Below are 288,358 nucleotides of genomic sequence, written 5' to 3'. Positions count from 1 at the left end.
GATGGCTTCCCGCTGTTTTACCGCACAAATTTACGATCGCCTCCGAACGTTCCCGAGCCCATACAACACGAGATCCCGATCGGCTCCTCCGCGTTATTTCAACAAAATATCGTGATCTACACAAAACGTCGCGAATATATTGTCCACAATACCGGTCGATTTAGGAATAAATCATCATTCCATCTGTACTTTGTTTCACTGTCTAAGATTCAGGGACTAAGCGCAAACTATTGACAAAATCCTATCACCAACTGATGAGAATAGATGCACTTCGAAATGTTCTTAAATATCTTCGAAAATGCAAGAACATTAGCCATTTATCTTTGAGCATTAATGTGTCACAATTTAGATTTTGATTAAATTATTCAAAGAGGTACCTTATTAAAGGAATGAAGCTAAAATTCTATTTTTTATTTAAGCCTTTTCAATTGTATATAAGCGAGAGTTCCGATACTTTCACTAGATTTACTTAACAGATATTAAGGGTTTTCCTACAAATCGTTTAGCGTTAAGAAAACGGAAAATCGATCAGGCCTGATGTTAGGTGCAAGAAGACACAACTAAGCATGGAAGTGCGCCTAACTTCATGCGTAACAACACGCTTGCCTGACGCTATAACCTTCCATTTCACAATAAGCAAAACGACAAGCCGTACCTGAAGCACACGAGGCCTCTCGAACACGAATAAATATTCCTTTTATTCCAATTTGTCAGCTTAGCCACTCTGAGCGGCGACTTATCTCCGTATTCAACGGTAAGCTCCCGCCAAAACAATGCGCCTGAATCGTTAAAAAACGTGCTCGAATACAGCATTTATCATCGTTGATTAAATACCATTGTTTTGTATCGAGACGGGGACTCCGGCGTCTTGCTCCTTTTGCGTCGCCATATTATAGCCCTCGGAGACAACGAGTCTGTTAAATTGGCCTATGCTTTGTATGTTTCGTATTATAATTTCGTGTTCAATTATCTTTAGAGAGGAATCTTTTGAACTAATCCAAAATACTATATAGATTTATTGTTTTATGTGTGCTTGCATTTTGAAGCAATGTGTCATTGGCTGTAGTTCCACTTACAATTACAATTTCCTAGTAAACCAAGACTTCTAGATTAAATGATTGGCAGTGAGTATCTTGCCAGTTCTTCTCGTCCATGTCCCATCTACGTAAGATTTCGCTTTGTCAAGTGTCAAATGTCAAATGTTCATGTAAATTTAGACCTTCAAGTTTTTTTGACATATTTACGTTTATAAGTGTACTATCTATATAATATATACATATTGCTGTTCGTTTGTCTCGCTAAAACTCGAGAATGACTTCACCGATTTGGCCAATTATGATCTTACATACAATATTGGTGGAAGTTCAGGGAAGATATAACGGACGGAAACAAGTATCTAAAGAAAAGCACTAAAATCAACAATTGAATTTTCCAATAAAAAATGTTCCTTGGAAATTAGATGTCTTTTGTCTTTTTAGAAATAAAAAATCGTCACTTGGTTGTCATATATTCCTTCAGAAATTTGTGTTTCATAGCTGCATTATGAGATCCGATCTCTTTGGTCTATTTTAAAAATATTGTATGTATTAAGTTTTGACACAAATATAGGGAAGTATATTACGTTCATCTAGTTACGAAAATTAATACATTTTTGTTTGATTTAACATCAACCGACTACCATTAATCATTGAACAAGTGCTGAACGATGCAGGTTTATTAATAAAAAACTAATTAATTTTTACATGCGAAACATAAATTAATATTGAAAGAGCACTAAAAAATTTGATCAAACGTAGCGCTTATAAAAACATCAGTAAGAAAATGAACTTTAAGTTATATTATGTAAAACATATTCCCGGGAAACATGTTGCCACCGACTGACTCCGTTTTAATTGATTCTTAATTAATCAGTTAATTAACCATACTAGTACGGAGCGGTCACAATGCAATGTTCTAAAAGGCCCCATAGTAGAACGATTATTATTAGTACTACCACCACATACGATAGTCACTGTTAACTGAACTTACTTTAAATATGATACTATATTATACAATATTTACAATATTCTTAATCTAATAATAATAAATAAAAATTGATAAAGAGAAAATTTAAAAGATTTGGTCCCGGTGGCAGTGTACCGTTAGTCACTATGTATTAAACAAATAAAACTAATTAAATTGAAACAATATTTAATTTCGTAATGATGACTCTAAACAGTGTCTAACCGTAGGCCCTGCCCACACATCATACCCGAGGGCTCCAGAGATGGGGCACTCGCATTTTTCTGGGCCTCTGCCAGCCTAGATACGCCTCTGATATATTCCTTGGTTTGCATGTTTCGTCTATAAGTTTATGCTTAATTAATCACAAAGAAATGAGGAATCTAGTGAATGTTTTATGACTCTTTACAATTGACTGGCCATTTAGCATTTTTTACTCCACTTACTGTTCTAACGTCAAAGTATAATAGTATGCCAATGTTTGACAATTAAAAAATTAATGGTTGTCTTGTACGAATTGTATCAAACTATTTATTAAAATGAATAAATCATTGGCGCTACAACCTTTTTAGGTCTGGGCCTCATTCTGCGCTCTAACTAACAAAGGTCAATTACTCCTTCAAGAAAAGAGCGTACCAATGCTTAAAACTTGCGAACCTTCTGGCAAAGTGAGTGATCATGGGCGGTATCACTAAAAAATCAAAGACAAAATTACAAATTTTTCCTTTTGGTGTAGTTTTTTTTTTTATTGTTTATACAATACAAGTTTATACAATAAAAGACGTCGTAGCAAATATGTATTTTATTTAAGAATGCCTATTTCTATTTTACATATTACTACATATATTTGTGTCATGTGTCTGTAATTGCCATCTATGAAAATGTGTTCATTTTCATAGATGGCAACTATGAAAGTGTGTAACATGTTTTTGAAGTTAGCGGCGTACCAAAGTAAGGCACGTACGGAGCGGAATGTTTCAAGCAATTCGAGAACGTATTTTCTAATCTAGATATTTTTAGAGAACAGGGGGCAAACCGGCAGAAGGCTCTCCTGTTATTAAATGATACCGCCGCCCATGGACACTCTCTATGCCAGAGGACTGAGTGCGTTGCCGGCTTTTAAGAATTGGTACGTTACTTGAAGGACCCTAAGTAGAATCGGTTCGGAAATACTTCAGTGGGCAGCTGGTTCCACATTATCGCTTATTATCTGTTACTATGTGAATGCATCCGCTATACATACATACAGAAGTCAATACATTGAAGCGCTGGGATCAAGCACTCTAATTAATTAAGAAATCTACACTGTAGGAAGAACAAAACCGTAGCACGTCTTGTCTGAAAACGTCTACTATTTTTTTGACCAGCCGACTGGGAGGCAATTCTCATCCGCAAACACGTGTATGGTGACTTCTGTTAGGTTATTTTTGTATATCGTGTATAGGGGAGGGCGGGGCTGGTACTAACAAATTCTGTATTATGATTTATATTTTCGTTGATAATAGACTTTTTCGTTTTATTTTTTATTGAAAACATGCTTTGGTTATTCAGCTATGATATTAATAACAAAAATCATCAGGTATGTAAGTGCTTCCAGAAAGAGAGCCATGAAAACCAAAAAAGTCATTTGTTAATATATACCCCGCATGTGGGGCGAATATTAACGGAGCTGGGGTAAGTATTAACGTAAGGGGCAAATAATAACAGAGACTTAAATTTGATCAAATACTCAAATAAAATGTCACTGAAATTAATGAAAATGTTTTATTGCCTTTAATGTTAAACAAATTAGTACTTTTTATGAACTGATAGATAGGAACTGAAAGAATATAACAAATTCTACACTAAATAATAGCAATACAGTATTTTAAGTCTTCTTGATATTCATCAACAAATGTCACGGTGTCAATACTTTTTTAGTATGAGACAGTCTTTAGGTATATTAATAAGGTAACTAGTTTAATCAGTCTTAATCTAATTTGTACTTAAACTTAGACAGGAAATAAGTACTTCAAATCAGGCAATAATTAATCAGAATACGATTTCTCTTCATCTGAGAAATAGTTGAGGCATGTGTATTTTCTGGTATCACCTCTAAATACAGGTGATCTCAAGTCCAGATGTGTCTTCATTATAAGACTCGGTACAAACCAAACAAAAGCAAAAGGTATCTTCTTCACTAACTCAAACTCAAACTCAAACTCAAAATATCTTTATTCAAGTGGGTAACCAAGTACACTTTTGAATCGTCAAGTTAAATTAATCGTAAATTTACATTTACTACCAGTTCGCAACATCACATTAACATCCTGCAGAATATGTTTCTTAACCTTTTCTACTTCTTCTCTCCGGGTTCCTTTGCCTTTCCCTTTTCCTTTGCCTTTACCCTTATTTTTAGTTTCAGTCAGACTAGTTTTTATCTTTTTTGATGATTTTAATTTTGCTTCCTCCTCTAAGGCCAATTTTTCGGGAGTATCAGTGACAATCGTTGATTTCCTTGAACGCTTTCGTTTGGATTCGACACGTGGAGCTGCTTTTGGAAGCGTTCTTATTGTTTCTAGGTTAAAACATTCTGTCGGCTTTGTATTTGATAGTCCTGGTTCATGTGACGGTCGCTGTTTATTTGATGGTACATGTGATAGTTTATCAATAACCTTTGAAATACTTATGTCAATATCAGGCATATTATTTAAAATTTCATTTTGGATTGAAGAGTCTAAATGTAGTGAAACTTCTTCTGGGTTGACAGAAATATCTACAGGCTGAAGTGATCCCTGGTTGCCCATCGAAGCAGTATTTGGATCGGGACGATCAGTAACAGATGATGGTGCAAAGTCACAGTCTTGAAAGACATCTTCATTGCACGGCCAAATCCCAGCTTTTTTATATGAGTTGATGATATTGTTTTGAGTGAATGCCAGTGGAAATACTTCTTTTACAATTCCAGATCGGCATGGTCTTCATGATTAACCATCCAGCTCGTTTACTGCCGGCTAATATAATTCTTAAACGGTCCATACACACCAACATCTAGAGGTTGAAGATTATGGGAACAATGTGGAGGCAAACATCATATATAATAGCAACATCTCTATATTTCCTGTTTTTTAACAGAACTTCTTCAGCTGCCAGCTCAAATACTTCTTCAGACGTAGACCCCCTTGTACTCTTCCATTTATAATTTCTCATTCTATAAAAAACGTACTTTTTGCAAAAAACAGTCGTTTGATACATGTTAATACTGACCCCACCCAATTTGTTAATTTTAGCCCCAAGGTCACTTTTTATATTTCATCAATTATAGAAAATAAACTAATCAAAATAATTAGAAACAAGTATAATAGTTTTAAAATCAATAAAATGCAATACCATTTAGGATTAACTTTGATTAAATTTAGCGTAAAAATAAATCTTAAATCAATTTATTACGAAGTGCAAAAAGTTTGTTTACCTGTCAATTCGAAGTTATTACGCACAACTATCACTAGCGACGGCCGATCGATAAGTGACAAGTTAGGACACGTTCGGCAGTGTATTATAGTTATTCTAAACCTAGCCTTATTTTTTTATCACTTCACGTTTGGCGGGTATAAGCTTGTTAATTCTTACCTCCGTTAAAACCAGCCCCGCCCTCCCCTACACAAAAATAAGGTATGTAACCTAACATTAGTTAAGTAACATATATATATTTTAGTTAATAAATAGAAGTATAAACAGAATGTTAACAATATTATCAACATAAGTGTCACTTTGATTAACAAACTCTTCAATTAGTCAAGTTAGGTTTTTGTTAATCCAGCGTCGCAACTCCACTATACCTAATATTATTTTAGTTATAAGCTCATATTTTAAACAAATAAAGCCAGTTGTTACCCAGCTTCAAACAAAGTGTTTAATTTAACATATGTATATCTAAATATATCTATACAAAAACCGCCACGTACCTTAACTCACGTAACTCTAAAATTGATGAATAGTTTCAAATACCTAAGCGTATAGAAGGCGGGAAAAAGCCTTTGTATACTTATAAAAACTCCATAGAAATTACGGACTAATGCCTCATTTCAAGCTAGATTAAGTGTTTCGACGATAAATAATTACGTATAGAATCTAAGTATTTTCGTAATTGATTGTAGAAAAAAAAGAAAAAAATGTTATGAGGATATGGGTACAGTTAAAAAATCGCCAAATAACACATACTTGAAAAATATTGCGATTGATAAATAAATATTGTGATTAACGAACTATTTAAAATATACAAGAATTTATCGCATACGGCATAGTCTTCTATTTACTTTTGATAATGAATGAATTTTGTACTTGTCACGAATATCGACTACCTTAGAATCGGAGCTCCTAAGTTAATCACAAACACAGGTAGCATATCGATAATCTGGTCCGACACCGTCCATTCCGGTTATTAATGAACGAACCATTCGAATTTCGCTGCGACATCGCATTGACAACTGTTTATTTGTCAATGTCTAGACGTCATCTGTGACGAAAAGCTCTGTCTAATTAAAAAAGAACCTTCACTTCACATGTGATTGACAGTAACATCTAACTTAGATAATTTTAATAATATCAAATATTCACCATGAAAGTGGTAAAATAAGATGGATGAATTATGTCAAAATATAAATAAATATTTTTATGTGATACCCGAGAAACATTTTATTATAAAATTATGATATTCTATGAATTTATTATGTGTAATAGGTACTACAAATTGTATTTTATAAAGAACAATTTTAATACAACGCTTCTTTGGATATTTATATTTCCTGGTGTGTAAAATGTTAATTGCGATTCAAAACTTTTATCATATTTACGACTTACGATTTTGAATAAAACAATTTATTTTGTAATTGCCAAAAAAAAATCGTTTCTTCACCGTTTCATTAAAGTATTCTTCTTTATCCATCTATCTATAAATATAACTTGACAGAGACGAAAGAAAACGTTAGTTTAATAAGCTGTTTTATGTATAAGAAGTATTTGTTACAGTACTATGTGGGCCGTGGGGTTCAATCTCATAGGCGCTAATTTAACTTGAAGTCTCGTAGGCAATACTGCTGATCTTAGAGCTGGTGCTTTTCACACACAACGTAGAACTATCGGAAAACAGCAATAATTAAAGCAAATATAATTTTTAAATTTTAATTTTTAATGATATTTTGTTTGTTATTTTTCCGATAAGGTATTCGATACTTTCTGTACATCTAATCTTTATTTTTTGAAAATCAAAAAACAACATCATGCTTTAGTTACAAAATTTTTAACGACCGAACAGTGTGTGGGATTAGACAAAATCTATAAATATCTTCCAAGAAATTATAATAAAAAGGACTTTTATTCATAATTACGTATGAAACGCTACTGTGTGATTTCAAATCAACTTCTAATCTATTTCGTTTTTTGTGTGGGACCAAGATCTAAGATCCCTTATCGAATATAGAATTCCGGATTCAACATGTGATCGTTAAAGAAATACTTGAAATTTTTTAGTGAACCAGAATTTTATTATAGGCATTAGCTTGTTTAACCTGCTTCGATGTTGTTTTGTATTGATTTAATAATTTATATAGAACTTTCTACTAATCTAATACATATAATGATTAATTTTCCTGTTACTTATTTATACTTTTAGGCATTTGCTTGTCTAATATATTAATATTTTACTATTAAATAATACCACAATGTGGGACAGATATTAATTTGTTATTATCTGCTATTTTTATTGGTCCAGTGTGGACATCTCGGTCTTACAACCTTATTACTAACATTGATGTAATAATATTTTACAACAATCTTCCAACTTACCGTAACTTTGTTTATTTCGTTCTTAATGAGGTTAAGTTTCAATTTAGTTTTAGTTTTTTTTGTGGTTGCTTGTTTAATTGTCCCCTTGCTAATATAATTGATGTGTATGTGTGTACAATTTTTTTTGTCTTATTTTCTTGTAATCATAAGATTATAAGCATACACGTTGTTTAAGAACTTATAAATACAAAAAATGATTAGATAAAGCTAGATAAGAAAAGAGTCATTAAAAAGTAAATCATGAAAGAATTATATACTATAGAATATATAATAGTAGACCAAGAGAAGAGAAAAATGAATTTCCATGGCTACTGCTGTGATGGTACCAAGAACAGGAATATTTTGGTTCTAGCCAGCTTTATTGAGGGATTTGTCACAATGCTGTTGTGTTCTGCGGAATAAATTATTATAAATAGGTTATAATCAAATTAATGACACTGTTCTTGAAATATTAGAAACGAACCAAAGACAAAGTTTTAACATGTAAAAAAATCGCATTTATTCTTAAAAGGCAGTACAAAATATATCTCATTTAGGGTAAAAAATTACGGCGCGATTATTTCACCCGCAACCACAAATTCTCAGGTTATTAAACAATCAAAACACAAATCAAAGAAAAAATATGATTTTAATTCATTGGCCTATTAAGTGACGGGAAACTTGCGGGGGGCGAAAGCTACTGGGGCTTGGGACTGCCCCCCGGGGCAAATGGGACTTGTTGCTCTGCCTAGTCGAATTTTATCTGTCATTATTAATTTTAAAACAAACGTCAGGCGTTTTTTGTTAAGAGATAAATCAATTAAATGTCCCTTTGTTTGGGAAACTATTTGACAATTATATTGTGTAGACGATGAAAACGGATTTTAATTAAAATCACATAGACATACAAACACAAAATGATTTAAAGCTATCACTGTAATGGTATACAAAATGAAGCCAAAACTAACAAATAAGAATGTTAACTTAATATAATATGCTTTATAGAAAAAAATATTCTTTATTAAACATATTTCATATTAACAATCAAGTATGCAGTATTTACAATTTCGTAACCTACTAAGTAATAATAAAAATTATTAAAAAGATAATCAAAACCAATTTAAAAAGTTTGGTCCCTGTGGCAGTGTACCTTTAACGCTGGCAGCATTTCCTCGCTGTATTGCGATACTTATTTGTTGAGCCAGGAAAGTACCAGCTGGGGTCACAGGTAGGTACTATCTACTAGGCGCCAACTTTAATCTTTAAAAAAAAATAATAATAATCTAATCTAAGATTAAATAATTCTTCTTAATCTTTATAGAAAAATTAGTTATAATTATTATTGAATAACAAATCTTGAGCAAAAGTAATGGCCTGGCGGGATAGGTCTTCGAGATAGTAAGTTGTTAGACTGGTTGAGAATCCTCTCTTTAGGTTGTAGAAAATGTACAGGATCTTCTCTTTAGGTTGAAGGAAACACATAAATAAAATATGTCTATTATGGAATATAAGATACGGGTATTACTTATTCCACGTCATTAATTTGTATCGGTAGACATCCCTACCTACTTATCGGCAAAGAAGACAGAGGGTATAGGCTGCGAGAAAATGCTGGTTTAAAAAGCTCTCGGGACTCTTTTATAATATGTATCAAATGATCTTAATGACGCATCACAAGTGTACATTGTGTTACCTACGTGAATAAATGATTTTTGAATTTGAATTTGAATTTGATCCTGCAAAATGACTATAGCAAACATAGATAGAAGAAGTTTATTTGTATTAAATCACAATCACAAAAACCGTAAAAAATAATTCCATTTGACTTTAAAATCGTATGAATTCATAGTTGTAATACTTCGAATAAAAAATTCGCTATAAAATAGTGTCTAGCATTAATAACAGTATACACGCATTAATATTGCCTTATAGCTCAAACCTCGCCCACAGCGTTTTCTTGGAAACGAAACATAAGTCTTCCGGAGCACAGAGCTCGATCAGTCACTGCTTTTCACTTATAATGATGTTAAAAATGTTACCTAACAGCCGATCTTGTCCACCCATTGTACAACCGTTCAATACCAAAAAAATAACCGTTAAAAATGACAACCAATTTATTTGACGTAAAAAAAGTCCCATTTTCCATAACACCAACTTGGGCGTTCTGCTTATTCAAATACGTCCTTTATCGTTTTTTACTTTGACATTTGGAAGCCGGGTCACTTATTAAATTAGCCTTTGTATTTAAATGAACAATTATGATGTGTGTTCGGTTGGCACTTTTGATGGTAAATGGCCAGTTAGAGTGATAAAATGCGAAGCTGACAGTTTAGGTTTAATGGTGCTTAACTGTATCATATTTGAGAATGTGTTCTTAAATGCTAGGTGTTGGCCTGAATAATATTAAGACAAAAGAGGCATAATTACGTGTCAGCGTTAATACAATACATTTTCGCCGCTCTTGAGGAGTCAAACATATGTCAAAAGTTTTCTATTTTTGTGTCAGCGGACAATTTTGGATTTTTCAACGATGCAACTGCCGTTTTACCAGCAATATGCTGTTTTTTAAACTACTTGACAAGGATCCTAGTCTTTGATCGTAGTTACCCATGTATGTAATGTACCATCTAAGTTTCCAATAGAAGATTCTCTTCGTTTTTTTTTTGACAATAATATTTCAATATGTAGTCTATGGTATTAAAGAACATTGTGGTCGACTGAGTCATAGGCATTTTAAGAATTTGCTTTCTTTTGGTTCCTAATGCTTGGAGGAGAATTGCAGTATATATTCAATAAAAAAGAACAGTGTTAGACTAGTGGCTTCAGCGTGCGACTCTCATCCCTGAGGTGGTAGGTTCGATCAAGTTGTACACCAACGGACTTCCTTTCTATCTGCGCATTTAACATTCGCTCGAACAGTAAAGGAAAACCTCACGAGGAAACCGGATTGCCTTAGACCCAAAATTCGTCGGCGTGTGTCAGGCACAGGAGGCTGACCACCTGCATGCCTATTAGATTGACAAATGATCATTAAACAGATTCAGAAATCTGGTTTTAGCACCAATGATTTATTTTTTTATTCATTAAAACACTTTCGATACAAAGCGGATCCTGCTCTATCATCCATACATAAACTATTTACTTTAATAATTAATTGTCTGCAAAATTTCCATTACCATCCATTGGTGCCTGACCATTACTGGAGGTCGGCCGTCAGTCTGTTGAAGCGTGTCTTGTCCTGCACCAGATGCAGCAACTCTGCCGCTATACCCGTCTACTCCCTTGTAAAACCATGATTTGTTCTTTCTACCAACACGCCGTCCACCTTGGATTCTACTCATTATAATTAATTGAAGGAGATGGTAGCGGTCATAGCGCAACACTGGTCCAGGTACGCAACTTTCCGTTGTTAAATTTTCTGCATAAGTTTTTTCAACATTCCAACCCGTTTAGGATCTTTCTTGTTCGAGACCTTCTGAATCCAGTCTATACGAAGCATGTGACGATAGCACCACATCTCAAATGCATCTAAGCACCGGCGGGTATCTTCTTAAATTGTCCAAGCTTCATTATTACGTTTAAGCTACTTTAAAATCGATTAGAAAGCTACTCGATTAGTTTATTTCAGATGTACTTATCAAATAGATTTAACAGCAACAATACGGTCACGATTATGCTAATTATTGTAATATTTTATCACAACCTGCTCATACCCAGTAGCGAATGGCGGGTCGTATATCAAGGCTCGATATAGATCAATCTTCCAAATCACTCGATTGTGTCGGCATTCCGATAATCTATAGTAATGGACGATATGATGAACGATTGTAGTGTTTTTACATATTTTAAGCAAATAATAAAGTCAAAATTTTTCTTTTTGTGTGTGAGCAGTGATGGCCTAATGGCTTCAGCGTGCGACTCTCATGCCTGAGGTCGTAGGTTCGATCCCCTATGTGCGCATTTAATACTCGCTCAGTACGCAGGAAAACATCGTGAGGAAACCGGCGTGTGTCAGGCAGAAAGAAGGCTGATCACCTACTTGGCTATTATATAAAATTAAATATCCCGAAATTGAAAAAGACCTCTGAGGCCCAGATCTAAATTCTTGTAGCGTTCTCGTATTATTTAAAAACGATAAAATTCGGCAACGTAAACCAACAATAAAATAACAGTTTATGAATTAACCATTCCAAAGTTCCTGTGCCGAGTTGAACGTATCCAGCCAAACAGGTCATTTTATAAAATTAATTTAAAAACCCTTTTAATTATTATTAATTTTTTTTTAAGACAATTCACACCAATTGACCTAGTCCCATGCTATGCTGGTGAAGCTTGTGTTATGGGTACTGGGCAACGGATATACATACATATTACTATTACTATATACATATAGATAGATAGACATATAAATACATATTTAAACACCCAAGACCTAAGCACAACACCAAATGCTCATCACATCGATGTTCGTCTCAGCCGGGGATCGAACCCGGGACCCATGGATTCGCAGTCAGGGGTACTAACCACTAGACCAATGAGTCGTCAAATATTGAATGCAAGTTATCACTAATATGAATTCAAAATAACGAACTACATTAAAAACAATCCAATAAAATATAACTTAACGCCTACGCACAAAAAAACTAGGACCTCAATCAGGCGCGCATTAAATTTCCAATTCTCATGTCAGTTTTGCATCAGGACACAACAATAAGGAGACAAGCGGCTAACTGATGCGAGACATTAATCCTAATGTACCTAAACGTTTTATCTAAACAAATATTTCATACAATAAAAGTATACCAGTGAAAAAATGCTGGCTCGTAAGGTATTCGATGAGTATGAGTTCTGGGAAGCCGGAGCACTGTCATATCACGATTGATAGGGATGGGAAGATGGAATTTTGTCGATAGTTTCTATTTAAAGTCAATATATGCACGATAAATATTTTAATAGATTATATTCAAATATTCATGTATATCTAACTTTAATTCATTTTGTTTATTTGTTTTTTTTATTGAAAGGAAAACGGTCAACAGAGTTACGTGATACCGCCATGGACTCTGAATACTAGAAGGCTCGCAAGTGCGTTGCCGGCCTTTTAAGAATTGGTCCTAAGTCGAAGTCCTAAGTCGAATTGGTTTGGAAATACTTCAGTGAGTAGCTGGTTCCCTCGACGTCCGATGAAATCGTCCGTGATGAATGTCTACTTCAGGTATTAATCCGAACAACTCCTCTGAACACTTTCCATGGTAAATGCCCCCCTTTATCGAAGATGTGAAATTATGGCACTAAATCGTATTATTATTCACTTTCAAGCTCATTTAAAATTAAGCTATAAGCTATAGAAAAAATATTTAATCAACAAATAACATCGATAATCGATATTCACACCGCATCACTAATTGCGCAAGCGCAGGCGCACGACAGATGATCAGTCATGGACCAGATGCTGCGATAAGCCAGCAGTAGCCGCTCATTAATCTCCCCCCTCCCCCCATTTCAATAATTAACCCGACAGGAACATAGACAGTGATTCTACGAATGAACAGCAACCGAATTTCTATGGCCGAAAGCAAACCAGTTGTAATCCGATCAAAAATACTTTGATATTGACAAAGTACTCATCATTCGACCAATATATCATACTATTCAATAACAAAACAATATATCAGATTATATGTTTCATATGACGGGCTTTTTGATTTATTTTATTATTACTTATTACTTAAGATGTCTTGTGGGACATGGTGTAATGGTTGCAGCTGCTCACGTTGTGTAAAACAAAAACCTTGGCGATTAAAAAAAGTGGCGGAGAGTTTATTGCCAGTTCTTCTCTTCCGTTCTACGCCCTTGATTGAAGGCAGTAAATGTAAAATTAGAAGCATTTAATATATATTTCTTTTTTGACGTTCATAAGTGTACATTGTGTTACCTACATGAATAAATGATTTTTGACTTTGACATAGATTTCATACGCGTCGCCCATTTCTTAAAATTGTAGATTATTGTTAAAGACTTAAGTTTTGAAGGTTTAGACGTTTGATTTAAAGGATTGGTTAATCTTTAATCGTATACTTCATTATAGAGTGCGCTTAAAATTTTCACTTATGACGTGAAAATCTACAATTTTGCGAGTGACCCTATTGCCGTTTTGTTCTCAGACTTAAAGAGTCCCGAGAAAAGCCGGCAACGCACCCACTATAAATATGGGCCGCCATGACTGTCCCCCCAATTATAAACTTAAAAAAATGAGCCTAACTACTAATAAAAAATAAATAGCATTGCTCTTCGAAGGCGAACTAAATTGAATAATTAAATTGTATAAAGAAAACATTTTTCTAAGTTAACCTACAAACTTTACAGCCCCAAAGAGCAAACGGGCTTACATGATGTTTAGTAACTTATTTCCTTTTCTCACTTGGCAAGAGGAACAGAAAAGTGGAGCATAAAAGTACTAAACTGGTGCTCACACAGCAAACGAAAAAGAGGAAGACAACTTAGAAGGTGGATAGACCAAATTAAAGAAACAGCAGGTGATTAAAGAAACAGCAGAATGGCGGTATTTGGAGGAGGCCTTTGCTAAAATAGGGCACACAGATACCTAGAAGAAGACTGAAATAGAAACGTGTTTAAATGTAAAAGTATCCGAATGAAAAGGCTATTATTATTATGTTCTTTTTCAAGAGACTTTAGGTCAAATTGGGTTGGAAATACTTCGATTAGCAGGTTTCAGATACAGGTGGTGCGCGACAAAAAACGCCTAATATAACGCTAAGTTATAGACAAAAAAATCTTATACCTATCCTATTTCGTCGATTTAAATTAAGATATTATTCATATTTGTGCATACAATTTATTCTTGGTATCTCGCATACTTCGTTAAAATACTAAAGTTATTCTTTTTTATTTTAACTACTAATTGCACATGTTGATTAAACACCGTTTTCAACATTAAATTTTTGCTTTTATATTATTGCCTACCTATAGAAAATGTTTGAGAATATATTTAACATACAAATAAGTACATTTACAATATTCTTAACCTAATGAATAAAACAAATGTAAAAATTGGTCCCCGCAACAAATTAAATTATATTATTTATTTTTCAAACATTTTTTGTAGATATTAATATGTTCTTTAATAATGTAGAACATTTGTTTTATCATCAATAGTTTTCGCAGCGCATGCGATGAAAGATATTTTATAGGCATTTTTTTTACACCTTGGGTAACATTATTGTGATGTTAGTAGGGATCCTTATTATTTTCTTGCAATTAATATCTTATATTATAATCAGTGATAATGTAGCATTCAAATGGTGAAAGAATTTTTAAAATCGGTCCAGTACTTTTTGAGCCAATGCGTTACTAATTTACATACAAATCGTTCCTCTTTATAATATTAGTGTTAGATTAATGGATGCCTTTTGCGCCAAAACAAAAACTACATCTTTCATGATTTTTCAAGTGTAACACAGCTTAAAGCTTTATTCAAAAGAAAGTTCTTCAAAAAAGCTTTACGACGACCACCAACAAAAATTATAACGAGGACGTTCGTCAGTCATAAAACTTTGATTCAATTTGAGATTTGCTTAATTGAAGGAGTTAGCTCACAGCAGGGGGCGCTGCTGTATTACCACTGTTTTATTATAAAGTATTTATATACGCTATTAAATGATAATAAAATCAGAGATTCGATAAAACTAACATTTTAATTCTAATTGAATTATGTGTAATTGTTAAAAATGTGTTTGCTTTTTATTAAAAAAAAAAGAACAACCTTTTTAGGTGGGCATATTTCAGCATCTGTTTCGTGATAATTTTTTTTAATTTCGATTAAAAAGAGTGCTGGAGAGTTTATTTATATTTTTGTATATTTCTATTTTGACGTTCATAAGTATACATTGTGTTATCTATACGAATAAATGATTTTTGACTTTGACTTTGACTAATGGGCAAGTAGGTGATCAGCTTTCTGTGCACACACACACCGTCGACTATTTGGGTCTAAAGCCTTCCTCTTGATGTTTTCCTTTACCGTTCTAGCGAGTGTTAAAAACATAGATATAAATACCATCGGTGCACACCCAGGGATCGAACGTCGTTATTACCTTTTATGGAGTAATTCGGAAACTCTGTTATGAAGTCTGTAACAAATATTTGATGATTCAAAAGGACCTGGTTATGCAGTCTTTCTTAAACATACTACACAAGTAACAGGTGCTTTTACGGTGAAGGACGTATTGTCTTTGCGGATGATACCCTAATAAGGAATAATAAATAGACACAGAAATATCTCCACAATTTATTAAAACTTCCTTACATTAAAATAAAAACAAATAACATAAATTATTAGGGATGTTTGTAATATCGCTACGAAGCGATCTCTTTTAGGCAATCCTAGTAAATAAATACTAAGGGTAAAGTGCAAGAAGTGCATAAGCAAAGCAACAAAAATAACAGGTAACACTGAAAATTATACAATAACCAAACTTAATCTAAAGTAAAAATAAACTGAAAACTTAAAGTTAATCTCACCGTTCATGAATTATAATGTAATACAAAAGAATCAAAAAATACATAATTTACAAAAGTCATAGACGTATACAGGTTTATTTATAATAATAATCGGTGCTAACTTAACAAATTTCCAGAATCATTAAAAACTTAAGATTACTAAATAAAACAATCTTTTTTAAATACACACACTTAATAGTGGACACGATATAATAACATTCAAGTTTTAGTATACAAACGCAAAAGAATGTTCATCTCATTTGTTTTACGATTCGTCGAGACAACATCAGTGCGCCCGCCGGTGTCACGAGGCTCTGCCTAATTTAATTTAGACAATTTACCGTTCCCATTGGCTTCGTGGCTTACCTTTGAGCGTTCTTGGAAATCGTAAAGTGGTCGCTATACATAACCACTTTCTATATACACGCCTACTCAATGTGCTTTACTTAAGTGTTATGAGTGTTTAACGTTGGTTTAAAGATTAATAAGCTTGGAAAGGAAACTTAGGTCAATGCCAATCAAATAATTAACTTTTTGGTAGTAAAGGTTGTTCATTTGTTTATCTGTTGAACATTTGATATTATGGGCAATGGTTGATAATACTTCAAATTATCTCTTTAAAAAATAATAGAACTTAAAAAATGTTGTACTAAAATTACTCAGACTATTCGTAGTTGTACGCGTTTATAAAAAAAATCACCGCATTGAATGAATTGTTTAATCGGCTCAGAATATTACTTTGGATTCACGCGAGTATCAGGTGATGCATTTGAATCATCGTGTTGTCAAAATAATATAATTTTTTTTTAATTCGCGTGCCTGTTTATAAAAACAACTTTTTTTTCAATAAAATAGGAGGAAAACGGGCAGGAGGCTCACCTGATGTTTAATGTCGCCCATGGACAATCTCGATCCCAGAGGGCTCGCCAGTGCATTGCCGGTATTTTAAGAATTAGTACGCTCTTTTCTTGAAGGACCCTAAGTCGAATTGGTTCGGAAATGCTTCAGTGGGCAGCTGGTTCCACATCTGGACATGCTCAGTTGTGGAAGAACAGACGTCGAGGTGATACGGGTGGAATTTCGTATTCTTTCCCAATGCCTGATGATGACACTCAGCTGCAGGTATTAATCCGAAGAACTTCTCCGAACACTGTCCATGGTAAATGCGGTAGAAGATGCAGAACTTGAATTTAGCTTTCCAAAAATAGTTCTTTAATCAATTTTAATCAATACCTATTAAAGTCAATAAATAAACCCATAACATGAATAATATTTTTGTATTCTATACCGATTTGGTATAAACAGAATAATCTGATACTCTTACTGCTTTAAAACAGCATCAGAATAGCATTCCTTGTATGAGTTTACAGATAAAATGAAGAACATTGCAGATTATGTATTATTCATAAACTATGTACCTCACTGTGGGATGTTTTTGCATCTACAAACACAAATCATTTTGTAACCAAACACGATGTAGGCTTTATATATTGTTCCTAAACATCTGTCTTTGTTTACTGAGAATTTGAATCGTAATAGAAATTGTATATAATGAAAATATTTTAATTCCAGATGGTAATGTTTTCAATTTTTAATGTGGTGTGATTGAATCACGATTGAATCAAAAACTTAACTCAAGAAGTGTAATAACTTTCGTACTAACTACTAACTCACGTGAGACTGATCTTAAATTATCGTGATTCATGTGCACTTTTTATTTTTAATGTATCCTTTTTTAGTTTAGTTTGTTTTTTGTTTAGTTTTGTCTTAATAACAATATATTATATGTATTTTTGCACTTCTTGCCTATCTTATCTAATTTAATACATTATTTTCTCGCAGTGGTTGCCTGGAAGAGATCGCTCGAAAGGGATAAAGCTGCCAGTTACCCTCCTTTTCAATTAATTATATTCAATTTTTATATTGTAATGCAACGAAGTGTTATTAAATAAATAAATAATAAATATAATCTGTGAAACAGAATAAAAACAATGCTCTGTTAAAGGCTGTCAATTAAATCAAATGAAACTACTGCTGATAGGAAGTCAATATAAGTTTTGATTCGATAAACTTGGACACAAGTTGAAAGTCAAATGGAGACCACTTAAGATAAATTTAAGAAAAACGGGAAATCTTTTTTAAACAAATACTTGATAAATTGGCCCCTTGATTGAAGAAAAACGTATTACTCGTATTACTTGTATTGTGTACAGTAAATGTTAAAAGCCTTTTTTAAATACAGCCTTAATTCCTAGTCACTGTTCGTGCAAGTATAATCTGCGGATTTATGTACAAGAATGAAAAATATAAATAACTCAAGTGCGTGATGACATGAATAATTGTAACCACGGACGTGCTTTAAACTCCACTCCATTTCCATGTCATTATATCATTTTATTCCACTTGAAACTGTGTAATAACCTCTTTAGTCGTGAAGTTTATGTCCAGCTACGTCAGACCAGTAAACTGGTAAAAATTATATAAATGGCGCTACAACCTTTTTAGGTCTGGGCCTCAGATTTCTGTATCTGTTTCATGATCATTTGGTAATCTAATAGGAAAGTAGGTGATCATTCTGTGCCTAATGCACGCCGTTGACTTTTAGGGTCTAAGGCAAGCCGGATTCCTATGTTTTCCTTCACCGTTCGAGCGAATGTTAAACGCGCACATAGAATGAAACTCCATTGGTGCACAGCCGGGGATCGGACCAACGACCTCAGAAATGAGAGTCGCACCCTGAAGCCACTAGGCCAACACTGGTACAATATTACCGAACGAAATTCAAGAGAAAAATAATTATACAACAATCTTGTTAATTATGTTGGTTAATTGGAGAACTTATTATCGAGAAATTGGTACATATATAAAACTTAAAGCAGTATTTTTGAGATAACATTTTTCGCATCAAAAATGATTGATATTTTATACAGTATTAAGTTGTTTTATATCGCCATACCAAGCACTCAGAAATTCCGGTTAAAATAAGTGTGCGTAATTCTGAAGCAGTTCAGGCAATCCGAGTGTAATTTTGATATTTTATTGCTAAGAACCACAATATCTAGAACAAAGTGGAATAATACAGCAAGTACGAGTGCAAGCCAGTGTTGAATAGACAGCTTATTAATACGATATTGCGGTCAAAAGTTAATCGGGTTTAAGTCGCTCGCATCGCCCACGAAGATCCATCACAATCGTCATTATTCACACACAAATTATGTAATTTCAATAAATGAAACTTATTGAATAGTGATGAGCGGCAGTAGGCCCCGGCGGGACCCCTGGCGCGAACCTCGCACAACTAACCATCATTCATGCGTTTTATTTCATCAAAATTAACCCTGCGACGCATACATTACCTTTTTCTCGTGTCCGCTTTTTATTCTATATGGTTTTATGAAGCAATGGATAGCTAACTCAAAATCTATATTGATACATGGTAAGGCTTTCAATAAGAACCTCATTGTTTAAAATAAATGTATTTTGTTTAAATAAATCGATAGTTTGAAGGCTGTACCAAGTGTTAACGAATTCTTATTAATAGGTTGAATAGACTTTGTAATCAAAAATTATATATGTATATTGTATATATATATATTTTATAGCTGTTAAATGGGTGCCAGAATTGTGAAAATTAGGTGCTACATGTTATTTAATACCTACTAAATCTCAATTATATGTCACTATTAAATAGTTTACGGCCTATTCTTAGGTTTTGGTCAAATTTATTATTCTATTAATGATTATTTGCGTGAAACATTATAATTAATATTAATTTGATAACGTAATTAAATATTTTTATAAAGTGATACTACAAATAATAAAAGAATTGACTATAATGATATGACTCTTAATGTATGTACTTAACTTCTATGTAAAATTACTTTTAACAGAAATTTGTTTACAATTTGTCCTTTTAACACGCCATTATGTGTGGCAGAATATGCGAACTTTAGATTGTACCACCATAACATTTTTGTACCATATTCTTGTAAATAAATTATTATTATTATATTTTAAGATAAGAGACACTTAATTGAGATATAAGTACTGTAATAAACTTTACGTAATAAAAAGTTATTTAAAATGAATATCAGTCAGTTACAAGTTAAAAGGAATTTTGATTGGGAAATACCAATATGATGCACGCATCGATCATTTGTGTAGGGCGAATGTAAAATGTCATCAAACCGTCCCGTTCTCGTCGCACAATCCCTTATCAAAACAATACAAATCGGGGGTTGTTATTGATAACGATCACGAGCCTCTAAAACTATTTTTTGTCCGTTGACATCGCGCTAATAATACTCATGAGAAAAATGCGCTGGGCCGCTGTCATTCTCCTTTTGTTTTTAATTTCTACCTCAGTGGCACCGATTTAATTGGGCTCAACTCGATCCAACGCACCTCCGTATTTCACCTCGGCTCGCTTCATTTGAATATTTAAAGCATTTCGGGTCTCTCTTATTATTTTATTTGTACAAATACAATATTTACGTATATATTTTAGGGCCGTCGTCATTTATTCGGTGACGTGACTTACCGATGTCGCGTCCTTCCCAGTATCGGCATAGTTACGTGGTGAATTCTCTCGCGTTCCATTTAAAAGTAGTTTTTTACGTTTTGTAAGCGTCGCAGGCGCAGACGCGTGGGGCTTTCGTTGTTTTCTCGCCAGGTTTATCTTGGACAAGATTGCTCGTTTTTAAATGAAGTTATATCTTCCCGATGGAACATCGGCCATGGGAGGCGAGGCGAATTTTTAATTAGTTTCCGAAGATGCGGTATTTCATGGAGGAATGCAGCAACTGTGTTCAATGCTTGCCGATTCCTTAATTGAGATGTCACCAAGGAAGGTTGTCGAAGGTGCAATTAATTTATATATTTTACTTATGCAGAGAAGTGATTTTTGCGATTATGTTTGATGCTGGAAGTTCGATTACTGCGAACCTTATTTTTAACCCTAAGAATATTTATAGAAAAATAATCATTTCAAATCTTTATTAATCAGACCCAAAATAAAAAATATTTAATTAGTAGAAACTAAAGCAACGACATTAAACCCTATGTTCTCAGGTTCACGAGCAATAAATTCGCGGCAGATTTTGGCCGCGTCTTCCAAGAATGTCTCCGATGTAGTTGTTCCGTGTTCAATAGGCAATGCCTTCCTACCATCTAATTCAAACAGCTTTCCATCTTTTTGTATGAATGTCACAAAATGGTGGCTCGGCTCACCATCTTCATAATCCTCGTTACCGCCAGCTACCAGGTCTTTATAAGCATCAAGGAGAGCGGCAGAATTCTCCAGCAAAGCTCCTTTGGCGGCCGCATCTAGTCCTTCAGCGTCACTCAAAAACTTCTTCAAGGGCCCTTCTTCAATATCAATAGTTTGCGCATTGTTAGCAATGCTGTGTACCAACGCGATTGTACCACAAACATTACTGAGGACTTGCTTCAAATGGAAAACATCTTTGGGAGCTTCATGACCCTTGCTAAGCATTTCAGTTTCTTGGCGAGATCGGTGTTCTTCATAGTTCTCTGATAATGGAAACAGGAGTAACACGGCTAACACAGGGCGAGGGACCCATTGCAATGCATCATTCTCTAATCCCAGAACATCAACCATTTTCCATTTATCTGACACGCCGAGCTTATAAAGATATTTGTTCATAACTTCAGGATTCGATTCCATAGGCAAAGCGACCGCCATTTTATTATATTTCAATGAAATTCGGCAAATATTTTACTCAATACAATCAATATAATAACAACAACTGTCAATTTTGATAGGTGATTTGTTTTTATTAGAAGAAAATGTGTAAACCTCTTTAGTGATAAAAGAACAAAAATGCTAACTTAATATCTAGGTATATTTAGGTTAGTTCAAATTTATTTTTAGCCTCTGTTATTTTCAAGAACATATAGTGTTCTAGTTAATATTGAAAGGCTCGCGTTGCATAGATATAGCTCTCCCCTAACATTAAGATGTCAAATTTTGTCGAACACATGTATCCATTAAGAGCAACACAGGGGCGTGGCTATCATGAATTATAGAATACATACGAGGTAAGGAACACGACGATTCAAAGTGTTTTTTTAAATACACTTTTTTAAGAATAACCTTAGATTGAAGACGTTTAATCTTTAAAGAAAAAAAAATTGTAATTATTTATTTAATGGGTTAATCTGCCTTCTGTACCTAACAAAAACAATTGTTTTTCTCTAGGAATGGAACTCAGAATCTCTACGTGGATTACTAGACCACGGAGTCGACTCGCTCGCACACGACACAAAAAATATAAACGACAAAAATATTGCTACAGACGTTTATATACATACGTTTATATATTACATATATATTGTAGATATTGTATTAACAACATAAGAACCAAATAAATTTCATAATAATCAATAGAGTTATATGCCATATAACTGAAGTTCTAATATCTCCGAATATATCTGAGGATTGAATTCTCGTATCGATGAAGGTATTATGCTGACTACTAATTAAACCGAAGAGCTATTATTATTTCTTTATTCTGTCGATAAAGAGACATGACCTGACATCGGCCGACGGCCCGAGTAGGCCCAATTTATACAATCGTTTTATAAAGTATAAAGTTTCAACACAACTTACAAATCCAATAATTTATAATAGTAAAATAAACTTTAGTTTAATAAGTTATATTTTATTATATTCATTTAGAAAATGACACGAGAGCGTAACAAAACATTTATAAAGGTGATAAACTTAAAAGTATATCTACGCTATCATGAGCACTTACAGAATGGCAACCACGAGATGGAAAAAAGAAAAGAGGAAGGCTGAGCAAGAGATGGACAGGCGATATAAAGAGAATAGGAGTCACAACTTGGACAAGAAAAGCTAACATTAGAAAATAATGGAAGAAGCTGGAAGAGGTCTATGTGTCTGACACGCTGATCACCAAAACTGACACATCTGATGTATTAGACTAAGTTAGGTTATGTAACTAAAACAGTGTCAGCAATAGAGGCTTCATAATAATAATAATATGTAAAAAAAGGCCTATAAGTTAATTAAACACTAGAAACGTTAAGTATTTGATATTAATATAATAATTATACTATTTCAAGACTTCTATATATATAAGACGTATTTATAAGGGAATTAATGTTATATTACTTAGATTTATATTGCATATTTATTTTCTATATACTCTTAAATTTCGTATACAAATCACTCATCGTTTAGTAATTTACACTTATTTAAGTTATAGAAGATACAATTTGCTTACGTCACATACAAATTTAAAAACCCTGTCACGTCCAAATTTAATTACATTTGAGTTAAATAAACATTTCGTTTCTCACCTACTGTTATACTTTCTGTAACTAATGTTTTACACAGTTTAATATATATACTAGATATTATTTAGTTTATGTTAGAGACTGTTTCAGCGCAGAGGAATCAGTCACCCACGTAGTCCTGGAATGCGTAGCTGTGACTTACTAACGTACAGAAATCTTCGGAGCAGTGAGGTCGCTCCGTGAAGTGCCCAGGAGACTTCTGTGCTTCTAGAAGGAGCTAGGCTGGCTTAGTTAGCCAGGACTTACGCACAACGGACCTAATGAGAATCTAACAACCTTTAACCATTTCGTGTTCTTGTTGCTCATGTTATGAGATTAAAAGTAAATCTCTTAATCCGGAAGTTGTTTTCAAAACCATCGAAATTTGTGAATTTCAAAGAAATAAAAAACAACATAATCGTCTAAATATTTATTTCGCTCAAATGCATACAATTTGGAAATGGTATATAATTGAAATCCACTACACATTCTAACCTCTAACACTTTGTACTGATTTTTTTTCACATATGTTGCCAGAAGAAAAAAGATTAAATGATAATAATACATTTTTGATAATTATTTATTCTTAAAAGCAAGCTTAGCTATAATTTTAAATAAAAATACATGACGGTGTGATACTTTTTGTTTTTTATTGGAAACTTCATTGAGAGAAATCATAAGACTAAAAGCCTACATAAATAAAAATTAATTTCAATTATGGACTTATAATTCACAAGCATACTGGCAACATTAATAGTCATACACGAATATCTGTCCCGGTAAAAAAGCCGTTAACACAACCGGGACTTGGCGAATGTGAGCGACGACATCGATTAATCTTATTCCTTACAAAAATAGCCGAAGAAATATTTGGTTATATTAAATTACATTAAAACACTATAACTACTGAGAAATCGTAACAATTCCCTTACTTATAAACATGTTTCAAAATAACGGCTAATTGAAGACCCGTATTCCAATACATTGAGTGTCAAAACTGTCATGTAAAATCCTTTGACAGTTCAACAGCAAGAAAACTTTGACAGTCGAAATAAAATTGATTCAACTAAAATTAATAGTTTACTTTTTATTATAGAACAAGTGGCAAATGGGCGCTCACCTTATGTTTAGTAATACCGCCGCTCATGGACACTTTCAGTGCCAGTGCGTTGCCGGCCTTTTAAAATCGTATCTATGTTATGGACAAAGGTTTAAAAACATGTTTTCTATAGACCTTAGAAACTTCAATCTAACTTCAAGAGCTTTAAAGTCTTTCTCAAACAATTTTTGGACAAAATTCAAGATTAGATTACAATTTAAATGTATTGGAAAACGCACTACACTTATATTAAACAATACAGCCATGCACCATTAGCTACTCCAAAAATGTCGTGATGATTTTTACTGGTTCAAATAGAAATTGCTTTTTTTTATAAGTAAGGGATGTAAAATAATGTTATTAAAACTATGCAATAATATCAGTCGATTGCCACATCTTCGGTAACTTCAGTGTACTGACGTGAGTTTAGACATTATTTGAAGCGGAAATTCTAAAAAGAAGCGCAAGATATGCTCTTCCATGAGTACGAGTTTAAGACACGGACTGCAGAGAAAACTTATATGAAAGTTCTGCCCGATACAACTAGAGTTGCTGCAACATTTTCTTATCTATTTTAAATATAGTCTGCCCCATAAATAATGTCCAAAACCCACATTTTAACATGTAACTACAGTACTTTAAAACTTAATTAGAAATACATGAAACATTAAAGATTAAAATTTACCATAAATTGTTCGTTGGAAACTCAGATTATCAAAAAATAGCTGTTCTAAAAATATCACCTGGTTGTTGGAAAGACATTGTATGGAATATTTTGCAACTTTTATTAGGTACAAATGATCATACACATACCAAGCAATAAAGACGCTTCAATTAAATTAATAATAATAATCTGTTAATGATGGTCAAAGGTGTTGTTCATAAAATGTTAAGAATGTATTTATAGTGAAAACAAAACACGATCGTTTGATTGTCATTGGTCAGTCTCTCGTCCAATCACAGACAAGCGATTCGATACGTTCCGTTTGACCAATCACAATTAAGTGATCGCCATTGTTTAAGATTTCCGTATCTTTTATTTAGATTGCATTGCTTAGTTTCAAAACATTCAACGTGATGTTTTTTTAATTGTGTACACACACATATATTAAACGTTCTTTCGCTGACTACGACCGCTTAATAGCACATGTCTATATGTCAATATAATTCGAGTTTGTGTTTGTTATATATTACGAATCTCCAAAGCACCTATGAAAGTTGCAAAATACAAAATATTTCAGAAAGTGAAGTTGGAAGTTTTTTTAGGAATCAGAGTACAATTTTAGAAAATCTATCATATCAAATACATCAGTAAATTTACACTGTCTCTTTCCGTTACATTGGTGACAGAAAGAGATAAATGTAATTAGATTTGTTTATTTATTAACAGTTAGTTCTTATGTATTAATTATGGCTCTTACATATTCTAAATCCACTAAATATGTACTATCAGCAAATATTTACACATAAAAGTATTTGTGGAAGAAATTTCGGTTATGTGGTATTAGTAGGAAAATCTAAGTATTTTAACACTATTTTAACTAAATCACGTGTCTTTAGAACGAACTGCAAATCGACAGAAAGGGTGTCTCATAAAATTTCCAAAATATTTCTAGCATACAAAATGTACGATTTTTTTTTACTTTGCTGATAGTATTAGTCTTAAAGCTAAAAAATTAAATACTGAACAATAAATTCATAGAGCAATTTTGTCGAAGAGATCTAAATTCAAAGCCGAATTCAAAAGGAATATCTTACGTTTATTTTTTGGACATTATAGCTAATAGAAATCTCGAAAATGCATTATTCAATTGCATTAAAAAATAACTTATTTAATTAAATCAAAAATAATGAGTCCATACGCAAAAGTCCTTTTAGTATCGTATAGTTTTAATGGAATATTTTTAAGAGAATCTTTTCCTGATCACCGTCACGATAACTTAATACAAATAATTTGTGTCAATTAATACAATATTTGTAAACAATCCAAAAAAGGTGTAAAAACGTTAAAAAATTTAACAGCCATCAAAAATATAATTCGTTTGGCAGACTAAAATCATTTAGTATTCGTTAATTCATAGAAAAACAGGATTAATTAAGTAATTAGTATAGAAACATTATAATTTAAATAGTATGGTATTTTAAACGCCTGATAGAAAAATAATAGCAAATGTGTGCATGCTCATAAAAGATATATGAGCCAGAATCGAGCGAAACTTCAGGCTTTTTAAAATAGTATAATCCTATTAAATGTATGGCGCTACAACTGTTTTTAGTCCTGGGCCTCAGATTTCTGTATGGCTCATGATCATTTTTCAATCTAAAAGGCAAGTAGGTGATCAGCCTGCTGTGCCTGACAAATGCCGCTGTCTTTTTGGGTCTAATGCAAGCGGGTTTTCTCACGATGTTTTCGTTCACTGTTCGAGCGAATGTTAAATGCGCACTTAACAGAAAATCCATTAGTGCACAGCCGGAGATCAAACCTACGACCTCAAGGATGAGAGTCACACGCTGAAGCCACTAGGCCAAGACGGCTTTAATAATATTCCCTGCTGCTTAAATAATAATTACATATTAAATATTGGCTGTTATATTAACCTAAATCTACTAATTTTGTGCAAATCAATAACTAAATATTCTAGTAATATAAAATAAATTGGTATAGATTTCATACTATTTTACTTAAATAAAAATAAGTAAAAAATATACTTTATCTGATCACAAAAACATATTTTGAGTTGTTTTTAAATTGCATTTGTATGGCACTAATATCAATTAACCGCTGACTTCATATTTAATTAAATCCAAAGTGTTCGAGATTGTTAAAACATAATATACAAACATATTAATGGTTATTTAAACACATAACTTCAAATATATAGATAGTGTAAATATAATTTACAAAAAAGCTAAATTTCGTAAGTTCATGAAACATTAAAAGAACATCATAATCATGATTCCGGCTTAAAAAGTTTTTTTTATGTAAGATGCTCCAAATTTTGCCAGTTATGTTTATTCTTACGCGTTACGACATTTAATTTATTTTATTATTACATATATTAAATTGATAGATTCCATAGTAAGTTTTGCTAAATACTAACAAAAAGCTGTCAAAAATATCAAAAGACATGTCAAAAAATGTTTTATAAATATACGTACGTAAATATAATGCTAGGAATATTTGGTAAAACCTTAGCAATGAGACTCGCCATTTTCATGATGTCCCGAATCGAAACTGCTGAGATGCCCCAAACCCTTCGGTGGTATAGGCGGAGGAGTCTCACCTTCGTCAACCCGCAAAGGCTCCGACATCATCGAAATGATCTCTTCGTATCGGAGAGATTCCACTAGATCAAAATCTGAAAATGTTAAATACTCTGCATTTAATATAAACGCGAATTTAATTATACTTCCGTTAATTCTCTGCCACACCCAACATTCACTCCCGTACGTTAACTTCGGGATAAGCATTTCCCCATGTACGGCCAGTCGAGCCTCGTTTGAGATTTCTCGGCAACATAAGGAATGCAAAGCTCCATTTACTATATTCCCAGCATTCCCTCGTCTTTCTATATTATGGTCATACTACTAAATCTAAAAATACGACTGAAGGACTGGCTTATGAACACACTTTCGCAGTGTTAGAGATGCTTCTGAGACCTAGTATTACACACTTTATTCATTCACTCACTGACTCACTCACTCACTCACACATTTGCACCCACACACTCGCTCATGCACCCAGGCGTGTTTATAATTAAGTTTGTTATGGAAGAGCTGAGAACCCTGACACAGATATTTGTAACTTAAAAGGGTTCCCAAATCTTACACATTGTAATGCGTATGTACTTAAAATGAACAAACACATTTTTATTATTATACTTTCAATCTGGACATATCAGGTAACAATGAAAAAGAGAGAGAATCGATCGGTATTCACGCACACACTTGTAAATCTAGCATAACCATTCAAGAAGATGATTGTGTGTTATAGGAATACAAAATGCTTTTGCATTTGCGACTTTAAATTTAAAAAATATATATTTTTGAAATTTACATCTTAATTGAATTTGACTTTATTGCCAGCTTTTTCAATCCAGAGACGTTTTTATGTAAATATGAATAAATAATTAACAAAATATATAAAAAAATCCTAACCATCAGACTAGTTTTTACATACTAACTTAGCCGAAGTAATAAAATAATAATAAATACGAACCATTATGCCTGTGTTCGTCCGCATTGGTATACGCGTGCGCGTCTACGCTGACGCCCGAGTCTCGTTCGTCCGTGACTCCGGTGCTACGCGCTGCTCGTCTCGGCACTGCGGGAGCTTCGCCCCACGATTTCTTTTCACCTATAAAGAAAATTTAAGACAAATAAGGGCTTCTGAATAAGGTGATTGGTATCAGTATTTTAATAATCGAAACTTGTTTAAACTAATTATATTAAATGATTAGAAAACATATCACAAATTACTTTTGCAATCTTACTTCTAAATTTATATTATATATATGTTAGAATTATTTACTATCATTTAAAGAGACCTTTAAGAGATTATATTAGTTTTTGGCAAACATATTCTTTAATAAATAAATAAAAAAAATGCATACCTGATACTCTTGGAGGTAAAGGAGGAGCATCATGTTCAGTCCACGACGCACGGCTGTGTCTACGGGTCTCAACTTCTTCTTCGACTGGGTCCCTGTTCATACATTCATCGAGTCAAATCAATATATCAAAAAAATAATATTCTAGTGCTAATACCCTATGGGTCTTGACTGCATCCGTTTCTTGGATCATTTTGTTACAGACGATTAGACACAAGGCACTGGTTAAAAGCGGCTTCTTGGAATGAAACGATCACCTCCGAAATCATGAGCCAATCAGATAGTCGCACGTCTGAAAGGAATACTCTGATTGGCCCATACGTTGTTCATATAACACTTTTCCTCGATTTTTGCACTCATTGTACTAGCTAACTTGATTGTGGTCCCATTTATAACTACATATCTTAATATGTAATAATTTATTTTACTATAATAACCCATCACAAAGACCTTGTAATGATGTGACGATAGAGCAATTTTTTTTTAAATTAACATTTTCTATATGCACGTAATATTCACAAGTATATTATTTTTATATTACCGATATATCTTATCCGGTCGCGTAGGACTCCGTGGGTCACTTTTAGGCCTGCAAGGGAGAGGCGGCGCCGACTTGACCATGCTGCTGACGTCATCGCACTCCCGGCCGTCATTCACTGGTAGACTGCTGGACATTATACTGCCTTGCTGATCCAGGGAGTCATCGATAGAGTACTGGAAAAAATGTTTGAGAAATAAATATTTTTTTTATATTTTTTTTTAATAGAACGGGGGGCAAACGGGTAGGAGGCTCATCTGATGTTAAGTGATACCGCCGCCCATGGACACTCTAAATGCCAGAGGGCTCGCGAGTGCGTTGCCGACCCTAAGTCGACCCTAAGTCGAAGTGGTTCGGAAATACTTCAGTGGGCAGCTGGTTCCACAAAGTGGTGGTGCGCGGCAAAAACTGCCTTGAAAAACGCTCAGTTGTGGAACGGTACAATAGTACTAAATCATGTTCGAATGATTTCCAAAAAAAATATGTATTATATAATTATTAGGATGCTCATAATTGCTATTCTGTCAAATATTAAGAAAGTAACTTAAACACCGAATAAAAGTGCCTACTAATAGAAAACGCATGTATGTACTAAAGAAAAGAAATCATAAACTCAAACTAATTTTATTAGGTAACCAAGTACACTTATGAACGTCAACAGAAAAGATGTTAAATTGATTCTAAATTTACATTTACTATCAGTTCGCAATTCAAGGGCGTAGAGCGGGCAAGAAGAACTGGCAAAAAACTCTCCGCCACTATTTTTAATCGCCAAATTAAATTTTAGAATAAAAATAACACTGGAAGTATCTTTCGTGTTAGCGCAAAAGTTGAATATAAATGAAATCAGTTTGTTTTACGAAGTTAATACTTACAATGGGCTTGTTATAAAAATGCGCGTCATCGTAATATCCATCATTCTGCTGTATACTGTGAGATCGCTTGTCCAATGCCGGGACAGGGGGCAATGGGGTGCTGGAACAGTTTCATCTCAAATGTATAGACGCTTTTTTGCACTCTTAGAAAAGTATATGAAACTTATGAAAGAATCCTAAGTTGATCCTTGGTACTTGGATCACTAGGCATTATTTGAATATATTTCTGTGACCATAGGTCAGAATATGATAAATGCAATTTCATTCCTTTAAAGGACACGCAATTCAATTATTAAGAAATCTTGAAGGCACTATTAAAATAAGAAACACTCTATCATTGTCTGATCCACACACAGACCACAGTTTTATAATAATGATTTTTTTTATATAAACTGCGTAAAATATAAACAGCTGTGATACCAAGGGCTCCAATAAATAATATAATTTAAAACTTGTTTTTTAAATACCCATAATCATATAGTTAAACATTATTTAAAATCTAGTGTACTAACTTGACAATACTTTCGGATAGCTGCCTTCTAGCGCGCGCCAATCCCGGGCCAAGATTTTGCCGAAGCTGGGTGAAACGCTCGACCAAACGTCTGTAGATAGAAAAAGCAATAGTCAAGAACTTTGTCTATATTTCCTTAGGCTGTAAAAATTTTGATGTTTCAATGTTGATTTTATATTTTTGGATAGCAATTTAACAAGCTTTGCTTGACAAATGATTGAAGAAACAAAATGCAGTTCAATTATGTTCATCAGAATGATTTGGATATGGATGTGATGTACTGAATAATAGTGGGCTTTATTTCGATGGTCGTACTAGAAACTCAAGTACGAGGATCTTAGGGATTACAAAGTATTGGTGGTGTTTCTCAGAATTTTACAATTTTTTGAGCAGGGTTCGACTTCAGCGCACGACTCCCATCTCTGAGGTCGTAGGTTCGATCCCCGGCTGTGCATCAGTAAACTTTCTGTCTACGTGCGTATTTAACATTCGCTCGAACGGTGAAGGAAAACATCGTGAGGAAACCGGCTTGTCATAGACACAAAGAGTCGAAAAGTCACGCACAGGAAGCTGATCACCTACTTGCCTAATAGATTGACAAATGATCATGAAACAGATACAGATATCTGAGACTCAGAGCTAAAAATGTTGTGGCGCCACTGATTTATTTTTTATTTACGAAGAAGATATTTCAGCGCAGACTTACAAAAACGTAACTTCCAAAAAGTAATAGCCATCTTATCAGTAATGGTATAAATATGGGCAAGGATCATCTGGCGATTCTCGCGTTTTTTTTTAATAAGGGAGCGTTCAAGTATTACGTCACGCAATTTTTGGAGATTATTGACACCCCCATGTAACGCGCCGTAACGTTTTTCTGTACCCAATAGTAAAACGTTTCGTGACCACCCAGTGACTCTTTATACCTAAAAGTCACCATTTTGTGGTGTAAAGTACTGGAAAGTCGAAAATAATATTAACAATAACGCGTAATTCAATCCCCGCCCCGCATCGTAACGTTTTACAAATAGACCCCCCCCTCCCAAAATTCGTTACGTAATACTTGAACGCACCCTAACCAACTCATCTAAGGACACTGGCCAACTAAATTAGCCAGGAACTATACTCACCTATGCAACGGTTTAACTTCCTCGGGCGCCAACCGTCCATGCAGACCCAAAGCCGCCTCCACGACCGCCAATTGTGAAGAAACCAGCCTCCTCAGCTTGGCAGCGGCCGTCGCCTCCCTGGCTGAGGCGTTTCTACCGAACTCCGCGGTCAGGAACGCCTGCTCGTACTTCGTTATCCCGCCTTGAACGTTAGCGTCGATGGTTCCTTGGAGGCGCATCGTGAATGGGTTTATGTTTCGCGTTGGATCGGCCGTGTATTGAGATATGAGATTGCGCAGTTCCCGTTCCGTTGCTTCCATTGTTTCGCACGCAAACTGTATTCATATTAAAGGTAAATTTAAATAGAAAATATCCAGACTGCCAGACGAATACAGAACAAAGAATATTGTTTCATCACTAATTACAATTGCAAAGTTATACATATGTATTACATTTTAAAATTGAAATTTGATTGAATTTTTGTATTTCTCAATCTTGTTTATTGTCATTTATTTTAACAATTGTAATTTAAATTTTGAGCACACTTGACATTGATGCGCAGGCATTGTGTGTTCTCACAATTCTCACACACCCACTAACAAGTGTGTGTGTTTTGTTAGTGTAGTGCCTTTTAAAATAAATAAATAAGGGAAATCATAAAGCCTAGAAGTAGAAATCTGAAATTTGGTTAGTTTGTGTGTTCCCTTTTCTTAATACGTTTCTTTCTTTTTTGAAGTTATTGATGAGAGTGAAATTTTACGATGCGCGCGCACCGTGACACAAAATTAACTGTTCACTGTGTACCTATTTATATTTATAATATTTATCCACATGCTTTGAGTTTCTACATTTAAAACACGTGTTTTCATTTTGTTTTCATTATACAGGTGCGAATTTTATATGTGCGTCTGAATTATAATCAGAAGTGATTTAAATTAATACTAATTAATATTAGAAAATATTTGTGAAAAAACTGTGCTGCTTCCTAAGTGCTTCAATACATTTGAGGTTAACTATCCGTAATCCGTATGTATTATTAATAATGCCAAAGAAGAATAACTTCTTACGCGCGTACATAAGTACACGCACCCTTTTTTTATGTATTTCGAATAGTCTATATAGGTTTTGAACTAAAAAATTTACCTCAACTGGTGTTATTTCTTCGACGGTTCTGGTGACAACTTCCGACCACCTCAAAATATTTGGTAATGTATTTTCTGTTACCAGTGTCGTGCGTTCTATCCATAAACTCTGTAAAAAAAATTAACTATTAGATTGTTAAACAGACACTAAAATTATATTAAAAGGAATTCATGTACGATACGCGAAATATATTTATAGGGAAATACAAAGTAAGTTAGTTTAAGACTATTTTATAAATGAAGCCTTTGTAAAAGAATGTGTACCTCTTAACCTAAAGGCAATGTGTGGCCCAAGGCTCAATTCGAGATATAATGTAAAAATAGGTGTGAGGCCATTGTAGCAGATTGTAGGTACCAAACATCAAACTTCCAGACCAGAGAAAGTGTTGAAAATATAACATAAGTTAACTTAAAGAAAACACCTTTTAACCGGATTAAAGTTATGTATATTATTTTACATAATTTTAAATTTAACCGACGTTTCGCGTGCTTTACAGCGTGCGTGGTCACGGTGACTAAGTTAACTTTTTTTATTTGGACCACAAAATTAGGAAAAACATAATACAACAAACATATTGACGTACAAACAAAAATATCAAAACGGCGCCGTCCCTACGTGCGAACACGACCATCGAAATCAAATACAAAAAATAGTAAATATAATAATAACAAACAATAAATTATATGCCATGATGCTGACATCATTATTGTATAACTGACAAATTTTTATATGTGATTTTATATGACGACTTATATAAGATAACATATAAATTACTATCATATTATTAGTAAACACAAAAGATTAGAACGTGTAGGTACTTTTAGACTTTTAAAATCTACTGAGGTTAGGTTAGTAACAAGTCCGTTCCGCACGAAGTCTCGAAATAAAAGTGAGTCAACGCCGGAGTTGCCACGCTTTATATAGGTTTCTGCTACAAGATGGCGTTAGTCCGCTAACAATATAATATATTTATACTTTACATATATACCTTAAACTCGTTATCTTTATCGATAGGCGGTTTCTGCAAAGGCCGATCGCAAAGGAACGTATCGACGTCGTTGAACGCGTAGAACCGCTTCACCTGCTCAGGCGCATTCGTTGGACACGAGTGGACCGACGCGACCGGCTTCACGTTACATATTTGGATATCTGTAACAATATATTTTCTTTAACTTCTTCAGTGACGTATTCAGTGATGAAAGGGTGATGGTAAGACCCGTAAAGGCCTTTACTTGACCGACCTCGAGGTCTGGTGCCCTCCACTCTGCCAGTCACGATAAGTATCAGGGCACGGATTTCTAGGAGATGACTATTTAGCCGCCACTTAAATCAACCTATGACATACTCTTTAGGAAAGATTGAAGAGGGCAAGGAGTTTCCACTACTTCACTGTTTTCACAAGATCGACGACCGTATAGTGCGGCCTTTTAAAGTCGGCAACGCACTCGCGAGCCCTGGCATTGAGTCTCTATGGACGACGATATCACTTAACATCAAAAGAGCCTCCTGCCACAGGGGGCAACCCGTTCTATAACAAAAAGCTTGAGGATGTCAACAACGAAAGGTCAAAACTCTAGACGAGTGTAGTTTGGAAGATTCAAAATTATGTTAATAATATAAAACTTTATAATTATAAAAAAATATTAAAATTTTATAAATAAAATGCATAATAAAATCCCATACACTGTCCATCCGCAGCTATGACGGACTCGTCCGGCGGCGTGTTCCTCATGAGGATGTGAGCGGACACGTATTCCGCTTGGAGACGCTGCGTGAACGCTCCGATGCGCTCGTACTCGTAGCCGCGGTACACGAATTGCTTGTTCTGGAATACCAAATCTTGCTTTATTATGTGGAACCATTTGCACTACGAACCAGTACGGCTTATAATCAAATTGGAACACATTTCTTAAACCATTGTTTAAGAAATGTCAACTAAACGAGGCAAATAAAATTATACATGAAATTAGAAACCTTTAATTTTTTTGTAAAGTAAAATAAGTTAGTAGCTAAACTCTATGGTCTATATGACTTCTTAAATTACTTCAAAATATTTGTGATCAGCTTTCATTTGAACATTGACCAACTGCTGTCACGGCTCACGTGGTTGTTCTAAATTTTAACAGCTGAAGCTGCGATACACAGACAGCTCACAAGAATAATATTATGTATGTGTGAATAGGTGTAAGTAGTATTAAAAATATTGTTTTATAACAATAAATCAGATTTGAATATTGTTGTCTTATTCATTTCTCGCTTCCTCTCAGTGGCGAAGTCCTTAAGGCATTAATTATCGTGGTGATGCCCGATAGCTTTGAGATAATTCCATCACCTTGAACCTTTGATACCCATAGGGCTCCGTCTGTTACCTTAGGTATCTTGGTGCAGACATCCTGTACTCATTTATATATTCACTATATGTGTTAGGGTACATCTGTAGGACTTACTGATCAGTAGGGTTGTTAGGTGCTTACATCTCAACATTTCATATATTTAGTAAGTGCAGCTAATACGTATACACTACATATAATACTTTTGACACATATTACACACAAATTTAAACACACATTTCACAGTCAACTGTCTGGCAAGCAATTTTTAGAGAGTTCAACTATCCCTAACCATACCTTTGGAGGGATATTATTTTTATGTCACCAATATTTTCATTATAAAAAACTTACCCTGACAAACAGCGGACATCCCTTTCCATAGAATCCGACTCTGAAGTACTCAGGCTCCGGTCTGAGTTCATTCAACACCGAGTCCAAGAACGTCGCATGCGTCCTCAAGCATTGAGCCAATCGGGCATAATCACACAACTTGGATTCATATAATGTTGCCAGCTCCCGAAGTAGCGGTAGACCCTTTTCCCAACACTAAAAAAAACATTAATTCATTCAAATGATCATAGAATATAAAATGTTAAATTTTTCGTTGGCCTATATCAAATTCGACGATTTGAAGATTTTTTTTCTTTTTACTTTCACTTTAGTAAATAAATGAATTTATTCATATGGCAACACAACGGTATAAACGTTTAACAAAATTAAATTATTCTAAATTTACTTTGACTAGAAATACTGGCAAGAAAATGTTGAAAATATTTTTTTTTTAAATAGACTTACCTTTCCCCTGTCAAAGTATTGCAACACTTGATTGTATAGCGCCTCTTTCCTCTTCCACTCTGGAGTTTCTGGGTGCTCCGAGTCCACTCCTACCTGGTCACTGTCCCAGCTCAAGGTTTCTGCGTATAGCTGCGGAGTTTAAGTGAAATGTCACATCTTTGAAAATAAATTAATTATATTTAAGAGTATCTTGACAGCTTTTTTTAAAGATTTTTAAATTTTTAAGTTACAAAATATAGCGAAAATAAATGCAGTAAGCAATATAAATGTCAGTTAAAACAATTTTAACTTAATATTTAAAAAAAAATATGTGTGGCACTCGGGGATTGCCGCGGTAAAGCTATTGCATAGCATTTTTTTATGAACTCATGCAATATAATTATTTATTTATTTTTGAAGTATTTTTTTCTTTGATATTCATTCAATCTACCACTCTACCAGACTCAGACTAAACGATCCGATCACGCTAAACCGATGTGAGACGCAGTATGCGTTCTGACCCGCTCTAACGCGTATTGCCGGCACCTATATTACGTCATCGTGTGTTAGGTTTATTTCGTTACGGAATTTCTTGATTCGGTCGCCGCGCTCAAAGCCCGCCATAAAATCTATGCAGTAGCTTAAATGAATCAAAAATACGTCCTCTAAATTAAATACACTAGCGGCTTGACACGGCTAGACATTTCTTTTCTAAAGTATTTTGGAAATAAATACAGCTTTTATTAGTCATGCATAATGCAGTAGTATTTTTGAACCGGTCCAGTAGTTTTGACTGTACAATAAATATACTAATTTCACTTTTTATTATCAGTTCTTGAAACTAGAGTTAGAAAGCTGAAGGAGTTTTACCAGCAGCGTACAACCGGCTTCAACAAAGTTGTCCGAAGCGATGTGAAGGTCGTGGAGTTTGTAGACGTAGCGAAGGTACATCTCTTTGCGATCTATTTCGTTCTTGTAGAAATTCTGAAAAACAGATTCTCAATTTATATCTTATATATATTACGAAGTTATATATGTATACGTAACATTATACATGACAAATAAGTAAAATAAATTAATATGAGTGTGGGAAAAACTAAAGGGCTCATTTTGGCTTCAAGTATTTTTTTATATAACAGGGGGCAAACGGAAAGACTCATTTGATGTTATGTGATACCGCCGCCCATGGACACTCACATTGCCACAAGGCTCGCAAGTGTTGCCGACCTTTTAAAATTGCTACGCTCTTTTCTTGATGGGTCCTTCAAAGTAGAATTGGTTCGGAAATACTTCAATGGTGCGATGATTGCTAATATTTGGTTTGCGTCTAATTAGTAACTAATATATATATTATATATGTAACCTAATGTTAGGTTACATAACTAGGGTATAGTAATATATTTCTTTATATGCTGACTTAAGGATTTCAGATGAGATTGAAATCATCTCATTGTATTTAATGTATTATTATTTACTTGTTGCTTTAAGGCCTTGCATGACAAGACATTTAAAAAAAAAAATTACAGATTAAGAATCAAATTCGTTCAAATATGGTAGTAATAAAATATCTGAGAATTTCACATCCTTATTACCAGAACTGTTCATTAAATTACTTAAAAACACAATAGTGGAACAGAATTGTTTAAGATAGATTTTAAATGCTTAGCACCCCTCACCAGCAAATTAACAGTAGCAGACATCCTCTTGTCTCTATGCTCCGCGCCCTGCATCACGGCTCTGTAGTCGAGCAGTCGCTCCAAGAGCCTGGTCACGCAGCCCACGAAGGCCGCGCCTGCCTCGCGCCAACCTTCCGTCGACACTCGCTCCATGAGACTATAACATTTAATAAATTTATTCTAAATACTTCAAATATATCTCGAAATTATCCCCTATATATGTCCCCTCCAGAAATGAGTCCACAACCATACCTCAAGAATACAGGTTTTGAAGGAATGTCAATTGTTTTAAGTTTCTATGTTTATTTATTTATTTATTTCCTTATTTCTTATTTTTACAGTAACTTAATACTAATAAGTTGGAATATCATTTAAATCTATTTCAATATGACTCGTCATCTTTTTTTGTAAACAACATGTGTGAATATGTATGGGTGTGTGAAAATGTATGGATGGTTGTGAATATGTATGGATGTGTGAAAATGTATGGATGGTTGTGAATATGTATGGATGTGTGAAAATGTATGGATGGTTGTGAATATGTATGGATGTGTGAAAATGTATGGATGGTTGTGAATATGTATGGATGTGTGAAAATGTATGGATGGTTGTGAATATGTATGGGTGTGTGAAAATGTATGGATGGTTGTGAATATGTATGGATGTGTGAAAATGTATGGATGGTTGTGAATATGTATGGATGTGTGAAAATGTATGGATGGTTGTGAATATGTATGGACGTGTGAAAATGTATGGATGGTTGTAAACATGTATGGGTGTGTGCAAATGTATGGATGATTGTGAACATGTATGGGTGTGTGCAAATGTATGGCTGGTTGTGAATATGTATGGATGTGTGAAAATGTATGGATGGTTATGAGTATGTATAGACGTGTGAAAATGTATGGATGGTTGTAAATATGTATGGATGTGTGAAAATGTATGAATGGTTGTAAACATGTATGGGTGTGTGCAAATGTATGGATGGTTGTGAATATGTATGGATGTGTGAAAATGTATGGATGGTTGTAAACATGTATGGGTGTGTGCAAATGTATGGATGGTTGTGAATATGTATGGATGTGTGAAAATGTATGGATGGTTGTAAACATGTATGGGTGTGTGAAAATGTATGGATGGTTGTGAATATGTATGGGTGTGTGAAAATGTATGGATGGTTGTAAACATGTATGGGTGTGTGCAAATGTATGGATGGTTGTGAATATGTATGGATGTGTGAAAATGTATGGATGGTTGTAAACATGTATGGGTGTGTGCAAATGTATGGATGGTTGTGAATATGTATGGATGTGTGAAAATGTATGGATGGTTGTAAACATGTATGGGTGTGTGAAAATGTATGGATGGTTGTAAACATGTATGGGTGTGTGAAAATGTATGGATGGTTGTGAATATGTATGGGTGTTTGAATTAAATATTCGTGGAAGATATTTAACTTAAAGTCTATTTCAAATAACTATGCATTAACATTTTTATGTTGCATCATAATCCAGAATTTTTAGAAATTTAGAAACAGCTATTTTTTTTGCTATTGAATATACAATCGCATTTGTTGTACAAAAATAGCCTAAGAAAGCTGAAATATTTAAATTAATACAATGCAAAGCATTCTAAAACATAGCAAAATAATAATTTTAAATCAATACATTACGATATTAAAATAATTAAGTCCCTTAAGGGTCAAAATAAGCCATAGATTTTAAATCTACCTCTAAATGCAACTATTTTCCACCAATCTTTCGAAAATACGACTTCTACCAAAAATTCTAACAAATCAAAAGTAAAACTACTTATGAGTACTTACACTGAGCTCAAGTGTTCCCTGTGGCAGCGTAACAAATATAAATTTCATGAGATAAACTAAAAAATCTAATTTACCTTTCACTATTGATACTTGAGGAAGAACCCACAACAATAACTATAAAGAAAGTATTAAGTCCACGCACTATATATTCCCTGTGAAACATTTATTTCCGATATTTTATCTAATTGAAATTACAATCTCGTGTCACAATGTTCGTTCTCATACTCCTTCGAAACGGCTCGACCGATTCTTATAAACTTTTGTATGCATATTCAGTAAGTCTGAGAATCGGCTACTATACTATGCTATCTATCTTTCGAACTGTTCTGTTCTGTCTTTCGAACCAAAAAAGTTGTCTAAAAAATGAAAATATTTTTTAGACAACTTTTTTGGTTTTATTTTTTTATGATACAGCATACAAAAATACATACAACCCCTAATTTTCACCCCTCTACGAACAAAACCCTATTTTGTATTATTGTAGGTAGTTATTTTTATTGAACTAAAAAAATGTTTCCAAGAAATAATATACATGGCAATACAAAGTTTGCCGGGTCAGCTAGTAGTTTTATAAAATTAAATATTTTTTTCTACAATTTCAAGTCTACTTACACAGTATCAAACAACCGCCGATAATGATCATCTGCCTTATTATCAGCGACCAACGAGTCCAATTTATCGACAAGGGCCGCTTCGGTGCGTCTCGCGGATCCGGTGGCGGCTCTTTCGGCTGCCATCAAAGCGACTAAAGCGCCTAAGGCCGCTCTCCTTAGTTCACCCACTAGAGTTATTTCCAGTAAGGCACCTACCGCCGCGCCAATTAGTTGAAGTTGGGCGGCACCTATAAAAAAAATGAAGGGATTAGTAAAAAATAAAGGTTGTTATGAATATGGCGACGGAAAAATTAATTTAGAAGAAAACATGATTCGGGTAAAAAATTTTGTGATAGAGTGACAAATCAAAATAAATACCGTGGTACTTTATAGGTTTAAAAAGTCGATAATTTTAAAAAATATTTACAGGTCGAAATGGGGACAAGGCGTTCCATTTTATTTTTTAATTATATGTGAGCTTTTCTATATAACACAAGGAATAATTTTATTTTAAAATTATCGCAAATACCTATATTTATAATCTAGTATAATTTACAGCTACGAGTGTCCTTTTTTTGTCTTTCTTTCAAAATTTATGATTCAATCTATCCTGACAATAATTTTCGGTTAAAAATACAGATAGAGAGAATTTTTTTTAAATAATTAAATTTAGAACGTTAATAAAAAGTTACCAAGATATTTTTCAATTTCACTTAAGAAAATTGTTATCTATTAACTTAAAAGAAAAATATTTACCAAGCCTACTCCAGACAGCCAGCACCTGCAGACCAGCTGCGGCCCTCATGCCCCCCCTGTCGGGGCCTCTGCCAGTCCATCTTTCGGTCTGCAATGCACTCGAGGTTACTAGGGCCACTCCGAGTTCCATGTACCCAGACCAGAGCTGAAATAATAATAAAATTACGTTATTTTTTATACAAGATATATAAATAAAATAAATCAGTGGCAATACAACCTTTTTAGGTTTGGGCCTCAGATTTCTGTATCTGTTTCATGATCATAAGTCAATCTAATTGGAAAGTAAGATCAGTCGTCGACTTTTTGGGTATAAGGCAAGCCGGTTTCGTCACGATTTCTTCCTTCACCGTTCGAGCGAATGTTAAATACGCACACTGACAGAAAGTCCAAGAGTAGAACAAAGCGGCAGGAAATCGAAAATTTACTTACTTGAGAATCAAATTGCGGCTGTTCATCACCCAAAAATCGCTCCAAAAGCGGCTTAGCCAAGTCTTGCAATGCGGATAATAACACCTTGCAGCTTTGCACGCGAAGAACCATCCAGTCAGATGGAAAAACCTGGAAAATTGCACATTTTATTTCTGAAAAATTATCTCCGTCCTCGTTCATTATCTTTCAGACTAGCCAACATAGAGCGTTTTGGCGTGTTATTAAAATTCAATAAAAATAATAGAACTACACAATAATACAAATAAAAAAGGGTGCGTGTACGTACGCGCGTAAGAAGTTATACTTCTTTGGCTTTCTTTATTTTAACATTTAATATTTTTTTTAGATAATTTTGTGTCACGGTGCGCGCGCATCGTAAAATTTAACTCTCATCAATTTTTCATAACACGCCTAAAGAAGTATAACTTCTAAAGAAAAAACTTTTTAACCGGATTAAAGTTATGTGTTTAGGTTATGTCAATAAAAGACAATACTAAGTATAACTTCAAAAATACAATTCATAAATGCTTTTAAAATTTAAAATTAAAGTGGCCTAGGCAGATGCAGGAAGCCTGCCTGCCGCTGCCGAAGAGAGAAAGAGAAGCTAGACAGACTGGCGCCGTAACGCGTTTTTTCCGGTTTACCCTCCCAGAAGTTATCACTTCACGGATATAAACAGTTTTGTCTAAATATTAATTAAAATAATTATTGCATCAGACGTCTAACACAAAGAACGGTTCGGTGGCCTTTGACACATACTTAACTTAAAATAAGTACTCAAGTACATACCTCGTTACGATATATTCTTAATATGAAAGGCAATTGTCAGTCGTAAGGATAAGGAGGAAACTAGTTTGGAAACAATAAGAAGTTAGACTGATAATATACAATTAATAATTTGCCTTGAAATAGTTCAAACAACGCACAGATTAAGAAATTATAAAATAGAGGGCGTAACGAATAAATTATAAAAAATCTTGTTCCTAATATGACCGCATCTCCTTTCTGAATTCCTCACAATTACTTTATGTTCCATTTCCGACTATAATCTCTTGCCTTTTGCTTTATCTTTTATTGTATTATAATGTATTATCTTCTTTCATAATCTATAATAATATAAAGATGTAATATGTTTGTGTACATATTTTGTTTTTAACCAGCTTATCCCTTTATTTCCTTTTGATGTCTTTGTTTTTTTTTCCTCGCGTGTAGTTTCCCAACCTTTTACTTAAAACTGGCATAAGGTTAAAACTATTGCCATAATTATTAGGTTAAAAAATGCCAAAAATATAATCAAATTCATAATACCGAAGCATACCAATAAAGCAAGTATCTAATGTGATCATCATCCTAGTTAAAATATTATGGATCACCCTCATCATAATTTATTTAAAAAATATGTATTTCAAACACACATTTCATCTATAGGCAAGTCAAGCATTTTATACTCACATCTTGTTCAACGAGATGCCTGAAAACAAGGAATGCTCGCATCAAGAAGTCCTTCAAAGGTTTCCTGTCGTGCGGATGCGGCGCTAGATGGCTCCACAATCGCTGGTAATGAGCCGGCTTCAACAACTCCATCACACCGAGTAAACCAGCCACCATTGAACCCTAAAGGTATTAAGAAGTTACATGATAAGTCAGTTAGTTTTAAAAAAAGTGCGTGCGTACAAAGTACACATGTCAGAAGTGAAACTTCTTTGGCAAACAAACTTTTAAGTATTGTTTATATTTATACCAATCTAAAACTTTAGAATTCCAAAACTTTTCCGAGGGAAAAAGGAAGATATGTTAGGAATTTAATGAATTTAATGGTCATTAAAATATTTTAATATTTTAGGTCGAAAATTATTTTTTTAAATTTATTTCTTCGATACTAAAACATCGTGGCATTTTAATTTACAATTCGTGATTTGAGATTTCACTAAATTATTTTGCATGAAATATAAAATACTAATATTTCATAAATTCTCTTTACGAAATTTTAATTTTAAAAATACATTTTCTATAAGGTTAAAAAATTTCACTTCTGACATGTGTACTTTGTACGCACGCACTTTTTTTTAGACAAGACTTTTTTTTAGCAAGTAGACTGGTCCTCTAATCTGGCTGTGCTTGGAACCCACATACATAACAACCCACACAAAGTATATTGAAATAAAAAAAAATATAGATGTGAAAAATAAAATGAATATAAGAACTTACAAGCACAGGCGAATTTCCACCGATGAGATGGAGAACAGTCTCCACCAGGACATCCAGCGTGTTCAGACACAGGACATCCACATCTGGGTCCAGCTCATCTTCATCCAGCTGTTCGGTGTCCTCTTTCCTCCATAGAAGCGCCACCAGCTCGCTCAACATGTCAGCACATTGGGTCAATTCGTCTCTTCTAGCCAAATGTACGCGTAAATGGTGGCAGGCGGTTGTTAGGACTATGTTCCTTGCTTCTGTAATTTTTTAATTTAGATTTTAATATCTTGCTGCATACTAAATAATAATTAGATAAAATATGAAACTCTTTCATGGTTGGCTTTTTCTGAACTTGCTTCCAAGAAGCCTGTTCGACTTAGTGTCCTTCAAGAAAAGATCGTACCAGATCTCAAAAGATCGGCAACGCACTTGGGAGCATTCGGGTAATGTGAGTACATCAGTTACATAAAAAAATAGGCTTTTCTAATGAGAGATACGGCCTTTTACTGAGTAATAATTAAATGGGTGTCCCTGGCGCCTGTAGTAACCATATATGCCTATGATTTTTTAATATATTTGCAAAAGTAACTGACTTCAAATATAATATTAGGTCCTTACATATGAAATTGGCGTTTTGTATGGGAGGAACAAAAAGTCGAATATTTTTAAATATAATATATTTAATTAATCAAAGTATGAACCATTGTTTTTTATGCCCTTTTGCCATCTCATAGGTAGTTCATTGATCCCTTTACTAAAAAAACCAGTCGGACGGGAATCAATAAAATCTGTGAAGGCGATTTGGACTGCCCCATCGGAGTTAAATTTTTTCCCTTGCAAGAAGTTGTCCAAATTTCGAAAAAAAATGGTAATCTGTTGGAGCAAGGTCCGGGGAGTACGAAGGATGTCTTAGACATTCCAATTGAAGCTCTTCTAATTTGGTAGCCGTCTGTTGTGCAGTGTGTGGTCTAGCGTTGTCGTGAAGTAGCAGTGTCGTGGAGCGATTGACCAGCTTAGGTTGTTTAGCCGCTAGCTTTTCCATCATGGTTTGGAATTGTTGACAATAGACATCAGCCGTAATAGTCTGGCCAGATTTGAGAAAACTGCAGTGAACAATACCGGCACTAGTCCACCAAACGCTTACAAGTAACTTTTTTGGGGTTAATTTTCGCTTGGGGCAGGATTTGGCTGGCTGGCCAGGATCCAACCATTGTGCTGAGCGCTTCCTATTATCGTAAAGAATCCATTTTTCATCATAGGTAATGATTCGGTTTAAAATACCTTCATTATTGTGCCGGTTCAGTAATGTAACGCAGCAGTCGACGCGCTTTTGCCGGTTTGCTTCAGTCAATTCGTGAGGTACCCATCTTTCAAGCTTTTTAATCTTCCCAATTTGCTTCAAGTGAATTAAAACAGTTTTATGACTAACACCGCAGTCTGCAGCTAACTCGGACGTGGTTTGCGATGGATCCGCTTCCACAATAGCCTTCAATACTTCATTATCAACTTGGGTCTCAGGCCGTCCACGGGGCTTGTTCTGCAGGTCGAAATTTCCAGAACGAAAATGTTGGAACCAAAAACGAACTGTGTTTTCTTTTGCAACATGACCGCCATACACATCATTCACCCTTCGAATCGTTTCCGCAGCACTAGTGCCACGGCGGAACTCGTACTCGTAAATAATGCGATACTTTAAGTTTTCCATTTTGTAAAATGAGTGACGCAAACAGAAAAAAACAGAAGAAAAAAACAAATGAATGACGGTCGTCGAATCACAAATACATGAGTAAATTACTGTACAAATTTTGATATGGAATTCTTAACCAAAGAGAAGATATTTGAGGTCAAAGTGGACAAAACGTAAAACGCCAATTTCATATGTAAGGACCTAATATATCAAAAATTACTAAACGAAAAAAACTTCATAAAAAATTGTGGACATACATTTGTACAGATACCGGCAAACTTCTTGAGCATTAAACAAGGGAGTGGGGAAAATTTTGCCCAGCGCGGGACACAAACGTCAACTGATTTACCAATCACGCGTTCGACACTTCACTCTCCCCAGTGATATCTAAAAATCGCTTCTGCGCAGACAAGGACATTTGTTCAAGATGTTTGCCGGTATCTGTACGTACACTTGTACGTACCAAACTACGTACACTCTCGTTTTCAGCCTAAATATATCATCAAACTGAAGTAACCTCCTTTTTAAATCTGTTTATGAAAATAACAGTTAAATTTAAACACATCTTAAAGGTGGACCATTCAGCAGTACATCTATCAATAGTGAGTAACTCTTACCAGGCTCCTGTCCAAGTGGTCCCTTTAATATCTCCTGAGCAGCTGCTAATCTGGCTCTAGCTAATGGCGCGGGAACATTAGCAGCAAATGCATCCAAAATGGAAGCAGATATCCTCGCAGCTTCCACTGGCCCGAGAGCTGATGATACCTCTTTGGCCACACTTGCCCAGGAAGTCATCAGGGCCACCTACACCCAGACCGAATGTTTAATAGAATGTTTTGACATTTATCGTAGGCTACGTATAGAGAAATCCCGTGGAGATGAGGAAAGGCAGGCATTAAATGAATATAACAATTTCTAATCCGAATAGCGCCATCTATGTTTGGCTTTAGCAAACTTTATACGTATCGGTAAGGTCCCCAAAATAATCATTGACGGGAAAGAATCGGACAGTCTCGTCAAACTGGTAAGGGGTCGTTCAAGTATTACGTAAGCACTATCGGGAGAGGAGATGGGGGGGGGGGGTTCTTTGATTTTCTTTGGTGATTACGTCAACAGTAACTATTTACTTTTGTACAGATATTACCCACACATTGTCTATGCTTAAAACGAAATGCATTTTCCAGGATTCCTACATAAAATTAATACCTTAACGGTACTGTTATTTTTGGTAGCTTTGCTTTTATTTTTGCTGACAAGAGTAAGGGTGGGGGGGATGTATTGCAGTAGATCTGCTTACGTAATACTTGAACGGCCCCTACCTCGGTCTCAACCTCCCTAATGGACTGAGACAAGCTGAGGATAGAGTGGTGTGGAGGCAGCAAGTCGACGTGTCGGTTAGGGATTTTCAAGACAGGTACGACCTTCAGTAATGAAGTCTACGTTAAGAAGAAGACCGTATTGGTGCCACCTGTTCCTATTATTATAGTTACCTGCGCCGGCGCCAAATGTTCCCTATGCGGGTGCTGAGCTAGCGCCTTCAAAGCGTGCAAAGCAGCCCTGACATCCCTTCTGAAGCTGTCTTCGTACTGTCCTCCCGTGGCTCGGGCGAACAAGCACCGCGATCGAACAGCCAACCTGAACACGGCCCCTAGGGACCGCAGGCATTTGCGGATAGGTTCCTGCCCTTCGGCGCCTGCCGCCCATTCGGCGCAATGTTGCACGGACGAGAGTAAACCTCTGTAAAAAGTTTACTATAGTTATTTCGTATTCGTTCTGTATAGTCCAAAAAGTATTGGTGTACGTATGAGTATACGTACAAAAACAACTCTAATTCAAATTATATTATTAATATAAAAACTATACATAATATACAGAAAACTAAAATGTTAACATGCATATATAATTATATATCTATCCATAATCAGTTATTACAGATTAGGATACATTTGTGTCAATAGATTTAACTGTTTGGCTCAATTAACTTAATTTAATATTTGTATTAAGATATAAATTTAAATTGCACTGTCGACTTAATGACAAACATATTCTTACTTATAAACGAGTGCAGCTGAGAAATGCTCCTCAATATAAACGTCGAGCACAGGTCGGAAATGCTGGAATCGGCTCTCATCCAGAAGACTGCAAATCGAAACAAGCACCAGGAACACTGTGCCGGAGTGAGGTGTGCTGGAAATTATAAAATTCAATGATTATTAAATATAAAATACACTCTTGTTAGCCTAGTGATTTGAGATTTTGATACCAGAGGTCGTAGGAATCCCAACCCACCTTTGCACTTATAAACTTTGTCTGTGTGCGAATTTAACACACACTTGTACTGTAAAGACAGGCCATAGACATGTGTATTTTAAGAGAAGATAATCACGAAACAGATACTGAAATCTGAAGCCCAGATCTAGAAATTGTAGCTGGTATTTAAGCTAATCAGAAAGAAAAACCAATGAGACTATGGCAATGAATGGCTTGTGGCGGCGTCCATGCGACGGGTTGTCTCTCTTCCTAAAATATGGCGAGGGGGCTGATGGTTGGCCATGCGTCATACTAGTAAGCGTGTACTACTTGTGGTGACAGGACTTGAGTGGCGGAGAGTTAATTCCCAGTTCTTCTCGTCCGTTCTACGCCCTTGATTTGAGAACTGGCAGTAAATGTAAAATTATAAGCATTTAATGTATTTTTATTTTTTTACGTTCATAAGTGTACTTTGTGTTACCTATATGAATAAATGATTTTTGATTTTGAAATGTTTTCAACCAACAATCTGCGTTTACAAATCACTGCATTAACGTCATACCCTGAAAAGCGACGACGCAAAGGATATATACAAGATTCTTGACCTTAGGGAGCGTTCAAGTATTACGTCACGCAATTTTGGAGATTATTGATGTAACGCGCTGTTATGTTTTTCTGTACCCAATAGTAAAACGTTTCGTGACCTCCCAGTGACTCTTTATACCTAAAAGTTACCGTTATGTGGTGTAAAGTACTGGGAAGTCGAAAATAATATTACCAATAACGCGTAATTCTATCCCCGCCCCGCATCATAACGTTTTACAAAAGGACCGTTATACTTGAACGCTCCTTTAGCCACAGGGGCCTTCGGGCCAGTCTGTGTTTAAAACTGCTCGAGGATCAGTCCATCCTTCCTCCACAAAACTTTAATATTAATTACAAATATCACGACGTCTAATGAAGTGTTAAAAGGCTGTACCGTCTTGACCATATAATGAATAATAAATTCTAAAAAGAAGAAATTATTAATAAAGTGAAAGTATGGTATACCTGTTTCCATCTTCAGTAGAAAACAAGGCAAATAATGCATCCAGAACATCCCGAAGGAATTTAATAAGCTCTTCGCAACTCAGTCCGTCTCCCAATCGCAAAACTCGAAGCAATGTCTCCTGCACTTTCTCTGGATGCGCCCGCCATTGTAGTAACGCTAGGAGATCCTCTGTGTAGAACAATAATTATAACAATTAATGAGTACACAAAACTATTAAACAATGCTTATGCAAGCACAAAAATAACTTTTTCATTCGAACCCATAGATCTTGAAATCTATCACGAGAAAGCGCGTTCAACGCAACCAACTAAGAAAAGCTAACAAAAGGAAATTAATTTTCCTGTTTTCTTAACATTTTTAATTGATGTATTACATAAAAGAAAAGAAGTTTTAAAATTTATGGTAGTTTTATATAAATAAAAGAATTGTTAAAAATTATTGTAGCTTTATATAAATTAAAGAATTTTTAAAATTTATTTTAGATTTATATTTAAAAAAAGTTTTTTTTTTCAGCTAGGATAAATGCTAGTATGTACTGGTCAACTTACCATTTTGTGTAAGTTTGGTCGAGCATAGCACTGTACTAATTGTACAATTTTCTTTGGTACTCCTAGGAAACGACGCAACCACTCCATTTGTAGAAGACGCACGCGCAGTGTCATTAGCGCAAGAAGCCAGAGATAGATAGCTCGCTGTTAATAATCTAGAAAATATTATGGTTAACTTTGACTTTCGATTCTATTAAATTGTGATGTTTTAACTTGACTGTTCATTTTATCTTAGTGTAAATTAATTTCTAAGCATATATTTCTCAATACGAAAATTTTTGAGAAATTTCAAGTAATAATAAAAACATTTATGTTTATTTTTAATCTACAGGTTTATCAAATGAATGCAGATATTTAATACAAAAAAAACTGGTGGCGCTACACCTTTTTTTAGGTCTGGGCCTCAGATTTCTGTATGTTTTATGATCATTTGTCAATCTAATCGGCAAGTAGGTGATCAGCCTCCTGTGGCTGACACAAGCTGTCGACTTTTTGGCTCTACGGCAAGTCGGTTTCCTCACAATGTTTTCCTTTACCGTTCGAGCGAATGTTAAATGCAAAAATAAAAAGTCCATTGACCTCAGGGATGAGAGTCTCACGCTGCACATATAAGCAATGCTTGGTAATTTAATCAACATTTTAGCCTCACTCAATTGGTTGTGTTATAATTAGGGTAAGATACTCTAACCGAAGCAGCCAGAGCTTTACAGCGGTTAGGAATTAATAATTTCAGTATTAAATTCGTATTTGACTGTGCGTCTGTGCCAATGATGTTCGAAAACAAAGACGAATATCAAACTGATACAGGAGTATCACATATACATACATACATAGATACTTAGAACTACACCTGACTCCCGGCAAATGTGCTGGAATTTGACCTAAATCAAGATGTGATATTTCTGAACCTCACCTATAGTCACATGTGTCTGAAGGGCTAAGTGAAACTTACTTCGTGGGATCGTCACACTTGTAAACGTGCAACTCGTGTGAGCCGTCCCTTAGGGTGGCGCCACTTGCCTCCATCAATCGCGCGAACGAGAAACCGAACAGTTTCCTTTCGTTTTTATCCCGTGCTGGAAATTATTTTAATTTTCTATATTATTATCGAATACACTTCATAGTATTACAATTGTCGTCTGTTGGCGTTGCTTGACTTACTGTGTTAGACACATTTGATTTCGAAGAATTAACAGAAACATAGTTATATCCATACATATTAAACTAAAAAGTCACTATTTGCGTCAAGAATATAAGAAAAAAAAGAAAAGAAAATTTTAACATTATTTACAAACAATTTTTTAGTCATAAACATTTTATAATAACTTTAACTTTCATTAAAAACTTATAATAAGTAATTTCGTTTATTAATTTAAGCATGGCAACTTTTGCCTTGAGCAACTGCTAAATTCGTTTTCGTGTGAAACATTCTCATATATAAGCAATATTCTTATAAATACTAAATATGTTTACATTTACATTAAGAAACATATCGTATTTCTTCATTAGACGAAATATATTCAATTTGGAATACTGTACAATAAACGCAAAAGAGGAAGAGAAGACAATTTAGAAGGTAAGACCAGATTAAGGAAACTAGTCAGAGTCAGATTGCAGACAGAAATGGCGGAATTTGGAAGAGGCCAAAAAAGGCCACATATATACCTAGAAAGAATAATATTATAGAAATATAAATGTATTTAAATGTAAAGTAACCGAAATCTCGTATAAATTCTCACCACTACTTACTTGAGCAGTGCCTAAACTCGATCCGAACGTGCGCGTGAGTGAACGTCTCTAAGGGAACGGTGAGGCGTAACTGTTCACCCCAAGCTGGGCTGTTGTTGTGATATAAAACTAACGACTCGTATAAAGTAGAGCCCGTTCCACTAGCGCCCCATACGCAATCCTGGAAACATCATCCTTTATAAAATAAAAATAAAATCTGTTTATTATGGAACATAAGATACAGGTATCACTTATTCCACGTCATTCAATTTGAATCTGTAGGCATCCCTACTCATCGGCAAAGAAGACAGAGGGTATAGGCCGAGAGAAAAAAACTCTCGGTACCCTTTTAAAATAGCAAATCATTTTAATTCTCATCATCAACACTTATTTTAAAACAAATATCGCAAATAAATTAGAAGTAGCACTAGTCCCAGGCACTTTTATCAACCAGATAATCATATTACTAATACAATTTCAATATTTTTTTTAAATAAAAATAAACATTTTATGTACATCATACAACGAGTAAAATAGTTTATAAAAAGAAGGACCAAATATAAAAATACAAGCACACGATGCAAGATATGCAATAAATGAATTCAAGCAAGGTTCTGCTACAGGCATATACCGAATAACTTTTTATTCAAAGAAGATGTAAATTACTGATATTTTTTATCTATTACTGGATAAAAATATGATATTTTAATTAGTATTCTTAAAGATGCAAAATTTCTTCTTATCATAATTCAATAATTACATCTCCGTAGACCAGTGTTTCCAAACGTGGGGCCTCGTATTATAAAATTTATTACAATTATTTGGAATTTAAATTTCAGTTTTTTCATTATGTTTTGATTTCCTTGTAATTTTTTCCCAAAACCTATCATTTAAGTTTCTTAAGTAAACAATTTTTTATTATGTATATTTAGGGGGCATAGAAATTTTAGAAAGGCTAAGGTGGGGCATGGCACAAAAAAGGTAAAGAAACACTGCCGTAGGCGAAAGAAGAATATAATCTTATTTATGATTATATAAAAAAAACATTATTAGCCAATTAGGCTAAATTATTAAATTTGGAGATTAGTTTTCAATAGATCAAAAAACATTGAAGTTAGATAGCATATACATACATTAATAACCTGTCCAGTATTATCGTGCACAGTAACAGTCGCCATGACATTTTTCGCCGTACTCTTCCCGCCTCTTTCGAACTCCGCCCTTTCCAATGTCAAGTAGAGATCGTTTCGGACATCTCCAGGCATTATGACGTCGGGGAATCCCCTTTTAGCTGTCACAGTAGCTCCAGACGCCACAGCCTCTGATATACTGCCTTGATTTGTTAGCAGCCTTAGGGCTACTACAATGCCTGTAAGATATAATTATTTAAAAACACCTTCCGGAAATCAATAGCGTTAGTACCTAGTAGTTGTCCAATGGACTTTGTCTTCCTATGTCCGTCATTAACACTAGTTCGTACTGTGAAGGTAAATATCGTGAGGAAATGCGTGTCTTAGAAATAAAAGCCTATGTCATGCATAAGGCCAACCTAGTTACCTATTCAGAGATAAATGACCACAGGCAAAGAAATCTGACGGAAGAAGAGAAAACCTAAAGGTTGTAGCACCACTGTTTTTTTGTAAAGGAAGACGAAAGCAAACCTGGTTGGTGATAGGCTTTTCAATAAAACGTAACATATGACAAAGAATATAACTTAATACAAAAAAAAAAACATTTAGAAACATATTCCGAACCAGCAAGCGTTAAATAGGGCTAGCCGCTCATGCCAAATAATGTGGTAGGAAAATTTGATTGAATTATACTTATATTGTTGCGAGTTGACTGGAATGATATACGAACGCTTCAGGAGAGGCACTATCACAGTATCACATAGCAGAAAATTTGGATTTACATAAAGTTACTTTAATTTTCAGGCCGTTTGATAGCATATAGTAGTCGAGTGGTACAATCTTCAGGAAACTCGTTTTCAGGACTGGATTACACCCCTTTGATGAGATTGACGGTGATTCTATCCGATCCCCAGACTCCAACCGAAACCTCCTTTGTTTTTCAAGTTGGTTAAAATCGAAACGGCTAATGTAAGCTTACAGTTATATATTTTCCGTGTAGAAGTGAAATCTATGCCTCAAGTACTGATTAGCATTATCCAGCTAAAATTTCTTATGACAACAAACTCACCGTAGTTCGGCTGTCCAGGTAAAATATTGCATTTATTTGTCTGTTTGCGTATTAACATGTCGTGAAGTTGGTGAAAATCTTTCTCTTCACATTGGTACACCTGAAATGCAATTGACATTATGGTTTATTCAAACAAAACTTAACGAATTATTTAGAAAAATCTAATTGACATTTTTTTAAAGATTTTGGTGTCTAAACCACATAACAGTACAAATTAAAAAGCTTTATTCTTTAAGAAAACACAATCAATACAAAAACGAAATGAAAATCGTCAAATTTACTGAAGGGATTTTATTTTATATTATTGATGTCTGAAATTTAATTTAAAAGGAAATTTTTATATGCAGTTTTATTAATTAAACTAAGGTTTTTTTTACGCCTATTTAATATACCAAGTAGCAACGCTCTTTTGATATCCTATTAAACTCCTATAAACGTATTAGGTTCGTTCATAACGAATTAACTGAAATGATTTAGTAAAGATCTAATAAGTTCAACGAAATATTTATTGAAAGCTAAAAAGCCTTTTTTATTTAAAGAAAACAGCATTTACAATCGTAACTAATCACTATTCAATAATAATAATCAAACTTACGAATAATTTAAAAGGCGACTCTGAGTTCTCCTTAATTTACCTTAAACGTATACTCCTTTTCAACAGAAGGCTGTTCTGGCTGTCTCAAAAACTCAGCTAGAGGCAGAACCCCAGCCCCCAAAGGCCTCCTTGCTATCGGCCCTCGTCGTTCCCCTGTCCCGCTACCCATGCCACCTGCGCCTGACCATCTCCCCACACGAATAACCCATGCGACAAGCCACAACTCACGAGATAGATCCGTTGCAGAGAGATCCTGGAAAACAAACTAATTATGACTACACCTATTTATTTTACAGTTTTTATTATTCTGCATTTTATATCGTTTAAAGTGTAGCGCTGAGGAAGTTCATGTTACGTGACACCGTTGCCTATGGTATATGGATCAGCCAGAGGAGTTTCCAGTTCGTTGCTGGCCTTTTAAGGGTTTTATTTAATAGAACAGGTAACCGGGGAGGAGGCTCACTTGACGTTAAGTTATACGCCCATGGACACTCATTCAAATTCAAATTCAAAAATCATTTATTCACGTAGGTAACACAATGTACACTTGTGATTCGTCATTAAAGAAATATATATTAATGCTTCTAATTTTACATTTACTGCCAGTTCTCAAATCAAGGGCGTAGAACGGAAGAGAAGAACTGGCAATAAACTCTCCACCACTCTTTTTAATCGCCATGTTTTTTTTTTTACACAACGTTTGTAAGGAGCTGCAGGATCTTTATGTAGGTGAAGGAAAGTTGTGGAGGAAAGTGAGAAAAGTTCTTTTTTCACTTTCCAAAGGAAAAAGAAAAATATTTATTTAAAACATATCTTAATATATATAAATTACGTGTCACGTTGTTTGTCCGCTATGGACTCCTAAACTACCGAACTTATTTCAATCAAATTTGCACACCGTGTGCAGTTTGATCTAACTTAAAAGATAGGATAGCTTACATCTCAATTTATACCCGCAATATTATTTTATTGCAAAATATTTGTTTACTATTTGATAGTCACAATTCTAACACACACACACACAACAAGTACCAACGTTTCAAATAAGCAACAATTTAATGACATTACCACCAAAAAAGCATGGTGGACTGGTGTTCTACTGCCGTTTCCCTTGAATAGTTTACTACTATGTAATATAACAAAAATCTTAGCCACAGCAACGCTTGGCCGAGTCTGCTAGTTAATTATAATTCTTAAAGTGAAAACATGAAAATAGTGGTTTACCAGAAACATTAATACATCATTCTGGTCGATACGAAATACCTTGTCTATCCAAACCTGCAAATTAAGCACATCAAAATCGTTTCACATTTAAAAAATTCTCTGGCCGTCTTCTGTCTGAACTTCTACCAATACATAGTGAATCTCAATTATATAATTTGGTTAAATATAAATTGACTGAGCAGTGTTGAACCTAGTGGCTTCAGCGTGCGACTCTTATCCCTGAGGTCGTAGGTTCGATCCCCGGCTACTCCACCAATGGACTTTATCTATGTGTGCATTTAATAATCGCACAAACGGTGAAAGAAAACATCGTGAGGAAACCGGCTTGAATTAGACCCAAAAAGTTGACGAGTGTGTCATGCACAGGAGGCTGATCACCTACTTGCGTATTAGATTGACAAACTATCATGATACAGATACAGAAATCTGAGGCCCAGACATGTCAGCATCACTGATTTATTTATTATATAAATTGACTTAAATTGTTATTATAAATAATTACATATTACACACGAAATCCGCAGGCGTAACTACAGATGTGTAGTACTATAGAATTTACTACTATTACGCTTAAAGTATATTTAAATACCTCTAATAGTATAAGTATATGTCAAAAGCAGGATAAAAGCTATGACAAATATTCAGATATGAAATATAAAAACCCCTAACCAACACTAAATTTTAGCAAGTCACCTTCAACGTTGAATCAACATATTATTGTATGGCTTAACCGCAAGACCAGTGTAGTGTTGGCTTAGTGGCTTCAGCGTGCAACTCTCATCCCGGAGGTTCGATCCCGGCTGTGCACCAATGGAGTTTCTGTCTATGCACATTTCTCTTGCTCCAACGGTGAAAGAAACCATCGTGAGGAAACCGGCTTGCCTTAGACCAAAAAGTCTACGTGTGTCAGGCACAGGAGGCTGATCACTTGCCTATTAGATTTACAAATGATGAAAACGAAACAGATTAAAAAATCTGAGGCCCACACCTAAAAAAGGTTGTAGCGCCACTGATTTATATATATATCCGCGACACCATTTGGAAATGAGGAGAAATTTGGAAATGGTAATAACGACGAAAATTAATCTAGTTCAAATCCAAGAGTCAAATCAACCAATCAAGAGGACGCTGGATGTAGTAACTTGGGAAACGTTTTGAAATTATTATAACGCACACTATATAATATATATATTTATGTATACATAAATAGCATGGGCAAACGAGCTTAAGGGACGTCCAAAAAGTCGCCGCAGCCTATGGACACCTATTTGTAGTGGGTGCGTTGCCGGCCTTTGAGCAATACAAAATATATTTAAATACATATATTGAATCGCCCAAAAGCGCATTCTTAACTATTATAATTTAATTACTTGCCAAAATTAAACTTTCAAATTCCTGTGGTTGATGAATCATGATAAACAGTAAATAAGCAAGACACAGGTCACACACTCTTTGAAGGACCAGTCTAAACGCGTTCTACCTATAAAAAACACCCAGACTTTTTTAATACAATCAGTTGTCTCACACACGCCGTCGACTTTTGGATTTAAGACTATTTGATCTAGTTTTCCTTTAACGTATTTACGCCCGAACCCAATAACCTCAATCCATAATCCACCATCTCAGATAGTAATCTTAATCCAAATGTTGTAACAAGTGTGCCTATAAACAATCGACGGATTGTAATAGCCATCTGTCGATACAAGCTATTCATGGGAGGTCGTATCGATGTCTGTGGATAGACTTTTGTATGAAAATGACAGTTGACGAAAACTCGATTTCAACAGTTAATTATTTTAACAGATTTTAACTTACACCAGTTTTTTAAATAATTAAAAAAACTGTTTGCTATGTTTTAAACATACACTGTATATTTTAATGTTATTTGTACGGTTTTATTTACTTTATTTGGTTTACATTGAATATTGATTATCAAATATGAGTGAAAAGGAAAACTCGGTTAAATACTCTTTGTATTTGTCCGTCGCCAAAAATGGATTGTCTTCGTAGGGTTTGGTTATTGGGATGCAGATAGGAGATCGAACGACTGTCACGGTCTGATCTCAGATTGTTTTAAATCCAATATTGTGGATTGATTATTGGGTTCGGGCGTTAGTATACTTACATTGCGTAGAATAAAATCCTATTGGCTAATCATTATCCGAATGAGATCTCTTAGGCTCTAGAGTCTAGGCCAACACTTTTCTGCGTTCCAACTTTCTATATATATCTCTATGTATTGGGTAGCAACAAAACTGACGGGTCAAATATACAGGTACTATACCCGTGGAGCTTAGTAACATGTAACCTAATAGGTTACACCTGCTTTATAATGTCTAATGTGACGTTCGATAATCTTAAAATATAAGCAATGCAATGTTTTCTAATTTTGGTAAAAATATACCATCTCATTGATGATATCACGCTGATTTCCGTTTCATCCTTTGGTGCATAACCTGGGTTTAATCGCACGCCAAGGCTCAAAATACTAGCGGTCCTGGCTTTGTATGGCTGGGCTCTTTTTAATATTTTGGAAATAAATAAGTCAGAGATAATGAAACAATCTCGTAATTAAATAATTTATGAAATCTATAGTGGATTTCGAGTTAATTCGTCACAAAAAAAATCTCTTTATTAGTAACAAAGGAATTTTTATTTTATTTTTATACATCTATAAATTAGAGAACATTATTCAAAAATAAAATTAAGAAAATATTTTTAAATCGTTCTTTCTAGATGATGCATGATGAGATTGCATATTTTTATAAACATAATATTACTGTAATGAAGCAGAATGATCCTAATCCTTGGGATTGATTTGTTCAAACAATTTGTATGACTCAAAACTTAGCGATTAAAAGGGTGGCGGAAAGTTTCTTGCCAGTTCTTCTTGGCCACTCTACGCCCTTGACTTACGAACTGGTAGTAAATGTAAATTTACAATCAATTTAACTTCTTTTCTGACGTTCATAAGTGTACTTGTTTACCTATATGATTAAAGTTATTTTGAGTTTGAGTTTGATGCCCATGCTACCCATATCCGAAATCTCGACTTACCTTCATACATTTGATGATAATATTACTTACCGCAAAGAGGGTACTATTGGCATGCAGTCGGTCTATATAATTCGAGAAGCCATCTCTTGCGATGCGAACTCGAAATCTTTCTGACAGCGGTTGTGATCTCCTCGCATCGTGTAACCATAGCAACAGCTCGGCTTCATCGCCACCCGCGGTGTGTCCAAAATCCCTCATACTACACATGAGATAGTGGGACTGAGCGGTTGGTGTGATAGTGAGGGTAGAGTTGAAACTGCTGCCAGAACCACCAGCGCGACGGAGTGTTCCACGCCACTGTAATAGATATGATAGGAGAGTAAGTGTTTTTTATAGAACATTCGTACATTAAACGTGACGAAACATATTTAATAGAATAAGTAACATAATAATAATTGAACCTAATTTATTACTTGAAACCATCATCTATTTATACAAAAAAATACACACTGTATACAAAAATATGTAATTATATTTTTTTTTCAAGGAACTCTTATAAGAGACAAGGTGGCCATTTGGAATAGTATTCGTTTTTTAATTTATTGCTAAGACTAATAAATATGTAGGTATAATAATAATATAATTACTTCATTTAAAAAAATGCATTTTCATTTAAAACAGAAGTTATGGCTGTACTATATACAGTGTACTACGTACATAAATAAATATAGGTATGTTAATAAATATAAGCTCTCTCCACGTCTTATTTAACAGTTTACAGGTTGCATTTTTTATTCCAATTTTCTGTGTATAAAACTATTTACCGTTTAATATTGTAAAATTTTTACTTGGAAGAGTATCTAGTCACCCACAACATAGGGTTTTTAATACTGGCGTATGTACAAATAGCAACCATCTGTCGTTTTATTACAAATAAACATATGAAACTTACTTTAAACTAAAAAACCCTTAAGTAGTGTGACCAGCCACAGAAGAGAGCTATATGAGTATACCTATTTAGGCTTTTTAAGAGTCTGCACAATGTGAGGGAGAGAGACTGGGTTTACGGGTTCCAAGTAAGTATCTGAGGCGAAAGTAACTGGATGTTGGATGTACCGCGCGCACACACCGCGAGTCGCCGCTCACGATGCATTTACTTAATAAGATTTAGACCATGTAGACCTATTTTTCGTCCTTTGGCCAAATCCACAAGAGTTGTGTATACAGTGTTTTATTATTATCTTAAATAGCTAACAATAAAAAGAGATCTTAAGGAAGAGATCCCACGAAAGCGATTATGCCGCCAGTTGCCCTCCTTTTCATTTAAATATGTCAACTGTATTATATTTATATATGCAACGAAGTGTTAATAAATAAAAAATGCTTTAAAAATACAGTAAAAAATGTATTAATTGAAGAATCCATGTATCGGTAATATTGTGTACTTATATATAAATAACTATGAGTAAAAAAACAAACAGGAAAAGTCCTCTATTAAGGTTAAAGTGTAATAATAAAAGTCATAAAACAATATTTTGGCTTCACATAGTATTATACGAAAGTTGTTTTATGCGAATAAAATCACCGGTTTCGATAAGCGTATTTAGAAAACCAATGATTCATAATGAATCACAACGGCATCCCAAACGATAATACCAACTGATACATTGCACCCATATGGGTTTTATGACACAGTTTTAGTGATGCAATATAAGATAACCTTTTGTAACTATAATCAATCCATATGACCTACTTGTAACATTATTAGTCCGTAATGCAGAAACAATTTCTGTATTCGTATACAATTTTTCTATACTTGTGTGTACTTTAGATGTGTGGAGGGGAATGTTGCCAAAGTACCCAATTAGAGGACGATGTTGTTGTCTCTGTTGCGCCTTTGGAGTCCTACGAAAGATCCCCATCCTTCACGGTTATAACCGTTAAAAGTTAATATTATTCCATTATATATTTTCCATTAGGAGAGGAGAAAATGGTTGCTAAAGCAGCGATATTTTAAACAGCGAGGAAGTTACAACCATTTTAGTCATTGTAAATGCAGAGACCAATGGATTTGTTAAAAACAGCCGAGTTCCAATTATAATAACTATGCCATTGTCTTCCTCGTGCCAAAGAAGGAGCGTTCTTTAGAGGTTCAGACAAGGCCATTCTAAACCTAGATCACCTTAAGACTATCAACTATCATTTATAAACGGGTGCCTAGCTTCTTCGGCCATATTGCCAGGAGAGTAGTCACGAAATAGGGTAATGATAGGGAGAAATGATGGCAAGAGAAGTCGGGGTCGATCGCCCACCCGTTGGATCCCTAATGCCCTAAGCGGATAGAGTAGTGTGGAGCCAGCAAGCCTTATCTATTAGGGCTCTTCAAGACAGGCACAAACTTCAGTAATGAAGACTGCAAAGAAAAAGAGTGTATGGTATCGTTAATCTGTTTTGGAGTTTGGAACAGATATATTTATGCGTACAACAGACATATATAAATAAATACTATATGCTGACATGTACCTCGTCTATACTGTATTTAGATACAATATATTGAGACATAGATAAAATTGACAAACGTAGATAATATTGCAACTTATCAGCGGCCCCCTGAAGTATTTCCGAACCAATTCGACTTATGGTTGTTCAAAAACAGCGTACCAATTCCTTAAAGGCCGGTCGGCTTCTGGCAGTGTAAGTGTCCATGGGCGGCGGTATCACTTAACATCAGATAAGCTTCCATTTGCTCCCTGTTCTAAAAAATCATACCACAAAGCCGCCGTTGCGATGGCTGCCATTCAATAAACGGGATGCGAATTGCTCGAACACCCACCCTATTCGCCAGACCTGGCTCCCAGTGACTTTTACCTCTTTCCTCGGCTCTAGGAATACCTCCGAGGCAAAGATAGCGAGGTGATGACTGCTGTCGAGGTGTTTTTCGAGGGTCAAGACAAATAATTTTTTTCAAAGGGAATTATGGGTTTAGAAAAAAGATGGACTAAATGTATTGACTTGCTAGGAGACTATGTATAGAAATAATTTTTTTTTTGTAGTTTAAATATCCTTATTTCATATTGATTAATTATCATTACTTTTGGATCACCCCACGTACATTAATACGTGTTTTTACAGTTAACGAAAATGTTTTCGTTTTCATACTTAACTTATCTGAACTGATGATAAATTAGTACCGAGTTTGACAAGAATATTTAACCAAATTTCCGTAGAAGCATCAACTAGCATTAAAATAAGATGTACGTGTCGAGAATTAAATATGCGTATTATATCAACGATTTCTTTCACGTTTTGCGATCGCGTTTATTTAGAATTATATACAAGCTTGCATGCTAATATACTTTCAGACACATATTGTCAAATTTGTTCAACAGAAATATATCTATGTATTTCTAATAGAAATAAACAAATCCAAAGAACTGAAATTGATTTAAATATTTTTATTGTATGGGCACTTGGCAACGCGCACCTGCAATTTTGCATGCGTTTCGTTTTATAAACGATCGTAATTTTATATGTTGTATTTATAATGATATTAAAAACAATATAAGATACCTAGTAATATTTAATACTGTAATATAGTATGCTAAATACTAAGCCCAATAATTTTGGTATCTTAGGGCGATACTTGCGTAGCACGCTTTTTATGTCTCCAAATCATCTAAGTCAATGATACGATTTCCAGAAAAACAATATAAAAACATAATATATGTAATCGTATAAACAGTTTAGTTTGTATATATATTACGTTTTTTTATGTAATAGGAGGCAAACGGGCAGGAGGCTGGGATGTTGTGACTCCGGTAAATATTAAGAGTAATTTCGACGACTCATTGGTCTAGTGGTTAGTACCCCTGACTGCGAATCCATGGGTCCCGGGTTCGATCCCCAGCTGAGACTCATCGATGTGATGAGAATTTGGTGTTGTGCTTAGGTCTGGGGTGTTTAAATATGTATTTATATGTCTATCTATCTATAATATGTATGTATATCCGTTGCCTAGTACCCATAACACAAGCTTCACCAGCTTAGCATGGGACTAGTTCAATTGGTGTGAAATGTCTACAAAAAAAAAATTGTCGATGGATAGTTCAAATTCATTCACAAGCTCGAAGACATATAGAATTTCTTCTACTTACTGCTGCGGCCCGTTCTGCACTCTCTACGTGGACCCCGTACAACTCCACCAAGCTCGACTCTTCAGGATCCACTGCTTCAGCGCCACGACGGGGAACCAGCTCCAACCCCAGTTTCCTATAACAAGGATTACGTGACTGAGTGCACGATCTTTAAGAAATTACATTTTCTATACAAATTACCCCATTGATTCATAATATGCAGACTAAACCAAAACACAATTCCGCGTACAAACCTCAACACAATGCAAATGAAGACATCATGGGAATATTGTGAATAACGATTCCGAGAAATATCACCTAACGGATATACGAAATTGTTAATATAATTTCAACTTATATTTAAAAACTCTTTAGTTTTTCTGTGAATTTTCTCTATATAAACCTCAGAGTTCAAGTTATAAGTTTTAAATTAACAAATAAAAAACAGGGGTTGATCGTAGAGGGGTGAAAATTAAGGGTTGTATGTATTTTTGTATGTTGTATTATAAAAAATAAAAACAAAAAATTTGATTTGAAAAATTAAAATTAAAATTTAGGGGTGGGAGCACTCTTAACATTTAGAGGTTTGAAAGATAGATAGCAGCCGATTCTCAAACTTACTAAATATGCATAAATTTTATAAGAATCGATCGAGACGTTTCGGAGGAGTATGGGAACGAACATTGTGTCACGAGAATTTTATATATTAGATAAAGTGTACCCTTTATCTAATATAAAAAAATTCTAATCTATAAAAGTTTAGAAACAAACATTTTATATATTCTGTTGTATCAGTTCAGAGACATATTAAGTAAACTATGTACTTAAAACTGAAATAAATATACCCATAACTATGACAACTCATAGTTTTAAAATCTGCTAAATCAGACGAAAAGCTGCAATTAACATATCGTGTCTCGAGACCATAATTCTCACTTAATCACACGTTTCAAAACCTATCGCATCAGCCAAATTAGTTTAGATAATCGGTCACGTAATAACTGTTAAAACAAACGTTCAATAATTTCAACTTTATCGTAAAGTTTTAAGGTTGATTACGCTTCAACAACGAGATTGCAATATTTGCAAAATTCTGTTTTAAGTCATTTGCTTTATAGCCTGTTAACTGATCTTTACTTAATATGAAGCAGCTATTTTTAATATTTTAGACTAATTAAGTTTAATGAGGTTTTAATCAATTGACAACTATCTTAAGAAAAGCCGTATTAATTATAATATATAAACGTTTGAATTTTTGTAGAAAATGCATGTCGTTTTCAAGCATAGACAATGTGTGGGTAATATGTGTATAAAGTAAATAAGTACTATTGAAGTAATCATCAAATAAGAAAATCAAGGACCCCCCATCCCCCTTTGCCCCTATAAGTGCTTACGTAATACTTGAACGGCCCCAGAGGACTTCAACACAATAATAAAAATCTTTCCTTACTCCACGCGAACTAAATCGCGGGAGCTGGTATATAAAAAGTTATATGTACAATGTATTACCATAAACACGTGACAGAATGACGTACACAATATATTTGAACCTGAATTTTGTGTATAAGACAATCACAGTCAACCAACAATCTAGACGAAAAGAATGCGAACTTAAAAGATTAACTTCACTCACAAAAAGCTGTAGATTTTGTTCAGCCGAGACAGAGGTCACAAAACCTGTTAGTGAGAGCTGACATTCCTATACGTTGGCAACGTTTGTGATTTAAAAAGTACATGTCATACAGTGATCGGCTAACTTAAGAAGTTGTTAAGATAACTGAGACAGTCTGTAATTGACACTATATATAGTTTTTAAATATAAAACAGGGCCTAAACCGGCAGGAGGCTCACCTGTTGTTAAGTGAAACCGCCGCCCATAGACGTAACATTGCCAGGCTCGCAAGTGTGTTGCCGGCTTTTAATAGATATAAAGGACCAAAGTGTATTCATTACTCACGTTGACATACACTTATAATCTTCAAAGTCGACATAAAATATCTCTAACAGATTTTTTTATTATTATTGAGAGCAGTGTTGTCCTAGTGGCTGAGCTCGTATGAATCCCGGCTGGATAATTGACGCTCAATCGGTGAAAGATAACACGAGGAAACCGGAATGTGTCAGGCACAGAAGCCTGATCACCTACTTGATTTACTAATACTAATTACTTACTAGTAATTTCGAAACAGCTATAGAATTCTGAGGCCAAGATCAGGGCTTGTAGCGAAAGGTTATTTAATAGTAAATTAATGTACATATAGACGTGGCAACAAAACCCTAAAATCAATTAACATCATTCGATAGTGAACCTAATTGCTAATACTAAGGCCAATAGGAGAAGGCTGTTATCTATTTTATAAAGTAGCTATGTGCGGCGTCTCTGGTAATTTTATGCAGTTTCCCATAATATTTAAATTACCGGATTTTGTACTTAGCAGCAGTGTTGAGAAATAAGGATAACTTCTATATAAACACGAACATTATTGCGAGAGACTTATAGTTCAGAATATTCGGAATGAGTCATATAAAATAAATTCGCGCTTTTGCTACGGAAGTTTAATTAACATATTACTAGCGTAAAATAAAGACAGTCTGTATATATTTAAAATAACAAACTTCTTTAAGGAACCCTTGAATCTTTAAAGCTGTCTAGATGTTCGATAAGACTGACAACAGAGAGAAGACTGTTAGAGCTTAAGCCTTGACTCCACTGAGGACACATAGATTAGCAGCCTCCATAACTTCTATCTTACCACAGCCTGTAACGTTTACTTATAAATGAATTAAATAATGTATGTTAAGGACAGTGATTTAACATACTGAAAATGCACATAAAACGGCCGGGTCAGCCGTTTTTTTATGTTGAAGGAGGCTCGCAAGCGCGCTGCCGGCCTTTTAAGAATTAGTACGCTCCTTCTTGAAGGACCCTGTCGAATTGGTTCGGAAATACTTCAATGGGCAGCTGGATCCACATACTGGTGGAGTGCCGCAGAAATTACCTTAAGAAACGCTCAGTAGTGGAACGACGGACGTCAAGGTGATATCGTTACGTAACGACGTAACGTAACTGCATCAGTAACAATCATCCGAGCTTAGCACTAAGTATCGCTCAGATCTGTCAAAAACCTTTTGAATTTGACATACAGACAGAGCTTCGAGAACCTTCGACTTTTTTCTACTCAATAATAAACTAAACAATACAAATTTTACTATAACTTGTACAGTTAATACTTTAACTTTTATTTTACTAATAATTATCTAGTATTTAGATAAAACGTTGTCTTAGTGGAGCCACAGCCTTAGAGACTGGTCAATCAAGTTTTGCTGTTTCGGCGCATCGAACTTTTGAGTTCTCACTATCAATATTTGAATATGTTTCACAGTCTCAAGTTTTTTACTGGTCCAAGACACATATGTAAGAGTACAACAGCAGTCTGTGTTATAATCACGTTATTGAATAACATCTGGACTTTGAGCCCGATTCAGCCAAAACGAAATTTATGATATACAATTATCAAACAATTACTGGTCTGAACTTCTGTTGTTTTAATGTTCCATGAGGTAAATGTGCAGGTATTGAATAAAGTCCAAACCGACCTAAAGATCCATTTTTTTTTCTGCTTAACAATAATTGCTAGTATTTTTATTTTTTGTAACGTTTATGTTTACCAAAATTGATAAATATTTTAGATAAAAGAGCTTGTAACATATACCGTATATAATATAGTATTGTATGATATGGTAAACTTGAATAAATGAATAAAAAATTTATAACCACCGGACATAATATGCAATACCGAGAGTCATACGGGTATGCTGCCGATATTTGAGTGAAAGGTACGCAATTTTTTAAGGCGCTGAAATCGGTTCGCTACCTTTACTGGTAGCTGGTACCGCACAGGTTGCGTGCGACTTTTATGTATGAAAATCATCCTTTTCCATGAGATATGTAAACTAAAATCTAATATTATGAGTGTACACAAAAAAGTGTTTGTAATATTTCCTAAACATCGTCACATATACTTACAACTATATTGTGGTGTTTTTAAATGACATCGAATACATACTTATAACTAATATTAAAAACAATATTTTTGAATATATACGTAAATATTTAATTGTATCAACCAATAAAAATGCTTTTATTAAGCCATCTAGCATTTTAGGTACGGTTTATAAATTCAAATCATAAATAGCTGAATTTCCGAGGTACCTCCTCAAGAAATTAAAATAATAAATCTTGCGGGAATTAGAAAATTTCTCGAAAAGAATTCCGTATAAGAAATATTTAATATAATATTTATGTGAATAATTTAGGATTTAAAAAAATCCATGATTTACATTTTTTTTTTGGCAAAAAGTGTGCCGTGTTTAACTTTTGCTGTCTATTAATAAATTTTATAAAAAAAATGACGTTAACTTATTCTGTCTCTTTCCTCCTTCAGTCGCACTCCTAATTTCTCAACGTGTAAGTGGCCCCATACAACTTCCTCCACTCTCCCCTTTCTTGGCCAAGCCTCTGCGCTTGGGTGATCGTAAGACCTGTAAGGGCCTTTACTTGATCGGTCCAGGGTGTGGGGGATCGGCCTCGAGGTCTGGTGCCTTTCACTCTGCCAGTCACGATGAGTTTTTTAAACTTTCTGGATCTCTGCGTGTTAGACGTCCAAAAAATCTCAGAATGCTTTAGAGTTTAGACTGTCTTAGTAAGGACACGTTTGTTTCCTAATAATATGTATTTTAAATAAATTAAGATAGAAAACGGATAAAAGTGTCCAGTATAAAATTGTAAACTTATTCACATTCACATTTAATTAATTTATATGTTAACCGAGTGCTCAGGTTTTTCATTACAAGTAACCGACTAGCGAATATTATTTCCTCCTCTCACTCAATTAACAACTAAGAACGTGTAAACATTAAGCTTTGTATCAAATAGTGTTCAAGAAATTTAATATTAAACATACAAATTGAGTACTAGGGATATTTCATTTTCGACTTCGACAGTCAAATTTAATTGCCTTTTGACCCGAAAGTTTATTCCATAATACATATAACTTAAATCATTAAAGTTATGTTAACGCACAAATCCAACATTAATCACTAAACAGCACAATAAAGTTGAAAGATAATTGCAAAATCTGTATGAGCAATTTAATGTGCAAATTCTTCGCATTCCTTATTTTATTTTCTTCTTGTGATTTTATTTCTCGTGACTCGCAACAGGTACCTGCGCGTGCGTGCCTAGCCAATGACAAGGCTGACCTCATAAAAAGACCAAAGGATCAATATGTCTGCTTCTATTACAATATTTTTACCCTATAAATAAAATGTGTTTATTCATTTTAAGTAGGTACATATGCATTACAATGTGTAAGATTTGGGAAACCTTTTAAGTAAAAAATGCGTTTTACCTTATGCAAATAAGTAATCAAAAGTATGTTGTGTAAATTATATAACAATAATACATATATATAACCATTGCCTATTTAGCGGTCCTTAAAATATATAATATTACGAGATCGTAGCCGTTCATTTATTAACTGTCACGATCTATTTGTTATAATTTTTTTTTTTATTATTTATTGAAGTTCAAAACATCATATAATATTTTGTAATATGACAATTATGGTAAATATAAAAATACAATAAAAAATATATATAAAATTCCTAGATAAGGTATCAGATAGGCACATAACAATGCTTTTTTTTAATTGATAAGCCTGGGCTACAACTAGATCTGAATCTAAAGTAAGTATAGATCAGGTTCCAAGTTACCTACCCGCTAAGGTACCAAATGGTGTTAAAATCAACAGTTATGCCAATATTTTCCTTATTCATTTCTACCTGTTTCAAAGATTAATTAATAATTTATATTCGCTAGAAACAAAGAATAAAAAGTTTAAACATTCAACGTCTTATAACTTGCAAGGTCGGTTAGAATAATAGCTAATTAATTTAATATTTCGATACATTGAATAAATCACAACCAATTACATTATGGTTAACTTTATGAAGATGAATTGAACGAATATATCATCACTGACATAATACACATAAGATATAATGTGTTAATTAAAAGCCCCAAGCATTTTCACCCGCTAAAACCAGTCATCATCATGAGTGATACAAAAAATTGCGAGATTCAAAGTAATGGAGAAAACGCAAGAAGTCACGAACTTGTTTCCCGATGGGTTCTCGAATTTGACTACTGTGCATTTACACGGGCAGCTGCAAGAGAGGGACAGACATATGCCACAGACGCGCAGGTGTACGAGCGAGAGGGATGGTAATAGCTGCGCTCGCGCCGCTCGCTTTGTTCGGTAGTTGGCTCGAATCGCAGGCGGCAGGAGGTCGATCCAGTGCGCTTTTCAGTTCCAGTTTGTGTCCCGACCCGCTAGCAGCTGCCGCGGGGCACGTCCGCCGCAGTTGTTGATATACTCGTATTTTAATCACCCGTCTTCTACCCCGAATAGTGTGACGTCTCTCATGTGCAATAGTATACACGCTGTGTCTTGTGTTGTGAATTAGTTATCGAAATTAACTGTTAGGTAAGTTGAAAAAGCTCAGATGTATTGGGACGCGCTTAGAATTATCGATGTTGGAATGCAGTTTGACGGCATACGTTAAGCATGTGCGGGAACAAAAGCCTTGTGCAGTCAGGCTTTTTTCATACCGCTTTCACGTCGTTGAAATGAACGCGGTGACCGATATTTCTAGTTATGAATTAAAACTCGTTATGAGGTGTGAGTTTCGAACTCACAGGTAGCGTCCCTGTTTACCTGGGACGAGCGACGTTGATCCTAACAAAGAGCTTCAGACAGAAAATCTAATTACCAACAATGATTAATTCAAAATTAATGACGTATGAAGTTTTTGCTTAATTTTATTAATAACTTGCTATAAAAACCATGTGTTGAGGGATCCAGTATTTTGACGCATTTCAAGCATGGCGTATGTTATCGTCTTGTGTACATAAGTTATCATCTTTTGACCGTTTGATACCAATTTATGTTACGACATATGCAAATAAATATTGTAATACTACAGAATAATACCAGATTGGTATTACAAATATATATTTATTATTAATAAGGTAGGATAAAGTTTTCACTGTATGATTAAAATCTCATAATCGTGAAGTAAATTTTCTTAAATTAATCTTATTAATAAAATTGTTGGCTATTGCAAATAATATCACATCAATTGAACAAATATCACAATTTTTTTTACTAAATAACACTAAATCTGCGGCCCTTCTAACTCAAATTCAAGCATTAAGATTAATAGTTTACTTGATAAATTTTAATAGAGCTTATCTATTTGAACTAAAAGGATCTCACCCTCTGCGTCCTTGTCATACGAATCTTTACGTAATTGAGTAATATGTATCATAAAACATAATTTGTTCATGTAGGTAACTTAGTACAAAATCAGTCAACAAACAAATTAATGGTTCTATAATTTTAACTGCCAGTTCTCAAATCAAGGATGTAGAACAGACGGGAAGAACTAGCTACGTCACTCTTTTAAATAAGCACACACGTGTATATATGTTGGAACCACACATAACCCTAGCAACAGAAATTGTTGATAAACAATCCCAACCACCTCGAACCTGCATATTTTAACAGGTCACACATTGAATTTCTGTCACGGTGTATGCGCAACACCTGCATTGTAAATGAGCGTTTGATAATCCCTATTTGTATTTCAGACATAAAACAAAGCTTTCTTCTTGCTCATGGTTAATTTTAAATTTGAATACGAATAACTAAACCGTGCACTATGTTTCTAATAAAAACCATAAGACATATACTTCTATAGATACGATTGTAAGGTCCACTTTCTATAATATATTAAATATATTAGTTGCATCGTTAGCTAGACATATTTATCTACTATTAGTAGGACGACTAGGAGTCTGACACTGACACTGATAAGCCTATTACGTCAAACGTCATAAAACAGTTCTCTAAAGTATGCCAAAGGGTGTAAAAATAACATAATGTATTCTATACGCGTAGTAACAATTAACCAGAACATGTTTCAATACGCCATTTGTTTACAAATTGCAGCTGTATCTTTGAACTTAGATAATACGTCACGTTGCACTGACCTTATAGGAACGTATTTATCGTAAAGCGAAATATTATTGCTGCCGTGGGATGTCTCATATCAACGTTTCTACTAATTTCAATTACTTTTGTAATCTGTTATTTAATATGAACATATGCTGTGACATTGTAACATAAATCCAAGACCGCAATCCCGATTCGATATTTCCGCGCCACTTGATAACATCTCAATGACAGTACAGACCAATGAACAAGGAACACCGGATACAATGACAAATACTACAGCATTATAAGGTTCAAGATGGTTGTATATGTGAGGTAAACATTGCGGAACGAAACCGCGGTCAATGAAAGTTAATGAAATCTACCAGAAGAACAACGTTTTTCATTATTCATTCTAAAGTTGCACAATTTTGAAAGGAGACCTTGCTGATTGAAAATCTACAGCTTCAGTTCGGAATTCAAATGAAGAAATTCATTCCAATTGAACAATTACCGATGAGATTTCTCGTGACTTAACTGATCATACGATATACGACGTGAACTGGACAGCGCGGGCGCTCAAGCAATTAGAATTCATTGAGATCGAAACGACGCGTGCCTTGAGACATCTCGACGATTGTTATTACTAACATCTTGGGTTACAACGCTATAATACATCGTTAAAACAATTGTAATAACATAAGCGATCATAAAATATACAAGATCCACAGTTAATAATTAAACTGGAGTGCATGTTTACTCAAAAAGTTAAAGCATGGAAGACATAACTTCCATGTAAGATAAGATAACAAAGATACTTAATACAGATGAGAATTTCATAAGCCATAAAGCTAAAACAAGAAATGTCGTGATCTTGATTGCGTCGCGACGTCGGACGACGTGCGAAACGGGTAAAGATTGTCGCTGTTAAACTGGTTTCCGCGTAAATTTCGCGTTGCCACGCGGTGCATCGGTGTGCCCTGAGAGCTAAGGTAAGGCGAGGGGAGGGGACTTTAAACACAGGAGGCGAGCAGCGGCCGGTCGACGACCCCCTTGCCCTGTGCACGCGCAAGCATTTGCCTTCAGTGGTGACTATTCTAACAGTTGGAAACGAATTTACGATCCATAAGTCTTAACGCTTCCTTAAAGAAGCTATAACCAGATGTAATGATGTCGATTAACGGCTCTAATGGATAGTCATCACATGCTATTTAATATAATAAATTACTTTAATAACCCCGCCCTCAGTCTAGAACATCTTGGACACGCGATAGCGCGTAGGAACAGGATCAAGAAGATTCAAGGCTAGATCTATTGATGATGATTGTCGTCATTACTCCCTGTTCCCTTCTACAATCACTTATTCTAAAAACCAACGACTCAAATAGATCGGAACAAAAAATACCTATAAAAAACGTGGGACCGCAGCGTGGGCGTGAGGTAGCCGAAACTTCATGAGGTCAATGATTAAAAATATATCTAGCGTATCTAAATTTTATGATTAATATCGAATAATAAACTCCAAACGCTTCATCTATATTGGCAAATAAAACGAAAATAGGCAACGATGATTCGAAATGAATAAAACATACCATATAACGCCTAATTCCGTATGAACGCCGTATGGCACTTGTCACGACACCGTTTTGGACCGCGATTTATTTATAGATAGTAATCGAGCTATTGTATAAACTTGTATCCGTAGAACGTAAAATTGGAATGAAACGTTCATAAGTTTTTGTTGGTTGGTGCAAGAAAAAATACGAAGTCAATTTAGTCCTAATTAAAAATGGAAACATTCACGATTTCGTAACAAGAGAGATATTTTTATATTTGAAATGCCGTGTTCGTAATAACTAATTTAATTTTCAGAACAAATAGTGAAGCAAGATGGCGATCTTCGGTATGGCATCGGCGGTGGCGGGCTTCGTCAAAGTCCGCTACCTGATCGACAAGGCAGTGATAGACAATATGGTCTTCCGTATGCACTACAGAATCACCGCAGCCATCATGTTCCTGTGCTGTATACTGGTGACGGCCAATAATCTTATCGGTAAGTGTTATGTTCATTTACCACCGTACTTTGCAGCAATGATTGGATATCTTCTAGGATGATACAACTTTGATAATGATCTAATTGTAAACTAAAACTGTTTGCGATACCAAGGGCCATATACCATTGATACGAGTATGTTGAACGAGGATCTGCCTCGTTAACAAATATGTAGTGATTACTTTATATGTTCGCGGAGCGTTCATAGTAGCGATATTGTGTATCTAACGTATTTAAAATTATTTGTTATACAATGTTTTTGACATTGTCGTATTGGTTTGTAAAATCTTAATATATAAAATAAAAGCTTTCTCAAATACTAATTGTTACGAATTCTTTGTACTCAACCTACGTGTAGTTTGGATTAAGTAATAATATTTGAAAGTTAAAATCTAACGGAGAAAGCTAATTAACAGTAAGACCAGACGAATGTCAGACGTGAAAATGAGTCATTTTCAGTTTCCCGTATTGTAACAGTTACCTAAATTTAGACGTCACCAGCAAATTGCTTGTACACACAAACATTGAAGCGTATACGTGCCAAGTTTAAAACCACTGATACGAATCGGGCCAGTGAACTGTTGCATCGATTTGACCTTTATCAATTGAGAGCAATCCCACTAGACCTTCCAGAGTGAATATGGAATGTTAGTTTTGGGTCAATAGAAGTATTACAAACTAGGTTTTTCTGGAGTTCAAGGACATATCAAAGACAAACAGTAATAGATAATTTAAGACGCAGTTAAACAGGTCTACAATTCTTAAAAGGCCGGCAATGCAATCGCGAGCCCTCTGGCATTGAGTGTCCATGGGCGGCGGTATTACTACAGGCGGTACATCAGATGAGATTGTGGCAAAACGTGTATTGTTTTTAATATAAAAAGACTATTGGACGATAGATTGATAGATAGATTTAAATAGTACTTTCCTTCGAAACTCTAATGAATGAATCACGCTACGTGTTTGTTATATTAAATATGGTAATTGAAAAATGCCATAAAGTTTGACATACTAAGCCGTATTCTAAACTGAAATAACATACATACATATAATTATGTCATAAAATGCCTGAACTCAACTTTTTACATTAACTCAGTTAACGGGGGTTTCAAGAATATCCAGTAAAAACCCGTTACCGTTAACAAACTAGGGTCTCAGGATTTCATTTTTCCGTTTTTAGAGACTTAGACAGTAAGTGGGTCAATTTGACGGATGATATAATCACTTCAATTTGTGCTAATTTATGGTCGTTTTGTGACCATTTGCTAATCTGTTTTTATTTACAAATTAGAAATTAATTACACGATTATTCATCACGCTGATTATACAATTAAAGTATTTCCGAACCAATTAGACTAAGGGTCCTTCAAGAAAACGGCGTACCAATTCTTAAAAGGCCGGCAACGCGCTCGCGTGCCCTCTGGCATTGAGTGTCCATGGGCGGCGGTATCACTTAACATCAGATGAGCCTCCTGCCCGTTTGCCCCCTATTCTATACAAAACTCGAATTGTAATGTTGGCCTTTGAACATAGTTATAAATTATTAGATGAATTGGCGCGAATCCGAATTTATTTATTGATTCACAAAAATACTTACAGTACTAAGCCAATACGATAATGACGAAACAAAGAAATATGTATAATAATATATATATTATACACAATATCGCTTCTGTGAACTCACTCTGGCTTTTATAGGAAACATTTTAAGACCTTATAACCTCACGACATATATTAAAATAAATTGACACTATAATAAGAATAATTCGTATTTGTGTCAAATTGCATTAACGCTTTTATATAGAGAACTTAAAGACTGATTTATCTTAGTATTTTAGGCAGTTTAATGTTTCTAGTACAGCATTTGCTAATTCAAAGTCCAGTAATATTACTACGTTGCATTACGTGTCTAGGCAACACGTTCGCATATGCAGGTGGCATTTATAGGTATACGATAACGGTAATCACCTTGTTTATTACTAGGTTATATAGGTTAATAAGTTTATAGTCAACTAGAAGTCGGATAAAAATCGCCTAGACAGTTAATCAGAAAATATTCTGGAAAACAAACAGAACAAATGTTTTGCGTTATATTAACAGTATATTCGTGAAATTCTCCAAGCTGATGAGACAAAAAAATTAAAATATCTTTTGATAATATTCGTAATACTTCTTTATTGTCTAGCTAAAATCTTAACCCTCATAATACCATCTTTTGTACAGTCTAAATAAATAATTTAAAAACACTTATGGCCATAAAATTTCTCATTATAACATCGCCATTCAAAGAAACCATTCAAAATGTAAAACAATTAAATATTTTGTATTCACGTATTGAAATATCATTCAAAGCAGCTTATATTTTTTACCTGCTCGGTACCTTTGAGCTTAGTCATAACCTGTGTCAGATTTATTGCCCTAAATTCTGGGTCGAACGACCGCAGTATATTGCAACACATTAGACAATACTTCGTAAATTTTATAGCCTTTTAAAAGATTGTTACTTTCTAATCTATGTATTCACCTACAGATTATATATATTTTTAACGTATCATGTTTTTTAATCGTTTTACGTGGCACTACAACCTCAGTTTGGGCCTCAGTTTTCTGTATCTGTTTCATATTACCTATTAAGCAATTAAGTGATCAGCCTCCACTGTGCCTGACACACTAAAACATATCCAATTAATTATACATTACGCGTATATATTTAAAGAAATTAATTTCGCGACACTAAATATTTAAGCGAATTATAAGAACATCATAGCTATACTACGGCATTAGTTTGACACCATGTAAATCAATAAGGTCATAAGATATGTTACTTGTATGATTCATGTATGTACACGATCAACTCATTAACAATACAAGAAATATAATATTATAGGCGTTTGATAAGACCGTAAATAGATTGATTTGAATATTTATTAAAAAGGACAAAGACGAAATAATGTTAGAGATTTTTCCAAAAACAAGTGACCAGTTTTAGGTGTATCATGTATCAATAGTTGGAACACTACCAAAAGGATTAGTTGATCATACTTATTGCAACGACATGTGCACATAACTGTAAACTTATCGTGAAGTTTGCCGTGACCCAGTAAGTTACGATACATTTACATAAACTTTATTAAATACTTTCAAGAAATAACATATATACACTTTAAATATGCTTTTAAAACAGTAACCACTCTGCTTTTAAAACACCGTCTCTTCATCTCTTCATCATCGTGTTCACACAATTCACAGAAAAGGCTAGACTTAATTCATGATAAGAAATTTAGCCTGGGCACCAAATTTACCAAATCGTAATTGCAAATGCTTCTATATAAAACATTTTCTGTTCCTTATAAAGATAACCTTTTAGTAAATATAATTTATACTGACCTATTGATAAGAATCTATCTTTATTCTATTATAAAATTCTATAATTCAATCTTCAATATAATTTTACGACACCTTCGCATACAACCTTCATACCACATAAGTAAACGATAATATTATATTGACTATTGTCCTTTTGGCCTTTAATCTAAAGTATAAGTAATATCAACTTAAAATTAATATGCTTACATTCTTGCTTAATTAAGATACCTATTATGTCCCTACATTAGCATCAATTATTATTAGCATCAAGATGAAAATGTTATATGTTCCTTTTGTATGCAGCTGCAGAAAGAAGTCAATTATAACTATCATTGTTTATAATTGATAACAGACGTAGAATGATACAATTATACCTTTAATTAAGCATTATTTTATATACAGTAAACCCCCCTATAACGCGACTTTCGTCGCCAATTTAACGCGGTATTTCCCCCTATATCTCTGTCTGTGTATCGTGGTCAGGTGTACAGTAAGATCTGGCGCGAATAATTTTCTTGCACCAAATTTGGTCCTGCATTATTGTATACAACAGTGTATAATGTTGACGAGTCTTTGACTTGATCAGTCCATCTCGTTGGCTAACGCCCACACGATTTTGTCTTCGGTGTTGCCAATTACGATGCGCTTTTCTAGGTTCTCGTCACAATTTGTTTTATTTTTTTACGAATTATGTGACCAAAGTACGAAATGCCCGCATATATTTGATAAACGTATTAATAAGTTGCCTTAGACAAAATACGATATTGTATCTGTCTAAACTGTAGTTACATTTTACCCTTTCTTAGTTTTGTAAACGCTGTCATATCGTTTTAACCAAGAAACAGCCTGTCTTTTTATTGCATTTTTTTAAAGAGTAAATTGACTTGCAGAAAAAATCTCATATAATCAGTACCTCAGATAATAAAAGCTAATTTGCACTTTGTTAATTACGTTAATTTTACATACACACATGTAATAAACTAGATCGTAAGTGCTCAAACTATTCTAATTGGTAGACGAGCAATTAGTTGCATGTGAAGACATCCGAGACATTGTAATTAATGCATATTACATTTCCTATATTCCTTCTGTTACTTTATCATTGTTAGCTGAGACCTACTTGTCTGTATTTAATCATTCATTTAACGATTTCTGCTTTCGTTATATAAAGTTATTTCAAAACGCCCTCGTTCATCATCCCACACATCCCCCAGAGTATATTTTTTTGTGAATAAGACCGTGTCTAGGATATAATTGGTTTGTTTTACTTAGGCTTGCTGAAATCGTTTTACGATTGCTGCTTTTTATGGTTATATTATTTGAAAGGGCACTTGTTCATCTCACATGGGCGGGTCACACAGAGTTTAAATTTTTGCGAATAGGACCGTATATTATACATAATTTGCTTTTCTTACTTAGCCTACCTTTTTAGTAGCTACTAACATATGGAACATTTGGCTTTGGTATAGATACTGTTAGCTTAAACTATATTTGTATTTATTTAATATGTTTCTCTCTATAAAAACTTTCCTCAGAGTTCAGGGAATAAATAAAAAACTACTCGACAACGGTCAAGCCTTCGAGTTTTAAGCTTAGCAACATATGTTGTAAATCATTTTTATTTATATATATGTATATTATGGCCCGGGGAACGGTCCTTCCAAAGGCATATCTTATCACAAACAAAAATTAAACAACTAAAATTCAGCCATCATAAAATTCACGATCTGTTAAACATTCATTGAATAACCGCCAGTAGCATTAATACCTACAAACATGAAAAAATCGTAGTAACCCTTGGTTATAAAGCTCAAATATCATATAAATTTTTGTAAGAACAAATGTTAATTAATATGAAATAAACTACACGGAATTAATGTGTTGTCTGTGGAGCGTAATAGAGTAAAAAAATACATAATGAGTTAGCTAGGCGCGTCTACTACTTGACGTCACGATACAAATTGGTTCTCATGCAACTCATCCAATGCCACCCATAATCACAATTGTCGTAATGAAATACCGCTCATATTTACTAATTCTCATTAAATATAATCCGAACTTTGCATTCTTCGAATGTCATTATTTAAAATGCAAATATTGAAAAACAATTCATTTCTTTTGTTTAAATTAATACGACACCCCTTTGTACCGTTATTTTTAGATCATAAGTCGTTTAGCGTGGCATACAGAATCATAATTCTCATGTTTGAATCCTAAGACATAAAAGGAACTTCGTTATACTGACAATAGTTACAAGTCTCAATAACAAAGTCTCAAAATTTACTCTACTGTGTAATTAGAAATTCTCACTTGTGTAGTTTATGGGTGTCTATGGGCTGCGTAGACTGCCCTTTTTGGTCGTCCCGCAAGCTCGTTTGCCCCCCTATTATATAAAAAAAAAATAAAAAAAAATTCTCACCATCGAATTTCAAATTTAGAACAAATTCTTGTACAGTATACCTCCCGAAGGAAACAAATGAGTCGTCTAAATAATTAAGACGGTCAAAACTCGTTCTTTCTTGTACATGATCGCTCATGTATTTGATGGATGCATTTGTTTCTTTGTATGGCCTTGGCAAAAAACAAGGTGATAGGCAGTCACGGCCGCAATTTAACAGGTAGGGGCATATGCAATATTGTATCACCATTAGTTCATCCGTTTACGTATGCAATGTCGAGGACGCGTGGGAAATTATACAAGCGCCGTCTTTTGTTTTCTTTACCTAACATTTGTATGAATAAAAAAAAATTTTTTGTTTCACAAGCGTTTACGATGTCGTAAACGGGGCATTATAACATATTTGACAACTTTTTTATAGACAATTAAATGCCTTCTGTGCCTGACAGGTCGATTTCTGTGATAACTATACGGATTGAGCCTTTTTTAATAATTTTCTTCGTTCTGTATGTTTTAAAAATCCTCCATAAATTTTCAGGTGACCCTATATCCTGCATCAACGACGGTGTAATACCAAACCACGTAATTAATACATATTGCTGGATAACATACACCTTCACACTACCGCACACCGCCGCCGGCAAGGGAATCTCCCATCCAGGGCTTGGCAACGATTACGGAGAGGAGAAACGGCATCATTCCTACTACCAATGGGTGCCTTTCGTGCTATTTTTCCAGGTGAGATAACCATAGACAGTGGACCACCTAGGTCCTAGACCTTCAATCAAGCTTGTAACCTTTCAAAAAATACTTGAGCTTGGCCTAATACAGACACTTAGTGCTTAATAGGAAATTAAAGTAGCTTTTAGTGGTATACTTGTCAACTTTATTAAGCTTTCATATCGATAAAATTACTTAAAGAAAACTTTAATTTCTGATTAATTTATACTTAATTATAATAATATAATATAAACAACAATATGTTTATAGGGCGTATTATTTTATTTTCCACACTGGATCTGGAAGAACTGGGAAGAGGGAAAAGTCCGTATGATCTCCGACGGAATGCGAGGGACATTGGCAACCATTGACGACAGCAGAACCAACCGCCAGGTAAGAGATATACATACTGATAAGTCCCATTGTTTAAAGCAAAAGCTGTGTCATACAAAATACTTAATAAAATGCAGGTAAATAAAGGTAATATAACTATTATTGCTAATATGTGATTTACAGACTGCAAGTACATGTTTTATTTACAATTATTACCAATTGTATATAAAGAACATTGTAAGCTTTAATATTTTAATAGAATCGTATTTATTTATCAAATGTATATAATATATACTGTATTATAAATTAATCTTTATTAAAACGTCAACGTGACGGACACAGGATGTTCCCCCTGGAACTTTAAAAACCCTAAAATCTTGATCTTGATTGTGTCTTTACACAAATTAGTTTACTCGGTGTGAGAGGTAATATCAAATTTGAATTAAGAATACATTCAAGTGGTATAAAATAGCTGTTATTTTGATCTTTGATAATTATTGAAATTTCAATTATAGCCACAAGTTGTCATCACTACATTATTTAGATAATAGACATAATATTTATTACTAACGAATATTATTTCCCTTATGCGCTTAGATTCCTTTAATGCTGCCATAACATTGGATTCCTTTTGCGTATAATCATCGTTGTCCTAGATCGTTTATTACTTATGATAATGTACTACACAGGCAAGACTCATCAATTGGTACAATTGAGATAAGAGTTCATGTCCCTAATAATTGACCTCTATGCATGAATTCTTTTGCTTCTCTATAACTCTTTGTTTGTTTCAGAGTCGCTTAGTTCAGTATCTTGTGGATACTTTACATATGCACAACACGTACTCTTTCGGATATTTCTTCTGTGAGGTACTAAATTTCATCAACGCTGTAAGTACTGTTTTAAAAACATTACATTTAATGGAGTTGTTTTTATCTATGGCCAGCGAGTCTGACATTAAACAGATTATAATTCCATATTAATAAAGAGACATTCTTGCTATATTAACGCCATCTATTTGCGCTATTCGTAATATTTAGCTAATTTAATTTATCATATTTTTTTATATTTACGATTTAACCAAGCTACTGATTTAAACCCCATACATAATATATGAATTATACATTGTTTTTTTTATATTTTAGGTTGGAAACATTTTCTTCTTAGATACATTCCTCGGTGGAGCATTTTTAACATATGGAACCGATGTTGTCAAATTTTCAAACATGAATCAAGAGGACCGAACCGACCCTATGGTAATTTCAAAACAATTTTACTTTACATTATCACAATTTAATTTCATATAACTTATTTATATTTTGTTTTCCAGATCGCAGTATTCCCAAGAATAACCAAATGTACATTCCACAAGTTCGGAGCGTCTGGTACAATACAAACACACGACTCTCTTTGCGTGCTCGCTTTGAACATTCTCAATGAGAAAATATTCATTTTCCTTTGGTTCTGGTGAGTATGTCATTACCTAAGGGAGCGTTGAAGTATTACGTCACGAATTTTTTTGAGATTATTGACAATGTAACGCGCCATAACGTTTTTCTGCACCCTGTAGTAAAACGTTTCGTGACCACCAAGTGACTCTTTATACCTTAAAGTTACCATTATATGGTGTAAAGTATTGGAAAGTCGAAAATATAATTAACAATAACGCGTAATTCAATCCCCGCCCCGCATCGTAACGTTTTACAAAAGACCCCACCCCCCCCAAATTTCGTTACGTAATACTTGAACGCTCCCTAAAGGCTAAAGAACCCGAAGGAACAAAAAAAAGGACTCAACATCTATTTTAATTGCAGGCTAATTATTCTGTCTATTGTCTCCGGCCTGGCATTGGTTTACTCAGCCGCTGTGATTCTCTTGCCGAGCACACGTGAAACGATTCTCAAGAGACGCTTCCGATTTGGGACACCTAACGGTGTTGAAGCACTGGTTCGGAAGACTCAGGTATGTATACAATATTTTTATGGGTTCGACTGTAGTGTAAATAATATTTTATATTATATTCATAATTATTATTGTTATGTTAAAAAAAATATTTCAAATCTATACTAATATTATAAAGAGGAAAGATTTGTATGTAAGTATATTTGTAACGAATTGGCTCAAAAAGTACTGGACCGATTTTTAAAATTCTTTCACCATTTGAATGCTACATTATTACTGATTAATATAATATAATAGGTTATTTTAATTGCAAGAAAAAAAAGGATCCCTACTAAAACTGTAATAATGTTACCCAATGTGTAAAAAAAATACCTATAAGTAATAAGTATCTCTTCGTATGCGGCGCTGCAAAAACTATTGATGATAGAAATAAAAAAATGTTCCTCAATATTAAAGACCACATATCTATATAACTATGAGATGAGTCAAATGTCTAACGTAAAAGAACGCCTACAGACGCATAAAGAAAATATATCTTTTTAATTTAATGATTTATAGGTTGGCGACTTCCTTCTTCTACACCTCCTGGGTCAGAACATGTCACTTCGCGTATTCGGGGAAGTGCTAGATGAGCTAGCGAGAAGACTGCATTTCGGTTCAAACCCACCATCTGCACCATCTACTATCGAGATGGCACCCATTTATCCCGACATTGACAAGTTCTCTAAGGAGACTGAGACGTAAGCGTCTATAACACACCCGTCACTCTAAGATTCAAATACATTCCTTGGAATCCCAACGATTCTGTCATATGTCAATTATGACACTGACATGTTTCCGAAGAACGAATTTGAATCTAGGACGACTCTTTCGCATTGGGTGTCAAATGTCAATTTGAGTTCACAATTTTTAATGTGTCCAGGTTTCACATGCCTCATACTAGTGTATGGACTAATTGAAAAGTCTGTGAACTCAATGACCAGCTCTAAAATCCAACGAAAAATAGCAATTCATGACATTCCTTTTATGTAGACGTACAATTATATTATTTCTGCACATAGTAATTTAAATGCTTTGTGATTTGTTAAATATGCCGTCGTGTAGAGAAAAGCAGGGTAGCGTATACTTGTTTGGTAACTAGGTATAAAAGAGAACATACGAATTTGGTATACAGTAATTGAGCAATTAGTTAAGACAATCCCCTTATTCATAAAAACTAATACAATCGTTTAAACTAAGATCACGAAAAATACGAAACATTTTGTTTCTATGAACCAGGGGTAATAATTACAAGCAGTGATAACATATGAGTTAAATGTATACTATACGCTAAACATAGATACTGTATTACTACTATATTGTAATTAAAAGACAAGTCAATGATTGAGTACAAAGTAGTGTTGTGCACAGGCACCTTGACTTGCCTTATATCTCGAAGATTTATTGATATTATATAGCTTAAGTATTGGTGCAAGTTGTGGTGTCAAAATATTTTTATACTCGCGTTATTTACTCTAAACATCGTGCCATTGTAGACGAAATATTGGCTATCACCAGATGTGCATTTTATTAAAGTAACATCTACAATTCTCATAAGACATTAGGACCAATTTTTATTGTATTCTTATAGTGTAAGACTTTTCAGTCAATTTAGCCATATTCGTAGTAATAATTAGATTTATAAGCGACAAGAATCTCGCCAACTATTTCTTCCATATATAAACTAATTTAGGCATAATGACTCCCAGTATGGTTCGCTAAGGTTTACTAGTATATAACGAATTAAGACAAAATAAAAGTTTCATTAAATTTTGAACGTTTATCATTCCTACTGTAGTTTTTAATTTAGAGACTGTTCTTATGAATTATATACATTAGTATTCAATGTAATGTTGGTTATATCTCATTGAAATAAACGAATTTTTTTTCGGAAAACGGCTCTTTATTTATTTTTATTCTTAGAATTATGTAATTGACGTGACTCCACCGTAACTAATCACTAACCATTAAACCTTCATAGTATAAGCTATGTTAAATTCACAATACCATGCCATATTTATCATTAAAAATATACAGCCTTACTTGTTGCTACTCAAACTCAAAATATCTTTATTCATATAGGTAAACGTACGTAAAGTACACTTATGAATCGTCAAAAATAAGTTAAATCAATTGTAAATTTACATTTACTACCAGTTCGCAAGTCAAGGGCGTAGAGCGGGTAAGAAGAACTGGCAAGAAACTTTCCGCCACTCTATTTAATAGCCAAGTATTGTCATACAACAATGTTTGAACTGGAGCAAATCAATCCCAAGGATTAGGATCATTTAAGTATTCGTCAAATTTATAAAAAGCTTTATTGATTAATTTACGGTTATTATATCTATGTATAAGTATCATATACAAGTACGAAAAACATATTTAAGTATATTTCATATATTATTACTTCCCAAAATTTTAAAATGTTCATGTTTATGTGTAAAAAAAAATGTAAATTAGAAACTTAATAGTTAATAAAAAACCATGTTATTTCTAAGTAACTCTGTAATTGATTTGTATATGCACGAAGTTAACGTAATCTAATGAATAAATTCCTTAAACCCAATCAATAACCATATCTAAGAGACCGTTACTAGGAGAACACAAATATATAAGGAATATATAAAAGTACTTACCGATTCCCCCAATCGAGTTTAGCGACGAGTTTAAGCCGTAATGCCCTCGTCTGATCTTGGGTTAATGTACCAGTAAGTAACGCCCGTCGGCCACTTAGCAATTCCCGCATCACTTTCGCTACAGCACTGAACCTGTATGTTTCCCGTTCCTGAAATATAGAATATATCTGTAATAATAGGCTCGTATTTTTAGGCTGTTGTAAGATAACTTGGTGCATGAAACAATGTTTCAAACAATTTCGGTTTGAAAAGGTAACATCGTACACTATATGCAGAAATTTGTCTACTCCACAATTGGCTGGCTTCTAAAATAGTTACATGGCATTATATATAAAACTATTTGATGTGAGTTTACACTACTGAATTAAAGTCAATTTATGAAACATGTAACTAAAACATGCTCTCCAATCCTCTCTATCAGCATAGTATCTATCTAAGATAAAAGCATAGCTTGAAACAATACTTTTTTCATGAAAATCAAATCCACAATCTATCTATAAAACATAACATTCAATGTAGGAGTATCTTCTAATCAAGTATTTTTTAAAGGGTATGATCTTTCTATCCTAACAACCTGAAATAAATATTGTTATTCCAGGAATCGTCGCCATCGGACAATATTCACCGAGTGCATTATCCACTAAACAAAGAAGGCAGTCTACATAACTATGACAAAATATACAAGTCTTTGGCAATATCTTACGAATCAGTTCATTATTTTTGCTAAATCACTACAACAAAAACTGATTATTATGCTGATTTATTCTCACTGAGGATTATACAGTGTAAAAATTTTATAAAAACATGAAGGCCATTGAAAGATATTATAATAAAATATAATTCACACAAGTGTGAGTCAGTTCATCAGTTCTGAAGGATAATAATTGTGCAAAAAAAAATTTTGTCAACTGGTCTTTAAAATTATTTACCATACATCACTACATAGTATAAAACAAAATCGCTTTCTCTGTCCCTATTTCCCTTTGTATGCTTAAATCTTTGAAACTACACAACGGATTTTGATGCGGTTTTTTTTAATAGATAGAGTGATTCAAGAGGAAGGTTTATTAGACCAGTGCAGATAGCCTTCAAAATAAATAAAAAGTGAAAAAAATTACAGTAGGATGAAACCCATTAGAAAAGCAGGGGAATATGATCAAAATGAAAGGAAAAATAAATTACGGTCGATCTGAGGTCGGGAAGGGGTAGGGGGGGGGGGAGGTTTAAGGGTAAAAAACGGTTTATCTCGATTTCCGGCAAAACTAAAAGTCCTATCGAAGAAAGTTAAATGGCAAAGTTGTAGGTAATAAAAAGATCTAAAACTTTTGTATTCACACATTTTTCACATAACCTCAAAATTGGTGTGAAAAATTCAAAAACCAAGTTTTTGGTTTTTTATTTTTATCTTTTACAAAAATTTATTTTTTTAAACGAAATTTGGTGAAAACTTACCTTATTATGTCCCAAATATACTGTAATTTATTTGATTAAAAATATTTATTTTTTCACCTTATTTTGAATTAATATCGAAAAAACACCCTAATTTTCAATCGAAAATTCTGACGTCAAAATTTCAGCTTTTTTCAAAAATTTGGTATGCTTTCAGTTCGTTGAAATCTCTACTTTCCTATGGTAAAAAAATATATATATATTACCATAGTAAATCTTCTCAGAAAATGCAAAACATCGTATGCAGTAACGCCCAGACCCGTCATAACCTTCCCTACTTCTCTATGAATCTTCTTTAAATTATAATTAGATGCCTATTTATTACTATTTTAAGATAACTTATATATACCTGAGTGACCTAAAAAAAATTTTTAGCCTTTAGATGAGCTAAAATTTTCGTATTTCATAGAGAAGTAGGGAAGGGTATGACGGGTCTGGGCGTTACTGCATACGATGTTTTGCATTTTCTGAGAAGATTTACTATGGTAATATATATATATTTTTTTACCATAGGAAAGTAGAGATTTCAACGAACTGAAAGCACACCAACTTTTTGAAAAAAGCTGAAATTTTGACGTCAGAATTTTCGATTGAAAATTAGGGTGTTTTTTCGATATTAATTCAAAATAAGGTGAAAAAATAAATATTTTAAATCAAATAAATTACAGTATATTTGGGACATAATAAGGTAAGTTTTCACCAAATTTCGTTTAAAAAAATAAATTTTTGTAAAAGATAAAAATAAAAAACAAAAAACTTGGTTTTTTGAATTTTTCACACCAATTTTGAGGTTATGTGAAAAATGTGTGAATACAAAAGTTTTAGATCTTTTTATTACCTACAACTTTGCCATTTAACTTTCTTCGATAGGACTTTTAGTTTTGCCGGAAATCGAGATAAACCGTTTTTTACCCTTAAACCTCCCCCCAATACCTCTTCCCGACCTCAGATCGACCGTAATTTATTTTTCCTTTCATTTTGATCATATTCCCCTGCTTTTCTAATGGGTTTCATCCTACTGTAATTTTTTTTGGTTTCAAAAATTATCGGCACTGGTCTATATATGTATAATAACATCCATTAAATAGTGGATAAGTACTGTTATTTTTGAGGTTTCTAATGTGATGTCGTAAATAATTACATTTTTTCCGCTTACATTGCAAACGCAGGCTGAACCCTACGAGTTTTATCAAAATAATGTACTAAGTATTGTACACATTGAAAAGGTCTACAGAAAAGTCCGTGATGGTATATGTCTATCTCTTATGGATAACCCACAATAACTTTTTTTTGTCATTTACTTTTTACGACAAATAATGGCTAATTTTCGAAGCGATTTTAACTAATACAGCATTAATCCGTAACCAATTAAATACCTTGAATACATTGTTCATTTAATATAGATCTATATGGCCCTTTACACCGTATGATTTAAGTGAATATTTTCGAAGATATTACAGATTTAAAAATTGCGGGACGTAGCGTTTGCGGCGGTACCGGCCGGCCGCACAGTTTTTCTGTAGTGTATTTAGTATCAGCATTGCACCCGTGCGAAGCCGGGGCGGGTCGCTAGTTAGGTATAAATCTGATTAGGGGGCCAACATTCTATTAATTGTTAAAACCCAAGGAAACATTTTTAAAATTGGCAGTGACATAAGTTAACGGTAAACTAGCCTAGACAACAGATTCATAGATTTTATGTTATAATTATTATTTAATTATTAAAAGATTCCATGAAATAATCCCAAATAAGATATAACTAAAAATACCTACAACATAAAGCTTCTTCCACAGTCGAGCCCATTCCCTAAGCACACAGGCAATTTCTCGAACCAAAGGGTCATCTTTTAACTCTGCCACAGCTGATAAGCCAGAACCTTTGATGGTACATGGTCTAATAGTCACCACGCAGCATGGAAATATGCCCCATGCTGATCTGTTTTTGGTGCTAAATCCTCTGAACCATCCTAAAATAATATACTTACTCATATAAATTTATTTACAACAAAATAGACATATTTATATTTAGTAAAGACCAGTTATTGTGTCTCTAGATCCATTAAAATGTTTTCAAAAGAAAACAAACATAGAATGGTAAGCCATAAGTTTTTTGAGATAACAAGTCAAAGATATTATATCATATAATAAGAGATATTTTTAAATCCCACTGTAGTTTGCAGATAATTAAAGAATTAAATTTTTTTAAAAATAAATACTGAATAATTTACCTCCATTTTCTTCCAGGATTTGTACAGTCTCTCCAATTTCTAAGGGTAAGCCTGATTTAACATCTCCTTTCCAATTGTATACAGCTGAAATTGTTATAAGAAGAGAAAAATAGATCACCAATCAAAACAAATAAGCATTTAGGAATACACATTTTTATATATATTTCATATAATAATATAATGGAAACTCTACATTTTATAAACGAAATGGAAACATGTAATATAAACAAGCTCAAAGATGAAATTGTTTCATAGATAAATAAAACTATGCATTGGGGAAGTGCTAATTCAAGTTGTTATTTTCGGAAGCTAGTCATGTTTTAAATTCATATCAGGCTCTTTACATTTCCTGTAATAGTGCAGGATGTGATCAAAACGTCTTACTTACCGACTCCAAGTTTAGGAGTTTTTAAAGGGATCCACATTTTTATATCACTGCACTACTCAGACACAGTATTTTAGCAAAACATTATGAAATAAAGCCCGATGCAGGTTCAACATTTAACAAAAAACATTTCTATATACATTTATGTACTTGAATCACGATAGCCGATCCCGCAGACAATAAAGATTATTATTGTCGCAGGTCGCTACTGAGTACTGAGTATTGTAAATTGTAAAACCAAGTTTGATAATTGATAACTGACGGTTTGACACTGACTGAATATTTCCTATATGAATGTTTTTGACCATAGGTAATAGAGATAAATTTTATAACTATGTTTAATAAGAAATGTCAAACTTAACGGCCGTCTAACACTGCTGTCTAGTGTCTAAACTCTAACTTCTAAGTGTCTAGTGTGACTTGTGAGTGTCTACTACCAAGCTACAAAGAGTCAACAAATATATTAAAAAAACAATATATTACATTTTTATTATTTTGCAAATTAATCATAGAGCAATGGCTGACGATTTTATACCTCTAAATCAAAGCACGCCTGTCCATGATAGGTGGAATGGGCGAAACCATAATGGTTACAACAAGACTGTGCATCAGCAAAATAATAATTACAGACGTAACAGTAATCAAAAATGGATGAATAACTCACACAGAAGCAGTAGTTTTGGGGTGAGTTGAAAAGAACACTAGACTGAACTATTTTAGGTGACGCGGAATTTAGCGTGTTAAGTTAATTTGAAGTTTCCCTTTAGGGAAACTTCGTTCTTTTAAAATTAGTTGCAATTTACATTTTTTGTATCATATCTAATAAATATCTATATTGAAATAATGATTGTGCCATATTTCAGAGTGAAAGTAATAGCAGCTATACAAGAGACACTAAAATAAGTATAGATGCCTACCTCCACCCGTCAATGTTACAAGATCCTTGGGCAAATCTTCGAAGAAATAATTAACTTAAGAGGATTAATCATTAATTTTGTTTTTTAAGGATCGTATTAAGCTGTATAAAATAATTAAAGTAATTAAAAAGCTGAGAGGTAAATTGAGTAAAATAAAGGAACAGTAAGATTTGGCTCTACATATATCAAATTTATTTCTAACATTCAGAAGTCATACTTAGTGAAGAATCCAACTTAATTTAGCAAAGATTACTCTGAATCATATCCGAAGACTCTGTCTAGTTTCAGTTTTATCTGAAGCCACCCTCTGTCAACTTTTTTATTTATTTAACTTTCTTAAAAAAGGTTTATAAAGTATATTGTAATTTATACTTCATCTCGAGTATAAAGAATAAGTGTGCATCAAATACAAAATCAAATGAATTTTTTATGATATAACTTGTACAGCTATATTATATCTATCTATATTGTATCTGTGGTTGTAATTGCTGGTCAGATCCCTGATGGGATTTGCCTTGATTTGATTTACACAAAGCTATAATCTTAACTTTTTCCTCTTAAGTGTTTTCTGAATTTTTTTTTGGACCTATCTTCAACTGTGTAAATATTAGAAAGAAAGGCTATGGCAAAAATTGTATTTTAAAAATATTTCTTGTTGATATGTATAAAAGAGCGTGAGCTCTTTTATAGTTGCAATTTTTATTGTTCTAGTGGTAATTTGCATGAGCTAATAACTTCTAGAACAATACCATACTCTGGAGCCGAAAACATAACGCTCACACCACACACGAGGGAATGCCTGAGAGTTGCGCAGCGTGCGATGGAGCGTGGCATCTTCCTTCGCTATCACGCAGTGATTCGAGAAATGACCGGCGTGGGCGACGTAGTAGGGCTGTCGCAACAACTTATAGACAAGAACCGATGGAACCGCATGCTCCTTGAATGGTGATCGCAAAACAAAAGACCGCGAGGTCGCTCACCGACTAGGTGGACTGACGACATCGTCAAGGTGGTTGGCTTCCAGTGGATGCATAAAATGCCAGTGCAGGGCGTACTGGAAGGACCAATAAAAGAGGCTGATGATGATGGTTTGATATACAATAACTATCAATAGCCTTAAATGTACAAACATGTTTATGAACCTACTTGACACTTAGAATATACACAGTTTACGGATTGCTGCGACATCACATGACATACAACTAGTGTGTATTCCAATGAAAAGAAAGCTTACAGTGACTAGAATATGTAGTTAATCAACGAGTGGTTATTATCGTATTAAATTTATTTTTAACTAATAAAGATTTTATTTATCTTTCTATTAATTTTCCTGTACGTGTGTATGTTACTGATATTCTTTTAAACTGCTTAACCAATTTCAGTGAATTTTTTATACGCGTATGGGTGGCGCCCTGGTTGGTTTAGAATTTAGATTTACAAATCAGCCCAGCAGATGGCGCTGCAATCGATTAACTTTCACACTTTGTTTAATATCCTAATCGAAATATAATGGAGGTTAACGTCTGTCGGGTCTACTAGTATAATAAGTAGATTTTTATAACATGTGTGAAAGCAATAGTGGTCTAGTATAAAGAGAATATGAAAAAGGAGAGGAAGCCAAATTTATTGTTTGTCTAAGAACAATGCTGCATAGTTATATAAAAATAATAGGAGAGAAAGCCAGTGATGTTCCACGTTTATTTTTTGTATGAAGCTAGAAGTTGGCTTACCATGTGTTGCCTTTTTCTGAAGTAAAAATATTTTGCCGTCCAAATTCTCATACCATAATATTTTATGTAGTTTGTATTTATAGTTACTCATTAGGTATTTTTATAAAATTTTGACCGTGGCTACTGGCTATACCTACTAGAAAATATTAGTAAAACTTCACTTCCTGTCTCTATCTTCCTTTTATTTCTACTTTATAAGCATTACCTGTCCACATCGTATCCCTAACATAATTCTGAAATAATCCACAAGTTACAAGTAAATGTCAATTTTCATTATCCTTTTAGTTAAATATGTTATAATAATTTATGTGGTTATGCACTTCTTGGGCTTACCTTACTTTTAATTTATTTTTTCCTTACAGTCGTCCCTTTTTTTTTCGTTTCATTCGAATGTGTTAATGCCACGTTGCCCTCATTATTTAATTATTCCAACTGAAATGATTTCTTGCAACGAAGTGTTAAATAACAATAAAAATGACATTCAAGTAGGCGTATATGTGTATGTATTACGTCAAAATATTGGTGTTTCGTTTATTATCTATATCCGATCCATTGGTAGGTAGTTCTAAAATTTTCCCGCCTTTAATTCCCGCGGTGACAACGTGCTACTTTTTACCAATCTTGACAATTTTTATCATTTCAAGCTTAGCTAGCTTGAAGGTGTAACTAAATGTAGTCAGTAGTAGCGATGGTAAAAATGTTCACGGTACCTGGATAGCGTCACTTGTAAGCCGCTAAGCCTTCATAAGCTATACCATAAGGTATATAGATAAATATATGTATATATTTTTGAGGACAGTCAGATATTTATGAAAATGTTATAGAAAGGACATACAAATGTGAAAATGACATGAGAACTTATGATGGCGCAGCGCTAATCAGATCCACGCAACTTCCTCACAATCCAGTAGCCCGCAATATCAGAGCACACAACTCACGAGGGCACTCTTTGTATCGAAGAAGTCGCATGGGTCCGCCAAGCATCAGCGAATATACAATGTAAATACATAATTATGTAGGAATAAAGAAAATAATAGCAAATAATGAATACTGCAAGGTTGCTAAACTACTCGTCTCTATGAAGTTAAATAATAAAAGCCTAAGAACTGATTTAAATTTATTTAATAATAATTTAAATCCCATATTACCTTAGATATCTGTAGGTACATGGCACTTAAAAGCTCTTTCTATGTGCGCATTTAAGGACCTATCCTATCGCCAAACTCCAAGACAGTACATTGTTTCTTTCCATTTTTCGTCATCGTTTCTTGAAGTAGGGCGAATGGAAAAAATATATGATGGGGTTGAGTAGTTTATGTATCCATTTTAAAAGACCGATACACGATGTAAATAACTTCGCTCGATAGAAAAAAAATCCAAACATAGCCATTTTATGACGAAAATGTATATAGAACATAATTTGAAACGCAGTCCACCCCGAGACACTGACACAGCAATTCGTGGGATAGGGCCTTAACATTCGCTCGGGCGGTGAAGGAAAACATCGTGAGGAAACCCGCTTGCCTTAGACTCAGAAAGTCGACGGCGTGTGTCAGGCACAGGAGGCTGATCACCTACTTGCCTATTAAACTGACAAATATCATGAAATCGATCCAGAAATCTGAGACCCAGACATAAAAATGTTGATGATTCGTACCAAAACGATAATCATTTACTAATATTCAAATTTATTATATACAAATTACACTGCACTCTTATTTACATCCGATTTTCGGAGTCATTAAAAACTCAATCAACATGTCAATCAAGATATGAAACTACATTTGAATTGGTCAATTATATTGGGGTGGCTTTTGCGATATTATGGGGTGTAATGATATACTGAATATCGTATTGTATTTTCTTTTTTGGATTAGATATACATAATATATTCTCTTGGGATAGCCACTTTGACAGGGAAATAAGTATAGTTTCACAAAATAAATTAACTAAGTATAGTTAGGGTAAGATTAAGAAAAATTGAGAATATTTATTTGTTTTCACTGCGTTGCAGTCATACAGAAATACAGTAAAAACAAAACAATAAATTTATTTAAAAAAATACACACTAACGAAACACAGGTACAGAGAACACACGACAAAAAAAATACAATACATGTATATGCATGACAAGTGTGAACAACATTTAAAGGGCATTAAAATGATAAAAAGAAAATAAACGACAATAAACTAGATTAAGAAATACAAATCGAAACTAAAAATATTTCTACTTTGCAATTGTTATTATTGGTGACGGAACAACAATGGCTGCAGCTTCATACGTATGCTTAATACATTGTTATTAAATAAAAAGAGGGCAAGTGGCGAGCTTATCGCTTTCAAGCAATCTTTTCCAGGCTAGACAGAAATATTAGGTGAGCGCAAGAAGTGCACAACTACACAAGACATAATTTCTTAGACAAAACGAATGAAACAAAGCAAAGCAATTAAAACATATGTTAACAGTGAAAGGGACAATAAAAAAAATATACACTATGGTTCGTGCTACGTCTCGCTGCTGAATTCCTATAGTAGGTATTGTTATATTATAATTCTGTACCTATAGGCACTGTACAACATAGAACTATTTCTTTACCTTTCAGAAGTAACTAATAAGAAACAAATAAAATCGTGAAAATAATGTCCTATTAACATGTCGTCAGTAGGTATCTCAGATAATTAAGCGAAACTAAAAACCTAAAGGTACCTACCCTTCAATATAGAACTGGTTGCTTGCCTTTTAGAAGTAACTAGATAATAAGAACCATATGTCGTCAGAATCTTAAATAAACAAGCGAATATAAAAAACAATTTAGAAAATTGCTGCAATCAATTCTACCGAAGGACTCAACCAGTTCCACGCCATTTGGAAATTAAGGATTTGCGTCGTGGTATTGTAGGTTCAATCTGTCTATTTTTGTAGAACGTAATTAGGAATAGGTTCACTTAAGAATCCTAACAGATTTAAGTTTAATCAGCAAAGTTAATATAGGTATAGAAAAGTCTTAAAAAAAGAAATTTAATTGGCTAACACTACAAGGATGTGTTTAAAAGTCGTTGGACTTGCGTTTCCGTTGTTTCATATTTGTTCACTTGAGAGTCCTAACAGATTTCATTTTAGTCACCGAAGTTGATTATGTAAAAAATAAATTGTATTTTTTTTATTATATTTGTGTTGTTCAGATTTTTATAATACACATAACAATTATCTGTACAAAAAATAACCGAAAGTAAAGACAGAGATAAAAAATCTCGTTGAAATAATGAAAATCGAAAGAATTACCAAACGTTTGCAGATGACAGGAAAAATTCATCGGAATTGTGAAAACAAATATGGAAACCATAGTCCGCCGAAAAGATCATTGAAATTCAATTAATTTTCACGAGGCGAGTGGACGCGAATGAAAGTTCGGAGCTTTACCACCCCAAATGCGGTTTTGTTTCCGCTTTGTACGGTCCGACGAAGAAAAACCCACCGTAACTCGGCGACTTGTTTGACTTCTGATTTTTATTTTTAATCTGTGACCGACTGAAGTTCTTTAGTGCCGCATAAGCTGTGTACGTTGTGGTGGTGTTTATGAGTCGTTGTTGCAATTTTGTGAGTACCCTGGCTTGGCGGTTAGAGAATGCTTAATCGATAGGATATTATTTACAAATATATATCACATATATTTTCGTTTCACTGACGTAAATAGGGTAGGTCACCGCTGAATATAATAGACAGACGCTTTTTGATTAAATACTATCACATCGTTATCTAGGTCACCGTGACCTTATTATGTTATGAAACTTGTTATAGCCATTAATAGGTCATTAAGCACTTGCATCCCACGGAAGTGACTCGCACCAAATAATGTCATCGATCGCCAAAAAACTAACCCACATACGCACTGGCAGCGTAGTCGGAATTATTAATCGCGAGGAGTAAAATGTAGGGGTTTGTGGGTGGTACCACGTTACCAACGCTTCGCTTGAAGCGATTAAATTAGCGTTTTCCTTTCAGCTTTACGCTGAAACTCAAACCCGTACTAAATAGAGCTTTTAAGCCCACGTAGTTACTTTGTGCACATATTATGAGTAGATTAATGTTTATCGAAATTTGTTAAAACGCTTTGATTCAAATGCAATTATTTTCTACAAGCGAAATGTAGCGTGAATAATACTTAAATAAATAATAAACTATTTCAAAAACAAAACTAACGACTATACCTACAGTTAGAAAAGAAATTTGTTGAAATCAAAGAACTAGGTCATTTTTGGCTTAACTTTATATTACTAACATACGACATTTGACATTCCGTAATCTGGTTTAAAGTAGCTACAAAAGCGCTTTCTTATGAGTGCATTGTGCTACAAGAGTTATCGGGAATGGGCGCGGCGCAGGGCGCATGCGCGGGCGGGTAGCGGGCACTCCGCGAGGAAGGTTCGCGGGCTCCGGCCGCGTCGACGGGCCCGCGATGCGCGAAGTGCCGGCGTCGCGGCCGCTTCCACAAGCGCCGCGTTAATCGCACCGATGCAGTGGCGAAAATTGACCAGGTTGAAATCTTCGCCGGGCGGACAGTCTCGCGCTCGGAGGATGCTCTGCTGCGGCCGCAGGAAGGTATGCGATACGATCGATAGCGCGCGCCGAAACCTTCGCCCCCCGGCCCGGACGCCGACGCCGTTCGACGACCCCGCTAAGGCCTCTTGTAGACTCTCTGGACGTAAGATTAATCCCCGACACTATTGTTCGTTGAAGAAATTTTTCATGATTTCTTAATAAATCGTCAAATCATATCCATCATAGTAAGTAACAGTTTTGTTGGCATACACGGATTTTGAGGTTATCCACGGGTTAAAGACACAATATTCTTGCATATTATAATTATTTGCTATTAATACTTTTTTATTTACTCTATAGATAATAATCCGCTAAATTTAAACGTACAAACCGTTTTTATCGAATTGAAGATTATGCCTATCGCGCCATCTTGTCGAAGTTATAACATGCGCTAAAGAGAATACTCCTACAATTGAACGGTTTATATTAATTGCAATTATTATATCAGTTATATACGTTATAAAATGCCCTCAACGCTAAGATAGTTAAAATATACAAAAAATACTTCTTAACGCTATAGAAAGTATTTGTTAAATTATATTTATAAAGCAATATATTACTTAAGCTGGTATTGTAAGGAGAATGTTAAAACAGAAATTCATTGATTAATATAATGCTATGATAAGATAATCCCAACCAACACTTAGTGTAGCACATTTTATAGAGCGTAGCGGTCTTGTAGCGGTCTTACAGCTTTGTAGCACACCCTTTACAGTACAACAATGATATACATTGTTGTACTAATAAAATAATTTAAAATATTATTATATTTTTAATAAGAGGTGCAACTTTTATCACAAGCTACAGATTGGAAATAATTGAATAATTGAAAAATAATTGAGTTTTTTTTTAATAGACAACATTAACGTCATAGTATATATAAAGTATAGACGAGTTATGAAATACCATAGATAATAATTTAAAAATAAAGTGAAGCCTAACTCTATGCTTTTTAAATATCTTGATTAAAAACACATTAAATGTCAAAGTTTACTGGAACACAGGCTAAAAATAGTGCAGTAAATTATATAATCATTTTGACAAGCTTTTTGTTTATTAATAACTTATATAAGATTTTCCGATAAAACACTTTTAACTCATTCATATTTACGCCTTTCCGGTCACGAACGTTTCCACTATCACCATAACTGACCAGGCATATGAAACTTTCTAATGTCACGGAACAACGTAATTCAGATTTCATTTTTGGTTTGGTTACAAATTTATGTAATAAATGAACATTAATTTCAACGTTACTAATGTAATATTGTTTGCTTTACGCGATAACTACAAAAATTTAACTACTGTAATATCGTGAATAATAAAAAACACTAAATAGTTTTTAAATTCACTATATTTTGTTAGCGTTTGAAATATACATGATTTAATTTCATGATCTTGTGTCAAAATAAACAAATTGCACCAAACCTTAAAAATATTATAAAACTAACTTCGTTTCGCCTCAATATAATTTTTTTATGGAACATTTTACTATTACCCCACAGGGTTTTCCGTACAATTTTTCTCTCTACAAAAACCTTCGTCAGAAATCATGGAATACTCGAATAAAAAAAATATTAAAAATTGGTCCAGACGTCTTCGAGTTTTACGCTTAGCAACATATTTCGCGATTCATTTTTATTTATAAAAACTCCGTCCTCTGCGGTCGATATTAACGCGATATACTAAAAAAACCCGTATGATTTTTTTGCGCTATTCACCAATAGATACCCGAAGAAGATGTTTATTATGGGTCTATAAATTAATTGAAATATAACGTCAATCTAATTCCACGCGGGCGAAGCTGCGGGACGACAGAAATAAATATCGCATAACTGGCCACCTACGCCTCACGTCAATACACTAAACTCAATGACATCAAGTGCCTTTTAAGCGATATCAGTTAATGATAAAAGCTTTTTTCATACTAAAATTGATGAAATCTTATTAGTCATATCAACTTATCCCACAGTAATACTTACGCAGTGAATGTTACTGCAATTAATTTATGATATTTTCAAATTATAACATACTATAATATGTTATGAAATGGCTGGACCATATAAAGAAATTATTAATTCAAAATATATAAATAATTATTTGTAAGGTTGTATTTAAACTGTTACGCAATGGCTATCAAACTATTTAATCACCTTCCCAAAAGTTATAGATTACTGTGTACCGTGTAATTCTTTCAAGGGGATATAAATTCCCTTAATTTCTAAAAGGTGCCTTTGGGAGAGTATTAGGAACATAATATGTGACAAAAATTATATATAACTTAATTGTTCTTATTATGTATGATATTACGATAATTAATATGACATTTTCCTGCGTGCTTTGACTGATTGTGCGGTTCTTATAACAGAATCCTTGTTACAAATCTTCACAAAGCACGACATATTTGAAATTTCTCTCCCTCGTGTGGTTTCATCTTCGTACCAACAGTAATAACCACTTAAGTTTTTGGTGTACTTAGGTTTACCCTTTCATCTTGACAACGCCGTACCAAAATAGAAATATACTAAACCCTCTTTGTTTTGTCGATCTTTGATCCTGCTAGTAAAAGTTTCTGTATGCTTTTGAAAGTATGTTTTAGAAATACTATTCAAGAATAACGTGTTTTTATGTCATCTATAACACATTTCTATATCTGTGTGAGCCTTGTGGGTTTCTGCATATCAATAACAAATTATGTTTCGCCAGGAGATACAGCTCCTTTAACATAACTTGTAGATACGGGCTTAGAGATATAGAGTAAATATATATAGATATTGTGAAAGGCCTTTTAATGACAGTTTGTACTTCAATCGATTTCTCATCAGTCTATTCGATCCTATTTAATGACTACAGTCAACAGACAATTTATCAAAATAATAGCTTTGGTAAAACCTAGCTTTTAATACAGATACCATAAGCTTTAAATATAAATTGGTTTTGATATCGTTAAAAACCCGAAGCCTGCGCCATCTTTCCACTTAGCAGCTTTCTAATGGAAATTTACGACCTAGTTTGCGAGTGATTTTAATTTCTTACGACCTAAGTGCCAATTTTCCTGTCACCACGAACGCTTAGCATTCAAAGTACCGGTTTTTTGCTGACATCCAACTCTACGCTACTAAGCTTTTCTTGTAAGACCAAAGCTTTGTAGGGCGTACCTATTCATCAAATAGCTTTAACCTGTTCTTTGATTTTCTTTGAAAATGGAATTCAGAACTAATATTAAGTGGCGAAATTACTGTTTTTCAAATGATCTAAATTTTTCATTGAATTGCTAAACAATGAACAACAAAATGTTATGAAGAAAGGTACTGGTTCTTTATTATCCGTCAATACAAAAGAATTGTCTTACAAAGGAAAATTAATTGAATAAGTTTGTTGGAGGATTTTTGTTCATAACGTGCGAATTATAAGATTTATAAATTTTTTCACACAAACATCATATTTTATAGCAGAAATAGATAATATACTTTCAAGGTACTATATTGTTATAACATACATAACTATAATACTATTATTGCGCAAATTTCATTTGCTTTGACTAATTCAACCAATAATTTAATTCCACGTTTAAATATAATTTTCTAGATTATACCCTAAAATGTATAGTCAAAAAGTAGGTTTCACCCAATCCATATATGAATTGACATCCTCTGAAACAATTAATTATATTCATAAGTAACATAGGCAATGCTATCTCACCAAAATTTGACATAAAATCAATGATTCATGAAAAGCCGGTCAAGAACGAGCTTTCTGATAGTGTATTTCATGGGTGACGTTATCAATTAATACCAGAAAAACCTCCTGCCTTTCACACTCTCTAAATCTTTCTAAAAAATTAACTACCTCACTTCAACATCAAACAAGCTTTAGTATTCGTTAGAGGCAATTTAAGTCATTGTAGAATGCCCTTAACTCGAACCGCTCAGGGTTCGAGTTGGCACCAAATTTTAGGTCTCAGCTGGGGGGGCAGGATATATAAGGGGGCGTCGGGGGCAGGGGTACTGGAGCGTAAGGGCCCATTGTGCTAAGACGAAACGTTTTGTTTCCCGATTCTTTATGCGTAAGGTATTTGTCGGTTGTGCAATATATGGAGTAGCACTTATGTTTATTACGCGTTTGTTCCATTGAAGGTTTTAAGGGTAAATCATTTTGATACTACTACTGCTCGCGTATTGTCTGCAAAAACTTCGTTTTCAAAGTCCTAAGGTAACGTAAATTAAAATTAAAATAAAGCCTTATTCAACACTTCAATAAGACGCAAAAGTTTCCTAATGTCTATTTGATTTTATAGTTTAGATTTTTTGTATATAACCAGTAGCAAACAAACAGAAAGCTCACAGATATTAAGCGATACCACCGCCCATGTACACTCACGTTGCCAGAAGTGCGTTGCCGGAATTTTAAGAATTGGTACGCTCTATATTTATTGGATTTTATATGTGGTTATTAAAACGGAAGTTTTGTCTTGTGACTTTTTCAGCAAGAATTTGAATTATCATAGCTTTTTCTATAGACAAGAATAAAGCAATAACATAGGTCATAATTCCTGTTTATTTTTGACTAGGTAAATGACGATATGATAGATTGCAAGACACACGTTGTATAAACATACAATAATATGTTAAATGAGAGGGAACTCTCTGGTAATAGAATATTAATAAAGTTGGGCTGTAAGGGAGAATGCTCAGAGCAAGGCCGCTTATCTAGCCATTAAGGATTAATTGAATAGCCCGTTTTACGGTAGCCCTGACTTATTAATAGCTTATCCAACGTTTGCCACGTTATAATATTTTTACGACAACGTAACAACTACTTTATCTACGCTATTATTTCACATTCAATGTAACTAATTATATTTTGTATTTTAATTATTACACTATCTGGTTAATTCAAACACAAACTCATACTCAAAATATCTTTTTTCATATAGGTAAACAATTACACTTATGAACGTCAAAAAAAATATAAATTAATTGTAAATTTACATTTACTACCAGTTCGCAAGTCAAGGTCGTAGAACGGGCAAGCAAGCAAGCCACTCTTTTTTTCGCTATGTTTTGAGTCATACAAATTGTGTGAACTGGAGTTGATTTGCTACAGTTCAAACAATTTGTATGACTCAAAACATGGTTCGAACGAGTGGCTTCTTGCCAGTTCTTCTTGACGTTCATAGGTGTACTTGTGTGTATATGAAAGATGTTATTTTGAGTTTGAGTATATATTCACCACAATATGTATATATGAACCAAACAATCTGGTTGGTAGGCTAAGAAGGCTCACCACATATTTTCCTTCAATTTTTACTTGACATTATAAGAGGTTACTGCACTGATTGTCGTGTTTTAAATTAATGACCAATATTTACCCATCTGTAAATATTATTTGAAAAACAATTGATAAGGTCACTTCAAGACGTCTGTTTTCCCCTTCATTTAAAATCGATTAATGAATTACGTAGTTCGAATCAGTGATTTTCATCAGATCGTTTCCAGCGATCTTGGTGGGCGTGCCTGCAGATGTAGGCGGCTCTAATGAGCTTTGACACGGTCCAGTGGATTCTGAGCTTTATTTGCACGAGATAATGTGCAGTTTGCATTGTAAATAACGAGCGACAATTTACCAACAGCATGACAGAGTTGACAGGAAGCTATTACGTGTGCAGGATTACAATTTCCATCCTATCATGGATTTTAAAACAAATAGAATTGTAAATTGAAAATCGAATCGTTTGTGAAAATGAAAGTAGACTTTTATTACAATTATGTATTAAACGATTTATTACACAAATATTATTTACAATTATTAACCTATATAGTAATAATAATGAAAAATAGATAATTTAAACAAATTTAAAAAGTTTGGTCCCTATGGCAGTGTACCTTTAATGCTGGCAGTATTTCCTCGCTGTATTGCAATACTTATTCGTTGAGGAAAGTACCAGCTCTGGGGTCACCCACTATATACCAGACGCCAACTTAAATCTTTAATTAGCGCTTGTGCACTTGAATTCACGTCCAAAAAGTCTTCTCCAAAGGGAACAAAATCAAAGTTGGCCTACAGACTCTTTAGAAGCCGAAAATTAAATTACAATTTAGGATTATTAAAATTTCATTTAGAGAAACAGACTCTTCAAGTCATTTAAAGTTCCGTTCATAGATGGAAATTGGAAATTGGACGTTTCAATTTCTCATGCAAAAATCAATCTCTGTTTGAATCTGTCTAAGTATTTTTTTTATGTAATAGGAGAATTGGTACGCTCTTTTCTTGAAGGACCCTAAGTCGAATTGGTTCGGAAATACTTCTGAGGGCAGCTGGTTCCACATAGTCGTGGTGCGCGGCAAAAACTGCCTTAGAAAACGCTCTGTAGCTTTTAGGCTATTTTTTAAACATGTCATTCGTGTTCGATTTCGAAAGTTTGCACTTAACGTTAACTACTAAAGCCCAAGTTAATGTTAAAACTTGTAATGACTCAGACGTGACATGTTGGGCTAAGTGCTTTTCGGGCACAGTTCATCAGTAAGAATGTTATTAATATTTAAACTATACTACCTATTAATTATAATATTAATAATTTATTATATTTTGTAAGTAATTAGTCATTTATGTTTAACCTATAGGTTTCTTATTGAAGTAATAACGCAACCATTTTGTTTATGAAATGCGTTTTTTTGTGTCACAGGAGGCTAGTGTCACATTTAAGTGATAACTTGGATGTGAGTGCATTGCCAGAAGGCTTGCAAGTTAAGAATTGTTACGTTCTTTTCTACCCTAAGTAGAATGGGATCGAAAATAGTATAGTGGGTAGTTTCACATAGTGGTGGTGCGCGGCAAAAACTGCCATAAGAAACGCTCTGTTGTTTAGCGTTATGTACTGGTTAGCATTTCTGAAGAACAAATAATTGTGTCCAGTTGATATCCAGATAAATCTTCGTTGAAAATAACGCAAAAATATATTTGTCCGATATTAAAGTAAAATTTAAAAGGAATCCCTCTTTTATTCACATAAATTCCACTCAATTATTGTACCATTCTGTAACAAATACGAAACTATTACTGCAAGACTAGACAAATGAATTACGTTGTTAACAGAGCGAAAAAATATGAATACAGTATTGTATTAATAAATCTACTTCTAGAAATTATATTTCAATCGAGAAGATTTTATATTTATTACATAATAAAATTTTGTATGTCTCTGCTTAAACTATGTCTTAAGGTTAGGTTTCCTAGAAAAGCGGTGCCGTAATGTAGCGTTGGGTGACGTCACCCATATTTTGTCTATTCATAACATTCGGAGTAGGTTTCCTAGAGAATGTTGAGTGTCACCATAACGTCAAATATCGGTGCTGTCATTTGCATGACGGCTGTTATAGCGGTGATAAACTTTAGTTTAACGTTTTTCGCATGTAGCGGTGCCCATATTTAATTAATACAATGAGTGGAAACGTGACTTGGACGAGCGAAAATAATGTTTTTTTGCATTATGTTAAAAAGTAAAGATGGCCGTTATTAACAACCGTAAAATGACGGAAACCTAAGCTTTAATCTCTTAAATTTCACTCAAGATGACACTCTATTAAAATTAAAAACTTACATAATATGTTCGTAATAATCATTAAAGCACAAAAACATTTATTTTAATATAGACTTATTTTTATATTTTTTGAGTCCAAATAGAGATAATTATGATTAATAGCGGTAAAAGATAAAATAATTTCATATTATTCATACCATTGAAACTAAACAAAGGATTAAATTACGCATTAGGAAGAAAACAAAGGAACGAGGTCGCTGAGTACTATAGCTTTGGAACCATTTCCAACTGGGTTTTGGTATTCACAGAAATACTATATCTATCCTACTAATATTATAAACGCGAAAGTTTGTAAGTATGGATGGATGTGGAAAAATTACTGAATGGATTTGAATGAAACTTTACAATAATATAGCTTATAAGTACATCAAGATAGCACATAGGCTACAATTTATAAATATATTGTGTGAAATGTCCAAAATATCAAGTAAGTAGGAAAAAATCTACCATCTGCGAGCAATTCTGGCATGCGCTGCCAAAACCGCTAGCTAGAGTTACACAATTACACATATGTAATGTATAATGGAAATGTTTTACTTAAATAGTCCTACAAAAAACCTACCACAGTATATATCTATGTCTTATGTGTAATCATTATAGCCAAAATAGTGAACCATTACTACAATAAAAATTGATAATTTGTATTTGCACATTTGGTATTAATAAATTGATTCCTAAATGAAAATAGATACTTTTATCGCTTTTGGCGTAGGCTTCTACGCCGCTACATCGTAACCTTTCTTACGACGGCGTAGGCCGTAGTGCGCGGGTTTATAGTGAGTTCAATCAATATCTATTTTAGATTTGATATTTAAAATACACTTTACAGTGTTTGATTGGCTATTGTTTATTTATTTATAATGATAATAAAGAGACATAATGTCACTACGGAGGCCGTCTGTGGTTCTCGTAATCAATGGAATGATTCCACTAAAAATAAATTACTTCCTTCAATTTTTGAGAATTTCTGCAAAATTATATCATCAGATGGGCGGTTTATCTGATTATACAGTAGTACATGCTATCAAATAAAATTTCATATTTTTAAATGACCGACAAATTTTATTTATTTATTAGTAATCTTACAGCTAACATACATATTATGAATAAAACACGTAGACTATACAAAGCCAAAACAGATTACATAGATAAACAATATATATGAAACAGAAAACATAAGTAAGTACATTAATACACAAAAAATAAATTAATTAAAATCCACTCGTTCTTCAAGGGGTTAAAATACTAAATGAGAGAGCTTTTGCGAAAATTGCAAACTCTGTTGTACAGGTTAAGCGATTTTGTAGTCTCGTGACACTCCAATGTTTCAGATCGGATTATAGGTTGTTCAACTGAATGCGTCAGTATATTGCGTTCAAACTATAGTACTTTACCAGTGTATAATATAATAAAAGAAGTGAAACAATTGGTTGATTTATTAACGATAAAAACTACTTAAAATTTACACTTACTACCAGGTCTCAAATCAAAAGGCCAAGAACTGGGAGAAGAACTGGCACGAAACTGATATTCATTTACAATTTAAAAAAAAAATTATGTGTCCTTACTCATACCACAGATATGACTAAGATGAACAAATATCCTTAATAATAATCTTATGCTTTTAGGCAATTTAATTTGTTGAATTTATTTGACGATATTATTGACATTATCAAGCTTAATATATGTGTCAGAGAGATATCGTCACTCCATTGATATGGATATCGTCATTAGCGGGTTTAGTGGGCGTCATGTGAGTAAAGTGCGTGTACAAAGGACACGAATAATTATCGTACAGTATTTAATTTACATTGATTCCTTTTAATACTTTAGCTTAAATTATAACGTGCGGATTTAAGGCACCGATCTCACTTTTATTCACAATCTTTATAATTAAGCCTTTATTGCTGACACCCAATATAATATAATAACACTTATTTAAGTTACATAATAAAACTTAATCTAATACATCATATGTCCCGTTTTTTGGTAATCAGCGTGTCCTGTGACACATACCACAGCTACTTCCATTATTTTCCTATGTTAGCTCTTCTTGTCCAAGTTGTGTCTCTTATTCTCTTTATATCGTCCTCGCATCTCGTGCTCTGTCTTCCTCGTTTCCTTTTTCCATCGCGTGGTTGCCATTCTGTAATTATTTTTGTCCATTTCAACCTGCTATCTCTCGTCATGTACCCGGTCCAGCTCAACTTTGGTCGCTGATATTATCTCTTCTGCTCTTTTTCGATGTCTCAGTGTTACACCCTTCATGCTTCTTTCCATTCCTCTTTGGCATGTTCTAGTAGATTGTGACTTTGACTTTGGAACATGCCAAAGTCACAATTTACGCAACCACAAATGACATAGACCCAACTCGGTCCAACGTCTCATCACCACAATACTCCAGTGAATACTCAATCAGAACTACCCTGCGTACCCTGAACCCACTGTCCAAAGTCATGTTAATTTCGCTACCCCACTCGAGATACTTGCTTGTCTCTGATTCGTCGTAAAAATATTCGTACTTTTATTAATGATATTATTATTCATATGAAACCTTATACAAGAACATACATATAAAAAAGCAGGTTACATAAGTTATTGGGCAACGGGCGGCCTTATCGCTAACAAACGATTTGTTCCAGGCAACCCTAACATGGAACAATAAAAAAAGAAACACTTACAGAGGGTAAAGTACAAGAAGTGCCTAAATAATTAACAAAAAAAACTCAAAATAACATGTAACACTACCTAAAAATAAAATAAAGTAAAACAAATAATATGTATGAACAAAAATCTAAAAGCTAATACAAAGGTTAATTAAGTTACAATTAATGTATATAATAGCGAGGCAGAAGAAAAATGATCAAAAAGAAGATTTTTAAATAAATTTAAAGAGGATATCAATTGATAAGGAATTCCATAGCAGTAATTATGATTCTTAAAGGAATATCAATGATTAACCAAAGCTACAATAAAATCAACGGTCAATTGACTCGGTCAGACCATTTCCCGATTATCGGAGTATTCCCTGAGATATACACGTATATAAAATGTCAATAGGACCTGACGTTTCTAGAATTATGAAAATTAAATTGTGAATCTATATTTGTCCGTGATATGTTTGTTATTCTATGGCATCGATTAGGGAATAATAAAGAGACTCGAGCTACGCGGGTTATGCGGATAGTCAAGTGTTTTAAATATTCTTACTATGTAAATATACTCAATGGACTAAGTATATATGAATCAGGTCAATGGGTTGATAGAATAGTCATAGCATGTCTTAGGGGTATTATTAGAGCGGTGACGTAATTTTTCTCGGGTGTCTAAGGCTATAAAGCCGGCGCCTGTCTAGACGGCTGGACCTTGTATATAAAATAATAGAATCTCTAAAGAATTTATTTTATAAAGTTTCGTTTTCGTATGATTGCTTAAATTCCTTATATTGATTGTAGTTGTACAAAAATGGGTATGAAAAATTTAGTGTTGCTACAAGCATTGAAGTACTTGCATAAAAAAATTTAAGACTAATTGTTTTCAAAAGCACGACATTAGGAAAATCGAATATTAATAGTGCTGAGTCTTGGTCAGTAGGAAGCTATTAATAAATCGAAACAAAGTTAAAGTTTAAAATAATTTATTCATACAGGTAACACAATGTACACTTATGAATGTCAAAAAAGAAATATCCATTAAATGCTTCTAACTTTACATTTACTGCCAGTTCTCAAATCAAGGGCGGAGAACGGAAGAGAAGACATGGCAATAAACTCTCCGTCACTCTTTTTAATCGCCAAGTTTTTTATGTAAAATAACTACGTTTGTAAGGAGCTGCAACCATTACACCATGTTCCATATCTTAAGTAACAAGTGATTTCTGACGTCATCTAAAGCTTTTAAAATATTTATAAATCCATTTAATCGCTTTGAGAGATGTTAGCTGACACCAATACTAAGTCGGAGGGTACATAATAGGTGAGTCAAACGTCTAGACTGTAGCCTTGGCGAGGTTTCTCTCCCCTATATTAAGATCATATAAAGGGACGACCCTTTTCGATGAACCTAAGTTTCATACTAAAATAATTGTATAATGTGCTTTTTGGGGTGAGCTTGGAATTTAGGGTTTTTATGAGTAAAGTACAATATTTTTTTTAAATAAAGTGAACATTTATTGAAACCATAACAAATCAAATTAGAATTTATTTATAGGTGTAATTTACACTTGTGACTGTTATTATAAAAAGCCAATTCCAAATGGGCGTAGAACGGCCGAAATTAAATGACACTTTCCACCACTTTTTAATACATTGATTACTATTCAGTTTCCTTGATGAACGGTAATTTTAAAAACATCGTTTTAATAATTAAAATAATTGTATTTTTATTAATGAAAAAACTTGCGCATTAAATTTCAAATACTTGTATACTCGCTACATTTTGTAAAAAACGAGTACTTTTAAACTTTTCACCCACATAAGGTCAAATAAAATGAAGTTAACTTCGTTTTATTACAAATTTTTTATTTAAATAACTTTTGAAACCATACTAAGTAAAAGTTTTAATCTAGTATTGCAAAAATGATTAAATTTTTCAGCCTCCCATATGTTACGTAATAAAGATTACATTAACTCTGAATTGGTTATTAAAATCTGGCTACTTAACCATTTACTGAAAATTTAAAAAGCTCCCCTGCATCATAAACTGTTAACTAATCACCCATTAGACAAAATTAAATAATCGATTATGGTACGCCCGTATAAAGGTCATATCCACCTTTCATTCATTAACAAAGTGACAACTGTTACATTGGTACTTATTACATTTCTTCAATACCGAAGATCATTATCAAGCTAGCCAGTATGTACCCTTGAGTGCAACGAAGGTTGTGCCGGTGCATTGACACCGACAACCCGTCTGAATTCAGAACGTAGATTAAATAAACGCGGAAGAGAGTGGGCGAGGCATTTAGCTTCAGCCGGTTATATGTAGTAATATGCAACAGGTGATATTCTGCGCGTTATGTAAGAAATGGCGGCGCGCGCAACTCATTCAGCGAGTACTACGTTCATATCGATTAGGCGTACGTTGAACATCGATCCGTCGGCCGCTTGTGCCGCCCTTATTCAGTCTTGGATTTTATTTATGCTTTTATTTTTGACATAGAGTCTGGAAAGTTGAATTGTTCATCAAGATTTATGGTCGCAACACCTCAACTTGCGTAGTATTAGCATAATTATAGGATAGTTAAAGCTCGCTAGGATATTACAAAAGTTCAATTATATATGCCTTTAAATATGAAATTCCATTTAGGACACTTTTTACATAATTTTGCTCCAAATACACAGCTTAATATGATGTTCACATTTTACAAATTACTTCAAAACTATCTAGTTACGAACGCTAAATCTGCTTTTCTATTAAAATATGTACATATAAACAATTAGTGTGAAAAAACTTCCTTCATATTTTTTTTATCGTACAATGAAAGTGTATATTAAGTAGTATGATCATTGGTTCGGCTTCAGTAAATAGAATAGATTAAAAAATTTCAGTTATTGGTATGCTCACTCACTGTCAGTACGAAGTATTGGTGCTTTTACATGATTGAGAGGAATACTAGTCTATTAACATCATATGCTATCGAAGTTAATTGACTAGCAAACTGTGGTTTTGCTAGCGTTCATTAATCAGTAAAGTACATAAGTGTTTCTCGATAACTGGTCAGACTATTATTGAATTTTAATTCCTGAGATTATCGCGTTCAAACCAACAAAAGTTGAATGTATAAAAATATAATATAGAATAATTTATATCGTCACTGTAGAATGTTAGCCTCGTATGTCAAAAAACCATCTAAAACTAGGGACAAAAACACATAGTAATATTTTAACGAACATTGACGATTTTTTTTTTTTTGTTTCCTGTAATGTTTGGTTCTCTGGACATACGAGGTTATCATTGTACAGAGACGATATACGGGGTAGAGCAGTGATCGTCTATTGGTTTAAGAGGGCGCCTGTCAACCCCTAAGTCGTGCGTTCAAATCGACATTCAAACGGCACACATCTATCGAATTAATTAGATTCTTTCACACTGATACGAAATAACTACTTGCGATACGCTCTGATTAATTAATCATTTCTTAAGTAGATTATAAGCCTTCGGTCTACCACTCATTTAAGACGTCAAGGGTGGGCAATTGTAAATTGGATACTAGAAAAGAAAAATGAATTAGCGCTCGTGCGGGGTTCGAAGGCAAGATTGAGGATCTTTAGCGTTAAAACTACTAAAAGATATATAGCGGACTATAGGGTCCACTTCCAGAAAAGAGTGAACTAATTCTTAAAAGGCTGGCATCGTACTCGCGAGCCCTCTGGCATTGAGTGTCCATTTATTGCCCCCCTGTTCTAAATAAATAAACAGCTTTTTTATTCTTATCATCTTTAGTATAAATGAAAAAGCGTTTAATTACTACTAAACATGAATTTTGAATACTGAAACAAATCGTTTTAACGCTTAAAGCAAGCTTTGTGAATGAGTATTTAATTATAAAATAATTGTAAGTATGTGATTTTATCCACACTTTATAGATATTATCGTTGTTATCAGATTCATTATTTATCCAGCCTAATTCTAATGCAGTTTTAGTGATAGGCTTAAAAACATTCTGTCATTTAATAGTTAAACCACTGGCCTATTTTATTTTACTCATGCCTACATAATACATAGATGTTACAATTGTAGGTCACTAGGTCGCGGCGTGTGCTCCTATTGAACATATTTATCCTTGGATGTATCTGATTTTGAATACATTAATAAATACTATTTCTATACTGCCGTCTAAACTCGTGGTAATATTTAAGCGTTTTAAAGATCATTATTTTAACTGCTTCAGTAGGAATGTACTAGCCAAAATGTAGGATTATAACCTATTAACACCTACAGCTTCTGTATATAGATGTCAGACATTTTTATTGGTTTTTAATACGTTTTTGTTTTTTTTTTACAAAAATCTATTGTAGTAATTTTATACATAGAATTTCGAGTAAAGAAACAAATACAAAATCTATTATTAATAATATATCGTTTATTTGCAACGAAAGTCGTACATTCAGATTGATTAATTATAAAAAATCACCGCACAATCAGATGTATAAAAAATGCAAATGTCATGATGAATAATTAGAAAAGTTAATTATAATTATTGTCAAAACGTATGGTCTAAACTTCCCACGCTATAAAGACCTTGCCTTTAAACAATTATTCCCCTTGCGCATGAAGAAAGCATTACATTATAATAGCTAAATAAATTCATATACACAAAAAAACAATTGCGGTGTGAAACAAAATCTAGAACTCAGAACATAAATCGAAACCAACAATTTGATATATTCAAGAAATAAAAACTAGGGCGGTTGTTGCATTTTAAAGAATCGCTGGAGAATTTGTGACAAAACTGTGGATTTTTCATCGGATAGTGCAATCACCTTTGCAGAACGGCATTCGGAAGCTTGCAACTGCAGTACAGTGACCTCATGCGTACGCGAGGGGGAAGTAGGTCAGGGCCCTCCTCACCAGTCCTCCTCTTTCCCCTCCCCTCCCTCATCCCAGACTCCGTACTCGATCGACCGCCAAATTTTAACCGTTCTCATGGTAACTATGCTGTTCGATCCTTTTATAAAAGATGTTAACCAAAGATGCTTCAATTTTCATATTAAACGAGCTGACCCGGCAAACGTTTTGCCATGTATATTATTTTTAGGGAACATTTTTTTTAGTTTAATAAGAATAACTAACTTCTATAATAAAAAATAGGGGTTTATCGTAGAGGGGTGAAAATTTAGGGTTGTATGTATTTTTGTATGCTGTATCATAAATAATAAAACAAAAATGTTTGCCTAAAAAATAAAATAAAAATTTAGTGGTGGACCACCTTTAACATTAAGGGGTTTGAAAGATAGTAGCCGATTCTCAGACTTAATATGCATAAAATTAATATAAATTAATTAATATTTCATAAGAATCGGTCGAGCCGTTTCGGAGGAGTATGGGAACGAACATTGTGACACGAGAATTTTATGTATTAGATTAATATTAAATACATTTAGTAATATAAATTTAAAATTTTGTCATTTATTTTTTATAATTTGATTAAGTCATTATATTGATTGTTTAAACACCGTTGGCCTGTGGCTTCAGCGTGCGACTCTCATACCTGAGGTCGTAGGTTCGATCCCAATACGTACCAATGGACCTTATTTCAATGTGCGCATTTATCATTCGCGGTGAAGGAAAACATCGTAAGGAAACCGCTTGTCTTAGACCCAAAATAGACGACGGGGTGTGTCAGGCACAGGAGGCTGATTACTTGTCTATTAGATTGACAAATGATCATGAAACAGATTCAGAAATCTGAGGCCCAGACCTAAACACTAGCACCACTGATTTTTTATTATTATTAAATTATATCATAGATTCGTTTTGGTTAGACAGGAATAAAATTCTCACTAAGTGATCTAAATAATATAATAACTTAGACTTTTAACCGACAAAAACCAAAGAAGCTTAAAATCGTCTAAAATAGCTTTGATCTATCTCGAGTTGGTTTCCTTTGTAAATTTTAAATAAAATATTCCTCCCTAATAACTAATTTTGTTCCCAATCCATGTTTTAATAGATCTAAATCATGTATTTCATTATAACCCCTTTAAAACGTCAGATTAAAACTATAAATTACTTTCTATAGGATCAAGTAGTTTTCATAACGATGTGTTTGAGGTTGAATGAGTAATCAAGATTTTAATATGGGTTACCCATATTTTGCTACTCGCCCTGTAAACCACGGAATGTTAAAATATTTTGACCTAATTTTGAATCAGCCTTGTCATAACTGGTACAATGCGAATGGAATTGATTTGAGTGAGATTTGCTTGCAAGTATTATTTTCGTACATATTCATATTATAAAAGTTTTGTGGTGGCCAGTTTGTTAGTGTTACGTGGTCGTTACGCGTTTTAAGATACTTCATTATTATGTAATTATTTTACTTTTTTGAATTTATAAAAATAAATCAGTAGCGCTACAACCTCTGTAGGGCCTCATATTTCTGAATCTGACTCATGATCATTTTTCAATCTAATACGCAAGTAGGTGATCACTGATCAACCTCCTGTGCCTGTGTCACACACGCCGTCGACTTTTTGTGTCTAACACATGTCGGTTTCCTCACGGTGTTTTCCTTCACCGTTCGAGCTAATTTAAATGCGCACATAGGAAGTCCATTGGTGCACAGGCAGGGATCGAACCTACGACCTCAGGGATGAGAGTCGCACGCTGAAGTCACTTGGCCAATACTGCATTATAAATCTATTATTTATGATAACACTTTATTTATATACTAGCGGCTAATAATAGTGGTTTAATATTCAGGCTATTGGGATATTATACAAAGTCTGAATGTACCGACTACAGCGCCATCTGCCGGGCTGATTTGTGAATCTATCCGGGGCGCCACCCAAACACATACAAAAAATTCATTTAAATCGTTCCAGCCGTTTAAGAGGAGTTCAGTGACATACACTACGTACAGTAGAATTGTATATAAAATAAGTCATTTAATTAAAACTAGGTGGAATTAACTGGAATGGTGGAAATATATTACTATTTACTATACGCTATTAGGCGTAGGCAAGTCAAATAAATCCTTGAACTTGTATTAATTTCAAAGTTTCACACATAATTAGTTTTAGAACACTATATTAAATCTATGTAGCGCGTCCTAAGAGAAGTGAGATTATATGATAAAGATTTCGCTAATTATTATTTATTTATTTATAAAATCTTTCCAAGCACTTTTAAGGTAAAAAAAAGGGAAAGATATTTTTTTTTGACAAATAAATCAGAAGGAAAATCGATTTTAAAGTGTGAGGCAACTATGGTATAGGTCTGGATACCTAGCTTGTTTATGAGAATACTCAATCTAGATATCGATGAGTTTGGCAAACGCGTTCTTCTATTTACATATATTCGATATATCACTTAATTTTTTACGATTCTTCAACGACAACTAAACCAAGTACGAATTGAACTTTGGATCAAAGCAAAATCCGCGAACTTTAAAGCGCATAAATCTTTATTGGTTCACGTTACTCAAGTTCTATCTCTCAACTGTAACCTACTTCCGAGATTCGTCCGTAACAAAGCAACCCTTTATACTATCATCTTCCACTATATTGCATTCCACGCTGAGTGATATAGGAGATAAGATCCTCTTTATTGACTATAAGCGTGTAGACTTTTCTGAATTTTATTAGGAAGATAAAAATTTTCAAAGCGTAGCTTAGATATTATATTGTTGAGAACAATCTTATCATAGTAACCTTTTTAGGTCTGGGCCTCAGATTTCTGTATCTGTTTCACGATCATTTGTTAATCTAATAGGCAAGTAATCAGCCTCTTGTGTCTGACACACCCCATCGTCTATTTTGGGTCTAAGTCAAGCGGTTTCCTCACGATGTTTTTCTTCACCGTTCGAGCGAATGTTAAATGAGCACATACAAAGAAAGTCCATTGGTGCACAGCTAGGGATCGAACCTACGACCTTAGGGATGAGTGTCGCACGCTGAAGCCACAAGGCCAACACTGTTCTTATATTAACATTTAATTAACTAAATTTTGATTGACAGAGAATATATTAATTTGTCATTGACCGTCGACGACCAGTCAATTTCCGATCGGCTTGATCCCTTAGCATTGCGTAAAGATGTGGACTCTCTTTATCTTCTATCGCATTTACCACGGAGAATGTTCATAGTTGTTAGGGTTAATGCCTGTAGCTGAGTTTCATCATCGAACGTTGAGGCAGAATACGACATTCCATCCGTATCACCTCGACATCCGTCGTTCCACAACTGAGCGATTTTTATGGCAGTTACTACACGGCCAACCAATGTTCCGAACCAATTCGACTTAAGGTTCTTTTAGAAAAGAGCGTACCAATTCTTCAAAGTACTTGCGAACGAGGTAATGTCAGTGTCTATGGGCGGCGGGATCACTTAACATCAGATGAGCCTCCTGCCTGTTTGCAAAGATTAAACTAATAATAACTTTTAGTTTTAGATAGTTTTATTAAATTCGATGTGATTATTAACATCACAATCCTTTCAAACATTTCGACAACAATTTCACAACCTAAGAGAATGTCAACTTTTATCAACAAATGTTTCTTAATTTATCTGGCTTCAGTTACCCAAGGAAAAAAATTGTATACAAAAAATAAGAACAATAAATAATTATTTATATCGCAACGTGACCAGAGAGGAAGAATACTTAATAACATGATGTAACGGATTTATTATGCTTAAAAATTATGGGGTAAAACTCATTCGCACGGTAAATGGTGCGGTCTATGAATGATCTAGGACTCCTGGATGTGTTTAGAGAACGTCCAGAATGAGTCTCCATCACGTTTAGTCTTGAACTTTGCCTTTTACCTCACTCCTAGTCTTTCCGGCTCTATTTCCTCATCTATCTACGTCACCTTTGCTTGGCACAACAACACATCCGCTTTCTTGTGGGTTCCAATCAAGCGCCTGCTTGTGAATATAATTGGATTCCCTGGGGGATATGGGCTATCCAATTTAACTTGCATCGCTTGCCGTACAGGTTAATTTGGGTTGCTCTGGTTTTTTTTTATATATTCAAAATACGGCGAAGACAGCGGTTGGCTAGAAGCCGGTGCGAGATATCGTTAGTGACCTTCCACGTTTCAGCCATTTAACACAGACGGGGCGGTCTATATGTGAGGTGACGTAATTGTTTTGGTAAGTTTTAGACTCAATTGGTTTGTTGCCATGACAACAAAACGTATCAACGGTCAATGGTCCTATATGTTATGTATTTACCCGACGTTGTTAAGAAAGGTTAGTGGCAAAACGACACTTATCGACGAATCGAATCAACATCATATCCGAATATTTGGGATGCTCAATTTTTTTTACGTTGAAGTGTTAATTGATGTATTGTTTCAGGAGAATGGGCGTGCGGCGCCGGATCTCACGGCGTCGCCGGGCCGTGCTCCGGCCGGTCCGCCGCAGCCGGCGCGCGCGAATCATGCGCCGCCCTGCGTGCTGCAGCCAGATTTTAGGAAGGTATATAATCTTTGCCGCATTATGAACAAAAAACCAGTGGTTAATGATGGTCTCAGAAAATCTTATTACTTACGTATCTGCTTCTAAGAATTAACATTTTGTTTTTTAAAAGCTGCTTCATAAATATTGATTTATGATAAATATGATTGAAGTTGAACCACAATCATTAAAGTATGTCTTTTGCTTATAGAACATTATTATTAAGAAGTTTATACAGGAAATTCCGTCACACATCATTACTTAATAATCATTATTACTTCTCTGTTAACCGTACGCTGCGTAATCTTTTGAAACTACATAATACACAAACAAAGCAACTGTTTAGATAAATTATTAGATATATCCTTCAACCAAAAACTTGTAAGCAAAGCTTCCGCAGCTTACACAAACCAAACACAGAAGCGGTCTTTACTTAAACCAAAACTACAAATCACTTTGCAAAGCTTAGTTGAAAACTTACAGGTATCTGGCGTGAGCAATGAAATATTCAGACAGATTGAAATGGTGGAGAACGATCACGACGCTACGACGGCCGCGGCGCTCGAGGTAATAAAATTCTAGTAAAACTATTGGTTGTCGATTTCTAAATCTCTTATATATTTATTGCTTTAGAATAGTATAAAAAACTACATTTGTCATAAGGTTATTAAATGTTTTGTGTATATTATTTATTTCAACACTTTAATTCTGACAAAACATTATTTAATTCATTAGCGTTTATGAATGCTTTTTAATCGTATTAAGACCATATATAACGTACCATAAGCCTCAATCTTCAATTGCAAAGTATCAAGAGAAGTGACAAGGAAATAAGTGAGCTCATATTTCAAGTAGAAAAAGATATTGGTGTATAAAGCTTCTTCAATAAATTGAATTTGATTTTTATTGAACTTCAGTGACGTATACATAAATGTATGGTCGATTAAAATAGCGGATAAGTCTATAAGGAAAAAGGGTCAAGAACTGAAGGCCTGTGAGTAATTGCAATATTGATTGTTTCAGGCGGTGGAGCGTCGCGGGGAGATGATAGTTCGGATCCTTGAGGTGAGGCAAGTGGGACGAAATAACATCGAAGCCGCCAAGAAATTCTTCTCTTTACAGGTATTTAAATCATTTGTTAGAGAAGAAGGTATTTTATTGTTTTTATATGTTTATATAACTTGTAACTAAATTGTTACTTACTGAAAAAATAAACAAACGTTTACGTACGCGTACGTTTAAATGTAATTTAAGCGGCCATATTTTTTTAAATTTATTATGAAAACTCATTCAATATAAATCTTTTTGCTAAATTATCTGTTGTCTGTTACTGTAAAATTATTTTCGCTGTGATCATCAGACAACTACTATAGTTTAAAATAAAAAAACAAATGAATAAGCCTGTACCTTTTGTTTGAATTAGCACAGAGGTTCTTGCGTATGGCAAAACTAGCTAGAAATAGCTGTAGTCTTATTAATAAATATATTGTAGCCTTAAAAATTTATCGTCTTTGAATAATTCATTTTTTTGAATACGTAGAAAAATACACGTGTCAAAACATATAATTCGTCAACTAAAAATAATAAGGAAATCGGTCAGTAAGTGTGTGCCGGAAGTAGGTCTGACCTTACCCGCAATATGGGCAATATTGCGGTCACAGCTGTAACCCTGATCGACTGGGGAAAACAATTACCGTGTCACCGATTTCCATGTCCTGTATTTTCTATAATAGGGTGTTTATATATGTAAATAATACCTCTTAAAATTCAATAATATATATCAAATGGTACCATAAAAATGTACTTAAAGAAAAGCTCACAGAAACACCTCAATTTTCCTTTGCAAATGAACCCTCATATCCCCATTTATTACCTTCTAAGACGAGCTTTGAGAGGAAATTTATTCATCGATATTTACATATTCTAATTTACTCTAAAAACAGGTAATTTCACTCCCTTTGTTGACCTGAATATTTTGCTCTAACCTAGTACAGATCTCGATGAAAGAGCTCTCACCAGACAGATCTATTGTTCAGCTTGGCCTAGATAATAGGGAATGCGAATGCAATCTAGACTAGCATTGTTAGGATGCGTACTCACAGACCGCAGCCCGCCTAACCAAAACTATGTCATATTGCTACGAGATTGATTTTGCTGCGGTCCCATCGACTATTTCCTCAACGTTATTAATAAGGCCACAAAGAATTATTATGAAAGACAAATGAAGATGCCATTACAGTTGACGTTTTAAAGCAGTGTTACCCAACGGGGACCACGCCCCACTGTGGAGCAGTTTGATTGTTAAGGCCATTCGAAAATTAATTCAAATTATCAATTATGTTTTGAAAATTTACTTACTGTGTTTCGTTAACAAATTGTAGTAATTTCTTCGTAAAACCTATCATTTAAGTTTCTTAAGTGAACAATTAAAATTTTTTATATAAACATTTATGTATGTTACATAAGAATTTTAGAACTTCGCTAACACTTTTTTAAAGCGCTCTGTCATTTTACTGTTATACCTATGTCGATTGATCATTCCGTTATAAAAGGTTCTCCAGGATGGCTGTGTGGGGTGGTTTTTTTTTGTACCTAATAGATGGAAAACGGGTAGGACTCTCTCCTGATGCTAAGTAATACTGCCGCTCATGGACACACACATTGCCAGAAGGCTCGCAAGTGCGTTGCCGGCCTTTTAAGAATTGGTAACATTGTATTTTAGATATGAGAGCATATTGTGTAACAACATTAAGCACTGGTTACCAGCCATCAGTTTTACTTAGAAGAATCAATCATTTTCCAGGATTCACGACATGCAGTCCAACTAGTAGAAATCGTCAAACGACCTGGCCAAACTTTGGGCTTATATATTCGGGAAGGAGACGGTGGGGCAAGGACAGATGGAGTATTCATATCTAGAATAGCGTTAGAATCTGCCGTTTATAACAGCGGTTGTCTCAAGGTTGGAGACGAGATCCTAGCTGTTAACCTAGTGGACGTTCGACGCATGTCATTAGATGACGTTGTAATCATCATGTCGATTCCCAGAAGACTTCTACTTTGCACCCGACAGAGGAAAGGTAAATAATAATCCCTTGGTAAATGTTAAAGCCTGTTTGTGTAAATAAATTCGCTCCGAGCATATTTACATTTCGTCGTAATATTCCATGATTTTCGCTTGTGCAGTGAATTGTTAGAGATAATTTTGTAAATATTGATGCGAAAGTAACTTATTGTACTTAATGAGGGTCACTTAAATCTTATTGTATTTAATATATTTTTGTTATCCTGTGATAGAGATTACTATATATTAATAACTATGGATACGATGGTCTGTTCTCTGTCTTCTATTTTAATTTTCCAGAATAATTTATCCATCATTGTATAATCTAAAAAATGATGGCGAAGGTGAAGTTAATTTTTATGTCTGTTTAGGAAAATCTGGACCGGGATCACCATCAATGCCCAGAACTGAACATAAGCCACCACCAGTTGTCGTGCTGAAAAGAGATTGCAGGGATGATGACGACAGAGATAGAGATAGAGTCGATGGACTTTACTCACAGTAAGTTGTTTTTCCTAAAGATAGGAGTAGACTCCACCTGAATCCTTGTTTTTTAAAATAAAATATGTTTATTATGGAACATAAGATACAGGTATCACTTATCACTTTAAAAACTCTCGGTACTCTTTTAAAATAGCAAATTATCAAACTACACCTATTTTAAAACAAATATCGCAAATTAATTAGAAGTAGCCTGTCTAGCATTAGCATTTACATTCTTTCCAGATTCTTCCCCTAATATTTTGGTGCCGAATGTATTGCGTAACGAATATGATATTTTTAGTAAATTTAAGTTGTTTTGAAGATACTTTTTGGTTTTCTGCATTATAATATCATCTGCATATACATTAGGTTATATCATATAATTTGCAGCAAACATTTGCAAATAACTAACGTAATATCTACAAATACCTTGTTCATCGCTAGACCAGAAAAAAAACCGTTGTAAAAGTACCTGGTAGTTCAACTAAATGATCTATATGCGGATGTGACACCTATTTTAATTCCAGACATGGTACGCTCCGTTCAACGGGGGCATCTGGCGGAGTTCGACCTGTGGGAGATGGTCGCGAGGAAAGAAGTCGCCTGCAGCTGGGCGGTTTGTCTCCTGATTCCACGCCCCTCGACTTGTATTATAATTCCAGACCACCATCGGACCATTCTACATGGAGGTATGTAAAAAGTCTTCACAATCCTGTTTGTTACCTGTTTAGGCACTATATGTATTGAACTCAAAAAAAAAGAAAAAAAATAAGTGGCGCTACAACCTTTTAGGTCTAGGCCTCAGATTTTTGTATCGTTTCCATGATAATTTGTCAATCTAATAGGCAATTAGGTGATCAAGGTCGACTTTTTGGTTCTAAAGCAAGCCGTCGAGCGAAGGTTAAAAGCGCACATAAAAGAAGCCGGGGATCGAACCTACGACCTTCGGGATAAGAGTCGCACGCTGAACACTGCTCTTACCCAAAAAAAAAACTCTCTCCAATAAATCAATAACAATATGTAATTGTACCCGTATCATCTTCACGTCCTTCGTACTGGCAGTGTGAGTGACCAAAGGCAAGGTCACTGTCATCAGATGAAGCTCCAGCTAGGTCCCCCCCAGTACTATTAAAAAATGTCATACATACTTCATTCAAATAGTTTCCGACACGCTTCGAATGCTCCGTCTACTTCAAACCTATATAATTCAAATAAACTAGTTCACTGTTCGTGTTTAAGTTTTAAATTCTAATTAGTTATTTTGTTTTAGTTATCGCCCACCACCGCCAGTTATTACAGAACAACCTAAGTCAGGAGCTACGCACTTCGTGCCATACGAAAGATCTTATCCAAACACATTGGAGAGCTTAGCTGAGAAGGTTCATTCCTTCTATCCAGGAGAAGGAGGCAGGTAAGAAGTAAAAGAGGCTTTACTTATAAAGTAAATAAATAATAAAATTGTAAGAACATATGGTATAATGTTTTTTAAAAAATATTATAATTAAATCTTTTTTTACTTCTTAGTACTAGGTTCGGCGGCAGAGTGCCCAGATCTGGGTCGGAACAGCAACTGCCTCGTGCAGAAACTCATTCAGATTTCGGACGGCATTCTCTGCTGAGGTCCAGTTTGAAAGCATCTGCCGCTACAGGTGCAGCTGGTGGTATGAATAAATCTTGTATTTAATAAATACACTGACTTAATAAATAATAAGGTTTCGGCTAAAATAAAGAATATATTTATTTAGATAAATTAAATGCTATTTTCGTGTATTTATAAATTTATTTATTTCGTAATCCTATAGCTAACAAAAATTATATATAATAACAAACAATTACACTAAAAATATAGCCAGAGATGGAATACCTAATATTTACATACAAAAAGGTTTATAAATTTACAAAAAACTATAAAAATATGTGTTGGTATGAAAGTGTGTATAGTAAGTATGTGAGGTGTGCTCATGCTGCAGTAATTTTACGCTATGAATATGCCTTAAATATTGGTCGTTGTATGTCCGAGCTGCTGCTGATAATATGCTCAATTTCCACATTATGTAAATTTTATAAGCACATATTTTTCCAGCTTCCAGTTTGTCAAGATACAATCAACGTTACGGTGGCGTAGGTATGCCTGGTCTTCCAAGCTCGGGACTTTCGAGTACTGGGCTTACTAATGCCGGCTTAGGCCCTGGTCTTCCTTCGGGGCTCTCATCTACCGGTCTAAGCGGTTTAACCGGTTCCAGCTTAGTTGGAACAGGACTGAGTAGCGGGATTGGAACTGGATTATCAGGATCCGGACTAAGCTCCACTCTCGGAGGATACGGAACGACAGGATTAGGACTATCCTCTTACGGAAATAAATTCGGTACTTCGAGAAGGAATCGAAGCCTGGACTACTCCTCGGATACAGAAGCCACTGCACCCACAAGAACGCCATACTATTCGGGTTTAAGCGGCTACAGAAGCAGCACGTTGGGAAGAGATATAGGATCAAAGTTTAATTCGCTCCCAAGAGACGTACGAGGAACTGGCCAAAGGTGAGAAAGTCTTTGGAATTTCATGAGATTTATCCCATATGTAATTCTTATATGATTTCACAGAATGGGACTGTCAAGGCGAGCTGGAAGTGTCTTGCAAGACGAACCTGAACCGCTGTCTTCTCGACTAGATCTACGTTCTTCCAGAGGTAAGTGATTTGTTTTATAAATAACCTCGTTTTGAAATCAAGAATTATGCACGTCAAGGTATTTGTTTTCATTTTAATTTGAACATCAATTGGGCCTCTTCATTAAATGTTTGCACATCGACTCTTCGTTCGGAAACGCGTTTTTTTTTAAAAAAAATTTTATTGATTTCGATAAAATTTTTATTTAAGATCCATCAGAGCAGCAGGTACATTACCAAGTTACTCTGTTCCCAATAAGTACCGATAATTGATGCCGTCTTTACATAGATCTTTTGTCATTTATACGTGGATCTTTCATTTTCCTATACCGTGAATGTCGCTGGCTTGGGACTGAAACTATTCAATACTGATGTCAATACCAGAGTACCAGGTCACGAGGTATAAAACAAAGGTGATATTCATTGTATTGAAGTAAGTTTACCCTCCTCACCGTCAGTGTTCACATCGGACGAGTATCGCGCCTGGCTGTCCAGAGCGCCTTCCACCAGTGCTCTCTACGAGAGTCTGCGGCCACGCTTGCCTACCCACTACTCGGCAGAAAATATACACGATGCGCTGAAAAATGTAAGTTTACGATTTATTTATTTACACCGATGTTATAACTTATCCGGACTTGATATTTGCAAGACTAATATTAGATATAATTCTTAAGATATTTTAAGAAAAGCGATATTTTTTTTGTTTCTATTGGGATTACGATGTAAAAAAAAAATATGTTTTTGTAATATTTGCTAATATCTCTATATATATATATATATATATATATATATATATATATATAATTCTCGTGTCATAATGTTCGTCATAATGTTCGTTCCCATACTCCTCCGAAACGGCTCGACCGAATGAAATTTTATATTCATATTCAGTAAGTTTGAGAATCGGCTACTATCTATTTTTCAAACCCCTAAGCGACAAGGGGTCCACCCCAAAAAAAAATTGGTATCTTTTTTGTTCTTATTTTTTTATGATACAGCATACAAAAATACATACATCCCCTAATTTCAACCCCTCTACGATTATTGCATGAGATATGAAGTGATGAGTAATGTAAGTCATTCCATTATTTAAAGCAGGTAGTATGTCCGACCCCAGTAACTTTAGACCAATTTCCGTACTACCTACTTGTAGTAAAATATTTGAAAAAATTATATTAAATCAACTGGTAAGTCATTTTAACGTAAACAAATTATTACATAATAATCAGTTCGGTTTTACCAAGGGTCGCTCGACAGCCGATGCCGGTGTTGAGTTATATAGATATATAATTAAGGCTTGGGAGGAGTCGCATGACGCTTTAGGTGTTTTCTGCGACTTATCCAAAGCATTTGATTGTGTCCAACACGAGACCTTAATCGGGAAACTCCGCCATTATGGCATCAAGAATACCGCACTGAATCTTCTGACTTCCTATTTACACGGAAGAACTCAGAAGGTTGAAGTGAATGGTAAGAGGTCCTCTGGGTCGGCAGTAGATATGGGGGTACCACAGGGCTCAATTCTTGGCCCTTTCCTCTTTCTTGTTTATATAAATGATCTACCTTTCATGGTAGAGAGAAAACATCAGATAGTTTTGTTTGCTGATGACACGTCCTTGATTTTTAAAATCAAACGACAAATAACAAATTTTGACGATGTGAACAATGCTCTGTCTTCGATTGTCCATTGGTTTAGTATGAATAACCTTCTACTTAATGCAAAAAAGACAAAATGCATTAAATTTTGTGCAAAAAATTCAAGGATTATGGATACTAGACCAATTATAAACGGTGAGGAAATGAATCTGGATGATACAACTGTATTTCTCGGAATCACCATGGATTCAAAACTTCAGTGGTCCCCTCATATTAACGGATTGGCGAAGAGACTTAGTTCTGCAGCCTACGCGGTTAAAAAAATTCGCTCTCTAACTGATGTCGATACAGCTAGACTTGTTTATTTTAGTTACTTTCATAGCTTAATGACTTATGGCTTATTATTATGGGGTCATGCTGCTGATGTCGAAAGTATTTTCATCCTGCAGAAGAGGGCTATTCGTGCAATCTATAATTTAAAATGTAGGGAATCTCTTAGAGATAAATTCAAGGAAATTAATATACTTACCTTTCCCTCGCAATATATTTATGAAAATATTATGTATGTATACAAAAATAGTGATAAGTTTACTAGAATAGAACATACGCACAATGTTAATACACGGAACAAACGCAGGCTGCAATTTCCCCGTACTAGACTATCTAAAGTTAGTAATTCTTTTTTGGGGAAAGGGATACTCTTCTTTAATAAAATCCCAGAAGCTCTTTTATCACTGCCTTTCAATAAATTTAAGAAATGTATTAAAGAAAAGCTGTGTAAAAAGGCTTACTATAAAGTCAACGATTATCTAATTGATAAAAGGGCCTGGGACTAGTGCTAGACAGGCTACTTCTAATTAATTTGCGATATTTGTTATAAATAAGTGTTGTTTGATGATTTGCTGTTTTAAAAGAGTACCGAGAGTTTTTTACGCCGGCTTTTTCTCTCGGCCTACACCCTCTGTCTTCTTTGCCGATGAGTAGGGATGCCTTCAAATTTAATGACGTGGAATAAGTGATACATGTATCTTACGTTCCATAATAAACATATTTTATTTTATTTTATTTAAATTGTTCTTTTGACAGATGGAAAATGCAAGTCGCTACGGTTCAACACTGGGATTAGCTGGTCGCCGCATGGAGCGTCCCAGGCACTTGCCAGCAAGATCTCTGTCCTCGCAACAATTAGGTATTTTTTACAAACAACCTAAGGGAAAAAAATCTGAGATTTCGCAACAAATAATGTCTCAAAAAACTTTAATTTAAAAAATTAGCTAAATATAGTTTTTTGTTCTAATCATATTAACTTTAGCTTTACATTATAAAAAATATTAATCAACGCTTTTGTATTTTAAAAATTATCTAACTATAGATACGTATATGTATATGACGAATAAAACTCAAATGTGTTGCTAAAATATGTATTAAGAAAAAACATTTAGAGTTTGTGATTTTACTTGAAAACAATTTTAATCCTATTTCTTTTACAATCAAAAATATTTTCGATATAAAATGTATATGACAGTCCAACACTAGCGTCTTTTCCACAGAAAAAACAAATTAAATTGATAATTAGTAATATAAAGAATCTAAGCTAAGAAATATAATTATAATTATTTATTTATAAGGACCAACCGCTAGTGGATCACCATCAGCTCGTCGCGTGAGACAGCTACTGGAGCTGGGTTCGAAATTCACGTGCCCCAACCCCAGCCCGGTGCCCACACCCGGGTCAAGGCATCAGAGACACCTCGATATAAACCCTAACGGTACGGCCATAGTCGTCAGACGAGTAAAAAACATCGTGATTTTTAATTTCCACAACTGAGCGTTTTCTAAGGCAGTAATTGCCGCACTATGTGAACCAGCTGCCCTCTGAAGTATTTCCGAACCAATTCTAAATAAGGTCCTTCAAGAAGAGCGTTGCAAGTATTAAAAGGCCGGCAACGCACTTACGAGCCTTTTGGCAATATGAGTGCCCATGGGCACTTAACATCAGATGAGCCTTCTGCCTGTTTTCCTCCTGTTTCATAAAAAAAAACAAAGTCTGATTTCAAAACCAAGCAAGGCAATGTATACAATAAAACCATTGAACTTTCAATTCAATGTATTAAAATGAAGTTTCATTGATTATCTGATTTCTATATCGGAATCTATATTCGAAAATAGTTCTTTAATAGATAAAATCTGACCTTTTCTATATTTAGTCATGCTTTTTTTACAGAATTTCTCAAATACAAGATTGAAAAGCCGGGGACTGGTTTATCGACATCTATGACTGGGTTATCTCGTATATCTGGGGGTGTTTCGGGGATGTTATGGGTGCATTTATTAGCCGGAAGGGGGTTAAGGCCTGCCCCCTCGGGCTCTTCGCCCGGTTCTCCCCCGTCGGGACCTTTAGCCCCACCGCAGCCCCCGGTAGCTCCACGGGACTTGTACTGTGTACTTGAATGCGATCGAGTACATAAAGCTCGTACTGTGGTAAGTGTCGCATAAGTAGTTGTTATTGTTTTACTTTATGTACTGTAACCGCCCAATGCGGTATCCTTTGTCTTCAGTGAGATATTACATATGTAACTATGTATATTGTATATGTTAATGAGTATATAATACGACAATTTACATAAATATTAAAATAAATTCAAATTTATACGAATTTATTTATAAATAATCTTACAGCTATACATATTATTAAAAAAACACTTAGACAATATACAAAGCCAAACACAGATATGTTAAACACAATATACGAAACAGAAAAAGTCAATTAAGTTCATGAATAGATATAAAAAAAACTAAAACTAAACTTTAAACAAAGTACAACTTAATATTTTAAATAAATAATTTTTTTACTATTGCTAAATAAAGCCAGTCTTCCCGCTTTTTAAAATATACCCGCTTTGGTAAGGTGGAAAATATCAAAATCTTTTTAATATGAATTTTTAGATAGCTAAAACCCGGCGAATTACGCAGATAATTCCGAGCTCTTTAGTAGCGATAGTAGTAAGAATTAAATAAGAAATTTTCAAATGATAATATACGTTTCTCTCATCTTCTTTCCTTCAGGTTCGTACCGGAGAACTTCAGTTTGATTGGGATGAGTCTTTCGAGCTAGAACTGGTGGATAATAGACAATTGGACGTTCTGGTATACTCTTGGGATCCTCAACACAGGCACAAGTTGTGTTACCGCGGAGCTGTCACCTTGCCCGATCTGCTAGCACGGTCTTCCTCACATCAACTGGCGATAAGGGTAATGTTTTTTTTTAATTTAGACCCCAAGGAAATGGAAACGGTTGAATAAGTACTTTAAATTTAATGTTATCATGAAGTTCAAGTATGTTCACTATGAGAAACTCAAAATTTCATTCGCATTACCTTGATGGCTTGATCCACTTTTTCGCCAAATAGCGAACTATGGAAACACGATCTTCAATTGTTTAAAAAGGAACATACTACTTCCACAAAGGCCGGAAATGTACCCACAAAAATGGGTATCCTTGGTGTGCAATGACTGTCATTTTTGGGCTTCCTGTAGGCTTGTTTCCTATTAAAAAAAATATGTATTTTAGCATTGAGGAAAATATTTGTTATAATCAACATAGATTAAGACGAATTACTGTAACTAAAAGTATGAATAAGAAGCCAAACGGAAATAAATTAAGGACAAAAATTAATTACTTAGTATTGTCTTTTATTGACATAACCTAATGTATTAAATAATAATAATTAATTAATTAATTAATTTTTAATAATACATAACTTCAATCCGGTTATAAAGTGTTTTCTTTAAATTCATTACTTACTAAAAACCATCATATTCAACGGTCTATTATTCGGACTCAATGGACCGAAACCGGTAGAAAAAGATAATCCGCTCCAGACGATTTCTTGATGACGACCACGTATAACGATGAGCTGCCGATTAAAGAGAGAGACAGATCAAATTCAAAGTTGTTCTTAAAACATTCTATATAAAAATCTTCTATTAATTTCAAAGTATATATTTCAGATGGAACCGCGTGGAACGCTTTACGTCCGCGTGCGACACACGGAACCACATGAGTTATTCCGCCGAAGACCCACGCCATCCCGTCTTTCCCCCCCACCTTTATTTGGGGCAGAATTAGATCAAGTCGTTGCAAAGGAAGTTAGGCCATCCCATGCCCCACCGGTGCCGCTCATCGTCAGGCGGTGTGTGGAGGAGATTGAACGACGCGGATTGGATATTATAGGTGATAAAACCATTAACTATTTTTAGTTTAAAAAGTTCTTCATGAGCGAGTTACAAATGTAATTTTAAATCTGTTCAAATTTTTTTTTTTTAAACAGTCTTGTGTTACCAACTGGACCAATCAAGATAATTATAGAATTAAATAAGACTGAAGAGCAGTGTTGGCCTAGTGGCTCCAGTAAAAATGGACTTTCTTTCTATGTGCGCATTTAAGATTCAATCGATTGGTGAAGGAAACCGGCTTGCCTCAGACACAAAAAGTCGAGAGCATGTGTCAGGTACAGGAAGCTGATCACCTACGCACATATATATAAAAAAATTTAACGTAAAACTACGCTACTATAAATTCGCCTCTTAACATTATATTGTTTTTTTAAAACATTAAAAGTGTTATGGAAAGCAAAAAAATTCCAAAATAGCCCTGAATATTCCGTCAACTTTTATATCAATTATTTATCAACAAGAGAAAATATAAACACATTTTTAATATGACTTCTGAAGCTCCTAAATGAATTTCAAATGTGGTGTGGAACCCTTTGTACTATTGGCATTTCTGTTTTTTTTAATGAAGAGTATTTCCAGGTCTCTACCGTCTATGTGGATCTGCGGCTAAAAAGAGGATACTGCGTGAAGCATTTGAGAGAAACGCTCGTGGAGTCGAATTGACCCCTGACTCTGTTCCCGATATCAATGTGATTACGGGAGTACTCAAGGATTACTTGAGGGAACTACCGCAACCACTGTTCAGTCGGTGCTTATTCCAGATGACGTTGGATGCTCTAGGTGAGGGAAAGAAGACGTTATGGCATATTCCTGTATATTTTCCGTTTCTTTATTCTTAAACACACATTTTAACATATTATAAAGTCAGGTTTAAATCTATTTCTTTAGTACAAGTACAACTTAAAGACAAATTTCAGTACTAACAATAAAGAAAAATAAAATTAAAAATTACAACCCACGCGTACACTTGTCTTGAGCCGACGAGCGTAGTCACTTTACAAAAAATTACTTGGTATAGTGCGCGCACTATGAAATGTGTTCGCTTTGGTAGCGGTAGCAAGACTGAGCGAACAACGAGTATGTCCGCGTCGACACGAGTCCACTACGTGTACAGTGTGCGCGCACACAAGTGTACAGTTAAACGCGAAATTTTCTAATTTGGCTATTGTTCGCTTGAGTACACAACATTTGTACCGTACGCTGTGCCACACTGTGCCACACAGTTCACACTGGTGGACCTTTATACATACAACTCCTTCATTTTGGTATGTCTCACTATTAACTTTTATATATTTTCTTATGTACATCATTTAAAAACTATTATCCACGGAAAAATTATATTTGTATACAACACTTTATAAATTTACGGTTTAAATTGCTTTTCCATTCCATTCCAATTTATGAATAGACCTTAATCCTCAAACTTTTTAAGAAATGTTCATAAGATTCACTATATCATTACAGGAGTATGTCTACCAGACGATAAAGAAGGCAACGCTCGACTTATGGCATCAATAGTGGAATGCCTCCCGCGTGCAGCACGGGCGACTCTGGTCTTCCTGCTAGATCACCTGGCTCTTGTAGTCGCAGCCCAGGACCGGAACAAAATGTCCCCGCAACATCTGGCTGTGGCCCTGGCGCCACCACTGATGCTTCAGTCGCAGCCGCCCACAGAGCTGGACTACCAGCGACCGATACACGTGCTACAATGTCTTCTACAAATCTGGCCAGCACCGAAACGTTCAGGTAATGTTGTCGTTCAGCCCCAATAGCTGTAACAGCTAAGTTCCAGAAACAAGGACCAGAAAGTTAATGGGGGAGGGGGGAAGTGGAGAATGAAAGACGCTAGAACGATGCCTTGAGTTGTGATTGGTCAACAGCATCTGTCATCTGTCAGCTGTCAGCTGTCAGCATTAGCAGCAAAAATAATAGACAGTGAAGCAGATATCGTTCCTATCTCTTCTATGCTGACAATATTAATATTTTTTTATTATTTGTAAGTCCTAAACCAACATGTTTGGTTAATGCATACAAAAAAGTATGTTTTCATATATTTTACACACATCCACATCATATTAGAACACACAAAGTTCAAACTAGCAAGGAAAAATTAATCCAGCAACCAAAATTAAAAAATCTAAATTACAATAATTATGGATAGTAATTAATATTTTGCTGACTTAATTTCCTACAATACAAAAGAAAAGCTTAAAGTTAGATATTGTTCAGTAACAGTCTTAGTGTTCTATAATGTTTGTACTGTGTTCGTGTAACAGAGATACCGCACATTATATTAATTACACAAGGTTTGTTCACTCAAAAATAACTAAAATAAAATCGTTAAACCTCATTAAGTAAGAACGAAGATTATTTAAATAATAAATAGTTAATTTAACTGAAAATTATATGTGTGGTCGCGTGCATTACTTTTGCAAAATCTAAATGTGTTTTTGCTTTGTGAGAGTATCTTTTTAATTTTCAACTCAAGGCCAACCTTAACGCATGTATGTTTGTAGACAGTTCGGCGCGGAGAGCCAGCACTCGGGCCGCGTGGAAACAGAGTCAGTGCGTCGCAAGTGGGCTCAGCCACCCTCCCCCAAGGTAATCTCTAATCTAATCTTTTTTTTTTATGGCTCTGGCACGATTTGTGCATTAGCCAGCGTCAAGTATAGGATTTTTTTATAATTCGTGCTTGTCTTTAGAAATTCGACCGTGTCCTCCATGTACGGATTAGGCACTCGCCCGGTACCGCACAACCCTCCCAAAGGCCGAGAACAAATTTAAATTAAATTAAAACTTGCCCTCGAACCGGGAATCGAACCCGGTACCCCTCACCTAGCTGCCACTTAATAAGACCGCTAGGCTATGAGGCCCTCTATTTACTAGTTACTTTTAAACTCAAGATAAGACTCACACCGAACTCCGAGATATACTGTAGTGAAAATATATTAAAGACCACAGATCACAGAGTTTCGGAATATAAAGGCATATATTAATTATTATTATTTTTTAAACTGAACTGAAACTGTCTGAACATAAAAAAACATTGTAAATATTTACCAACACACAAAATATATACAGTTATTAGAATATTCTTAACCTACGTAGTAATAATAATAATTAAAAATTGATAAATAGAAAATTAATATAAATTTAAAAGTTTTTTCCCTGTGGCTAGGAGTACCTTTAATGCTGGCAGCATTTTCTCGCTGTATTGCAATTTTATTCGTTGAGCTCTGGGGTCATCGGTACTATCTACGAGGCGCCACCTTAAACCTTTAATTAATCCCCTGTGAAAGTCTCCAAAGGGAACAAAATCAATGTTGGAGAAAAGGCTTTTATATCGGAGCCGTTTTGTTATTAATAAATTTTGATCACAATATCATTAACTAAAACACTTAAAACATCACTTAAACACTTAAAACATATAAACCCTAAATTCTTAAAAAGCCGGCAACACACTCACGAGCCCTGTGGCACTGAGTGTCCATGGGCGACGGTATCACTTAAAATCAGATTAGCCTCCTGTCCGTTTGCCCCTGTTCTATAAAAATAAAAATGTGTGCATGTACTAGGTGTACACACGTAAGAAGTGAAACTTCTTTATGACCTTATTTTTCGAAAAACGATCTACTATATGCAACTTTACAGAAATTGGTTAAATAAAGTTAAATTAGATAAAGTTTAACAAAAGGCTTTTTTTATCATAGACATGAATACAAATACAATTATTTCATTTTAACTTAGTACTGTACTACTATGTAGTACTAAGATTATTACAGAATTTCATTAATTGTAATAGAATTATTAGTATTACTATCATTGTTATCGTTATTATATATTTTTGTTACTAATGGCTTCGAATCTCTTCGGATCAACCGTGGTAGGGACAAGAAAAAGATGGCGCGTAACCGAAAAATGTGACAAATGTGTGTAAATTTTTTTCCAACGCCGATAAAGAAGTTTGACTTCAAAAAGCAACATGGCGCGTAACCTGCTACAAAATTTCTCCCATACGTCGATAAAGAAGTTTCACTTCAAAAGATGGCGCGTAATGGAAAAATGTGACGCGTGACGAAAAAATGTTACACAAAATTTTTTTCCAACCCCGATAAAGAAGTTTCACTTCAAAAATACACATATTTTTGTTATTCATTTTATTGATTTAATGCATATATATTGAATGAATTGAGTGTGACCCTCAGGCCGAGTTCCGCCCTCAGCCAGTCCATATCGGCATCCAGCGGTAGCATCAGCAGCATCTCCGCAGCCAGCTCTCTCGGCTCGGCCCGGGGCCGACCGCTCGCCGCCCGCACATGTACGTATACTCTTTACATTGACAAATATTCAATACATTACATATACGGGACAATATATTTAATATATTAGGTACATGGTTAATATGTAGTTCATTCCTTTGAATGTATTATGACAGGGACAGCGATGCGATCAAATTATAGGTGTTTTATTCATTTTTTATAACGTTTATCTTTTATTTTTTTCAACAAATACATAATAAACACATCTATCCCAAAATAATCATTTCTTACACGCACTATTATGAACATGAAATCTTTTTTAAATATTTATACAATGGAATCTCTATAACTCGAATATGAAGGGAAATGGAAAAAAAATCGAGTTATAAGTTTTCGACTCAACAATAACTTCGAGATACATATGATTTTTTCTGCTGAAATTTATGTTATTGATTTTATTTTTCGAGTGTATGCAATTTATTAATGTATTCATTCATTGCACGAGTACAAGACAAAAACATTTATTTTTAAACATTTATATTGCTTTTATTTCGGGGAATTCCAAGTAAGACGTCATTATATTTTACTAACTACGACTTACGGAGTCTCCTTTTTGAAATTAGAGTTATAAAGACTAAATATGTTTTATCAATTCCTTATAGGGTAATTACATTTTGTTCGAGTTTCAAAGTCTAAATAATTCGAGATATCGTGTATTTAGGTTTTCAGCGGAAGGGAATGACAGTTTTTTTCGACTTTTTGACTTTACGAGTTTCGAGTTATAGAGATTCCACTGTACCACGCTTTACGAATCCAATACGATAAACGAACTTGTGAAATGAGGAAATTTTAAATGCAAATGTCATAGTAAAAATATTTGTGACCCTTAATGAGTGATAGAGAAAGTTTTAGTGTATACGAAATGAAGTTGTAAATTGCAGTGTAAAAAGGTTTCGTTGTTCAATCGATGTCTTTCATTTACAAATACATAAACATTTTTTATGAATGAAAGTATGAATGAATTGACGCAGTGACTCTCTGTAATAGTCTAGCTGGACCTCTGGGGTTTCACGTCACTTTGCGCAGACCTACTTTCAAAACCAAAATAATATCTTGTCAGCAGGCTTAAGTAAGTGTGGAGAATTTCAACTCAATACGCATGTAGTAGTAGATCTAGCTGCAAGACACACAAACCTACACAAGTGTAGCTCATGATTTGTAACGGAAGAGATGAGGTAAACCATTTCGTAAATATCACGACCTCATATTTCCTAAGACTAAGCGTTGGCCTTTATGAAATGGTTTATTATTGACCTGTTTTTTTGATTATCCCAATTTACAGCTAGCTTTAATTTTAGTTTGTCCCCTTGCCTGGAGTGCTAGGTTACTTTAATTAGGTTTGGTGCTAATTAAACGCGTATTTTTTTGATTAAACTCATCTGACATCACGAATACAATATATGAATGTTTTTCAACTCATTATGATTGCTTGGATACAAAACTGATTAAAGTTCTGCGTATTATTGTGTAATAAAGTTTTTAAAATAAAGTATATCTGGTTCATACCTGACTGATATGATAGCAGTGAAGGAGAAATGTGACCCCGTGCCGTCGGTTACAGGTTCTCTCATCAGCCAGGGCCGGCCCATATCGTCCGCAGTCGCCTCTGCGCGGCCCTCTGCCCGCTCCTCCTCGCTCCCGCCAAGTGACGGTCTCCTCTTCCGGTTCGCCCAGTAGCAGCTCGGGCAGCCACAGTCCGGCCGACACTATCAAGCACGGCGGGTCCGTCTCCTCAATACTACGACAGCCCGAGAGGACCTCGCCCAGGAATTCCCCTCGTCACTCCCCCCGGGCCTCGCCTAGAGATTCCCCGCGGGGCACGCCAAGGGATCTGACGCCGAGGGAGACGACACCTAGGGACACGCCCCGGGAGAACGGGTCCCGCGAGTCGCCCCGTTCCGCCATCCCGGGCACTTCGGCCGGGCTGGCGGTGACGCTCAACTCGGCGGGCGGCGTGAGTCCTCGCTACACCTCCACCAACCCCTTCCTGCAGCAGTACGACGCCGAGGAAGAAGCCGAGGCGTGGCACTCCGCCGACATATTCTCCTCTACGCACACATAGTGCTCATAGCGAATTGAATTTCCTAGTCAATTTTTTTAAAGAATCGAAAGAGTTCTGCTCTGCTGTATATTATGTTGTTCGAACGTGCGTTCGTGAATTTGTTATATATAGCGAGTTATGATGTATATTACGGTGAGAATGTTCGCGCGAGGTTGTCCTCGCCGACCGCTATCGCTCCGCCCCGTAGACGCTATGTTGTATTGACGTATTGTATATTGTATATAAATGAATACGTATTTAATGTAGGTACTCTCCAGTTTTGTACCGATAGGGCGGCGCTCTGGCGGACGGCCGCAGCGCTACACGCATCGTCCCACATATCAGAGACTGGCGCCGTCGACGCTTCCGAGCCAGCTGAACTCTGGAGCGTCCACGGTGCGCCAGTCAGTAAGTCGAGTAGGGAGAGTGTATCATAGATCGAGTCGGAATCGTCTTGAGACTGAGACCATATCAGAGTACTTAGCTCGTAGATACCTCTCGATGGACATCCGTCGTAGAACGAGCGATTGCGTCACGAACGTCTAGAGGCACGAATGTTATGAATCTTTCAAATATTCCAAGTATTCCTTGTTCATTATTAATAAATTAACTATTATACATATAAACTATATTAAACTAAAATAGTGTTAGTGCATTTTTACGAGTCGCTGATTCTATGAAGGAACGGATTCTTCATACTAAACGGATCGGTCGCAATCTCAAGATCTGGGATCATATTTGCGAATTATTAAATTCCAAAAATCATACATTACACACATATAGTTTACAGATATAATTATCGAGCGGCAATCTGTTTCTTCCAATTGCAAACGTTTTCTACTGTTTACAATTATCTTCAAATTGTTGACTGTATTTTATTATCTTGTTGAATGGATAGCTAGTGTTATTGATAATACTGAATAATAAATTGGGATTCGCAAATAATATCTCTATTCTTATAGCTGGCGTCTGCTAGACATATAAGAGTGGCGGAAATCGACCAATGACAGCACTGATTAAACCCTCACTGCCATGATTGGTCCATTTTAAATAGTTATGCATATTATTACAATTACACCTATTAATATGTCTGTCGGAGGCACTCAGGTTTCGTACTGATTTTGAGCAACACTTCAAGACGAAGTTTTGTTACTGTTTTTATAATATAGTTGCACAAAAGACACGACTGAAATGGGACACAAGGTTTTTGATACTTTACCGTTTTACCCTTTTTCTCATTTTGTGATATACTAGATGTTGCGTTGGAACCTCGCCTTTTATATGAATGTAAGTCTGTCCATGAATTCCTATATTTCGCTTAACCTACTATGAATACTCGTTTTTGGCGGAATTCATGTTCGGAGTAGAACCTTATGACGACACTTTACTAGGCTCTGCTGAACACAAGAAACTACTGGGGATCTTTCAAAGAGTTTTTTTAATCTGCAGACCAAGTTAACATATAGTTTAAACTAATATACATTGAAATAAATAACTAAACTTAACATAAACTAAAATATATCAACCCTTTAGGCAAGGTACCGGAGATACTAGCAGCGTTCCCCCTTTGAATTGCTAGACTAATTCTTTGACCGAGGTAGCTGCCAGATCTTCGGTCTCCTGTGATGTCGACATAAAAAACATGACATGTTTAAACTTGTCAGGTTACATTTTTGTATCTGGAACTAATTTAAGCTGTCCTGCGATTGGTCACTATTTTCACTAGCTTTCAGGGTACATCTAAGTCACATACAGAAAACATGTGTGCTAGTTATGGTTTTGAATCGTTCCAAATACAAGAACAGGAAAGTGTATTGACCGGCGTTAAGACCTGGAAGAAATGGAAGGCCCCCAAATAATTGATTTCTACCACTTAAAACGTTTTCCTGTTCACAATACTTTTGCAATTTCGTTTCTATTGTGTTCGGTAAAGCCTGAACGGGAAGACAATATGATTTTAGAATCTTTATAATATCTGATATAATGATTTAACTGAATGAAATCGCCTTCGTGATTAACCACATGAAGTAAATTAGCATTGCCATATACAAATAATTCATTTAGCTTACGAAAATTGATAGCTTTTAACTGTTCAGTATACATACTTGTTATTAATATAAGTAGTTTAACATAATATTGTTACCATATATGATATTTACTTCACGTGGTACTAACGCATATAACAATAACACTGTCGGATATTAACCATTACTTTGTCTGTTTTATAATTACTTGTATTTTAAAATCTTTATGGATTAGCTTTTTAATTGAATATTGGGGGGGATTTTTAAAGTTTGGTAAGTGACAAAAGCACTTTAAAGAAATCCGACAGTAATAACAATAGAACCTGAATACAGAAAGGACAAAAAAAAAATTCGGGTAAAATAAATGTATCCTTTAGCTTTATGTATTGTCGTTAATTGTTAGTGTATTTGCAAATATTCAACGTATACATGGGAAATAGAAAAGGAAGTGTTGAGTAAAAATGATTACTGACTCAAGTCATAATTCAGATTCTTATTAGGCCGCGTTTTATGAATAAATAATATAGACTTTAAATTCCGAAACTGTGAATTTATATATATGAAATTTAATATATTTTCTCTCCAGTATATCTCGGAGTTTGGTGTGCCTCTTAGCAAAGGCCTCTCTAACCCTTTCCACTGTTCTCTATCTTTTGCGACTCTTCTCCAGTTGTAGCCTACTGTTAGTTTCAGTTCGTCCTCCCATCTCTTGCGTGGTCGGCTTCTTTTTCGTTTACCGTCTCTAGCGTACCATTCCGTTAATATTTCGCTCCATTTTTCATGGGAGCTCCGTAGCATATGACCCGTCAATCATCATTTCATTTGGTCTATCTTCGTGAGAATGTCACACCTGTTCTAGGTCTTATGTCTGCGTTTATTTGTTTGTCTAATTTTCTTATTCAGAAGAATAATAACAAATAAATCTCAGGGTCCTCTCTGTATCACAGTATCTGTTACCATAGATTAATATAGTGTAAATAGAGACTTGAAGTGTCGCTCGACGGCTCGTAGCCGCGTACGACATTAGTGTGTAGTGATGGGACACGGCTTCAGTTGGCTTGACGCGCGGTTCATCTGAGAGGGCACTTGATACTAAACGATCGTGAGATTCGCAGCAGTGTATATGGGTGTAAAAATCAAATTTGAATTCTATGTTAAGTGTAATTTATTTGCGTAAGTGCAATTTTATTAACACTATTGAAATTTAGATGTTTGCGTTATTGTAAATAATGTGTGACTTGAGATTATGAGATTTATTTATTACCGAACTATTTAAAGACAAAAGCATTAAGACAATATCGATAAAATGGAAGTTAATCGCTCGTAGCAACGCTACGCCGTAGCTTCGTAGTGCTTACTTTTGACTGTATTTAATAACGAAATTGGATTATATACAATTTTATTTACATAAATATTGTTACGATTGAGTTGACTAATTATTTTAAAATTGTTGTTGAATGTCGTAAATTTTATGTAACGTAGAGAGAATAATTTTATGTGTTAACTCGGCTTATCCTAACAAAGCCTTAGTGGAAATTGTAAAGTTTGTAGATATTAATTTTGTACTATGATATTTAATATCTAGTAGAAACAGGATTACCTTTTGTAAAAAATCCTTAAGTGTCTATACGAAAGCGAACAATGAAAGTCTTTGTGTAATAGTTAATTATTCTGCAATCTCATAATCGTGATTTAGTTAGAAAATAAGTTTTAGCGACGCCGATTATCCAAAAACTCCGATACAATTGACTGGTCGTGCCAAATTTGAAATATATATTCCCCATTTTTAAAATACGATCACAGGTCAATGCTATAAACAGAGCAATAAAGAATATAATATAAAATGTATTATTGTAAATAGTGTTTAGTTTTATGATTTGTGGTATTTGTATTGAATAGATGTTTATGAATAGCAAGTTCGCCTCTCACGTTGATCCCCGCGGTATGTTTGCGTTGCGGGGCCTTCAGCCCTAAGATTATATCAGTATTTCGAAAATTTGGTAAAAGTAGTAATACGTGTACGTAACGAGCACGCCGCCCGAATTGTAACGGGTGGCTGAAACAGACGGAATAAATAATACGATGTTACTAAGACTTTTATTTACGTTATATTTTTATTTAAGAATAATATTATAATAATTCATTAAAAACTTCTTTAGAATCTATTTTAAATGTTCGTTTTGATACACCTTCTTGGAATCAAGCATCGCTTCCTGTTCGCTTTGGCGGATTAGGAGAACGCAAGATAACAAGTGTAGCTCTTCCAGCGTTTCTCTCATCTGCTCACAAATCTAGCAGTGTGGTAGGTAAAATCCTTAGATCTTATTCTACAAACTACGAGATTGCGGATTTAACAGATGCAAGAAACGCGTGGATAACATCCAACCCAGGCTTGAGTTTGCCTTCTAGCGTCAACTTTCAAAGGAGTTGGGATGATCCTCTTTGCAAATGTGAATTCAAAAAGTTATTAGGTCACATTCCAATAACAGACCGTGCAAGGTTGATGGCTGTGGGGTCTAGGGAAGCTGGACATTGGCTTAATGCTTATCCTTCGCCAAACACTGGCACCCTTTTAGACCCTGAATCACTTCGAATTGCCATCAGCCTCCGCTTAGGAGTGCCCATATGTACTCCCCATAAGTGTCCCTGTGGTTTTGAAGTAAGTAGCCTTGGACACCATGGCCTACACTGCCAAAAGAGTGCAGGTTGTTTTTCTCGCCATGCCGCGCTAAACGACATTATAAGCCGCTCTCTTGCCTCCGTCAATGTTCCAGCAATTTTGGAGCCAACAGGCATCGCAAGAGACGATGGCAAGCGGCCGGATGGAATGTCTTTGATCCCTTGGAAAATGGGACGGGCTTCAAGTATGGGATGCTACCTGTGTAGACACCTTTGCCCCGTCTCATCTCCTTCGGACAAGCAAAAAAGCTGGCGCGGCCGCAGAGCAGGCAGATAATAACAAACGGCACAAAGTCTTTCCTGCAACTTCAATTTTGTTCCCTTTGGAGTAGAGACTCTTGGGCCGTGAGGTTCAAGTGCACAGGCGCTTATTAAAGATTTAAATTGGCGCCTGGTAGATAGTACCGGTGACCGCAGAGCTGGCACTTTCCTGGCTCAAAGAATAAGTCTCGCAATACAGCGAGGAAATGCTGCCAGCGTTAAAGGTACACTGCCACAGGGACCAAACTTTTTAAATTTGTTTTGATTTTGATTTTATTTATTTTTAATTATTTTTATTATTACTTTATAGGTTAAGAAAATTGTAAATACTGTATTAATATTCGATAATATATAATATATTAATCATAATAATTCATTATTATTATATAATTATGAATATGGTATAAACATCTTATGGTGGTACAATCTAAAGTTCGCATATTCCGCCACACATAACTACAAAATATATCTTAAAAGGTAGAATAAAGTTACAATTTATATTTATTACATTATGAGCAGTAAAGTATCACATTATTAAAATATCACATTATTAAAATATATTCTTACGTTATCAAAGTAATATAAATTATAATGTTTCACGTAATAGAATAAAAGAAAAAAGAAAACACTATAAGAAGCATGGTGCAGAAAGCGAAACACCTAGATGCCGAAACCGAAGTCATTTATGCTGGATTCTGTGGATAAGTTAACCAGTGAGAGAGATTTTCAATGAGGCTTCAATTTTAAGTATTTAAATACATACATACTGAAGTTTGGCTCTTAGTCACCAATGTTAAATCCCTCATTGGCATTTTGATACAGGTATGAAAATATTTTTTAATTAATAAATATGAAAAAAATTGCAAAGGACTTTAAGTTTGTCATTCCAATTGCAATTTCCAAATTTTAGCTAGCTATATTTAGCAAATTATAAATCGTAGGTTACCAGATATTAGATTCCTAATTGTAAAATAAAAATGTGTTTTACAATACTATAGCAATAAACTTCCTTATCGAAAAAAAAATATCAACCGTTTTGATTAAAATTATTCATGCATACATCACAGCGTAAGCACAATTTATCGGAAAATTACGCAAAAGTACTTAAAAAAGTGCATTTAGGTTGAGATTTAATAATTAATTCTACAACACAGGCCTAAAAGTTGCTATATAGTTAAAGCTTTAAGTTGTAAGCTTAAAGCTTTAGCTAAAATAGTGTGATTTTGTTTTTATTAATTTTAAATAAAGGTACATCAAGTAAGTATTTATATCTCTTTAAAAACATCAGCGTTTGATACTATGTCTCATATCAGAGGTACGGATAATATTAATTAACAATTACTGTTCATATTACCCCAGTATTTAAGCGAGATGCCGAGAGCGCATTAATCAACTAACGATTTAATTAAGTATAGTGTACCTTTGTGAGCTTGGCCTAGAATATTATATACTACGAAAGGTTAAATATAAATAATTGGTTAATTTAATTTGCGATAAGCTTTTTCATTATTATTGCGTTGATATTTTTGTATAAAATTAAACATGTCCGGATTGAGATATTCCATGCCTAGTTATATAGTTAGTTGAAATCTAATCATATACAACCGGTGACCCCAGAGCTGGTGCTTTCCTCGCGTATCGTATAAAATTAGTAAGATAAATAAGTATCGCAATACAGCGTGAAAATGCTGCCAGCGTTAATGGTACAGTGCCACAGGGACCAAACTTTTTAAATTTGTTTTCATTTTCTTTTTATTAATTTTTAAAGAATATAGAAGATATTTAATTTTTTTTATCATTGCGTGATACTCTACACGTACTACAGTCTTTTTAACGAGACGAGAACTAACTTAATTAACATAGCGTGAAAATTTGAACTGAAAAAAATTCTCACATAATATGTATTTTGGATGAAATGTGACATTTTTCCTCGTGAATTAAATCTCAATTAGGTATATATTATATCAACGATAGACGGCTTTTGTTACTATAACGTCGAATTTATTTAAATGACATAATTGTTCAAGTGCTAAAAATTAAGTAGGAAATAAAATAAGATACATTTTAAAAGACTTTTAATTATTAAAACATGTTAAAAAAACTTACAAATGCTTAGACAATTTTAAACACTCTGTGATAGAGAGCCCTTTCGCTTGAAACCACCGAACCAAAGATCTACAGTTTTCTTATTTCCGAATAACCAGAAAAATATTGAAAAAGCACAATGATAAACTGCGACTACAGTTGCCAAAAAGAAGAAATTCGAGAAATCATATTCATCGACACTGACAATATACAAAACTGTATGTACATCTACTATTGTCTGCTGCACGCAAAAGGTAAATAATAGTGTCACCATGACGATTACAATTCGAAGGTTGTTTCCACTTTTTTTTATAATCCGGTGAATTATAGCCTTTAAAACCATAATTAATAAGACGCCATTTGAAATAAGCATAGGCCATTTTATGAAAATCATGTATAGAAATATAAACTCACAATATCTCAATAAAGATAAATAAGATGTTACAAAGAATAAAATCGCAATGATCACTGGAGATACCCACGCAATGATAGACAATTTTAACATACACGTTTTGTCAACTATAAATACTTTTACAAAACTTACATACATTTTCTTGGTGAAAATAAACATCCAAATTATCAAAGCCGCTTCCGTTGTTAATTGAAACATTAAATGATAGTTGATTTGCGAACTAATATTCATATCACAAAGTATTAACACATCGTAAAGATACCTCGAGAGTGTGTAAAAAAATCTTGCAATCATAAACTGTGTGAGGATTTGGTTTTTTGGTCTGCGCCTCCATTCGACGAAGAAACAAGTCGTCGCTAATAGAAAAATCATGGCTACAGTTGAGCACACCATGCCAATTGTGATGGCTGAGAATCTTAGTATTGATGATGGAGTCCATACTGATGCTTCGAAGAGTTCAAGACATTCCGACGTAGACCACTGCATTGTCACATTAAATATTTATGAAAATTGTGGCTTGGCTGATGTTTTCTTATGGAGCAATCTTGCATTTTTACTTGTATTGAAGCTTCTCAAAGCACTTTCACTATAGCTATGAATTATGAAAATAATTACTTGATAAATATAATCTTTCTGCGATTAGATTGCTCTTGATGGAAATTTATTAAGGTCCTTCCGATAAGGATTATATTATAATATTACACTTTGTTATTGTTTTGATCCTTAAAATAATATTTTCGTATAATATAATTATCTTGACCAAGAAAATATTTGAAATTATTTAACAGTATATATATTTTTAGATGTTTTCTCTTTGATCTTTTAAATGCTTCAAAAATGATGTGACAAAATATTCAATAGTTATCAATGTTTATCTTCAAAAGCCGGCATCGCATTTGAGAACCTTCTGGCAATGTAAGTGTGCATGGGCCACCTTATGACTTAACTTCTAAATAAATTTAAATCTAGATATATGGTAAAAATTTCATATTCTTTTTGAATGTATATTAAAAGGGATGAATAATACAAAATTAAGGAAACACAGAGATTTTATTACCAAGTATCAACGACAGGTCTAAAATAAACATTGTTTGTGCCGAATATTAATTATAAAAGTTCCATACAAATAGTCAACAAGGATAGGTTACCTATCGAGACTTTCCTGTCAGGCCATAAGAACAATATTTTCGTGTTACGTATTTTATTAGTAAGAAAAAGCTTGGCTAACACTCCTCTACACCGTTTTTGATATAGATATATGAAACTAAGCTTTACTGTGTTCACAAAAGTTTTAATGTTATGTATAAAACGCAGTCGAGTTGAGCAGTGTTTGTTAACCTGAGGTCGTAGGTTCGATTCCCGGCTGTGCACCAATGTGATTTCTATGTGCGCATTTAACATTTGCTCGAACGGTGAAGGAAAACATCGTGAGGAAACCGACATATCTTAACCCAAAAAGTCGATGGCGTGTGTCAGGCACTGGAGGCTGATCACCTACTTGCCTATTAGATTTAATGATCATGAAACAGATTCAGAAATCTGAGGCCAAGACCTAAAGAGGTTGTAGTCTTTCTATAAGCTTTTATCCCTTTATTATTTTTTCTGTCTTCGTTTCACCACGAATAAGTAGTTCATTACGTTAGAATTTTACTATTATTTTTTTCCTATGAGATTGACTGTGATCCTAGACTGCGTCCATATCTAAAATTAATTTAAAAAATTGATAAAATGACATTTAATATTAAATCCGGTCTACGCAGTGTTAAACTTTCATCTGCCACAAAAATATTGTTCTTACAGTTAAAATAATACAGTAAGCATTTAACATCGTGAAGTTACAGTTTAACATGAAAATATTTTTCCAAAGAGATTTCCACTAATAGACCTATACGTGCATCTACTTACAAAATATTATTGCATTTTTTCTAGCAATAGTCACTACGCTACTTTAGAGTAAAGGAAAATTTAAAATATTTGTCTGAATTCAAATGAGTCAAAAATAGTTCGCAACCCATAAAAAACATACAGATTTATATATTTGACTAAGTTTTAATCAGCAAATTTCAAGTTTAATACGATCATAACTCAAAAATTATACAATTTCATTGTCTGAAAACCAAATATTTTGTTTAAACATTGACTGAACTAATATTGACCTAAAAATTAAATTATACAAAAAAACTCTTGGTTTCTTAGATATATTAATTTGATCGTTATTATATTTTCTATTGACAGTTTAATGATTTTAGAAGCTAAATGAACATTACAAATTAATATATGCATCACAAATAAACATGTAAAATCAAATAGACTTGAAGTGTTTTTTTCTAAAGTTTAAAAAGCCACAAACATTTTTTTTCTAAACGTGTAAAAGTTAAGTACTAGACCAAGAACTAGGTACCTAGTTTTAAATACTTATTTTAAGGATGTAGGCTCTTAAATAGAAGTCTTAACAAGGGATCACAGTTTGGAAAACTAGTTCAATTACAGGGTTCGAATCCCCATAAATGATACATCGGTGTAACATTTACTACAAATGAGAAACAAATCTGCAAAGCAAATTTCTAATAGCAATAAGTAACAATAACTCTTTACCAGGCGTGAATAGGTCGATATTAAAGAAGTATTTTTTACGTTACGTTTGTGTTAATGTTTTGACATATTGACCTTTGTGGTTTGTTTAAGTCAAGCAAGCTGAATGCTGCAAGTGACTAATCAAAACACAACAACCATACAAATTACGCATTGCCTATTATGTTGCAAGAGTTTATATTGAAGTGAAACTTCTAATGCGACTTTCAACAAAGTTGCGTTAAACGTTTAACGCTAGAAAGAGACAGAGCGAGAGCGTGGCTCTCGAAAACATGCACCAGCGCGAGCGTTAGCAACGAGTAGCGTCAAATATTCCAACGCAAGAGAGAGAGAAAGATACACAAAGGTAGAAAGTAGGAGAGGGAAAGAGAGTCATTATCCCATTGTAAATGTTGTAGATTTGGATATTTCTCCACTCGAAAATGATACTTAAAAGATGCGAACAATTGTGAATTGTAAACAATGTTATTTGTCTTAAAAAAACAATATAATTCCACTAAAAATGAATTTCTACCCCTACTTATTTTCATTTCCACATTACGAAGTTGCACTTCTCCCACGCACTATTTTTTTTTGGGTGAGCACAAATAGATTTTTCGTTGTCTGCGCATTAGTAAAAAACATATCAATTAAAAACCAACGCACTGGCTTTTTGAGCGTCCATGGGCGGTCGTATACCTTAATATCAGGTAAGCCCGATTTCCACCTGTTTTATAAAAAAAAGTAACAGAAATGTCTCGCATTAGTCGGACTGTCTTAGATATGTTTCGGTAATTTTAGTCTATTATGATTGAAATCAACCTGTTCACGCCTGGAACGAATTTAAACAGCACATTGAAACAATAATTATGGAAAACTTTTCTTATTACGTTAAACATCGATTTTACCACTAAACAGTTTGAAATACAGTGACTTCTATTAAGCAGGTCTACAATGGAATTTATTACCACCTGGAGAGACCTAGAATTTATTACCGCTTTAGTACTAGAGTTAAGAAAGGAGATATAGAAACATTTTGGCAAAAAATTAAAAGAAAAACAGGTTTGGACCAAATAAGTTTGCCAACAATAGTAGGTACGACAATAGTCGTCCAATCAAAGTTGAATGGTTTTTTTCCATGTTTTTTCAGATTTGATCAACATACACAAAGTCCATACTCAGAATATTAACAATACTGTTACGAATTATTTGATAACATTGAAATACATGTTATTTTTCAAATTTTATCCAGTTTACATTCCAGAACTTGTTTTATTTTGATGTTTATATTCGTTTGAGTATATCTGAAGGCTCTTTCCCTATTCCTTTGTATATTTAGCTTACGAAGCTTAAGACTAAACTGGTATTGAATTTGTTTTCAATTCAAATTCTTAAAAATTCAACTTCAATTTAGAACATTTATGAATAAACCAAACACTTGATAAATAGAAGTCACTGTTAAAGAGGCTTCTTTCAACTTTCAACTTTTTGAAAACGAAAGAAACCTTTTAGAAGCTAAAACTATAAGATCACATCGCAGAGGCTTTAGGTTTAGAATTACGTTAGGTACACTAATTTACTTCAACAATCTACTATTTAGGCTCAAAGTCCAAAATTTAAATTAAATTATTATTAAATTAAATTAAATAAGAATAAATCAATTATTACTAAGACATAAAGGAGTCTGTAACGAGAATAATAATAGTAATAGTAAAAATAGATACAACAAAATCGTTATATCACAACGCAGGCTCTTGTATATTTTCTTTAGTGACTCAAGGACTAGAAATTATTTTTTATTTTAATGTCTAAAAAAATGATATATACGCAAATGTCGCAGTCCATAGTATGAAAGATATGTCTCTTACAGACAATAAATTATAGAGTCGAACTTCGACTTATGTAAAGAATGTTAATACACTAAATTCTTTTTTTATTAATAATAATTTAATTCCCTTTCAACATTATTGTAAAAGTGAAATATTATACTGTGATATTTGATTAAGGTAATAAACAAATTTAAAATCGTTTATTAATAATTAGTAGTATTAAGATTTTTTCTGCAAACTCCTTTCTGTCTTAGCAAATATAATCAAGACTAAAGTTGTTGACTAAATAAAGTTTACTTAAAAACACAATTTAAAATTAAATAACACGTAGTTAAAAAGTTTAACTTAATATAGTTTTGAGTCCAGCTCATATTTTAAATTAATGAGGTTACATAAACTTAAGATAAGTGAAGAGTTTTCTATTCCACCATGTGCTCTGAAAAAAAAACATAATTTCATTTAAACAAATAAAATAGTTATTTGTATCGGCAATCAACAGCTTACATTAGAACTCTAAATTATAACCAAACCTTGATGTAATTCCAATTTCAAAAATTCTAAAAAAACTTTTTACATCGGAATTTTATTAAAAATCATTTAAATCGTCCCATTCATTCTCGTTATAAATACTATATATAACTTTGATTTATATACCATAATATATTTATATATCTATATTTCGTTATTCATTAATATTCATACGTTCTTGGAACGTAATTCGAATTCACACGCCACGTCAAGTCAATGTCTAAGTTTAATATGCAAATGTATTTGAGCCGTGAAATCTCACGCAAAGTCCAATTATTCTACTAAGTTCCTCAAATCAAGACAACATTCTGGAACATATATACAGTATATGAAGCTGATTTTGTATGGTAGGGTGATCAGTAATTAAAAACGTTAAACGTAAGGTAATCGCTGACGATTATTTAAATTATCCTAATCATTGGAAATGATTTTCCCTAGTTTAAATAATTTGTACTATGACTCAAAACTTGGCGATCACGCGTGTTGTAAACAGTTTATAAAAATTGCAATTGAAAAAAAGGAATTTACTATTAAGTTTGTTATGGAAGAGCTGGAAACATATATTTTTTAAAGTGTTCCTAAATACTAAACCTAATAATAAATTGTTTCTAATGAATAAGCACATTTTTATTTTTTTCTATACCTACTTTCTATCGTGAATTCTCCGTACGTTCTAATTAACAACCTCTCACCTTGCTCCTCAACTGGAGTGTGCTCTTCATCAGACGAGTCCACGCGTTCAATTAATGAACTTTGTTTTGATAGAGACTAGAAGGAAATAATATACGTTATTGTTCACACAATGATAGACGGTTAATTTGTGTCCAATCAAAGTTTTTGATGTTATGCAATCTAATGCATTTGTCAATTGAGAGTCAGGCTCAGTACTGAATAATGCATCGTTCTCGACCTCATCGAGATATACATGGGGAGATATCTGTCCATTAATAATAGACGTATGCACGTGTATGTATGACGTAAAAACACGACGTCATTATTCTTTGATATTCAAATCAAATAATTATCAAAATCAATCGTTTTCAGATTTTTTCTAATAGCATATTTAGATATCAATGTTCTAAGTCATTTTGAAATTGCTTTTGTTTTTGAGTCAAACATTCATAAATAATCCGGTTCTTAAACGTATATCAATAATCTTCTTAACCAAATTAAAGCAATAATTTATTGAGAAGCTGTGCAAGTGAAATTCCATTTTTACTTGGCCGTACACGTCACACGTTCCTAGTTATTATTTTTATAAAACTACCTTATTAGACCGTCGTCTTGGAGGTGATATCTTATTCCATAAGGCTTCGAGTTGATCAAAATGTTGTGATTGCGCCAGCGCTGCCTGTTCCGGGCCAAGGCTCACCTTTAAAAATGTAAAAAACTTTTATTTATTCCTCTTCAATCACGAAAATTCAATTCAAAATTAGATTAGAGTAAAAAACCTCCTTCAACGGGGAAGGCGTGGTCCTTTACTTCGTACTTCGCTTATTACAGTTAGCTTCCGTCCTGCCCTATAGGCGATTAACCTACAGGTGATTGACCTCCCCGCGACGGCCCAAGCCGAGGTCCGAGTCTTGCAGGAGACAACATTGTGCTAGTCGCGGGGAAAACGCCCATTCGGGCCGAGCTACGCTCGCCAAAACAGCCCGAGCTGAGCTGTAAAGGCCCTTAAGGCATACCTATCGAAAAAAGGGTCCCAAAACACAATATTACGTGTGAAATTTTTTTAAAGGTTGATTACCTGTGAGCCTAAATCTTTATTTTTCGCTTCTTGTATTTTCGATATTTCTTCCATCGATGCTGATACGGAGAACCTGTTAAAAATAAAAAGAACTAACTAGGTGATTTTAATTTTATTGACGATTTTGCTATACAAAAATAGTACATATTAATAGTTAAAAAAAGATATTTTAATGTATGTCGTACGAAAGGTTAATTGAATAACTTCCTCTTATCTTAAAAATAAATTCATATTCTCAGGTCTTTGTATATGTTACGCTCCTCTAACAGATGCTTTTTAGAAATCTGAAATGCACATGAATGCATCGCAATTCATGAATCCGTGAGATCAGCTTTTTAGTTTTTACTTTATTTTTGTAGATGTTTTATTTTAGATTAAGGTTGGTGATTCCATACTTATATTTTTTTTATAAGATTGGGTTTACACTTCTTGCACTGTACCCATACACCATATTTCTTTTTTTAGTTTTTTTACTTACTAGGGTTGGAAGAGATCGCTTCTTAGCGATAAGGCCACCCGTTGCATCCCTTATAATTTTTATGTTATTTGTTATACTATAAACGTATCAATCATAAATAATACTTAAATAATTTGAGTGTTAACAGTACAGCGACCTTATTTCTGAAATAGCTATTATATTCGCCCGCAGGTGACATTAGCGAGATATTCCGCAGTTTAATTATGAAAGGTCAACGCACGCTCAAGAGCCAATAATAAAATAACAGCTTGATTAATAAAACTATGTGATATATAATAATACCTATTTAGGAAATACTGAACGAAATTTGCTAACACATCTAGTTTTTTATTTAAGATATTATTTTATTTTATATATTTTTATTACAAAATCACTACAATATATATAAAATAAAATAAATCAGTGGCACTACAATCTTTTTAGATCTGGGCCTCACATTTCTGAATCTGTTTCTTGATCATTTGTCAATCTAATAGGCAAGGGATCAGCCTCTTGCGCCTGACACACGCTTTTGATTGCGCCGACTTGTTGGGTCTACAGCAAGTTTCCTCACGATGTTTTCCCTCAATGTTCAAGCGAATGTTAAATGAGCACATAGAAAGAAAGTCCATTGGTGCACAGAGGATCGAACCTATGACCTCAGGGATGAGAGTCGCACGCTGAAGGCTAGGCCTTTATACATATACATAGATACTTAATACCTCTGATGACAATATAGTCAGAGAATTAGCTAGAAAATTAGCTTTAAATTGTGATTATTTACAAGTATACCTTCGTTTCAGTCTTTCATCGACTTGAGCCATCATCGCTGCTGAAGTGAGATGCGCATATTTCTTCTGCCACGTGTAGGTATCCAACGAAACCTCTTTCTTCAACAGCCTTCGCATAGGACGCTTCGGTGCTAAAGGGCGTAGCTCTGAAATAATTATTTTTTAAGTTCAGCACAAATCGCTTAAAAGAGCAATACGGTTGAATATACAACCGTATTGCTCTTCAATTGTACAGATGACTATACTACTCGTATATATAAAAAAAGGGTCCAACGTCAAATAGAAAAAATAATCTTCAAGCTAGCTAAAGTAGAAGCTAATATAGAATAAGGGAGCTTTTAGGAATACTTATCTATCAGTGATTAACTGTCACCATTGACTTAAATAGAACGTATATACACATATATTTTCTGAACATAATAAATATAATTAAGTAAAGGCATTTTCACTAAAATTGTTGGCGTGGCTATGTCAGAAGAATGTATTCCAAACAATTACCAAAAAACAAAAACTTTTCTTTTTTAGTTAAAAAGTATTGTAATGGTGACTAATGGGTGACTTTTATAGCGAAGGCGTGAGACAATTGGAACCGAAACGCCATAGAATTTGTAGATTGCGAAACTGCAAAGTTTGGAAGATAAGAATTTTCCGGAAGTTTTCAGCGCATTTACCGGGCGTAAATGAGCAACTTTCTCTCTTTTGTGACATTTTGAAAAGGGTTTTTGTGAGCAGTTGCAAAATAACTCCGGTATACAATTTTTACAAAATAACAGCAATTTTAAGAAATATTTTAACAAGTTACTTCAGTTGAAAATTAGTAACAATTCACTTAGAAGAGAAGAAGAGATCGCTTGATAGCGATAAGGCGATTGGGCTCAAAGCGTTAAATAAATATTCCAAAGTAAATGACGACGTGTATATATCAAGTTTAAAATTTTACGATGGAATTTTCCGGTAATAAATTCAACCTATTTTAAATATTGACGCTAAAACAATTTGTGGTGGCAAGCACTACGCGGTTTTGGTGACAAACCGCATATACACATTATACATCATAATATAGAAGAGGGTAAATTTATTTCATTTATAAGGTTCAGTTGATTAATTAACATGAATTAATTTATCAATAAAATACCGTGATTGTGATTACGACTGTGTGTAGCCTAAATGAGGACAGTATTTTGGTATGTTTGTACTGATTAAACCCTACTGGAGCAAGACCATGTCCTCATTAGAATCTAGTTGTTCTAAGTTTGGAAAGGAAAGTATTTTATTTTAAAACACATCTACGTACAACTTTCTAAAATGTTTATCTATATATATATATTTAAGATTATAACGCTGTCTAGTTGTGTTTTTGTGGTGTAAAAATAATAATTACATTTTCTGGTAATTTAGTCCTAGATATTTAAATTAAGCATCTGAATATTGCCTTCAATTAAGATAAGCGAAATATACAAATCAATAATATATTGTGTAAGAACGCTCTACTTTTCTCTACTAATCACTACAAATGAAATGTCAAGGAGGAAAATACTACTACCGAAAAATGGAGAACGTAATTTTTTTGTGGTACCCTCCTACCACAGGGGGGGGGGTAGTCTCTCTTTAAACTGCACCTTCATACGTTCTCTGAGAATATCACTCATCGCACGAATACGCGAGTACAATAAGATGAATCTATTTCAGTTCACGCCGGTTTTCTGATAGTGACTTATTTGGCTAAAGCCCGTAAGCAACAGCATAGCACTCCTAGTAGGAAGGGGGTTGACTGATTGCCCTGGTAATAATGTCACAGGTTATTTCACCAGTGGGCGATGGGGTCGTCACGTCCCGACGCCAGTGGGAGTATAATTTGACATTTATTTTTTTAGCTTAAAAATATTTTTAACATACCATCGACATCCTTCGTGGGCGCAGCGTAGGTTGGTATCTTTACGTAGGTTGCTGGCGTGTTGTGTAAACATATTATCGGCAAACAACCTGTTGATTGAATTATTGACGTATTGAGGCGAATCGATAAAAAATTATTGCAATTATGGTTCGCATTATAGCTTAACTTGAGAAAATACAGAAAATGGACTAAATACATATGAATATCTGTAATCCTTTCGAGGTTGGGTTATGGAACTTTGAATAAAAGATCTCAATTGATTGAACAAGTGCTTTGATAGATTGAAATCATATTATTAAAAATGTATATTTTTTTATAGAATGCACCCTCTCAATGCCAGAGGGATCGCGACTGCGTTGGTGGCCTTTTAAGAATTGATTCGCTTTCTTCTTGAAAGACCCTTAGTGCAATTGTTTATCAAATACCTCGACAAGCAGCTCATCATCATGGTTAAGAGACACGTAAGCTTTTATTTCAAAATGACGATTCATTTATTTTTATCATTTAAAAGTTTTTATTTATAAAAGAAAAGACTTAGCTTCTCTCTAGAACTCGTCAATTCCACGCCCGATAGAATCATTCGACATTAATAAGTCCATAATTATGATTTGTATTAGTAAGCAAGGACAAACATTTTAAAGAACCATACCTCTATCCAACAGATGTATGACAATGCGAGCGCAGTCACTTGTTATCTGGAACCCGAGCAGAGGCACGTGCAACGCTAAAGATGTCAACGCCAGGCCTCGTTTAGTCTCCCATATTATGAGCGTTTTGTCCTCCGCACCTGCATTAATATTTTGTATTACATCTGTGGTACATGCAATTTGGTGACTGTAGCTGAATTGTATAGGATTTCTGTTGATATAGTATTGTCTACGTCAATTCAAAGTTGTTGAAACATTTTCAATCAGAAAAGTTTCCTTTAGGCATTAAATTTGGATTTCAACTTTATAACCAATGTTTGTTTGCAATACGTGAAAAAAAAGTAATATAATTGATTTATATTACCAGGTTAGCCATCTGTCAACTATACCCAGGTTTATTATTAACTTTCTTTTTTAATCTTAATGTTTAAAGAAAACACTTTTTAACCGGATTAAAGTTATGTATTATTATAAATTTACAATTATTTAACGTAATTTTAAATTTATCCGACGTTTCGCGTGCGTGGTCACGTGGTCACCGTGACCACGCACGCTGTAAAGCACGTTAAATAATTGTAAATTTATAATAATACATAACTTTAATCCGGTTAAAAAGTGTTTTCTTTAAATGTGTAATGGTTATGTTAATCAAAGACAATACTATCTTAATGTTTATTTATTTCCTTATGTTCAATTCTTTCAGTTACCTAATACTAATACAATAGAAAACTTATTAATACAAAATTTAATCTAGGAACATAATATTACAAATAAACAAAATAAGAAAACATAAAACCTTGTATTAGTAATATATTATAAATAATGTAATCCTTGTAAATTCAGCCAGTGTGCAATCAGTCATGTTAAATCACAAAGTTACCCAAGGGACATATTTCTGTGTATGTTTTATGAATCCTGTTGATCAGGTTACTAACGTTTAGAAAGCATTATTGTTCCGAGAAGAGCTCCGGGTCGCATCGCATAACATAACAATACATAACATCAATAAAAATATGATTATAAGTATTTTGAGAGAAATGTTGGCCTAGTGGCTTCAGCGTGCGACTCTCATCCCTGATGTCGTAGGTTCGATCCCCCGCTGTGCACCAATGGAATTTATTTATGTGCGCATTTAACATTCGCTCGAACGCTGAAGGAAAACATCGCGAGGAAACCGACATGTCTTAGACCCAAACAGTCGATGGCGTGTGTCAGGCACAGGAGGCGGATCACCTATTTGACTATTAGATTGAAAAATGATCATGAAACATATTGTAGAGTTGTAGCGCCACTGATTTATTTTTTTATTTTTTTTTATAAGTGTGTAGAAAGAAGAAAACTTCAATTATGTGAAGTGTGGTAAACTTCTCAAAATAATCACTCCTCGCTAATTTAAAGGATCCTCAAGAAAATTAAATTAACCCTTGATGTAAGGGCTCCGAGCGCTGCTCCGGCATTGAATAGACTGCGAGGAAATTAAATAAATGGCACCGAGCTTCGGGAATGCAATATTTCCTAATAACATTTATCTAATGATGTCAAATTGTATGGGATATTTGTAACGTATTTTATGTATTGTCGTATACAAAATTACGCCTAAATTCAGAATTGAAAGAGAAATGTGTCGCACTTATTATACAAATATGTAAACAAAATATTTGCAAAATCAAATAGTAATCTGTGAGAGCAAATAGTGCCCGTGCAAAGAAACGAACGAAAGAAGAAAAATGTGTTAAAAGAAAAGAAACGAACGATTGAAGAAGAAAATCTGTTAAAAGAATATAAACGAACGATGGAAGAAAAATGTGTTAAAATAAAAGAAACGAAGAATTGAAGAAAAAAATATGTTTAAAGAAAAGAAACGAACGATTGAAGAACATCGTTTTAGGATGCGTTATTTAGTTTTATTCGACTATTAGGATTATACGAAAATAAGACTTTATTTTTAAGCAATTTTGGCTCGTAGACCTTATTTCTTACAAAATGTGCCAAATTAATTATTCAGGTAGTACGTCTAAGGAACATTACGGTAACTCGATAAATATTTAGAGTCAAAACTTCAGTACTTCAACGATAAGTATATGTTAAAAATGTTACACGGGAATACTTATCTCCAAACGAGATTGTTAAAAATACATCTGTTTTGGTAAACAATCAAATACTATATGATACTTTTAAGGCAAATAACGTTACTAATGCCACAAAATTATTTTACTTAAGCAAAGTAGTTTATAATTTTAAATGTCACACTAAGGAGTCGTCAATCTTTGTTTAGGGCAATCCCTTGACGAATTTACTTTTTGTGCAAAATTTCGGCAAATGACATTTAGGAGACAATTTGAAATCCCCGGGCGAAGCTTACCTTAAAATGAAGCTAAAATTAAGGCTTAAGAAATTTCAAGCTAAGTTTTCGACGCATTAAAGGTTATATTACACCAACGTTCTTTAATGTTCGCTACTACTTATTATTTATAATGAAATGAGATTTTGAAATGTAATACTGTATACATACTGTATTTGTGTAAATAAAACATCTTAGGTTATTTGTTATGTAATTATTTATTATGTTTTTTATGAAAGAACTGGAAACTCTAACACGGATATTTTTTGCTTAAAAGGGTTCTCAAATCTTAGTGATTGTAAAGCATAATGAAAAACACATTTTTTATTTAATTTATTATTTAAAATACAATTATTGATAATTACATTTCGTTGAAATGTTTATGTAAATATAACAAAATACTTCAGTCCAAGGGGAATTCATTAGTAAATACTTTATAAACCCGGCTATTTTTATCACAGAGAAATTACAATTTGTCAGAAGAAATAGAAATAGTATACATAATATACAATATAGTAAGAGTGGTATGAGGCTATTTTTTTTTAAATAATGAATAGTCAGAAGCTTTATAGTTTACGAATATATTAAAAAATATCGTTTTAGTTTTTATCTTGGTAAATATTTATTTATACTTTATTACCTTATTAAAAACATACACATAACAAAAATACAAAAATTATAAGGAAACGGGCGGCCTATCGCTAACAAGCGATTTCTTACAGGCTACCCTAATGTGGAACAATGAAAAAGAAACACCTGCAGAGGGTAGAGTACAAGAAATCCAAAAATAATTAACAAAAAAAAACTCAAAATAACACGTTTCTATAACTAAAATAAAATAAAGTAAAATCCAAAGAAAAAATAACAATACAAATATATATTGCACCAAAGCGAAATAGTAATGATATAATATATAAGAAACAAAAAAAAGCCCAAAGAGAAATTCTCCACGAATCGATAATCGTTTAGTAAGAACACAGAGCTTCCTTAAACATAAACTACGGCTCGCTTATCTGCTACCTTTAATGGTCCAGTGAATAGGCTATCTCGCTCTTACAACTTAATTACTAACATTGATGAAAATATTGATATATTTTACAGCAATCTTCCAAATTACCGCAACTTTGTTTACCGTGCTCTTAATGAGGTTAAGTTTCCATTTAGTTTTAGTTAATATTGTTTTTATTTTTTTTTGGTTGCTTGTTTAATTGTTTGATATTTTCCCTTGCTAGCTTGTTGTTCTAATATAATTGATGTGTATGTGTGTAAAATTTGTTCTTGTACAATTTTATGAAAACACCTTGTTTTAGAACTTATAAATAAAATAAAATGAAACATTTAAGCAAAATTAGTGGTAGTTAGAGTCAAGGCAAGATCAGGTTTTCTCAGTTTTACAAGCATGGCAATTATCGGAATTGCGGAGTTACGCCTCGACCAATTACATCCACTATAAGCATTTTAATTAAGAAATTGTATTTCTACCAGTTAATTCTTTATGTAAGCGTGTGATTAATATCGAGTAGGTAAAATATATTGATTAAAAAATTAGTACCTCAAAACTGTACAATGCTTACCAGAAACTGCAATGGCGCCATCACCAGTCACCTTAACACAGGTGACTTTCCCAAGATGACCGGACAGCAAGTGTAGATCAGTCCCAGTGTTGATGTCCCAAACTATCAAGTTGCAGTCCCAAGATCCCGACACCACCTGGGTCTTGTTCGTTATGGCTACCGCAACGCAGGTGACTATATCTGAGTGACCCACTAGTACCTGAGAAAGTGTAAATAGCTGACATATCAATCCATAAGAGCGGCTTGTAAGCTGAACATAGCCCCCAACATTATTCTTCAAACAGCACTTAGTTTGTTGTACCACTGTACTATTCGACTCTCCATGATCCATCCCTTTTTTCTTTCCTTTGGGATAGAATCTCGCTGTTGACCTGAAGGGCTTTGATAGCTCAGTTTACGCTGTTCAATAAATTCAAAATTCTTTATTTGTTTAGCTATTATACATAGAGTTCAGATTGAGGCCTCCCTAGTAAGTCAAAGACCTGTGACAGAAAAAATTTTAGCGAGTGAAAAGCTCGGCCGGATATGGGAATATTCATCTGCGAGACTCGGACCTCGGCTTGGATCGTCGTGGGGTCAATCGCCTGAAGGGCAGGACGGAAGATTACTGGACTGATCTTTTTCTTTTGTCGTTAGGAAACGTGAGATTATCCGGATCCGTTAAAACTAGGCAGGGCCACCTACGGGACTTTTATGTCAGTTCTTGCTATACATATAAGATGGTCATTTGAACTCAATCCCCACGGTTACAAGCACTACCGACATTACCGACAATATTGCGCTACATTATCGACAATATTGCACTACATTACTGACAATACTACTGCTTCTATTAAAAATACTAATTTTTTTAGCATTATAACACTCTATGCCTAATAAACTGTTCTATATTGCGTGAAGTGTCAGGGGAATCAATTCTAATATTGTTTTAAATTCCTTGTTTCTTCCAAAATAACTCACACTTTTCACTAAACATGCTGAAAATGGATTATTGTATCTGTGGTAACTTTTGCGTCTGTGTAAGTCATAATTTTGCTATAAGCAAGTAGATTATTATCGTCCTAATGACAGACATACATTTTTAGGTTTAATATAAAAGACATCAAATGTGCACACAGATAAATCACGATTCACGAGAGCTGAGAAGTCTTTCTTTCGTGCTCTCGTGAATCGTGATTTATTAGATTTTTGATTTGTTAGATATATATGTTTATATAATTTAAAAAAATAATACAAAACATAGTATATGAAAAAGATAACATAATAATAAAAATGTTAAACCAAATACAGTTATTATCTAAACAAAATTAACCATCAAATATTTAACTTCCTATAAATAAGGCTTTTTATGATAGCAACACAGGAAGCCTCTTTTATAGCGCGTTGAGAGTTTAATCAGTGAAGTCGTATTTACAATCAATAAAACTTTTATGGAGATTTCTTATGGCACTGTGATTTGTTCTGTTTCTGCTTTAAATATGAACGTCGTAAACAGTGTCGTATAAAATACGATAACTTATATAGAACACATACATATTTAGGTTCGTTTTTTAAAAGGCCGGCTACGCACTCGCGATCCCTCTGGGTTTGAGAGTGTCCATGAGTGGCGGTATCACTTAAAACCCGATGAGCCTGTTTGACCCCTGTTCTATAAAAAAAAACTTACTTGCGACAACTTGCCCCCATCCAACTGCCATACTTTTAAAGACATATCCATAGAGCCAGTCACGACGTGATGCGAATCCGACGTCAGAGCAAAACACGTGACTCTTTCAGCATGAGACACTGATCGCTTCTCTTCGTCACCATCAGCTAGAGCCCAGATACGGACAGAGTTGTCACCTTCGGACAGGACCTGGAATAACAGTATTATTACACCTATTTCCAATTTTGAATCACAAATTCTGTAGGTTAAAAGATTGTTAAGGGCCTGATAGCCTAGCGGTCTAATTAAGTGTTGGTTAGGTAAGGGGTATCGGGTTCGATTCCCGGTTCGAGTGCAAGTTTATTTAACTTTAAATTTGTTCTCGGCCTTTGGTAGGGTTGTATGGTACCGAGCGATTGCTTAAACCAGACGTGGAGGGCATGGTCAAATTTCTAAAAAGTATGCAAAGGGCATCGAACTTTACAAAGCAGACTGTGTGGTTTAGAATGTATGTATGTATGTTCTAGGCCGAGGGTAGAAATTACAAGTTGTAAGTTACAAGGTAGGAACTACTCGAGGTGGTTTAAGTGGGTGCAACAGAGATTGTGGTGTGGGTCGAGTCCCACATACCCCTGGAACCTATGCGGGCAGAGGATGTGCAAATGTATTTCCACATTTCCATAAAAAAAAGAAAATATCATCTTCATTTGATAAGGACAAAATGTTTCATAGCTACATAATAGAACGATAGCTTTTGCAAATTATAATTTAATATAATATTTATTTAAGTACGCCAAGCTTGAAGAGAATACAACATGCAAGATTTCTATTTTACCTGCCGGAGCGTTTTCATTAAGAGGCTGTATTGTTTTCGACAGTATTCATTATTTCTATACGTTAAAGGTAAGAAAAGGAACGTTTAATAACGAACGCAAATTTAGAAGGGGCTTGTGTCTGACATTATTCAATGAGAATAAAAATAAAACCTACTAATTAAAATGGAAGGCCCCAACGTAAGTTTCCGATTTGAGATTAGAGAAAGAATCTAATAGCAGTAAGTTAGGATACTTTTTTTTTATTTTTTATTATGGCTCTGGCACGGTTTGTGCATTAGCCAGCGTCAAGTATAAGATTTTTTATAATTCGTGCTTGCCTTAGAACTTCGACCGTGTCCTCCATGTACGGTTTAGGCCCTCGCCCGGTACCGCACAACCCTCCCAAAGGCCGAGAACAAATTTAAATTAAATTAAAACTTGCCCTCGAACCGGGAATCGAACCCGGTACCCCTCACCTAGCTGCCACTTAATAAGACCGCTAGGCTATGAGGCCCCTAGTTAGGATACTTTGGAACGTATGCAGTTACAATTTGTCGCTGAGTATTGTCCTGCCTAGCTTAAATGAAAACTTCAAGCTAGGCAGAAATGGTTTGACAGTTAACTTTCAGTGTTGTTCCTTTTTTAGGTTTTTATAATCTGTGTAAAGAAGGTCATTATAAAATTGCTTTGTTGTTTTGATATTCATAATTTAAAATCACGGTTTGTAGGACAATTAAAAAAGGGTAAAAAATTTATAAATTATACTTTTACTCGTTAACATTAACAAGAAAATTTTTAAAATATTATGAAATTCCCTAATGGTGACGTACAGTTGCCAAGAAATTTATTTAATCTATTAAGCTTAGCTGAATTGAATTATGTTAAGATATTTTTTAATACGTAATTTACAAAGAACGGATGGTAGTTATGTATAACACACTGTACATACTTAACAATATATGAATATTTAATAAGACTTTAGTTGTTGAAACAAAACATGTAGAGTACATTTTATTTTATGAAAATTGTTTATTTCATAATTCAATATTCATAAGTAGTTTTTATTAGGTCAGTTCAGTCTGGTTATTTCGTTCTTATCTCATTATAGATGATAAAAGTGAATTATTCGCGTAGAACAAAATTAAAGAAAAAATTTTTAACCGGATTAAAGTTTTGTATTATTATATATTTACAATTATTTAACATAATTTTAAATTTAACCGACGTTTCGCGTGCTTTACAGCGTGCGTGGTTACGGTGACTGAAGAGAAAAGGTGTTGGATGTCAAAAAAGTATCTCAGCTGTAGAAAAAGTTGCATTATCTTTATTTATTTCCCCGGCGTTGGTATCGACTAAAAGATTTTGGCCGAGAAGGGTTTTGGCAGAAATGGCTCACGGTGTCCTCTATTTTCGCGGATTGTTTATCTTGAGATTTTAATTTGGATATTATTGGATATAATAATACATAACTTTAATCCGGTTAAAAGTTTTTTCTTTAAATGTGTAAAGGTTATGTCAATAAAAGACAAAACTATGAACAAAATTAAACTTAAGACTCCCGACGAATACAATATGGTTGGTATAATGCTACATGACATTATCTCAAATAAAATTAATTGCAGTTTACTTCTAGAAAAATTTAACTTCCACGTTTTTTTAATAATAATTTAAATTTATCTGTCATCAGACTCGTAATCGTGCTTTGTTTCACGTTCCTCACATCAACCGCAAATATCTCAGTTTTGTATCGCGCAACCCCGACATACATAGACAACTATTATTATTGGCTTATTATACTATCGCAGAATATGCTTAAAAGGAGTATAAGTAGTTAAATATGTATAATAATTGTTATTGTTTTTTTTTCTTTTCATACATGTTTGAACCGATTTGTATATTAGGTTGGGGAAAAAGTCTTTTCGCATTATAGTATGTATGAACTTGTAATAAAATCTCTTTGGCTATACTATATGTATCTGGCTGGTTTTGTTATCAAGGAAAGTTGAGATTTTAAAGAAGATAATTCCAAAATCAAATTAGGATAATGACTGTTTTTTATTTATTTTTCGTACCGTCAAGATGAGTGAATCGAATGAAGAAATTCGATACATTTTAAAATTTTACTACAAAAAAGGTCAAAATGCAACACAAGCCGCGATTTTTTTTTGCGATGTTTATGGACCTAGTGCAGTGTCTGTGAGAGTAGCACAAATTTGGTTTAAGCGTTTTCAATCCGGAAATTTTGATGTCATAGATCCAAGTCGCTCTGGTCGCCCTATGACAGATAAAATGGATGCAATTTTTGAAAAAGTGGAGCAAGATCGGCATATCAGTAGTTACGACGTAGCTGAAGAACGGGGAATTGACCACAAAACAGTTTTGGCGCATTTGAAAAAAACTGGGTACACAAAAAAGCTCAATACTTGGGTACCTCACCACCTCACTGTAAGAAACCTAATGAACTGTGTACTCATTTTTGATTCTTTATTACGACTTAATGAAACCGAATCATTTTTGAAGAAGCTAATAACTGATGATGAAAAGTGGATCACGTACGACAAGAACGTGCGAAAAAGGTCGTGGTCAAAGGCCGGTCAGGCTTCACAGACTGTGGCGAAACCCGGGATAACTCGCTACAAGGTGATGCTGTGTGTGTGGTGGGATTGGAAGGGCATTATTCATTATGAGCTGTTACCACCAGGCAGGACCATCGATTCTGAACTCTACTGCTAACAACTGATGAGATTAAAGCAAGAAGTTGAGAGAAAGCGGCCGGAATTAATCACCAGAAGGGGTGTGGTTTTTCATCATGATACCGCTAGACCTCACACATCTTTGGCCACTCAGCAAAAATTAAGAGAGCTTGGCTGGGAGGTGATAATGCATCCGACGTATAGTCCTGACCTTGCACCTTCAGATTTCCACCTGTTTCAGTCTCTTCAGAATTCTTTAGGCAGTGTCAGGTTATCATCACGAGAGGACTGCCAAAACCAATTATCGCGGTATTTTGATCAGAAGCCCCAAAATATCTATAGCAATGGGATCATGTCCCTACCTAAATAATGGCAAAAAGTTATCGAACAAAATGGTACCTACATACTTTAGTTAAATGTAAATAAACTATATTAAAAAATGTTTTGAATTTTCTTAAAAAATGCGAAGAAACTTTTTCCCCAACCTATTATATTATGTATTCCATTTTTGGCTATATCTTTAGTGCGACTGTTTTTTGTTATATAATTTACGTTAGCGAAACAAAATATAAATACTACATTTTAACTAGAAGTACGTATAAGTTAAACTAGAAAATTATAATAAAAATGCATACCGCATATTTCATATTAAGAGTGACATCAATACTAGTGCTGGGACAAGCTGTGGAATGCAGCACAATTCCAGAATCCACCAACCAGACGTGAACATTGCGCGCGCGGTCTCCAGACATCGCCCGCCGTCCGTCCGACATCATTAAAAGACTTTGTAGTGCTGCTGAGTGACCCTAAAAAGAAAATTTGTTTATATTATATTTTAAATGAAATGATAAGTAGCGCTCCAGGGCCATATTTTTAATTTGCATTTCGTTAGAATAGTGTGTTAATAAACAATATGTTATCCAAGTCTTTGGCTAAGGGCGGTTGGTTTGGCTTAGGACATAAAATCTTCAAAAAAAGTACTACAAATTAAAATTATTTTTAAATGGAAAAATGGTAATTTATTACATATTATGTACATAACTAGACGAGTTTTAATTTTATCGATCTTGGAGGTATACGAAGACATCAAAAACACCCCGCTAACCTCATTCCCCTCTAATATAATTCTACTGAAATTAGCGTGATCCATCTATTGTCGAAAAGTTTTATAAAATTTTCTGACAAATAAAGTTGTAAATTTTCGTTACATCCGTGGATTATTTAAAAGATTGAAATGATCAAAACTACAAGCCTTGCAATTAAAAATAAAGACCTAAATAATAAAATAAGGTTCGAAACTTTCCTAATATAACTGAACAAACGTCGTAAGGTTTGGGTGAAGGAGTTTTCGAAGCGATTCTTCCTCTCGAGACTACAAAGGAACACTTAACGATCCCAAAAAGCCTTTGTTGTGGGGAAAAAGCCCTTAGAATATATAAGTTTGCAATACTTTCGGTTTGATCATTAAAAGTTTCGCTTATGAATTATTCTCGGCCATTTAGAAAGTTTTATAAAGACCTCAAATTGTTAATTATAAAAGAAATTTTAAAGTTTACGACAGAGCTTACGCTTCGGTATGCTGAAATGAAAGTTGAATGGAAACTAGTTGGAGACAATTTTCGTATTAGTTTGTAAGTTACTTAAATAATGTCTAACTACTTAAAAGCGTGTCAACCTTCTAGAAGAGATTCTGACTCATTTTCACTTAGGATTTACAAAAGTTTGCCTTCGTTTGATATTTAAATTTATTTTTACGGAAAGGTTTTAGTTAAGTTTCTATAAATTTTTCAAAGAAATGGCATAATGTTAAGAGGTTCTAGCAATAGTGTTTACTAAATACAGAACCTGTCCTTTATTATAATAAAAAAAGTATAAAGTCTAATGTTACATAACTAATTTAATCAACAGGTTTTAATAAAACATAATATATTATTATATAATTTATATTAATAATTATAAATTCCTAACACCAATATTCAAAATCAACGCAAAAGTACAATGGTATTTATTTCATAGATTTTTGTATAGATTTTACTATTACTCAAAAAGTAACATTCATGGATTTTTGCGTCTAAAGGACAGGCTTTCCATGCCTAGTAGCCCAAAAAGGACCACAAACCACAAAGCGTTCACATCGACAAATAAGTCACAAAAGCGAGCACGTACCTTATATGTCAAGGATGGTGAATTGTCATCTAACTGCCAAACAACAATAGTTCTATCCTCAGACCCGCTCAGAACCAGGAGATTATTCGGCGAAAAGGTAACACATGTGATGTGGCCTATGTGACCACTAAGAGTTGCTTGGAGCCGGTGTGTGGACAGCTGCCAGACGCGAACCAAGCCTCTTGCACAGCCACTGGCAGCGAGCTGTCCGTCTCTTGATACTTCCAAGCAGCTTATCGGTATTAGTTCGCTTTGTTCCGCCTGAATCAGACATTATCTTTAAGCATTTGTTTTTTTATACAGTCGGCCAAATAAGTACTCTAAAGGTATATTGGTACAAATGGTAGTCTGTTTTTGTTTCGCAAAAGCAAAGTTATGCAAAACTTTGTATACGTTAAACATAGACATTTCCAGATTCAAATTTGTGTGTCTTAAAGAAAGTTACACAAAACATATAGTTGTTTCAATAAAACGAGTTTTAATTCTGTAAAGCGTAATTTTTAACTGGTATTACCTCACTCTGTAATAGTATAACCCGGGTTCTTTGATATGGTATATAATTAATTTTACAGATTTTAATTAAATTTAGATTAAAGCTAATCTGATTTGAAGTAAAATTAAATTTAAATTAATAGCTGTTCTAGTTATACTTTTTCTTTTGTACAAAAATGCTGATTTATCATGAATAAATTTAGATTAATCATAGTAATAAAATGTAAGTTTTAATATGGAATAAGAACGTAATACCAAAGTTATTTTCACTTTATAAGGGTTTTGAAGTTATATCTATAGCTATAATCAACATTTTATTTTTTGATATTTAGATAAACTTTATTTAACTAGATAATGCGTTATAATAAAATGTTCAATGTATAAAATACCTTTTTTCTATTGTTAGTGTCGTTTTTTCTACAAACGTAGATAAAAAAAATTGTTTTGTTACGCCAAAGAAGTATAACTTCTACCGCGTGTACATAAGTACACACACGTTTTTTAAAAAGAATATTTAACTGAAATGTGGGTTCAATACTTTGTATGACATTTTTCAAATTTTCAATCTCTAATGTTTCAATACTTAAAATACTTCAACCGTTTCATATTTGTATCACTTCGATTAACGTCAGCTGCAACTGAACTAAAAATGGATGTAAAAACATGTGATATATCGCTGAAACTTTTAAATGAATTGATGGAAAACGGTTCACGCAAAAACCTCAATTTTAAGGGCGAAATAGCTTTAACATTTTCAGCTTTTATTAAATACGATTATTTACAACTATTTATTTACAGTACATAATAATATTGAAAAGTGGATATTCGTATTTTCTGTTTGTAACGAAACTCGAGCTTGGAACTCACGTAACAAATGCTTATTTATAGCTTTATTTATTCTACTTGTGGCCTGTCCCGGCTTTTTAGTGATAATTTTTGTAATCAGTCCAGTAGTTTTTGAATTAATTCGTTATATTTTTATAGATCTCGAAATCATCTCGAAAAAAGAGTGACCAACATACGAAATTAAGCTAGCGTACTTTAAGATGTTGTAATGGGATAATCGTAAAAAAATAATTGAAATATCATTTGCATTAAATCAGAATCAGATAGATTGCCCCAATCTTTAAACTAAATTTAAATTTCGTGTATCCTCAAAATAGTGCCTGCCTCCACCATCTTTTTTACCCATCATTTGCCCTCATTTCGGAAGAATTAGCCAAAAATCACCGATATCCAGATTGAGCATTCTGATAAACGGACTAGGTCTGGATAACCATAGTTGCGCCCCTCACATTTTGAAATCGATTCCTTTAGTTTTTATTAATATATTTTTTTAATATCTCTATAGTTTGCCTATAAGTGAGTGTCACATTAAATACTGTATTTTTTTTATCAATGTATCTGAGCGTTGGCAAGCTTTTATGAGTAAATAAATAGTAGAGATATACTGAAGCTTTCTCTAGAGAAATCATTTCATACTAAGTTCATACAATGTAATCGATTCTATAGATAAATGTTAAAAGCCTCTACGTGTTTCGACTAACATCTCGATAGCTATAACTCGACTCTGATTGAGAGGCTTCATGTTACATACTTGACCTCATTGAAGTCTAGATTCTAGAACACTGTTTGTAGAGCTTAAAGCTCGTTAAGTTTGTGGTGAAGTTCGTTAGTGGATTTGATGAGCTTATACTTACCGTATAAGTATTTTTGAGTGTTTTTTTATATAAATCATATATCATTAAGGTGCCTATTATATATGTACTATTAGATAAGGAGCAGTGTTGGTGTAGTGATGCGACTCTCATAACTGAGGTCGTAGGTTCGATGCCCGGCTGTGCACCAATGGACTTTCTGTATATGTGTGCAATTAACATTCGCTCGAACGGTGAAGAGGAAAATCGTGAAGAAACTGGCATGCCTAGACCCAAACTCGACAGGCACAGGATCATATAGGAGGCTGATCACGTCTTCTTAGATTGACAAATGATCATGAAACAGATACAGAAATCTGAGGCCCAGACCTAAAAAGGTTGTAACGTCACTGTTTACTTATTAATTAAATACCAAGGTATCAAAGAAATCATATTTAATTTCAAAAACTAACACATATATTTAAAAGTTTTTTACCATTTAATATTATTATTATTATTATTATGTATATAAACACACTAGCAGCTTAATAAGCAGATGCGCGTGTATTTGGAGATTTGGAGAAACTATCTTACCTGCAACATAGATATATTTGTCGTTGATTTTGTTTGACGTCTCTTCATTTGTTTCGTAGGCCTGAAGTTCGTCAAGTTATCCTCTGTGTGGAACGAATATATTGTCACCCGGTTTCCTCCTATAAAACCACCTCTCACATTATTGATTGAAAATATTCAAAATAACATCAAGAGTTCATTAAAGTTAACACAATAGTATATTTTTTTGGAATTTAAAATTTTACAACTCTTCCTATGTTCCCCTGTTCATAATTGTATTATGAATGTTTATCTTATAAAATATCCGCTATATTTACAAATTCCATAATAATGTAATACTAAATAAACTTATAAATTTAATACAAATTTATTATAAATATAAAAAAAGTGGCGCTAACTCACTAGCTAATTAAACTTAAATTGTTTAAAAAATCCAGAAACCCGACTTAGCACTAAGGCTGACTCTGGTACGTCAAAAATATATTGGATTTTGACATTCAAAACTCCCCGCTCATTTCTGAATCTCACCCTAAGTTAGCTACACTACTACATATCATAACATCATCATCGTACATACAATAAAATTAAGTGATTAGGCCACTCCTGTTTATATTTGTTAGCTTACGGTATTCACAAACATATAGTGATTCCCGAGGAAGGTTTATACACTACACTATGTAAATTGAATAAAATATAAAAGCTATTGTTGAAAAGGTCGCTTGAAATTGTGAAGCTGCTGAAATTGTGTATTGTATTTTTGTATGTTACAGGCAAACGGGCAGGAAGCTCACCGGATGTTAAGTGATACCGCCGCCCACACACACACACATTGCTAGAGGGCTTGCAAGTGCGTTGCCGGTATTTATAGTTAATATAATATGCATTATTATGCAAAATGATGATTGGTTAAATTGTAAGGCAAGATTTAACAATGTTCGATTGTTTTTATGTAAGTACAGTATTGGCAATGCTACACAGAGTAATATCAACGAACTTCCGTCCGCATTGCAGCATGCGTTAAGCTATAATCTAGTACAAAACCGCAACAACTTTAAATATGTTTCATTAATTAAATTAATCAATAACGCTTTTTATAAATTTCAACATTATTTAAATGATCCTAATCCTTGGGATTGATTTGCTCCAGTTCAAATATTTATGAATGCTCTGCCTTATATACAATTTGTATGACTCAAAACCTAGCGATCAAAATGAGTGGCGGAGAGTTCCTTGCCAGTTCTTTTCTCACGCCCTTGACTTGCTAACTGGTATTACAATATGTAAATTAAGGATCAATTTAACATCTTTTCTGATGACGTTCATAAGTGTACTTTGTTACCTATATGAATAAAGTTATTTTGAGTTTGAGTTTAATAATTACGTATTAAGTTACCTACATTTAATTAAACAGACATTGAGTTGCTTGGTTTGTTAAACTAGTTGGCTTCGACATATATATTACTAATATTCAATACGAACTTCTACCTATAAAGTTAGTTTGAAAATCATACCTACCTTCTAAAAATAAAGTAACAACTTCCGCGTAATCGAACTATCCCATTTAAAAAGCCCTAATCATACTGAAGAAAAGTGTTTTATTTTTGAATATACAAAAAAAAAACTCACCAGCAGCAAGAAGAAAATGATCTTGATCAGCAACAGCAAGTGCGGCGATGTCATGAGCAGCTGCAAGTGTGCGCAGCAGATGTCCACTATGAAGACTGTATACGTATATGCGTTGATCTGTGCAGGCGACTGCGGCGCGCGATGAATCGTGGGCGACGCAAAAACATTTCACCTAAAAACGTTTTGATATAAAATGATTTAAATTTATGCAGTCTACTCTAGTTATAGGTATATTATCTAAAGCTGGCGGCTTCAACACATTTACACTTTGTGCTTGTGTAGTGTCTGTGAATAAGCGCGCGACGTGATGTCAAACTGAAATACAATCACAAATACATCATGAAAATACTGTCACATTTATATTTGACACATTTTTATTTATTTACAACCCACCCAACCTTACTAAAACCATAGTAGACTAAAATATGTAGCTTGTCAAAAAAGTAATATTTTTAAACATACTGTATAGTGAAATTGCATTAGTGTGAGTACTGTGAACGCGCCAGCTTTCGATAACCGACCTATATAAATAATGGTACAATTCTGTATTTTTATTTGTTATTTTATATTGCCTTAGTTGCGTTCTAAGTAATCTGATTTTACTCTTAATGCAACCGAAGTGTTAATTAATAAGTTTGCAGTCAACACGGTCAAAAGTTAATAAATTTAATAAAATAATTGTAATAATGGATGACTGTTCCGGGCCTCCAATGGTACATAGGAAGGTAATGGTTAGCAGACATATTACCGCAGTCCTTCTTTTGATTCTATAGTAAAACAGCCTGTACCTAAACCTGAAATTATTAGGACCCTATATTACCCCTAGTAATAGAAAAGAAATTAAATAATAATTCTATCAAAATTTTCACAACGCATAAACAGAAAATAATCTGAATGTGACAAATGCCGATAAATTAAATTTAAGTTGTAAGATGTTTGAGCTTTCATTAACCTGTTGGAAGCTCATAAGATAATCAAAGCGATATCAGACTCACAAAGTTCACAGACAGCAAAGTTCTGCTTCGGACAAGTTCAGATAGTTTCAGTTAGTACAAATATAAAGTCCACTTGATTATTCACAGTTTATAAGGCTTTAATTGCATCTTACTAAAGTCATCTGGGACTTCTATTAATAATTCCAAAAATTATATTAAATATACATAATACTGTCTTTTATTGACATAACCTTTACACATTTAAAGAAAACACTTTTTAACCGCATTGAAGTTATGTATCAACGTAGCGTCACCGTGACCACGCACGCTGTAAAGCACGCGAAACGTCGGATAAATTTAAAATTATGTTAAATAGTTGTAAATTTATAATAATACATAACTTCAATCCGGTTAAAAAGTGTTTTCTTTAAATATTCATATGATTATTTATAAAAAGATACGAATCCTAGGGATAATTTTCAAGTTGAATTCTTTGGCAACTCATCAACATTCAAAGATGTAGAATTGATTGAAAACTAAGAGAACAAGAGAGCGTACCAATTCTTAAAAGGCCGGCCACGCACTTGCCGCTGGGAATGTGAGAGTCCATTTGCTATATATGAAAAAACCTAAATCATTTTTTTATACAAAATGTATTTACTACACAATATTTTCACTTATAATCACGATAGTTCTTCAAGTCAATGATACTTACACTATCTCTTCAGGGTTAGAAATAGATAATCGAGTACAATATAAGATCTTTAGAGGCTTCGTTGTCGACAAAATATACTACATTCTGCTCTGAATTTCCATGAAGAATATTTGTTTGATAAGTCAAATGTTAAATACTATTCATTGACAAAATTTATGAACTCAATTGAAGTAAATGTTAGGCTTTGTACAATTAAAAACATGGCGATAAGAAAGTCAAGTGGAGTGTTTTTGCCAGTTCTTCTTGTCCATTCTGCGCGTTTGACCCACAGTGAATGAAATTAAGAATCATTTTTGGGATTTAACTTTTGTTACCTATAAAATATATCAGTGGTGTTACAACCGTTTTAGGCGTGGGCCTCAGATTGCTGTATTTGTTTCATGATCATTTTTCAATCTAATACGCAATAGTCTTGTTAAATTTTGGGTCTAAGGCAAGCCGGTTTCCTCACGATGTTTTCCTTTATAGTAGGGGAGCCCACGATACTAAATGGGGATGTTTTAATGTTTTGTTTTCCATTACCGTTTGAGCGAATGTTAAATGCGCACATAGAAAGAAAGTCCATTGCCGGGGATAAAACCTACGACCTCAGGGATGGATAAATAATATAATATTTTAATTTGGATTTTTATACCCATAATAAACGGCTTTAAACGTTCCGCATGTATTAAAATTTCACTACCAAAATGGACTGGAATTGAGCAGTTTTTACTAGATCCTATAAATGTAATAAGTCAGGGTCTGGGGCACTTAATGGAAATCGACGGCAATTTATTTTATCCACCAATGTGTAAGTAAGAGGTAAAACACATCGGTGATCCCCAATTACAGGAGCCACGGGAAGAAATTTAAGATAAATCCTTTTCGGTGTTCCAATAATACGATCACTTAAATTCCTTTTTGCTGCGTAATGGGGTGGAAAGTACTTCTATTTATTTATTTTTTATACGTTACAATTTATTTGGCGTATTATGTGACTCATTAGTGTACTACGTACTGTCGTAATTAGGTCACTTATTTGTAAATTATAAAATTCGTGTATAGTGAAAAAAATTACCATTCATATACGTTTTCTATTATTAATTCTTTGTAAGAGTGTAAGATATATATGTGCCCTTGTAATTACTTAAATAATTTTTTTAAATATATACTTCGTTCGTAAGGTTCACTGCCATAGGGACCAAACTTTTTAACTTTGTTTCAATTTTCTGTTTATGAATTTTTAAATATGTGGTTTAATTTGTTTAATTAAAATAAAAATTTAATTTTGAAACAAAAATAGAAAATTGGGTCGGTCATTAATATCTTCGTATAGTAATATTAAAAGAAATACTAATGTATAGTAATAAAAACAAACGTAAGGAAAATTCAAACATACTTTTAATTTAGATGTCAAATTTAAAATAAAATGCTTTTATACCGGCGCTTACATAATCGTACTTGAGAAGAAAACAGTGTATGGTTTTGTTAATACATTATATATCTTTACATTCGTCGTAAGCCGCTTAGCGCCTTAATAATTTAAACATCTCTACTTTCACACATGAAATAATATATTATAACAAATATATTATTATAGTATGTTAAAGTTACTTAATATCTATATAATAACTCTCTGCAATGAGGCTATGGAATTCACTTCCTGTCCCTATTCACTTAGCTCCTTCTCTATCTTCCTTTAAATCTCTTAGTACAAACATTACCTGTCCACATCGTATCCCTAACTTTCGTACTGACGTGAGACTGATCTAAAATTATAGTGATTCTAGATCAGTCTATCTATCTAGTCAGACTGTTTTAGTTTTGTGTAAATAAATAGATGTATTATGTATTTTGCACTTCTTGCTTACTTTATCTAATTTAATATATATTTTTTTTTTCAACATTGGTTGCCTGGAAGAGATCGCTTGAAAGCGACAAGGTCAGTTAAGGGCAGTTGCCCTTCTTTTCATTTAATTTTGTCAATTTTATTATGTTTTTGCAACAAGACATTAATAAATAAAATAAATAAATATGATTAAAGCAACAATAAAAAAAATCTTATTTAATCAACATATCCGATTGAAAATAAATCCAATTAAAATTCAACAAGAAAGTTAGACCTTATATAATTGACTCCTGATATAAACGCTTTTCCTTTATATCGATATATTGAAAATAAAGTAAAAGTATTTCTTTGTAAGTGACCTTTTTCGGTAGACGTCCGGGCTTATTGAAACTTCAGACGCGTTAATAACACAGAATGTTTTTTTGACAATCACTTTTCATATAAAATCCAGTTTTATATGTATATTACTAGCTGACCCGGCAAACGTTTGTTTTGCCATGTATATTATTTTTCGAAGCGCCAGTTTAAACAGTGAAACAATCCAAAAGCGTTTTCGATTGTTTCACTGTTTAAACATAATTACGGACGACACAGTAACCGCACATTACGACGGTAATTTTTACGAATGTCTAGAACGTAATAATGTATTACCACTTTTTTCGTGAAAATATTGGTGAAACAGAGATATATTATTACCACTGTTTATTTGTTTTTAAATTGTCGCATTAACTTTTATTATAATTTGGTAGAATTTCAATCTTAAGTAAAACTCTTAATGGTAATATAATAATATCTTAAAAAACTATCCATTTCAGGATATTAAATTAGGTAAACGACTATTACTAAATATGGACAAAACATGTGGACAAAATAATATGGACAAAATAATGTGGACAAAATAATTTCCGTAGAATAAAGACATCTTCGTGTTTTTATAGTAAGATGTTTTGTACAGTTATAGTACAACACCCAATGAAGTCAAAAATGAGAAAACATTAAAACAGTCGTAATAGTGCCTTACGACGTTCTTCCCCGGGGCAAGCAATATTGAAAATCCTGGAAACAAAAGAAAGCACTAACCTTAGCCTTATGCCGTTTAAGGGGATGCAAATACGTGCCAGTGATAAAAGTTCTCAAATGCAATTCATTTTCGCCCTGAAGTGTGATCAGGAATACGTTGTCATCTGTCACTTCCATGATATGTATCGGAACTCCAGCGGATATTGTACTGAGTAGTATGAAGTTATCAACACTCCATGTACAAACAGTGCCATCTTGTGATCCAGTAACTAGAATGTCGCCATCTTGAATCACTTTTACCGACGTCACGGGACCGCGGTGGTGATCCAATTTTGTTACCTAATAAAAAGTTCAAAAAATAAAATAAATCAATGGCGCTACAACCTTTTTTTAGGTATGGGCCTCAGATTTCTGTATCTGTTTCATGATCAGCGCGCCGTCGACTTTTTGGGTCTAAGGCAAGCCGGTTTCCTCACGATGCGATGTTTTCCTTCACCGTTAGAGCGAATGTTAATAAAAAAGTTACGTTCATAATTTTATGTGTTATAAACTTCAAGAGTAATTTTTGAAATTATTATATTCTGATTATTAATTTGGAACAGTCACACACATGAGTGTTATGTCGCTCACTTTGGGCCGCTTGAATGTTGTACATCCGAAAAGCTCATTTTAACTTTCTTTCTTGTGTATATTTAAGGCAAATTTTCCGATTAGACGATTGTATTAATTGACAAACTAAGTTATAGCAATAGTGATACATTATATACATAATATTAAATTGATGTTTTTGATATATAAAAAAAAAACATTTTAAGTCTGGGCCTTAAATTTCTGTATCTTTTTCATGATCATTTGTCAATCTTATAGACAAGTGATCAGTCCTGTGCGTGATACACGCCGTCGACGTTTTGGGTCAAAGGTCAAAGTTTTCCTCAATTAGAGTCGCATGCTGAAGCCACCGGGCCAACACTGCTTATGACATATTATCTGAAGTTCATCGGATGAGAGACTACATTAAATTGGAATTCACTTACCAAAGCCCCGTCGACAATAGACGTTACAATAACAGCCGAGTCTTCCCCTCCGCTGATCACAAGTGAACGGTTCACGATGGCGGCCACGCACAACACAGGCGCAATATGTTCCCTGGAATTTTTCTCATTATTTATCTTCACTAAGCACTTTGATATTGATTATTATCCGCGTGATGTACAAGAGATCTTGATTATCGTTCATGCCCTGTTATACGCTCTGGGTTTATACTCCTAAGTGTCTTTGACGGCATATATATCATGATGACCGCCACTTTAATTAATAATAATATGCTTTAGCTCTAGTACTTTAGTTCAGTACAACCATAAAACACTCTACTGAAACTAAAATTTATTTAAAATATGTACACTGCAAGAATCAAAATGGCGGTAGGCTGTTTTAAATAATTGGCTACCCTCAACAAATACGAAAAAACTCCCACTTCGAACAACATCTACTGAATACTTTTTCGACTTATGTAAATAAGTTTTATTTCCGTTATAATTAATCATTTTATTAGATCGTTTATTAAAACCTAAACATAACAATCAAATACAGTATTTACAATTTTATTAACCTACATAGTAATAATAAAAATAATTAAAAATTAATGAAAAGAAAATTAAAAAGTTTGGTCCCTATGGCAGTGTACCTTTAACGCTCGCAGTTTTATTTATATCTTAAGTAGAACACGAAATTCGACATAAAATATCTCATTATTCCTGTGTACGGAATTTTGTAAGGAATCTTTCGACGAAGAAAATTCTTAGTAACCTTATTGGCTTCGGTAATCAGCTTAGTATAGCTTTTATTTTATCAAGATGGCACGCTGAAAAGCCTAGTTTCTATAAAATACTCTTGTTATCGCTTCACCAGCGACAAAGTTTCATCGGGAAACTTTAAATGTTCAACCGTGAACAATTGTTTTCAGATAGGGTAACAATAAAGCGTTGAATTTGAAACTGTGGAACACAATTGAAAGTAAATGGAAAACCAACAGCGCGATCACATTCAATTAAAGCCTTTCTTCGATTTTACTATAGTTTTGGTAGTATTGTGTACGGTTTTAAATTTAGTATAAGCAAAATTATGCTATCTATAATAATAATATTGATATAATAACTATTGATTACTAAAGATGTCATGACGGACATGGTGTAATAGTTGCAGCTCCTTACAAACATTGTGTAAAACAAAAAACTTCGCGATTAAAAAGAGTGGCGGAGAGGTTATTGCCAGTTCTTCTGTTCCGTTCTGCGCCCTTGATTTGAGAACTGGCAGTAAATGTAAAATTAAAAGCATTTCATATATATTTATTTTTTGACGTCCATAAGTGTAAATTGTGTTACATATATGAATAAATGAATTTTGACTTTTGACTTTTGTGATAATAAATATGAAGAAAACAGAAAGTGGATATATTTGATTTTAGTCCTATGTGGAGTTCCCCGGCTTATTAGATACTGGGGCGTCGATCTACACGTTAATAAAAACAAATCACGCAACAAGCTATGGTACAAATCAAATATTTCTGGAAACCGATATAGATCATCTACATTCATCATTAAGCCTCATTTATTACTTAAAACATTTATCCATAAAATTAGTATTAAAATTTATACAAAAATAATTAAATTATTTTCAAGGACCTCCTCCATCTGGCTCCATAATTCTCTATGTGCATTTATCTCCCAATCTTCCCCACAAGCAAGATACAGTACATTCCATAAAAAAAAAATATATACACTAGAGTTAACTTAATCAAGATTAAATCGTAATATGTTGTATTAACTTACAATATCTTTGTCTTAACAGCAAGTGTGTGAAGGTCCCAAACAATGACACTTGTATCTTCGGAACCGGTTAGCAAATATTGAGATTCACGAGTCACGCACATACAGAGAATCCTGCCCGAGTGACCTGCAAATATACACGTAATGGGAACACAGACCAAACATAGCAAAATAAATATACTTGTTTGTTCACAGTGAAATGGCGTATGATTTCTGAAGGGTGAAAATTGACAAAACTCTGATATTAATGTTACCTGTGCGGCTTTTGTTCGTATGGAAACAGTATAAAAACAAAAGATTCATACGAAGGGATATGCCTTTAATATTTGTAGGGATGAAAAATTATTTTTCAAAAATTAAATTAGACTGGTGGCACTTTTCGTATCTTCCTCTGAAATTGTAATTACACAACAAAACAAACAAATTACAATTGTATTGTGTAATTAAGGACTGACATTTATACATTACACTTATACCACGTATAAAAATAAATTAAATTATATTTAATTTTGTTGGTAATACTTGTTAGTGCAAGTTGAAGTTCTATTTAAAAAAAAATGTTCGAGTTTTAACAAAATCTTGTGGTCTCTTCTATATATGTAAATATAGTATTTTGATGTAGCTAACTAAATACAGCTTCTTTGGACCTTTCTATTGCTTCCAGCCTATGGTCTCCCCAAGAAAATATGCAACTGAATCTCAAGCTTTCTCGCTGATCGCAGTATCAAGGCCGTCGTCGACGGAGCATATTCTAATCTAAAACCCGTAAATTCTAGGATTCCATAACGTCCTTTAGCACAGGGGATACTCTTTACACTGGTTGTTCTGATTAATACCTGCAGCTGAGTTTCGTCATCGGTCGTTGAGACAGGATCCGAAATTCCACCCGTATCACCTCGACGTCGGTTGTTCCACAACTGAGAGATTTTTAAGGCATTTTTTTCCACAATGTGAAACCAGCTGCCCACTGAAGTATTTCCGACCCAATTCGACATATAAATAATTAATAAATAAAAACGAAAACCGAATATTTCACCTCTGTCAGCTAAGCGCGGTGAATAGAGTTAATGACATTTACATGACTGTGGGAACAACACGCAAACACACACGTGAATCAATTGGGACCATAGTAGTGAAAACATATTGGAATCACTACACTAATTATTCATATCTAAAATGTCATGTTCGTGTTGGTTTTTGTTTTGTAACAATACACACTAGAAATGAAAATAATAACGCATTCAAAATAACGAACCATTCAACAATAGCTCATTCGTATTTTTATATTAATAATATATAAGCAAATATAAGCAAATTATGGTACTTTTAAAATTAAAATTTCACTGGCATGTTTCTGGTTGGCGTACAATAGCTGATGCTTTTAATAAAAATCTATTGGATTCACTTCACAAATGGTTCAAGTTCACAAGTAATTTAGTTTTGTTACGTTCAAAATTTATTAAATAAATCCAGATAATATTACAATGTTTCAAAACTAGAGATTGAAATGAAATCCAAATGAATATTACTCGATTCCAGCGAAAAGTGTAAAGCAATAAGTAAAAAATCGTGAATTCAAAATTAAACAATTTTCAAATAACATTTTTATTTAATAAATACAAGTGACGCTACAACACTTGCTCTTGGCTTTAGATTTCTGTTTTATGATATTTGTTTCACCATACGAATCTGTTAATTGCGCTCATAAAAAGAGAAGTCCGTTGGTGCTTAAGCTTAGGTTTCCTAGAAAAGCGGTGCCGTTATCTAACGGCCGTTATGTAGCGTTGGGTGATGTCACCCATACGTTGTCTATAAATAACATCGGAGTAGGTTTCCTAGAGAACGTTGAGTGTCACCGTAACGTCAAATAGCGGTGCTGTCATTTGCAAGACGGCCGTCATAGCGGTGATAAACATTAGTTCAACGTTTTCCGCGTGCAGCGGTGCCCATATTTAATTAATACAATGAGTGGAAACGTGACTTGGACGAGCGAAAATGTTTGTTTTTTTGCATTATGTTAAAAAGTAAAAACGGCCGTTATTAACAACCATAAAATGACGGCCGTTAGTTAACGGCACCGCTTTTCTAGGAAACCTAATCTTTAGTCATGATTCGAACGCAGGGCCGCAGGGTTAATCGTGGCACGCTCTACTCTATCTATTTAGAATAACTATTTAAAATCTAAAACTTTTTTAATAAACTATCCAATTCTACAAAAGTAAACCCTTAGATAGCTAAACCACGTTTATCACACACCAGCATAACCACCGTAAGCCCAAATGAACAAACTTTATACAGAGTCTATATTAATTTACTGTATATATGTGAACCGTGTGAAATCTTGGATTAACCCTTAGCAAATAACGTCGCCGCTAAACCTCAGATTCCTTCACCCTTAAGAGGAAGCTTCGAGAAATTTGAAGAATATTTCTTTGATAATATTTCAGGTATTTCGTAGAGAATTTTATACTGCAATGCTGGACAAATATTTATATTACCTATTGCAAAGTGAATACAGTTTCAATATATGAAGCATATACTCAATTTATGTATACATACAATAGTTTAGTTGGTGTTTGATTTGAAATAAGTGTATAAATGTGATCATAAACTTTTAGTTGTGTTTTTTAATTTAGATTTTAGTTTATCAGTTGCACAATTGTTTGAAATTGTACAATGCACTTTACCCTTCGTATTTTTCCCCTGTTGCTTGAAAGAGATCGATTGTTAGCGTTATGGCCACCCATTGCCTCCCTAATAATTTATATTACGTATCTGATTTTATTAACTTTACGAAATGTTAAAAATAAATGAAAAATCTTGTGATACCCATGTAATAAAAATAAATTAAATATTACAACTTTGTATCGCGTTTGTAATTTAAGGATCAATTTCTTTTAAATGTATGCAAATTCAAAAATGGAAAAAATGCATTTTTTAAAGCCAACCATGCCTTTGTGGGAATCCCCCCCAAAGACGCCCAAAAACGGCAGTCATCGCAGCCCATTTTAGTGGCCGCGTTGCCGCCTACATTGTATAATATGCTTCGCCTTAAATATAAACTGTATAATGAAACCTCGGTAATTACTCGTAAGTAGGATTTGATGAATGAGCAAAAATTCCAACTCCTAAATTCAGTGCTATTGTAACAGAGATTTATACTCCTTTATAATTACTCTTTGATTAAACTTTGGGGCGAGGGATTTGGGCATAATTATAAAATTGTAAGTTGAGAAAAAGTTTGACCGTAATATTGGCATTGAGGTTATACGGGTACGAAATACTTTCAACCCTCTGTTAATTAATGTGTGCAAAAGTTGTAATTTGAGTTGAGTTCTTTAATAAGAACTTAAAAGTATTCTTTTAGGTTCACTTATCTTATAAACACATACGGCTGCCAGATTTGGGCATTATCTCAGAAACATCTTCTACAGTTGAGAACATGCCAAAGAGGAATGGAAAGAAGCATGTTGGGAGTAACACTGAGACATCGAAAAAGAGCAGAAGAGATAAGATCAGCTACCAAAGTTGAGGACATAATAAAGAAAATAAGGCAATTGAAATGGCGCTGGACCGGCCACATGACGAGAGATAGCAGGTTGAAATGGACAAAAATAATTATAGAATGGCAACCACGCGATGGCAAAAGGAAATGAGGAAGACAGAGCAAGAGATGGACAGACGATAAAAGGACACAACTTGGACAAGAAGAGCTAACATCAGTAAATAATGGAAGCAGCTGGAAGAGGCCTATGTGGCACACGCTGATTACCTAAAACGGGTCAAGTGATATGATATTAGATTAAGTTTTATTTATGTATTAGAATTAAGTTATTTTTATGTAATATATAAGTGTTTATATATTATACTGGGTGTCAGCAGATGGCTTAGTAAAAAAAAATCTTAGAAACATACAAAGAAATCTACACTTTATGTAAAAAATATTTTTGGCAGTTTTTTGTGAATCTCTGTGTTGATTTCACGGAATATTAACTATTAAATGATAGATTTTAGGTCTCACCGTCTTATATATTTAGTTATCAAGTGCAGCTTGCAACAATCATTACATATAAATTTAAATACACATTTCACAATCCACTGGCTTGCAAGCTACTCGTATACACTCTGAATAAATAGATTATTACAAATAGAAACTTTACTTTCAACGCCAGACATCCAAGGTTTGCGGTTTTATCAGAAACATTTATATATGAATTTAGTTTGAAAATTAGCATTATTTGAAGGGTAAAATCGCAAGACGTAAAAAATTTTTTTTACTTCTGATTCAAAGTTACACACGCAACAAGGTTGGTCTTTAATTTAACTCGACAATATGCCACAAATATCTATTACTAGTATTTAAACCCACTAAGGTCGATATTTCAAATCCGTACACTATAGATTTCAGAATTTTAATAATAATGTATTTTTTCTTTGTCGTTGAAGCTTTGTCGTTACATTCAGGACACCACGAGCGACGGTTCATTGGTCTAGTGGTTAGTACCCCTGACTGCAAATCCATGGGTCCCGAGTTCGATCCCCGGCTGAGACAAACATCGATGTGATGAGCATTTGGTGTTGTGCTTAGGTCTTGGGTGTTTAAATATGTATTTATATGTCTATCTATCTTTAATATGTATGTATATCCGTTGCCTAGTACCCATAAAACAAGCTTCACCAGCTTAGCATGGGACTAGGTCAATTGGTGTGAATTCTCCAACATATAAAAAAACAGTCTTACAAGAGTATAAACTTAATTCAGTCTTAGTAGTTGGAATAAAAATCATCCAATCGCTCAGTAAAAATAGGATGTAGTCGGAAAACACATAGGAAACTCTGATAGCTGTAACAAATCCGAGACATTGTAACTTGACAGATTTTATTTTTCTTCGCATTTTTCCTTGTGTATTATTTTGATAGACATAATAGAATATCAATTGTATGTTTTTTCAATGGTAAATATTTTTAACCATTCAGAACAAAATACGAATCATGTATTGCTATATTGCCACCAATGTGGCTTACAAGAAATCCCTAATGTATAAAATGAAGATTTATATAATCCATACATACGATTAGCATAGCTAAAAGTATTATACAGAACTTTTAAATAAACTGAATATTCAGTACAAGTTTCTTTTTTTCTTAGAAGCTTTTAACAGTATTGAACGAAATGTGATATCATTTGCATAAATATATTGATATAACGTGTTTTAGACAAAATATCATTTTACAACTTGAGATTACTGGACGATATACTCTAAAGCATTGTTTAGCAAATAATATATCTGGGATCTTCTAATATTAATAAGTGCTCACTCCCTCAGCTAATATAAATGTGAAAATAACCTTATATTATTTTTGTTATATATACTTAAATTATACAAATGAAAATGTGTGTCATTGTAATTTTCTTAACCGGGTTTTCTACATTTTGTTTCTTAGACTACAATTATCTGGAATCAAAGCTAAGACGGAGTCCGTAATTACAACGAGATAAAGAGATGATCTTGAAAGCACCGGTTAAAACCGGAAATCAAATTTACAATTCCTCAAAAATATAATAACACATTCAATATTCGATACTCTTATATTTCTGATAAGTTCAACACTTCTTCATCATGGAATAAACTAAAGTGGAACTCTAACATGCTACTATTATAATTATAGATTATTTTCATGAACTTGTTTGTTTAAGTCCTGTTCCATTAGTGGAACGAACTAAGACGTTGAAAACGTCACGCTATGCAAACGCTGCATTCAATACTTTAAAAGATTCTAAGTAAAATAAAGAGTTGTATTTAATATTCAGTTTTTAAAAAGTTCTGTATAATGCTTTTGGCTAAGGTAATCGTACGGCTTTATCTTCTACTATATAAAAATAAGTCGGGTTTTCCTTCCTGACGCTATAACTCCAGAACGCACGAACCGATTTCCACGGTTTTGCATTCGTTGGAAAGGTCTCGGGCTTCGTGAGGTTTATAGCAAAGAAAATTCAGGAAAAATTTCAACAGAAAAGCGGGATCACCAAACGAAATGTTACATAAAACGAAGCCATCTGGTGACGAAACGGAGTTCGCCGAGTTTGCTAGTTTTAAAATATAAATAAAATATATCGGTGGCACTATAACCTTTTTAGGCCTGGGCCTCAGATTTCTATATCTGTTTCATGATCATGAGAATCCTGTGTCTCACGATGTCGACTTTTTGAGACGAACGCAAGCCGGTGTCCTCACGATGTTTTCCCTCACCGTTCGAGCGGATGTTAAATGCGTACGTATAGAAAGTCAATTGATGCACAGCGAAGGATCGAACCTAAGGCCTCAGGGATGATTGAAATAAAGAGGTTTTTATTATTCAGTTTATCAATTAATTTATATGCAAGTGATTGGCCATCACTGCCTGGCAAAATTTGTATTCTGTATACAAAACAGGTTCTTTCTCCTCCATACGAAAATGTGTTGATGGAACAGAGAAGAAAGAAGACAAACAACAAGTTTTACAGAAATAAAAATCTTTCTCACCTTTGAATGTGTGCACTTTGGAATTTGACATAACATGCCAAAGTTGTGGGTCACCCGCAGATGGTGCTAACACTAAATGTTGTCCGGATGGCGCTAGCTGAAGTAAGCGTGCGCCTGCACCTGGTGTTGAACCACCCACAGACATCACTCGTACTGTTGATGCAATGGGTGGATGTAACCTGTGATCCAAAAATAATGTTTATAAATCAAGAGTATAATTTTATGAGTCTTGCCTCCAACTTCGATTTTGTGAGCCACTAAAGTACCAGTACTTTCCTGGCTCAACGAATAAGTATTGCAATACAGCGAAGAAATGCTGCCAGCGTTAAAGGGTGTACCTTTCCACACGTGCCACAGGGACCAAACTTTTTAAATTTGTTTTGATTTTGATTTTAATTATTTTTAATTATTTCTCACAACAAATTGTAAATAAACAATCTATTGTATATAAAAAAAATTTAAATATTGCATTTTGACACAATTTTATGTAACATTCTGCATTCAGCCACTGTATTATTGAGAGTAAGAGAAGACAATAAAAGAGTCGCTGACTAAAGAATTAACATTTAAATGGGTGCCAAATACTATAACTGGGATATGTACACGTACAGGCGTAAAATTGTCGTAATTCTACCAGGAATTATTTTTAATATTATTATATTTAAATATTATGTATCTTATACTTTAATTGCTGATAAGGTCTATGTTATTATAAATAGAAATCTTAAATCAAAAATGAAATATCATATAATATTTCAAAACTCAAAAATAACAGGAAATAAATAGTCATTTTTCACATTTAAATATATGTAGTAGGTAACTTATATATTAAAAGTTACCACAATTTTTTTAAATGTTATACAAAAATCAACTATACTTTTTATTTATATTATCATAGTAATTTAATATTGCTACAAAATGTCAGGGTTCCATTGAAATTCAACTCGGCAATCCCTTGTGATTTGTATTTCATTTGCTAATGTAATTTTTCCGACGTAATTGGATAATGGGGTTTCATACAAACCGCCCATAAACGTGGAAAAACGTTGACTTTTCGTCAAATTAAAGCTTTCAGGAAACTCGTTTCGCTATCTTGTATGTTTTATTTATATGTTTGAACAACCCCGAAATAACGCAAGGGGTAGAGGCATTGATTAAATTTAAGCCAAGAAATCATTCGTTGTAATTGGAAACAAGCAATATTCCGTGTCCTATACATATTTTAATCATTTATCGCAGCTTAATCAGGTGGCGCTACAATCTTTTTAAGTCTAGGCCTCATATTTTGTATCTATTAAACAAGGTAAAGGTGGCAAGTAGGTAATCAGCCTCCTGTGCCTGACACACGCCGTCTATTTTTTAGGTCTAACGCATGCCTCCTCAGAGTGTTTCCCTTCACTATTAAAGCGAATGTGCACACTATTAAAGTAAGGTGCACAGCCGGGAATCGAACCTACGACCATAAGGATGAGAGTCGCACGCTTAAGCCTCTAGGCCAACACTGCTCAGCACACAACACAGCGTAATAAGGGTACTTAACATTTTTTATTAACAAATATCCATTATAAAAATTTTGGAATGTTTTATTTAATTTATGTACTGTATTTTTAGTAGTAAATGTAATTATTCGGCCTTAAGATAAGCTAACGTATATTTTTTTTAAAGTGACAAAAGGATATATATTTTTTTTTATATAATTTTATGGCCTGGTAAACAAAAGGATAAAGAAATTATAATAGATATTATTTTATATATAAAACGGTTTTATCGATAGACAATCAAACATAGAACAAATTGTACTGTAGTGCCGCTCCAGGCAAAGATTACCTAAATCTCTGTCTATGGCTAAATTTTGCAAATAGATTTTAATATTCATTAGTTTTTCTTACCACCCATTCAGCGGAACAAGCAGTGGTTTGTCGTAACCATCACACCAGGCCATGGCGGCCGTCACCAACGTCGCCAGTACCCCACGACGAGCTACAGCGGGTCTCAACCAAGCAATTATCTAGAACAAATTTTTATATAATTAGATCGTATATTACTATAATTTTATTTTTTTTAACCTTTTTATTAGCTATTAATAATTTTCTTATGATTGTCTAATTATATAAATGACTAAAAATAAAAATAAAGAAGAAAAACCCAATAAGAATTCATTCTATAGATCTTGAAGTTTAGTATTTCGTTTCGTAACCCAGAAATTACCTTCGTGCGTCACGCAAAAACTTTGTCAATATCAAGACGAGATCCAACGGAAAAAATAACCGTAAATGAAGAAATTTACAATCTAACGCGCGATTAGTTAAGCACTAACTCTAGGTAGCATAGCGCAGTGAAATAATGAGTCGTCAGCAACTAAATCTCATATTTTACAAAACAAAGAATTTATACTCAAATCTTGATCGTATATTGAATTAAGCTACGAACAAACTGTACATTGTTAACGGACCGAATAAATTTGGAAGGTATTGGGGTCGTAAAATATCGTTAATTTATAATGAGGGCGCTTAGAAATCAAACCATTTGCCTTCAACCGCAGAGTAAACAAGTGGCGAACGCCCAGAGGGAATACCGAGGCTATCCTATTAAAAGGAAAACATTTTTTAGAATTTTCTTTAATATTATGCTTAGAGCTACGAAAATTTTATTGCTGAAAATGTATTCCTATACAGAGAAATAATAATATAACGTTATTATGTCATTACACCTTATTTATTACGAACTAGCTGGCCTGGCGAACATCGTACAGCCTAACAGTCGATTCTTTATTTTTTTTAATACTTATTCTGCTATTCGAGACACCGGTCTAGCTAGTAAGATAAAAAAAAGAAAGTTGATAATACAACAAATACATTATGTCAAAAAAAAATTTACCTTCCCGGAACCCCTCCACTAACACTTGAACTTTATGATATGGTATTTAAGTTCAAATTGACTTTTAAGTATTATTACGAATATAGTATGTATATGTAATATAGTATGGGAATATAGAAAAGTGTTGTGTGTAGACTTTTTCACTCAATTTTTTTAATTTTTCGTAAGAACCCTCCTCGTACTTCAAAGAATATTATAAAAAAATAATTGGCCAAATCGGTCAAGCCGTTTTCATGTTATGTCGTGACAACGGAAAACGGGTTTAATTTTTATATATATAGATTACAAAAGAGATTTTGTATAGTCCAGTTGTCTTTCGTACTTTCTAAATTGATATGTTGGGATAGATAATAGAGATGGTAAGTCGAGAATTAATAACACGTACATCAATATTAGATTCTAGGCCTACACTGCTCCCGGAATATATATTTAATTCCACTTACGTATAGATTTTTCTTTTTTTCCCATAAAATATGTATTTATTAATTTATAAAAAACACAATTCTGTCCTAACAGGTGACCCTAAATCGCCAAGAATGCATAACAATTGAAAAAATTACACACAAAAAAGGCAAACATTTTAGTATTACCTTTTTCTGTTATATTTATTTCGTGGTTGCTTGTTTAATTTTTTCCCTTGCTAGCTTGCTTATGTTCTAATATTATAATTGATGTGTGTAAAATTTGTGATGTCATATTTTCTTGTATAATTTTATGAATACACGTTGTTTTAGAACTTATAAAATGAATTAATTAGGAAAAATAACATTTAAATATTTTTTTAACTAGGTATGTACATTAAAAAAAAATTAAACTGGAGGCCTCACTAGTAAGTCAAAGACCTGTGACAGGAAAAATATATTATACTGTAGCCACTAACAAATTACTTTGTACATGCGACAAAACATTAATAAAGGCGCATATTATGGAAATAGTAATTACATCTAAACTAATATTCCAAAGAAGATGTTTTTTTTATTAATGATAAGTATTAAATTTAAACTCGTTTACCTAATTAAAGCTAGCGAATGTATGCGGATGGATACACCAGCCACAGCTAGCTTACTAATATAATAACTTAACTATGAGAAATACGTTGTTCAAAGATCCTCAGTTTACAGATTTGGCGTTCACAAGACACTATCGGAGCCACGTCGGAAACCTCATCTGAATAATGCCATCAACTTGTTGCATAGATTATATCTAAAGATTATCTAGTCTACCCAGTAAATTACTGGGGTGTCACTAGAGTATTGAGTCATTAAAGTGTTCCCAGGCTTTATTTTTATAAGGCAATGAAGCTAGAAGCAATTTATGTCTAATAATGAAGCTATATAAGTATTGGCTTAAAATATTTGACTGATTTCTTTGAAGAATTTCCTTAGTAAAAGTCATCTTTGGTGCTGTAGCACTTGACGCGGGGAGCATGGAGCTTCTACATACATTGATCTCCAGTACCAGCTCCTTCCAGTTGACCGTATTCAACGAAGGGCGGTTCGAATAGTCGACAACCAATCCCTCTCTGAGCGGATTAATCTCTTGGCGTTGCATAGAGATGTGGTGTCACTCTGCATCTTCTACCGCATTTATCATAGAAAGTGATCAGAGGAGTTGTTCGGATTAATACTTACAGCCGTTTCACAACTAAACGTTTTTTTAAAGCAGTTTTTGCCGCGCACCACCACTATGTGGAACCAGCTGCTCACTGAAGTACTTCCGAACCAATTCTACTTAGAGTCCTTCAAGAAGAGAGCATACTAATTCTTAAAAGGCCGGCAACACACTCGCGAGCCCTCTGGCATTGAGAGTGTCCTTGTATCACTTAACATCGGATAAGCCTCCTGTCCGTTTGCCTCCTGTTCCATAAAAAACATACCAAGCTCTCTGCTAAAACAATTCATCCCTCAACATGACCCTTAAATAGGCCTTCGGGATTCATCACCAAGAGTTTATATTCTTTATATGAAAATAGATGAAAACATATGAACGGGGAATACACAGTACCTAAGTTATAAATAAGCATTGTACGATGCGGACAGTGAGCTATGTGGTAATTTTGTTTAAAGGCAACCCGACGCTTCTTACAAATTGAATTTATAATGGAAATGTTTATGGATGTTCCACTCGCGTTATATTTTATGGCACTTTCGTCGATATAGCCGATACTTAAATGTTTATAAATAATTCTATATTTATTTTATATTATTTATCTATTTAGTAATAATAATAATTAAAAACTGATTAACAAATTTTAAAATATTGTAAATACTGTATATTTGTATGTTGGAAATCAATACTCATGATTTATCAATTAAAAACCGTTTCTCTGATTATTTCTTTTATTTTATTTATTATAATCAACATTGCTATTAACCCTTTCCATGCTTGGTCAAGTAAAAACCTCCAGTCGCAATTATTAGGAGCTTTCAGCTGAACAAAATATGATATAAATGCTTACTTGAAGGAATACATAAAAACAAAGGCAGTGCATAGTCAGCAAATTCGAAACAAAACACTTTTTCAAAATGTTTCTAGTATTGCAAGGGAAAAATATTTATTAGGTGACATCTGGACAGCAGATAACGAATGGGTAAACATGTCGGCCGGCGGAACTGGCGGCGACAGCGGAAATGAAGGAGGCTTTCATGGAACGCAGTACACCGTTGGTTTATTTATGTTCCCTTTTAATTGAATTAACGCTTTTAGAACAGCGTTTTAGTTAAATTGTTAAATAAAAATTGTAAAATAAAAAAATATTGGTTGTTTGTAAAGTAGGTTTACGATCGAGATGTTTACGTGATAACGTCTTATTGGTGATATAAGTTTTTGGGAAGTAAGGAATTAATGAAGATAACAATTTTTTCAAATTTTAAATTACATCTATCGTTTTATTCACACTTTTGATGATAAATTTCAGATGTAAAATGACAAGTTTACTTATTCGACTATGATATACATTTTTCTTCATACATTCACGGAATGACTGGCAGCGCTCGAGATGAGACGGGAGATCGGTCCGTCTCTCTCTCGTTATACCTGCGATCGCGCTCGTGAGGTTTTGGTGTGACACAAGTTTCTGAACATGTCACCCGACTAAAACGATTTTAAAGACGTTATCACGTCAAAAAAATAACAATTTAGTTAAATTGACCGAAATCTTTATCAAATTTAATCAATCTTAATTTTCAATCCATTATGCTACCTATTGGAGTGCCTGTCACTCTATGTCACTATTCAAATAATCATTGATATTTGAATAGTGACAGAGTGACAGGATTGATGTATTAAAAAGTAATTGATTATAGTAGACGATTTTTTGTATATCTTAATAAAACTAAAATGTATATTGACATATATATAACATTGGTGATTAAGATGTCTAAAACTCTTTGTTTAGACAATTAATTAGCTTAAAAGCGTAACCAAGAAACACTAAAATGTATGAACTTAGTTTAAATATCTTACTAATAACTATATGATTTTATTACCTATTTAATACTATGTTTATAAAAAAGTTTGTTGTTAAGAATTTAAAAGCCTTCGAATCCCTCCTTAAAAATATTTTTAAGCCAGTAGGCACAAAAGACTGATCAGCTTTGCGATTCTGTAACTCATGTTATCTTTCTTTTCACAAATTGTATCAAGCGCTATCTTTAACGTATTCATTGACAGCTAATTTAATTAAAAATAGGTCCTTTTACTTCTCGAAACGGCGATTAAATCCGATAAGATTCCATTAAGCTCGTACAAATAGATAAGGGTCGACCATTTAGCTCAATTAAATGTATATCGTTAAACAGTAATATTATTTTTAGGTTTACGCGAGTTCAATATTGAACTTGAATACAATATAATAATCAGTTTAAGGAATTATTATCTGGTAGCCTTTTTGTCAATACAAAACAATATAAACGATTTTAAAACAAATGGTGACTTTTACCAGTATAATACTCGAAACAGAACTAATCTAAGCGTACGACCAACCAGGCTCCAGAAGATAAACCACTCTTTGTATGGAAATTGTATTCGTTTTTACAACAAACTCCCAAGCGAAATTAGAGAATTATCGCTGAATCAATTCAAAACGTAAATTAATCAAGAAAGCTTTTTTATAAATTTTACGATCATTTAAATGATCCTAATGCTTGGGATTGTTTCGCTCCAGTTCAAATATTTATGGCCCTGGTAGTAAATGTAAATTTAGAATCAATTTAACTTTTTTTCTGTTGACGTTCATACTTCTACTTGGTTACATGTGAATACTGTTATTTTGAGTTTGAGTCAATTCCTTAAACGGGAATGATTTCATTATTAACATAGTGTGCTCCTCATCAGTGGTCAGAGAGTGCCACATATGTTGACAGAATGTTATCGAACCCTATAGAAATATTGCCACATTTATCAAAATATCGCTCGATATGAAATGTCGACAATACCAACCCGAAATAAAACTACTGCCAGCCTGCCAAGTAAGACACAACAGATACAGTTTTATCTACTAATAAATTGAAATTATTTCATATTAAACCAAATAAATTTACAATCGAAAAACTTGTCTACGATACATAATTTTCTAATTTAACACGTTCAGCGGCTTAAGCAGGAATCAAGATCACTTTAGCAAATTAATAAGTGTGTTTGGTTTTAGTCACATCGTGTAATACCAAAATGATTAGAAATGAAAAATTCTTTGAAGTATAAACGTATTATATTAATATCACTTTATAATACCGAAATGTTTAAAATTAGTTTCACAAGAAGTTTTTAATGAAATCTTTAATCAAATTAGTTCGGATACTGTGATTGACGCAGTTTAACAACAAAGTTTTAATCAATTAAATTTCCAAACTCAAGTGCTACCAAGTCGTTTAAATTACTCAATAAAGTTACAAGTTTCAATTGAATATGTTAACATACTGCTAAAACGTAATTGACACTTAAGCCATTTGATAAATATTAAAAATAAGTAAGCACCGCCGATCTAAAAACTTAAAAAGACGGTCCTTTTCTGCTATATGAGTTGTTAATTAAACACGCCTTTAATTTCGTAGAGTTGCACCGCATAGATATGACATGAAAGACTTCGGATCTTTTCTTTGGAAAAATGGAAACTTGATTATTAGTTTACTATTCATAAACTTTGGTTATGTGTTTAACCGTTCTTGAGATCAGTTCAGAATAACAAATGAAAACTTAACATTTAAAGCCTTTTTAAATCACGGGCGGAAGAAGAAGAATGGAAGAAGAGAAACGGCAAGATACTCTCCGTACTCTTAGTTTTGTTTGGTGCTTGTAAGCAACCATTATACCTTATTCTAATGTATTATGATTCAACGAAAAAAAAATGTTATTGCTAATTACAATAAATTATCCTCCGAGCGTAATTATTTATTTATTTAATTGTAAACAGATTATATATGGCTAAATGTCAACTAAAAATATTATTTAACTATCATACAATTAAGTATTTTTTACAAAATTAACAGAAAACCTTTTGCTATCAATTAATCATTTCTATGTATATGTTTAAATCATAGTATAATATAATACGCTAACCTACCTTTTTTGTTTACGTACGAATATAATTAATGATTATTTTTGCCAACAACTGGTAATCTTTGTTTCACGGTAATTTGCTTAGAGTCTAACAACAACAACAGAGCGTAACACGACGCGACGATTCGTGAATTAATTTATTGCAATTAATATATTGTAACTTTTAGTAAAAATTTAAGAGATGGAAAAAGTCCCTAGACACAATGGCAGGGGAGTAGAGAGTATTATTATTCAAAAAACCCCACCTTATTTGTGTACGTACGTAAATTATTTATAATTATTTTGGCCAACAACTGGCCTAGATAATCTTTGTTTCACGGTTATTTGCTTAGAGTCCAACCGATTGCACTCTATTAATATTATGATTAGATCGTCTGAGATACACTAGATATACTTTACGTAGGCTTTTGGAATTCATTAAATGAATCCATATTTTATTTAGTAGTCCATCGTCCAGTATTAAGTTATTTATTAACACTTCGTTGTTAGTATACAAAAATATAGAATTAAAATAATTAAATAAAAATAGGTGCAACTGGCGGCCATATCGCTTTCGAGCAATATCTTGCAGTGTGAGAAAAAAAAAATTGATTAGGTGGGCGCAAGAAGTGCAAAACTACATAAGATATATAGTTATTTCGACAATATTTATGAAACAAAGCAAAGCAATTGCAACATGTATTTAGTGCAACGAACAACAATAGATAAAAGGACACATGAAAAAGAAAAAGTGCACATGAATCACGATAATTTCAGTTCAGTTAGTACGAAAGCTAGAGATACGACGTGGAGAGGTAATGCTTGTATAGTAGAGATTAAAAGGAAAATAGAGAAGGAGCTAAGCGGCTAGGGACGGGAAGTGAATTCGTTGCCTCACTGAAATTTTTTTAAATCGTTTTTGAGATAGGAAGGAGTATTAGGATTACACAGAATGGTGTTATATAACCTGTTTTACCAAATTATAGCTTTAAAGTTGTGCCTGATAAATTTAAACCTGCTGTAGCTTTAGTAAGTAATTACGTTAATTACTCTATGGCTAGGAAATAGTATTAAACTAGTACTCAAAAAGCGTTTACAGTATTTTACATTCAACTAAGAATCTAATATTATACATTACCTATAACGTGATTTTAAATTAATTAATATTAGTTAATGATTTATTTATGAGCAGTGTTGGCCTAGTGGCTTCAGCGTGCGACTCTCATACAGGTCGTAGGTTCGATCCCCGGTTGTGTTTGGTTGGACTTTCTTTCTATGTGAGAATTTAACATTTGCTCGAAAAGTGAAGGAAAACATCGTGAGGAAACCGACATTTAGACCAAAAAATTCAACGGCGTGTGTCAGGCACTGGAGGCTGATCACCTACTTGCCTATTAGATTTAAAAATGATCATGAAACAGATTCAGAAATCTGAGGCCAAGACCCAAAGAGGTTGTAGCGCCACTGATTTTTTTTAAATTTATTTATGGTTACGCTTATAAATCAAACACAAATAAGTCCTGGAGAAGTCTAGATTAAACACAATTACATTATTAAGTAGCAAATATTCATAAATGCCGTCTGTTAAAAAAAATTCGTATATTTTTTAATTTAGTTGCAGCTACTAAATCGTACGGACCAAGCTCAGTCGTTTCACTGTTTTCAGCACTTCTCTTTTAACTTAATTCGTTATTATTTTTATAATGTCGTAATCAATACTTTACGTGCGCTAATAAAAAAAATGTGCGTTTACTAGTGTACACACGTTAGAAGTGAAACTTCTTTATGACCTTATTTTTCGAAAAATTATCTATATGCAACTAACTTTACAGAAATTGGTTAAATAAAGTTAAATTAGATAAAGTTTAACAAAAGGCTTTTAATATCACAGACTTGAATACAAATAATACAATTATTTCATTTTACCTTATTACCACTAAGATTATTACAGAATTTCATAAACTGTAATATAATTTTTAGTATCATTGTTATTATAAATTTTTGTTATTAATGGTTTAGAATCTCTTCGAATCAACCGTGGTAGGGACGAGAAAGACGCGCGTAACGGTCAAATGTGACGCGTAACCGAAACATGTGACGCGTAACCGAAACATGTGACGCGTAACCGAAAAATGTTACACTAAATTTTTTTTCAACCCCGATAAAGAAGTTTCACTTCAAAAATCTTAAACGACAGAAGGATCTTTGCGTACGTAATTCCAATAAATTCTTAGTTCCGACAATCCTAACTTCTCAATATCAAAATGAGCCGTATAAGTTTGTGCCAAAGTAAACAATAGAAACAAGAAACATTTTGAAACCCCTTTGATTGGACCCTTGTTTGTGTTGTGTTGCGAGCCTTGGGGCTAACATAACATGCGGCTAAAGTTTCTGTTTTAGGCAAAGTAAAAACCTGTTTGTAAAATATAACATGGATACGATAAAAGCATTTTCGTTCAACATTTATATCAAACGAACAAGCTCCCTTCTGTTAGTTATTGTCAAATTCCAAAGTACATTTCAATTTGATGTTATATAATCAGATTTTTAACACAAGATCACAGTTTCGAGTAATTACAGTTTTCTTAAATTGCTTTCTACATTACAAGCTAACTTAAAGCCAGATAACATCATAATGCGCTAACACAAAACTGTACTACAATTGTTTCAAAGATGACAGTTATAATTTGATACATTTTGACATATTAGGTCTTTAGATATGAAATTGGCGTTTAGTATGGGAGGTACAAAAAGTAGTTTTTTTTAAATTGAATATATTTAATTATAAAAACACTTTATTAACGGATTTGAAGTTATGTTTTATTATAAATTTACATAATTTATTTAATTAAATTATTTTACATAATTTTAAATTTAGACGTTTCGCGTGCTTTACAGCGTGCGTGGTCACGGTGACTGAAGACAAAAGGTGTTGAATGTCAAAATGTATAACAGCTGTAGAAAAAGTTGTGTTATCCGTATTTATTTCCCCGGAGTTGATATTGACTAAAAGATGGAGGGTTTTGGCCAGAAATGACTCACGGTCTCCTCTATTTTCGCGGATTGTTTACCGTTAGATTTTTAATAAAACATAACTTCACATCCGTTAAAAAAGTGTTTTTCTATGTCTAAAAGTTATGTCAATAATAGACAATACTATATATTTAATTAATCAAAGTCTGTACTTTTGCCATCTTATAGTTTGTTCATTGATCCCTTTACTAAAAAAACATTTGGACGGGAATCAATCAATCTTTGAAGGCGGTTTAAAATTTTCACCTTGCAAGAAGTTATCCAAATTTCGAAAAAAATGGTAATCTGTTGGAGCAGGGTCCGGGAAGTACGGTAGATATCTTGGACATTTCAATTGAAGCTCCACGGATATGGTATCAGTCTGTTGTGCAGTGTGAGGTCTAGGGTTGTCGTGAAGCAGCAGTGGCTTAGAGCGAATGACCAGCTTAGAGAGTGCCTACAATTAATTACTAACCTGTGCTCCCAATTGCATAGGGTCCCTTGTAAGTATGTCGCTGGCTTTCCTAACAGCTCCATACACCAACTCCACATCACGGTCCAGTATGTAACATCTCACATGTTCCAATATACAACGAAGGTATGATATTGTTACTGTTTGTACCTGGGAAAAATATACGACTTATTTTTATTTTATTTTTGCTCTCAAAACTCCGAAGGAAATACACATGTGAAAATGACATGAGAACTTAAGAAAGCGCAGCGCTAACACAACACACGAGAGGATTATTTGTATTGAAGAAGCTGCATGATTTCGCCAAGCATCCGCGAAAAAACAATGTAAATATGTTGGAATAAAGAAAATAATAATTAAAAATAATAAATAATAAAAATGTGTTTATTCATTTTAAGTACATATACAAGATTTGGGAACCCTTTTAAGTAAAAAATACCTGTGTCAGGGTTCCCAGCTCTTCCATGACAAATTTAATTATTAATTCCTAAAAAAAATGTATATATCATTTAATTACATCTTTTATTTATTTAATTGATTATTGTTTTTGATTAATCAGCTGTTATGAAAACGCCTGAGTGTATGCGTGTGTGGGTGCAAATGTGTGAGTGAGTCAGTGAGTGAATGAATAAAGTGTGTAAGTTGTGTTTATAAGCCAGTTCTTTAGTCGTATTTTTAGATTTGTAAAGAATAATAATTACATTTTAACACTAACGTGTACTAAAAAGCTACTTAAACTTACCGCCGCTAGTAAAAAGTCAAAGTTGCAGACAGTCAAATCCTTTAGTTTCGTAAAGTCTCCAGCTAAAAGTAGATGGAGCCATGATTCCTCCACGTGACGCTGAGTAAAAGCCGCCGCAGTACGACTAGCTGAATGGAATGGAGTCGAGTCCAGGAGCGCGTCATCATCCTCCACACAACCTGGATGGATTTCGTAAATACAGTTCAGGTTTGTTCAGAAGGAGACTTGACAAGAGCGACAAAGAGCAAAAGTTGTGCAATAGATTCAAATCTCTACCTAAGTAGTATTTAATTTGTGAATCAGACAAAGAAACCTCTTCAGCGAATTCCTCCAGTTTATTCTCTATTCGATTTAGATGTCTAGAGACAACCCTATCATTTGTGTTCCAACTGTGGTTTTTACAATAGCTAAAGACTTACTCCTACATGGACAAAACTAGACCACGTTTGTCTCGTTTTGACTAAAGTAATTTCTGTTATGAAGTTTACCCCGTTTACCCCGGGACAGACCTTTTAACAAGGGCGTAAAGATTAATGTGTAAATATTCATATTTACCAGGCTCCTGCGTTTCCGATGTGTCTGTATCATCAGGGTCACTCAGAAAGCTTGCAAAGTGCAAAGCAGCTAAGTCTGAATGTGCATCCCGTAGTGCACTTTGGACTCGTACATATCGCCGTCTCGCTCTTGCACTTGCGGAAGCGGCTCGCCACCGCCATGTACTGCGGCCGGATACCACATTTTCGCTGATTAACGATTCTAAAGGCAGAAACTTATTATGAAGGGTTGATAATAATTAATCAAGAGGACATTTGGATATCTCTTATGATAAATTATAATAGGCTAACTCAAACAGCCTTCAGCGGTATTTATTTATGTCTTAACAGAAAAACAAAATGATATATAATGTGATCATATTATTTTTACGAAACCATATTTTTCCGCAAATAACTAATATGTATTAGTTTATAAAATAACTCCGATCCGTCCAGATTCCCAATGGTCCCAAATGCCCTAATTCCCGATCGAATAATGGTAAAAAAATAAAAAAAATCCTTCCAACTGTTTGGTTGTAGAGCAATTATTTTTATAAAAGACTAGCCGTTTCGCGCCCGCTTTGCTGGACGAATTAAAATAAATTTTATGTTTCATTATTTTATTTTTTTTCATATTTTTATTATTCTTCTTTTTAACTTCCCGCTAAGAAAATTGAAATATTTCGAAAATCGAGTTTTTAACAGATGTTGACATTTTGCTGTTCTAGGAAGCCTTTTTTGTTTTTATTAGCGGGAAAACTTTTCATAAAAGTAAAACAGAAATAAAAAAATGAAGGAACGTTGGAATTAAAATTATTTATATATATAGATATAGATTCAGTTTAGGACTGTAATTTATAAAAAAAATACAGTTTATAGTGTTAAAGGTCGGTCCTAAGTTCTTATAGAAGTGCTTAAAGCACAACATTCTCTAACGCACGTCTCCAGTTTACACTTAAAAGTACGTATTTACCATAGACATTTATTACAAATCTTTATAATATAAGTACAGGTTTCATTGCTTTTTTCCAGCCATGAAAAGCACAAAAGCACAAATGAAAATCAACATTCGGCTTAATACAATGGAACATAACTCGTTCAATTGGAAAATAAAATAATTGAAAATACAATCAATTCGAAATTTCATTTCATTTCGTCTGATTGAATAACATTAAAGTCCTGTTTGTATATATTAATTCCCAAATTGTATTAAAAAAATTAATTAATACAGGTTCGTGTTTGAAACGATTGGAGTAGATTGCTTTATCGGATGAAAACGAGAGCTGTTAGAAACGCTGGATTAGGATTATTAATGTTCATTAGTATAAACATGATCAGGAAGAAAACCAGGCTGAGTTTATACTTGGGACTTTGGCCCTTACTCTTGTAACTTCCTGTAGCGGTACCTAAGAATATTGAGCAGTTGAAGACAGAAGTGAGAGCCATATCAGTTGACGTGCTGCGGCGCGGCGAGTGCATTCACCGTGATGGAAGACATCTTGAAGGTGTAATATTCCGTACATAAAATCCGAACTAATACATTATAATTCTTTTCAATTATAATATTACAAATACAAATCGATTTATAAACATTTAAAGCTTATAATAGCCGCTGAGACACCCTATATTACGTTTGAGAACAAGTTAATCCAACATACTTATTCAAAGAAATTATTGTTCTAGGACAATTCTAGTGCCTTGCAAACACACACCAAAATAAATTATATTGTAATTGCTTTTTTTAACGAGATTGTGTTTCAGAAAAGGAAAGAATACTTACTCAACATCATATATTTAGCGACACACAAAGTTGAGAAGTTAAAGTTCGCGTCCTTGAGTGTAATAACAGCCTCGCTGTTACTCGTAGGCATCAAAAGTTCCAACAACTCCAGCTCAGTGAGACCAAACTCCGAACAAGTTATGTAACCTGCGAAACAAACGAATGAACTTTGGTAATTCCTACTGATAGTTTACGAGTACAATATTAATAAAATAAGTCAGTGCGGCCTTAGGGATACAAATGTAAAATAATATACAAAAATTAGGCTGAATATATACGACACTTATTATCTTGACTATATATATATATATATATTTACTTTCAAAAAAAATATATTGTATATATTCTTAGAAACTAATATTTTTATTTTATTTAGCTTATTTTTTAATAGTTACAAAACGATGTACATTACTAACCTTTAAAATTTCTAACTAAGTAAATGCAGTTCTTTGAGAAATAAGGTATCTTTGAAACGACTTTTATCATATATAAAGAAATTTGTATAAGTTACACCATTTATAACTCATGAGCGGCTGAATTGATTTGACTGAAAATTAATGGGGAGCTTAGAAGCAGGAGACGGATATAGGAAACTTTGTATCTCTCAAGAACGGCTAAGTTTAGAACCAAGAGTTGCAGGCCTTTTAAAAATTCCGTACTCTTTTCTTGTTTCCGTAGGACATGGTATAACAAAACGCAACTAACAGCTAAACTTAATGTTATCTATGGTTAAGTATGATAACAAATTTGACAATTAGACATTTAACAAGAACAAAGGACTCATCCTTTATTCGATACATGCTGATCGGTTGTAATAATAGTAAAAAAACTTTATACTAGAATTACGAAACTAAAACTATAGTCCTTAGAAGCATGTTTAAACAGCCTTCAAATTTGTATTTTATGTTCTTGTATTAAATTTAAGATTTTAATTATATTTTATTTTATTTTATTGAAACTTTAATATCCCGTTTGAAGGTAGAACAGGTTGCTAGTAATATAAAACACTTTTATAGAAACAACATGAACTTATTAAAAAAACTCTTTACACCATGTTAACGTCTCATATCTCTTTTCATCAAAGCGTAAACACAATTTGACAGATAGAGAAGAAAAAGTGCTATAGATAAATGGCCTGTTTGAGTTTTTAAGATATATAAATAAACTACAATGACGGGACTTTGATATAACCTTATTAACTTCGCTTATTAATTTCATAATAATATCTAAGTATGGATCTAACGAAATAATCACCTGCCAGTTTACTAAACGCGTTAGCTCCGAACATAGCTTCTAAATTATCAAAGGCACTATCAATATATTCCCCGGAGCTATCATTTTCCGGCATATCCTCGATCGTTTCCAGCAAATAATAACAGCCTTGCACCTTAAATTTCTCCTTCTGAGCTGGAGTTAGCTGCAATTGATCTAACGATACTGCACTAGTGCAGACTAAAAATACATTTCTCGGCAAGGACATTGGAAGCCATGACAGGCCGGTAACAATGTCACATTCCAAGGGATTCACTCTATGTACATTGTCTATGAATATTAATAATATTTGATTTTCCATTTCCTCGCAGCGTTTGAGCAAACCTTGGAACCAATTGTTTATGTACAACGGGTCGAAACTTGCGTCTTTCGGCAAGTAGCCCTCTGGAATGTTCAGAATAATAGACACTTGTTGGCACATAACTCTCAAAAGCTCTAAGTTGTATGCGGATCTCGGCGTTGAAGCTGAGAATCTTATTATCCTTAGAACTGGTTTTGGAAATATCTCCTCGCACTTGTAGTACAAATGCGTTAGTAATGTACTTTTCCCAGACGCATCTGGTCCGTGTATGAGTACGGGTGGGTGTCTTGATTTATTTTCGTAGTTCTCTTTGGCATTGTTTAGTATGCTTTCGGCTACTTGTTTTATGTGTTTAACTGTAAGTTGATATTTCTGATGTTGTTCTAAACATATCCTTAGATGTGTTATGTGTTCCAAAAACACTTCCTGAAAAAGAATGACTAATAAAATGTCGTTTAATTTTTAAATAATTAGGTTAAAATTGTTAAACAAATAATTTTTTAATACGGTTACATAATTATGAAGGGTTAAATATAGTATTGTCTTTTATTGACATAACTTTTGGACAAAGAAAAACACTTTTTTAACAGATTTGAAGTCATGTTTTATTATAAATTTACAATAATTTTACATAATTTTAAATTTAACCGACATTTCGCGTGCTTTACAGCGTGCGTGGTCACGGTGACTGAAGACAAAAGGTGTTGGATGTGAATGTGTAATTTTTTCTAGGGTTAAATATAATAACGTTAACTTTTGAATTTTCAACTTTTCAGTATAAGAATACAATAATATTTAAAAATTATACATAAGTTATATTGAACTCTCATATATTGTTTTAACATATTTTTTCTTAAACAAATTATAAATCTTGGCAGTAGTTCTTAACGAAGTTATTAATAGCGTCTTATAGCCTAAAAGGCCTCAAGAAAAAAAAAGAAAAACTAAATCTTACTTGAACAGTCTTTTTTCTCCCCTTTCCCTGATCGGGTTCTGTGCTAAGGCTTTCATCAATCAGCACACTGACAGCATCTTGCAGCTTTTGCCTGAATGGCGTTAATTTTTCTTCACTGTCTGATGCAGCATCTGTTCTTGACGAATCCGCTGATGAAGGTCTATATACAAAATAAATATTACAGAACGTATAAAATTTATTTATTCTATTTTCTATCAATTCAATTGAAAAACCACTTTTTGGCATATAACACGAACTTCACTTAAAAGATTTTATTTTTAAATGTTAATATGTATATTTTTATGCGCGCTTTTTAAATATATTTTGACAATACATTTAAAAAGACATGTATTGTGAATATGTGTCATTATAAAAACATATAAATATTTATTATAAGAAAATTAGCTCCGTATAATTTACTAAACGATTATCTAGGAATTTACGAAAATAAAATTATTTAATAATATTTAAGGTATAAACTATAAACTTAAATTAAATTGAAATCAGAAAAGTTCATATTGCATTTTCCAACAGTAAAAACACGTAAAAGTTTACAAAACTATAATACTTACTCGAGATAAATAACATGAGTTTCGGGTAGAACATCTTCAATCCTCTTTTGAAGAGCTTTTAACCGAGAATGTGCTATAATTGTTAATTTACTATCATCCGGTTCCAACGCGGAAAGTTCTCTATGCGCAACTATTAAACCTTTTGGGTGTTTACCCGTGTTAAGAAGCTCTGTAACAAAGTTTTAACATAAACTTGAAAGTTTTCGTTAATATGAAGGAGTTTGTGTACTCTTTATCCAAACTGGAGATTTTATGGTACCTTATATATTTAGATAATGTATGTTATAAGTGTGCATAGCTTGATATGAGTTTTTTACTTAGCCTACCTTTTTATTAGCTACAAACCAATATATGGAACATTTTGCTATCGGAATAGAAACTAAACGAAACAAAGTAAAAAAAACGGCTCAAATATATGAGTTTTTCATTCAACTTCGATTTTGTTCCCTTTGGAATACATTGGGCCGGCATTTGGTTTTGTTTAAAATGGAAAGTTTTGGTATTCATTTAGAGTTTTAAAAAAGTTTGTTGGTTCACGCGTAATAATATACCGTAATTTTTTAAAACAAATTCCATTTGTAATGATTGTACAATGTTTTTAAATACAAATGTAAATTTCAAAAATAATATTTCGCTGTATTTGTAAGCAACAAACATTAGTAACGTTATGTACAGCCTAATGTTGCACGAAATGTATTAAACTTAAAATTTTTATTAATCAAGAACCTTCAAAATTCTAATAAGCTGCTGCGGCTCAAATATAAGTCTTTCCTTGAACTTCGATTTTGTTCCCTTTGAAGTAGAGACTCTTGGGCTGAGGGGTTCAAGTGCACAAGCGCTAATTAAAGATTTGAGTTGGCGCCTGGTAGATAGAACCGGTGACTCTGGAGCTGGTGCTTTCCTCGCTGAACGAATAAGTATCTCAATACAGCGAGGAAATGCTGCCAGCGTTAAAGGTACACAGCCACAGGGACCCGACTTTATTATAAATACTGTATATTTTATTGTTATGTTTAGGTTTTAATAAACAAATACGTAATATATAAAAAAAACTATTTTTTTTCACTCCATAACATTTTCGAGTTGCTTAGGAACTTAAACATATATTTATTATATTTTATTTTTATATATTGATATCTATAGATAGATAAAAATTTGCTAAAAGTAACTATTAATCGAATGTAACTCAACATAATTTCCTTACGAATATTGATCTACATTATAATGTGTTGAAATAGAAAGATTAGTTTTAACGATTTTTTTAAATACAGTGAATATTTTCAGTTATGCCTTTGAAAGATAGTTTTTAAAAGATTGTGTTGTTACTTAGACTATTATGAAAACCATTGTATTTGAGTAAAGTTATTGCATGGTTGGATGATATATGTACCCAATAAATACCGCACCTTTCATAATATTATTTTTAATATCGCTAGATTGCTCGCTACATGATGTATTCCATTCCCTTTCAAGTCGCTTTTTACGTTCGAAAACAATCAACGAAAGACGATATTCTTCTACAAGTATAATATTCATTGAATTACGAACAATTATATCAAACATTTAGGAAGGAAATTTAATCACGTTAAGCCGTTATGAAAGTAGATTAATTCTTTACAACGTTAATGAGAAAATATTTTATATTTTAATCCTCAAACAAATTCCTGTAATCAACAAGTGCGATGGATCGGACGATATTTTACCCGCTACCAAAGAATTAGGTCGCTGTTTTTAAAGTTCCATGAAATTCACAAAGAAAACAATTTCGATTCTGTGCAATTTACTTTTTAAGCCATTCAATTCGGTTTTAAATTGAACTTTCGAATTTAGAAGCAATTTGGGCTTTTACAATTAGTTGCCTATATTGGTATTATATGAATAGTTAGAAGCGACTATAAACACTAGGGTCGTCCATTCGAAACCTATCCGCCAATATGTACGCTATCACTTGCTCTAGTATTTAAATCGTGAGGAGGTATATCAGACCACGACATGGTCTGATATACCTTGACTTGGAAATAAAATAATAATAATTTACTTTATGTCAACATGTGACAGGTACAAATGGTCTTGGTGAAAAAATAAAATAAAGACAGATCCAATGTGTGTCCATTACTATTGTATGCCATTAGATTATTAATATTGAAGTCATGATGGTAATTTTTACTATTTATTTCTTTCGTAATCCTACAGCTAACAAAAAATATAGCCAAAGATGGAATACATAATATTAACACAAGGGTAACATTCAAAATTATTCAATACATTTAATTAAGTAATACCTAATTTGGCTGTGATGTGTGATGGTGTAAAAATGACTTCGGCCGCTGTATGTGGGGTATTGATGGTGCAGAGCTATGAATATTCTTAATACAACATATTCCGCGATTACTTAAAAAAGTCAAGGCTTAAATATTGGACGTTGTGTGTCCGGGTTGCGCGAAACAAAACTGACTTTTTTGCATAGTTTGTGTTGATGTGAGGAACATGAAACAAAGCACGACTACGAGCCTTGTAGGCAGGAACATGGAAGGTTATGTTTCTGTTCTTATTATCATGAGTATCAATCATAAAAGGATAATATATCAATAACAAACCTTTTGTACTATATATAACAGAGCAATGACCTAGCAGCTTAAGCATGCGATTCTCATCCAAACACAAATCTCAGTCCTGCGTTCGAATTACGTATTACCAATGGAAAATGTATTTCTTTCTGTGTTTTTGGCACTTGCTCCAACCATGAGGAAAGTGTCATATCGCAGACTTGTACACAGACGGCTAATCATCTACTAGTCTATAAAATAGAATTCAATGAAACGGTTGCAATCTGACGCCAAGATTTAGGGTTGTAGTATTTGGATTAATAATAAATGTGTAGTATATAATTGGTTTTATCTTTTCGAGTGTATCAGTTTTATGGCCGCTCACAGATTAATTTTAAGTATGTACAACAGTGAAATAAAACTTCTTGAATAATAAAAGATATTACCTAAAGCAAGCTCGCACTGTATTTCAACGGGGCTTCGCAATAAATCTGCTACATCTAGGCCACTGTCATGGGCTTCTAGTACTAGTGTATTAAATGCTTTCTGAACCGTTGAGAGACGCTGTCGCTCCGTTTCTCTTTCCATTAAGTTGCTGTACCTGTTATGAAATTCAAAGAATATAATAGTCTTTTATACAAGGAAAAAATCTTATAAGCGAACTTATAAGATTGGGCCTAACAATTGTAAATGGTAATAAACAAATATCACAATTAATATAGAAACTTTAGTAACTAATACATTGTTTATAAGTCAAGTAATGTAAATAATATATTTTTAATGTAACAAGAGGCTCACGGGCAGGAGGCTCACCTAATGTTATGCGATACCGACGCCCATGGACTCTTAAACGCCAGAGGGCACGCGAGTACGATGCCAGCCTTTTAAGAATTGGTACGCTTTTTTCTTGAAGAACCCTAAGTTGAATTGGTTCGAAAATACTTCAGTGCAGCTGGTTCCACATAGTGGCGGTGCGCGTCAAAAACTGCCTTAAGATACGCTTAGTTGTGGAACGACGAATAATATAATATAATTAATTCGCGTTTTATATACTTCAATGTTTTGTTTAAACTGTTATTATATGGATTATAAAATTACTAAAATTATTTATAAAATAAAATTATATAAATACACACTTTTTACATAATTTCCAACAAACATATTTGTAAGTTTATACAAAAATATATTGTCTAATACATAACAAATGTATGTAAAATTTCAATTGTATGAGTAATTAGCATTCGCTTTCATTACATAACAATGTGAAGTACCGAAACTTCTTATGTATATTTAAAGAAAGACACCTTGAGTGCCCTTCAATCTTACATAATGTTTCACAAACCGAACCCAGGAACTTTATTGTTGATAATTCTAAAGCTAAAACAGCGGCTATACAATTATAGGGGATAAACATATAATATATGTATATGTAGATTGTAGGTATATCAATGGTGCTACAACCTTTTTAGGTCTGTTCTTCAGATTTCTGCTTGTTTCATGATCATTTGTCATCATCATGTTAATCTAATAGGCAAGTACGTGATTCTCCTAGATTATGTGTCTGACACACGCCATTGACTTTTTGTGTCTAAGGCAAGCCGGTTTCCTCACGATGCTTTCCTTCACCGTTCGAGCGAAAATATAGAAAGTACATTCGTGCACAGCTGAGGATCGAAACATACTTAATTCTTATTTTAATATAACCCCTATAATTATATGTTGGTGTTTTTAGATCTCATCTTATCTTACACGCTTGCTACCATAAAAAACCTTGGCAAATGAAGTAATTTGAAATTATATCTCCATATACGCATAAAAAGCAATTCCAAGAAGGGTCAACATATTGAATAATGCACGCAATCTCATACCTTTTTCCTATTGCGAGAACCTTTCTTCACAAAACTAACGTTATCTTCAGGTAATATTATAGATAGCAATAAATTGTTTATTTTACGATCCCAGTGAGTAATCGTATCCCATTTGAGAGCAACGCTCGTAAATTGTTGCGGTAAACGGTGGAGGGATAATGAGTGAGTACTGAAAAGTATCACGGGGGTACCAGGAGATAAGAAATACGTTTGGTAAATATTTATCTTAGACCCTTGGACTATTGTTATCGTTTAAAATGGAAAATGTATGTGGTATAATACCGTCACCAATTTAAATAATATAGTAGTCAGGTATATATTTCACTAAAAGTACTTCGTAAATTGTTATAATAATGATAATTTAACCTATAAGTTTTCTAATAAATTTCCGTCGTTCCACAACTGAGCGTTTTTAAGGCAGTTCTTGCCGCGCACCACCGCTATGTGGAACCAGCTGCCCATTGCAGTTCTTCCGAACCAATTCGACTTAGGGTCTATCAAGAAGAGAGCGTACCAATTCTTGAAAGGGCGGCAACGCACTTGTGAGGCTTCTGGCAATGTGAGAGTCCATGGGCGGCGGTATCACTTAACATCAGGGTAGCCTCTTGCCCGTTTGCCTCCTATTACATAAAAAAATACAAGAACTCGGTGATTTATTTATATATTAAAAACACATGTTTAATTCGAGTCTGATATTCATATCAAAGGCGCCAGTCGGGTCAAGTGATAGAATTTAGAAAATTACTATAATGCTAAACAAAAAAGGGGTAATCCAAAGTAAACCTCATTTTTTAAAGTGAAACATAGTCCGCGATTTAATTGACAACATTTATTCCCGTAATCAAAGTCGTTCCTTAAAAAATAATATCATCATTAAGTCACGTAAACATAGATCCAATCAGAAACTAAATCCTAAACCCCTATCCTTTACATAAATTTTAATCAAATTACATTTCATAACCGATAAATTTGAATCTATCATCACAGACAATTTCGTTTAATTGTAATTCTGAGTAGGTCTTCGTAAAACAAGTAAGTGCAGTGATGGCCTAGTGGCTCGAGCGCGTGACTGTCCTTGAGATCGTTGGTTTAAAACCCAGCTGTGCACTAACATAATTTTATTTCTATATAGGACAACGTGAGGAAATCAGCACGCCATAAGCCCAAAAAAGTTGATAGCCTGTGTCAGGCATGGCTAACCTATTTGCCTATTAGAAAAAAAATATCACCAAACAGATACAGAACTTAGAGACGAAACCTAAGGGTTGTGGCACCACGGTTTTTTTATTAGTTATGTTATTACCTAAGAAAAACAGTTAATTTAAGTTTATATTTACAAAAACAAGTACCATTTGTCATCACCATCTAGTTTGTAATCATCTCCATTACATCTGTAGCAGGCGCGAACGAGTGCGGCTTGGGGTGACTCAGATTTCACCAGCTGTTCAAATATGTCCTTGGCAATCCTGAAGGGCAGCACAGGTTGATAGGACACTGCTTCACCTCCAATAATACACTACAAAGAAGGGTTAAAATACGTATTTATACATTAAAACAGTGCTTTACTAGTTCAACGTGATGTAAGTAAAAAACGTTACGAAAACTACTCATAATAATTTACCTAAAACGTGTTAATTTATAGTTTAAGCTCGTCATCATAATTCCTCTTTGAAATAAACACTGCTGCGATATTATGTTAATAATGTTATAATGCTGTTCAAATGGATTATGAAAAACTTTTATGTAGTGTTCTTTCTAATGAATAATAAATTATGTTTCTAGAAAACAGTTTAATTTAATCTACAAGGTAACTACTACGTAACTTATTCGACGAATTACGAGTTAAGAATATTTTTTTAAAAATTCTCCCAAGTCCAAGTATTCATGTATGGTATAAGTGTGATAAATAAACTTGGCTTTCCCGTCTACTGTCATGTTTGTACATAAGTACTATTATTCTGTGATTGTTTAAGGCAAATACTCTATTTGTTTATTTGTGTGTGTCTTAGGTAATGTTTTCAAATATTTAACACATTAATGCGTACTAGCCATTTTTGAAGTACTAGGCTACAAGGTACAAATCCCTTGGCCTTGGATAAGAATATGGTCTCTACGCCGTCTTGGTCGAAAAGCTTTGTATTTGTTTGTCGAAAAGCCTTGTTTCCGTTCACACCAAATAAGTATCAACTATCAAGTGTCACACAAAAATTGCAAAATAAACTTTTCGTTCATCAATAAAATCAACAATAAATTTTTCTCCTCATATGTTTCAAAGGGCAATCACGAAATCACGCACCAACGCGAGATTTTAAGATGTACTCTGCAATGGATATTACTCACTGCAAACTCCTGCGACGCGTACACGTTTTGGTGGGATCCAACGTTAATCAACTATAATCAATCGAGTTAATTAAGTACTGCATTAAGCATCGTATTTTGACCGTTTTTGTTAGAACTTTATATTTTATTAGTCTTTTTTCTGTTTCTATAAAAGATATGTATGTTAGTTTTATGAAAAAAATAATATTCTTACCAGGAAATAACCAGCTTTGGAGTTCCGATTACAGCATCTTATCTCATCTAGATGATATCTAAGCAAAGCGGGATTAGTCTCGTCGCCTCCGTCGGTTCCATAGTGCATATCCACGAACTCGACCTACAAGAAATATATAATTATTTCCTGTAGACAAAATATAAGATATATGCTATCAATAGAGACCTGATTATAAAATCACGTACGTGAATAATGTTCACTGTGTTAAAGTTCGGGTCCATATTGTAGCAAAGTTACAATGGTAAATGATCAACAATACAGAGCTGAAAGGGATACCTCGCACCAACTTTACTAATAAATTGTACGAAACATATTTTAACAGATTGGCCGGCAATGTTACTTGTTAAGGGTTTTAAATAGTTCCTGTGTTTTCAGGTGTTGAACAATAACGATGGGATGACGAAAGCCACATTTTAGCTTTAGATACATATAGATTCAGTTATATGTAAGAACTGAGACTAGTGCTTGACAGGCTACTTATAATTAATTTGCGATATTTGTTTTAAAATAAGTGTTGTTTGATGATTTGCTATTTTAAAAGAGTACCGAGACATTTTTACGCCGGCTTTTTCTCTCGGCCTACACCCTCTGTCTTCTTTGCCAATGAGTAGGGATGCCTACAGATTCAAATTTAATGACGTGGAATAAGTGATACCTGTATCTTATGTTCCATAATAAACATATTTTATTTAAACGAATAAAGGCCAATTATAATTTATACAACTAGACGTTTAAAACCGTTTTGCGAGGGGTAGTGCAACCCAAGTGTGCTCCAAGAACTGCGTTTCTTTGTACCTACTACCTATGGATATGTGCGACGGCGAAGGCCAAGGTTGTTTGCGATACCAAGGACCAGAACCAGCCTGTTGCACAGATCCCCGTTATCAAAGACGTAGCGCCTACTGAATTCTGTCTCCGACACTATCGACATATTTATATGCTCGCAGAGTGAATTCACAGTATCGATATTGTGTATATTACGTGTTTAAAATTGTACACGTTATTTTATTTTTCCCGACATTATCACATCGTCTGTAAAGATAAGGTATGTATTTCGGTTATAAATAAATTAAATATTCAGCAAACGTATTTGGCGACGATTTGCTAAAGTGCACTCAACTAATCGAGTTATCTATTTCGCGAATGTTTAATTTAAATACTCAGTACTTGCGTAAACCAAAGACAATTAACGATTAACGTAGTTCAAAAAAAGGCGTCTTTCTCTGCCCTTCACTTTTCAGTGATTAACAAGTTAAATAGTTGTTAATTCTTTCACCGTTTTAGTTAAACCATTATAATATGCTATGATGAAAAGAGACAGATGACTTTAGGTAAAACGGTGCAATTAAACTGATGTATAAATATGAGATACGTGTATAACTTAGTTATTATTAATTGTCAACATATTTAATATTAACTTACCTCAATGCATCGATCATCATATGTTGACTGCAACTCTGGACCCACCAACTCCAAAGTTTGACGCCTTTCTTCGCGGAAATCTAAATTAGAAATATTATTAGTTTGTTTATATAGCATCGCCTTATATATTAATAATTACTTTGACTAGTGGCAAAGCCAAAAGAAAGTATTTAAATGAAAAGTTTACAAAACGCTTTCGTAAAAACAATTAAATACACTAAATTTATTTAGTTAGAGAGATTTAACGAATATCTAACTGTAACTAATTAATGTTAAGCGTTATTAATGTTTTGTCTCGTAATCCTCCGAAGCGGCAATATTTCTGGGTAACCGCAAAGAAAACAGGTGACCTTCATCTCTTACCAACTTAATGAATTATTGTTTTGACGAAATTTGAACCTTTCGCATCTACACTAAGCCAAACAACAATAACACAAAACTACACGTATAAAGTTTGGATAATCGTTATTCATTTGTTTTTTCCTCTGTTACAAAGAAGAAGTGTCTTTGACTTTAAGGACTTACAATAAAGTACAGAATCGCAAGGCTGAGTACATACTTCGTTTAGATATAGCCTTAAAAAGAAAAAAGGCACAGAATTGTCAGTCGTAAGGATATGGAGAATTATATTAGTTTGGAAACAATAAGAGAGGTTACAATAGTCACAAAAATATAAAATTGAGGACGTTCTACTAACAAATATAATTGGCAAAAAGTTAATAAAAAATAACGCGTCCAACACAATCTGAGTGAAACAAAGCAGTCAATCAAACAGTGTGAGTTGAAATATTTTAGATCAAAATTTATGAAATTAAAATTATGTATTTGGAACAATATATTTTAATAAAGTGATGATGTAGTGATAAAATTATATAAGAATTGATTATAATAATATGACTCATAATGTAATTGCAACTCCTATGTAAAATTATACCGTTTAGACAAATTTGCTCACTATTATATGTAGTCCTTGGAAAAACAATATATATATATATGTATTTTATGTGTGTGTGTATATTTTGTAACTTTTTGTAAATATTATTTTGTAAATAAAAATTTATATAAATTCAAGGAATAAATGAGGCTTAATTATTATATGTAGCAGAATACGCAGTTTAGATTGTACCACCATTAATTCTGTACCATATTCTATCAAAAAAAATATTATTGTTATAAATTGTTAAAAATTTTCTGCTACTGTGTAACTGTTGAACGTGTACGTAAATGTAATATTGCTAAACGATTACGGCGACTAATGGCTATATATAGAAAGTCCCCAACCTATTCATATTATTGATTACGATGTTTATGGGAACGGGACCATCTGGAATATCGGTATACAATACAATATTTGACAAAAGACGAGAATTATACAGATTAACAATTGAAAATACGGGTAGATTTTTTTTCTTACGACTTGTGTATAGTAAGTAATATTAAGGAGCCGCATAGCATTGGGCCCCTTAAAAAAATGAAGAAAGTGATAATATTACATGCATGATGTAAATGATAAAGAGTGAGTAAGAGTTTCTTAAGTGAACAATTCAATATTTTAATGTAAAAAAAGTATGTATGTTACATAGGGCCCCTCTTAGAATTTTAGGCTAAAAAGGCTAAAGGGGCATGCCCAAAAAGATTGGGAAACACTGCTCTATAATTTCCTAGATTCAATCTACGAAGTAAATCTGAGTGTGTACGTACAGCTAGACATAAATATATATATACATATCTGAAAGTACACATAGATAAGCATTCAAAAAAACCTTTTCCATCTAATCTAATCGGTCTTAAATTTAATATATACCATTATAGAGGGATGCAATGTAAATCTTGACAACTCGTGGTCCAGGCCACTTGTCGCTCTCCTGGGTGAACCCCTGGAGCGCCTGAAGCACTAAAGGTTCTGGAGCGCTCATTGCGCCCCAATCGCCCCTCACTTCACTCCACTCATGCCTATACACCGCATTCTGGAAAGAAATTATTTCATTAATCATTAAATGCCATAATTAGACTTAATTCTAGCAACAAATATAACGCATCATTCTGATATTATACAAATAAATTACTTTTATTAAAGTCGTTTAAAATGTAGGCATAAAACATGGTAAGGAAACACATTTTATAGTCAAATTGGTTGCAGAATGAATAAGCGTTAAAAACGCTTTTTTTCGACTCGACAAAAATGGTATGTTGAATTGCCAACCATTTGCAATTTCCACCCTCGTACTAGGATATACTGTAACATACGTGCTAAGGGCCTCACACTCTCTTTTTTCTTAGTTATCATACTCATTGCTTGCCTTTGAAATTTGACCGTGCCCTCCATGTACGGTTTAAGCACTCGCCCGCACCGCACTACCCTCCCAAAGGCAGAACACAAATTTAAATTTATTAAGAAATAAACTCTCCGACCGGGAATCGAACCTGATACCCCTCACCTAACAGACACTTAATAAGACCGCTAGGCTATGAGGCGCTATGAGATTATGATGAATATTTCAATAAATCAGAAAATGTATATTACAGCCATACTAAAGATAGCTATTAACCGATAATGTACAGAGGCGTATGAATACAAAGTGGCTCGGCTAACTAAATTGAAACTCAGGGCAAAAAGAATATTCATCCTCACGAGCTTTCATGAAATATACGTTCAAAAGGTATGTGTGGATATTTTTTTTCCAACTAAGCCTTTTAAACTTTTTGCTCGACTTTTTAGTCTGATATGAAAACTGAAAAACCAATAGTTTAACTTTATCACGCTCGTTTAACAAGGGTATGTTGACTGCTACCCTATACTTTAAATACGGCTTGACAGTCAGAATGCATTAATTAATACAATGTAATTAGTTAATTACTATAATTATTATTTATTATACCACTGTAGAATCCTTATTAAATGCGCTAACTTTTAAAGCTACTTGCCTACAGCTAAACTGGAGTAGTACATTTTTTTTCAGGACGATCAGTTGAAGTAGTGCAAAAATTAATTTTGAAAACTTGGTACGGTATAAAATGACATTTTCCTAAAAGTTGGAGTGATCAGCACAGAGTTTAGGATCATAGGTTACATAAAACACTATTCGGGATGACGTAAGAGAAAAAAAATTGCCAAAAAGTAAATATTTGTAACAACAGGAATGAAAAAACTGTCACATGGTGTGCATTTTCTGGAATAACAAATACAAAATATCCATAACTTCAAAAATACATGACTTATTTTTTTTTTAATTTTTCTGATAACTGGTGTGGCATTACCTATGAGAAAATTTCGACTTGACGTCTAATTTTGGGACATATATATTACTATAATTATTATATACTTTATATTACTATAATTATTAATTACTGTTTCAGTTTTCAAATAATAATAAAAACTTTATCCATGACAAATTGATTGTGACTAAATTCATATATCGCTAGTCCCCACACTAGGAATTCCCTGTGTTGTGACTTGTGGGTAGGTTTAGTGATACAACTAATCAAACACAACTTCGATTTTGTTCCCTTTTGACTCTTGTGTCCAAGTGCACAGGCGCTAATTAAAGATTTAAGTTGGCGCCTGTTCATCATGCATCGCAGCACACAACACACGAGGGGACTCTTTGTATTGAAGAAATCGCATGGGTCCGCGGCAGTAAATGTTAATACAAATAATTTATTGTATAATATGTCTCTGAAATTTGTTAACAATTGAATATATCTGGCATTCGTTCGTAAGGCAAGACTTAGAGACCTTCAAAAAAGAGAGTACCAATTCTTAAAAGGCCGGTAACACACTTGCGAGCCTTCTGGCAATGTGAGTGCCCATGGGCGGCGGTATCACTTAACATCAGATGAGCCTCCTGTCCGTTTGCCTCCTATTATTAAAAAAAACCCTAAGTACATGAACAAAAAGCGCCAGCTGGCAGTAAAGTAAAAGTAGGCAATTATCTCATGAATTATTCAGAGAGTGGGTAATATACGGGTATTTTATAAGCACCTGTGGATGCTTTCACGTATATTAATGAAAGTAACATATTTAAGTGGGGTTAACGATTTTTTTAATGAGTTGATTATAGGCAGTAGTCATTAATTATAAATCGCTTTGAAAAATATTTTCTATAATGTATAGATTATACTATTGAGAATTACACAAATATAGAGTATTTTCAATATTTACAATATTCTTAACCTACATAGTAATAATAAAAATTAATAAGAGAACATTTAAAAAAAGTTAAAAAGTTTGGTCCCTGTGGCAGTGTACCTTTAACAATGGCAAAATTTCCTCGCTGTGTTGCGATACTTATTCGTTGAGCGAGGAAAGCAACAGCTCTGGGGTCACCGGTACTATCTACCAGGCGCCATCAGCCCATCAATCAAAATCTTTAATTAGTGCTTGGGCACTTGAGCCCTCAAGAGTCTCTTCTCCAAAGTGAATAAAATTGAAGGTGGTGGAAAGACTCTTACATTTGAGCCACAGCAGCTTGTTACTATCTTTCTTTCTTTATTTTCTCCTATATAACATTTGCAACAAACAATAAGATTATAGTTGAGAAGGTATTGGGAGAATGGTTTCCAAACTAAGTAAGAACCTGTGATATGGATCACCTGGCTTCCATTCCACAGCAAAGTCATATTGAGTGGTAACAAATAGTACATACATATATGGATAGGCACACAAATTTAACTTTTAAAATAAGGAAAGAAAAACTAAACAAAACACTCAACAAGTTAGAAGTTAGTAGAAATAAAGTTGTGTGGGTGTATGCGAGGTTGTGTGTGTGTGAGTGTGTGTATGCGTGTTTACGTTTTAAACAAAACCGCGCTACATTACCACGTTTTTTGACATGTGTATTACCAAAAAATGACACGCAACATTTACTTGCCTCATCGGCGTATTCATTTGCATGTATATTTAACTAATCGCTCTTGCTCTCGTTAAACGTAAATTATTCAATAAAGCTTTTTATAAATAAATAAATATAATCCTCGGGATTGATTTGCTCCAGCTCAAACAATTTGTAGGCTCTTACTGATTAAAAAGAGTGGCGGAGAGTTTCTTGCCCGCTCTACACACCTGACCTGCGAACTAGAATCAATTTAACATATTTTCTGTTGACAATAAGTGTACTTGTTTAAGTATATGAATAAAGTTTTTGAGTTTAATTATTTAATAAGCTGACTTATTTTTAGAAATGAAATGCAATTCGATAAAATATTCAAACAAAAGCTCTCTTAGATTTACATTGGAACAATCTCAAAACCTTTTTCCGTAAATATATATTTATGAGATACAATATAACAACCTTTACGTTTTATTTATATTCTGGTAGTAAACGTAGGTGCTATATTATTCTCCCAACATAAGCTCACAAAAGCACTCCAACACAATAGCTGCAATATTTAATCATCTTTATTGTGTTTTTATCGCACTCGTATTTACTTGGACGAGGTACAATTTTACTATTGCTATTTTATTATTGTAGATGTGGGTATTTTATCTGCATTCAGATACTAGATCTTTATAAATTCAGTCATTATGGAAGCGAGATGATTTTCTGATGATTTTTATAAAAGTTTGTAGGTGTATTATGGTTTTTAACTAAATCAATCAGTAGTGCTACAACCTTTCATGGTCTGGGCCTCAGATTTTTGTATCTGTTTCATGACCTTTATCAATCTGATAGGCAAGTAGATGATCTATCCTGTGCCTGACACACGCTTTAGACTAAGGCTTTCGTCACGATGTTTTCCTTCACCGTTCGAGCGAATCTTAAATGCGCACATAGAAAAAAAGTCCATCGATTCACAGCCGGGGCTCAAACCTACCTTAGGGTTGAGAGTCGCACGCTGAAGCCAACTAGCCTCTAGCCAGAAATACGGTTTTACATCGTAATAAAATGTTCTTAACAATATTTTATGAGCGTAAAACTCTTTAAGGACAGATTTTGTTAGAAATATACGATGCGTAATTAGATAGAGATATTCAATAGCCCAAAACATACATATATTTCATTACAAACTAATTTGTGAAAATCTCATCAACTTAATAAAGTTAAAATAAAAATAATCTATATATATAAAAATGAAACCCGTTTTCCGTTGTCACGACATAACATGAAAACGGCTAGATCGATTTTGCCAATTCTTTTTTTATAATATTCCTTGAAGTACGAGGATGGTTCTAACGGAGAGAAAAATTAAAAAAATTGAGTGAAAAAGTCTAAAAACAACACTTTTCTATATTCCCATACATAATATTCGTAATAATACTTAAAAGGCGATTTGAACTTTAATACCATATCATAAAGTTCAAGTGTTAGTGGAGGGGTTCCGGGAAGGTAAATTTTTATTTTTTGACATAATGTATTTGCTGTCTTATCAACTTTCTTTTTTTTATCTTAGCTAAACCGGTGTCCCGAATAGCAGAATAAGTATTTAAAAAAATAAAGAATCGACTGTTAGGCGGTACGATGTTCGCCAGGCCAGCTAGTACTTTATAATAAATTTGAGATCTTAGCGCGTAGCACTCATGTAGCACCTGTAGCACTTTGTAGCGCTCGTACCGTAGCGGCATATTGATCGGGGCTTTTCGTGTACGGTTTTTGCACTCCAGTGCCTTTTTTCATTCTATTTATTTTGTTTTTGTGTGCCGTTTGTTTAGAATTATGACAGGGACCAATTAATACTACCATATTGAATACATTTATATTTATTTACAGTGTTTGCACCGTCATATCAATCTTTCTATAATCTGTACATTACAAGGCCCGTAATACAGATGTTATCTATTCAATTATATTAGCTGATGCAGCAAAATTAATACAGCGTAATTGGATTTAATGCTGCCAATTAATTCGTGAGGAGATCGCATATTAAATGTATCTATATTATTGCATACATTGCGGTTTAGCTTTACCGCTTTGAGGCCGATATTACAGTTAAACCAATTTCGTGTATCATTTATAAATGATTTTGTTTACAATAATCAGCCCTGCGATTCTGTAACTCACTTCACGAACTCACACAGCGGTTTTCGCATCGGCGGTCGCTCTCAAATCAGTCGTGAAGCAGTCATTTTATGATTTGGCATTCTGATAAACAATAAACTACAAGCTCCCACCTTTTCACCCTTTCGCCGATGCGAAAACCGCTGTGTGAGTTCGTGAAGTGAGTTACAGAATCGCAGGGCTGGTATGAACCTTCTTTGATGTATATAATCAAGAAAGGTTGATTGCGATACCAATGGCCAGAAGCAGTCTGTTGCACAGATGCCCGTTATCAAAGACGTTGCGTTGCGCCCACTGAATGCTGTCTCCGACACTATCGACATATTTATATGTTCGCAGAGTGAATTCACAGTAACATGTTAACATAATATTGTGTATATTATGTGTTTAATTTATATACTTTATTATATTTTATTTTAATAAGCGACCACGCACGCTGAAAAGAACGTGAAACGTCGTTTAAATTTAAAATTATGTAAAATAATTGTAAATACATAACTTCAATCCGGTTAAAAATTGTTTAATTAAATGTGTAAAAGTTATGTCAATAAAAGACTATATTTTATTTTATTTTTCTCGACATTATCGTATTAGCATAGTCTGTCATACTCTAGGGCCGTGGGGTTCAAGGGCACAGGCGCTTATTAAAGATTTAAGTTGGCACGTGGTAGATAGTACCGGTGACCCCAGAGCTGGTGCTTTCCTGGCTCAACGAAAAAGTATCGTAATACAGCGAGGAAATGCTGCAAGCGTTAAAGGTAGTGTGCCACAGGGACCAAACTTTTTAAATTTGTTTTGATTTTCTTTTTAATTGTTTTTATTATTACTTTGTAGGTTAAGAAAATTGTTAATATAAATAAAGTCAAAGTCAAGTCAAAAATCATTAATTCATATAGGTAACACAATGTACGTCAAAAAAGAAATATACATTAAACGCTTCTAATTTTACATTTACTGCCAGGTCTCAAATCAAGGGCGTAGAACGGAAGAGAAGAAATGGCAATAAACTCTCCGCCACTGTTTTTTATACTTGATCATTATCAACAAGTTTATATAACTCCTGTCTGTGATGTATGTATATCTGTAAATAAAAAAATAAAATTCCTTTGTCTATGACTTGATTATATCAACATGCAGGTTTACCTACTACACTTTGTAGTAGACATATGTTCCTAATGCACGCTAATCAGCATTTTAATCCAGCACAGTTTGGCCTAAGCTGTAGTACGTTTGCGAAATTATTCCTCGCTCATTCCGATGAATAGACGACCTAGATTATAGCGCATTTCGAGTGTCTAACTTCACTAGTTGAAATGGGGTTTAATGAACGATAGGTCGTCTTTAACATTAATATTTTGCAAAACAATTTTCAGAATTAGAAGAAATATTCACTACACTTTTTATTTTCAATCATAAAATTATTGGAAAACTCATATTCTTAAACTTTTTAACACCGAAATGAAGCTTGATAATTGTTCTATTAAAAGCCAAACATTGATAAGAGTAAATTTTGTGTATCTGGGTCACGTACCATGTGTGTTACTTATAATAAGGAATACATTCAAAAATCATTTATTCATATTCATAGGTATTCAGAGGTAACAACATGAACGTCAAAAATTAAATATATTTGAAATGCTTCTAATTTTACATTTACTGCCAGTTCTCAAATCAAGGGCGTAGAACGGAAGAGAAGAACTGGCAATAAACTCTCCGCTACTCTTTTTAATTGCCAAGTTTTTTGTTTTACACAACGTTTGTAAGGAGCTGCAACCATTACACCATGTTCCACATCACATCTAAAGTAATTAATAATAATAAAATAAATTAAAAACAAAGATTTGTCCTCTTACACGCAGCAGAGCACGCACTTTCATTCTCGTGGGAACAACACGCAACAACATTGTGCCTTCTTCATCGGGCAGAGGCGAAGATATGTTTTGAAAAGGGCATTCGGAAAAGAAAGAAAGAGCAAAAATATAACTATACATCTATAATGAATATAACATTCTCAGTATAATAAATTTACTCTTGTTGTAAAACTATTCGAAATCCCATGGGACAATTTTCACGTCTGTTTGACAGGCTTTTACGATTGAGACAAATCATTGATATTGATGTTAGAAGATGGTAGCTTAAATAATGTTTCATACCCTTTTAACGATTTTAGTTTGTTTGTAATAAATACGAAATCGGGACAGAAGAGCTTGGTAACAATGGAATATGTCTTTGTGTTATGTTATACATTTTCCTTTTAAGCTTCACCACGACAAATCCTTTGGACAATTGAATATCTCGTTGCAAATTGTAATCCGGGTTTTGCAAAGATTCAAGAATCATGACGCTGATAAAGATGTATGACAATGTTGCATCTTAATTCATTTATAATTTAAGACTGTCTTAACTAATGGTTAAAGTTATTTCTTTTATAAAATACTTAACTCCACTATCAACAAATTATACAACAGAATAAACATTACTAATCCAGTGCTTGATATATTCGGTAGTGGGCTGATTTAAAATAAAATACTTAGCCTATCTGGTACCTAATTCGCATTGTTAAGCAAACCGTTTGAAGTGTAATATTTTTATTGTATTTTGGGATAGTCAGCTTGTGACATATGCTGTCGAAAATGCATTATATATTTGGTGTACTTTAATAAATAGATACATCAATTATAACTGGTGGCACGCAGTCTCCTTACTACTACCAACCCAAAACTTATTGTATCATCGGGAGTCGTACTCAGTACATTGAGGTTATCGGCCTTCTATATTAGGTGAATTTAGGGGGGTCGTGGTAAGGCAAAGCTTCAAAGCGCTTGTAGTTGGAACTAAAACACTCAATAGAGGTCTAAAAGTTTAGCCACGTTACCGCACTCTAAAATGCATACCATTTATTATTAGAAATTCGGAAAATATCACCATTAGCATTTTTTTTTTTTTTTTTTTTTATATAATAGGGGGGCAAACGAGCTTGCGGGACGACCAAAAAGGGTAGTCCACGCAGCCCATAGACACCCATTTTAGTGGGTGCGTTGCCGGCCTTTGAGGGAGGAGTAGGCTCGTTTTTTAAAAATTTGGAGGTCGTATCTCTGAGGGAAGACCCCCCCCGGGAGCCGATTCCACAGTTCGCTAGTTCGCAAAAGAAAATGCCTTGTGAAGCGGACCGTGGAAGACCTCCAACCATCAAGATGATGCTGGTGAAATTTAGAGGTCGTTCGGCTCGTACGGTGTTGAAAAGAGGCAGGAGGGATCAACCCAAACAATTCTTCCGAACACTCTCCGTAATAAATTTTGTAAAAAACGCAAAGAGACGCAATGTCTCTGCGTAGCGATAGAGAATCAAGCCGATCAGTAAGACATTGGAGATTGACAATTCGACAAGCCCTTCGCTGAATTTGGTCAAAAGGAAGAAGCTGGTATTTGGGAGCACCGGCCCAGAGATGCGAGCAGTATTCCATATGAGGTCGTACTTGAGCTTTGTAGAGCTGCATACGTTGCACCTCAGTGAAATACTGCTTAGCCCTACCCAAAACACCCAGCTTTTTGGAAGCCAGTTTGGCTTTTTCTTCCAGATGACTGCGAAATTGGACTTCTTTCGAAATGCCAACCCCAAGGATACTGAGGCTGTGTGACGAACTAAGGAGAGCGCCTTCAAATTGAGGAGATACGACAAAAGGATCTTTCTTGGCAGAAAACGAACAAACCTGAGTCTTTGTAGGATTAAACTTAACAAGGTTGTTACTACCCCACACAGAAACCTTCTCCAGAATCGACTCAATTTCGAGAACAAGTATGTTGCGACTCTCATCGACTTCAGATCGAGACATGTTCGGATGGCCGGAATATAATGTGTCGATGGTGCTGTCGTCTGCATAGCAATGGAAGTTGTCGATATTCAACAGGTCATTGATATGCAGAACGAACAGGGTCGGCGAAAGGACACAACCTTGCGGAACGCCTGCATTGATGGGTCTAGGATTGGAACACGCTCCGTCAACTAGGACTTTAATGCGTAGCATCCTACAAGAAAATTTGCCAGCCATCGGCATAAGCCATCGGGCAAACCGTATGACGGTAGTTTCGAAAGAAGCGCCCTATGCCAAACCCTATCAAAGGCCTTAGCTATATCCAAGCTAGCGGCCAATGCCTCTCCCTTACTTTCCACAACTTCGGCCCATCTATGAGTTAGATAGGCAAGAAGATCACCAGCCGAGCGGCCACGGCGAAAGCCATACTGACGATCACTAATTAGCTGGTGCTCCTCCAGATATCGCAAGAGCTGCCTATTGATGATAGACTCCATTACCTTTGAAAATAAAGAAGTGATTGCGATAGGTCTGTAGCTGGATGGTTCAGAGCGGTCACCTTTTTTGGGAATGGGATGAACATGCGCAGTCTTCCATGAGCTTGGAACTACGCCCGAGGAGTACGAGAGTCGAAAGAGCCGTGTAAGCACCGGAGTCAGCTCAGAAGCACAGGTCTTAAGAACGATCGAGGGAAGGCCGTCAGGACCACTTGACTTGTGGGTATCAAGGGAGATTAAGGCCTTCCGCACACCAATCTGTTCGAATCGAACTTCAGGCATAGAAAACCCGCAATGCGGAATAGTGGGCGGTAAGGTCCCTGAGTCATTGAGCGTGGAGTTAGATGCAAAGAGAGAGCAAAGGAGCTCTGCTTTCTCTTTCGCCGAGTGAGCCATCGAGTCATCCTCCTTTCGCAAGGATGGTAAAGAGGGCTGACAAAAGTTTCCCTGAGTTGCCTTCGCCAATGACCAAAAGGCTCGAGTTCCAGAGGGCAATTTCGCGAGCTTTTCACCAATTCTGCCAATATGTTCCGATTTTGCTTTAAAAATTTCTCGTTTAAGGGTTCGGGTAGCTGCGTTAAATTTCTTTTTATGGAGAGCTACATCGGGATCCTTTATGGCCATTGCGTGAGCCCAGATTTTATAGTACTCTAGCTTAAGACGGGAAGCCTCTTTGCAAGAGTGGCCAAACCATGGCCGAGATTTACCACGAATGGGGACCATAGAGTAAGGGATATAGAGTTCCATTGCTTGTAGCACCACATCGGCGACAGATTCAGCGCTGGCGTCAGGATCACTACCCTTGAAGCAGACTTGCAACCATGGGTATGCTGCAAAGAAATGACGCATGTCATCCCAATTGGCCGATTTGTAATGCCAGACACGACGGCATTCCGAAAACTGCGGGCGGGTTCGATGCCTAATTGGCACAACGGTTCGCACCAAGCAGTGGTCGGAGGACCCAAGTGGGGCATCCACAGTAACCTCATAGAAGTCTGGGTGAGAAGTCAGCATAAGATCTAATAACGAAGGCTGATGGTCAGCTCGGTCTGGTATTCGCGTAGGCGTTGTGACCAGTTGAGTTAAAGCATATGCAAGAGCGAAATCATGGAAGCCTCTTCCCGAATAGTCGGTCGTACGAGAATTTAACCACTCAGAATGATGGGCATTGAAATCACCCAGTATAACCACTTCAGCAGGCGATAGAGACAGAAGGGAATCGAGTGCAGTTTGGACATGTTCTATAAGTCGATCGACCTCGGTGTTGCCGCTGTGTGACCTGTAAAGGCAGCAGTATATGCGGGGATGGTCAGCACATTCTACGCGTACCCACAAGGTAGAAAGATCCGATTCTTCCAAATGTAAGAGGCGACGGAAATTTATATCCTCACGAATGTAAACGCATACACCGGCTTGTGGCCTAAAATTATGCTCAAGACAATAGCCTGGATAGTGCAAATGTTCAACAGACGAGGGAACTATCTTGGTCTCCGTTAGAAACAATAAGGCCGGCTTAGCCGTCTCGAGGTGAAAGTGGACGGGATTTAAATTAGATTGAAGCCCCCTAATGTTAGTAAAGTCTGTGTTAAATTGTGTTACCGTGAGTTTATTTCTAGATTTGCCTCTGCAGTTGAGCGGTATTTTGTCCCCCCCAGAATACGCGGGACAGCCTGAGTGAGTACACCCAGGGACGGATTCTCCTGTACTAGAAGTGCAGGTACCCTCCTGGGGTAAAAAAGTTTTATTAAATAACGCTGCCATGATGATTCGGAGAGGAAGGAAATGAGCTTTCGGGAATCCCACAATATAAAACGAAACGCGACACACGTCCTGCGTGGGCCACTTCACGCTTTTTTTCAATGGGAGAGTGGTATTACCCCGGTCGTGTCGGCTCATTCGGCTGCTTACGCAGCATGACACTCCCACTACTTGGACTAACTGACTGCGCTGGTGGAAATAGTTATTATTCAAATATCCCACCAGCGGGCGATGGGGTCGTCACTGCCCTACGCCTTAAAAATCCCTTAGTCGCCTTTTACGACACCCACGGGTAGAGATGGGGAGGTGCTATTCTATAAGCCGGCACAACACGGCCAAAAATTATTATATAAAATTCAATAGTATTTTGTCTAATTTGCGTAGCATTCCATGAGCGTATTTTAAACTAAAAAGAAATCAGAAACGGATATGATTCATATGTGAATTCTATACGTTCCGTCAAAAGCTTTGACATATGGTATAAGTATGTTAGAAACATAACATAAACTTGCTACAGTTCCTGGGGATAAGGAAGAGAATATAAACGAAATGAGACAGGCTGAAATAAATGTCATGAGGTATCATGTCGCTGCTTTGTCTTTCCTTTAAAATTGTCACCTTTTTAGTTACTTCTGAGATGACTTTATACAATGTCCGTCATAGTTATGCTACATATATATGTTGAATTGCACCTTGGAGACATAGTAAGTTAGTTTTATATTCATATATATCCTTTATGATTCAGATATACAAAATACGCAATGAGAATATTCAAGATCGATACTGCGAACCCGCTCGTAATATGTATTTCATGTAATTCAGGTGAGCCGAGGACCGTGTTTCGGTTCCAAGCCAGTTTTAATCATATTACGTCAACAGAGGTAACACAAAATTGATGTTAGACTGAATCTATACAGAATTTCCTAGCTGAATACCAACAGTATTGGTTTTATATTACTTTGGTTCTAGCAAGCTTTTATCTGAAATAATTCAGTCTTTTTAATACTAAATACATTCAGAGAAATGTAGATGCCACAAATGTAATCTAATTGGTTAAATAATGAATAGTTAATCTATGAATTTCTGGTGAGACAACTTTACCATATACATTAACAAAATTATACCAGGTTTAGAAGTATAGGTAAGACAGTATGAAATATTAAAGTACCTTGGTTTTATACATCAGATATGTTTAAGTATTTGTTTCAGTCGACCTACCATTAGTACGGGAGGTAGCAACGTTTGAAAAGAAAGAATTTTAGGTCAGCTGATTTTGTGATATGTCTTCCTTCTTGCACTTTCGGTTAGAGTCTGTGCAAACTGGCTGGCGGTAGTGGTTGCGTTCTTTAGTGCGCATCCTATCTGTCCAGGTCATATCCCGGATTTTGAAAGCATTTTAAGAAGCGTAATTTTTAATTTTTCGTTTTTAAATAAGTCTACCTGACATACTTTTTTTATTGCCAGACATTTTTCACATTGCTATGTGCCAGACGCGATTTTAAGTTTTTTTTTATAAAAATTTCAAAGTATTTTAGAATGTCTGTAATTTTAATATTATGTTATTTAAATATAAGAAAAACTAAAAATGAATTTGCGTGCGTTGCATTAATTCGATTGTTGCCTGAGGGCCTATACCGAAGATGGGTTTTTATATATATTTCTCAATATCCCCGACTCTTGTGAAACCTGATTTTATACATATTCCTATTCTATATTCATAGGCGAGTGGGGCCCGACGTCTCTCCGCTACGCTCTTGTTGCAGTGAGTGACGCATTTCACTATCTTATTGCAGAAATCTTCAGCTGCGATCTGAAGCTTCTTAATATTATATAGTATATATTATATTACTACTCTTTATATTTCAGGTAAATTATCAAGAAATTTCATTTCAACCCCAAAAACCCAACAAAACTCACGTTTTCGCTATTGTAAAGGTAAAATAAATTGAGATATTAACTGAAGTCTTTCCGAAATAATTCGACGTCCTTAAGAAAAGAGCGTACCAATTCTTAAAAAATCGATGAAAGTAGTTCATCAAGGTCTTGTAAAAATTTGAATTTAAAATTCAAACTTATATTATAATGGCTGTTGATTACTACAGTAGATGGAAAATGACACGCAAAGTTTTCTTGCGAAGTTATAATGTTATACTTTATTACGAAATTGCGTGTTGTGAAAAACGCTATATCCGACAGGGCATATCGTTACCTAAGCTGTTTGCGAATGAGGGAAAATATACTTTTATCACCCCATTCCTTGACTCACAAAAAGGCGAAACTTTTTCACGTTTTAATTAATTTCGGAATAAATTAATTTATACAATAACCCACAATTTTAATAAAATGTTAATATTGCTTCAACTTATATAATTTTTTAATAAAATTTGCATTACAAATAAACAAAAAACACAGGTTCTACAACACTTATACTTTGTATAATGATACATTTTTGGCTCAAAAACCACTGATTTTTCTATTTTCTTCGGAATATAATGAAACCGGTCAGTCTTCAGTAATTATTCTTCTTTAATTTCGTCTTCAACGCCGTTGCATTATTCACCAGTTTTTTTTATATATAGCAGATCGTATACGAGCCAATGCAGAATACCTAGTAGTAATTATTATAAGTGTTGGGTATTTTGCTGGCTACTTTTTTTACCGAACCCCTCTCGAACGAACTTCCAGTATGTGTTGACCTATATATAAGAAATATAGGACAACACACATCGTAAATTATTAAATTTGGCTTGTGATATATTATATTGTTGTTTAATAGATAAACAAGATAAACTAAGATATCATTTTGGTTTGTGGCCATTAATATAATTATAATGAAATACATGAAGATAAAATTAATCCAACTTAAAGTATCTCATTAATGCTATCTTAATGAGATAAAACCATATAACGTGACAGTAATTCCTAAAGCTTATTAACAATTTTCAATCAAGGGTCTTCCAAGAAAAGAGCGCACCAATTCTTAAAAAGTCCATGGGCGGTGGTGTCACTTAACATCAGGTGATCATGCCCGTTTGCCTCCTGTTACATAAAAAAAAGATAGTAACATCATTATTATTAGTTTTAGATTAAACAATAAACAGAGATAATTTGTACTACGAAAAATGTAATTTAGTAAGTGGTAACTATTTCTGAGAACTAGATGAAAATTAATGATTTAATGCGTCCCTTACACACGCGTTTCGTGACAAGCAACCATAACTAACGACCGTGAAATATAATGTCTGACACCTCTGTTTCAACTCACATGTATAAGATGTAAAAGCAATATTAAGGCCTTAACTTGTTTAGCTATCGCGGTTAAAATAAGCATGAAGAATATCCATAGCACCGAATCACCTGCATCATGAGTACTCCCTACATATTATCACGTTTGTAATCCTATAGCTAACATAAATATATATAACAAAAAACAATAACTAAAATATATAAGAGAAATGTTCCTGTATTTGGCAAAGGGTAAAGCCAGTAGCCGGCCTCATGCGAATCCACGGCCAAAAGCCTAGCACTCACTTTTACACCATCACACATCACAGCCAAATTAGGTATTACTTAGTTAAATGTATTGAATTTTTTTTATTGATTTTTCCCATTTGTAAATGTTTGAACCTTTTTCTAAATATTATGTATTCCATCTTTGGCTATATATATTTTTAGTTAGCTGTAGGAATACGAAATAAATAATAAATAAACACCTAGTCTAAAAAGCAATTCAGAAGTAAAATTCACGTATATGACATTTGTTAAATTATTTACTAAACTTGACGGTTCTATGCTCTTCAGTAGCTACTCTGATTGAGATTTGGTATTCATCATCGTCATCATCGATACAGCCACTTGTGGGCATCTCAAATATTTCACAATCGTAATCTATTTAGTGCTTCTTGCGTCCAACTTCGAACCCCTATTGTTTCTAGGTCCTAACTCCAAGATTTGATATTATGATTTAAAAAAAGGAAAATTTGATAGTATGAATTAAAAAAACAAAAACGACTGTATCTGTTTCATGATCATTTGTATCTTTATGTAAGTCTTTTGGAAAGTAGGTGATCAGCCTTCTGTGTCTTACACAAGCCATTGCCTTATCAGGTCTTGGGCATGCCGGTTTCCTAGAAATGTGATGGTGATTACGTACGAGCAAGTGTTTAACATTCTGATTAGAGTGCACTAAAATATTATTGACATGAATAGATGGCAACCTCTAAGGCATAATAAGCCTTTGAGGTGGTAATTGCAATTCCGTTGGATTATTACGAAAATTGACTAATTGATTAGTATCTAGATATGACATTTGTAATAACTTCGCGTTTATATCCACAATTTTGTTTAAATGTGTTGTACTCGCGTAACACAAAGTTGGATTCATGGTTAAATATAAAAATTTCAATTTCACTTGTACGTTGAATATTTTCCATTAATTTTTCAATATTTTCCATTAATCTTTGTATCAGAATACAAAGGAAAGCATCCTTTGTATAAGATAATATAGAATATATTATCTTATACTGTATATGCTTTTGTGTATGTGTGTAGTTCATTTCTTTTAATATTTATTAAGAAATTAGTTAATTATTTATTAAATTTTCGTTAAGAAATTAATATAATAATATTAATAATAGGCTTTTAATACAGATACTTTTACATTTAAACACGTTACTATTTTAATCTTATTTTAGGTATCTGAGACTTTTTTAGCATAGGTCACCTCCATATCCCTCCATTCCTCTCAGCCATGTACCTTCTGTTTCTTTAATTTGATCTATCCACCTTCTAAGTTGTCTTCCTCTTTTTCGTTTGCAGTACCTTGGGCAGTTTAGTACTATTTCGCTCCACTTTTCTGATCCTCTTGCCATGTTTATTATATAGAAATTAATAAATAATTAACTCTTTTAAAAATTTAATATTACATAATCTATAAGTTTTTTGTTTGTTACGATTATGTAGAAGAACGTTTTGGGAACGTTATTCAAGTATCATTTCATCTGATGATCGCTTAGTTTTTAATATACTTAATGAATGTGTAAAGCCTTCAAAATCTTCAAAATTCCACCAGTAAAAACTTCCTCGCATCTATATTATAGGAAAATATTAATGAAATAACAAAGATAATAAAACCTAAAATAATACAACAAATACAGAGCTATTCAATTATTTGGCTTTCACAAAAAATATTTGAAATTCCCGCGAAAGCCTGAACCAATTCCATTTCGATATAGACGCTTATCCTTAGACCGCACTACCACAGATATTCGCTAAAAAAAAAACTTATTGTGACTCTTGGACCTAGAACTAAAAAGATATATAATTCTTGATTACATAATTATGAGTTTCCATGTTCTTTAATAGTAGTTGCAACTCTCATATAATAGAGGGTATTAAAACATGAGTGTAGTTTCAAAGTTTGATTGTAGTCAAAATATGATTACACGAGTGTTTTTATACCTATACCAGTTGCATACACTACTTTATTTAATCTCATGTCTATAGGTAGCTACATTAAATAAAATGCAATATAAAAGAAACAAAAGTCTGTTATTGGTCTATTGGCGCGGAACCAGAGCGTTGCAAGCGCAGCGCGCTCTCCACAGATAATGTGTACTTAAATTGATTTGAAACCTCCTTGGTCGGGACACATTGTACTTTAATAATTAAAAATTTGTTTTAAAGCATTGTTTTGCTAGGAGAATTGTATTATTTAATTTTTTAAGTTTCTTAAAGAAGTATGCCAATAAAAGTCTGTATTTCATTTCATAATTAGAATATTACCGAATGAGATTATATAAAAGATACATTGATACAGACCCCTATTATCGCTCTTCATCGCAGACACTTATCAAGAAATACCAAAAATAATAGACTTTATTTTCTTATTAAAAACATTCTATGCTAAAAACAAAAGACAAGCAGAGACAGTGTAACTCTAGGCAATGCCACAGCTAATACTACGTTAATAATTATTATTTTCCAAATTCAAACTCACATGACCTACACAAATATAATTACAATCCCACTTTTCCAGCTTTAATATAGCTGTAAGTGAATGCGTAAGGTACGGCTTGCATAAGTTTAGTTTGGTCATTTATTTTATAAATGATGTTTTTCCGTAGTGCGAGTTAAGCTTTAAATCCGCAGAGGCATCGTCAGTCTCGAAATCAATACAATATTTTGTAATCCATTAAGATTTCAGCCATGGGATTGCGTCCGGGTACTTTGAATAATTACAAAACTAATTTTGTTTTCCGAAATCAAATTAATTTTGCAAGCGTTGTATATATGAGTTATAATGTATATTAGATCAAGATACTGGTTTATTTTTTTAGAAATAAGATGTCATTTTAAATGAATATTACCTATTTCTTTTACTCGGGTAACATATTTCTTAAAACTAAAACCAAAATCAGTAGTTAATTAGAGAAAATATAATGATTTTTATACAACAACACGCTTTATTTTAATTAAATGATTAGACACACAGATGCATAGACACAGACTAGGTATAGACTATATAATTTTTATGTAAGCTGTTGCATATCTAAATGAATAAAAACTATTTTATATCTAAACTTAATTTTATAAATGTAAAACAATTCACTTCATAAAAATTCTTTATTCAAAATAACATAGACAATAACATTGGTAACCGTTAATGTCAGAATAGAACAAAGCACAGACAATACATATTGAATTATGATTGGGTGTGACATAGAAAGCGCGAAATTTTCAATTGATATAAACAATATGTTATTTTAGAAACTATTAGTTCAACACAAAGGTTGAGGTTTGGGGCGATTTACGTATAATAGGTATCAGGGGGCATGGGACGCTTACGGAGGCTATTATTAAACCGTATTCAGTCTTTTGCTGACTGACATTTTAAGGGTGAACTTGGAGTATACGATATATTGTTTGAAATTCGATTTTTCGTCAAAGAGTATAACTTTAATACTAGAAACATGAAGACATTGTTTTGTTTGCGCTTAAAAATTTTTAACGCGTGCTATGTAACATTAATTAATTTACATATATTTTAGTTAATAATTAGAAACGCAAACCAAATGTTAGCAATGATCGCATACTTGAAGAAAAATGACCCCTTTAGTTTTTCCACACTCATAAATTGTAATATAACATTCTCGTTTCCGATAATGTTCAATAGGTCATTTATTCTATTCTTTATAGGTATCATAAGTGTCACATAGATTTGAGGACCCTTCAAGAAGTCAAGTTGGTGTTTTGTTAGTCTAGCGTCACAACCCCTAATTTTATGTTGGTTAGAAGCTCAAGCTTTTAAAGATTAAAGCCAGTTGACGCTTAGCTTCAAAGAAAGAGTTTCATTTAACATATATTTGAACTTCCCAACAACAACCACCACCGCTATTTACCGTCACCTTGATACTACGCGTTCCTATTTTAGCCTATTGCTGATAGAGGATAAACGTATGTTTTTCATATTTATTTTTCATTATTATTATAATTGGCTTTGTGATAAAGAACAATACCCGCAGCTCTAGGACAAACGTTTACTAAAACAATAAACTTGGCGATTCAAAGAGTGACGGAGAGTTTATTGCCAGTTCTTCTCGTCCATTCTTAGAATCGTTTATTATCTTATTGACAATCATAAGTGTACATTGTTACCTATATGTTACCCCGGTAATTTGTTCTTTTTGGAGTATAGACTCTTGGGTCGTGGGGTTTAAGTATAAAAGCCGGCCATAATGGTGGATAGTACCGGTGACCCCAGAGCTGGTGCTTTTTTCAACGAATAAAGATCGCAATTTATCGAAATGTAGCCAGGATTAAGGGTATAACGCTACAGGGACCAAACTTTTTTAATTTGTTTTTTTTTTCTATTTATCTCTTTTTATTATTATTAATTATTATAATTATTAAGAATAGTGTAAATATCATTCATGTCATCAGGAATATGTCTAGGAATTTTAAAATGGCTTTAAACTTATGAAACAAGACAATCCATTGATCATAATTGAATTGAATTTGCCAGCCCTGCGAAAACTCGTAACAGACGCAAAAAAAATAAAAACAATTTCTTTTAACACGCAACCCGACCCGACCCAGTAAATTACTCAAACGTTTTATACATATTGTCATGACATGTCAATTCAATTACTCGTTGAAATGCACACGACTGTTTCTGACGAGGGCGTGACGTCAGGGCTGTTACGACATTTATACACTTTATTATAATCTTAATATATATATTTCTTGTGTGCGTGTGTATGTGACTGAACTCCTCCTAAACGACTGGACCAATTTTGATGAAATTTTTTGTGTGTCTTCAAGGGGATCTGGGAATGGTTTAGATTCACAAATCAGCCCGCCAGATGTTAAGGGTAGTCCACCCCTAAATTTTCAAATTTTCAAATTTCTATTTTTTTATGATACAGCATTAAAAAATACATACAACCCCTAACTTTCACCCCTCTACGATCAACCCCTATTTTTTTATTATAAATGATATACATGGCGAAACGACGTTTGCCGGATCAGCTAGTACATTATATAATATAACAAGAACACGAAACTATTGGATTTGAAGAAACAGAAACTATTGGATTTTTTAATTCAGAAAAAACCTCCATTAGGAATGATATACCGAATAAAATATTAAGTAAATAGTCTCTCACAGACACTAATGTTTTACGTTGGGCAATCATGTTTTTTTTCTGATTATACTTTTAGATTTATATTTTTGGTAAATTTGAATGAATTTTTTACGAAACACGGCTCAATCTTAAAACAGCTCCCATTTTTTTCTATCGTTCTTTACAACTTGTATGTTGTACCCCAAGTAATATTAAGGAGGCGCATGGCTTTGGACCCTTTGGAAATTTAAAATCTTACATGCATGATGGAAATACACACTGTTGGCTACCTAAATAATTGAAATGATAATAATCTTTGTTTAACTAAAATCTGATGTAAAATTATACACCTAATTATATATAGGTAAATGTCACTGGAATATATATTTTTTTAATACTAAGGTACCCTACATAGTAGAAAGCCTATCAGGCACGCGATCGGGCAGATCTGTGGCCGAGATGCTAGGCAGCAGGGCAGTGTCAAATCTCCCCTACTAAAATAGATTATAGGACTGTTTAATTTGTCAAAAAGGTTTATACTGAATTTTCTGTAAAATGAACATCAAGTTCACGGCTAAAATTAAACGCAAATGTACTTCCAGTACGCGTCGTAAATATAACGAACGTATAAACAAAATGCAACATTGATAAACGTAAATCGTAAACTCATAAGTACAATTCGATAATTTAAATCAAAAATATTGGTTGTTTGTAAAGTAGGTTTACGATCGAGATGTTTACGTGATAACGTCTTATTGGTGATATAAGTTTTTGGGAAGTAAGGAATTAATGAAGATAACAATTTTTTCAAATTTTAAATTACATCTATCGTTTTATTCACACTTTTGATGATAAATTTCGGGTGTAAAATGACAAGTTTACTTATTCGACTATGATATACATTTTTCTTCATACATTCACGGAATGACTGGCAGCGCTCAAGATGAGACGGGAGATCGGTCCGTCTCTCTCTCGTTATACCTGCGATCGCGCTCGTGAGGTTTTGGTGTGACACAAGTTTCTGAACATGTCACCCGACTAAAACGATTTTAAAGACGTTATCACGTCAAAAATGTCTAACATAAACTAACAGATTTCTGTATCTGTTTCATGATCGTTTATCATTCTAATAGGCCTATATTTGAGTCTAAGGCTAGCTGGCAGAAGTGAAAACTTGAATATTAACGTTGTGTTGATATTTTGGAATGGTTAGGGAATAATTTTGCACGAATTGCTTTATTATCAGTATAATATAAGTCGATTTTCATCAAGCGTAACACAATTTGAGAGATAATCCAACTATACTGATTTAATTTTTATCCTTTAGCCCAGAAGACCTTAATCCGAAATCTAAATCTTCGCATCCGTTTCGTTGTTTCAATATGCTGACAGTGGAAATTTGTATTTCAGTAAGCGACAGAACCGTTTTGAGTGCACTAATGGGATTATTCATTCAGTGTTCGTACCAAATACGTGCCCGTGAATACCAGTGTCCCAATCAACATTGCATTGAATCGGCGCTAAATTCCACGTGCACTGACTTGAGAGATTAATGAAAAATATTTTTTTATGTCACTTATATTCAAACATGCATCACGGAAGAGCTGTAGTTTAGTCATCCCCAGGAACTCTCTAGGGGATTCACAGGAGCGTCAGATCCATTTCCTCACAACCATAATATCAAGTCTTACTGTACGGCTGTGGGGCTTAGACGCTAACCTAACCTTCTTTTGTTTTACGCTAGGATATGCTGTTTTGGGTTTTACTGCAGGGATTATGTGGAACTCAATGCGAATGCCACAAGAACACCGCGACTCCTCCCACGCACAAATCTTCAAAACCTTATCTTAGGGCAGACGTGCGAAAGCACGGCGTCGCTGCCGCTGTCGTCGTTTCCTTTCCGACGGAGCATCTGAATCATTTTCACGCTGACGCTCCGCATTCTCTTTCAGAATCATGACGGCCTCACAAAAAGCCTTGAAGGCATTCCAGGGACCATCATAGTTAGCTTCCACCATTATAACGTTAACCTAACCTAACCATGAACGAGCTGAGGCACCTTAAGCGCATGGGTCAAGATCGGGCAGTGAACAAGACATAACTAAGCGGTCTCCAACGGTATGGCTGGATCGGCAGAGTGTAGGAAGAACTGCTGCAGCTGAAATCCAGCAATTATGGAAAAGGCACAGGACAGGAAGCGCTGGAAGTACCACGTTTCGGAGGCCACACACATTTTGGGTAGCAGAGCCAGCGGGTTGACTGTGTGTGTGATACGCCTAAAACAAATTCAGCTATTGATACGTTCTGAATGCTGCAAGAGATATAATTACGATGGAAAAATTCGCATGGTGATACATTATTGTAGAAAGCGGGTAACTCGCAGACTAAGTAAGAAAAGTTAAAGATGAAATATAAACCGTAACTATAAAAACTTCACGACTAAAGAAACTTATTTACATTAACTCGAAGTTTAAAACCATTTGTAATGAAAATAGAGTTAATTTTATGAGCAAAACTCTCAAAGTCCATGAATAAGTAATGAAATCAAATGGATTTCAATACAGGTGCAACGAAAGGGTATTGATTATTTGCACTTAAGATTTTAGCTTTCTCAAAAGTAAATACCTTTTTACTTTAATTAATGACAAGAACTTTTTAAAGAACGTCAGAGTAGAGGTTTACTTTGAGTTTGGGAGGATATTAAAATACATCTTGTCCTGAGAAGTATTTAACGACATATGACGCTGTCAAAAAGGACAAATTCTGGATGAAAGTCGCCTTAGAAACATTTTTTTTTCTGCGGTTATTTGCAATCAGCCCTAAGGCAATGAGCGATTTTTTTCTGTGGTGCTGTCATGCGGAGTGACTTCCCATTGGAAGCATTTACTCATCTTCTGTCTAGAGCTACTGCCGGTCATCTAGCTCTAGAATATGGTGACGTTTTAGTCGACTTACATACTGTCTAATGGTGAGTTGGCGAGCAAGTTCATTCGTGTGACAGCTTAGAAACATAAAAAACAATTGTAGAATTTCATACAAACATTTTACGTCGCAATAATACAGCACAAAAAGATTACTAACGCCGACGACCTCACTGACGGTGTCCTCTCCCAAAACAAACCTGTGTTATGAATCACGGGAACGAATGTAGCGTCAATAAAAACTGAAATAGATACACCGTGTTTTATAATCCTCATTCTTCAAATAATACCTGTACCGAAACGGATTGGATGGTATCGTAAACTAACTGTTTCAAAGCAAATGCTTTTTAGATAATTTTTGTAAGAAAAAGTGCTCTTTAGGTAATCGCGATACAGCGAGGAAATACTGCCAGCGTTAAAGGTACACTACCACAGGAACCAACCTTTTTAAATTTGTTTTAATTATTTTTACTATTACTATGTAGGTTGAGAAAATTGTAAATATTTTATATTTGTTTGTTTACTTACATTAATGTGACATTTGCCTGAAATCGATTTCAATTTCATGTCCAAGATAAGTTCATATCATACACATTTAGTCCGTTAATACCGTAATATATTTGTATGAAAAAGCTCTTAATTACAAGCCGATAATTAAACACTTACAATAAATTGTGAATTTGTGAGTTGACTCACAAGCCACGCCTATTAATATAATTGAATTTTAATATTTATATCGTTATTTAAGTAATGTGTTACGGATCATCAAATCGTTGTAATTATGTAGTTTCACTCCCCATTTTTATCGCCCCGTTGATCATGGTTTCTGATATCAGCTAATATATACAATTTAAACATAAAGATTTTTGATACGAAGGTATACTGTACTTTTTAATTTAAAGAAAACACTTTCATCACAACGAAAATACATTTTACAGAAAGATATAAATGATTATAAGATGTTCGATTACCATCACTAACAGCTGATCACCTGCTTGCTTATAATATGTTTTATTAAGGCTTTGTCAAGCAGACAGAATATTTGTATGTCAAATTATTGGACAATCATTCAATCATACCTTCCGTTATGAATCAAACCGTTGGTTCTGCATCAAAGTTGCGGTAAAGTACGGACACAAAATGGCTATTAGAGTGGCGGAGAGTTTATTGCCAGTTCTTCTCTTCCGTTCTACGCCCTTGATTTGATAACTGGCAGTAAATGTAAAATTAGAAGCATTTAATGTATGTTTCTTTTTTGATGTTCAAGGTTTACATTGTGTTACATATATGAATAAATGATTTTTGACTTGACTTTGACTTCTCTGAGGCCCAAACTTAATAGGTTGTCGAATAAATAAAACCAATGCGCTTTGTAACAAGAGAAAAATACTTGTCTTGTGATAAAAATATTTCTTTCAATTAAGAAGTAAAATGAAAATGTTTTACTCCTTTTTTCGTGTAAAAGTATAAATCCTTAAGACACTCAGTAAGTAAGAAATGTCTGAGCTTTTGACCTCCTTAATGGCACATTTTTTGTCCTTTCGCGCTTAAGAGCACTTAACTGAGGATAAGTTCCGCTGACGAAAGCCATCACTCACTATATAAGCTTCTGTACATTTTTGTACTGTTACATTTCAAATGAGACAGCGATATATTTATACAGTGACTATCTGACCGGGCTAACTTCGTTCCGCCTAACAGTCTAATAATATAGTGTAAACTTTAGTTAAACTTAATTAAGAATTCCATTAAGATCACATACAATAATACAACTTCTTTTGTGCAAATACAGAAATGTTTTATTGCTTGTCATTGCGAACTGCGAACGATTTGCTTTTACTTGCAATAAAATACAGAGCAGTGACCTCTTACAGGATATTAAAATTGTCGTCCCCAGGTTTAAAATCAACAATATTTTCCAAATTCTGCCAAAACCAACCTGTGGGTGTTCAGGCACCTCTCGTTCGAATTCTTCGCGATTTTAACGGATTGAACACAGCTTATATTATACGAAGCTGGATATATTCGGTAGTGGGCTGATCGGTTTTAGAGAAAGCATTGTGGGGAGCCTTTCTCGAACCTAATTCGCTGTTTTGCTGATGATTTTTCTCTTTTTTCTGCTTTAAGTGCAAACAAATTTCTAGAATTTTACTCTATTTTATTGTGTGCTTGTATTATCTTGTATATGTTTTAACTGTATTTTTTAATTTTTAATTTCTATTTCTTTTGTGAAACTTATGTTTCTTTGTCACACATTTTAGATGTAAGATTTTGTAAAATAATTAGTAGATTTAGTACTGTATGTGATTTAGTAAGCTTAATAACTAAATAAATAAATAAAGAAGAGAGAGTTTAATACACATTAGGCCTCTTATCTCTAGCGCCTACGATTACGATACCGCATGTTCTGATATACAAAAATTTTTGATGTGGTAACACATGTCTTCCATCAAGATCAAAGCCTGGTTATGCATCTCCTCATTCACTTCAGGATCGGAATTTCTTGAACTAACACGAATTCGATGTAAAGTGATGCGTAACTTTGTCAACAGATGGCACCACATGATGATTGCATTCGTAAAATTAATGTATTTATTTATTGTTATTCGATAATTTGTCTTTTTCTATACTGTAATATAGTAGTAGTTATACTTATATTAATATATATTATATATTAAACAATAAACTACAATCTCCCTCCTTAGCAGAATGCCAAATCGTAAAATGACTGCTTCACGACTGATTTGAGCGCGTCCGCCGCTATGAAAACCGCTGTGTGAGTTCGAAAAGTGAGTTACAGAATCGCAAGGCAGGATAAAGTTGAAAGGAGGCTTATCTGGACAATACGCTCGAATATACTTCTACGAATAAGGATTTAAAAATAAAAACTTCCAAAATTCCGGTTCTAAAAATATATGGAACAAATATAGGACGGTCTTCGAAATTAGGTCAGGTATACAAACTGAGTGAAGGAAACTGTAAATCTCATAACATGTTTTATAAACATTGCAGACTAAACTTTTGCTTCAAAACTGCGACTTGTTAAAACTGTCTACTTTAAATTTAGAAAAATTAAACAGTGTTGGTCTTGTGCGTCGCGCGTCTAACCCTGAGGTCGCGCGTTCGAAGTAGTTTTAAATGTTTTTTTTTGTGCAATTACAACGTCTGTGTATTTACTGTACCTTTCTAACTCCAATAACTGTCCATTCTTCTCCACACGTAACTACCTTTTGGAAGGGACAACTACAATCTTCTTTATATATTATTTGAAAAGTGCCATTTTAGGTGGTCTAATTGAAATAAATGATTTGACTTTTTCTGTATCTACCCAAAACGTCTATTTAGAAGCTTAAAACTTAGAAATATACGCTACGCGATGTGTGTGCATACCGCACTTTTTTATATAAAATCACGTTTTTAAATATATACAGCATTCAATCAACGATTGTTTGGTTAAAGTATTGAATTATGGTATCGAAATGTGTTACAAATTAATAATAACACGTCGAATTTGAAGGGTACAGGGAAATAAGGATAATATTTTTCAAAACAGAGTTGACAATGCAGTAGTAAATTAAGAAAGCTGAAATGAGAAAATTCAAAAACTGTATCACAAATCTATAGAAACGAAGGCAAAATTCCTAAAAAAAAATTCAGGCCGTTAGTTAAACGGCGACGTTTAGTTAAAAGGCTAGGCTGTTAATTGAACGGCTAATTAAGCTAGTTGGCTGCAACATATATACGTGATTAGAATTAATGTGGTTTACCTAACCTTAAACTAAAAAGATTATTTCTCAAATAAAAAATTATACCTTTAATTTTTTTACGAATACGATAGAACTACAATACTACCTACACAGATGATTCTACAAAAAAAAATATAGATATAGCTACATCGTATAACTTGTGAACTCTTGTGAGCTCAGCAAGAGTAGACTTTATTTATTTATATGTTCTAAAACAACATACACATCAATTATATTTAGAACATAAAAATTTCAAACTAGCAAAAAAAATTAAAAGCAAAACTAAAACAAAATAGAAACTTAAACTATTTTTATATACATTGTACTCTATCTGCCGTGAGACTATTTAGGGGCCATATATAGGACTCACAAAAAAGACTAAGCCTAACATATGAAAACTAACAACACTGATATATTAACCCCAGGTTTCTGAAAGCCTTTTCGCATATATTGTGAAATAAATGAGGACATAAAAGGATATTAAATGAGCTAGGTAATGCGTTATGTAAGCATCACACTTCGAAGTAAGATCTGCTCAGTCACGCCTGATTATCCACAAAGGGAAGGCACAAAGTGAATGCGTAAAGAAGCGTTGCTACACTGGAAGGATATATATAACAAGTTTTATTATGTTTAAATCTCTCATATGGTATATCTCATACTAGCTGTACTCTGCCGTTCCACCCGCATTAATTCGCCACGATGTTCGTTAGGGATAACGTATGGTTCTAATGAAATAATATTTCAAATCAGTCCTGCACTTTTGGAGCCTTATTAATGCAAAATAATAAAACTTTCCTCTTTATAATATTAGTGTAGATAAGATTCTCTTAGTATTGAGCAGTGTTGGCCTAGTGGCTTCAGCGTGCGACTCTCATCCCTGAGGTCGTAGGTTCAATTCGCGGCTATGCACCAATGGACTTTATTTCTATATGCGCATTTAATATTCGCTCGAACGGTGAAGGAAAACACTGTGAGGAAACCAGCTTGCCTTAGACCAACAAAGTCGACGGCGTGTCACACAGGAGGCTGATCATCTAATTGAAGTAAGTAACAACACTCATTAAAGTAATTTAAAGTTTTAGTTAAATCTATTCTAACTATTTTAAATATGTTAATCTTTGCATACAATAATAATAAATACATTCACATAATCCACTTGCATAATAAAATATTAAATGTAATTTCATTCGGTTAAACTCGAGATAATGACACAAATCTGGAACATTTTTTCGAATTATAATGAAGCAGAAAGATGAAAGCGCTTTAGATGTCAAGGCTTGTAGCGTTTAAGCGACTTTAGAACACCACAGACTAAAAAAGCATCTGTTATACTAGGCGATTCTTTTTTTCATATTCCATGTCCACAGTAAGAATATTTAAATGATTATATTAATAGCTTTGAAATGTACTGCACTAGCTAGTTTTACATAGGTAAATTTAATTATCTTTTTGACGTCGGAATAAAGTGTTGTTTCTCATAGATCACATAAACAGTGACCATTTTAGAGTTTTGTTTTTAATTATTGCATTACGCAAAATTTCTAGAAATAAAGTACAAAATCGTGAAAACAAAATCAAAAATGTGACTGTACTAGCCGTAAATTTCTATTCCGTTTTTGACGTCGTTGTGTATATATAGATCACAAAAACAGTGACGGCATAGCCAGTAAGTTAGCTGTTGACATAATCTGTGACAAAATCCCGCGCCTACTCGAGCACACAAATACGCTCCACAACGGTCCAGAGAGCAGAATTAATAAGATCATCGTGTAGGAATATTCTCTAAGTTGCGTTGAATTGTTGACATTTTACTCTTGTTATTTTTTACCAAGGACATACCGCTTCCATTGTTAGCCAAGTAATGGTGAACTATTGTTAGAATTGTATAGAAAATTACACGAATTTCATTGATTCTAGTGCGTGATATTTCACATATTTTTGCATTTGAATGAGAGTCATTAATGGGGTATTGTGAAATTAAACGCCAGAATACACATTTGCAGCAGGACAGGATTCTTAACAGGACATGGGGCGTTTGTTGTTTGTAATAACACAGATTTAGCTTGAAGTCAGATCCGTGATGTACGTGCAACCCACAAACGAGTCAGACAGATCACTGTCAGTTAGGTATCAACCTAATTATAAAATATCCTGTATTTGGAGCCTCCAGGTGCAATGTGGAGCAACAAATCGATATAAAGGTTACTACCAAGCATTTACCCGAACTATTAAGAAGCTTCAGATGGCAACTGGAAGATTTCTGCAGTAAGATAGTGAGATGCGTCACTCAATGCAACAAGGGCGTAGCGGAGGCGAGACGACGGGCCCATGTAACAAATATAACATATATATACTATAAAATATATATATGTTATATTTGTAAATATACAATATGTGTATAAAATAAGGTCCCGCACCACAAGTGTCGGGGATATTGGGAAATTTATATACATATGTATAAAAAATACACATTTACATGATAACAACGCGTTTAGTTATGAATACGCAAATTTTTTAACTCTAGCTGTTTTAAATCTTTTAATTGTGAAGTTTATTTTCTACCACATTCACGGATAGTTAATGCACACTTGGAGAATCCACAAAGAAACCTGAATCAAATTGGTAGGCACAGTGAAAGAAAGGCATGTGTTTGCCGCGGACTCCATTAGCGTATTACACCAACATATAATACGATGTTATTATTATTTTTAATATTATTAACATTATAAATAAATGAAGAGTACAAAAACACCAAAAATCCACGTTTAACCATGGCGCCTGAAGGGCCACAGTACAAATTCCTTTACTTAACTAAAGAGTTAGGAATTAATATATAATCAATAAAAAATTAAACGAAAACATTAAACAAACAGAAAGAAATTAACCTGTTTAAATACGTTTTATCACAGACACACATTGTCCAAAAAATACCTTTTAAATCAAAAATATTCGTTTGCTTTTAATGATTTGAGTTATACAATTAAGAAACGCGGAATAATATATATATTGTCCATTCTCTATAGACATTATTAGCGCGCATTGTCCGAAGTCCAGGTTTCTTATCTTGTATGCGTTAAATACTAGATAAGCAAAATCTAATAATTTCAAACAAACGTAACGGAATCTTAAAGAGTTACCTTACATGAAGTAAATGTCAAATAAACCTTAATGATTACAAAGAAAATCTCAAAGGCAAAGGGGCAGGAGGCTCACCTGATGTTTAGAGATACCGACGCCCATACACTCACATTGCCAGAGGGCTCGCAGTGCGTCGCCGGCCTTTTAAGAATGGACGCTCTTTTCTGGAAGAACCCTAAGTCGAATTGGTATTCTTATAGTAGAAGTAAATGGTGCTACGGGTTGTGGCTGATTGTGCTTAAATTCTCGTGTTATAATTAATTTTTACCAGTCAATGGACTGCAACCAAGAGGAGAAGAAGAAAGAATAGAAATTTTTCTTGATCGAATACGTGTCTGTATACTCACTATAATGTAAGTGCTCCTGCTGCACCATATCACCTGAGGCTATGGGTTTCTTACTGAATTATCATGACTCATTGTTTCTGTCACGTGGAACATGTTGCGATGTAGTTCCCTACATTTTTTACTACAAAAACTAGGCGATTAAAGTGGCGTTGAGTATCTTGTCAAACCTTCTTGGGTATTTTATATGTAAATTTATAACCTCCAATTTTCTTACTGACATTCATGTAAGTAAGGAATTAATGAATTTTGATATAATTTCTTATGATGTATGAATACCTGAATAAAAAATGTTGCTTTTTAAGAAATGGTACGCTGTTCTCTTGAAGGACCCTAGATATGTTTAACTAATTAATATAATTTCATTATTATTATTATTATTTATGTTATTTCAGTGTTTTTACTAATTTATCTGTTTTAATGACATCGTACAAACAATAATACACACAATAGGATGTTTTTCCCCATAGAAATGAATAAGAAAACATCTTTCGACACGATTATACGTAATATTTGAACACAAAGAGATAAACGAAGAGCCTTGAATCGTATTTACACGTTGATAAAGCAAGCGTAAATCAGTGCTCATAGAAAATGTATACGCGAATCCTCGTAAGTATGAATATGTGAATAAGACGTGCTATTTATCTCCAATTTTGTCTGATAAATCATATTTTTTTATCGTCGTCGCTTTATATGATTAAAGTAGTATATACAGTGTTGTTTTGCATTTGTTTCATTCTTTATAGGTCGGTCGTCTGTGCTGGACACAAGGACAACAATTTGTTTGACAATACTTGGCGATTAAAAAGAGTGGCGGAAAGTTTCTTGCCAGTTCTTCTTACCCGCTCTACGCCATGTACGTAAATGTAAATTTACAATTAATTTAACTTGACAATAGTGTACTTGGTTACCCACTTGAATAAAGATATTTTGAGTTTGAGTTTGAGTTTGAAGGTGTCGATTTTCTTATAATATCCGTCACAAAAACCCGATACAGTTAGAGTTTAACTTCAGGAATGAGAACTCGCTTAACCACTTCTTGTCTCGAACATAAAGAAAGAAGAAGAGTTAACGCTTCATCTAGAAAAGAGAACGCTCTAAGAATTGTCTTAATGGGCCGTCAACGCACTTGTGAGCCTTCTGGCAATGTGAGTGTCCATAGGCCATATCACTTAACATTAGGAGAGCCTCTTGCCCGTTTTCCTCCTGTTCCTTAAAAAAATAATAATGCATTAAAGGTGGGACTTGGTAATTGTTTGAAATCCTTTCTCCTGCATGTTGGTATATATAACTATGAAACATATTTAGTGTAATATAAATTTACTCGGATTTTAATAATTGAAAATCTCATTAGTATATGTATTGTTTTTTGCCAGATCTTCTCTTCCGTTCTTCGCCCTTGATTTGAGAACTGGCAGTAAATGTAAAATAGAAGCATTTAATATATATTTCTTTTTTGACGTTCATAAGTGAACATTGTGTTACCTATATGAATAAATGATTTTGATTCGATAAGATTTGATTATCGTATTGGCTTACTACTGTCAGGATAGTAAGATTTTTGTGAATAAATAAATAATTCAACACCAATGAAAAATCTATCGCCCATACATAAATATATACAAAGCTTAAATCCAATGTAAAATGAAAAATTCCAATTTTAAACCGAGTATAACTTTGCGAATAAGATTCATTATTTTCTGATATCACGGTGACTGAATTCAAAGTACAAACTTGAATAGAAATTCTTTTCTTCCGAGAATCACTCAGGATCCTAATTTAAAGCTGCGCTCCCATCCATGATATCCTGGTAGAAAATGTTGAATTTCTTTTGTGTTTTTAAAACTATTTTAAAAATACTTTATGATTTAAAACTCAGTTTGTTAAGAAAGACTTTAATTTAAATTATTTAATTTAATTTAACACTCATTGGCATAGGCTATTGTTTTAAGCAGGTTCAAACAAAGTATTGTCCCAATCCCGGTACAAAAAGCATTGCGATGCTTATCGCTATTAAGAGCTACAGAACTAAGGTGTGAAAAGTCGAGAATTATAGTCAGCATGTCGTACAAATGAACTGTTACAGAAATACATTAGGAAGTGTCTATTGGTCTGAACTGGGGACGCTGTTGACCATACACAACCCTACGAAACGCCTTCACCTAATCCCTTCCAAATAGGTATTGTTTTGCCAAGAATCAAACCCTGAACCCTTTAGATTACCATAAGTAAAACAGCTGTTCGAACTTATTCGGATATTTATAGACCTAAAACTGATGACGTCTGTGGTAACGTTTAAAAATAAACCTCCCAAAACTTTCTCCTACAGACGCGAGTGAATAGCATTTTTGGTGATTCACAGATTATTAATTAAAACGATCATAAATCGTGTACTCGTAGAGTAATGGAAACATTTATTTTTACGCTTAAAAATACTAATATTTTAACAGTTGAGTAGAATTTTACTTCATTAATATAATTTGTCTTACATGAGGCGTCAAGGATATTTTTAGCAGTAATTAGCTTCTGTAAGGACACTTAAAATATGTACAAAATCGTGTTGTTAGAAATGTATATAGACAATATTTTAGTCGCGTACGGTTTCGCGGAACTCTAAAAATGAAATTATTTAAAGGAAACCTGTAGTCTTGAGTTCATTCCTCAAACAAACAGAAAAAACCAGTGGTGCTAAACTGTGTGTAGGTCTGGGTCTCGGATTTCTGTATCTGTTTCATGATCATCATTTGTCAATCTATAAGGCAAGTAGATGATCAACCTCCTGTGCCTGACACACGTCGTCGACTTGGCTCTAAGGCATGCCGGTTTCCTCACGATGTTTTATTCCACCGTTCGAACGAAAGTTAAATGTCCATTGGAGCATAGCCGGGGATCGAACCTATGACCTCGGGGATGAGGGTTGCATACTGAAGCAGCTACACCAACACTTCTACTAACAAACATACAAATTATAAATCTTTCCTCTTGCAATATAGTATAGAAAATAAACCACTAAACCGAAGCAAAGACGAATTTTGTAAAATTTTTTATTTTTTATTTTTACATTTAAGGAACAGAAACAGAAAACAGATTGGTGAAATACATATAGTTATTACACACTAAGCAACATTTGTAAACCTGAATTTCCAATTATATCTGTACACAGCATTTTAGTGGAATCTTCAGTGCTGGTTTACTAAATATTAACAATTAAATACAGTTTACAATATGTACATATATTTAACTTAATGACAAAAAAAAAAAATTGAAAAATTTAATGACAAAAAAGAAAATAAAGTTATTCTGGTTGCAAGTCTGCACCGCGAATAATCCTTCTAAATTCAAAACTACTATTGTGAAAAATATCAACATGTGAACACACAGAATTATAATACTTGCACATTCTAGCGAGCGGACCATTCTGGGATACATTGTTATTACTTGAGGGTATCATAAATAGTTGTGGCTTACGCACAGAACGCGTCGGCACCTTGATGTAAAGTTCATTCAAAAGATAGCTGTCAAGTGAGCCATTTGCTATTTTATGCAAAGTACACAGGTCGCTCATCCATCTTCTCTTTTCAAGACTCACAATCTGAAAGTGGGCAAGACGCTGGTCATATTGCTTTAATTTGCGCCTAAGACCATACTTCGAGCATAAAGCTCTAACAAACCGCCTTTGAATAGATTCAAATCTATCTGTATGAACTTTGTATATCGGGGCCCATACAGCTAAACAGTACTCAACCATGGTTCTCACGAGAGAGCTGTATAAGACAATCAAGGAGTCGGCTCGCCTGAACGGTTTAGCGGTTCTAAGAATAAAGGACAACATCCGGTTAGCTCTACTACAGATATGATCATAATGAGGTCGAAATGACATAACAGAATCAAATATTACTCCCAAGTCTCGAACCACCTCAACTCTATTCACAAGAATACCCTTAACGTTATAGTTATACTGGATAGGGTTCCTACTTTTTGTAAATGTTATAACCTGGCACTTCTTAATATTCAGAGCCATAGAGTTTTCATCGCACCAAGCAGATATAGTATTAATATCCGATTGAAGGGTCACACAATCTCTTTCATCAGATATACGTCTGAAAACTTTTATGTCATCTGCGTATGCCAAACATTCACTACTAATTTTGCTTAGCAAGTCATTCACAAATAACAAAAACAATAAAGGACCCAACTTTGACCCCTGGGGCACGCCCGATGTTACTAAAAATGCCACAGATTCATATCCACAAAGAGCAACGAGTTGTGTGCGGTTCAACAGGTAAGAAGTTAACCATCTATATAAGTTCCCATGGATTCCCACATGTTGAGCCTTCACAAGCAATACAAAATGGTCCACTCTATCAAAAGCTTTTGAAAAATCGGTATATATAGCGTCCACCTGCTTTTTATTATTGAACGAGGAACATAAATAAGTAGTATAGCATAATAGATTAGAGTTGGTTGACCTTCCAGTAACAAATCCATGTTGTCGTGGGCTTAATATATGTTTGAGATGGTTATACATATGGGTATATATGAAACCCTCGAATATCTTAGCAAATAAGTTTAGAATACAGATAGGTCTATAATTCAAAACATCACCCTTGTCTCCAGATTTATACACTGGTGTAACTTTAGCTATCTTCCATAGGCTAGGAAATACTCCCTCATGCAAAGATTTCTCAAATATAATCAATAACGGTGTGACAAGAGCAGGAGCGCAAAAACGAACAAAGATAGGTGGGATACCGTCAAAGCCAGCACCCTTAGAGAGATCGACATTTTGTAACTTTTTTAACAGTTCCTCTCTAGTTATTTGTAAATTACCGATAGAGTAGTTTGATGATGGAAAGTTAGGAGAGTAATTATTTGTGGTATTGGAAGAGTAAATTGATGAGAAATGACTAGCAAACAGGTTTACAATATCTTCACCGGTAGTACCGATTTTGTCTTGATAACACATCTGACTAGGAATATTATTGGTGATACGTTTAGATTTTGTGTAGCGCGAAAAAGCTTTTATGTTGAGTTTAACATCCTCTTCAATTTGCTCTATATATGTTTTGAAGCACCTCTGGGTAACTTCCTTGGCTCTAGTTCTAAGAATAGAGAACTCATCATAATCCCTGGGGTTTCCAAATCGCTTAAATCTAGTATGAGCTTTGTTTTTAGATGTAAGCAATTTAATTAAATTTTTGGAGAACCATTGAGGATATTTATTATTTGGACCATTAGACTTTGGAGTATATTTTTCTATGATTGAATGTATATTGTTGTAAAATAACAAAACAAATTCGTCACATCCCATATTCAATGCAAATTCTGTCCAATCAATTTTCAATATATCATTTTTGCAGCTTTCATAATCAGTTTTACGAAAACATAGTTTTTTAAGCGATGTGTTCTGTATCAATGTAGAAGGAGTAGTTTGAAGTATCATCAAGTATCAAATATAGACGATTTCCCATTTATATATAAACTGAATAATATTGTAAAAGCATATTCGATAGGCTCAATATGATATTGAAAAGTTATTCAATGGCAATGCAAACGCAAAAGTACGGGCGGATATTAAGAGAAGTTCTCGGTTTGCTTACGTTCTTATATTGTAACTCCAAGGGTTTCCTACTGTCCTTTTGTGATATTTTTCTTATTAAACTTGAGGGAGTAAATAAAAGATTTTTTCATTTTAACACATTTTGTGAGCGAAATATAAAACCAAATGGAGTTTTAAACCCTCAAGGAATGTAATGAGGTGTAATTAAAAAAGACTGTGTGGATCTCATTCATACTATCTATATTTTAGATAACGATTGTAGGGCTCTCAATCCATGACCATGTAAAGAGTGAAAATTATGAAAAATATAACATTGTCATATACAGTGCAACCGTACCTCAATATAACAACTTCCGTGATTTAACAAATTCTTCGTAAACCCCTTGAATAATGTCCATAAGCTTCACTGTAAAATATCCCTTTACATTACGAACGTTTTTTGCGAACAACCATCTTTATAACGAATTTTCATCTATCAAGAAGTATTAACACCTCCAATTAACAATTTTTGTCAACCCAAAACCTTTATATAAAGTTCCCACCAATGTATGACTCTTCATGTCATAGTACATGATTCTTTTTGCTGCAGCTGATTCCACACAGTGGTGGTGCGCGGCAAAAACTGCCTTAAGAAACGCTCAGTTGTGAAACGACGGACGTCGAAGTGATAGTGTGAGGTGAGATGATCTTTCTGCTATAAATATTTTTCTGTCCCTGTCTGTGGCTTTAAAGTAAGGACGAAACCATGGCCTCCGTTAACAAAAGAGGGCAGATAATTTTTCTTGCCACGCCGCGCTCAACGACATCATTCGCCGCTCACTTGCCTCCGTCGATGTTTCAGCCATTTTGGAGCCAACAGGCATCGCCAGAGGCAATGGCAAGCGGTCGGATCAGATTTCTTTGATCCCTAGGAGGAAGGGACTGGCTTTGGCATGATACTTGCATAGATACGTAAGCCCTGTCTCATCTCCCTCGGACAAGCACAAAAGCTGGCGCGACCGCAGAGCATTCAGAAAATGATAAACGGCTCAAATAAAATATATAAAATAAAGTCTTTCCCCTAACTTTTATTTTGTTCCCTTTGGAGTAGAGCCTCTGGGGCCATGAGGTCCGGTGACCCCAGAGCTGATGCTTTATGATAATAAATAAGTATCGCAATACAGTGAGTAAATGCTACCAGCATTAAAGAATAAAGGTACAATACCACAGGGACCGAAATTTTTAAATTTGCTTTAATTTTAACTATGCAGGTTAAGAATATTGTATATACTATAATATAGTATATGTGTGTTGGAAGTAAATATTATACTGTCATGATTTGATTTATAAATCGTTAATTTGCGCTGTAAGTGCATAAATTACTTAATGTAATTAAAAAATTAGCAAAGCTCGCTTCAATTACACCCTTTTAAGTGCCACGATGTACAAACTTCAGCACTTTTAATGAATAAAGTTGAATAATACTGCCGGCGCTTCTTAACGCATGATTAACGACGCATTAAACCTTAAGGAATTTGTTGAAATTTTAATTGAATATCTTCATATTATATATTACTTAATATAATTATTGTAGTACTCAACCTAAAACCTCAAAAGACCAGCTGTTTGATCTGTTTATTTATCTGTAACGGAAAGGCACAAAAAGAAGACGAACGTGCGTTTCAAAATACCCTCCGTTGTAGCGCAACTTTTAAGATTGTACCACTTTAGTTAATGACCAAAACCTACCTGACCTATACCTAGTAATAAAATGGACATAAAACCCTTCAGGCTATAAATATATAGCAGAATTACTTGAATAGTAAACTGACTGTCCTGCAGCGAAGCGCAAAATCTCTCCGTTATTAATTCTTTCTCTAAGTCCCAGAACACTATATCTATATTCTTGATTCTTATAAGCAGGTGAATAGATATATATAGGTATCCTATACACACCCCGTTGAAATATTCATCTTAGACGCAGCAGACGAACTTTTATTTATCACGGTTTCTTCCATTGCGTGAGCATAACTCCTTTCCATAAACTACAGGGCCGGTTTTCAAAAATATGACATCAGAGTTAAGGCCCTATCCCAGCACGAATTGCTGTGTCAGTGTCTCGAGGTGGACTGCGGTGCGCAGTGGAGGGCTGGCGCGTCGGCCCGTAATAACAATTAATTATGTAAAACACTAAATTAACGTAATTTAATAAACAATTTTTTTTCTGAAATGGATTACTTGGCTTGCCATAAAATATATCGTGTAAATTTCTAAATCATGTTCCATATACATTTTCGTCATAAAATGAATTCAAAGTGTAAAAAATGCTATGTTGGATTTATTTTCTATCAAGCGAAGTTATTTAAATCGTGTATCGATCTTTCAAAATGGATACAAAAACTACCCAACTCCACCATATATTATTTCCATTCGCCCTACTTCAAGAAACAATGACGAAAAACGGAAAGATAAAATATACTTTTTTGGAGTTTGGCGACCAGATCGGATCCTTAAGAGTCGCGTGCCACTAAGCTAACGCTGGTAACAAATAAGTTTAATTACAGAATTAGATTTTATCTAAGTTCCAAACAAAGCACACAGTCCCTTTCCGAAAGTTAAATATAATTACCATAATCTTGTTTACGCGTACAAAAGTTGATTTTAAATTTGAATTTTTAATCAACCTTATCTGGCGTCCCTTCATAAAGAACAAATCAGGGCAACTGTTTAATTCCGCCCCCAAAGCCTGTTCCTAATATGATCGTATAAGTATAACAAAGTATTGTTAAATATAAAGTTACTAATCTTTGGCATTAGACAACAATTGTCCATTTACCATGTTTGGCGGGTTAACAACCCCTTCTAAAAGCGTTCCGTGCCATCACAGGGTTCTTCAGGAGACCGGGCTGATTAGCTTGGTACTTCATTATAATAAGTCTTAACACTTATCGTTTCTATGCTAAATATATAAAATGTTGTCCTACATTCTGTGGGAAAACCCTAGATATTCACGCACGAAAGCATTAAAATTATACAGGTGAAATAAAAAATGTATAGTAAATAAATATGCTTTGACACAATATTAAATATTTAACCCGTTTAGAAAATGTCGTTGGTGGGTATAAAAATTGCAGACATACTTTCATATACAATTATTAAGATTGATTATTAATGTTCCTAGGGTTGAAAAATACCTAAATACCTAATAAATAATATAATATAAAAAGACAAAGCTGCATTTGAAATGTGAAATAATGATTACAAATTATCTGTGGCCTCTTTGACAAAAAGTGATTGATTTGTATGGTTGACTATTATTTTTCGACAGTGCATAGTTTATTTAAATCAAATCATTTTCTCTAGCTCTGGAAGGATGCAAGTCACATTTCCAAGAAAGCCCTTGACTGGAAACCTCAAGGCAAAAGGAAACGTAACTGCCCAAAACATACCTACCTGGCAACGAAGAATCATTGCAGAGGAATCATGACGAGGAGAGAAATTAAGAGCGCTACCCAGGACCGATCAGGCTGGTTTTCTACGCTGGATGCTCTCTGTCCCACTTTGGGGGACATAGGACTTTAAGTCAAGTAAGTAATTCTGTGAAATATTAGCAACTACAATCCAAACATTTTGGCAAATAAAAAACAATATTGTATTCCAATTTCAAACTAAAACTTTTGAATTTATTCGTACAGTCTATGGCTAATTAAGGCCGCTACAAAATGTATTCATTGATATATTTTTAAAAGTTTAATAAGCCGCTTAGAAGTTAAAGAAATCTATTGATTTTACTGAGTACTACTGAGCGCAAGCTTAAACAGTCCGATTCCCGCCCGCCTCTGTCCCGGTACATAATTGATGTCTCGCGTCATTCCACCTCATCATTTATTTAAGCCTCACTCGTCCCTCCATCCTAACAGGGTTTTGCACTAGAGGAAATCTATAAACGTCCGACCTAGATTTTCTAGAAGATTTTTAGATTTTTTAGAAGTCTGGAAAATTTATCTGTTTAGCAATTATACATTTCCATATTAGGTATTTTTTTTAAATTTCTTATTATTCAATTTTATTTTTTAAACTGTTGTTTGTTTGAAGGCCATTATCCAGGAACTACTGGTCCGTAACGAAAACTTTTCGTCTTAATAAATTTTTAGGTTCAGACAATAAAACATATTTAGTATTTATAGGAAAACTTACGCTAAATTTATAAAGAAGTAACAATATACCTTCTTGTTGCCCACTTGATAATCATAAAATTATTAAATGGATTGTATTCATTTCTCTGCTATTTCGAAGCTCGCCCGGAAAGGGAAATTTTATTAAATGTTGAGAATTTTAATAAAATTAAGGACAATATTAAAATAAATATATCTCTTAGAAAAGCCCACTTATCTTCGTCCTCGCCGCTGACGATTTTATCCAAAATCGTGACAGGACAAATATTGTTGCACAAGGGAATGTTTTTTATGATTTTATTCGTATTTTAATATGAAAGTAATCAACTTTAATTTGTAGTTCTTACATATTCACTTTTGAAAGTCAAAATTACAAGTTGAAAATATTAAAAAATTACTCTAGTTGCCCTTTCCAAAAGGTAGTTTCATATATATAGGTATATACTCTTTTAAAATAGTTTTTACAATATTTTGTACACATTGATTTGACAATTATATGTGAAGACAAAGACTAGAACAAAAAACTACTATACTAATATAAAATAGACGCATGGTGTTATAAAAAACAATGCAGCAGATAAATAAATTATTAATTAGATGTTAGGTGCTCACATATTTTCAGTTACATGGCACTGTTATATTCATTTGAATGTTGCTCAATTCATGCAGCCTGAATGCTTTTGTTTAGCATGAAAAATTCGTGCATTCGGGAGAATGACCGCTACAATTTGTCATAATAGCTTCTGTTTCGATTCGAATAAAATCATTTTGAACAATGCATATGTGACGAAACTTTTGCAGTATTAATAATTAAATTTAAGATTTTTATTGATCAGGGCAGGAGGCTTACCTGATTAAGTGACGACAGTAAGGTTTCGTATCAAATTAATTACAATATCATACTAATTAAAAGAAAGTGATGGAAATCTAATTGTACAAACAGCCTTCCATTATTTTCAATTACTCTGACAGCCATAATTAAACCTTATTTAATTTGAATAACAAAATGAAATTTAATTACAATGAGAATGAAATTATTAACACAGGACCCTTTGTTACAACAAACTGCTTATAATGCTAATAAAGTATGTCTTAAAGAAATAATATGATTTCACTAAATATTAATTACTACCCCTTCCTATATTCATTTCCATATTACAAAGTTTCACTTCTGCCGCGCGGAGGGACTCTACGCACTATTTTTTCTAATTATACTCCTTTGGCGTTAGGGAAAAATGATGAGAGGAAATTATTGCGAGTCACAAAAAACCGACACCCTAAAGCTATAGTCAACAATTTAGTATTTTTGAAGTTATACTTATGACGCGTTAGGGAAAAATGTGTAGTTTTTTCTACAAACGAAGAATAAGGCGATAGATAAAACTTTTGGAGAGATTTTTATCTTGTTACGCCAAAGAAGTATGTATTACTTCTAACTTGTGTACATAAGTACACACACGTTTGTTTTTATTAGTCAAGTAGGTGATATACCTTCTGTGTCGGATACCCAAAAAGTTGACGGTTTCCTCGTGATGTTTTCTTTGTAAGAAAAGTCAAGTCCACAGCTGGGGTAAGGGACCTATGAAGTTAGGGATGAGAGTCACAGGCTCAAGCCAGTAAGCCAAATTGTTATTATTTTTTACACCTATAAAACGAATTTAGTTCGAGGATCATATCGAGTTATTTCAATACATCTTTACTGAGTCGCTCTTAACTATAAAGTGTGTTAAACATTATTTAACAATAAAATCGTATAAAAAGCCTCAATCAACCAACACAATTTTTTCACAACAACTATGTCTCAGACATTTTTCTTAGAGATTCGTTACATTTTTAGTCCATTTAAAAATAAAGTAAATTTTATTTTGTTATATGTGTAATGAAACATGACGAACAGCTGTTTCAAAAATTATGGGCCGTCCATGAAATTAATAAAAATACCCTCTCAACTCTAAATTCGTTTAATTGGTAAAAATATTTAAGCACTGTTTAAAAACGCATTAATCGGTAAAGTGCTTAATATACTATTTTTTTTAACACACAACAATACAAATATAAACTGAACTCACAATAATAATAGCAGTACGATCGCTACACTCTCATTTACCAGTGATCAATTATTCATATGATGTTAGGGCGTTTACGTTCTGGGCGTAATTACTAACATTATAGCGCCCGAGAACTTGATATATTTAAACAAAACTAACACATATTAAGGTCAATTAGATAGATATAAATATATTTCTTTTTTGTACAAGAATTTGAAACCGGCGCTTTGGCTAATTATTTAAGTTGTCATGAGGTAAATTACATAAAATGGTACTTACGTATTAACGCTAACGCGGCAAAAATTCTGGTAACGATTTAGAAAGCCGTCACCCGAATTTGATGAAATAAAATATTTATTTAAATAAAATATTAATATACTAAATAATAATAGGTTTTTTGGAGAGCTCCGGCTCCAAAAAAAACATTAAATTTTTGCCGCGGTGGCGTTGATACGTAAGTACCGATAAACTATACAAACAAGAGCTTATTTCATGACCTAATGACCCATCAAACTAGTAAAAGGTATTCAAAATATAATCTCTATAGAATTCCGCGTAGTTTCGTAGGTACTCGATTCATGGTCTGCATATATTTTCATCAATATATGAAGAGACGGCTCTAGTGAGATTTAAGACGTCTTCCTACTTTGTTGGTTGGCATCATATCTCGCGTTTGGCATTCATGATGTACGGAGAATATTCAGCTCAATATTTTTTTCTTTGTAATAGAACGCAAACCGGCAGCAGTCTCATCAGATGTTAAGTGATACCGCCACCACTCACATTGACAGAAGGCTCGCAAGTGCGTTGCCGGGCTTTAAGGATAGGTACGCTCTTTTCTTGAACGACCCTAAGACGAATTGGTTCGGGAATAGTTCAGTGGGCGGCAAAAACTAAACCTTAAGAAACGCTCAGTTGTGGAACGGATGGATATAATGGATACGGATGGTATTGTGTATTCTGATTTGACGCCCGATAGTGAAACTCGGCTGCAGGTGCCGCTCAACAACTCCGTTGGATACCCTTACTGGAAAATTCAGAGAGACCCCACATCTCTTCGCAATGCCAAGGGAACACACGGAATGTAAATGGTCGTACGGGATTCGAATCGCTCTTCGTTGAATATGGTCAAAGTCATTAATTCAATTATTCTTAAATAAAGTATATTGATACATTATGACGATCGATCACTATCACTATTGACCGTGAACAGCTGATAGTTCCATAACGAGAGGTGAATGACCTGGAGAGCATATATATCTCGATAAGACCGTTTTCTATTGTGTTTAGTAATTAGACTAGACATTTTTTCGTGCACCAGTTTTGACAACCTTCATATACGCGACTCATTTAAATAAATGGGCATTTCACTTAAAATATAGTTAAAACTATTTTTTTATTTAAAAAAAATAATAAAAACTAAGTTATTGAAATACTCATTGGAAATTTTCACTTCCGGTTTTGGAGTTCAAATTTTTTTTAATACTTGAAAAGGAAAAAGAAAGGTCTAGACTAATTGCAAAGCGTTATATTTTTAAAACAATCCTAAGACAATCTACTCCATAGAAATCGAAATTTCAATTAGCATTATTTTTTTAAGGACCCACTTGAAAAAAAGCATCATATTAAATATGTCACGTATTTGCATTTGCATATCCACTAGAGGTAAGATTAACCCGAATATTTCATTTTCTACGACATCACTTTTTTTTCGCTATCCGCTTCACGTGAAATGTCCCATACGACTAAGGCAATTATTTTCTGTAGGAGGTGCAGGATTAGGTTTCTGTTCAAACGCCTAAACGATAAGGCATTAGGGATTTGTAAGAAAATTCAGTCATCGCATTATAATCTGTTGATTACGTATACACATTACACATATATTGATAACAGCGATTTCTTGTCGATTTTATTCAAAACATTAAAAAACTTCCCAGTATCCACCGGCTGTAAGGGTATGTTGCACCATGATGTATTTAACAAAATTGTTACGCCTATCAAACTATTTAATCACCTTCCCAGAAGTTACAGATCACTGCCGTGTAATAATTTCAAGAGTAACATGATTAGATTTTAAAACGCTAAGTGTCTTTATTATGTGGGAGAGATTTTTTCACAAGTTTTGACAACAATTATAAAAATCTTAACTGTCCTTATAAAATTATGTTTTAATATGGCTGAATGTGTGGTGTTTGATAATCAATCTGAATGTATATGTTCTTCGCAAAGAAACGGTTTATTTATAAACGGTTTCAAAGGCGAGATGTACTTTTTTATTTGTTATAAAACCATATAAAATTAGCTTCACTAAGCATAAAGTATAATTTAAAAAATACACAAGCTCATTAACAGTCCCCTAACTGTATATATACATTAAACTGAGTAATGTTTTAAAGTCAAACAGAAATCAATATAGGCTCTACAACTGGTATTTAGAATTTTATAAAGTATTACTAATTGTGAATTTTATCTAATTATATTAAAACTAACTGGAGTGTTGCAGGCGATAAGATAAAACACAATTCCAAATTAATTTGGGATACGTCAGCAATGGTCTAATTTTTTAATAACATTATTTTATGTATTAATCTATCGTTTCTTTTCAAAAATTTGTTAATTTACGTATTCTATATTATAAAATACCAATCGTAATAGCTACGACTTGATTCTTTATCTAAAATAAATGTGAAATACAATTTTGACATACTTAAACGTTTATTGCCAGTTCTTCCCTTCTAGCCCTTGATTTGAGAACTGGCAAATTTAGAAGCATTTCAAATATATTTCTTCTTTGACGTTCATAAGTGTACGTTGTGTTACCTATATGAATAATTAATTTTAATTTTTTTTTAAACTTGACTCCGAGAAAATTCGTAGTCGGAACGCCTTAGGTTGTCAAATATCGTGGAGTTTCATTTTATCAATTGTTTTAACACATTCTTAAATGAAGCAGTAGAGAAGTGGGAGTACAGGTCAACATGTGAATAGGCGAGTAGGAAATATTGATTCTAGGAATCGTTGTTGTCTAAAATATATTTGCACGAAATACGTGTAATAAACACGAATAACGATAAGAAATGTTTTCTTTGTGTAATAACATACAACATTTCGCTTCTTGTTACAATAATTTAATTTAATTATTAAATTGAGCACACGACCTCAGGGTTGTCACAACTTTAACCACAGTTGCTAAAACAATCGCATAATGCGGGTATAATCAGAGCAAAGTAGAAGAGTGCCCAACCCTCGGCACTGCTGTAAGCTATCTTCATCTGACCCATATATTTACTTCATGAAATATGTATAAGGGATTACGAGAGGATTCGGCACACGTGCCCACTTTTAAACTTGACATCGTTTTTCACCAATTTTCCGATAAATGTTGGGAAGGGATTATGTCACTAGATAACGCTTATCAAACTAGCACGATTATTTATAACTAAGATTATTTATTGTTTAAAAAACCTATTTTGTCGGTGAAATTTAAACTGACAATCAAAGATATAATACAATATACAAGAGTTATTGAGCTTTATAAGAATTGTTTCTATCATCCTTTAATAAAACAATTTTAAACCGGATTGAAGTTATGTATTTACAATTATTTTACATAATTTTAAATATTGAATGTCAAAAAGTATCACAGCTGTAGAAAAAGTTGTATTATCTGTTTTTATTTCCCCGGAGTTCGTATCGACTAAAAGATGGAGGGTTTTGGCAGAAATGGCTCACGGTGTCCTCTATATACATAACTTCAATCCGGTTAAAAATTGTTTTATTAAATGTGTAAAAGTTATGTCAATAAAAGACAATACTTCCATCATCCTTTTATTTATCATAAATGACACAGACTGGTAGAGACTTAATACAATGAATATATTATTGTTCATGTGTCTATCAGTCTTGGGTGTTTGAATCAAAGAATTAATGGAAAAAATAGTGAACCGTATAACGACATCAAAAAATGTGAACTTGTATAATAATTGAATTTAACTAATGCTTAAATATTCCTCTATAAAAACAATATAATGGAAAACCAAGTTAGTGTTAGCTAATGTTAGCCGAACCGAGCTAGGGGATCGGATAGAAAACGCCGTAGATCTCTTCAAGGGTTTAGTTTTAAAATCAACGATGAATATGTTTACACTAAAATCCCGCTAATAACGCGCACTTCACACAGTACTTTATCACTTGTCTTCACTATTCGCACTTTATCTCTTCGATGATCTCTCGGAAATATATTTGAAAATAAATATCTACTAAGGCCATAAATAAAAATACATTACATGACATATTGCATTGCGATGAAAACTGAAAACAAAACTGGTTTTTTAAAACTCTTTTCATTTCACCATTTCGAGTTTATATTCAAGTAACATCGTTCTAAATTTAACATTTTACAAATGACTCTTGTGAAACAAAGCAAAAATGGGACATCAAATATAAAAATAATGAAATATTTCACCGTCTGACAAACATTCCACAAGTAGATGAGTTAAAAATATTGAGGTCGTGTTTATTATTCCTACTTTTATCCGACGAAAAACCTTGATTAATATCTTGTTCACATTCCGAAGTGATACAAAACTCTATCTGCATATCATCAAAGGAAGATACTAAAATTAATTAATGACCCAATTTAATGAGCAATAATTGGATAATGCGTTAAATAAACTTACCTAAACAGTTGGAAGATTAAAGCACAACACAAATATCACTGGGAACTGGGTCACTGACACTGAGATGAATTTTAAACTACGAAACAGTACAATTATTTAGCAACGATTTTAATTCATGCTTTGTGTAATTCTAGTTTCGCGGTATACGCTCTAACTGGCGCACAGTACCGCGCACTTAGAAGACCAAAGGTAGACTGCGGTAAGGTGCGGGGCGATACAGGCTTCGAGCCGCCCGCCCTAGCACAGACTACAGGAGACATTCCGACTCGCATATCCGTTTCCGGAATTGAGGAAAGTAGATCGATTTCTGAAAAGTATCTTCACGTGTTTTTGATAAGATAATGATGATTCAGAATTGTGTCTTATCAGGAAAACGTTAATATGTTATAAGCATAACGATATATATGCTATAACCATAAACGGCTTGTAATTTTATTTGTAGGCCTACGAATTATAGGCTATATAAACATAAATTGATTGTGTCGTTTGTTTTCACAATAATTATACATTTTAATGAACATTTGATTTTCCTTTGTTTTGTTGTTTGTAGACGTGGGGAGAAATTGGCTGTGCCAAAAATCAATCTGGAACTGTTTAGGAAAAACACCTTTTGTATGGCAAGCAAGGTTTACAAAAATTTACCAAAAGAATTAAAAGATCTTCCGACTAGAGTTTTAAAAAATCGACTTGGTGTATTACTTTTGTAAAAAAATTATTATTCAATAAATAATTATTTGCGTGAGACACTGTAGTTGATATAAATTTAATTACGTATGATATGATATGTACGACACTAATAATAAAAGAATTGACCGATTCATATGACTAATAGTGTAAATTATAAAATTCCCTTAACCCTAGAAAGATAACGTTATTTTTTTGTACTGAAAAGATAATTTACATGCGCCTGAGAGGCGCACTGTTTTAATACCAGATTTTTTTATGAATGTCAATTATTTTTATTTCATTCACTACTGTAAATTGTTGAATTATTAAGAAGTAAATAAAAGACATAAGTATTATCATAAATTTTTATTCAAAATATGAAAATTTGTAGGTATTTATAAACCCTTGACAAAAATTAGAAGTCTTCTGTACTTAGGTAGAAATTTTTAAAAGTAGGTAACTTTTATAGTGTTTTTTCTTATTAATTAATTAATTATAATATGATCAGTCTCAATTTTAAAAAAATATTGGAAAAATCAACGGCTAAAGACAATTGTTGCAAACATCTTTTTTATGTTCTCCGCACACTGTCTTTTTACATTTTGTGCAACTCATCTTGGACATTCTCTTCTTTTTTTTTGTATATAAGCTACAGTACCGTCGAATTTTAGCTGGAGGTTCCTCATCAGCTTCTTCAGACATCTCTGGGTTAGTCTGTGGGAGGATATTCTCAATACTTAGTCTTGAATAATCTCGTCAGTTATAAATAACTCAAAGCATGGAAGTGGTTCAAAAATATTTCGAGACATGCGACTATTGGAATGAAGTATATTGATCGCAGACGTTCTTCTGTTATTTTGTCCTTTAGCAGTAGCCCAAACATGCCTATTCTTGCCCCTAATCACATCATTAGGCGGCGTTGGTCATGTCCAGTATTTTCAGTGACATTCTGCGATGAAGGATCATTCGATTTTTCATAAATCATAGCTTCAACTACGTACTCATCATCAGTATCGCTTTGCACATTGTCTTCACTTACATGGTCCTCGATCTCACTGTCACTGCCGACATCTGCGCCTTCATCTTCTTCATTCAATAAATAAACAATTTCTCTTTTTTACCAACACTCTTCTGCTCGCCATGATGCGAAAACGCTCCTAAAAACAATTAATTACAATAAGTATTCACCAATAAAAAAAAACCTACCTTTAAACTTACCGTACATTGGTAAAAAATTATAAAAACAAAATCACTATGAAAGTGGCGAAAGTTACACAAAAGATAAACATGCGCCTCCCGAGCGCAACGCATCGCTCTAACAGCAAACCTGTGGTACTTACCGAACAGAAGCAGCCGTCTCTCGGAAGTGATGACCAAGGACTGAATTGGCGAGGAAACACAAACTTGTATGCGCGTCGGTAACAAAATGACAGCGAAATATATATTTCCCGGGCGCCTCTGAGGCGCACGTTATCTTTCTAGGGTTAAAGACAAATTTGCGCGCCATTGTGTGTGGCAGAATATGCGGACTTAAGATTGTACCTCCTTACACATTTTTGTACAAATTCTTGCTATAAATAAATTATTATTATGCTTTTAATTTGTTCTTAACTAATATTCCGATATATAATTTCATACCGCTGTTTAGTATTAACGATTATAGTATTGAATTAACTATGTATCAATTAACATATATAAAAATAGTACTTCCTAAACGGTGGTTCCGTTATGCTGCGCAAATAATAATGCGCATTGTCTTATTAAGATGCTTATCTATTGATGGAAGGAATTGTAATGAATACCAAATGAAGAGCTTGGAGTTAAGCCCATGGAATATGAACGTGCAAATTTTTTATTAGCTGATAAAAGGATTTCATTTATAAATTAGAGTTATACCAACTCTGAATTGAGTAAGGATAAAAACTCCATGCTTTTTATATTTCTACACAAATTTCAAAGGTCCTTCAAGTTTTCTTAAGGATTCGCTTGAGTGTAACGATTCTCAAAAGGCCGGTAACGCACTTGTGAGCCTTCTGGCAGTGTGTTCAAGGGACATCAGACAATATTTCGATGGTAACTAGTTGTCGCATGCCCGTTTACAACTTGTTCTATAAATAAGCTAAAAAGGGGCAGTATTTGCTATCATCGCTCGACGGGAGTTTTCTCCGAGTACGCCAGCTATAATATAACCTCACTTTTCTGGTACAATTTTTAAAATAGCTTATGTTATTTTAAAAATTCAGAAATTGTGAACTGTCAAAAATAATGATGATTGCGATACATTAACTTCATTGGAAGATAATTTTATTAAATATTGTTCAAATGATATTTCTCTAGAAAACAAATATACTTTCGCGTCCCTATCGCCATATCTTTTTTATTTATTAATGTGATTGACTTAATTTTATGACATTTATTTGAATAAAAGAATGAAACACAATTCCGGGTTGACAAATGCGATACAATTTATCAACGTCATGGCTTTTGTTTACAATTGGGAAGCTTCATGGCGAAAGCAAGGAAATGGACTTTTCTTATAAAAGCGAAAAACAAAAAATCATTACTTATTATTAGTTTTCACAACATGCCTAAATACAAAATGTAATATTTTTATATAATATTCTATTTGTAAGTAATTAATGAGTAAAGAAAGTAAGTAAGCGAATCAAATTAATTATTTAAGACCACTTAAAACGGACATTAAGTTTTTGGATTGTTAAAAATATAGGTATAATGTTGTTTTATGTAGTGTACTGTTAGTATTTTTATGGTATTATGTAAAGTTTTGTATTACATAATAAAACTAAAGAGTTTGTTTGTTTGAACATCTATTTATCAACGAAGGCTTTATTACATAACACTACTACCAATCAATTCCATTTCATAATTATAGGTGTTGAATCAGTCACCCACGTAGTCCTGGACGTACGTACAGAAATCCTCAGAGCAGTGAGGTAGCTCTGTGAAGCCTGCAAATTACCCAGAGCACTTCTGTGCTTCTGGAAGGAGCTAGGCTGGCTTAGTTAGCCAGGACCTCGTTTTTATTTATTTATTTATAGCCTTATATGAGAAATAAAAAATATATACATTATTAGCCAGTTTTTCTCAATATACGATAACCGATTCTGTGTGCCTACGGGCAAAGGCCTTCCCTATTGTCCTCCATAATTCTTTATTGTATACCAATCTTGTCCTGCCCTGCGATTCTGTAACTCACTTCACGAACTCACACAGCGGTTTTCGCATCGGCGGTCGCTCTCAAATCACTCGTCAAGCAGTCATTTTATAATTTGGCATTCTCAAAAGGTGGGAACTTGTAGTTTATTGTTTATCAGAATGCCAAATCATAAAATGACTGCTTCACGACTGATTTGAGAGCGACCGCCGATGCGAAAACCGCTGTGTGAGTTCGTGAAGTGAGTTACAGAATCGCAGGGCAGGTCTTAGTCTTTCCAGCCATTTCCATGATTTCATTGGCCCACCTTTTAAATTACCTACATCTATTTCTTTCATGGCCTCTTGGTTGCCATAGTCTTACAATTTTGCTCCATTTATCTGCCCCTCTTATGGACATATCCAGCCCATTTCCATTTTAGTTCTTTTGTTTTATATGCCAGGACCTCTTAGATAAGTAAAATCATAAAATTATCAGATTTCAAGGCAGTCCTCATTATATTACACAGGGTAGATAAATAAACAATAAAACATTCACGTACATTTCTAAATTCACTTCTCTCTCATTACTATGTCATTACTTGTAACAAATGTCATTGAGCAACCGTCCGTTAACTTTCGCAATAAGATATTAAACCAGCGCAAGATATATGCGAGACAATCTAATATTCCATACATCAGGCTTAGTTGGTAATCTAAGCTAAATCTTATGAACTCTTTTATGAATTTTGCTATACGTATTACAATGAGATGTGTTGGCCTAGTGGCTGCAGCGTGCGACTCTCATCCCTGAGGGCGTAGGTTCGATCCCCGGTAATAAAATAATTAAATAAGCCAATGGCGCTACAACCTTTTTTTGTCTGGACCTTAGATTTCTGTATCTCGTTCATGATCATTTGTCAATCTAATAGGCAAAGAGGTTATTGGCCTTCTGTACCTGACTCGCTCCGCCGACTTTTTGGGTCTAAGACAGGCCTGTTCTTACGATGATGTCCTTCACCGTACGAGCGAGTGTTTAATAGCCACATAGAAAGTCCATTAGTGTATGGTTGGTATTCGAACTTGCTTTGCTATTTTAAAAGAGTACCGAGAGTTTTTTACACCGGCTTTTTCTCTCAGCCTACACCCTCTGTCTTCTTTGCCGATGAGTAGGGATGCCTACAAATTCAAATTTAATGACGTGGAATAAGTGATACATGTATCTTATGTTCCATAATAAACATATTTTATTTTACTTACTCAAGGATGAGAGTCGCACTCTAAAGCCTCTACTGTTCTAGAACTTTTTAAGGCTTATTATCATTCAAAATCAAACTCAAAATAACTTTATTCATATAGATTATAGGTGAACAAGTACACTTATGAACGTCAGCAGAAAAGTTAAATTGTTTCTAAATTTATCTTGACTCTACTTGGTGTAGAGCGGGCAAGAAGAACTGGCAATAAACTCTCCGCCACTCGTTTGAATCGCCGAGTTTGAGTCGTAATCTATGATATCTATATCTTTGATATCTCAATCTATGTGATGGAAGCGTAACCTAAAACGGAACCGCGCCTCACATTGCCCCACTTTGTGTTAGCTGTTAGTTATAGGCTATTGAAAGAACTCGTTAGCGATTTGTGAAGCCATTTTAGGTAATGGACCGACATTTTTCTTCTTGTCAATCAGTTGATATAACATTAGATTGTTTAACAAGAATGTTATTACTAATAATAGTAACAATATATGTATATGTGAAGCGTGCGATTATCCACCCTACGGCCCTAGGTTCGTTCCTCGGCTGTGCATCAATGGACTTTATTTATATGTCCGCACTCAACTCGCTCGAACGGTGAAGGAAAACATCGTGAGGAAACCGGCTTGTCTTAGACCCAAACAGTCAACAGCGTGTGTCAGGCACAGCGGATCATCTCCTTCCCTATAAGCTTGGTAAATGATCATAAAACAGATCTGAGGAACAGACCTAAAAAGGTCACCACTGATTTATTTATATAATATATAAAGGGTACAAACAGTAGCCAGGTTTATTTCCTTTTCGATCCATGTTGTCCTTTTTTTATATAATAAGGTAAAGAAGAAAGAAAGACATATGAATGTAAAGAACATGTGTCTACGGAACACTCAGAACAGCCTTGCGATTATTTAATGATAAATAATAAACTACAAGCTCCCACCTATCAGACTGCCAAATCATAAAATGACTGCTTCACGACTGATTTGAGAGCGACCGCCGATGCGAAAACCGCTGTGTGAGTTCGAAAAGTGAGACACAGAATCGCAGGGCAGTACGGAACATTCATAAATAGCAGCTGCCGCAGCCCACGGACACCCATGTTAGTGGGTGCCGATGCCAGCCTTTAAGAGGAAGACGAGGAGAAGAGTATGTCATTTTTTTAAAGTATGATGGTCTTATCTCCCATGAAAGACTTACACTGAAAGCCAATTTCACAGGCCAACAAAAGAAAATGCTTAGAGAAGCGGACTATGGAAGATTTTGATAATATATGCACTTGAAGCATATATATTAAATATATTATATTAGTTACATGTATTAATTTTGCTTGGTAGAATAATAGCCATGGTGGTTTGTCCTTAGTAAAATATTATAACTCAATTTAAACTATACGTGTAGTAAATGTTTATTAGTTTACTAGTTGATCCGGCAAACGTCGTTTCGCCATGTATATCAATTATAATAAAAAAATAGGGGTTGATCGTAGAGGGGTGAAAGTTAGGGGTTGTATGTATTTTTTAATGCTGTATCATAAAAAAATAGAAATTAAAAATTTTGTCTAAAAAATAAAAATAAAAATTTAGGGGTGGACTACCCTTAACATCTGGCGGGCTGATTTGTGAATCTAAACCATTCCCAGATCCCCTTGAAGACACACAAAAAATTTCATCAAAATTGGTCCAGTCGTTTAGGAGGAGTTCAGTCACATACACACGCACACAAGAAATATATATATTAAGATATAATGTAAAACAAATTTATGAAAATGTGTTTATGGAAAATGCTCGCAATCAAAACTTGGTGTTAATATTCTATATTCTAACAAAGTCTGAGCCGTCTGGAGGGATTTGAATATTTTTATTTAAATCGCTTTTTCAAAAAAGCTTAGTCAATAAATAATTCAAGAGACGCCAGAATAATGCTAAAGTTTGTACTTTTATATGCGAAGGGAATTGGGAATAATGACTAGCTAAAAAAATCTTAAAATATAATACTTTACAAAAATATTTTAAGTAAGTTATAAGTAGTTTATAAGGAAAAATGAAGAACAATGGGAGAGGTCTTTGCCCGTAGGCACAAAGAATCGGTTATCATATATTATGAAAAAACAAGTGCGTGCGTACAAAGTACACATGTCAGAAGTGTAACTTCTGTGTAATTAATTATTACAAAGGTAAAAGCCCCAATAGATGATCATATACCAGTATATTATCACTATAAATAAATAAAAATATTACATCATGGTAACATTTAGTCCTTTTTATACGTGTATCAATGGAAACAAAATTGATGTTGGAACTTATTTATTGTTGACGCGAACGTGCTTTGAATAACAAGTATGTGTACAAATTATTAACGCTTCATTTGAAGACGTAATTTTATGTGAAATATAGGAAATAATTATACATAATATTTTGGTATTATATGTTAAGTTAGTTTTGATGATGAAATAATGATTTCATGTTAAGATTTTTTGAATTGAATTTAGATAGTTTAAAAGTTGAAATAATAATCGACGCTGTTGTTCCAATAGAATTTTTATGTTACTTAGTTTATAATTACTTACTTTCTGATTATATATATACACAATTACATTCATAATCTAATCAATATACAGATTTTACTTTACAACGAATATAAGTCTAATACATTTTTATATTCGTGACATCATTTACGTAGAATTTTAGACATTAGTAAATTTACAAATACTCTACAGGTATTGAAAATTTTTGATTTCGTAGGTAAAGAAATAAGTTTTTTAATAATTCCAGAAATTGTTAGCTTAGTATTATAAATTGTATTGAAGTAAAATCAATAAAGATAGAAGAAGAGCAGCTTTCTAATGGCGAAAGAATTATTGAAATTGGTAAAGTAGTTTTTGTGTGAAAACATTACAAACATACATACAAAAACACAAATGTTTCCTCTTTTAGCATAGAAAAGTTTTGTTCAATTTATTTCAAGCCGTTAACTGAATAAAACATTCCTAATTACAAAAATTTCTTCATAAAATTACTATCAGTACTTACCCACCCGATATTCCACAGTATATTCTTCTACATACTACAATTAAAGTAACACACATAACATAGAACTCGCAGGTACTGGCTTTATAGAAAAAGAAGGTCGAAAAGACTCTTATCCATATGAAATCTAAATACAGTATTTATTCAATGCAAGGCAAGCAAGACCAAATAATTTCCAAATCAATTTCGCAGAAAGGGTTGAATTTGAATATTTATTAAAGTTTCACAATCTTGCCGCATTATTTAGTCTCTCGTGTCGTCAAAAAGTTTTCATTTGCGCAATTGTTCTGAATTCTCGCACTGTTCTCCCTCTGATTAGTTCAGTAACTTGTATATGTTATTTATAGGCATCCATTTAATGAAGGATTTGAAATATAGGCTTACATAATATAATGAATGTATGTGTAAAAAATATGTGCGTAATTGTGTTTTATCATCATTTATATAGGCAGGAGGCTCACATAATGTGAGATGGATATATTTAGTTGCACACTGGCTAAAATTACAAGAATTTTATTATTTACTAGTAGACTCGGCCAAGCGTTGCTGTGGCTAAGATTTTTGTAGTATTACATAGTAGTAAACTATTCAAGAGAAAAGGCACGAGAACACCAATCCACCATGCTTTTTTGGCCATTAAATTGTAGCTTATGTGAAACGTTGGTAATTATTTTGATAAGGATCAATACCTAGTAGTACGAATAAAGAGCCTTTTCTAGCGGTGGTATTTTAATAAAAAAAAATTAATAAAAGGACGCTTATTGTGACGTAACTATAAAAGATAGAGACATGCTGTCGTGTTTTTATAGATAGTGATGTGTCCTAAAAAAATGTAATACATCATTTTGTTCTATCATTTATAGTTTTCGCAACTCACACGATTGAAGGAAGTTTTTTTTTTTTACACCTTGGGTTAGATTATTCAAGTTTTAGTAAGCATCCCTATTTTTTTTTAAATGAAACATAGCCTATTTCACTCGGGAATAGTGTAACTTGCCAACGGTGAAAGAATTTTTGAAATCGGTCCAGTAGTTTCGGAGCCTATTCATTTCAAACAAACAAAAAATCAAACCTTTCCTCTTTATAATATTAGTATAGATAATTAGTTATAAAAAGGTTTAGGTTTTATGTTTTCTTGTTTTGTGTATATTATGTTTTTGTTTAATTTTTATGTTATTTTCTACTGTTTTATTATTAAGTAACTGTAAAAATGGGAAATAAATAAATGATGTTATTCCGCCGGCCATTGACACTCAATGCCAGAGGTTTCGCGGCCGGCCTTTTAAGAATTGGTACACTCTTTTCTTGAAGGATTTTATTCATAGTAAATAGTTTAATATGTTGCTTTTCTTCTAGGAAAATTATTTTATTTTATTTTGAGTATGCGCAGTAATGTCTAGTGGCTGAAGCTTGCTCTCACCCCTAATGCCGTAGGTTCGAACTCCGGCTGTGTACTGATGACTTTTCTGTGCGCATTTATTTACAGGTATGGAGGAAACACGAAGAAACTGGCATGCCTTGGACCCAATTAGTACCAAAATACAGAAAGCTGATGATTAGAAATGATCGACAAACATACAGAAATCTGAGGCCAAGATTATAGTGTGTAGCGCCATAGCATTTCTTTTTTATTATTTGCTCTGGAACTCATTAAAACGATATCTATTTTAATGAGGAGTTCTTTGACGAGCTCAAAAAGAAGTTTTACACGTATATTTATTAAGTATTTCTCGATCACCCTCATATCGATTTCCGCTCTCCAGTATAAAGCCGTTTTTATTTATTTTTAAGTTATTTATTTATTGAAAATTAAAAAAAAAACAAGATATACAACTTAAAACTAATGTGTCGATTATAGGTGCGGTTGGCGTGTATACTTGCTCATAATTATTACAAAAGAATTACAAAACATAGTTTAAGAACCTAAGATAGTGATAATAGAATGCCGTTTCTGTAATCGGTTGGGCGATCGGAAAAATATCTAGATTGTTCGGGCCATGCAGCCGATTGCAGATTTTAGCCATTCTGTTTAATGACCCGTTGAACCTTAAATAAGAGATAAGTGGAGATGAAATATGTTCTCTTCTTTCTTTTTCTTCTTGTACAGGAAAAGCCAGCATCGTGACAGCCTGAACCTGCCTTAGAGCCAAAAGTTCACAACACGTTACACATAAGATTTTTATTATTGTATTAAGTACTGACGTTGTAAGCAGTCTCGGTTTCCCGCATCAAATTTGCTCTAAGGCGTCAAAGTGTGTTTTGTGAGCTTGAAACCCGATACCTCTTCACTAAGAATATTGGTTTTCCTTTACAGGCAACAAATGTATTCTATATCACGAGTTGTGCGATCCACCATCAGCAGAGTTCAAATGTAAAATGCAATATTTTTGTTTATCGTATTTTTATCTTGAGAAAATTGTTTTATAAACTGATTTAATTAATTATATATTTTAGATCGATTTAATTGCCGTAACCAATGGGAAATTCCTCTTCTGCTTCACCAGGAATCGGAATGCTGAGACACCACTTAGGCACTAAGTACTAGAACAGTTTCAGGTTCAGTGATTAGGTCAAGTTAGTGCTTGAAGGCGACGCCTAAATTACTAATGACGCCTAGGGTTTAAAGATGAACGGGTGGGTATTACAGTACATTGTTCTTTTAATAAAAACTTCTGTATTTAAAAATAATAGCTAATAATTATTTAATAATTATAATCATTAGAGCCTATATCACGTTTATATTGGTAAAAAATATTAATACAACATAACTGATTTATTACACGGATATTCGATCATGAATTTACGTTTACAAATATAAAATAAATTATTTAAAACAGAAGGGTACAATCATAGGTTAATAAAATTAAAGATTTTCTTATATGTACAAGACTTATCCGAACTTCATTGGATTGGGCCACATTGGTATCCCTTGAAATAAGAGAGCAGCCCTGGGATTCTGTAACTCACTTTTCGAACTCACACAGTGGTTTTGGTATCGGCGGTCGCTCTCAAATCAGTCGTGAAGCAGTCATTTTATGATTTGGCATTCTGAAAAGGTGGGAGCTTGTAGTTTATCGTTTATCAGAATATCAAATCATAAAATGACTGCTTCACGACTGATTTCAGAGCGTCCGCCGATACCAAAACCGCTGTGTGAGTTCGAAAAGTGAGTTACAGAATCGCAGGGCAGATACCTTAACGAAGGAATCGGCGGTAACATTGGGTACGAAAATAGAGTTCGCGAAGATTGCACTTGCTCATATAAGGAAATAGGTCTCTGGTCTGGGCCTGTTTCGTGATAATTTTTCAATCTAATAGGCAAGTGGGTGATGCCTGACACACACCATTGACTTTTTGGGTCTAAGACATTTCGCTTTCCTTTATCGTTCGAGCGATAAATGCGCACATAGAAAGACAGTCCATTGGTGCATAGGCGGGGATCGAACCTACGACCTCAGGGATGAGAGTCGTACGCTGAAGTCACTAGGCCAATACTGCTCGGTTGTTATATAAGGAAAGAAGTCATACAAAAAAATATCAGAGTGGTACGAACAAAGAAGCGCATACCGCCATTATAACAGATTAGTCCACTTATTATAAACAGAACAAGAACACAGTATTGCATCCTATTATAGAATGTCCAATATTTGCTTCAACAAGCGATCTGGAGCAACAAATTCATATAAAGGTAGCTGATCTGCCCCGAAATATTGAGGAGCTTCAGATCGCAACTGGAAGTTTTTTGCAATAAAATTGTATTTACGTCACTGTCTGTAAGAAAAGTGTAAGTGCCTATGATTTTTAGAAATTGCACTAATCCTGGGTGGTTCATGAATGAGTAAGTGTTGGGTGCATGTGAGTGAGTGTACGAATTATTGATTACCTACTAAGTAATAAATACTAATTTTTGAAGTGCATTCATTTTATTTAACCTATACGCTTGTTTCATTCCTAACTCTATGGACATATAACGGTCTACTATAAAGCCGACCAATCAGCGCGCGAGGTGCGTACCGTTTCACAATTTGACGATTTCACTTCGATAGATTATATAATCTACCGAATAATAATACGTTAAATTGTAAGCAGTACGTTGAGTTCACAATTTTTCGACAGTTTACAATCTCGCGAGATAGATTACAATCTAACGGTTTTTACAATTTTACGTTGACATATCGATATATTAGGTCTCATCTCCAACTCAGCGTAAGGTCAAAGGTAATATAAGCCAGTTCCCCTTCGCCAGTAGAGAAGTAATCACAAAAAAAAGTATTTATAATTCTTGAAGGTGAAAATCTCGAATAACCCGGGATAGAAATGGCCGTTTCTCTCCATTATTCCCTTACTAATGAGGGCTATAATTTTGTGTAATTTTAATTTTCTTCCGTCTAATTACAGCAAAATTGAGCTCTGATTATTTAAAAGCTTTGCAACAACGAGAGAATTGCTACTAAATTGACGATAAGACGGCTATATAGGTATTTTTTGTTCGTTTCTTTTCGTAAGACCTGTAATTAAGTTTTATTAACTATATTTTTAGGTTTTCAAATAGTAAAATTAGAAAATAATTATCAATTATTTAAAAAAAGTTTAATGGCTTCTGAATAAACACGTATGAATAATATCTGCTTTATATAAAAATATAAATAATAAAAATTATAAATCTATATATATAAAAATGAAACCCGTTTTCCGTTGTCACGACATAACATGAAAACGGCTTGACCGATTTGGCCAATTATTTTTTTTATAATATTCTTTGAAGTACGAGGATGGTTCTTACGGAGAGAAAAATTAAAAAAATTAAGTGAAAAAGTCTAAAAACAACACTTTTCTATATTCCCATACATAATATTCGTAATAATACTTAAATGTCAATTTGAACTTTAATACCATATCATAAAGTTCAAGTGTTAGTGGAGGGGTTCCGGGAAGGTAATATTTTATTTTTTGACATAATGTATTTGTTGTCTTATCAACTTTAATTTTTTTTCTGACTAGCTAGACCGGTGCGTGTCCCGAATAGCAGAATAACTATTTAAAAAAAATTAAGAATCGACTGTTAGGCGGTACGATGTTCGCCAGGCCAGCTAGTAATTTATACAAATAATAATAAATAACTTATCTGTGAAGCGAAATTTGATTGAATATTGAAAAACTAAATTATTTTTAAGAATCGTACTGGCCTAGTGACTTAAGCGTGCTTCTCAATTCTAAGGATCATGTGTTCGGATCGCGGTTGTGCGCCATTGGATGTATCTTTCAATGAGCGCAAATAACACTTACTTCTACGGAAAAGACCTCATGAGGAAACCGGCATATCTCAAATCCTAGAACGACATGTATAGACAAAGAAAGCTTACTTGTCTTTAAATAAAAAATCGTTAAAAGTCTGGGGTAAATTATTTATTAACGTTAAGATGCCATACATTCTCAGTAATGAAACAAAATTATATGAAATCTTTGCTATACTTGCTTAAAATTGTTATTTTTTATCTCGTTTTGGTGTTATAGTTATAAATGTTGGAAATAATATACTAATAACAGATAGAGTAAGAGGTTTAATATTCAAATATTAATTATACCGTCTAAATGTTCAAGCTAAAATAGAAATTAATTTTGTATGACAGCTCCTGTCTTTCAGATGCGTTGAATTTTGCTGAAGCAATCCTTTGTCCATCCATCTTGATACAAATCTAATTAATGTACCCTGACATTTCATCTTTTAGCTAAATTTTGTGTATGTACATATTTGGGTTTCTATCTTAATTTCGGAGTAATAAATAACTTTATTTTTCATTTGACTTTGACATTTTTGTTTAATTATTTATATGGTGATATTTGAACTTTCTGGGCGCAGTCGCTTTTCACTTTTCTTAATTATCAGCAAGTCAAATATTGGTACGAACACGATAACAATAATCGGGGTATTCCAATCCAAGATGCACCCCATAATATGCGCACCACTAAGCTATTAATAACTAATTCGACTAAGGGTCCTTCAAGAAAAGAGCATACCATTATTAAAAGGCCGGAAACGCACTCGCGAGCCCTCTGGAATTTATAGTGTCCATGGTGAATAAAATGAGCTTTTTGAATGGACTTGATTATTACATAGAGTCCTACAGACTTAATTAGTATTTTGTTTCATACATACATTCCAAGCTCGTATATTAATTAATAAAAACTCAAACTCAAACAAATAGGCTACTTTATCATTATAACTTTAATTTATTTATTAAACATTTAATGTTTGGACATCTGCCCTGTATGAATATTGTTTTTACACGCTTTATATTAGCTTCACCTGTATGTATGTATGTATGTAACCGACTCCTTCGGACTCGATTTTGACCCACTTTTAACGGACAGATTTAATTCTAACTTTGCGCACCTGTCAAAGATCGATGACAATGCAATAATCCGAAGAAAAAAATGAAAAAAATGTAAGTAAAAAATAAATAGTAGTTTAAAAAAAATAGAAAAAACACGCTTTTAAAGCACATCAAACTAAAAAGTGAAAAATAATTCCTAATTTAGGCTGAAAATGGGTAATAAACAAAAAATACTGGTATTATTGTGAAAAAGCGTGGGGCGCTCTGTGCCATATTTTTCGTCTATCGAGCAACCCAGAATTATTTTTCACTTTTTAGTTTGATGTGCTTTAAAAGCGTGTTTTTTAGTTTTTTTTATCTATTATTTATTTAATCTAAAATATAGGACTATATAATGATATACAGCTCTTAGATCTTATAATAATATACTAATCAACTTCAATTTTCGATGTCACGCCTATTATTTTAAGATACATAAAGTGAAACGCAATTTTCCCGCACAACCTAATTGTCACCGTGAACATAATACGACGTTTTCCGACGCGTCAGAAAATTGGTAATATTTCTAACAATAAGAAGGAACCGGGCGCGGCTCGAAATTTGACGTCTATAAGCGATGGATCAGCAAACAAAATATGATGGAGTGTCACGCATAGGGTAACCACACTATTGTAATTTACAGGCTCTTGTCAAAAAGTTTACTTATAATCGACTCGATCGACGATCGCTATCATGTAACTTTATGGAACAACTATTAAGAAGGTGAAGTGGAAGTGTACTGGGAGAGGTATAAGAGGTAAGAAGAAATTGACTCGTAATCTGACAGCATGGTCCATCTAACGGAAATCTTGGTAGCAATGAAAGTGAATGAAGAAGGGTGGTTGAGGCCTTTGCCACTTGGCAAGTAGATGAGGAGCTTGTGCTAAATATTATATCATTAGAATAAGACCTCATATTGCAAATACCTAATTAAGTCTTATTCTAATAATATATTTCTATTTTTCTATCAGTATAAAGGTATTATTGTTATTACCACGCGCGACCCAAACAATATCTCACTATTAACGGAAAATTACTATTATATAATGCTCCGTAATCAGCTAACAATATAACACTAGGTAAGACATAATTTTTAATATGTAGCTACAGTAAGCTCGCTCCACAAACATACAAAGATATCAACTATATCGGGGAATGCATTTAATAGGTGCAAGCGTGCACCATCAATACTCCAATACCATTACAATTATTGAATTGACCTGGTGTAGGTTAGCTTCGTACTCTGTGTAATGCTGCCGATCTCATACAACTTGGAAATTCAATTGTTTAGAGTGGATTTCATAACAAAAAATAAATTGGCCAACGATAAAAGGCTTGTAATCAAATCAGCTTATCCCTGCAACACAGCCAATCCATCCAATAGAGTGATAATCAAATAAAAACTTTAAAAATAAATACTCGGTGTTTTTATGACACGATATGGTTTCCTTTTTTAATCCACTTCATTGTCAACCTACTGCCCGCCTCGCCCACTCAATATGACATCCATAACGAGACGTGGCGAGCTTTGTAGCTGTCAGAAATAAACTCAATTGATTACCTCTGTAGGGCACAAATAAAATACAACAACAACCCTCAATTGTTGCTTTTTAATTTGATTGTATATTGTCATACACTTATTTAAATTCAGGGTCGATTATCACTACATAGTATAAAACAAAGTCGCTTTCTTTGTCCCTATATCCCTATGTATGCTTAAATCTTTAAAACTACGCAACGGATTTTTTTGCTGTTTTTTTAGTAGATAGAGTGATTGAAGAGGAAGGTTTATATGTATAATAACATCCATTAAATAGTGGAGAAATACTGTTATTTTTGCGGTTTCTAATCTGATGTCGTAAATCGTAAATAATTACATTTTTTCCGCTTACATTGCGAACCCTACGAGATTTATCAAAATAATGCACTAAGTATTGTACACATTAAAAAGGTCTACAGGAAACTCCACGATGGTATATGTCTATCTCTTATGGATATCCCACAATATTTTTTTTTTGTCATTTACTTTTTACGACAAATAATGGCTAATTTTCGAAGCGATTTTAACCAATACAGCATTAATCCTTATCCAATTAAATACCTTAAATACATTATTGCTTTAATATAGATCTATATGGTCCTTTACAGCATATGATTTAAATGAATATTTTCGAAGATTATTTAAAAATTGCGGGACGCTGCGCGTCGGAGGCCTCGGTTCTCCCTATACTCTTTGAATTTAGTATCAGCATAGAATCCGTGCGAAGCAGGGGCGGGTCGCTAGTAATTGATAAAACGTAATCCATTTAGTAAGAACGCAAACCGAAATCTATATGTAGTCAATCATTTATGTTTTTTGTGTCTTTTTGCCGTAACCATTGTGGATCTAGCTGCGAGTATATCCGATGTGACTTAGAGGTCCAAGCATAGCCACAGCTTCATTCCAAGTGCTAACCCAGCGGTGACTGTTAGTAATTTATATTAATAAACCTGTTCAACACAATAAGTATTATATTGTTATAGATATACATTAAATATTTTGTGAATACGAAATTAAACATTTAATGTATATCTATAATAATATAATGCTACTAGTAATACGATCTTTGAACCCATGTTTATCCTAACGCGTAATATATTAATATATTTTAATCGAAAGTTAAGGCCAACGGAAGCATTTAGAATATTTAATATATTGTATACGTTAGAATATTTATTTATTTACACTTCATTACATTTATAGAAAAAGAAATAACATAATAATAAAAATTATAAGAGTCGTGAAGGGCGGCCTTATCGCTAACAAGCGATCTCATCCAGGCAACCCTAGTAAGGAAAAAAATAAAAAAATAAATATGATGGGTAAAGTGCAAGAAGTGCATATATCCAATAATAAAACAATAAACTAAAAACTAAAGAATAAGTCCAATAATAAATATTGAACATAGTTATTATTATTATATAAACAGATTGACGGGTGAATTCATATTCAACCGAAAAGCACTTCAGAATTTCTAAAAGCACAAATCTGGTTATTAATATAAAACACGAAACTAGAAACACTAACAGGGAAACATGTGTGTATCTGCCATTAGGGACTTTATTCATTTCTGCTTTGTCACTGCGTTAATGGTGAAAAGCCATTAGAAGTTTGTTATGAAATTGGGGTTGAGCGGAGTTAGCTTCAGTTTTTGGTTAGGTAAACGTTTTCGAAGTTGATAGGTATACAAAATTCGAATCGTCGACGACCAACCGCTCTCCGAGTGGCTTGATCCTTTGGCATTGCGTAGAGATGTGGGGTTACTGTGCATCTTCTACCGCATTTACCATGTGTGTTCAGAGGAGTTGTTCGGATTAATACCTGCAGCTGAGTTTCATCATCGGACGTCAAGGCAGAATTCGAAATTCCACTCAGGTCACCTCGACGTCCGTTGTTCCACAACTGAGCGTATTTCAAGACAGTGTTTATTTCGTCTTCCCACCTTCGAAACTGTCTACCTCGTTTTCTTCCCTTATTTCTTAATATATGACCTTTTTTGTTCTACTTTGCTATACCTCTAATATAACCAGCCCATTTCCATTTCAATCTTCGCAATTTATTAAACCAAATCAATTTTCTATGCGTGCTGTTTTTTGTACAAAGTATGGTAAGTCACGGTAAAAAAGTCTCTCTAATTTTTATTGGTTACATATGGCTGCACTTGCCCGTACAGTGAAATATCGTAAGTAGCATAAGGCTGACTTTTAAAATAACAAGCTGAATGCAGAACATCTGAGACCCCATGAAACGGCCTGTTAGGTCTGTTAGTTACAAAATATAAGGGACAATATATCTAAATGATCTCGTAATTGCGGGTCCACTTTTGACTCATAACTTTTGTTCAACTAATTTCACGGTCGAATATTATAGCGCTTTGAATTAATTTATCACAAACGACATGAATTGGAGCATGATTTGGGTCGTGTTATACTGGACTTGATTTGGGAACAATGCTGATGTTAAATTTAATTTCTCATGTTTTAGAATATATTTTAGTTTTTTATTACTTATATAGCCTGTGTGCGTGTTTATTGGAATAAACTTAGCAAATTTATTCTGACACAGCCTTGCGATTCTGTAACTCACTTTTTGAACTCTCACAGCGGGTTTCGCAGTGGCGGTCGCGCTCAAATCAGTCGTGAAGCAGTCATTTTACGATTTGGCATGCTGATAAACAATAAACTACAAGCTCCCTCCACTTATCAAGACTGTGAAATAGACTGATAGACTGTGAAGAATGTGAAATTGCTTAACAGGATACCATGAGATTCCAATAATGACGTGAGTGACGAAGGGAGCATTGTACGTGGTAGGTGAACTCACGGATTAACAAAATCGCACGGCTGGGATGAATTTTTTCAGCTAAATAGTGTTTTAGTTTCGATCCAGCTACAAGTGCATTTCACGTTTAATCACTACAAACAATATTAATTTAAAAATAAGACTAGTTCGTGACTACTATACTATAAAATCTGCAATTCATATTAATATAAATTGCATGTAATTAACAGTTTTACAAATTGTATCTAAGTAGGTCACCCTCTGTTTATATTTGTTAACGTAAAATTGTAAACACCGTTAGATTGTAATCTATCTCGCGAGATTATAAACTGTCGAAAGATTGTGAACCTCAGCGTACTGCTTACAATTTAAAGTATTATTATTCGGTAGATTGTACTACACTAACTTAGTTATCATTCAAACTTCATTGGTCAATTACAGATTAATTTTATTTCCCAACAATTTCATATAACTACCGAATAATAATACGTTAATTTGTAAGCAGTTCGTTGAGGTTCACAATCTTTCGACAGTTTACAATCTCGCGAGATTGATTACAATCTAACGGTTTTTACAATTTTACGGTGACATATTCACAATTGTAACAAAGAAACTTAAAGTAACTCATATAAAATACTTTATTACCACACAGATAATTTTGTTTTATAAATCCTTAAAGGAAGGAGAGAATAGAAAGAAAATTACACATCGTCTTCGCATCAAAATGTTATTTCCTTTTTACGAAGGGATGTAATTTCCGAGTGAAGTAGAACCGGGTCGAAATCTTATACAGGATGGCGAAAGTTCAATTTTCGTAATCCGTCTCTTGAGTAAAGGCTTTATTACGCTTTGTACATTTGGATTTGCATTTAATAAAATGCTGCAGTGTTTGCCAAGTGGCGACAGGGTGCGACTCTCATCCCTAAGGTCGTAGGTTCGATCCCCGGCTGTGCACAAATGGACTTCTTTCTATGGGCTCATTTAACATCACGCTCGATGGTAAAGGAATCGTGAGGAAACCGGCTTGCCTTAGACCCATAAAAGTCGACAGCGTGTGTCAGGCACAGAAAGCTGATCACCTACTTGCCCACCTATTAGATTGATATTTGATCAAGAAACAGATACAGAAGTCTGAGACCATCTAAAAAGGTTGTAGCCACTGATTTATTTTTTTATCTATTTTATAATTAAATGCTAATTACCACGTTGGTTTGCATAGTCGTCTACAAACTATGACGTTTCGAATTCACGGAAACTTACCTATGCCATGCATAAACTAAAAATTGAATAATGTTTTGTGAATATTTCAAGTTTCGTGATTTAAAAGACACATTTTCGCTTTAATAGAAAAAGTGCTGAAGTTCTTATCGGTTGAATGTGATTGCACTTCTGAAAATCATTTGACTAGTTTTTTTTCATAAAATATTGGGTTCTAACGAGTTGTGTTGTGAATTACAATGTATGGGAATGAACGGCAGTAGTTGACTCTTTTTAACAAAAAAAAACAACATTTGAAATTCATTATGTTTAAAACTATCATAAATCTAAGTATAAAAATCCCATTACACAGTTATATATCGCCCAATTATATTTTATTTATTACACTTATCACTTTATTACTCACTAGACGGACTAGACGCTTATTTGATGTTACCCCGTCGCCCATGGACATCCACGCGTCCACTATTTCGTTGTTTAGTAAATAACAATAGCAGCTGGGCCAGTTTTGTAGTTAAGCGTGTGTTCTCAATTCAGAGATCATGTACTCTGGCTGTACCATGGTTTTTCGTGTCGCAATAAACACTTACTAGAATGGTATAAGGGAAAATATTGTGAGAAAACTATCATGGTTAGACTAAAAAATCAGCGTTATCTGCTAGGCACAAGAATGATGATCAACTACAAAAAATATCCCGAAAATCTGAGCCCAAAAACTACAAAGGTCAGTTGAAACAAAAACCAATATAAGAAATTGCCACAATAGAATATAACCAATATTGAATCAGGATTATTTCCCCAAAACGGTTGCCCATTCCCTGTCCAAATCGATTTATAAGACCACAAAAGAATTCTATTACAGGCCGGGGAATGGTGCAGTAATAAGATTTTCAATCTCTGCAACTTGGACCCTTTCAAATCGTTAATCTCTCCTAATAAATGTTCGATCACACGGAAACTCGGTCAGAGGGAAAGCAGGTCCTGAACCTACGGTTCACTTTATCGCTTTATAGTTGTTAATATTAGTTTTAATAAGGCCTTTTAAAACCTATTACATTTAGTTCGATAGATGCTATACTGAGAGCTTAATCATCGAAATTAGTTAGAAGAGCGTGAAGAACATGTTTGTGCTCATAATTGGATTTTCCAGTTAAAATATGTATTGTATAAAAGACAATAGATTAAAATTGGTGGAATTTCATGTGTATCTTTTTATATTTACCAGTTTGCCTACCCATCTACAAGTTCAAATTTAATGACGTGGAATAAGTGATACATGTATCTTATGTTCCTTAATAAACATATTTTATTTTATTTTATTTTTTATGGAACCAACAACAGAGCTGGTGCGGCTTGTGATACAGCTGAAAAAGCTAAAGCATCAAATACTAGGGCTCCGAATATGATTTTGTCCCGTTCGGTGTCGAGACCCTCGGTCCGTGAGGTCCTAGCGCTATAAGGCCTTTTAAGGAAATAACAAAGAGGTTAGTCGACATAGGCGACCGAAGAGCTGGCAGCTACCTCGAACAAAGAATTAGTCTAGCTATTGGGTGTTCCCCAATAGCTAGACTAATTCTTTATCATTATATTATTCTCATCTATCTTCGGATTTTTTTTATATTTCAAGGATAGTTATTGCTTTTCGTTTGATTAATAAAGTTTATTAACAACATTTGAAATGAATCTTACAGTATATAATATATATACACTTTAATATTTTATTTTTAAATAATATGGGAATAACGGGCAGGAGGCTACCCTGATTTTAAATGATACCGTCGCCCATAGACACTCACATTACCAGAGGACTCGCAAGTGCGTTGCCGGCCTTTTATATCTTGCCTGTTTTTCTAGTGATAAATATTTGACTACTTGATATTTATGTTAGTGTAGTAGTAAAAAACAGTGGCCCTATAACTCCTGGTCTTTTTTATAATCAAAAAATTAAATAATTTTTATAATAATTATTTAATTTTTTTATTTCTTTTATTTCGTCATGACACATGCAGTTGATTTGGTTAAATTTATGAACAAGTATTAATTGTGTATAGAAAACTGAATTGATGCAAAATGTGTTAGACGATAAACGCACGATATCCGGGTTGAGAGTCGCGTACCAGGTTAATGCTTTAAGTAATCACACGTCTTGATTTAACCGCAAAGTTAACTTAAACTTAGAACGCTGAATTATTATCAAAGTTCGTTATTTACCTTCCCCAATAAAGCCACTTGGCGTTGTGGTAATTAGGTCAAGTGATGTGCAAGCATTTGGAGTGAACTGCATACCCATTTACCCATACGAACTTCACAACTAAGTAGCATCTAGAACTTTCCTCATGTATGCTGTGTTGACATTTTAAGTTTAAATGTTAGGGTTGATAAACTTTACGAAATGTTATGTCGTAGTTACTATTGATTTTGAGTTTAAGTGTATGTCATTTATTTTTTTAAAGTTAAATATATAAATAATATATTAAATTTTAATTTAATATAGCTTATTTTTTAAATAATTTTATAACAGGATACATTACTAACCTACTCTAAAATTTATCTAAGAATTGGTACGCTCTTTTCTGGAAGGACCCTCAGTCGAATCGGTTCGGAAATACTTCAGTGGGCAGCTGGTTCCACATAGTGGTGGCAAAAACTGCCTTAAAAACGTTCAGTTGTGGAACGGCGGACGTCGAGGTGATACGGGTGGAATTTCGTGTTCTGCCTCGACGTCCGATGATGAAACTCAGCTGCTGGTATTCATCCGAAAAACTCCTCTGAACACTCTCTATGGTAAATGGGGTAGAAGATGCAGAGTGACCCCACATCGCTACGCAACGCCAAAGGATCAAGCCGCTCGGAGAGGGATTGGTTGTCGATGCTTCGAACCGCTCTTCGTTGAATACGGTCAAGTGGAAAGACCTGGTACTGGGGAGCCCCCGCCCAAAGGTGAGAACAGTACTCCATGTGGAGTAAATGTTAGTATTTGAGAAATAAAGTATCTTTGTACCGAAGCTTCGATACATTACAGATGAAAAAAATTATTAGGGATGCAATGCCTTATCGATTATAAGCCATCTCTTCCAGAAAAAAAATACTAATGATAAAGTGCAAGAACTGCATATCTAAATTAAAAATAAAATTACAAGTAACAATGAAAAATTATAATTTAATTACAATTACTTAATTAAATAGAAAAAGACACAAAACCTAATCTTAAGATTATTTATATGCTATAAAATAATATACAAATATAAAAAGAGTGAATGTAAAAGAAGTATATCTATCGTTTGATTTAAATTGGTTTTCGAGTAAGATAAAAATTTACCGTTTTTGATTATTGCTTTGTATATTATAAATTTATTGCAAACATAAATGCAAATTACTTGTAATAAAATTCGTAAGCCACGGAAAGCTATCCAATCAGTCAACTTTTATTGCTTTGTTTAATAGTTAAAAACACAAATAAGCTGGAAATTTTTATTATGACCAACATGTCTTTGAACTCACCTACGATAATTAACAATTTTGCAAACGACTGAACACTTGCACTAGCTTTGATCACAGAGGAATTGATTGCAGTCGGGTCGTAAACTAAACTAAGTTTATTATTCACTCGGAAGCTTCCAGAAAAGTTTTATATAGCTTTAGAAATAACTCAGAGTATTTTAAATGTTAATATATTTTTAGAATACTAATCATATAATTTTTCGGAGTATTGTTGGAAGACTTAATTTTATAGATATTATTTGTTTTATAGCTTCTTTCTTGACAATATAATATGTTGGCTTGTGCGAGGTGTGTATTATCGTAGGAGAGATGCTTTCGATAAAAAATGCAAAAATAATGTTCGGCTTTTCGGCTAGGTGTATTTTTTTACACTTCTCTTTACTAAGACATCATGGGATATTAGGATCTAGCTTATTTAAGACTAATAAGTAAATTAAGTCTGATAAACTAATAAGGATATTTAGCATAAGAAAGTGTCTAACTAATATAATAACACTACTTATAGTCTCAATTAAAGGATAGACACTCTGTTTTTTGCTGCGTGTAATTTTTTTAACCTATTATTTATTAGCTTATAACACTACGAAGAACTCTATTTATATATTGAAAATATACTATGTTATTGAAATGTACAAACAACAACAAGAAAAATCCGCACAATCAGCCATATATAAATAGGCATGCAAATGTCATATGAATTTTTTGCAGTGTCATATAATAAAAACATTAACATAATGTCTTAATAAGAAGTTAAGTCATTTATAATTGTTAAACTTATGGTCTAAATACTCGCTCAAGCTATAAAAACACCTTGACTTTAAAAACCCAATCACCTTCCCCTTGAAAACATCACATGGCAGCGATCTATAACTTCTAGGAAGGTGATTAAATATTCTTATAGCCATGGCGTAACAATTTTTGGAATATAGCGCGGTGCAACATGCAGACACCCGCAGCATGTATGCATATAACATAACAATCATTCACTACATTATTTATATTATTTATTTATTATTTTTAAACAGTATTTACAATATTCTTAACCTACATAAAAATAATAATAATTAATTATATTATATTTATATTAATTGTATACATCTTAGTATAAATATAACTGTAATAACCACTCTCTGGTATATCTAAAATAAACTATCGAGCTCGTATATTACAGTTTGGTGACACCATTACTCAATCCACCTGGGTGACGCGGCTAAAAGCTTTCTCCTGTTTTTCGTATGTGAGTGTTAGAACTTTGCGTTGATATTCATAAACGTATATATGCTTCGAAAAATGGACAATTTAACACGAAATAATTTTTCAATTCAAACTAGTACTTTCTGAGATTATGCATGTTTAATGAAACTCTCTTTTTTTTGCATGTTGTTCCCAACAGAATGTAAGTGCGTGCTCCTATTTCACCATGCCTTCTGCTGATAGAGGACACATCTTTGTTTTTAATTAATTTTATTGTTATTTATTACTTAAGATGTCATGTTTAACATGGTGTAATGGTTGCAGCTTCTTACAAACGTTGTGTAAAACAAAAAACTTGGCGATTAAAAAGAGTGGCGAAGAGTTTATTGCCAGTTCTTCTCTTCCGTTCTACGCCCTTGATTTGAGAACTGGCAGTAAATGTAAAATTAGAAGCATTAATATGTATTTCTTTACTGACGAGTCATAAGTGTACATTGTGTTACCTATATGAATAAATGATTTTTTACTCAAAATTTTAATTTTTTACAGTTTAGGGGTGTCTGACAGGGGGTAGCAACTGTAAAAAGTTTCGGGAAATGGATAATGGTAATTTTTAAACTTATTCTAAAGAATGTACAAGAAAATTGTACTTTATTCTTTGAGAAATTTAAACTATTTATCACATACTTATAGTCGCTGGCCGTTATTACTTGTATTGGAGACATACACTAATAAATTTCAGCTTTTATAAAATAAAGAAGTTCTGGCCGGCTCTTGCTCTGTAGTAATAGTATTCTGTTATAATTCTGACAAATTAATAATCAATATTTTTTTACGTACAAAACATCGAATATTTATAACACGCATGTTAATGAGGTCTTGTATGAAAAATTGCAGCAATGGCCTTTGAAATATAAACTAATTGAGGCAGAGGTAACGAAGCAGGGGATGAGAGCAATCAAGAATAATGATCCTCGTGGGTCACGGAGAAACAGCGATTTGTCACGGCTATGGCTGAATATTTCTTATTTTGTATACTATTCGTCTATGTTATATTTGCTTGGCGGAGTTGAAGTAATTAATTATCGTTTGAGCAGGCAGTCTAAGCAGTATTAGTGGTTAAGCATTAATACTGAGGCAGAAATATAGATCTAAGTCTAATAAGGGTTTGGATAGAATATGTGTTGCAGTGAACCTTAAGCAGAAAATAGTAGTAATAGCCCTATGTAAAACCAGTGGGAAAAGAAAGAAGAAAGAGTAATTTGACTGGATTACAGCCTTCTAGCGGTTTGGGGTAGCGGTATGGGTAAGAATTCTTCGCAATATTTCTATTTGTCAAAACTTTGACTAATTTGACAGACAAGCGTTTTTCAAGGCAATTGTTGCCGCGCACTTCTATGTGGAACCAGCTGCCCACTGAAGTGTTTCCGAACCAATTCGACTTAGGGTCCTTCAAGAAAAGAGCGTACCAATTCTTAAAAGGCGGGCAACGCACTCGCGAGCCCTCTGGCATTGAGTGTCCATGGGCGGCGGTATCACTTAACATCAGGTGAGCCTCCTGCCTGGAAGCTGTTCTATAAAAAAAAAGACTTAATGACAAAATTAAATATAGTACAGCGTTATATACCTAAGTTTATAAGTAAAATAAATCTACCAAATGTTTGATAATATATTTGAGGTTGAACCTCTCGCTGATTAGAATTTGCTTTTGTGAGCGTAAATTCATAAATGCATGAAAAGTAGGCCGCCACATCGCGGCCCTCATTACATAGAGCCTTCGGGGGAATTCGCTCGTACATTTCAAAACCTTCTATAAAATGGTGTCGCTATTCTTATAATACTTACTTTAATCATGGGAATAAAGGGAGTTTTGTCACGTTTTGAATGCTCAGACTGTATAACTTTATTATTGTAATTATAAAGTTCTTTCAACACAAATTTCGATTTGAAACGGATATATTGTTTGGAGTAGTAGACCTAATCCTTACAGTACTCCGTAAGTAGATCTTGATCATCTGTCGGGCTTCACCATAATTTGGTTTCGAAACTCGTGCAGTGTATAGAAAATATCGTATCGAATAAGTGTTAATAAAAATATAAACTTCTATCCTTGTTAAAATTTTTGAATTTAGGACCGCGTTCCGCATACTCATTATCATAATTAGTTTCCCAATTATTGACATATTGATTAATCTGAAAATATTCACCCGAACCTCTTTTGTTCTGATTTTTTTTATCTAGCTAAACACTATGGACGGTAAATTCTGAATAATGTTATTATCAGCTTTAAAGCATTATAAAAATTGAATATCTTACATGATTTTTTTTAATAAAACAAAACGTAGACATATATAAAACATAAATGAACAAATAAGGTAGGCAACTCTTGAAAAGTTCTAAGAACTGTCCAGTACAATCTGTTGGGCCGATAAGCTTGCTTTTGGACTAGAATACTATTTTAGAAATGAAACGACCGCTTCGCGCTGAATCAACTTTATTACTAAATATTAAAATAACCAACATATGAATGAATATATCCGCCCACCAAAGGACCTTTAAAGTCCTTTCAAAAGCATGTGCATTGTGCAATCACTTATAAGTTTTTACTATTCCAGCACGACATTTTACACTACTAAAATTATTAAAAAAAATTGAAATAGAAAATTGTTATGATTTAATGTAAGATAATCAATTCATTCATGAATTTAATAGTAATTAATTAGGAGATTGCATAGATTAGATACAGATCGTTATACAACATTATTACCGTTTTTAACACTATAATAAACTAGAGTTACACAACCTGATCCTGGATGTCTTTCAGTAAACCGTCCAAGGATCCATTTTCCAGGTGGTTTTGTTGTTTTATCAATTTCCAATTTTAATTATTTAATTATTATTTTTAGAACTACAGAGATATTATATCTGGTAACGAGCTTGTAAATATCACTTATCAGCCCACTATTTTTTAATTTCTTTAGAATCCCAGATGACAGACTCGAGTAGAAGTTTTAATAAAACATTCGCAAACGCAATTTTCTCGTAAAGTCCACTTACATATATAAATCTAAAGAAAACATTATTAAAAATTAAATTCTACTTCAAGGCTTGCAGGTTGAATTTATGATGATTTAATAAAGCGGCAACAAGCAGTGTCGAAACTGAAGTTATAGGATTGGACTACGGGGCCTTCTGTCGACTTGGAGCCTAGGGCCATCGGCTGGGATAGAGTTTTTGACAATGATTTCTGTTTGTCGTAATGCAATAGATAATTTTAGGTCACTAACGCCATAACATACATATATACTTCTAGAGCAACAAATCAATACAAGGATAACTCTGGAGCAGCTCCAGGAGTTTGGAGGCTTTCTGTGGCAAAATTGTGAATTCATAAAACATATTCATAGGTAGTCTGTAAATATTTAAATAATATTTATCCAATTAGTGGCGCGAACTGCTTTCCGCGCAGTCCGTAGCACCATCAAATATTCTAAACAATACAATATCCTCGAGTTGCGACAGAGGATCTATAACTAACTATAAATAAATAAATAAATCAACTTAACTTATAACTTTAAGAAAACACATAATTTATATTTGACTATAAAAAGGATGTTGTCAATTATACACCATAAAACAACGTCTACTTCTTGTAAGAATTTCGAAGTAAGATAGTCGAATTTGATATAGTATCACCTAAATAAAAAAATCTGTGGTGCCTTTTTAGGTCTGGGCCTCAGATTTCTGTATCTGTTTCATAATCTCATAAACATCTGTCAAATCTAATAGATGAACGGCCTCCTGTGCCTGACACACATCTTCGACTTTTTGGTTTCAAAGCAAGCTGGTTTCCTCACGATCTTTTTTTTTCACCGTTCAAGCAAATGTTAAATGCGCACATTGAAATAAAGTGCATTGGTGCGCAGCCGGGGATCGAACCTACAACCTCAGGGATGAGATTTGCTCAGTGAAACCAATAGGCCAACACTGCTCTGATATAAAGCAATACACAGACAATGCCATAATTTTGAAGCCCTGTTTTACTTCAGAAATGTATGCTTGTATAATAAAACTGTTGATACTTCTTTTACAGGATCATCTAATTGTTTAGTAGTAATAGCTGTTACATATTTTGTGAAAAAGGAATTTATTTCACAAAAAGGCCCTCGATTTTTACTAACGTCACTGTTCCAAATAAGGCTTGCTGGTTTTAATAAAGTTTACGAAGTAATGACTCATAATTTTGTTCTTTAATAATTCTTGACCTTTTCTCTAAACGGTATATCTTTATAGGATAAAATAGTAATAGCAATTTTACCCGCTTAATAGCAATACTGTATGTTCATTCTTTTCTCACTATTATGTGTTATTTTTAATTTTTACAGGCTCTAATTAGTTCAAAAATCCAATTATGCTAAATATTTATAACAATAATTGTGGATTGACTTGAAATGAGGCTTATTACAATCACGAAACTAATTCAATTTAAATTTAAAATTCAGCGTTTTGCGTTAAAGAATGACAAATAAAATGTAAGTTTTAATTTTGTAATTACTTTGCACTCGCTATAATTCAGGACCCCGCAGGTCGTATGAAAAGGGTATGACGGCAAAAGATAATTATGTAGGTTAATCCAAGTTAATTACGCTTACATTTTATATTAGGCAGGATATTTTAAGACTTTAATAAAATGCCCAGTTCATACTGCACTGAGATTTTAAGTGACGATCAAAAATGATAGAGTATTTTTCTATAGTTTTTCAAGATCCAGAACGAGGAATTACAGTGTCAAAGTCAAAAAAGTTACAAATGAAAGTGTTTTTATACTGGTAAGAATGCGAACTACGACCGCTTTCATACAGTTTATCAAATAATGCTATGTTATTACAGTAACAAGTAAAATGACAGCAAGACAATGTTCACGCATGAAGGGTCATGGGGTCATCTGAGGTGTCTGGAGCTGCTAATGAATTCTCTTGAAATAGAATTCAAATTTGTACAATATAATGTATGTTTATAATGAAAAAAAAAAACAAACTAGAGGACCGATTTAAAAACTTTCACCATTACAAATTCAGTGGCTAGGGTTTATTTATTTCCGAATAAAATAAATAAATGACCACACATGCAAAATCTGGACGATAGAATGGATAATAATTTTCTCCAGGTCGGGTCGCACATGGCAGAATATAAGTTTATTTATTAACAATAAACAAATAAAATTCGGTAATTTAAAGGCTGAGTGCAACGGGCGGCCTTATCGCTAATCGCTCAGGGAACGTGATAAAGATAAACCGTAAAAACCGTTTTCCGCAAAACGTGCATGAATTACCTTTTATTCCTAGACCGAAGCACTTATCGTTGCGTTCAACGTAAAAAGTTATCGAACTTTAAGGAAATTGCATGTCGTTTGTGATGCATTTTACTTACGTTTTTATTCTTGAGGACGTAATACGTAGCAATGAGTAATAACTTCGTAAAAATGTTTTCACAGCGAATTTTTACATATTTTATAAAAAATTCACAGTTCTATACTTTATGGTATTTTGATAAAGCTCTTCAATATCTTACTTACTCTGGCATTTATAATAAACTACATGTCCCGGTGAACTTCGTCACCTATATATATTTGTGTCAGCTATGAAACAAAAATTTCTTAAAGCATCTATAAATATATGACCACCCAGTGACGATTTTTTATTTCTAAAAAGACAAAATACATTAAGTATACAATAATATAGCTAGGAACAGTTTTTATTAGAAAATTCAATTGTCGTTTTTAGGATATTTCTTTACTACTTATTATTTATGTTTCCCACCGTTTAAACCGTCCCTGAACTTCCACAAATATTTCAAGATCATAATTCGGTCCAGCCATTCCCAATTATTAGCGAGACAAACCAACAACAATTTATTTATACAGCCAAAATCTCTTATAACGACATCGAAGAGACTACTGATATTTGGTCGTAAAAACCGATAGTCGTAACAGCCGATGAAGTTGTTATAAACGATGTCGTCGAAAACGGTTTTGACTGTATATACAGATAAAATATATTTAACTTTTACAAATATTGATGCGTCACACAAAACATATTTATTTTCATGCTAAGTACACAATAAAACGGTTTTATCACTACAAACCCATTTTTGACTTCTAGCTTATTTTTATCACCTGAAATTGCTAAGCTCCCTACTAAATGCCTTAATTCCTTTGTTCTTATGCAGACATCACTTACCTAGTCGCTCCAAGATTTTTTGCATACGCCATGCAATTTAATTATATGCCAGGAATTTTTAATTTTCAATTCTGCGTCTTTCATTTTATATCTTTTATTTTTAAATAAAAAATTTATCAAAAAGTTAATGTATTAGATAGTAGGAAATGAAGAAGTTATTTAAAGTTTTCTTTAACATGTGCTAACTACTTTTTTGTATGTAAGAACGGGTCTACGTTTTTTTAGTTGCTTAAAGTTATCGCATAGTATAATAATAATATAAGATAATTGTGAAAATAACACAATTAAGCTATTAATACGTTTCGTTCTTTGTGCAGCAACAATATTCACATAAAAATAAATCAGTAGCTCTACAACCTTTTTAGTTCTGGGCCTCAGATCTATGTATCTGTTTTACCTCGTCCTGTGCCTGGCACGCCGCCGACGTTTTGGGTTTTCTCACGATGCCGGTTTCCACACGATGTTTTCCTTCACCGTTCGAGTGAATGTTAAATATGCACATAGTAAGAAAGTCCATTGGTGCACGCTGAAGCCACTAGGCCAACACTACTCGATAATATTGACATCTAGTTTGTGTATTATATAATTATTAAATATATTAAGATTAAAAAATCTGCTCAGTTCCACACGAAAAGTACCTACTTATAAAGCAGCAGGCAGGTGGATGGCGTGAAAAAATATATATTAGAAATACTTTTTAAAATTCAAGACATTTAGAAGCTGGATAACTAAGCAAGCCGATTGGCAAATAGGTCAAGCATAAGCAATATCTTAATGTAGCGAACGGTGAACGTGGCGTTGAATAAAAGTTTTTTATATGTCTGTTTTTTTACTATAGTTGAGTATCCAAAATTTTATTACAGGTGCCCCTCTATGAACCTATTAATAGGTTATTATAAGACAATCACTGCATAGTATAAAACAAAGTCACTTTCTCTGTCCCTATATCCCTGTATGCTTAAATCTTTAAAACTACGCAACGGATTTTGATGCGGATTTTAATAGATAGAGTGATCGAAGAGGAAGGTTTATATGTATAATAACATCCATATAGTGGAGAAATACTGTTATTTTTGAGGTTTCTAATGTGCTGTCGTAAATAATTAATTTTTTTCCGATGACATTGCAAACGCAGGCTGATCCCTGGGGTTTATCAAAATAATGTACTAAGTATAGAACACATTGAAAAGGTCTACAGAAAACTCCACGATGGTATATGTCTATCTCTTATGGATATCCCACAATAACATTATTTGTCATTTACTTTTCACGACAAATGGCTAATTTTATTCTCCAACAAAATACCTTAAATACATTGTTGATTGATCTATATGGCCCTTTACAGCATATGATTTAAATGAATATTTTCTAAGATATTACAGATTTAAAAATCAAACGCTAAGTCCCGCCATTTACCATTATTTTGGAAGTATAGGTGATGTTTTTATGGGATCTAGAAAAATAAACCCAATCACACTTTTAAATTTTAAATAGGAGTTTATTTTTTACACTCCAAGCATACTCTGTGTCTGACTGAAGAAATATACTAACATTGCTGATAGTTCGAAACTTTTTCATAAAATCTGCAAATAATAGTATTTCACATGACTGAATTGCGTTGAGTAAGTCATTAATTAATATAAGGAGTAGCAGCGGTCCAAGGTTCGAACCTTATATTCGTATTCCAGAACGTGTTGGGTATGTTTTGAACATATGTAGGATGAGAATAATGAGAAAATCGATATGGCCCTTAATGTAAGAGGGAATGTTGTCAGGGCCGGGGGAAGTGCTATATTTCAGTTTCTTGATACACATTACAATAATTTCCTTGTTCAGTGTCTTGATATCAAAGAGGAGGTTTTTGCCTAAGGGAGCGTTCAAGTA

General features: G+C 33.8%; 5 protein-coding genes and 1 long non-coding RNA gene across 7 annotated transcripts; 2 read left to right on the top strand and 4 right to left on the bottom strand.

Annotated features, from left to right (window-relative positions):
* Window positions 1-21,301: 21,301 nt before the first annotated feature.
* On the bottom strand, window positions 21,302-22,108 carry LOC125050785 (ubiquitin carboxyl-terminal hydrolase-like). Its single transcript, XM_047650791.1, has one exon. It carries the CDS (start codon window positions 22,025-22,027, stop codon window positions 21,347-21,349), a length of 681 nt encoding a protein of 226 aa, XP_047506747.1. The 5' UTR covers window positions 22,028-22,108; the 3' UTR covers window positions 21,302-21,346.
* A 5,121-nt stretch (window positions 22,109-27,229) lies between these two features.
* Window positions 27,230-88,280, bottom strand: LOC125051400 (dedicator of cytokinesis protein 4). 2 transcript variants are annotated; one of them, XM_047651681.1, is made up of 36 exons: window positions 88,092-88,280; window positions 87,704-87,787; window positions 87,249-87,442; window positions 84,027-84,175; window positions 62,544-62,658; window positions 58,480-58,746; window positions 54,209-54,421; window positions 53,574-53,673; window positions 52,508-52,743; window positions 51,396-51,555; window positions 50,599-50,722; window positions 49,647-49,801; window positions 49,098-49,266; window positions 47,850-47,984; window positions 47,288-47,534; window positions 46,415-46,601; window positions 44,123-44,367; window positions 43,367-43,528; window positions 41,915-42,043; window positions 41,486-41,630; window positions 40,749-40,977; window positions 40,137-40,154; window positions 38,312-38,468; window positions 37,506-37,619; window positions 36,657-36,785; window positions 36,213-36,407; window positions 35,215-35,356; window positions 34,520-34,680; window positions 33,532-33,639; window positions 32,410-32,723; window positions 31,281-31,370; window positions 30,769-30,868; window positions 29,897-30,069; window positions 29,359-29,450; window positions 28,965-29,102; window positions 27,230-28,104 (listed from the first exon to the last, which is right to left on the bottom strand). In XM_047651681.1, the coding sequence occupies exons 1-36, from the start codon at window positions 88,126-88,128 to the stop codon at window positions 27,938-27,940; spliced, it is 5,580 nt and encodes a 1,859-aa protein (XP_047507637.1). In that variant the 5' UTR covers window positions 88,129-88,280; the 3' UTR covers window positions 27,230-27,937. The 2 variants fall into 2 exon arrangements, with proteins under 2 accessions (XP_047507637.1, XP_047507638.1); XM_047651682.1 differs by lacking the exon at window positions 40,137-40,154.
* LOC125051401 (innexin inx3) lies at window positions 68,846-83,286 on the top strand. Its single transcript, XM_047651684.1, has 9 exons — window positions 68,846-69,070; window positions 72,452-72,632; window positions 78,935-79,134; window positions 79,387-79,509; window positions 80,244-80,339; window positions 80,595-80,705; window positions 80,780-80,916; window positions 81,264-81,411; window positions 81,910-83,286. The coding sequence occupies exons 2-9, from the start codon at window positions 72,470-72,472 to the stop codon at window positions 82,093-82,095; spliced, it is 1,164 nt and encodes a 387-aa protein (XP_047507640.1). The 5' UTR covers window positions 68,846-69,070; window positions 72,452-72,469; the 3' UTR covers window positions 82,096-83,286.
* Window positions 88,281-114,828: 26,548 nt separating the features above from the next.
* On the top strand, window positions 114,829-137,578 carry LOC125051278 (rho GTPase-activating protein 100F). Its single transcript, XM_047651489.1, has 22 exons — window positions 114,829-114,856; window positions 114,942-115,084; window positions 115,547-115,630; window positions 116,087-116,185; window positions 117,867-118,143; window positions 118,499-118,628; window positions 119,138-119,299; window positions 119,881-120,021; window positions 120,135-120,271; window positions 120,694-121,147; window positions 121,211-121,296; window positions 121,733-121,860; window positions 123,957-124,059; window positions 124,499-124,639; window positions 125,095-125,351; window positions 125,937-126,122; window positions 126,882-127,104; window positions 127,686-127,886; window positions 128,571-128,852; window positions 129,627-129,707; window positions 131,312-131,424; window positions 132,987-137,578. The coding sequence occupies exons 1-22, from the start codon at window positions 114,829-114,831 to the stop codon at window positions 133,485-133,487; spliced, it is 3,957 nt and encodes a 1,318-aa protein (XP_047507445.1). The 3' UTR covers window positions 133,488-137,578.
* Window positions 137,579-141,958: 4,380 nt separating this feature from the next.
* Window positions 141,959-255,747, bottom strand: LOC125050992 (protein qui-1). Its single transcript, XM_047651104.1, has 31 exons — window positions 255,527-255,747; window positions 209,049-209,211; window positions 207,245-207,324; window positions 205,802-205,924; window positions 204,618-204,784; window positions 201,847-202,001; window positions 198,855-199,023; window positions 198,283-198,442; window positions 197,009-197,753; window positions 195,755-195,901; window positions 193,997-194,197; window positions 193,442-193,620; window positions 192,703-192,849; window positions 182,693-182,811; window positions 180,804-180,982; window positions 174,283-174,406; window positions 172,489-172,600; window positions 171,515-171,793; window positions 166,957-167,128; window positions 165,352-165,470; window positions 162,629-162,889; window positions 161,098-161,268; window positions 156,976-157,164; window positions 155,310-155,508; window positions 151,397-151,534; window positions 150,750-150,836; window positions 148,855-148,999; window positions 147,606-147,678; window positions 147,123-147,227; window positions 146,548-146,623; window positions 141,959-145,763 (listed from the first exon to the last, which is right to left on the bottom strand). The coding sequence occupies exons 2-31, from the start codon at window positions 209,158-209,160 to the stop codon at window positions 145,747-145,749; spliced, it is 4,950 nt and encodes a 1,649-aa protein (XP_047507060.1). The 5' UTR covers window positions 209,161-209,211; window positions 255,527-255,747; the 3' UTR covers window positions 141,959-145,746.
* Window positions 255,748-257,226: 1,479 nt separating this feature from the next.
* Window positions 257,227-257,615, bottom strand: LOC125051005. Its single transcript, XR_007117234.1, has 2 exons — window positions 257,533-257,615; window positions 257,227-257,349 (listed from the first exon to the last, which is right to left on the bottom strand). It is a non-coding gene; the product is annotated as an uncharacterized LOC125051005 (long non-coding RNA).
* Window positions 257,616-288,358: the final 30,743 nt, after the last annotated feature.

Source organism: Pieris napi, chromosome 7 (genome assembly GCF_905475465.1).
Source record: "Pieris napi chromosome 7, ilPieNapi1.2, whole genome shotgun sequence".
Lineage (NCBI taxonomy): Eukaryota > Metazoa > Arthropoda > Insecta > Lepidoptera > Pieridae > Pieris > Pieris napi.
The sequence above is the reverse complement of the archived record's forward strand: the minus strand, read 5'-3'. Positions and strand labels throughout refer to the sequence as shown.

Coding starts and splice junctions, on each gene's coding strand:
- LOC125050785 (XM_047650791.1), bottom strand. CDS start 22,027: ATGGCGGTCGCTTTGCCTATGGAATCGAATCCTGAAGTTATGAACAAA.
- LOC125051400 (XM_047651681.1), bottom strand. CDS start 88,128: ATGTGGATCCCTTTAAAAACTCCTAAACTTGGAGTCG. Junction 35,357..36,212: donor GATGTCCGCTGTTTGTCAGG/GTAAGTTTTTTA, acceptor TTGGTATTCCAG/AACAAGCAATTCGTGTACCG. Junction 29,103..29,358: donor TTTACCTCCAAGAGTATCAG/GTATGCATTTTT, acceptor TTTTCTTTATAG/GTGAAAAGAAATCGTGGGGC.
- LOC125050992 (XM_047651104.1), bottom strand. CDS start 209,160: ATGAGCGCTCCAGAACCTTTAGTGCTTCAGGCGCTCCAGGGGTTCACC. Junction 207,325..209,048: donor CATTGCATCCCTCTATAATG/GTATATATTAAA, acceptor TTTCTAATTTAG/ATTTCCGCGAAGAAAGGCGT. Junction 204,785..205,801: donor CCAAAGCTGGTTATTTCCTG/GTAAGAATATTA, acceptor CCTTCTTTGTAG/TGTATTATTGGAGGTGAAGC.
- LOC125051278 (XM_047651489.1), top strand. CDS start 114,829: ATGTATTTACCCGACGTTGTTAAGAAAG. Junction 115,631..116,086: donor CGACGGCCGCGGCGCTCGAG/GTAATAAAATTC, acceptor TGATTGTTTCAG/GCGGTGGAGCGTCGCGGGGA. Junction 127,105..127,685: donor ACGCGGATTGGATATTATAG/GTGATAAAACCA, acceptor GAGTATTTCCAG/GTCTCTACCGTCTATGTGGA.
- LOC125051401 (XM_047651684.1), top strand. CDS start 72,470: ATGGCGATCTTCGGTATGGCATCGGCGGTGGCGGGCTTCGTCAAAGTC. Junction 80,917..81,263: donor TTCATTTTCCTTTGGTTCTG/GTGAGTATGTCA, acceptor TTTTAATTGCAG/GCTAATTATTCTGTCTATTG. Junction 81,412..81,909: donor CACTGGTTCGGAAGACTCAG/GTATGTATACAA, acceptor AATGATTTATAG/GTTGGCGACTTCCTTCTTCT.